This window comes from Carassius gibelio, chromosome B7 (assembly GCF_023724105.1).
Source record: "Carassius gibelio isolate Cgi1373 ecotype wild population from Czech Republic chromosome B7, carGib1.2-hapl.c, whole genome shotgun sequence".
Taxonomy (NCBI): Eukaryota; Metazoa; Chordata; class Actinopteri; order Cypriniformes; family Cyprinidae; genus Carassius; species Carassius gibelio.
Window position 1 is genome coordinate 13,758,548 of NC_068402.1, and position 235,702 is coordinate 13,994,249.

The following is a 235,702-nucleotide window of genomic DNA, read 5'->3' on the forward strand; positions in this document are numbered from 1 at the left end:
AACTCTAATATCCTCTAAAAATACATTTATTTTAGGAAAAACACATACTGATAACAATGATAAAGAATTTTGGGGGATTTTTTTCTCCCAACAACAAGCATCTTGAAACTGATCATCCCTGAATATCCTCTGTCCTCAGTTGCTTCACTTTCAAAATCTAAATATTTAATATTGTTCATCATTTCCATAAAATCTATGCTTCAAGAGTAATGCAACAGTTATGTATCATTTGTACATAACTGTACAAATTACCTTGTGAGGAACCAGATTCGGGCTACTACATGCAACAGCTGCATTTGAACTCTCTGCCTTGATAAAGCTGTTCTAATAGAGGGGAAGTGCATCCTGACAAGCTCGGCCATCAGGATGCACTACCATCTTAAACAATGAGGTCAAATTCATGATTAAAGTGGGCAACTAATGACAACAGAATGTCAGGATGCCAGTTTAATACCTCATCTGAACGACTCTCCACTTTACAAGGGCCGGTTTGACGTTTCATCAAAAAGTTGCTTCTTTCTCCAGTCTAAAGTCTGCAATGTTATACTATAACTAGGATTAGAATTAAATAAAAATGTTAATGGCCAACTGGCGACTGACACAGTTCTACATACTCTGCAATACCACATTTGGTGCAAGGCAAGTGTTAATTTTAGACCCTATGTCTTTAAAATTGTTCAAAGGGTGAAGAATGGCATAAAGAAGTGATTAAATATATTAAAGTGCCCCTATTATAGGTAATGAAAGGGTCACATTCGGGTTTTGGGAGTCCCCAACAACAGGCTGACATGCATGGAAAGTCAAAGAAAACTTTCATTTTTAATATGCATTCCTCCTTTGTGTGACACTAATCTGCAGTGATTGGTTCGATTGGTCTCATTTTCATTTCACCATGCCTGTAATGCCTGATGAAGCATATCAAGATACAGGTGTTGGTTTTAAAAACACCCCACAAATGAGTGCCACAGAATCCCATCCAGTTAATGATACAAAAAACACTATTATCACAGTCTAACTGTTTGCACTAACCATGTGATTAAAACAATACATTAAAATAATATAAAAAACGCCCGTTTCCAATTTCAATCAACAAAACAAGTGGTTCTGTACAGCTACAAACAGCTGGAAGCCAGACACATAATCAAATAGCTGAGCCTGCTTTTACAGGAAAAATCATAGAAAAGTAAGGTGTATACAAATGATGAACAGAAGACGTGATCACTGATGTGGTCATCCGCATCTTTATTTATCAATTTTTTTAGCACTTCATGAATAGTCCAACATGGCCAGATAACAAAGCTCCAAGTGAGTCCAACAAAACTTTAGATCAAAAAAAGGAGAACAGTTCAGCTTCAGATGCTGTTCCATCCAAGGGTGCTAAGCATGGCTAGAAATATTAAACAGAACAAAGAGGACAACATTATATTACAAAACATAATAATATCGTCAGATACATAATACATAATAATACAGAGGGATGACTATACAGTCAGAGACAGAAAAAGGGATAACAGGTACAGTTAAATAAAGATAGAAAATAATAAATGGAAAAAATAAATATTGGTGTGTATGTGTACACTTCTTACATTTTAGAAATTCCACTGAAAATCCTTCACTTTGTAAAGAAGAGTGGAACATAAAGGTTCACTTCAACTTGTTTTTCTGTACCATTTTCCCTTTTGATTTCGATGACACTTTTCCTTCCAACTTCTTTGTCCCTCTCTCCGGATTGATACCTACAAAATGCCTAAATGGTCAGACAGACAATAGTAAATATCATTCACACAGGTTTCAGATTTCTGGCACACAATAGTGTTTTTGAAATCTGACCATTTGTTGGAGCATTTCACAACTCAGATCTGTAGACCCACCTTTTAGATGTCCCACCAGGGGTGCACTGGGACAAAAATTCAGCCCTGGCACTATAGCCACACATCCCCACCCACAGACAAGTGCATTACATTTGTGTACAGATGGTGAAATAATATGAGTAGTATCGTATATGTAACTGATATTTAAACATTTCATGTAAGCATCCCTCCTCATAGCACTGGTATTGGAAGACCAGGGGTCTCTGGCTGTACTGCTTCCAGCAATATCCCAGTTAATGAACATAGTAAAGGATGCAAAGATTACAGCAAAATATTTTTTCTCACAGACTGCTCTTAACATTGGAATACATATGAATAGAATAACAGCACAAGACGGAATATAATATATAGCAAAAACTATAAATAGTAGCAACAGTAAATCCTTTCTGATATATAATTATTTGTGAATTGATGTATGCTGGAGTGTTTCTAGTATGGGGGGGGGGTGCTTAAATCAGACTGCACACATGGGGACTCGTGTCATGGTGGGGATCTAAATTGAGGTCCCCATGGGTAAAAAAGATTATAAATCATACAGAATTCGTTTTTTTTTTTTTTTTTTTTGAGATTGTAAAAATACAGAAAGTTTTCTGTAAGGGGTAGGTTTAGGTGTAGGGTTATAGAAAATACAGATTGTACAGTGTAAAAACCATTATGTCTATGGAGAGTCCCGTAAACCACCAATGCAAGTGTGTTTGTATGTGTGTGTGTGTGTGTATGTGTGCGTGCTCTTGTTTTTGTGACATATCAGGACAAAACTCTATATAATGACATGGGTATGACACAGGTATTACAAGGAGAGGGTGACTTATGAGGACATTACCCATGTCCCCATTTTTAAAAATGCTTATAAATCATACAGAATGAGTTTTTTTTTTTTTGAGAAAGTAAAAATGCACAAAGTTTCCTGTGAGGGTTAGGTTTAGGTGTAGGGTTGCTGAAGGGCGATAGAATACAGTTTCTACAGTATAAAAACCATTACGCCTATGGGATGTCCCCACTTTTCAATCAATCAATCAATCAATCAACTTTATTTATATAGTGCTTTAAACAAAATACATTGCGTCAAAGCACTGAACAACATTCATTTGGAAAACAGTGTCTCAATAATGCAAAATGATAGTTAAAGGCAGTTCATCATTGAATTCAGTGATGTCATCTCTGTTCAGTTTAAATAGTGTCTGTGCATTTATTTGCAATCAAGTCAATGATATCGCTGTAGATGAAGTGACCCCAACTAAGCAAGCCAGAGGCGACAGCGGCAAGGAACCGAAACTCCATCGGTGACAGAATGGAGAAAAAAACCTTGGGAGAAACCAGGCTCAGTTGGGGGGCCAGTTCTCCTCTGACCAGACGAAACCAGTAGTTCAATTCCAGGCTGTAGCAAAGTCAAATTGTGCAGAAGAATCATCTGTTTCCTGTGGTCTTGTGTGGTCCTCTGAGACAAGGTCTTTACAGGGGATCTGTATCTGGGGCTTCAGTTGTCCTGGTCTCCACTGTCTTTCAGGGCAGTAGAGGTCCTTTCTAGGTGCTGATCCACCATCTGGTCTGGATACGTACTGAATCCGGGTGACTGCAGTGACCCTCTGATCTGGAAAAAGACTGGATCTGGTGGCCACGGTGACCTCGGAACAAGAGAGAAACAGACAAATATTAGCGTAGATGCCATTCTTCTAATGATGTAGAAAGTATGGTGTTGTGTGAAGTGTTTCCGGTTCCGGTTTACCTAATTAATGCAGCCTAAAAATCCTTTAACGGATTTGGATATTAAAAGCATATTAGTATGTTATGTGTATGCCAGGTTAAAGAGATGGGTCTTTAATCTAGATTTAAACTGCAAGAGTCTGTCTGCCTCCCGAACAATGTTAGGTAGGTTATTCCAGAGTTTAGGCGCCAAATAGGAAAAGGATCTGCCGCCCGCAGTTGATTTTGATATTCTAGGTATTATCAAATTGCCTGAGTTTTGAGAACGTAGCGGACGTAGAGGAGTATAATGTAAAAGGAGCTCATTCAAATACTGAGGTGCTAAACCATTCAGGGCTTTATAAGTAATAAGCAATATTTTAAAATCTATACAATGTTTGATAGGGAGCCAGTGCAGTGTGGACAGGACCGGGCTAATATGGTCATACTTCCTGGTTCTAGTAAGAACTCTTGCTGCTGCATTTTGGACTAGCTGTAGTTTGTTTACCAAGCGTGCAGAACAACCTCCCAATAAAGCATTACAATAGTCTAACCTTGAGGTCATAAATGCATGGATTAACATTTCTGCATTTGACATTGAGAGCATAGGCCGTAATTTAGATATATTTTTGAGATGGAAAAATGCAGTTTTACAAATGCTAGAAACATGGCTTTCTAAGGAAAGATTGCGATCAAGTAGCACACCTAGGTTCCTAACTGATGACGAAGAATTGACAGAGCAACCATCAAGTCTTAGACAGTGTTCTAGGTTATTACAAGCAAGGTTATTACAAGCAGAGTTTTTAGGCCCTATGATTAACACCTCTGTTTTTTCTGAATTTAGCAGTAAGAAATTACTCGTCATCCAATTTTTTATATCGACTATGCATTCCATTAGTTTTTCAAATTGGTGTGTCTAACTAATGGAACTATAGGAGGTCTATAGGGCACTGTCTGATGTGATACTGTAGCTGACGGCTGAATGGTTGCAATTTTATCTCGAATAGTATCGATTTTAGAAGTAAAGTAGTTCATAAAGTCATTACTGTTGTGGTGTTGGGAAATGTCAACACTTGTTGAGGCTTTATTTTTCGTTAATTTAGCCACTGTATTGAATAAATACCTGGGGTTATGTTTGTTTTCTTCTAAAAGAGAAGAAAAGTAATCAGATCTAGCAGTTTTTAATGCTTTTCTATAGGATATGCTACTTTCCCGCCAAGCAATACGAAATACCTCTAGTTTTGTTTTCCTCCAGCTGCGCTCCATTTTTCGGGCTGCTCTCTTTAGGGTGCGAGTATGCTCATTATACCATGGTGTCAAACTGTTTTCCTTAATCTTCCTTAAGCGTAAAGGAGCAACTGTATTTAAAATGCTAGAAAAGAGAGAGTCCATAGTTTCTGTTACATCATCAAGTTATTCTGAGGTTTTGGATATGCTAAGGAATTTGGATACATCAGGAAGATAACTTAAAAAGCAGTCTTTTGTGGTAGAAGTGATGGTTCTTCGATACTTGTAACAAGAAGTAGAATTTACAATTTTGGCTATATGAAGTTTACACAGAACTAAATAATGATCTGAGATATCATCACTTGGCTGAATAATTTCAACACTATCAACATCAATTCCATGTGACAGTATTAAATCTAGAGTATGATTTCGGCAATGAGTAGGTCCTGAAACATGTTGTCTAACACAAATAGAGTTCAGAATGTCTATAAATGCTGATCCCAATGCATCTTTTTCATTATCGACATGGATATTAAAATCACCAACTATTAAAACTTTATCTGCAGCCAGAACTAACTCGGATGTAAAATCACCAAACTCTTTAATAAAGTCTGTATGGTGCCCTGGTGGCCTACAGTAGCCAGTACAAACATAACAGGGGATTTATCATTAACATTGGTTTCTCTGGATAATGTTATATGAAGCACCATTACTTCAAACGAGTTATACTTGAAGCCTGCTCTCTGGGAAATCCTGAAAACGTTGTTATAAATTGAAGCAACTCCTCCCCCTTTGCCTTTTAGACACGGCTCATGTTTATAACAGTAATCTTTTCACAAAAACAAATGTGTGTGAGTGACATAATTGCCCAGGTTCCTACTATCTTAAGGGTTAATGAATAGTAGAGCCACATTATTAAGAAACTGGCAGCACCTCTATCAGGCTGTGTCTCTCTCATTGCTGTCTTCCTACCTCCATGACATTTGACTCTGCTGCAGCAGCTGAGCTGTCTGCACTGGGACCGGCAGCATTCTAGTTTTGAATAGATGAACACACGATTCAGATAAGGGAGAACATAAGTAAGCCAATGGCTTATAATACCTTATCTAACTATAGCATATGAGTGCCTGTAACAGAAGACTATGTTCCACCCTATCTAAGGATTCACTGCATACTGTAAACTTATGTACTGTATGCATGTGTTCAATGTTTTATTTTAATATATGAATATTATAATATATTGAATATCTACATATTCAAAGTACAGTTCACTACAAATGTCTATAGTACTATGGCTGGGTTTTTGATGTGTTAGTCTATATTGCAAGTAGCCTACACCAGTGTTTACCCTAAATCCCACTTTATCTGCAGATATTTTAGTGCAATTCAGTAACAAGCAAGCTAACACTTGCAATGAAAGCAATGAAATTTTCTAAATATACTGGAGTTCTATGCTAATCTTACAGCTGTTTAATACAATTTAGGCTACTGTCTTTTCAGCATCATTAATCCAGTCTTCAGTATCACGTGATCCTTCAGAAATAATTCTAATTCATTTGTGGCTCAAGAAACATTTTTATTATTTCTGCTTCATATTTGTGTGGAAACCGTGATGTATATTTATGAATTTAAAGAAAAGATTAAAGCACAAAGGGAAGAGATATTGATGTATATTATATGTCTGTGTGATAGTTTATTTTTAAATTTCAGTTAGTGTGTGCATGAAGAACAATTCACATTGCTCTCTACTCCAGTGTAGTGATCTAACAGACACCCATGTATATGTGGCCATATGTGTCTTGTGTCTGTTCACTTGTGCATCACCCAATAAGCATACTAATGCCAAGTATGAACAGAGCCACTGTGTGACTACACTATCTACTTAGCAGAATGGTTCCTGAGAGAGATATTGTTGTCATTAATTGTGTTTTTCTCAAGAAGCCAAGTTTCTGGTTTCTCCCAAGACCTTCAAGGACCTGATAGACCTCGGAATCAGCTGTAAAGGAGGATGAAACTGATGTTCAAGGTTAAATTATATTTCAGAATACGATTATCTATATTCATGCATTATCTATATTCTGTATTCATGCATTTTGTGCTGAAGTTGTCATATCTGTTGTTTAGAATGGGACAGCGATATTGCATCAATTTGTTTCCTACTACATTTGATTCCACAGTCATCACAAGGCTGCAAGGGACTTGGAAAAATGTCCTCCTATCAAGCTGAAAAACATGGGCTGTATATGAAAGACTAATATAAAAAAGATCAGTTGGACAGCTGAAAAATAATAACTTGAGTGTTATTTTTGTCTTTGATCTTCAGGCACTAACAATAAGAACACTCAGACCACACAGCCTTATACCTGATCGCTGATGGGACAATGTTGATGGGATGTGTTTATGTGTTTTATTAACTATTATATGTTTTTTGTGCAACACTAAATGAATGTTGGAAGCTGTGGTCTAGTGGTTATAGAGTTTGACTCCTAACCCTAGGGTTGTTGGTTCAAGTCTTGGGCTGGCAATACCATGACTGAGATGCCCTTGAGCAAGGCACCAAACCCCCAACTCCTCCCCAGGCGCTGCAGCATAAATGGCTGCCCACTGCTCTTGGTGTGTGTTCACGGTGTGTGTGTTCACTGCTGTGTGTGTGCATTTTGGATGGGTTAAATGCAGAGGATGAATTCTGAGTATGGGTCCATACTTGGCTGAATGTCACGTCACGTCACTCACTCATGCGACTGACTAATTAACCTCTACACATCTGGTATATGCTTTAAAGTTGCCCATTTGTTAAATAAACGCAACTTATACATCTATAGTGGGCAAAATATTTATTTGATCCCCTTTTCTTTGTAGGTTTGTCCACTTACAAAAAAAAGGGTCTCTAATTATTATGGTAGGTTAATTGTAATGTATAGAGACACTCTATCAACCACAAAATCCAGAAGAAAAAAAACATCATATAAAGGTTAGAAATTGATTTGCATTGCAATGAGTGATATACTCTAAGTATTTGATCTCCTACCAACCAGCAAGAATTCTGTCTCCCACAGATTGGTTATGTGTCCATGTGAACACAGATTAGTCCTGTCACTTTCAGAAGTTACTCCTAATGTTCAGCTCATTAGGTGTATATGACACCTGTCCACACAATCTGTATCTTCCATTCCAACCTCTCCCACCACCATGAGCAAGACCTGAGAGCTGTCAAAGGACATCAGAGAAGAGATTGTAGATCTGCACAAGGCTTGAATGGGCTACAAGACCATCAGCAAGAAGCTTGGTGAGAAGGTGACAACTGTTTGGTGCGTTTATGTGATAATGCAAGAAATACAAAATAACCATCAACTGGCCTCAGTCTGGAGCTTTTTGCAAGATCTTGCCTCATGGGGTAATGATTATAATGAGAAAGGTGAGATCAGCCCCAAACTACACACGAGGAGCTTGTTAATGATTTTAAGGCAGTGAGGACCACAGTCAACAAGCAAAATTTGGTTACACACTACGCCGCAACGGACTGAAATCCTTCAGCGCCTGCAAGGTCCCCCTGCTCAAGAAGGCACATGTAGACCCGTTTAAAGTTTGCTAAAGAACACCTAAATGATTGAGAGAAGGCTTGGTCAGAAGTGCTGTGATCAGATCAGAGAAAGATTGTGCTCTTTGGCATTAACTCGACTCGTGTTTGGAGGACGAGAAATGCTGACTATGACCTCAAGAACACCATCCCTACTTAGAGTCCTTAAAGTGCTCTATTGTCCCGCTCTTATTTCATTTTTTTTTTGTTGGTTCGTAAAAGAGCCACTGAGTTGCAGAGAGCTGAAATAGAAGGACTAAGTATCCTAATTTTGCAAGACAGAAAAGAAGGAACTTTTAATATATGTAAGTTGTCGGTTCTTACATAATGGTGAAATTTCCTTTCAGTTAAGAGTGTTGCATAATTAAAATGCATTTATGTAATAAGTTTTCTGAGATGTGGGTATTTCCATTATAGCAAGCTATATTCGTATGAATTCATTTAAAAAAAAATCAGCTGTGCAACTGATTGGATTATGACAAATAATCAGATATGTGATATGTCATGTGACAAGTCTAAAAAAAAAAGAAAGCTTGCACACAAATGTATATTATGATGTGCGGAGACACATTTACTGAAATACTAATTTCATGAAATAGAAAGACTACAGGAGTTGAGGCAATGGCCAAAGACAGTGGTTGGAGTAAAAGCAGAAGGCAGATTTTATACGAGTACACTTGTTGACTATCTTAAGATTTTGACAACTTGTTAAATCTTGGGAATTATTAAGAGACTAATTTAATTTAATTAGACTAAATGTCCTCATTAGTAAGTCGCTTTAGATAAGAGTAAATGTAAATGTGAGACACTATGGTCGCGTTTCACAGACGGGGTTTAGCTTAAGCCAGTGCTAGACTTTAGTTAAATTAAGATATTTAAGCTGCTTTTATAAAAATGCCTTAAAAGAAAATGTTACAGGTGTGCATCTTGAGACAGAACAATTGCACTGACATATTTTAAGATATGTAAGAGCAAAATATTTTCAGAATGCATTTTAGCCTGCGACCTTAAGCCTTGTCTGTGAAACTGGTGGTTTCTGTCTTCTCTGTTTTTGCATAGGTCCTCCAAATTAATGCCTCCCCACAAAGAAGAAGTCTGAAAGGCATTTTTGATATATATATATATATATATATATATATATATATATATATATATATATATATATATATATATATATATATACATATACATATATATGTCACACTTAAACATGGATCACTCACAAAAGAAATTGTGAATTCAAGGACTTTATGTGGATGTAAAAAAGTAACAAATCCTTCCCTTGTAGGTCCCCATGAGAATGAATGGAATTTTGAAAAACAATTTTATTTGGTTTTTAAAAAAATACAAAATCTGACACAATCCAGACAAAATGTATATCCAAACAAAGAGCTGAGACTACACAAGACAAAACACACTCACATAACCCCCTTACACAAACACATACAAGGTACATGGATAGCACGCATACAGAGACACATTTTAACAAGAATGATTAATACAAGAACATGAAAGTGTACTGAGGTGGCTGATATTAATTTGTTCACCAAATGAGAGATGCCTTGACAAGATTTGTTCATTTATTCATGTGCAAGGTATAAAATTACTGTTTACTCTAATTTGTCGCTTTAGGATAAACCACATTCTTACATTTTAACCTATCAAAATGTAAATATACTTTCTGGAAAAACCTTTTTTTTAATCATTAACTATTTTCATTTGCTGATACATGTTGAATTAACAGGCCATATTTGGACATAGTTAATTTGTTATCTGAAGTTGGACGGGCCTGACTGTGACTGCAAATGCATTTTCCCACCTCAGATGCATCCATAACTCTCCTTTGTCCCGTGGTTGTGGTTTTCCTTCCAGGGACAAGTTTCAAAGCTCATCAGAGAGACTGTCTGTGGTCCCCAGGGACTCTGGTTGCAAGTTGATCTTGTGATGTTTGACTACATGGCTTTTTGTTTTAAACCCAAACATGTTGTCTAGAATCTCAAGCCTGTAAGATACTGAAAAATATAAGCCATGCTGTCTGTAGACGGACTTCCAGACTTGGTATCCAAATTTCAAGCACAGATGTTTAATGACAAAATATAATCTAGCCACATACTAATATTAGATTGTTGTAATAGATTTAAATAATTAATCATCAAAATTAATAAACAATTTAATGACTCTTCCTATTTTTAGAAAAAAATAATAATATGTGGGATGCAGTAAGCAGTGCATGAAACTAATCTATGTTATAATTAAACATATTCTTATGCTTACATGTATTGTTTCTGTTCTGCCCCATTGTTTTGTTTGAGTGTTGTTATTTTTAGCAACGTGTATATTAGAAAGAAAAGAATCTGGGTGAGGCATTAATGCCTCACTCAGGGGCGCCCCCAAGGGGTGGCCACGGCCACCACTGAATAAACTCCTAGGATTATTTGCAGTGGGTAGTATAAATTTAAATGCTGAGGGTAAATTCACAGTTTAAGAAGTGCGGAAAAAATAAAAATAAAATTGCACGTCACGTGATGCTCTAGACTAGTTTGCATACTCATTTATAGTAAGAAAAAAAACAATACTCATTTGTAGTGCGTTCTTTCACTTGAAATTTAGAATTATCACATTCTTCAAGATATGGTTGCAGAAAATGTATAGATCTAACGTTATATAGTTTATAGAATTTCATATAGTTATTATCAGACGAAGAGTTACGTTTTTCTCTAAAAGTCAGCATAATTACAAGTATGATATTGCTTTTATACAACAGTTCAATAAACAAGACGTTAATATCAAGAGACTTACATTTTAGACAACATATTCACCGTTTTTGCTCTATTTCTAAAAACAAAAATCATTCCAAACACAGCCACTGTTTTGCGTCTCTGAGCAACGTGATTGTGTTTAGTTCCTGAATGAATCAACCGTTTAAATGATTCGGTTCAATCGTACTGACTCACTTATTAACAGTGACTCGCTGCCACCTACTGGCGGTTTTAGTTTCACATTTAAGGTACCTATTCATTTTTTAAATAATTTCAAACATCAGTTTTCAATGTTTTATGTTTAAAATATCAAAACATTATTTATTCATTTGTAACTGTAGGATAAAGTATTCCATGTCCCACAGAGCTGCATTAAACCATGTGTAAACATATTTAAATGGCACTTCAGATGCAGTTTCTGTTTTCTCTGCATTGCAAAGATCAATTTTGTTGATACTGATTGCATTTGCTTGGTAACAGCCCAAATGCAAGTATTTGACCTAAAAGATGGTGCACACTAGAGAAAAAATCAGGAGTCATCTGTCAGCACAATTAGAAATAAGATATCTGCACAATTAAAGTGACATTATTGTCTGTTTATCGTTATCAATAAAATCTTAGAAATACCAGGGATATCCTTTTTTTTGTCAATATTGGAAAAATTATTGGATATTTAATGTGGCACCCCAAGATTTACTGTGGCCTCATCTGGCCACCCCTATTAAAATTTTCTGGTGGAGCCACTGGGCTTTAAATGACAATTAACAAATTTCCCCCACCATTATGCTCATTGTTATGGAAATGACAGCTGGCGTTTAACTATTAGATGAGAACAACAGCCCCATCTAAGGCTTTTACTGTCAATATCTAAGTCAAGAAAATAATAACAGTTTTGGAAACTGGTTTGGGACAATTTTTGACAGACACATAATACATTAAACAAAGTCAAGTACAAGAAGTTGAAGAGCTAATTTCTTACAAATCAGTGTCCAGGATCGAATGGAATATAGGCTTACTCTATTGCCCTATATGAGGAAAATTGGTTTGGGTTTGTTTATCATTTTTTCTTCTCCAGTTAAGTCATAATCATACAAAATTAAGTCATTATCAAAGTATGACAAATGGGGCCATAGACCTGTTATATTTCAGACCTTTTGCCCTCGTAATGGTGAAGAATAACAGCGTATAGGAGCCACATCTTAAACCACATACAATAAACAAACAAAAACCCTGACCATGCTGTAATACCACACTTGAATCTATAGAGAGCAGCATTTAGGCGCTTACAGACAAAAGCTAAAGTGGTTTATTGGTCTGAAAATCAAAGTACAGTTTGTAGCAATGAATGACGAGGTTACGAGGCTTATGGCAATACATTGTCAAAATACAACGTGAAAGACACATATTTCATGAGGCTGATAGGGAAGAGTTTTTAAGACAGGGGAGGTGTTCTCATTAGAATCTGTGGAATGCTGTTGTGGACTCACCCCTGTTTGAGCTTTGTTGGGTCAACACATCTATAATACATTCCAGGTGCTTGACCACACAATCCATGACTTCAGTCAAGCTTGAGACTAGATCCCCTGAAACTGGGAAGGTGATTTCAAAAACAGAGAACTATAGTCAAGATAGTCTTGTCCTTTCTCCCTCTGTCGTTCTTATTTTTCTCTGTGATGCTGGAAGTGTGTTATTAAAATTGTACTTGTATTTGTACTTGTAATTTAACTAAGTAATTATTCAGAAATAAAATGATGAGCAGACTGATTTTTAAGTTGTGTGTTCAAGTGTTGTGTTTGTGGTGCAGGCAGCCTATTCCTTTCACTCTCAGAAAAAAAAATTTGGCTACCGAATCTGTCACTGGGGCGGTGTCCTTTGGAAAATGAACTGTACTCTTTAGGTACTGTATATACCTTTAAAGTATTTGTATGCTTATAACCTATGCATATAAGGTTAAATAACATAATGATAATAGGTTAGAAAACCTTTTTAGAAACATTTTATAAATCATTGGTAAATTATAATAAATAAATATTGAATTATATAATCAAATATTTTACTGTACTACAAATTTACCATTTAAAAAACTGACTAATAAACAGCAGATGCGTACTACTAACCAGGACTACATTCCCCAGGATTCCTGTATGCATGACGCATTTCCTCTAGTCCCACCTTTAGTGATCGGCCGGGCTCGGTAAATTCCGTAAATCGAGAAGGGATTTACTCCAAAGAGGCAGGACAAGATCGTAGTTTACTGTGCATCGAGCGGCTGCGAGCTCGCGATGAAACTGCGGTAAACAAACTCACCGGTAAGAACCAGTGTGCTCTGATTTCCTTGTTCGGCGAATTGTGCACAGAAATATCCGCGATCGCTGGGTGTTTTAATGTGTTATGAATTAATAGGGCAAACCCGATCTTGCATGCAGTGTTTGAATGGATTGGGATTTAGAGGTGCGTGGAAATAAGCAGTGTGTGCTGTACAGAGACGTGCACAGAGTCCTTATGTCGCATTTGACATGATACACATGCTTCACCAGTTGCAGGAGAATTAATTCAAGCGCACAGTTAATCGATGGGAACACTGCGGGTTTCTGTTTTGTAATTGCTAAGTTTAACTACTTAAATGTTTGTCTCTGAAATGCAGAAAGACGGATGAGGATATTTGCATTAAGGCAAATGTTCGTGTTTGATTGTGTTCGCTCTCGTTTTTCTCGCAACACAGGGGCTATGGATGAAATAAAAATGGTTACTTAAAAAAAAAAAATATATATATAATTTTTTTTTTTTTTTTTTTTTTGAGATTTCAAACTTGGCCAGGCTTGCATTGTTGATCTGAATATGCGATGCTTAACTTTTGTGGATTGCAGCTAGAAACCGCTATATTCATCGCATTTTGTGTTTGATAAAACTTTGGCATTAATCAATTAATTTCAAAATGAAAAATAGAGGACACTTTAAAAACAGTACTGTATTTAATATTTTACAAACATGTTTTTTTTATATATATGTAGCATAAGTGATGATCTTTATTAGAATTCGTTTGCAGTGTTTTTAATTCGCTACAATAATCATAGGCTAGAGGACTGAATCTTAACGTATCATTTCCAGGCATTTCTCTCTCAATCCGTATTACCACCACCTTTCCATTCTTGCACAGTCCATACTCTGATATTGTTTAAACCTTTAAGTCACTTCCCACATTCATCTGCAACAGTGGGGTAAAATGCTTTTGTGACGGTCCAGACACATGGAGCCCAGGCTGACGCCACACCCCTCTGTGTCATCACATTTAAACATCCCCTCAGAGCTTTGGAAATTTATACTTGTGGATTCTTCATTGTTCTTCGGATGTTTTGTTTGTCTTTGATCACATTACTCACCCTTTTACTTAATTTACTTGCTTCCCATTCATTTGCTAAATTGTATATATCCTATTTCAAGTTTCTCAAACATAAGCCTGTGTTTGCTGATTTTGAAAACAAAGTCAAGCAGTAGGGGAGTTACCTTAGGTTTGGAGTAAAGGTTTTGATTACACAAATGCATTCGTTTTGTTTGTTGGCTATAAACAATACTTGTTCAATGCAGTCATTTCATACCATGTAGTGACTACAGTTTCATACTGAACAAAACATCTATATTTTATAATGACTATAAGGTTGTGTATTACTTATTTCATGACATGCGTTTTACTGCTTAAAATTAGCTGAAAATCCAAATATTATTTAGTTTTTAGTTTTTTTTGGATGATTTCCATTGTGAAGGCTTACCCCATATAGTGTTACCACATGTCTCAACATTATGCTACTTTTGTTTTTTTATGCTTTGTTATTCTTTTGCCGATTTAAAAACCTATGACAAGGAGCTTTCATTAATTTCCATTATCATAGTGGATAAAATTGTTCATTTTTCTGAGAGCTTCTTTGTGTAGATTAACCATCTGTTTTGTAACTTTTTCTGAAAATAGGCTACTGTTCATTGAAATGCATTGGCATTTATCAGCTTCATCTTTTTTATTGAAATGCTTTTTTTATTTTTTGTTTTAGTGAGATTCAGGTAAAGAAGTGTTCTCTTACTTTAACGCTCATGTACACAGCACATTCTTAAGGTTTTTAAGCACTTTTATGAGTCTGTATAACTCATCCTCGTTGCTAAGTGCTTGTAATCTCTCATTGCAAATGGACTGTGCATTTTATTTTTGTACTTTTACCTTTTATTAGCAGTGTAGACCTGCTTTGCTTTTAAAGTCTTAAGTTCGTCTCACAGCATTGAGTGACCTGAAGGAGACAGACAGGTCTGCTTACTGTTTTATGGGCTGATGGACTGCTGATGCTGATGAATCCAGTAGCTTAGGAAAAGGCATCAAGTAGAGTAATTCTGCTGTCCTTTTGACAAACTGCAGCTGCTTTTTTTTTTTTTTTATCACAGCTGTCACTTTTATTGGTAGCTTGCCCATGGGTCATACCTTACTGGCAAGGTTCCTGATTCTCAGCATGTTTACACTGTAAAGGTGAACAAGCTCATTGACTTGCTGCTAGCCACTCATCACTTGGCGCTGTCTTCACTCCAACAATGTTCCATTTATTCTTTATTAAAATACCATTTAATTTTTGCAAGGCCAGAACCAGGCGAGTGTAAATGTGAACTGTAAATGTTCTCCACACCAAACGTGACTGTAAATAAAGAAATGGGTTCCCTTAATGCTATGGATCAGTTGGTTTCTATAGGCAGAAGTAGACATATGTCATATGAGACCAGTGAGTAAAGCGTGCTCTTTTATAATGGAACCTCAAACAGTCTATTTATTTGTTCTCTTTTCTTTAAATTATGAATAGTCCCTTATCATCAAAAGTCCTTTTTGTTTATTTTGCCAGGCACTTGGGATTCAGATAAGCCTGCTGCCCTTTGAACAATATTGCATGAGAAATGAGGTCTGTCTGCTAATCGGACACTTCATTATATATATCGATGTTGACCGAGTAATATGTCAGCCAACAAAGCTTATGAATGTGCATGTTTGCTTTGATTTGACAAGAATGTTTTTCATGGATAATTTCTACTAATAACAACTATACTGTTCAAAATTAATACTGTGAAAAATTATTAACATTTAAAATAACTGTTTTCTTTTGTAATATATTTAATATATATTTTTCCTGTGACAACAAAGATGAATTTTCAGCATCCATTACTCCAGTCTTCAGTTTCACAATCATTTAGAAATCATTCACATGATGCTCAAGAAACATTTCTTTTTATTACAAATGTTAAAACCAGTTGTGCTGCTTAATTTTGTGGAAACTTTTTTTTTTTTTTAGGATTTTCACTATAGCTACATTTTTTTTTTTTTTTTTTTTTTTGGTGAATAGTTCAAAAGAATAGAACTTACTTGAAACAGAAATCTTCTGTAACATTATAAATGTCTTTACGGTCACATTTGATCATAGTAATGCATCCATTTTGAATAATAGTATTTAAAAAAAAATCTTACTGACCCTTATTGCTGAACATGAATGATAGTAAGTTTACAGATGCATGTAGGTGCATACTTGTACATTAAAATACGTCTTAGCACATGTGCATGTTCGTGCAGAAGTTTCAATTCTTCATTTCAGAGATTTACAAAATACTTTTTTGAGTCTATGTAAAGATTTGAAAATCTTAGCATATTGTGTGCCACATTGTTACACAAATGTACAATTTTGCACTTCTTACAAACCCTCATATCAAATGTCATATCAAACCTGTTTGGTTTTCTGTCTTACACTGTAGACACACACACACACACACACACACACACACACACACAAAACATTAGTATTTATTTGTCTATATGACAAGTGTTCTGAACAGAGTGCCGTTAATCTACTGAAAGTTCTGATAAAAAAATGTGAACATTCTGCTAAACTCAGTGTTGCATGGAAGTAATAAATAAAGTCATCCTGGTTCGGAACAACATGAGAGTGAGTAACTGATGACAGATTTGTAATTTTGAGTGAAATATTACTTGAAAACTTAATTTTCACAAATTGTTGAGGTGGAAGTTTGACTTGCAACTCCTCTTCAAATGTGGTGGTGGTTATAATTAGCAGGGGTGTCGTTGGGTATGCGGGTGTCACATCCTTTAGCTCCAGTGAGTTCTGAGCAAGACTGCCAACAGCAACTGATAAAACACTACACCTGCCATCATCCTCTCTTTTTGAACTTTCCTTGTTTTGCCACTCACTCCCATCTGCACCTTCATCTTGACTGAAAATGCCTAATTGTTTAATTTGGCTTCATAAGTTTTAGTAAAGCTGTAGGTTTGGTTGAGCTGTGACCTCACCATTTAGAACCTTGGTTACCTCTGTGATAACTTGATAAGCAAACCTTTATAACTTTGTTTCTTCTGTGAAGCATGAAAAAAGATATTGTGTAAAATGCAACTTAGCAGCCCAATTACTTCTATTGTATAGAGATATTTTTTTTTAATAAAATGAATACTGAAATAAAACAATACTGTTCCACAGAAGAAATGATGACATACTTTAATTTTGGGTGGATCAACCCTTTAATTATTGACCGGTTGCTTAACCAATGTATCTCTCATTTCACATATTTCATCCTTCAATAAATCTTAACAGAACCAGTTGACAAACTATCTTATCCGTTTCTCATATTAGCAATCATAAATTAGTTTAGTTCTTCACTTTTGACTTTGGTTGATAAATCGATAAATTGATTGAATCATTCAGACATTTGGTGTCAGTAATATATATATTTTTTTTTTTAATAAAGCAATGTTTTTTAGCAAGAATAAAAAGTAATTTTATTCAGCATGCATGCAAATTATCAAAACTGACAGTATTTTTAAATAAAGGAATGGTTTTATTTAGCATGAATAAAAATCATGCATGCAAATGATCAAAACTGACAGTAAAGACTAAAGAATTTCTACAAATTTATTCAAAGTAAATGTTGTTTATTTGACCTTTCTAATCAACAACAAATCATGAAAAGCTCACATATTCCAATAACATTTAAGCAGCCCAACTGTATTCAACATAATAAGAAATGTTTCTTGATGCAGTAATGGCTGTTAAAAATTCAGCTTTGCCAGCACTGTAATAAATTCAATTGTAAAATATATTACATAGTAAAACTATGAATAAATTGTTTTTCATATAATGCACAATATAATTTTTATTTTATTTTATTTTTTACTGTATTTTTGATCAAATAAATGCAGCCTTGGTGAGCAGAAGGTTTCTTTGAAAAATATTAAAAGAATCTTAGATGCCAAACTTTTAAACAGTACTGTAGCCGGTAAACACAGCCATCTTTTAGTTACATTCAAATGTGTTTACTCCTCAAAATGACCCCTCGATAAAATAATTTCAGCTGTGAAGTGGGTGAAGCAGGGCGTTTGGATCCATATACTGTCAAACACAGAACACCTATTAGAGCCTTGCAGTTTGAGTTTGACTCTGGAGGCCTGAGGCTGTTTCTACCCCCACATTCTCTGTGCTGAAAAAGGATCCAGGTCAGTCTGTTATATCGGGAGCTTCTGCTATTGCTGCCTCCCCTTCGGCAGAATGGCTATCAGGCTCGTTGTGATCTCTTGTGCTCACTGTGAGTCAGTTGCCAGAAAGGGCAGGTACAAATCCTATCCAAACTGCTATGAGGGTTCATGCAGGCTTCTTTCACATGAGCACATTCCACTGGAGCCGTAGATGAGTGATCAAAGAAAGGTGCTGAAAGAGAAATACAGTGGTCTGATGGATTGTTGGGCAAGGTTTTAGGTAGAGAATGAGTATCAGGTGCTCATCTGAACAAATAGTTCTGAAGATAAAACCTTCTATGTGTCCTGTCACTTTGAATAGAGTGCTTTCTCTGTCAGGGTATTTTTGGGAATCCAGAATATTTTTTGCCCTCTGACATGAGGCTCAATATGGTTACATGAAATCAGAGAGTGGAGAGGGGCTTTTCTAAGCCAGTCTGCAGCTGGCTGGGTGGCGTATGCTGCATAGATCTGGCATTCCCAGATTCCCTGTATTGTAACTGGAACAGACTTGACTGTGGTACTGCCATTTCTCCACCTTTACAATGTAAATGGGTTAGACTAAAAGCTTGACTTAGACTTAAAAAAAACAAACATTGCAATGAAAGTCAAAGGGGTCCCATATTGTTTGGACCTCGTTAACTTTCAGAGTATCTTGTTTTGTATTCCACAGACAAAACAGATGTAATAATTATAGACTTCTCATATCAGCAAGAGTTTAAATGTCAATGCATTCCTAGTTGGAACTGAACTTTTAAACGGTTAAAAATCTAATGTGGAGGAAGGGCTGCATCGTTCTATTTACTAAAGACTAAACAGTTTATGGGACCTAAAACGTATACTATATGGACAAATGTATTGGGGCATCTGACTGTTACACTAGCCAGGACTTTAATGACATTGCATTCTAAATACAAAAACATATGTATTTAGAAATGTAGTTACCCCCACCCTTTGCAATTATAACAGCTTCGACTCTCCTGGGAAGGTTTTCACAAATTTTAGGAGTATTTGTGTGGGAATCTTTGCCCACAAATCTAGTATCTAGTAGAGCATTTGTGAGGTCAGGCACTTGTGCTTGACGAGAAGTCCTGGCTCGAAATCTCTGTTCCAGTTCACTCCAAAGGTGTTCGGGCTCTGTCTAGGCCGATCAAATTCTTCCATATCTAACTCACTTGCTTTGTGCGCTGGGGCACAGTCATGCTGGACCTTCCCCAAACTATTCCCAAAAAGTTGAAAGCATTGCATTGTCCAAAATGTATGCTGAAGCATTAAGATTTGACTTTACTTGAAGTAAGTGGTCTAGAACAACTCCTGAAAAACAGTCCCATTCGGTAATGTCTTCACCACCAAACTTTACAGTTGGTGCAATGCTGTCAAGCAGGTAATATTCTCCTGGCATCCAACAAACCCAAACTCACCCATCAGACAGTCAAACAGAGAAGGATGATTCGTAACTCAACAGAACACATTTCCAGTTCTCCAGAGTCAAGTGGCTTTGTGCTGTATGACGCTTAGCATTGTACTTGGTGATGAGAGGCTTGTATGCAGCTGCTCGGTCATGGAAACCCATTCCATGAAGCTCTAGCCACAGTTTTTGTGCTGATATTAATGCTGGTGAAAGATAGGCATTCTTCAGGTATGGAATCAGCAGAGTGTTGGCGACTCATGCGCCTCAGCACTTTACATGGTCTTATGTAGCTAAGTTGCTTCCACCTTCCAATAATGCCACTTTATTGGATTGGAATATCTAACAAGGATGAGCCATTTCTTCTCACAAATGTTTGTAAATACTAACACCATGGCTGTGTAGTTGATTTTATACACTTGTGTTAATGGGTCTGATTGAAATACCTGAATGCAATGATTAAGAGATGTTTCCCAATTCCTTTGTCCATATAATGTACATGTAACATGCACAGACTTTAGGAAAGTTGTAAAGAATCAAGAGATAGAACTCTAGATTATTTTGGTACACTATCAACTCATCTTAAGTATTATAAACATGCAAGTTATGTTACATTTGTATATCTGTAAATGTGTATATATAGCTTGGCGACAGTTCTTTAAATGGACCTTACTAGTCCATAATGACAGATGGATCCATAGAGTAAACATAGCATGGATAGTGCTTCATCTCAAGACCATTTACTTCACATGCATTAGTGTTATTATAAAAAATTTTTTTTAAATCATATTTACCCCATATGTGATTTTACCCACAATGTGTTTTGGGAAAGCATGTAATCTGTTTGACATCTATTTGTCCATTAACATTTGTCAGGTTTCAACATAATTATTTGCCTTAAAAAGCATTGAAGTTTCAGGCTTTAAAGCACTTATAATAAATGCTGGTAGTGTTTTGCTGCATGAAGATGAGTAGGGGCGGGGGTTTAGCATGTGTCCAATTTTATCTGTCTCTCTGTCTGTCTCTCACTCTCAGTTTACTACCTTCTTGGCCCCCCTCTGTCCTTCTAAAGTTGGAATTTGCCTTGACGTAGAGATGCTAATATTTGTCGACCATCCGTTTAGCCTTCACAGAGCTCGGTGTTGACAGGACATCTGAGTTATAGAGTATGTATGAATGTATTCTTTTATCAAAGGTCAAGGATTGGTAAATCATAAAAGAAGAGTTATTATTTTAAATATTCCATTTACTTTTGTCCTCCATGATAAATGAGCGAATGGTGCATTAACACACTTGATAAACACACTTGATGACAGATAAACTCTTTGTGTTAATACAAGGCCAAATGGAATGTCATCAATAAAAAGAAGTGGAGGATGTGACACGTCTGCTGTTCTTAAACTCGCGATCCTAAAATAGACTTTGTTTACACAAATCCCCACTGCCCATTAGGACAAGATCATGTTGAAGACTATGAAGAGTTTGGAGCCAGATTTGACCTCCTACATGTCCCGTAGCTCTATATAAGGTGATTTGTTGTGTGTTTATTGGTGAGTGCAACACCAGTGGGATCTAGCGTTGTGTAGCCACACGGAAATGGAGAAGCAGACCTGGGTGTCCTGCTCCATGAGGGTTACTCCCCCACAAACGTTCTCCCGCTCTCAATGTGAAGCATTTTTTTTTTAAGTGTCTTGGGAGCTCCAGCTGGATTTGATTACACGTGGACAGCTCTGCATTAATGAAATGATTGGAAATAGCCTTTATTTGCGTGGCATTTTCTTGGAGTTCTCTAATCCTGAACTAACTGGATACAACAGACTAGAGCAGATTATCCAGGCATGTAACTCCGGACTGGCATGTTTACTGGAAGGCTATGTGGTGTAATCCTCTGAGGTGCATCTCGTAGTACGGGACATAACGTCCATAACCCGAGCTCTGTGATCTGTTACAGCTGTGCGCTCTGAGGTCATAGTTGTGGCTCAGGAAATCATATGATCCATACCTTAGATGTGGGAGACATTATGACTGTGTTTCTTCCTGGCAGTGCATAAGTCATTTGTTAAAGTTTGCAGATGCTGCTCTAGTACTTTTGCCCTGTTTTAGAATGGAGCACTGCTGGGTCTGCTATTCATACTTTATGAGTAATAGCCTCATTAGCTGGCAGTGATTTTAGTTGCTAATCCCCACAATTTCAGTGACAGTTCAGATTAAGCTGTCTAGCGGTGCTCATTTTTCTTTGGGATAGCTGCTTTATGAAAGTGTACAGCATGTTAAGTGTTGCCCCAGTCTTGTTAAACGAGCTGGATTGTCATGAAAATACAGTCATTAAACCAGCTAATGACTAGCAGGAGGCTGCTGATTGGCTGCTTGGCTGCAGCAGGAGATGCTTTTGCAGATGTTATTGCTGTTGACTGAAGTCTATTTCCGTTTGCTAACTCTTCACTGTTTGCAAAATATGTTTAAGAGGCATTACTTTTGTGCCATAACTGATCTGACTTGCTTTGGAATGCTTTGGAACTAACAATTAATATTGACATGGTTATTATAAGATTTTCATATAGGCCTACACAAGTGTTCGAGGGTCAGTACAAATTTTTTGCTACTTTTTTGATGAATTGATGTACTTTTATTAAGCACCAAACAAGTGAGTAACTGTTTTCAATATGTGGTCACTATTACTTTGTCTGTTATTACAGATCGTTTCATATATACTGTGTATTAATGTGTTTTTTTTTAACCTAAATCATAGCAGCATTCATCTGTGAAGGTGTAGGCTGTCAAACATACACAACTATTGGCAATTATAGTTGTGGGCATTTACTTCCGAGTCTACAGTCTGCCAAGCCTATTCAAACCCAGCAATCTGATGACGGGGGTTTAAACAAGGACAGAAAGTAGCCTATTACTTCTGAATAGTTTTTTTGATGTAAGAAAATCTTGATAACATTATAAGGGGACCTCAGAGTGAGAGAACAGTACAAAATAATAAAAAAGGCAGTTCATGACCCCTGTAAGTGACAGTAAATATTTTTATATTGTTGCAAAGGAACTGCATTTAAAAAAAAAAAAAACACCACTGGCTCTGCACCCCTTTATCTAAATTCATTACTTCAGACTTATGTGCCCTCTAGAAGCTTGCGTTCTGCAAGTCAACGTCACTTGATTGTGCAACCCTTTAACGTTACATTGCGAGTAAATCACTCGCATATGTGACTAAATCTTCACTCTGGGCGACTAAATTATGTCTAAATACTAGCCAATGGCTAATAAATTCTCCGATTTTACCAGTGTGTGAGTTGGAGGCTAAGTATAAGTTTAGCACATATATTTTCACTCGCCGGACACTTCATAGTGCTTCATAGTTTCTCTCTCCGTCAAGCAATCTTTACTATTTTTCAGTTCATCACAATGGATGTGCAGCGTACCTGCATTTGATGTACTGTAGTGCATCGGCGCACGACTCACCATCGTTTTAGTGTGAGGAGAGAGCGAGAGAGACTTGCATGCAGAATTGACGTGCTACATGTAAACTATATTCTTTGTTGTATTTTCCAAATTTTTTTCAGTTGTTCAGAACTGCCGGGTTTTCCAGTAGTTGGCAAAACTAACGCGCAAATGGCGATTTCATTGGCTGGTGCTCATCTATTATTGTTCCTGTTTTGATTTCAGCGAATCAGTTCTGAACGAACACACACAACCTGAATAATATTCATGAATTCAGAAGCTTGGTTATCCTACGAGCTATACTGTTCTTATTAGCGGAATTCGTATTATTATTATTATTATCAGTCTGGCGAGTAAACAAAACAAATTACTAGCCAATTAAATTTGCATGGTGTCCGTAGACTGTTGTTTTGCCATCCCAAAAAAGCACTAAATTAAATGTTCCCTCCTGGTGGAATGACCTCCCGAACTCAATCCCAGCAGCTGAGTCCTTAGCCATCTTCAAGAATCGGCTAAAAACACATCTCTTCCATCTTTATTTGACCCTCTAACTTTAGCACTCACTATTCTAGTTCTATTCTTAAAAAAAGAAATCCAACTAGCTTTCTAATCTTTTTGTGTTCTATCTGTTTTCTTTTCGTTTATTTAACAATTACCAAAAGCAACAACAAAAAAAGACCTAACATTAGCTTGCTATATTCTTTTTCTATTTTATGTTATCTTTTTATTTATTATATTATTTAAAAACCCTTGCTATGTGTACTGCGTTTAAGCTAACTGAGACTTGTTGTTGCACTTGTATATCATTGCTCTTTGGTTGATTTTGATTGCTTCCATTTTCCTCATTTGTAAGTTGCTTTGGATAAAAGCGTCTGGTAAATGAATAAATGTAAATAAATGCTTTTGCTATCTATTCAGAGAACATTTCACCAAAATATTATGCACAACTGCTTTGAACATTTGTAATGAGAATAAATAATTATTGAGCACCAAATCAGCATATAAAGTATGAATTCTGAATGATCATGTGATACTGAGGATTCAGCTTTGTCATCACAAAAATACATTTCCAGTTAAAATATATTAATATAGAAAACGATTTCACAATATAATTCTTTTTGATCAAATGAATGTAGCCTTTTTTGAGCATAAGAGACTCAAAACCTAAAAAACATAGCGACCTGTAACTTTTGAAATGTAATGTATGAAGAAGATATTTCAGATACTATAGAAATGTTTTTAGGCTTTCCATACTCAGAAATGTAACATGCTTTGTCATATAAAATGTATTTAATGTAGGGTCCTGATCTACTATACGTAGGTTTTAATCATTGTCTCTGAGATTGAATCAAATGTAAAGGATTATAATTCAGGTTGTGAGTGCTGTGCTGGTCTCTACTAGGGTTTTATGTGCATTGAAATGGCTCTGAACCAAGAACATTGACTCTGCAAGTTGATGGCATGTATCATTTTAATGATGAAATACTTTCTCCTGCATCCCATTTTAATGTGGAGCAGACTGTAAGTACACTATTTGTAGGCTGATTTCCTCAACGTGTATATTTTAGTTGCTGTACAAAGTGACAAATTAGCTCTGTTTGAGCATCCTGTCCCCAGGCTGAATGATGGAAGACCGGGAAAGTGCTCAGGAAGTAAAGTGAGTGTGTGCCTGTGCAGGTTTATTCAATCAAATCCATTTACATGTGTTAAATAGATGTCACACCTTGTAGCTGTGTATAACCATGTCAGTCCCCATCATCCACAATGTTAGCGGAACTGGCTGTAAAATAGAAATTTCTCCATTTGTCTGCCCATTTCTTGGAAGGATTATTATTTGAGAATGATGGTTTAATGTGCCCTCCTTCTTTTGAAACCATTCATACACCCCTTTGTCTAGACTAGACTCTGTATTCATGCTGCGAGTTGATCTAGCCTGGAAGCTTATTGAGTTTTGCTGATCCAGCAGGAATGTTGCTTGTCTTTCAAGAGCCAGGCTTGCTAACTGGCCTGTGACAAAACGGATTTGATTTTTCTTTCTGAAACCCAAGAATTTTAGAATGAGATAATTTTGTGGCTCCGTTTCCTTGAATTATTTTTTGGACTAAGGTTTAGCTCAGCTTCAAATGAAAATTGCCATCATTTAGTCACCCTCATGTCATTTCATACTTAATGCTTCAAAACACAAATATATTTTTAAAGAAACTGATTTCTGTCCCTTTATTGAAAGTCCATTATACCAAAACTTTGATGCTTGAAAACATACATAAAGACACTATAAATGTAATTTAAATCAATCAAGCCAATTAATTCAAGTCTTCTGAAGAGAGAGAGTATGATGCACAGATTTAAGATTTTACTAGCATACCTAGAGCACATTAAAATGCTTAACAGAAGCTCATAGTAGAACCAGTGATATTTGTTCTTGGACATATAGAAGTTTGTATTTCTGAAAGTTACAGTATGTTTTGAGTCTTATCCCAAAAAAATCAAGGACAGTTTGATTTCTCTTGATTCATTAATGAGCGATTGCTGTATTGTTGAATACATTATATACTGTAAGTAGGTTGAATATGGACTGAATGTTGCTCTGAGTTAACGTCATCCTGCTTGAACATGCTGCATGTACAGGGGGTTGTTCATTTTGTCTTTCAGTGTTGGTGAGTCATTGTAAAGCTGTCTGACGCACTGATGTGTTGCCAGCACGGTCATGTGAACTTCACCGCCTACACATGCAAGTCAGGCCAGTGACGGCCATGTCTGCTGTTCAACACAGGCCTTTCCGAGCATCACACAGTCGCTCATTTTTTTCCCTCTGTCCATCTCTCCTCCAACTTGTTCATTACTTTCCAAAGTGCTCTTGGCAGAAAAAGGGTGTCTGAATATTTGTAATTGTGATTTAGTTAAAATGGCTGTTCTGCTACTTTTCATTATTTATAACCCTGCTTTGAGTATTATGGTGATTTGTGATCTTCCTTTTGTGATTTAAGGTTTAGTTTGAAAGCTTTTAGATTTCCACCTTTGGATAGATGATGAAGGGCTAATTTTCTGTATCTATTTAAAGGAATAGTACACCAAAAAATTATTTAATGGGGTCACTCAGCCTTGATTTAATCTTTTGTTAGTTTCTTCCATGAAACACAAAGGGAGAATGTTTTGGCAGTCTTTGCCATATGAAAAACACATAATTTAACTTACAATATTCCATTTCAAATGCTGCTTCTTAAGTCACATACTGGCAGAGAAGATGCTACATTTGATGAAGAACTTACTTTGTGCGAGCTACATCATAACGCCGCCTCCTGCATCAGTAGGAACACACTTATGCATCGTGGTATTTTTGTGAATTCCCGGCGGAGATTAGCACGACAGAGAAGTATTGTTGAACCATGTCATTGTTTTTGTTTTCTTTGTGCACAAAAAGTATTCTCGTAGCCTCATAAAATTAATTAATCAAATTTCTAATCGGGATTACAATTATTGATGCTACAATTACATAATATCATTCAAAGTGGCAAATTAATCATTCAAAGTCCACTTATGTTATTCTGTACGTTTAAGATATGTTTTTCTTTTCTTTCTGCATGTTATCTTAAGGGGTTTTTCCATTGTTTTGGTTTTAGTTTTGATATAACATTATAATAACATTCATATTTTTTGCTTTTTAAAAAAAATATAATTTAAGAAGAAACCAATACGATGGTTTAGTTGATATTTGAGGCTTAATACTATAGAAAAGCACTAAAGGTTTTTCAGTTGGAGTGTTTTCAGCTTACAGTATATATAATACTTATATATAAAATACTGCATGCAGTTGCATTAAAAAAATTTATAAACATCGTTCAGTGTAAATTGTGATAATTGTAATTAATAATTGCAATTACAGTTTCAATGGAATAATCGACAATTATGATTTTTGTCATAATCGTGCAGCCCTGTCTATACAGGATCAGTAAGTTCTCAGATTTCATCAAATATATCTTAATTGGCGTTACGAAGATAAACTAAAAGTCTTATGGGTTTGAAACGACGTGAGGGTGATTGATTAATGAGAGGATTTTCTTTTTGGGGGGCGAACTATCTCTTTAAACATTACATTCTGAATAGCATGATGAATGAATGCAATCTTAAGTGCATTGTCATGTTTCATGACTCTGCTCTTGTGACCTAATGGGATATTAATGTGCCTGTCAGTTGTCCATTTCAGAATCTCGGTGGAAGTAGTAGGCCACCCGGGTACTTTTCATCTTCTGATTCTTGAATGCTGTGCATTCTTACATACGACTCCTCTGGTGTGTGTTTTTTTTCGTTGCTTACTATATACTAGGGAAGTACAGTAGGCATATTTGGACGTGATGAAAATGTAACGCTGTTGTTGTTTGCATAAGATTTGTGAGTGTGAGGTTGACGTGATTAATCAGTGTGGAGTAAATGGTCTGTACTGGACTCCTGTTGACCTCTGTAGTGGTTGAATGGCAGCAGCTGCTGCACAGATGTTCCTACCACTCACTGAGGTCATTTACCACACACACAACGCAGCTATATGACCCCCCCACCCACTATCTGGGATAGTCTCACAGTGTGAAGTGTGTTTAGTGGTTAACTAGACAGTGTTCAGGAAAAAGTCATGACATTCTTTTGTTGTTTTCAGATTTACAAAATAGCTTGGCTCATCTCTTCTGATTCTTGATATTTAATCCCTCAAGCTGCTATTTTTGTAAGATGCTGTGTATGTGTTAAAAAACTGTCTTAAGCTCCAACTTGATTTACTTTCACCTTTTATTTAATAAGCGCATTTGGTGATTTAGGAGATTTAGTGTAAGCTCTTGACTTTTAAGAGTGTTTAGTGGCCTCTGGCTTTGAGTCAGCTCTGCAATCGTGAGATCATTAGCAGATAGACCTGGGTTAATTACTGCGGCTTTAACTCATTCCTCATGAGGCTCAAACGCACGCACACACACACACACACACACACACACATCACCGGTAGGATTTCCATTTTATATTAGCTGGGTTTCTTTTTTCTTCTTTTATATCTTCCACCTAACATGGTTAATGGGAATAACATTTAGGATGAATAATAATTCATTTCTATATTGATAATGTAGACTTTTCCTTTGGCAGTTGTGATGGAGGAAGAACTTTTAAAGCTATTATGTGGATAAATCTTGTCAGGCCCAATTCAATATCCATTACTGTGGTTCCATTTGAATTGTCTTTTTAATAGCATTTGTAAAGGTTTTGCTTTCTATTTGCTTGTCTGATCATCGCTCTTTCTCACTGTCTCCACAGCTGTGAAGATCTGCAGTGATTCAGAGTTGCAAACATCTCATTTACGGTAAGCCAAGCCTTCTGTACCTCTTACAAATGATACCTAAATAACAGGTTAGGAGAAAAGGAAGGAGGAAAAAACATGTATTTTTATTTACAGCAAATATTTTGTCAGTCAATCAGTGGAGGCTACATCTATCCGCAGAGACCTAAGATACTCCAAAAAGGGTTAAAAAATTCTCGAAAATGTAACTATGGAACCTTGAATACTGTTTATTTCTTTCCAACTGAACAAAGAAAAAGGTGTATTTTATCCACTAAGTATGGATAAATAAGTAAGACTTTTCCAATGCATTAAAATAGAGCACTTTGCTAGTAGGGAGAGAAAGAGTACTATCAAAATAAAATGGCAACTTACTATCAGGAGGAACAACTTAAAAAAAGACCAAATAACGGAGAAGTATGAATGTTAAAACAATGATTCACCTTTAAACTAAAAACAATCAATAATATATGACTTAACTGTTTTTTTCCGTCTTTTTTTTTAAACTGAAGCACTTTGTCGTTTTATAATTGAATGTAATTTAATGCAAGTTCGATTGGCCTAAACATTTCTTGCCAAGAAAATAAGAAAGCGTGTATTGTTGTGAAGCAGTGTTTTTATTGCTTACTAAAACTTGAGAAACTCTAATTACTAGTATCATAAAACATAATGAAATAAATTAAAGCTGAAGTAATGAAATGACTAAAACTAAAATAAACATTAATTAATGATGTAGAAATAAACTGATATCAATATAATAAATAATAATGAACTCTAGTATATAAATAATACTAAAATAACATTTGTGAAGAGGTATATAAAGAGTATTAATAATTTCTGTTTTACAGGTTCAGCTAAGCTAAATTAAATATTTTAAGTTTTTTAAATATGGATTGGACTATTTGAGGAGTTCAGGTTAACTTGAAACTTTGTGGAGGGTGGAGTTTAGCGGCGTAATCATATTTCAGTAGCCCACAGTTACTATAGTAACACTGGTGACCGACATGAGTCACGTCTACATGAGTGTGTGACTGAATATAGTCTCGCTGATATGAGGCAGTGGAAATAAAAGGTTGTGTTAATTGCATTACTGGCTGCATGTGTGCCTTTCATTACTGTAAGACCTTGAGTGAATAATCAGACTTTAGTCAGACTGCTAACTTGAATGCAGAATGAGATCCTGTTGAAGGTCTATAAATGGAAGGACATTCTCTGGAGTGTTATGATTTTCAGGCTCACTAGAGACACCGGTGGGCTGGTTGAGTTAGTGCTTGTGGACCTATATACTCGGACACATTGAATCCAGAAGTCTGTGCTGTGCATATGCATAAAGTGTGATTGTGATAATATACAGGACAAGTTACAGCTGATCAGGAACTTTGTGTTGTTCCAGTGGCACTCAGCACCAAGGGCTGATATATATTGGGTGTTACTGAATTGAGGTGTTGTATTTAAAGGTAAAGTGTATAATTTCTGCAGCACCAGAAGGAATTGCGGCAATGTTTCCAAACTTCTTTTCTTAGAATTGCCCCTCCACATAAACACCCTATCTTCTGTATTTTGGACATATAGTTTGTCCCAAACTGGTGGGTAACACACCAAATAAATGGTGTTTTAGTATAAAGTTCTAAGAATCATTTCTGTAATGCATATGTCAGTGTTTTCTTCAGTGCTTTTCTGCTGCTGAATCTCCAGCATAGTGGAAAGCATGGTTTTGAATATGAGGTGGAAATCTAAATTGAATGTGGTTTGACCAAAAGGTTTCTTACTGAAAAATGATTTCCATTTTGAAAAAAAGCTTTCTATTTTATTGTCTCCTAGGGCTGCACACAAAAATGTAAACAGCGTGACCAAAGTAGTCTGATTCATATGAAGAATCACCCTAGTGAAATGTATTTAATGAATCTTTGATTCAATGAACTCCCAAGTTATTACTTCAGTGATGTCTGTCTTATAATTAATATGTATATCAGACATTGTTTCATGACTATTGCATTTCCAACAATACATTTCCCGAACTATGTATGTCTGTCTTTGATGGCTCGGAGCTCTACAGCTCGTCCCTGACATACTGGGTCAGATCACACTGCCAGTGTTCAGCGTGCCAACTGTGCACAAGGGCATCCTCAGTCCCCACAGACACACACAGACTAAAGATTAGATGCTGAGAGAAACTCAGACTTTAAGGTAATAATTCTGGCTCTTTATTCATTTTGAGGTTAAATCATGTTGTAATTATCTTTCTGTTCCAGCCAGGGCTATTTGAACCACGAAGTCTATCGTCTGTCTCATATTATGTTGTGTCTTTTATGTGTGAAAAACATGAATGAAACTAGTCAGTGTTTCATTAATGTGCAGTTTGGATGGTGCTGAAAGAGTAAAGACAGCTGACTGGGAGTTCAGGTGTTAACAGTGAAATGTGTGTGTGTGTGTGTGTGTGTGTGTGTGTGTGAGAGAGAGAGAGAGAGAGAGAGAGAGAAAGAAATGGACAGAATCCAGATCCCTTTCTTATAACACATAATGTCAAACAGGAAAATGTGAAAAAGGGACCGATTTGAATGTATGTGTATTAGAGGTCAAAACTCTGTGATTGAGTTTGTCCTGATTTAATAAATAATTTCACTCATGAGTATTTGTATTGGGTGTATAATAAACTGTATGGAGCCAGACAGTAATTTTGCTTTCTACGTAAAACATGATTAAATAAAGATTTAAAAAATAAAATATTTATATAAATTTTTTTGGTTACATTTTATTTTGAGGTCGAGTTATCACTATTAACAAACCTTTAACTATAACCTTTGCCTCAATAAACTGCTAATTGCAATAAACTGCTAAGTAAATGGTGAATTGGTACCTATACCAGTGTTATTTTATTTTATTTTTTAAGAATTTACTACTAATTTAGCAAAGATGCATTAAATTAAAATTTTACATTGTTGCAGAAAATATTTGTGGTACAAAATTTCAAATATTCTGTTTCAAATTTCAAATATTCACAGTAAAACAGTAAAACCTTACTGACCCCAAACTATTTTTGTATTATTTAGTTGATTAGTTCCTCAGCAGCATCTAAACGCGCACACGTTCTCCTGTTTGCTGTCTTCAGTTCTCCATCTTCCTCATTTCCCTCCTTCTCTCCACAGGTGCAGAATCTGTAATCCATAAGCTGACAGGATGGTGGCGCTGTCTCTGAAGATCTGTGTGAGACAGTGTAATGTGGTGAAGACGATGCAGTTTGAGCCATCAACGGCTGTGTACGATGCATGTCGGGTCATCAGAGAGAGGGTTCCAGAAGCCCAGACAGGACAAGGTGGGATACCTTTCTTTCTATGTTCTTTGTAGTTTATTTATGGAAGTCACAATTTCGACTTTATATCTCACAATTCCAACTTTTTTTCTCAGAATTGTGAGATTTTAAACTATTTTTCTATATATATATATATATATATATATATATATATATATATATATATATATATATATATATATATATATATATATATATATATATATATATATATATTTGTTTTGTTTTGAAAAGCTTGTTATTGTTGCTGTTTAACTCACGTCATGCTATGAAGGATTTCTTTATTATTATTTTTTTTTTTTTAAATAATTTGATTCCTTAGTGTTTGCTAAACATTCTGTAATTTATTAGTCTGTATATAATACAGCATGTGGTGCATGTATGCCATGCCTCATCTTATTAATTTTTGTCAATGAACATTTTGTAAGCTGTGGCCTACTGTTTTATTGTTGTTGTGCTTTTTAACAATTATCTTTTCTTCTCAAAGGCGACACCAAGTTCGCAAATTTGAAAGTGAAAGCGCACTATATCGTTATAACGCAGCACAAGAGAAATTCCTGTTCACAAAATTTGAATAACAAACAATGATGATGAAAAAGAACGAGTTGAAACACTTTGGTTACCATATAACTATGAACTATGATAAAAGTTTGTCAGCATCCATTGATTAATCCCGTGTTGTAGCAAAAAAAAAAATGTACCTAATTATGTGCTCCTGCGGTCAGCTGTGAGAAAGTTGGACCACAAAAGAGTGACCAGTGGGAAGAACGATCCTAGAGCCATGTATATATCAGTGTTTACAGTGATTGCAAATCTAGTTGCTGAAATTATATCATTTTGCCAAGTGCAAGTTCTTAAACAGTGTCTGTTGTTTCTCAGCTTCAGAATATGGGCTGTTTCTGTCAGATGAAGACCCCAGGAAAGGCATCTGGCTGGAAGGAGGCCGGACGCTGGACTATTACATGCTGAGAAATGGGGTAAGGCCTTTGATCTTCTGTCTCTCTATTTTACAAGCTCCTGTCAAATGTTCTGTGACATGTCTTGGCACTCTTGTCTTGTTTTTGTGATGGGTCTTTGCACATTTATTTGTGCTGAAAGATGAGAAGAGGCCTTAACTCTGCTCTTGGTTATTTTTATAGTCTCTGAGTATGTGTGAGCGAGGGGAAAGGCTCCCCTTAGCGTCTACGCTTACTAAGACAAGCTACAGCAATGTGATTAAAGACATTTGTCACTGCAGCATGTGGTTTTTGTTTATGTTTGTTTATGCTTGTGAGTCTCTGTGCTTGTGTAAAGGAGTGTTGTATATAAAGACAAAGCCGGATGCTTGTTCCCAGGAAGAAATAAAGATGTGTGTGTGCAGTGTATATTAGGATGTTAAAGGAGGATTTCATTAGTGGTGTTTCATCTTTTGTTGATCAAAAGACCTCTTCGTCTTCCTCATACATGCACACAGATGTACAGCTCTCATAGTCTTACTTGTCTAATTTGTTGTATTTTGCATGCAAAGAACACTTCATATATAATTTCTTCTTGTTTTTTGTCTCAAACATATTTACATTTATTATAGTGTTTGCTAGGCAGCACCCAATTTATATCCTTCACTCATTATGATTAGGGTTTGTTATTTTTTTCAATCTTTCAAATAATTCAGCACAAACTGCTTCACATACAGATTCCATTTGAACTTTGTTTCGTAGATAATTTCAGCCTTAGGTTTATCTATTTCTGTACGCTTTGTGCTTTATAAACTGATTTGCTATTGGTCTTGCTTCTCAACTAATTCGCATACTAATTTTTTGTGTCTTCCTCAACCATTTAGAATAATTTTTGCCTTTGCACAGATTACATTTTTTTGACAGCTGGGAGAAAACAAGACGTGCTTGTCAGCAAAATGGCTATAATGTAGAATTTCATTCAGAACTATAGCATAAAGCCTAACATTTCTCTTAAACTTGAACACTATTCATTTGCTGTGGTCAGGAAATGCAAATCTAATCAAATCCAATTCCTCTGTCTCTGTCTCTTAGGACATTCTGGAGTATAAGAAAAAACAGAGACCTCAGAAGGTAAAAATGCTGGATGGAGCAGTGAAGACCATCATGGTGGATGATTCCAAAACTGTGGGAGAGCTGCTGGTCACCATCTGCAGTAGAATAGGTCATTGAAGCTCTTATACTCTATATATCTGATAGAACTATATCATGTACAATTACTCACTCAGATTCTTTTGAGAGGGCATCTGTGCAGGTCCTGACTCTCTTGGTTGCCATAGACATGATCATAGGAGAAAAAATATGTGATCTTTTTTTATAATATCTTGTGGTATAGTTTTTATTTAAAGTGCAAGGTGACCTGAATTCAAATCCCAATGGTTTGTGCATACCTGTAGATGCATTTTCATTAGACTGACCAAATATAGACAATGTTTCTTCCACCGCTTTAAAGAGATTTTTCCCAAATACACTACTGTTCAAATGTTTGAGGGCCTTTCTTTAAAAGAAAGAAATACAAATTTGTTTGAACCCAGCAAGGATGAATCAAACTGATCTTTAAAGACATTTATAATGATACATTTTTTTTTATTTTTCAAACAAATGCTATTCTTCTGAATTTCCCAAATCACAAAATCAGCATATTTAATTGATTTCTGAATGATCATGTGACACTGAAGACTGGAGCAGTGGCTGATCAGATAGCATGAGAGTTTTCTTTCAAAAAACACACAAAAAAAAAATCCTACTAACCACACAGGCCAAGTCTGTAACTATGTCTCATTGCTTCTCTTTCCAGGAATCACAAACTATGAAGAGTACTCTCTCATTCAGGAGGTGGTGGAGGAGAAGAAAGATGAAGGGACGGGCACACTGAAGAAAGACAGAACTCTACTGAGGGAGGAGAGGAAGATGGAGAAGCTCAAAGCCAAACTGCACACAGATGATGACTGTAGGTAACACCTCAGCCATCCCGTCCAGATAGATCTGTTAAATTATTATTCAACTGTAGAACTGCTAAATGAGCCAAAATAAGTTCAGGTTTTAGAATTGTTTCAGGGTTTACCTTTGCTACCTGTCCCTCTTATTGTATTATATTTTATTTTCATATTATTTTTGTGTCTAAGTACTTTTGTATTTGATTGTTTTGTGTAGGTTTATCTTGTTATATCTCTTTCTGTTTGGTGATTGTTTGGTGTCAGCAAAATTTGAATTTTTTTGGCGGGGATCAAAATCAACTTTTTATTCAGAAAAGACATTTAAAATGATTAAAAAAAGATTTCTATTTCAAATAAATGCAATCTTTCGAACTTTCTATTCTTGAGAATTCTGAAAAAAAAAGGTATCCTGGTTTCAAAAAAACAATAATAATAATAATAAATGTTACTTGAGCATTTCAGCATAAGAATGATTTCTGAAGTACCATGTGACACTGATGACGAATAACGGCTGAAACTTTGCCATAACAGGAATAAATCTCATTTTAAAATACACATTTACATTTAAACTTCAGCTGTTTTGCTGCATGTTTGATCAAATAAATGCAGCCTCGGTGAGTGGAAGTCGTCTTTCAAAATCACTAGAACCCTCTGACTGACCCCAGACATTTCAAGGGTTGTATATCTTTAGTACTGAAGTTTGTAAACTGTTGTACTATATAAATCGTTTCTGTCGTTCTCACAGTAAATTGGTTGGATCATGGACGTACATTCAGAGAACAGGGAGTCGAGGAGAGTGAAACTCTACTGTTGAGACGGAAGTTTTTCTACTCTGATCAAAATGTGGACTCGCGAGATCCTGTTCAGCTCAATCTGCTCTATGTGCAGGTTTGGCTCACCTCTTGTCACTTATTATAGTCTACAATGATGTGAGGTGAACCCCGGTTTGGCTTCACATCCCTCATGCAGTGATGTTGCTCTAAATAATGTGTTTCCATGGTTCTTTACTTGCAGGTTTAATATAATGTATAAAAATTAAAATGCTTTAAATCTCTTATTGACATATGGCCCTAAAGGCCTCTTTGAGTGGTGCACTGCATGCTTTTACACACATCGTATTGATCCACAAATCAGTGTAGTCCCTGTTGCCTTTTTGTAAGTTCTTCTCCTGTCAGGGGCTTGTTTGCTAATCTGGATCATTTCAGTTGTGTGATTTCCAAAGTATTTGATAACAAATGTGTCTTCCTGCGTGTGTTTCTTCAGGCGCGTGATGACATTCTGAATGGTTCTCATCCTGTGTCATTTGACAAGGCGTGTGAATTTGCTGGAATTCAAGCACAGATCCAGTTTGGGCCTCATATAGAACATAAACACAAATCTGGATTTCTGGAGTAAGACCACGTCCTAATTCCTTCAGTTATAGTACACTGTTTACAGCCCCTATGCTTCATATCGAAATGATGTGTAAAATCTGATGTTGTAATGACCATATGCTCCATTTAGTTAATGAGCTTAATTTACTCGAATGAAAAGAGCTCGGATGCATTTAAATATTTTATGTGCATCATATAACTGTAATGCCTGTTTGCATTTCAGTGTATTGTTGCTAATTTGCACACTCTGTGCATTTAATTTTGTTCAGCTTGAAGGAATTTCTGCCTAAGGAATACATAAAACAGAGAGGAGCAGAGAAGAAGATTTTTCAGGTGAGTGTCAGTTTATCATGCACTTGGTTTATAAATGGATATCATCTTATACATGGTTGTCTGTTACTTAAACTTCTCTATTTGTAAGCAAAGATGTATGAGATAAATTAATTTGTTGGATGAGTAAACGCTTTATGAATTTTACAGGAACATAAGGCTTGTGGTGAAATGACTGAGATTGAAGCCAAAGTGAAGTATGTGAAGCTTGCAAGATCCCTCAGAACATATGGAGTGTCTTTCTTCTTAGTGAAGGTAAAGCATATGTGTGTTTTATTTGGATATATAATCTGTTATTTAGAGATCCCATACTTAACAGAATAGGTTGAATAAAAATATTAGCCTAAACTCTTTTTTTATATATATATATAAATGCTACCTCTGTGCAATCTTTTCACTTGTTTTTGTTTTGGTTATCTTGTGTTGAGTTGTTTAGTTTTGGTTATGCTGTGTGTTTGTTTTGCTTTTTGTTTTGTTTTGTTTTGTTTAGGCTATGTTGTGGTGTTTTGTTTTGTTTTGGTTATGTTGGGTTTTGTTTATGTTGTTTTTTTTTTGTGTATTGTTTTTTTCTGTTTTATTACAATTAAAAAAAACCTGAAGTGGTCATTCAGATTTCTTTACTAGGGATACCCATTTTTGTTTTTTTTTTGTGTTTAAAGTCATATTTCTGAATTAGCCTACATATTGTAAAGGTGTTTTTGAGGTTAGCAGTCCTGAGTCACAAGGTCACAGACAGTTTTCTTTCATACCCAAGTCCAGAAATCTTCTTCAGTGTACATGTTGCCAATCAATGTTCTCATGAGAGCTTTCATCATCCGAGAGGAATTCCACCTCCAGAATTATTCCGTCTATTCAATGCAAACCCCCCCCCTACACCCCTGTTCCTGGCCGGTGTTGGTCTGCATGACTCATGGACTGATTACAGTTCAGCTCTGCTTGAGTTGTAAAGTTAAGGTAGAGCAGATGTTCTTTTGCCTAAAATAAAGATCACAAGTTACTGATTTTAGTTTTGTTCTGGCTTTTATTCATCTCATATAACAGATATAATGATTCTCTGTATTGATTAACTCAAACTATTTCCAGGTTGTTGTTTTCTTTTCTGGAAATAAGTGGTAAACACATTTGTGCAAAAAGCTAATATGAGAAAAATTGGCAGAGATTGGCAAAGATTGACTGTACAACTCTAAACTCAGACAGGACAGCAAAGCTCATTTTATCCATCTGCTGACAGCTCTGAGAGAAAAATGTGGAAGAGAATCTGAGAGGATACAGGAAGAATGTTAAGTGGAATAGATGTAAAAGCATCTATTCAATAGATTAAAAGATGCTGTGCTTGTTTTTGTGGTAACACTACTTAAAGCCTTTATGTATAATACATTATAAACAATTCATAATGTATGTTGTAATGAATTTCATCTTTCCATAAATAATTGTAAGTTAAAATGCATTAATGGGGCTGCCCTCAATACTCAACTAATCATTATTTGACCAGAAGAGTTCGACCAAACTTTTAATAGGCGCTTAGTCGCAGAAAAAATAAATAAATCCACAGACGAAGTCACGCAGTCCAGAACTAACAGATCATTAATGGCTAGTCTATGTAGTAATGCACTACATCAGACAGGACATTAAGGCCCATCCCAATTCTATTTTATACCCCTTCCCCTTCCCCTACCCCCTAAATATTCCCCTAAGGATTGGGACACCACTACTATGCCATTACATGTCATCATTCGTCGTCTAGCTCATATATACTGCTGTTGTACATTACAGCCTTTAATTATCGTTCTGTATTAATGCGCTGCATACTGACACACACACACACACACACACACGCATATCAGAAATCGTGCAGCTCCCACATCCAGGAGAAAAACTTGTCAACGCTGCCCCATGACTTTTATCAAATCAGTTTAAATACTGTATCGCTACATTATATTTTCCAGCAGCGAGGGGATAAAATCGCTGTTTTTAAAAGTAAACTCACTCCAAAAAGAGAAACGCGCATACACGCAACCTCCATTCTCTCTCTCTCTCTCTCTCTCTCTCTCTCTCGGTCTCTCAATTTTCAACATTTCTTTGAGTAACATGACCGTTAATATGAATTCACAATTGAATGTAACATAAAACAAATGATTACTTTTCGTAAAAATCTTTATTTATGCCCAAAATGCTTACATTTATGTGTCTTTTTGTTCGCTCAGGCAGCCGTGGAAAGCAAATATTAGATTATCCGTATGAAACATGGTGCATCACTACTGCGGAGATGACGAGTCAGTGTCGCCGAGTTCATCTCTTAAACTGAAAACAAAGAAAGCACTTTAGTTTATCAAATTATTCAAATGTTAATGCAGTCTCCTTACTGTTTTTTCCTGACTCATTCATTACTTCTGCTGGTATGCTATGGAAATGTTAAGCTTGTGCTTGAGTGCTTATTAGGCTGTGAAGGCAATTAAAGGCCCATTATAATAATTTTAATGGTTTATTAAGAATCATGTGATCAGTCAACTAATGCTTAAAATTAATAACTACTAATTGACCAGAAAAATCCTTAGTAAAGGGCAGCCCTACATTATAATGTGTAAAGGTTTGTTTTTAATTCACTATACATACTAAAACAATGAATAGGTAAGTATTATAATGTATTACAGTATGGATAAAATGTATTGCATTATATGCATTAACAGTCATAACCAATGCATTAAAACTACATTTATAAGTTTTTATGTATAAGGGAATTACGTGTTACTGATTTTGTTTCAGGAAAAGATGAAAAGTAAAAATAAACTGGTCCCAAGGCTGCTGGGTATTACCAAAGAATCAGTGATGAGAGTGGATGAGAAAACCAAAGATGTGGTTCAGGAGTGGCCACTTACTACAGTGAAAAGATGGGCCGCCTCACCTAAGAGCTTTACACTGGTACTTGCATAACACACACATTCTTAAAGACTAGCATTTGATTTTCAGATGGTTCAAATAGCTCCAGTGTATGTATGTTTGTAAATGCATACATGTAAACTGTGTGCCCATGTACAGGATTTTGGGGAGTATCAAGAGAGCTACTACTCTGTTCAGACCACCGAGGGGGAGCAGATATCTCAGCTTATAGCTGGTTACATTGATATAATTCTCAAGAAGGCCAGTATTAACTCCTTTAATTGTTTTTCCCTCATTAATTCATAAACATTTTGTTGTTTCATGTGCTTTCCTTAATGAGATCCTCCTGGCTTATGAATGATTTTCATATTAAACGTTTTCAGATAACAGTGTGCACAGTGTAACCAGATTAAACGTTATGTGGAAGTTTGTATAAAGAGTTTATTCACTTCTGTTTTGCCCTACAGAAACAAAGCAAAGACCGCTTTGGCTTAGAGGGAGATGAGGAGGCCACCATGTTAGAGGAATCCGTTTCTCCGAAAAAGTAAGACTTGAAGAAATTTTGTGTCGGCAGTAATAAGAACCGTATTTCCTTTCAAGGTTTTGTCATTTCTTGCAAGTTATCTTTGGAAATACTTCTGCAATCAGAGCAGCACAGCATTACAGGAAGATTGTGCAACCTTATCTCAGACTCTAGATTTATCTAGATTGAACTGAGGTTACCTGTTCCAGACACTGTTTTAGTACTCAGCCTGTTTTAATAAATACAGGCATCTTCTCTTCTTGGATAATCCCTGAATGTTGTAGTACGAACATAAAAACCTCTGTACTTGAGCCTTTCGGTGTCATTCCCTCTGTCTTTATTTGTTGTTTCCTCTCAGATCTACCATATTGCAGCAGCAGTTTAACCGTGTCGGACAGGCAGAGCATGGCTCTGTGGCACTGCCCGGTATCTTGAGGTCAGGTTCTGTCGGCCCAGAAACACTGAACATGGGCACCGTGCCCTCTCCACAACAACAGATCACCACTGGACAGATGCATCTTGGACATATGCCTCCACTGGTGAGTCTACATTTACAAATGCTCATGTTCATGGACCACTTAAACAGCAGTTCATTTTTTGTCCAGTATTTGACCTCATATTGGCCACTGACCACCTTGCTGTCTTGCAGCATATCAGCATTAGCCAATACATAACATATAGAGGTTGATCAGTGGTTTAAGCTGTCACAGTTTAGATCTCTTGGTGGATTCATGTGTCATTTGTGCCCCAATTGATCAGAGTGCAGCCCAGCAGGCTCTCGTGGGAACCATTAACACCAGTATGCAAGCAGTGCAGCAGGCACACACAGACCTACAGGAGGTGGAAGAGCTGCCTCCACTTGGAGATGATATGGTGAGAAAATGCACACATGACATTTTGAAACTCACTTGTACCTATCACCCATGTTTTGTTTTGTTTTATTTGAGATGATATGATGAGAAAATGCATACAGGCAACTTCACATTTGCTTTCCTGTATCCATTACCAATATTTAATTTAATTTTTAATTTTAAAGTGAATTTTCTGAGGATATAGTAAGGAAGTGCATACATCTTGCACACAATTTGATTGACTCTCAAATTGACTCTCATGTACCATTACTATTTTATTTGTACTTTTACTTTTTGATTTGTATTACTTTTTATGTGTATTAATTTTTTTTTCAGGCTTCTAAAATGTGGATTCAGAACAAAATGGATGAGTCCAAGCATGATATTCACTCTCAGGTGGACGCTATAACTGCTGGAACTGCCTCTGTGGTTAATCTTACCGCTGGTAAACTCTTGACTCTATTAAAGTGTATTAAATTATTAAGCTGTTTCACAACACTTACTGTAAATTTTTGACTGTTTATACAAGAGAAAACCTTGACTAGACTTTTAAAATTAAGAGCTTTAAGGTTCATCTGCAATATAGTGATTTGACTGAGTTTTGCTATTCTGTCTTCCAGGGGACCCGACAGACACGGATTATACAGCAGTAGGCTGTGCGATCACCACCATCTCCTCTAATCTGACGGAGATGTCAAAAGGGGTGAAGCTGCTGGCGGCTCTGATGGAAGATGAGGTGGGCAGTGGACAGGACCTCATGAGGGCTGCCAGGACCCTCACCGGAGCTGTATCTGACCTTCTTAAAGCTGTGGAGCCTGAATCAGGAGAGGTGTGAGCAAAGAATGTGCTACGATTAATCATTATCTGTCACTTTGATGGACTGTGTTGAACATTTTCTATAATTCTTTTCATTTTCCCTAATGATATACAGCTCATCTTTATTTATATAGCACTTTATGCATTACTGATTGTTTCAAAGCAGCTTCACAGGAAGATAACAATCAGTGATTGTGGTTGTGTTTTCTCATGCAGCCACGACAGACAGTTCTGACCGCAGCCGGCAGCATTGGTCAAGCCAGTGGAGATTTGCTTAAACAGATTGGAGAGAATGAAACGGACGAGCGCTTCCAGGTACACAGGAGTCTTTTAAGGAACACAATGTACATTTGTGTTTTTATCGTCTTGAGTGTTTGTGCTCGTGTGTTTCAGGATGTGCTAATGAACCTAGCTAAAGCTGTGGCTAATGCAGCAGCCATGATGGTTCTGAAGGCCAAGAACGTGGCACAGGTTTCTGAAGACAGTGTTTTGCAGAACAGGGTTATTGCAGCTGCGACCCAGTGCGCCCTGTCCACGTCCCAACTAGTGGCCTGTGCCAAGGTGGAGTTCACATGCACATGTTTCTATTCCAGATTGATTCAAAGATTGTTTTAAAAAAACTGTGGATAACCTTTTTTTGTGTGTGTTGTGTGTGTCAGGTTGTGAGCCCCACGATCAGCTCCCCTGTGTGTCAGGAGCAGCTGATTGAAGCAGGGAAGCTGGTGGACCGTTCAGTGGAAGGTTGTGTGAAGGCCTGTCTGTCAGCTACCAGTGACGGAGAGCTTCTCAAGGCCGTCAGCGCAGCAGCTGGTATCGTCACACAGGCTCTAAGTGACCTACTCACACACGTGAGGAACTACGCCACACGCGGGGAACCCATTGGACGCTACGACCAGGCCACGGACACCATCATGACAGTCACAGAGAGTATTTTCAGCAGCATGGGCGATGCTGGTAAGATGACTGCATCATATACATATACAGAGTTTTTTAAAACAATTTTTTTCATTTATTTTAAAATGTAATTAATTAATGTGATGGCAAAGCTGAATTTTCAGCAGCCTTTACTCCAGTCTTCGATGTCATATGATCCTTCAGAAATTATTTTAATATGCTGATCTGGTGTTCAGGAAACATTTCTTACTGTAAATGTTAAACTGAAACTATGATTTTTTTTTTTTATGCATCTTTATCATAATAAATGTCTTTCACTTTTAAAAAGTGTAATGCGGAGAAAAAAAAAAATATCTGACTCCATTGTCAGTACAAACTTATTTTATTTGCTTGGCTCCTCTATGCTGTGTAATAGTTGAGATTTACTATTCTTCTCCAAAGGTGAGATGGTACGACAGGCTCGGGTTCTTGCCCAGGCGACCTCTGACCTGGTGAATGCCATGAGATCAGATGCTGAGGTGGAGGTGGATGTGAACAACTCCAAGAAGCTTCTTGCAGCTGCTAAACTGCTTGCAGATGCCACTGCTCGAATGGTCGAGGCTGCAAAGGTGGGTTAGCAAAAAATCGACAATTCTGCTGTAATTATGAAAAAATTCTTGATTTCTTTTTTTAATTAGCAGAAACTAAAAATAGTACAGTTAAATACTAATAAACAGCCAGCATGCTAGTAATATGCAAGCTAATAAGCAACTAGTTTATAGTGAATAGTATTCCCTAATCTAAAGTGTAAAAACTTAGAAGTGTAAAAAAAAAAAAGGCTGTTCTTTTAATCAAAAGATTCTTATACTTGCTGTTGTTTCAAAAACCACTAGGAAGTTATTTTGAGGATCTCTCTGTTTAATAATCTGGGATCTAATAGACGAGCAGTACAGATTGTTACATGTCTGTGTGTGTGTGTGTGTGTGTTTAGGGAGCTGCTGCATACCCTGAAAATGAAGACCAGCAGCACAAACTCCGGGAGGCTGCAGAGGGGCTGCGTGTGGCCACAAATGCAGCTGCACAAAACGCCATTAAGAAGAAACTCATAACAAGACTGGAGGTCAGTGAATTTCTTATGATTTTGATTACGGGGACAAATAATTGAATTTAGGCAGGACTTGTGTAGTCTATGCAAGGAATACACTACATTGAGTGTCTGCTTTGTTTTTCCAGAATGCTGCTAAACAAGCTGCGGCCGCTGCAACTCAAACCATTGCGGCATCCCAGAACGCAGCAGCCTCCAACAAGAACACTGCTGCCCACCAACAACTTGTTCAAAGCTGCAGGGTTTGTATAAAATATATATATTTTTTTTAATTTCCAAACAAGTGGTGGTAATGATCGTCCTCCTGTTGTGTTGATATTCTCGGTTCATGTGTGTTAGGCTGTAGCTGACCATATTCCTCAGCTGGTGCAGGGAGTGAGGGGCAGTCAGGGTCAGCCAGAGGATGATAGTGCCCAACTTGCCCTCATCATTGCCAGTCAGAACTTCCTCCAGGTAACCATCAGTCCTTTCACTGATGCTAATCACCTGTCACTCATCTGATAACATCACTCTTCTTTAAAAGTGCTCCTTGACTGCTAAAATGTCTAATTCCATGTTCCAGCCTGGAAGTAAGATGGTGTCTTCAGCGAAGTCATCTGTGCCGACTGTGACGGATCAGGCGGCAGCCATGCAGCTTGGGCAGTGTGCAAAGAACCTGGCCACCTGCCTGGCTGAACTCCGCACTGCTGCACAGACGGTACTGAATCTGTCTTCTCCACACATGTATTTAAGTAGAGTAGAAGATCCAAATTTAAAGATTGTCATTTACTTACCCTAGTGGCATTCCAAACCATGATGCCTTTCTTTTGTGGAACAAAAAGAAGATATTTTGAGGAATGTTGGTAAACAAGCAGTTTTAGTTCTCCTTGAAAAGTACAATTGAAGTCAATATGAACCGAAACTATTTGGTTACCAACATTGCTAAAAATTTACTCAGCAGAAAAAAGTAATGCAGGGTTTGGATTGACATGAGGGTGAGTAAATGACAAAATGTTCATTTTTGGCTGGACTATCCCTTTATCAAATCCTGTCATGTGATCTCTAGGCTCATGAGGCGTGTGGCCCCATGGAGATCGACTCTGCCCTTGTTGCTGTGCAGACGCTTAAGAATGAACTCCACGATGCAAAAATGGCAGCTTCCGAGGGACAGCTGAAACCTTTACCTGGGGAATCAGTGAGTTTAGACCCATTTAATATCAGTGATACTATTATTATTTTATAATTGAAAAAAATATATATTTTCAACATAGACACACTGATATTGTGAATTATGCATTCATTTGATGTGGTTTAATTTTTGTGGTTCAGTTGGAAAAATGCACTCAGGATCTAGGTGGCACATCTAAGGCTGTTGGTTCCTCAATGGCTCAACTGCTTACCTGTGCAGCACAGGGAAATGAGCATTACACAGGTAATACACCCACTCTTACATGCAAAACGTTTATTTGGCGAAATGGGAGCATATCTTGAAGCTCTGTTCTTTAATGTAAAGCTAATTATAATTAATAACCCTAGCTCTAAATGTTAACATTTTTGGAATAATAAAATCAATAAAATTATTCATTATATTTATATTTGAGGATGTTTCTAGAGGTTTTGTCAAATTAAGTTAACCTCCAGAGACAATTCAGTTACCTACAATATAGCTAAATAAACAAACGTACATGGTTCACACACACTCTGGTGAATTGTTTGTGTTTGCAGGTGTAGCTGCCAGTGAAACTGCCCAGGCTCTTAAGACGTTAGCACAGGCTGCGAGGGGTGTTGCTGCCACCTCATCAGACCCTGCTGGAGCTGCAGCCATGTTGGATTCTGCTCGCGAGGTTATGGAAGGATCAGCTAAATTAATTTCTGAAGCCAAGGAGGCGCTGGTTGCTCCTGGTGACGCAGAGATACAAAAGAGGCTAGCTCAGGTGAGGGGGGAAGAGAAGATGTCTTATTTGTCCTTTTTTTATTATTCACAACATTAACTTTGAAATGAGGAAGTCCACATACATTTCCTCATTGAGGAGCCAACAACATTAGCAGTGAATAAAAAAAAAAAGAAACTACGTTTGATCAATTACTGAAGTATTCATTTTCTAAAAAAAAAAAAACACATATATACATATATTTCTAAATCTATTTATATATGTGTGTGTGTCTCGGTTTTGTGTGTTAGGTCGCAAAGGCTGTGTCCCACTCACTGAATGCATGTGTGAACTGTCTACCTGGACAAAAGGACGTTGATATGGCTCTGAAAAGCATCGGAGAAGCCAGCAAAAAACTGCTTGTAGAGACGGTGAGCTACAAACAAGGACATCATTTTTAAAAAAAAATTTGTCATCACCTAAAGTGCTTGATGCTAATGCTAATTAATGAAAATGCTTCACAAATATTATAACTTGAAAATTTGTTCTATCCCTTAATGTACTTTCACTGTCCCCAGTATAGTGCATGCCATTATTATATGTCCTAATGTGTGTTTGGTAGCTGAATGTTTTACTTTATTTGTTTGTTTGGCAGCTCCCTCCCTGCAGTAAGTCCTTCCAGGAGGCTCAGAGTGACCTGAACCAGACTGCAGCCGATCTGAACCAGTCTGCAGGTGATGTGGTCCATGCCTCTAGAGGAACCACTAGCCAGCTTGCAGATGCTTCTGGAAAGTTCAGTGAGGACTTCGATGAGTTTCTGGATGCTGGCATTGAGATGGCAGGCCACACCCAGGTATGATATGTGGAGCATGAACATGAGAATGTGGATAAGTCTTCCTTTTCCTGAAATAAGTCATATTTGGTGGTTTTAGAGTAAGGATGATCAAATGCAAGTGGTTGGGAATTTGAAGAACATCTCAATGGCCTCCAGTAAGCTGCTGTTGGCTGCTAAGTCTTTATCTGTGGACCCTGCAGCAGGCAATGCAAAGAACCTTCTCGCTGCTGCTGCCAGGTACATCATGCCGTGTTTATTTATGCATGTTTTATATATGCTGCTGTTTCTGTATTTTTACCTTCTCTCTGCTGCGTGTTTATTCAGAATGGTGACTGACAGCATCAATCAGCTGATTACACTGTGTACCCAGAATGCCCCAGGACAGAGGGAATGTGACAATGCTCTAAGAGAGCTTGAGGTATTATATACAAACAATGCATACACTGCACACTATTAAGTAGTTTGTTTTATATTTGAAAACAAAAAGGGGATATCGTCTCTTTTTGTGGGTTACAGGCTGTTAGGGGACTTCTAGATAACCCAAACGAGCCAGTCAATGATCTCTCCTACTTTGACTGCATTGAAAGTGTCATGGAGAACTCTAAGGTAACAGAAACTATTATTGGAGGTTTTACTTGGAATACTATCAGGATTTTTATTGCAAACGTTTATTCAGTATTGTTACAAGTATAGAAACATTTTGCATGTTATCTGAGCACAAGTCAGCCCACAGGAATAAATTACATTTCAGACTATGATAAAATAAAAAATGGTTGTTTTAAATTGCAAAAATGTTTCTCAATATTACTGTTTTACTTTGTTTATGATCAAATAAATGCAGCTTTGGTGAACATAAGCATTTCAAGTATGTATCTCAAATACTAAACGGGCAAAACTGCTGTTATGATGCTGAACTGCAGTATTCATTTAGCCTGTTGATACAGTTAAATGTTGATGCATATCATTAGGTGATAACCAATCTGTTAACCACCTCTTTCTGATATATAGATTCTCGGTGAGTCTATGGCCGGGATCTCTCATAACTGCAAGACAGGAGATGTTCCAGCATTTGGAGACTGTGTGGGTGGAGCCTCTAAAGCTCTGTGTGGTCTGACCGAAGCAGCTGGACAGGTAAGACGCTACCCACTCTGCCCTTTAATATCATAATATGTTCACAACAGGTATACATTTGTTACCTCTGAACACTTTATGTATGTATCAATCATACTTGTTTTTTTATGTGTCTCTAGGCTGCTTACCTAGTGGGTGTGTCTGACCCCAACAGCCAAGCTGGACATCCAGGCTTAGTGGATCCTATCCAGTTCGCTCGTGCTAATCAGGCAATCCAGATGGCTTGCCAAAATCTTGTTGACCCAGACAGTAGTCCTTCCCAGGTAACATCCGATATTAGGCATGTAGGGTTTGGACATAAGCCCAAAACTTGTCTTCTTTAACATCTTCGTCTGCACTTTTAAGGCCAAAATATTAATATATGCATATTGCAGGTGCTCTCAGCTGCCACCATAGTTGCTAAGCACACCTCTGCGCTGTGTAATGCTTGCCGATTGGCCTCGTCTAAGACCGCAAACCCTGTGGCTAAAAGACACTTCGTGCAGTCAGCCAAAGAAGTGGCCAACAGCACAGCCAACCTGGTCAAAACAATCAAGGTTAAACCACTCGTCTTTATACATGAATCCAACTTTTATCCACTCCACTGACATCAAATGATTGTTCTCTTGCATCATATTCTAGCATTTCATTCTTCTCTCCCACCATAGGCTTTGGATGGAGATTTCTCTGAGGAAAACCGTGGGAAATGCCGTGTTTCCACAGCGCCGCTCATCGAAGCTGTTGACAATCTGACCACGTTTGCTTCCAATCCAGAGTTTGCTAGTGTTCCTGCGCAGATTAGTAGAGAAGTGCGAGGTTCTTCTTCTTTGGATTGTTGTTCATGATTATATCCTCCTTGTTGTTCATATTTATGTTTTTCTACTCACAATTTAGGGTTCTGCTGCACAGGAGCCAATCATCCAGTCGGCACGCGCCATGCTTGATAGCTCCACCCACCTTTTGAAGATAGCTAGGTCATTGGTTATGAACCCTAAAGATCCACCCACATGGTCATTACTAGCGAGCCATTCGCGCACTGTATCAGACTCCATCAAGAGCCTCATTACTGCGATCAGGTAACGCACATATACTCACAGTTTGTATGAGACCCGCAGAATAGAAATTAGCTACTATAAATGTGTGTTTTTTTTTTTTTTTCAATAACTTAAGTTTATATGGTTGATATTACAGGGATAAAGCCCCTGGCCAGAAGGAATGTGACTCAGCCATTGATAATATCAATAAATTCATTCGAGATATTGAGCAGGCCTCTCTTGCAGCTGTCAGCCAAAATCTTTCTCGTAGAGACGAAGTTTCATCTGAGGTAAATGTTTGTTTATACTGCAGCTACATATTTTTGTTAATGTTTTTTCTGGAAAATCGACAAATCAAAGGTGCTTTATGTAGGATTGACACTGAGAGGTTGAACTAGATATTGCAGTCCAAAGGTTTTTTTTCACCTTACCCCTAGTCCTCAGACTTGATGCATATGTAGTTTGCCAGATTGATGACACAAACGGGAACGATCGCACTTGACGATGAATGCAGTGAAATACACTTTGTGTTCTGCCAACTGGCAACCCGGGGTGCTGAAATACAATTGGGTAAACTGGCGGTGGGCAGGTTTCCCAAACCAAAACAGAGACCGACATTCCGGCCCGGAACGCACATTTTCAAAGGGGAATAACTGACTGTAGCATTGTTTTTCAGATAAACAATTATGTTAACTTAGCATGTTTCTTAAATATCTGCAAAAATGTAATGGTATTTTTATGCTTTAGTAGAGTCAAAATCTTACATACAGCACCTTTAATGTAGAAACGACATAAAGATGGTACTTAAATTATTTGTTTCTTTTAGTAGCATCTTTTTCCTAAGTATTTTTGGAAGAAGTCAAGTATCGCTGATACTGATGCTTCTATAGGATGGATATTTACCTATTTCTGATAATAAAATGAGTATTTATAGCCATAAAATTAAAGTAACATTTTTAACACTTAGTTGTCATAACATAAAAACACTTTTAATGTTAAGTGTTGTTAATTGATCTCTATATATGTCCATTATATTAAATGTCACATTTATCTGTGAATTTAATGTGGCGTGTATTTAGTAATTCTATAGTAATATAGTGATATTCCTGTCTCCGTCTGTGTCAGCTCTCTCTGTTTGAAAAAACTGTTCTGCATTTGTTTTCACAACAAATAAGAAAATTGCAAGTTAAATCATCTGTAACAATATTTTTATGTGAGGATCAGAAAATTACAGTGGGTTTTCGAGTCAGGAGTCCTTAACCATTATTGTACATTTCAGGCTTTGCAGGAGCAGTTAACATCATCTGTTCAGGAGGTGGGTCACCTGATTGAGCCGATTTCCACAGCAGCAAAAGGAGAAGCAGCCCAGCTGGGTCATAAGGTGACTAAAATTGCCTTTACAGTCTAAAATTAATTGTCATATATTTTTCAACCCTAATGCCTGTCTGTCCCTCAGGTCTCTCAGTTGGTCAGTTACTTCACTCCTCTGGTTTCCGCTTCTATGGGTATGGCTTCCAAAATCTTGGATCATCAGCAGCAGATGAACCTTCTGGATCAGACCAAGACTCTTGCCGAGTCTGCTCTACAAATGCTGTACGCTGCCAAAGAAGGTGGTGGAAACCCAAAGGTACTTCTCATTCAATCATTCATTCAAATAGTTTTTCTTCATAGAAAATGTCGATCTTTTAGCAAATTCATTATCTCATTCGTCTTCAGGCTGTTCATACCCATGATGCCATAGCAGAAGCTGCACAGTTGATGAGGGAAGCTGTTGATGACCTCTTGCTGACCCTGAATGAAGCTGCTAGTGAGGTTGGCATGGTCAGTGGCATGGTGGATTTGATTGCTGATGCCATGGGCAAGGTAATAACTTGCATACTTTTGCATTAAAACTGACTTAATACACATTGTAATTGACATTTTAAGTGTGTTTTAAATGATAAACAGCCATGTAACACATTTTAATGGTCTTATCATTCTGTAGTTAGGTGAAGGTACCCCACCAGAACCAGAAGGTTCATTTGTAGAATATCAGACCACCATGGTGAGATACTCCAAAGCTATTGCTGTCAGTGCACAGGAGATGGTAAGCAATCATAATCTTCTACACTTAATATGTTTCTTTGCATCATAAAGATTTATACATGGACTTTGGTGTCTAATATCACCGTATGCCTTCATTCTCTCTCTCAGATCACTAAATCAGTGAGTGCTCCGGAGGATCTGGGCAGTTTGGCCTCTCAGGTCACTGCAGACTACAGTCAGCTTGCAGTTCAGGGACGTCTGGCTGCTGCTACTGCTGAACCAGAGGAGGTGACCGACGTACACATGCGTAGTCATACTCTCTGTATTTCTCTCACACACGCGCATGCTGACCCTTGTGTTTGTTGGTGATTGTAGATCAGTTTCCAGATAAAGACCCGAGTGCAGGAACTGGGGCACGGCTGCATTGTGCTTGTTCAGAAGGCTGGAGCGCTGCAGATCAGTCCATCTGACTCGTTCACAAAGAGAGAACTTATTGAGTGCGCACGTGCTGTCACAGAGAAGGTGTTAAAATGCAGAACACAAAACCAAATCATATGCTTTTCGCACAGCTTCATGCCTAAGAGTTCATTGAGTTGAACTGTTGATATCTGTATATAGTAGCAGTGATTTTTTTTTTTTTAATGCAAGTTTGTTTTCTGTAGGTGTCTATGGTGCTTTCGGCATTGCAAGCTGGTAATAAGGGCACTCAAGCCTGTATCACTGCTGCCAGTGCTGTATCAGGCATCATCGCTGACCTGGACACCACCGTCATGTTTGCTTCTGCTGGCACACTCAATGCTGAGAACGATTCAGACTCCTTCGCTGATCACAGGTACAGTGGGGTTCAGTATGTAGTGCAATGGGGTTAATTTGTAGTTTGCAGTAAATGGTGAAGACCTGAAATAAAAATGATTGGCAAAAATCTAATATTTGGGATACATTGGGACAAAAAAAATCTGAATTTTTATTTTATTTATTTTATTTTGTGTTTTTAGCTTTTTTTTCCCATTTTAGAATTTCCTTAGTTTTTCATCTTAAAATCTTAGATGGCTGAAATTTTCGGTGCATCTTTATCAGTCATTGCAAAAAAGGGATGTGCCAATAGTTCCTTTGGGACAGGGGCTTAAATGTAAAAAAGGGGAACTTAAAAGGAGTCATTCAAATTTAAAAAATTACTGTTGTAAAATTATGGTCACATTTTATTTTAAGACCCAATTCTTCCATTAACTATGACTTTTGCCTCAAACTCCTAATTTGCTGCTTATTATTAATGGTTACTAAGGTAGTTAATGTTTAGGTATTGGGTAGGATTAGGAATGTACATAGAATAAGATCCTGCAGAATATGTGCTTTATAACTACTAATAAGCCAATATATTAATAATAGGCATGCTAACTAAGTTAATAGTGAGAATTGGGCCCTATAAATAATTACCAAAATTGTGTATGCATAATTATAAAAATAAAACCCTTTACATGTTCTTGAACTTGAACTGCTTACACTTCACACAATAGGCCTGATGGTGGCACTTGAGCTTCATTTAATCAACAATGATAGTTTAATCAAATGGTTAACAATATATCAATATGCAGTATGTGTCAGACTCTGGTTTGTGTGCATTTTGTTTCGTGTGCCTTCCTGTGTTTCCTTATTTGGTCATGTTCCTTTTCTCGTTTAGTTTAATTATAATTACTTTCACCTGTGTTTATTAATTATCCCTAGTATACAAGTCTGTGCTTTTGTGTTTCTACTTGTCGTCACGTTGATGTGGTCCCTGCTGTTTCCAGTGTTAATGTTCTCTGTGATCCGTGAATTAAAGACTGTTTGTATATTCCTCGTTCCTCAGTTTCTGTTAAAAAAAGAAACATAGAACAGCAAAGGAGATTGGTTACCAAAGAAAGCTGTCAAATATACAATTTAACAGTAAAAAAATTATATATATATATATATATATCCCCAGAATGCTACAATTGACTTTAATTGTTTTTAGGGAGAATATTCTGAAGACAGCCAAAGCACTGGTGGAGGACACTAAGAACCTTGTTTCAGGTGCAGCATCAAGTCAAGAGAAGCTGGCCCAGGCCGCCCAGTCTTCTGCCAAGACCATCACACAGCTTACAGATGTGGTGAAATTGGGAGCAGCCAGCATAGGCCCGGATGACCCAGAAACACAGGTGAGAGCTGTAGAGAAAGTGATGAGGACAGATGAGAAGTCAAACACAGCGATTTCCCAGCAGCCACATGGAAGTCATCTCTCTGGAATGCACATGTGTTATCGTCATTCATCTCCTCGTAGGTGGTGCTGATCAACGCAGTGAAGGATGTTGCTAAAGCTTTAGCTGAGCTCATTAGTGCCACCAAGTGTGCAGCAGGAAAAGCAGCAGATGACCCTTCCATGTTCCAGCTCAAGAGTGCGGCCAAGGTACGACTGTCAAAAACACTTCTGCATAACATAAATATTATTCTCCCTTTTCCACATTTTCTGTCATACCTCAAGAGCACAGAACTTGGTAAGAAACACTCCATCTAGACAGTTAGCTGTTGTAAATGTCTCTGAAACTGTAATCTCCCAGTTGTCCTTCAGAAATCTGGCTGCACGGATGGAAATGTCTCCTAACTCAGATATGAGTAAAAGTGTTCTGGTGAGAAGCTCATTCCAGTGTGTGCCATTAATCAGATTAATTATTAATAAGAAAATGAATGTTTTCTTCTCCATCACCTACTTTGATTCCCATTGCACATTCAGTCCCAAATATTGTGCAATAAAATGAACTACATGCTCTATTAATGGTATAGTTCTGCATGAGTTTGCATTCACTCATTTTTAGTATTCAAAAGAAGGTGGTATTACCAGTTTGACCTTAGATCAGTATTATTTTAGTATTGTTTATGTGCTGTATTAAATATTTATTGATATTTTGGCTTTTATTTTTGCATTTGCATTTTTTTTTTTTTTTTTTAGTTTTAAGTTGTAGTCATTTTGTTTATATAGATATCGAGAGAGAGAGAGAGAGAGAGAGGATACTGGTGCATATATACAATTTTGTAGATTTAATAATTTAGTTTGCCAATAAAACATTTCTAACATTTCTCTTCCTTTAATATTTGAATGATTTAATTTCAGGTTTATTTCAGTTTATTTCAGTCAGTGAAAACAACATATGTCTTTGTAAATTGAGAATATAGGAGAAAATAAGTTGTTGTCTATAAATTGCTGGTTTCTGAAGGGAGGCATCTTTGCAGTAGTGAACGTCGCCATCAGATGTTCTTCTGTAAAAGTTCAACTAATGATGGAGCTGGCAGTGGTATCCTCAGATGTGAAATGAAAATTTGTTCTTCATGTCTGTGTGTTCAGGTTATGGTAACTAATGTAACATCCTTACTGAAAACGGTGAAGGCAGTGGAGGATGAGGCTTCAAGAGGAACCAGAGCTCTGGAAGCCACTATCGAGTGCATCAAACAGGAACTCACAGTAAGTTGAAAACACAAGAAAAGAGTGTAAGCGCATAATTTTTTTTATCATGTCATCAATTCCCTAAACTGACCTTAATTTGATCATTTAAATGAACGATTGTGTCGTCATCAGGTGTTTCAGTCTAAAGAAGCCCCTGAGAAATCAACCACTCCAGAGGAGTTCATTCGCATGACGAAGGGCATCACCACAGCCACCGCCAAAGCTGTTGCAGCAGGAAACTCTGCCAGACAGGAAGATGTCATCTCCACAGCAAACCTCAGCCGCAAGGTCATAGCCGATATGCTGACCACGTGCAAGGTGTGTGCATATACTTGTTTTCTGCCCATGTGTCCCTCTATGCTTCATCATCACTGGATTATCAAATGTGTTTTTGGTGCAAATAACAGACTCTAATATTTGCCCCTCAGCAAGCTGCGTATCATGAGGAAGTGAGTGAAGAGGTCAGGAGCAGAGCTCTGTTATATGGCACTGAATGTACCAATGGATATATAGAGCTCCTAGAACATGTCCTACAGGTACAAACACAGTCCTTTACACACACAATGAATCTGCATGTTGCTTTCATTCAGGATTGGTCTTAACCAGAACTGTTTCTGGCTTCTGATTATTTCAGGTCTTACAGAAGCCAACAGGTGACCAGAAACCGAAATTGGCGACGTTCTCTAAAAAGGTTGCTGCAGCCGTCACTGAACTGATTCAAACAGCGGAGGCAATGAAAGGTAAGAGATATAGTGTAAGACACACGTTCCTTAAGACACAAACATGTTCACTCTGTGTACTTTGGGGATACTTTGGACTTACTGTGCTGAGTAAAGTTTCCTATTTTTTCCTGTGTCGCTTAAGATGAGGGTGAGTACCTTACAAGTCCCTTTAAGGCAAGTCATGTCACTCGGCGGACATCTTTGAAATGCCTCTCGGGCATGCAAATGCAGCTCCTATCTCTTTGAATGGGGAAACAACAGATTCTCCAAAACTGTTCGCCAAGCTTACGAATAAATTTCATATTTGAAATCGCCAATGAAATCTGACAAACTGTATCATGAAGTTGTTTATTTTGCTCAAATAGCGTTATAGAAAGCTTATTTTTCAGGCTAGGTCAGCCAGTGTGCATGTACAGTCTCAGAGCCCTGACTGTTTCTATAGCAACCGGGGTCTGACTTACCGATTAGCGATTGGTTCTTTTGCTGAGAAGGCGGGGCTTCAGTCGATAGAGCGGCCAAATTGAGTGTTGCATTTTCCCCCATTCAAAACTATACGAGTGACACGTCTTGGGAATTTTATAGTCTTTGGTACCGTAAGATGCCAGTATGAAATTATTCCATCTTTCCAGCCTTCATTTTGAACTTTTTCTTATTTAACCACATTTGTGTCTTGTTTATTTGTTTTGTGGGATTTCATTTGTGTCCAGCACTGTGACTGAATTAATTTCTCTCTGGCTTGCTTTGTTTTAAAAAAAAAACACCATTCATTTTTTATTCACCTGCTGACACCCATTCATTTATTGCAGCATGCCACACTGAATTGATCCCAGGCCTTGCCAAACATTAGTTAAATGTGTGTATTGTGTATTTAGGCACTGAGTGGGTCGACCCTGAGGATCCTACGGTGATCGCCGAAACAGAGTTATTGGGAGCTGCGGCCTCAATCGAAGCAGCAGCCAAGAAACTTGAGCAGCTCAAACCAAGAGCCAAACCAAGGGTAGTGTACATGATTAATACACTATTTAAAGACTACACTAATGGATTGTAAGGGATTGCAGTGCTCTGTAATATTTGAAATTATGTGTATATATGCGCTAGTGGCCAAAGTTTTAGAATTGTTCAGATTTTTCCAATGATTTTGAAAAAAAGTCTCTTATGCTCACCAAAGCTGCATTTTAATACGTACAATTTATTCCTGTGTTGGAGAAGCTGAATTTTCAGCATTACTTCAGTCTTCAGTGTCACTTGGAGCTTCAGAATTCATTAAGAATTTATTTAGATTTTAATTAAAATTTTAATGAAATGGAACTCAATAGAAAACAGTTCACACTATGTCTGTTTTTACTGTCTTTTTTTTGTCTTATCAGCCCTAGTAAGCATAAGATACTTTCAAAAACATAAAAATTGTATACATTGTTACCAGTAGTGTATTAATGTTTATTAATATTATATATATGATATATATCATGTGCATTTGTAATTTATAATAAATATAAAACGTTTATATGTTTGCATGTGTTTATAGTATCAAGGAATTCCAAATGCCACAATAAATTTGTTGTGTGTATGCATTAGCCAATAAAACATTCAAAATTAAACACAGCTGTGATTAGATGTAGTGTGTAGTAGAGGCCCAAAGACTGCACTAAGCAACTCAAAAAGAACTGTAAAACTGAGACACATGCACTGAACTTATTATTTTTGCTGTGTAAGACAAACACATACAGTGACAATACAATAGTAACACATTTAATGACAAAAAATTGCTGCCATCAGTTCTTGATAAAAAAAAATCCATTATTTTTCCCTTTTTTTTGTATTTTGCCCTTTTTTAACCACAACTACAGTATATACAGTCTAATACAGTGAGACAATTTCTTATAACCTCCTCAAGATGTTACAAATGCATTTTCCATTATATATATATATATATATTTTTTTTTTTTGTTTGCAGCAAGCTAATGAGAATTTAGACTTTGAAGAGCAGATTCTTGAGGCAGCCAAATCTATCGCCGCAGCCACCAGCGCTCTTGTAAAATCAGCTTCAGCTGCTCAGCGAGAACTCGTAGCCCAGGGCAAGGTAAGAAGACATGGCATGTTTATTAATCAGTCCATAAAATGATTATTTATAGCAACCGTTTTTTGAGTTTTTCCATTTACTCCGTTTTTATAGAATAATAACATACTTTTTTTCCCTTTCTGAAGGTGGGAGCCATCCCTGCTAATGCTGTGGATGATGGACAATGGTCCCAAGGGCTAATATCTGCTGTAAGTCCTTAAGGATTCAAAGTGCAGATAAAATGTCATCATGTTATATTCCTTTATGACTTTCAGTTTTTTTTCATGCATTACAGGCACGCATGGTTGCCGCAGCCACCAGTAGCCTCTGTGAGGCAGCGAATGCATCGGTCCAAGGTCATGCCAGTGAAGAAAAGCTCATCTCTTCTGCCAAACAAGTGGCTGCTTCCACTGCACAGCTGCTGGTGGCGTGCAAGGTTAAAGCTGAGCAGGATTCAGAGGCTATGAGGAGGCTACAGGTATATATAGTTAATCAAAGAAAAATACTAAATTCATTCTGATATTTAAATGGTTACTGCACTGTACATGTTCACATATAAACCTAGGCTTACATTACTGCCTTCACTGAACATGAACTTCATAGGCACATTTCATGAACTTCTTATGTGTTATCTGCAGGCTGCAGGCAATGCTGTGAAACGGGCCTCTGACTGTCTGGTTCGAGCGGCCCAGAAAGCTGCTTTCAACAAGGCAGATGATGATAATGTGGTGGTCAAGACCAGGTTTGTAGGAGGAATTGCTCAGGTAAGATTTTAGGCTGAATTCTGTCTATGGTTGATTCAATAATAATTAGTTAATAATAAATACATAATTCTATTGCTTATTAAAATAATATTATTATTTAAGTAATAATATAATATTTTTGTTTGTTGTGGTTGTTGTTAATAATAGTAATAAATATATTTGCGACCCTGGACCACAAAACCTTTAAAGTCTTAAGTGTAAATGATTCGAAATTGAAATGTGTATATATAATCTGAAAGCTGAATAAATAAACTTTCCATTGGTGTATGGTTTGTTAGGATTGTTAAGACAATATATGGCCGAGTAACAATTATTTGAAAATCTGGAATCTGAGGGTGCAGAAAAATTTAAATATTGAGAAAATTGTCTTAAAGCTGTCCAAATGAAGTTCTTAGCAATGCATATTACTAATCTAAAATTTAGTTTAAAAATATTTACGGTAGGAAATTCACAAAATATCTTCATGGAACATGATCTTTACTTAATATCCTAATGATTTTTGTCATGAAAGAAAAATCGATCATTTTGACCCATACAATGTATTTTTAGCTATAGCTAAAAATATACCCAGCGACTTAAGGTTTTGTGCTCCAGGGTCACATTTATATAGACAATGAACTATGCGTAAATATCCTATGTAATACAAAAATACTCTGAATAATCCTAACTGCATCTTTAGGTTATTTTTACTGCTGCTAATAATAATAATAATAATAATAATGGCAATAATAATACTTATTTCTTATTATTATTATTATTTTTCTCCTTCTTATTAGCAGATCAATAGATAGATGTATAATAAAAAATAAATGTCATTTAATATATGTAGACAACAAAATGTTTGCTATATAATAAAAATAATAAACAAATAATAATAATACTGTATTTTGAACGCGTATTCATAATTTTATCTTTCTGACTTCCCATACATTTTTTTTTTATTAATTATTATTGTTTTAACTGGAACTAATAATTATAATATCATTTAGTATTTTAAGGTTATACTCTCCCATATTGGCTTTGTTCAGTTCATATTTCATATGTGTTGTCCTTTGTCTGTTTGGCCCAGATTATTGCTGCTCAGGAGGAGATGTTGAGGAAGGAGAGGGAGCTGGAAGAGGCCCGTAAGAAGCTAGCGCAGATCAGACAACAGCAGTACAAGTTCCTGCCAAGTGAACTCCGAGAGGATGAGGACTAAACAGAAATACTAGCTTCCCTTTGATCAAATTATCCACCATTTGATTTTTGCCTTCAGGACACATGAATTTCAAAAGTGCAGTCCATACGACAAATACTGAACTGATGAAGGGTTATTGATTCAGTTGACTGGATTGTGAATTTTTAAATATTTAACCTCTTGAACATTTCAAACCGTCTCGTCTCTTTAACCGTAAATGTGTTCATCACCCTCATGAAGAAGCTTCAAATTTCTGGCATGAATCTGAATTTGTGAATGTGTGCATGAAGATTTTGGAAGCACATTACCATGTGCTCAGAACAGCCAGGTTTACACTTTTGGGATCGGAGTGTTGAGGAAGAAATAAATGAACTCCGTTCGATTTCAGTCGTTTAAAATAAAGCATTTATTGGGTTTCAAACAAGGTGGAGACTTTGCTTACGTCATTTAAAGTCAAGAAGAAAAGAAACCTGATTTTAAGAGACTCCAGTTGAATGTTTAACATTTGTACATTTTGTAATGGTGAGATACATTTTTATGCTTCACTTTCATTGCTTCACTAAGTATACAAATAAAGATATTTATGTAGACAAGCAAATGTGCGAAAATGTGCAATGTAAAACAAAACCACTCAGAATAAGTGTCTAAAATGCATCATCTCCAATGAATTCTTCTTGCTGCCCATACGCTTTGAGAATGTAATGAGCGGATCTAGTGATTGGTGGATTAAATCGAGAGAATCAGAAAGCCATACTAACCTCAGAGGATCTGTGGAAATTCCATCTCTAACCCCATAGAACTGATGTTATACCACAGTAAAATATTTCTTACAAGAATGAAATCCAAATACTGAATGTATATTCAATTATAATGGAATCGCTCCTATTGTTGTTTTGGGCACAAGGATGTATGTTCAAAAGGACATGTTGTTCTTCACTTTATGTAGAGCCAGACATACTTTGAGTGACTTTTCTTCTTTTGCTGAAATGACTGGCCACTGCAGTATTTTACAGTGCTGTTTGTTGCTGCTTTTATTTTCTCTTCATTATGTCTTCTTTTTCTAACTATTTTTCAGATTTTTGACCTTATGCTCTAGTGTGTCTCTTTTAAGCTTGTATTTGGTCATATGCAACTCTGGAAATCTGTTAGTGCTTTATTGCTTTGCCACAGCAACTCTTCAGTCTCTGGCTTTATGTACATTTAGTTTCAGTGCCTTAGTTTATCACTGTCAAATGAACGTATCAGTTCTCTGACTGTAGGAGACAAGATCAGGTGTTTATACAGTATTCTGGCTTGCATTCACCATAGTGTGTGTGTGTGTGTCTCTCGAAGCTGAGATGCTGCTAATCTGTTACTAATTTTGTGCTCTGATGCTCAGAGTTGGAATGGTTCGAGTTGGTAATTACTACAGAAAGTCATTGTCATAAAGTGGCCTGTGAAACTCACTTTAAGCAGTTCCCCCTTTAGATCTGCCTAGAAAGTGTCTTGTCTACTTTATGTTGCTGTAATTGTGTATGGCTTACATACAAATGTATGACTGTATGTTAAGACAGCACACTTTTGTACTGCATTTCTTGTGCATGCTCCATTACATTTAATGGCAGAGTTGAAGAATGGGCTAAATGTTGCCAGCTCATGCATTGTCTAGACTAAAATATTAAGAAAGTCCTGAATGTGACTCCACATTTAGTGAAAACCAATTGATTTAGTTTTATTTGTGGGTGTCTTTGAATGACTGCCTGTAAGAGCACTGCAGTAAATCAAGTTATACATGTAAAACTTCTGCATATATGGAAGAACATTTTAACTGAAAATAAAGGGTTTCAATTTAGTTCTCTTCACATGATGTTCGTATGGAATGGATTTTTTTTCTTGGTTTTTTTTTTTTGCACTATTGACCTGAACGTGAAAGTGACAATGAAACTGAATGGTATAATACTGCTCATGCACTGAACAGTTTTTAATTTAAAACATTTATTTAAAAAAAATATTTTTAATGTTTCCCCGACCGTGGTATATTAGAGAATGAACTCTCACAAAAACATTTTAATTCATTAAAGTTGTATATTACAAAAAACAATTCGGCCTTGCGTCCCTGTCACTTTTTTTTTTCTCTTTTTATTCATTTTGAATGTGAGCTTAATGTGTACAATAATAATAATAATAATCTATTAATACGGTGTTAATTGCGTTATTATTATTATTTGTGTTGATACTTTTTTAATTCATACAGTTTAATTTTATAAACCCATTTCAGCATGTAAATAGATCTAGGGAAGAATACTGGAAAATGTAGTATAATTAAAATTAGTAGTGCGGTTGTAAAAAGTGTTATTATAAAATGGTTTGTTACTATAGCTGCCTGCCATTAAAAAATAATTTAAAAAAATTGTTAGTAAATAGGTTCACTTAAAGGAAAATAAAATATGCATGTTCGGTATTAGTTCTTCTGAGGCAAGGAGTAATACGCTTGCAAGCTTGAGTTTTGGAATAATGTTCTACGTCGTCATCTGTAAGTTTATGCAGTCTCAATTTAGAAGGTTATAGATCTCTATGAGGCCAAATAGAATCAACATTGCCTTTTATGTACCATCTCCCCTTCTTCCACATATGCTTTGTGATATGTACATACATCTAAAAGAAGTACATCTCAGTGATTTGTTAAAGTGACTGACACAAACATGGTCTCTCTCATTTAGAGCATTTACTCAGTCTTCTGTTTCTGTCTGCAGTTTTGCTGTTATTCTGAGCTATTCATTGCGGTGGTGAACTGAGATGAGTAATCTGCCACTACAGATCAACTCAGTATGACAGTACTGCCTTAAGTTCGGGCTGACTGCTTCTTTAAGACACTGGCATGGGGGCAGGGCAGAGCTGGTATGTCTTAGTCAGCATGAGGGTATGGGGCTATATTGGGTGGGATCACATACTCGAGAAGGTGCTAATTTTAGTCCCCTGTGGGGAGATGGTCATAGCAGATATGCATGTTTAAAGATTTACAGTTGGTACAATTAGAATTGCAATTGGATTGGCAAGTAAAACTGTCAAATTTCCTCAAACGGTAGATGTTTTCAAACATAAGTTTCAAGCATTAGTCTGTATAACTTCTTTGGGAGAGGAGAGGATGGTGAGAAGTACACGCATTGTGTATGGTTTTATGTTATATGTGTAATACTTACCCTGCCAACATAATGGAGTTTATGGCTGTTTAATTCCCTTGCAGCATAACAGCAGCTCTTCTCTCTCCAGCACACATACTTTTATCTTGGATCTCAGTAAACAGAATATAACTCTGTGTACCAATTTTACCAGTTTCCATTATAACTACATTTTCATTTTGCAGGTTTCTGTAAACGAATTCAAATTATATTGCTTCAAATTGTATTCAGATGATACAGAATAGTCCAATCAAAGCTATAGCTTATTCAGCAGCATTCAGAAAATCTTGAAGTTGAATCAAAGGCATTTAACAGGTTGAGGTGCCAGGCGTAAGTGCGTTGTTGAAAGGTTTCCGCCAAGAGGAAGCTTTGCACGTCTGTTTGAATGTCTCTGGATATAACATGCTAATCTGATCATTCTTAAAGCCTAACTGCAGAAAGCAGTGAGTAAAAGAATGAAACTAGAATTCACTTTTAGAAATCCAAGTTGTTTATTGGTATATGGTTCCAAGAACCTCTAACATTGATGAAAACTAGGTTCTCTAGTGGGAAAAGTTTCTTGATATTAATAATATGTTCTACACAATAAGAAAAGTGTTCTTTTAAGAACCGTTCACAGAAAAAATGGTTCTATAGTGTTGCTGCAAAAAAAATATTTATTTTTTATTAAAAAACTGTAGGTGATCATAATCAGTCTCATGAAAGTATGCATAATAAATAATTAGTCATAGATATACAATTCAATGTGCATATATTTTCCCCCTAATGCTAATGTTAGACCACAATAGCAGAAAAAAAGTCACATATATTCCATGCATACTATAATGAATTACTATAGTAAAAATGCACCTACATAACATTTTTAATAGACAATGATCAAAAACACAGCTGTGTGACTCAAGATTAAGGGTAGCTGTGTGTGTAGAAAAGCTCGTCTTAAACAGCTAAGAAGAGACTGTGGCAGGTGCTTCCTTCAGGAGGGGAAGGGTAAAAATAACCTGGAGTTGAGTTCATGGTGTGGGAATGTGAGAGTATAAGAAATTAATATTGAGGGCAAACACCTCAGCTTTGAAAAAGGCTGTGTCTGGTGATCTTCTTATCCAAAACCCCGTTATAAACTGTGGAACAAATAGCAAACAAAAGCAAACCATTATCTCTTCTAACTTGCAAGAATAAGAAATCGGAAACGAAGTAACCTCACTGCTAAGTGAAAATGTTTTAAATGATGTATCAAAGCTCAAATAGAGGCGTTACGTGTGGCTCGTATCCTCGCGGCATGGCTGGCAGCTGTAGCTTTGCCACACGACACGTCGTTGTGATTCCAAGAGATTTGGGGGGGTTTTACCGTGGCCAGTTTAAACCAGCACGGTGCTTGGCAATGAATGCAAGCGTGCTGAGAGATTGCTGTTCTACAGCCACCGTATCTAAAGCCCTTCAGATTATGAACAATGCCTGAGGGACTCGTTGACATGTCTCTCTGACCCAGAGATAGTAATGCCTTCCCTTAAGATAATCACTTTCATGAGCCCCTCCTGTCGTGTGCTGTATCTGTATAAAATCAATCGATTTTTTTCTCTGTAAAGACTCTTAGTTTTCATTGTAAAGAGTTATTGATGTGGGGGGAAATCTTTTTATTTAACCAGCCCAAAAAAATGATGTTGGGGTTCGCATAATCAGCGTTTTGCATCAATTGGACAACGTGTAGCCTAAATTGCTTCCCGGACAGTTTTGCTCCTCTTCCCCCATTTTCTTTCCAGGTTCAGGGTGTTAGAAATAGGAACACGGCCCCCTTGTAAGACGTCTTGGCCCTGAGATCCCATATATAGGCATTTCAATGGTCAAATGTCTGAGGGCAGCGAATCGCCGTCCAGAACCTTAAAAAAAGACGCGACGCAGGAGGAACCGCTGAGGGCCGTTCCCAAAAAAGTATTGGGTGTCTAGCGGAACTTCTCAGGCTTCTGTGAAGGCACATATTTGACAGGCTACAGCGAGACCAGCTCGCACTCCAGCTCAGCGTTCAGTTCAGCACAGACGCTCATCGCCTCTCTCAGTCCAGTGTTTGGTGCGACCACCCATACACAAACGCAGCCATGGATGCCATTAAGAAGAAGATGCAGATGCTCAAGCTCGACAAGGAGAATGCCTTGGACAGAGCAGAGCAGGCTGAGGGCGACAAGAAGGGAGCAGAGGACAGAAGCAAGCAGGTTGGACATGAATCGGGCGCTCGTGCATTTGGGTGTCTCTTTTGCACCTTTATGAAACAGACTTTACATTTTGTTTTTACAGCTAATATGGCATAATTACATATTTAATAAGCTTTTCGGTTTCTATCCTATCTTGTATTTTATTTTTAATTCTACTTTAACTTTTTCATGTCAGATGTCTCACTGCTACAGTAGACTAGTCTATATCTGTTTTATAGGCCTGTATTGTTAACTTATGTTAATTGCACATGTAATGCATAAACGCAGCTGGCAGCTGTTCTTGTCTCTTATATTGACACACGTGTTTCTCCTGTAGCTCGAGGACGACCTGGTCGCCCTGCAGAAGAAGCTAAAGGGAACTGAGGATGAGTTGGACAAATACTCTGAAGCCCTGAAGGATGCTCAGGAGAAACTTGAGCTGGCTGAGAAGAAAGCTACCGATGTAAGCATTCAGGGAAACTTAGGGTCTCCCGTCTGATGTCACGCAACCTGCACCTAGGCTATCCCTGCTAGACAGACAGTCTTCAACTTACTATACAGCTTCACCCCATTTCATTTTTACCATGACGTAGTACTTCGGACATTGTTTTTACCGACTAAACTTTATCGATAGTAAAAAGGTGATAGGTAAAAATTGATTGCCTGAATGCACTGTAAGTCGCTTTGCTAAATCCATACATTTATTTATTTAATTAATTTATTATCGGGAACTTCATTAAAAGAAAAAAGAAAAGAAAAAAGAAAAGAAAAAAGAAAAGAAAAAAGAAAAGAAAAAAAAGTATTTTAAAATGACGCCGGCCATTCTTAAATGTAGCCTATTTGCACCACCTGGTAAACGAATAGCCTACCAAGACCCAGATGGTTAAGCAGTCTGCCATATGTACAGTTGCAGGATAGTGTATGCAAACGGCGGGTTAAATTTAGTAGAGCGCTTTATAAGGAAAGCATCTGGGGGTTCGTTTGCACACCTACAAGCGTCTCAGGGGTCCGTGTAGAATTTCACCTCACCCTTGCTGGATACCTAAGACCAGCGATCACCCATGAGAAGCTAGTTTGATAAACGATCAAAATAATTATATTATCTAATAAAACATATATAAGTGAATACCTAGGATTATAAATAATAATAAAAACACCCATTTGTATATATGATACAAGGTGATAAAATATTAACAGTCTATTATGTAGATTTTTGGCACGATTTTATTTTAATAATCAGCGTATAGACTGATAATTATTCCCTGACTTTCGGGGAGGCAACTTCTGAAGGAATTTCTGTCAGTAATTCTGTGGCCGCAGTTCCAAAAGAATCGCCTTGGCTCCCCAAAGTTTGGCGCCACAAGCGAAGTTTGCTAACCTTCAACTATCAAAGCCTTCTAAACAAATGTAATAAAGGTTTTACTGAATAAACATTCATTTAGCGCACCTTTGTAACAAACTTTATAAAATTTTAAAACGCATTAGAAGCTGCAAGCTTTTAGCTATGTTAAAATACTTTTTGCAGTTTCTTGGAAATTCAGGCTTCTCGACAGAGGGTGTCATTCAAAATAAAACCCCAAAATACCCTGTTCACTCTGAAACAATTATTCACCTCAATGGATTTCCAGTGGATTGTGGTCGACCTGTATTGCAGCAACATTTTCACAAGATGGCGCTGTACGCCGCACAGTTAACATGTCAGTGCAAAATCTGTAAAGGCAACAAAGTACAACAAACAAAATAGGCAGAGAGATAAAAATGCATTTAACAACAATGCAGTTTTGATCACCTAATTTATTACATTGATTTTTTTATATATATATATTTATGGCAGTATCCATCTTAGCACAATATTTATGGCATTATCCATCTTAGTGATAACACAGGAAACTGTTGACATTTTTGACATTTCATTTAATTTAGGCAATAAGCAGGTCATGTGGTTAAAAACGATAATACAGCCTAGATCCTCTGACTTCCGGTGTTTGGTAAAGCGTTACCAGTCGCTGGCTGGGAATCAGGGTGGGCTGTTTGCGTTACTGGAGCGCCGTTAACACTCCGTGATACCCCGTCCAAACAAACCGCAGGCTTCGTGATGGCTGCTGGTACGGCGTATCTCGACGCTGTGAAAAAGAAAATCAGGTCACTGCAAGAACAAGCAGACGATGCTGAGAGCCGAACACAGAGACTACAAGAGGAGCTCGAGACCGAGCGCGCTGCCAGGCAATCTGTGAGCTTACCATAATGATTTAAGTGCATTAGTAGGCCAACTGCAGCACGGTTTCGCATAAGGTTACATTAAGAGGCGGAAAAATACTAGGCAATCATTCTAAAATTATGTTTAAACAACGTTTTTGTCGTTAGAAAGTTCTAAATAATTGATTGCGCACTGGCGCGTAATGGATGGAGAGGGCGGTGCTGCTTTTTGACAGGTGACGTCCTCCCATCTTTAAACAATGTTTTAATGTTTCCCGGAAAATTAGTAGACGCTAGCATTTGAATGTTGTCAGGTATTCGTCAAGATATCGTATAGCACTTTTAAAACCATAGTACGTAAAACGATAGTGTTGTAAGTTCTAGACTTTTTTCTCACGAAGGCGCTGTGTAAACCTGTTGTTAATGTAGACTAGACTAGATTAGTGCACTGTTGGCTCATTACTCGTTGTGTGTGCGCAGGCTGAGGCCGACGTCGCTTCCCTGAACAGACGCATCCAGCTGGTTGAGGAGGAGTTGGATCGCGCCCAGGAGCGTCTGGCCACTGCTCTGCAGAAGCTGGAGGAGGCTGAGAAGGCTGCTGATGAGAGTGAGAGGTGTGTAGGAAAACTCACAGGCCACTTATTATGACTAGGGCACAAAACAAGCTCTGGGATTCTTAGAAAGAACTTTGAAAATCTGGAATCTGAGGGTGCAAGAAATCAAAATATTGAGAAAACGGTCTTTAAAGTTGTCCAAATTAAGTCCTTAGCCATGCATATTACTAATAAAAAAATAAGTTTTATATATTTAAGGTAGAAAATGTAAAAAATATCTTCATGGAACATGATCTTTACCTTGTATCCCAATGATTTTTGTCATAAAAGAAAAATCGATCATTTTGACCCATACATACTGTTGGGTATTGCTACAAATATACCCATGCTACTTATGACTGGTTTTGTGGTCCAGGGTCACTAATATGTTTTTATTTTCCCAATTTTATTTTTATTTTTTAAATAAAATTTAAAACCACTTTATGGCATTTTTTGCATTATATACATTTTTGGAGTTACAATTAGTTTTTTTTAAATATTATAGTTTTTATTGCAGTTAATTGAATATCAATATATTAGATTTGGTCAGAAAAGTCAAATGGCAATGTATGAATTTAATTAGGTATGGGCCAAGACATCTGACATAGGATAAACTAAAATTACATTTTAAAGGGAGGATATAGACTCTATTACTTTGATGCTTAGTCTAATTCAAATTGATAGTTTATTTTAAACATATGCATTAGGTCTCATGATTATAATAACACCCAAACCCTGTCTCTCTCAGAGGCATGAAGGTCATTGAGAACAGGGCCCTGAAGGATGAGGAGAAGATGGAGCTGCAGGAGATCCAGTTGAAGGAGGCCAAGCACATTGCTGAGGAGGCCGACCGCAAATATGAGGAGGTCAGTTTTCTCTCTCTCTTTCTCACTCTTATCATTTATTATGAATAAATGCTCCAGAAATGCAATAAACAATCTCTTAATCTTGGGCAATGTAACACATGTTCACTTCTTTGTGATTGCACACAGGTGGCCCGTAAGCTGGTGATTGTTGAGGGTGAGCTGGAGCGTACTGAGGAGCGTGCTGAGCTCAATGAGAGGTAAAAACAAACAAATGTAACACTTTTTAAAAACATGTTCTGTGTGTAATTTTTTTGTCTCAACTTTTCTGTCACTCTCACTTATAGCAAGTGCTCTGAGCTGGAGGAGGAGTTGAAAACTGTGACCAACACCATGAAGTCTCTGGAAGCCCAGGCTGAGAAGGTAAGCGTGTAAATGTTATGTGTACGTGTGAATTAGTTAATGATCATCTTTGCATATTTGTTTTACATGTGTACATCTCTCCTATCTCTTTCCTGTCTACAGTACTCCTCTAAAGAGGACAAATATGAGGAGGAGATCAAGGTCTTGACTGACAAGCTGAAGGAGGTGAGTTCATTTAGCCACCATCTTGTGTGTGTGTATGTGTGTGTGTGTGTGTGTGTGCGCGTGTGTGTGTGCGCTTACATATAAGAGGGCCTGACATCTCTCTGTGTTCCAGGCTGAGACTCGTGCTGAGTTCGCTGAGAGATCAGTCGCCAAGCTTGAGAAGACCATTGATGATCTGGAGGGTATGTCAACTTGTACCTCACTGTTGCTATTAGACAAGGGTTAAATCTTTAGTTACATTATAATATCCTTTGAATATAAGGTTTAGGTTTGTTTTGAATTTATCTGCTACAATTAACAGTTCACATAGTGATTTAAAAGGATATGCCTTTAAATTAGCAGCGGTACATATCACCACTGCTAGAAAGTACTAGAATTTAGGTATTTGAGAGATTTTATTTTTTCTTATGATAAAGGAAGGTCATTTCACTTCATTTCATTTCTGTTGAATTACTGTTTTCCTAGTCTTTTCTTTTATCTGTCTCTCTCTGACCATTTGTCATTGTTCAGTCTGCCTTGGCACTGCTTCCTTTTCCTTATTTTCTTGTTTCTCCATTCTTTTCCATTCCTCCCCACTCAACACCCCTCGACCATTCTGGCCTTTAATTGGCTACTTTAGATGAATTGTATGCTCAGAAACTCAAGTACAAAGCCATCAGCGAGGAGCTGGACCACGCTCTCAACGACATGACATCCATGTAACTATCACCACATGTTACTCGTGTTCATGTATGAGAGTGTGCACACCTGTTTGGTTTAATAGCATTTCCAGTTTCTCTGTCTGCTAGTATAATCACATTTTCAGGTTTGATGGCAGATGTTTGACTGAACCCAAGTATTAAGTTTAAAGCCTGCTTGACAAACCTGTCTATTGATTTACTTGGTTTAAAGATGAAATGAGATTACACACACTGTATTTCATCTGGAATGCATGATGACTCTCTTTTTTTTATCTCTGGCATGCCCCTTGTTGTTTGAGATCACCATCTCTCAATTGTTTCAACTGGTTTTCTTTCTTTCTTTCTTTTTTCTCATTTATTTCAACTAATTTTTAAATGTAAACATTGTTTACATTTGAAACAACTTGCTAAATGATTTTTATGAGAATAAAAAAAAAATAACCTCAGAATGCCTGATGTAATCATTTTCTCACATGCATTAACATACTTGTTGTGTGATGTATATTTATGTGACACTGACAGTCTTTTTATATTTCTCGCATGTCCTTTTATTGTCATCACATCACCATCTTTCATTTGTTTCATCTCGTTTATTTTTCTCCCCCTGCACAGTTAAATTTTTTACATCTCATCTCTGGCTCCGGGCACCGTCTGAGCGGCAGGTCTTTCACTTCCTCTGTATTTCTCTATTTTTCTCTGTTGTCGCTTTTCTCCATCGCACTATTCTCAGTGGGGATGGAGCTCTCAGTTCTATAGTCCCATCACTTGTACAGAAATTTGTAGCTTTCTGTAAAATAAAAGTTCCTCCCATCTCTGTAAGCTCCCCACTCCTTTCTCTCAAGTATGTCTTAACTCTTTTGATTTCATATGTCTTTAATTTATTGTCAGGAAGCTTGAATAAAATCCAAACAAAGCTCCTTCTCATCACCTTATGTTGCTTCTCTCTTCGATAGTACTGTTTCTGTGCCATTGTAAATACTGGATTAAAAGAAAGATCTTATCATTAACTTTAACAAACCATTCTGGGTAAATGCTTTTGGAACTAACAACTCTCCTTTAATCTCTTCTCTTCTCTTCTCTTCTCTTCTCTTCTCTTCTCTTCTCTTCTCTTCTCTTCTCTTACCTTTTCTTCTCTTCTCTTCTCTTACCTTTTCTTATCCTCTCACCAGACTCCCTTTATCAACAGCTCCGGAAAAACCGAGCCCTTTCACATGAGCTCAGTTTAGCACTCAGTGAATTCTAACCTCACAACAGAATGAGAGAACACCAGGGCATACACTGAATATGAATATGAATATGAACACAGTCTATTGTTTGTGTTGCACACAGAGTAACCAATAATCTGTGATGACAGATAATCCATAATTTCATTATTCTATTATTGTTAGTACTGTGGGTCTTAAACTTTTTCATGTCAAGGTTAAATATATATTGTAAAATGTGAGGATTTATGGTTTATGGGTTGCATCTGGAAGAGTGACAAAACCTAAAGCTTAAATTTTAAATGTGAAAAAACATGGCAACCTGTTTCCTTTAAATGGTGAAACGCCTCAACCTTTTCTATGTATTTTACGTAAAGGGAAAAGTTTACATAGAGAGAGGAAAGTGCCTTCTGCATCATATAACACACCTTTGATCATTACCAAAGGTGAGTTGTGTTGTAGGAGTAGACTGAATTTACTAGTGTAAGTAGTTCTTCCAAAATCAGAAAAATATTTCTAGATTAATTATCGGAATTATACAGTTATAAAACTATCAGTCCATGTTTATCACATTTAAAAATGTGCCATTTCTAATCAACATGCAATGTACAACCCTCAGGTACACAAATATAAATGTTTACTTTTTTTGCAACTTGCTAAATTATTCTATATTATTTAATTTTAAAGTGCCAAATGCAGTGCAAAAAAATTCACTTGCATGAACATACTTGTTGCGTCTTTATTTATTTATTTGTTTGACACTGACATATAAACTTTTCTTTTAGCTCTTAATAAAATCGTAGTAAACGTTGTAGTCAGGGGTCTGTACCATAGACTGTATACAAGTGCTCGTTTTTAGAGACTTTTAAACAACTTCCGGTTCCGCCTCCGTGTGGAGGGTCAAAAGTGATAAGAGAATCCGTGTGAAAATGGAAGGGGATGCAGCTTCTCCAAACATCTTGAGGGAAAGTAAAGCTGGATATATCCTGAGTAATGTTGCCGAGGTCGTGGAGAAGATTTTGACATTTGTGCCGACTAAAAATCTCCTCCGGATAGCAAGGTAATTATTCTGGCTAAGTGTTGATGTTTTTAGCTTGTTAGCTTTGAGCTAATCAGCTGGGTGTCAAAACGGAATGCAGATAAATTAGTCTAGATGGTTTAACTTTGATGTGTTGACTTATTTGGGCTTTCTCTTAACAGCTCTGTCAGCTGATCTGTTTATCTTAAAAGCGTAAAATGCAAACACCAGAGCAAAACTGCAGTTGAAAAACATTCTTTCTTTTTTTTTAATGAAAAACTTAAATTACATTTTTACTTGTTACATTTTAGAGTCGATCGGCGATTCAATTCATCAAGTGCGTATTATTGTACCTTTAAGCAATCATTTCTGTCATTGTCATATATATATTTTGTCTGCAACTGGTTGTTCATATGGAAATGCGTAAATGAAGATGAAGATAATGAAGATTTTTTTTATAAATACCATGGATACCGTTATGTAAACTTTTTACTCATGCAAAAAGTTTGGTAACCACTGGCTTCTCAAACATTCAATATTTAATTTAATTCAATTCACACAGGCCTACCTGTACATTTACATTTGCACATATATATATATATAGCAGTGACTGTTTTTATGTTGATATTGGTGTTTCTTCTTCTGTAGTGTGTGTAGGCTATGGATGAATTGTGCACGCAGAGTCTTGAAGACACAGCAGAGACTGACCTGGCTCTCTGCCTCTGGCACATCCATATACGAGGAACATGTTTTGCTCAGAACTATGGCAGAAGACTTGGAGGTCTGATAGGATTTTTTTTTTTTTTTGTAACAAAGGCAAAGTTAAATTTGTTATAAACTCTAGAAATGACAAGCATACTTTTTTTTAAAGATTTTAAAAATGTTTTTCTTTCCCCTGACTCCCTGCAGAAGGTCTATCTTCTGCCCCAGACAGCTCTCCTAATGGTGGATGGAGAAAACTTTAATTGGCCTTTTAGTTACAGACAGAAAAAGGGTAAATTACATGACTATTTGTATTAAAAACTTGTTAGTCATGATGAGGAGATTCATCTGTTCACTTCCATCCTTCCTTGTTACAGCCAGGAAGTGTGAGAATGAAGTGGTGTCTGATCCTGTCGAGAAGCTGAGACACTTACTGCCTAGAACTTGTGATTTAGTAGGAATTGTTGCATCAGGAATTGTTGGTAAGACTAAGTGTCCCCCTTTCCCTGCATTCTGCCATTGCTGTGTTTGATGGTAAGGTCAGTGCAGCGGTGTAACTGTAAATTCTAATGCTTTGTGCTATAGTGACCCCCAGTGGTTCACCCAGCAGCCCCCCAGAAGAGCATGAAGTGGGTGAAGCTGGCTTCAGTCTGCTTTTCCCAGCCATGGATGGGGTCACCATCCGGCCTTTTCACTTCTGCAAAACGAGCCTCAGTGAATCGGCAATGGAGGAAGCAGGTGAGTTATTTAGATTGTAGCAACTGGTGCAATTTCTATATATATATATCTCAGAGTTTCCGCTAGAAAAAAATGGTGCCGGAGGTTTCCTTTTCCGGACATTTTGATGATATGCCGGTCAAGTATCGCCTCTTAATTAGTCAAGGTGAGGAAAACTGGAGGCAGGCTATGTAACGTAAAAAATGACATAATCAGGTCGCCGAATGCAACATGTTTATTAGCCTAACTTTCAAATAGACGGAAAAAAAAACATTTTGGTTCATTTCTTCATTCGGATCTATTTGCGATCCATTCCATTCTAAACAAACAAAGCATATGTTTCGTCCTTGTTTCATTATAGATTAAGATAATAATTCATAAATGCACGCATAATTATCAGTGAACTTGATAAAAGTTGCAGATATGTTTTACATGCATGCACAAACAAATGTCTTTTAACTTATGTGTGCAAAATTCAGAATGAAATGAATGTGCAGCAATTTGTACAAATAGAGATTCTAGGTCTACTATACATGTTGTAGCCATTAAATAAGCTTATTTATTTCAATATTTGTTAAAATATTATAATGTTATTTTTTAATTTATGTTGATTATGAAAAGTGAACTGCACGAGTAAGATAAGGTGCGCAATATCGAGAGACATGGAGCGGGTCAGACATGATTTTGACCACTTAATTAAGTTTTGTTTAGTAGAAATACTTTTTTGAAGTGAATTTCGTTTTGTATAAATTGTATCTTAATTTTAATATTTTTTTTTATCAACTAATTGCCTGGATTTAATACATAAGAAGCAAATATAGCAGACGACAGGCCTAATCATGCAGGCGCCCTCGCGGCCACTTGCATTGCTAGTGAACTGGAGTGCATCTCATCCTAATTTAACGAAACTCAGCGTAGGCCTCACAGACATGAAATATATCTTAAGAAAGCTTGAAATGTCTTTTTAACAATTTAAAATGAATTTTTTTTTTTTACCTATGCTAATTACACATTAAATTCAGGTAGACTGAGTCGCTGTCCTCAGTGCCCAGAAAAGCGCTGAAACGGAGATGAAAGGGGAACCCGTTTTTATTTATTTATTTTTTTTTTTGGCTTATTTTAACTGGCCCATCCAGTTTTCTGGAGGCCCACCTACAATCAAAATCCTGGCGCTGCTAGTGCTTCGCAGCGGCCTGATATCAAGAAATAACAGACCGCATTCCACATTGGAATTCAACCAAGCCATGTAATAATGTTTAATAACTTTCAAACGAGCCTGTTCCTTCATAACATAGCCAAAGTTCGGTGTATTTTTGCTTCATACATTTTAGGCTTATTCTCAAATTCAGATTGTGTTGGGGGCGGGATTATTAGGCAATTTTATTCGGACAATTTGACCGGAGAGATTTAATTTTGTCGGACATTTCATTTTTTTTCCGGCAAATGTCCGGCAATTACCGGACAACGGAAACCCTGATATATATATATATATATATATATATATATATATATATATATATAAGTAGGACCATCTTTTCACTAAAACAGTGAGAGTTTGGGGTTTGTTTAAATGGCATGGTTTTGGGTTAAGGTTTTTTTTTATTTTATGAAGTCTCTATGCTCACCAAGGTTGTGTTTATGTGATAAAAAATACAGTAAAAATAAGACTGTAGAATATTATTGCAATTTAAAATAACTGCTTCCTAAATTTAATATATTTTAAAATATAGTTTATTCAGGGATTAATAGTTTCAATTGGAAAAATGAAGGGAAAAGAAACATGTAGCACATTGTTGTTGTTCTCCCGCCACGTATGCAGCTTCTCATTGACAATGTAATGATGCCGCTCGCATCATTCGTGGGATTGCATCTATAATAATTCTACTCATTCCTGCATGTTCCATGCTTATAACGCGATGACAGATGACGGAGTGTATAATTAGCACATGCTTTTGAGTCTTACTTATTTAAAGGGGTCATATTATGTTGTTAAAAAGAACACTATTTTGTGTATTTGGTGTAATGAGTTTGTGGTTTAAGGAAAAAAACAAACAAAAAAACCCCACATTATTTCCTACATAATTTACATAATTTTTTCTCCTCTATGCCCTGCCCGGTTATGCCACTCAACACTGTGATGCCGTGTGCAAGACTTTTGTTTCAGGTTTCTTAAATTAAAAAGTTCAAATGCACATTTTGATTATGAAATATAGAATTTCTTTATGATGCATTTGAAGAGACATTTATTCAACCTCATGCCATTCCATCTTACTAACCCCAAACTTTTGAATGAGAGTTCATGTCAGAATACTCTGTATGTGATTTTCAGGGTTGATTAATAACCCTGATCTAAAGGTGGTGCTGATGTTTGACTATGAGACCTGGAAAGCTGGAGGGGGGCACTTTCTTAACAAGCTGCTGGAACCTCTTTCTCAAAATAATGTGCTTATTATTGGAGGACAAGTTGAGAGGGCCTTTTCCAACAACACAACCTGGTAAGTAAAGAAAGTTCTTGATTTTAGATGAGTCAAGTTAGTTCCTGTTTTCTTTTTTCATGTTATATGTTTTTATGGTCAAGACTTTATATGTCCTCTTCTCTCTATTTTTGTCCCGTTTTTCCCCTCATCTTCCCACTATGTGAACAAGCATGTTTTGTAATGTAACAGTTTCTCAGTGTCACATCCAGGAAGCTATCTTTCTTACTTTGTTTCCTACATTGTCTCAGACATTATTACAAATCTAATCTTCATTAGTGAGGTTGGTATGTGTTCTGTCTGTTTGCAGCTGTTCTCCAGGCTCTTTTGGTGCAGTAGGACTGACCTTCAGTGGCCCAAAGATCCAGGGTGCCTCAGTGCTGGTGGACCAGGATGTAAGCAGCCCAAAAGCAGCAGAGGCCACTATCCAGCGGCTGAAGGCTGCTAATATCCCAGAGAGAAACACCATGGGCTTTATGTTTGCCTGTGTGGGCCGCGGCCACAACAGCTACAATAACCAGCACAACGTGGAGGCCACTGCTTTCCGCAAGATCTTCTCCAACATTCCTCTCTTGGGATTCTTTGGTAACGGGGAGATCGGCTGCGACCGTATTGTCAAAGAGAACTACACATTGAGCGAGACAGATGCTGATGGACTACAGCACTCTTTTACCACAGTCATGAGTCTGGTGCATTTTGGTTAACACAAACTCCAAACCGAGACTGCAAATGTTTAGGAATCCCTCTTATTAACTTGATCTTTGAAGACAGACAGCAGCTGCTTAAGTTAACTGAGCAGGTCTGATGGTGATCAGGTATAAATCTCCTTGGCTTCTTTCCTTTTGACTTTTTTCCTTAAAACAGGATGTCAAAAAACAGTTAGGGACTTCAACTCCGCCTACAGGTACAATTTTGAGAGCAAGCTAACTCTGATGTCTGAAAACACTGAAGTGTCCTCTTACACCTTGTTTGGAAAAGTCATTACTCATTGAACGATTCTGAAGAACGATTAGGATTGAGTTTGAATGGCATGGTGCTAAACCTTGACCTTTGACTTCAGTTTTAAATGTAAAACTTTTTTATGTGTAGAGCAGAACTGAAATCTGTCAACCGATCTGGCCTTATATACAAATGGTTTGGCAAATTCAGGCACTTTTTAGCTAATTGTGATGGAAAGGCTAATGATGTAGCCGTTCATCAACGTTGGTATGGCTTCTAGGCCTCTTGCAGGAATTCCTCTATCTTCACTTCTGATTTTACACACAGATTTGTGCTCCAGATTGATCGCGTACCTAGATTGACTGTCCAAATTTTCATGGCCAGTAGCAGGTGCTACAAAACTGCAGGAAGAGTATTCACAATGAATGAAAAGCAGTTATCTATTTAGCACAACAATCAACTTGCTAGCAGTTCTTAGTGCCTGTAAAGGACAGAAGTGGAAAAAGTAGGATTTCTTTGTAATATTTCAGTGAATTTCACTTCCATTCCCAATCAAATTCCTGTAAAAATCCAGTTTCATTCCAGCAGGGTAATCCTTCATTTCTGTGCTATCAGTTCAGTTGAGTTCTTAAAGGTTAATAATTTATTCTGTGCACTTCACTTAGTTGTCAACAGATAAGTGAAGTCTCAAAGGACTATCTGTCTGTGTTGTGGAGATATACAGTATATTTGCTGCAGTATTCAGAAGGTTGATTTAAACTGTTGTTGCCAAATCTTTTTTTCCCAACTTTATTAAGATCAAATATAGATAATACTTGGCTTTGCATTAAGGAAAGTAAGTTTTACTACTGTCATGTTTTTTATGATGGTGTATTGTTTTTTTCTTCTTCATATGCCCCTGCTGCTGGGTCGTGCAGTTATTGGCCCATTATGTCTGTATGTATATAATTATGTATATAATAAAATCAGTGATGTCACTAACTGTTGGTAGTGTGATGCAGTCCATACCCCTTTTTCACGTTTCTAAGTGTACATGCACAGAAGTAAACTAAGTAGACATGGACAGTATTGTTCCTATTTATTCCAACAGCAAAATAAAAAAAAAAACAACTAGGCCTACTGCTTTTCTATAACTTTCTAAAAGAGGAAACAAATACTGAGAAATGAATTACGGCAAATGAAAGAGAGAAAGATGTCAAACTTGGTCACCCCATCCCTATAGTGTTTACAAAATATTGTACTTTAATGTCAGGACAATAAAACTCACAGTATAGTTTTACAATTCATTAGATAGATTGACGGTATTATTTATTGCAGTCTGTGAAAAGGATCCGAGAATTCCTAGATGCGTTCAGACTTATTTCTTCAGTAGATGGCGCTCTCGTGCAACAGCAGTGTTTCATTAAATCGACCAGTGGATTTATTTGGTAATTCCAGTCAAAATGGTCCATAAATAATATCTAAATACCAATTAAATTAATAACTTACTTAAATCTTAAAATTATAAAGTCTAAATAAATCGATTATTTGCAGTTTAATTAGTGATGAATATGATATTTGATATTAGTCACAGGGTGATGAGCTCCAGTTTTCTTTGTTGTTGTGTGTGTATTAGATGTCAATGCCAAGACGTGCTGTTTCCTGTTCCTGTGGTTAGGTAGCTTAGGGCAGATAGCGAACAGCCTCAGGACTAAAGCAAAATGAAAGCCATTTAGGGTAGCAGTACAATACCCTTGGTCCCACATTAATTCAGAACAGGTAAAAACCTCTTTCAGGTGAAGAGTGGGTTATTTTAGGTCCCTTCACCACAAAAAGAGTGAAAACATCTGTTTACTTCCTCACAATCTCTTTGGTCACATTCCATACACGCTGCCACTCAAAAAGGCCCCGGGGGAATTGTGGTAAATCTGGCTTTCAGGAACAAACACAACGTTTTGGAGAAACATGGCATCACGGCTTGCACTAAAAGTGTGGATCTGTTGGGAGGCAGGTGTTTTTAAACCTGTACATTGTCGCCTCAGGGCTCTTGGAGTAAAGACATTTAGCTGCAAGACTCTTTCCCTGTTGAGAGCAGACTCTGAAACGAGACAGACAGACCTGAGCTTTGGGACCATTGTCATAAAGAGCAATGTTTTGTAGGTCACACACTGGGGGTGGGCCACTTTGCTCGGAGTTAGACATCCCAAGTGTGCAAAATGTAGTCGGGCATTTACAGAGGAAAAACTAAAAATTAGGGTAGAATGTCACAGACTATAGAATAAAGCAGACACCTGCAATATAATATTAATCTAATATCTGCTCTGAAAAAAAAAAAAAAAAACTTTCTGTATGGATAAATATGACAAATATTGAGATAAAATCTCATTATGTTATCACTATTTAGGTAAGCTTAAAGTAGTTTGGTGATTTTGTAGTGAGACACTGATAAAAACAGTATTAATGCAATAGAATGGGGAAACGTTTTTATGTTGGTAGAAAATATTCACAGAGATTTGAGATTGTAAAAGTGCACGTGTTTATAACTGTCTAATGCAAGTGTTCAGCTTGTTGATGCTGATGTTGCTGTTGCATGGTGTAGTGACTGTCACACACCAGCCAATGTATCAGAAACATGAAAGAATAATGACATATAAATAATAAAACCTCCACAGTGTAATAACTTTAATTTCTTAATACTTCTAAATGAAATCGTAATGTTAATGATGTGTTTGTTCTGTAGCATCACATCCACCTCACTGATTTTTAAAAAGCTCAGTTCCATTATCATTCAAGGAACTGTCACAACATAAGCATGACACCCCACTTAGTCTGGATGTTCTTTAATGAGCATCATGCTAATTAGCTATAATTAATTAAACACAATTTTGTTGTGAATTAAATGTACTCAAATATTTACACAAGGCTGTTAACTGAATGCAAGTCAGACGTACAACGACAAGCTAAAAGCATGCCATGCTAATTTGACCGACTGTTGCTAATTGTGCAAAGAGCCGGTAAATGAGAGCTGATGCTATTTTGTTCCCTAGCCAAACCATATATTTACAACTGAAAAGTCAGTCATACATATTCATTCTACATACTATCAACATAATAAAATAATTGCAATAAACTTTTACTTGGTTCTCGTTAAAAATAAGACAATGAAAGAAACAATTACAATTTAAATAATTGTAATATTTAAATTTGTAAAATTAAATATCATCAAACCCACATATATGGACACGCTTATATCCTGAAGTTGGCTCTCAAATAAAAGCAAAGCCTCAATAATTCAACAGAGCTCTATTACCATTGGGTGGAATAATGGACAGTTGAGAATTCACAGGGGAGACAATCTACATGTTTCGTCTGACTACCTCTGTCTCTGGGTCATTCATGTGTTTGTGGTTTCTCACCAAACTTGTCTTTAGGTGGCCTCGTGCTTTTGTAGTGTCCTCAACAAAGTGCTTAACCACTTCTGCCTTAAACCACATCAGTGTTCATACTGCGAACATGACTTTAATATAACCACAGGCAGTTATTGTCACAACTTCATTTTCATGTTTGTCTCAAAAATAGTAGACAAGACTCCTCTGTCTGCAACTATAAACACAATTTCATCTGTCCTTACAAAAGCCCTTTATAGCACACAGGAAATTTGTAGTATTCAGTAGGTATGGTATTATAAATCCTCATATCATATCAGCTCTCATTTGCGTTTGATGGAATGTAGTTGAGTGAAGAAAACCAGACCTGAAACTACCTCTGAGATACTTTTGACACTGATGGAGGGAGACAGTAAGTTGGGGTAACAATGAAAGGGTTGAGTGCAGATACCTGTATGTGACAAGCAGTTCCTGCTCTGACCATTAGACACAGAGCTCTATTATTCAGATCTTTCATAACCCATGCACTTGAACTGTGACTTTAATCCCATTAAAACTGCATGGCCACAATCCAAAAAATATATAAATTATTTTGCACAGACACTTAGATATTCCTAACAATTGATCATTTATAATAGAGGGATTAGGCATCATTAATTTGAAACATAATTCCATTAAAGCTGCGGTTGGGAACTTTTGACGCTCTAGTGGTTAATAAACAGAACTGCATGCGTCTTGCGGAAGAACATCGTAGCCGGAACTACTTCTCTCTGTTTATGTCTATGAAGAATCACAAAGGTACTGGGTTACTCCGCCGCGGTACCCCCGAAGCAATCTAAAATAGTCCGAATATAAACACTTATTATAGGTGCACCCTAGTGATTCAGGACAAGCAAAAACACGGTTTGGAAAATGGATTCATGGTGTACTCGGTTATTATATACATTTTTATACATTTTGAACACAAACAAAGTTACGGACCGCAGCTCTGATTGATTATTTTTTACCGGGAGCGATGGAGTTTCTGCAAATGGCAATAGGACCACTGGGAGGAGTCAGAGGAGCTTGATTTTTTTCACAGATTATCTGTCTCATATTCTACTGTCAGGACATAATGACAGGTTTAATAAATATGTAAAAAATATTTTTTTACAAAAGTTCCCTACAGCACCTTTAATGGGATAGTTCACCCAGTAAATAATAATAAAAAAAAAATTATGTGATTAATTACTCTCCCTCATGTTCATCTTTGGAAAACAAATTTAGATATTTTTGATGAAATCCGAAATCCCTGCATAGAGTGCATTGCACATGACATTGGCCCAAAAAGGTAGTAAGGACATCATTAAAATAGTCCATGTGACATCAGTGGTGGGAGACAGGGAAGAGAAGAATTGTTGAATAAATCGTTATTTTAGTTTTCTTTGGGCATAAAAAGTATTCTCATAGCATCCTTAAATTACAGTTGAACCACTGATGTCACATGGACTATATTAACAATGTCCTCACTACCTTTCTATGCACTGAACATGGTAGGCTATAGTCTAAGAAAATCACTCTGGATCTTTATTATTTGCTATTATATACAGAAATGTAGTATGTTTTCAGATAATAACTAGAGATGAGCAGAAAACAACAGTTCATAAAGCCAGTCATGATCAAATAGTTTGACGTGTGTTCCTTTAGATTTCTGTATCTCCAAACAGTTTCTGGCTTTAAATCAGTGCCAAAAGGAGCATTTTTGGCATCTGAAAAGCTTCCATGTTTGCAGAGAACAAATACTGTAATTAAAAATGCTGATAACATTCATTCCTTTGCAGTCAATGAATTTCTGAATTCTTCTTTATATTATTGAATGTCTGGATTCATAGCAAAAATCAGTACACAAGTAACCCAAACAAGAATATTGCTGGATGTTAGTATTGCACACAATAGTCAAATGGCCACTACATCCAATCCTAAACCATCTTTCAAAGAGATATGAGCCAGGCGGAAAAAAAATGCAAATAAATTATACATCATATTTTAAAAAGCTTCTCAGGTTTCTTTTTGAAAACATTCTTCTTAAGTGCATGGCACCCCAGTGAAGTGAAATTGCTCGGCTGAAGACATCTACTCCAGAGACTGTTACCATGGCTACAGAGTTTTCTACACTTCACATTTACATAAAAGTTTTCCGCTGAATGGATTTTAGCCTCTACTTTCTGTAGAATAACTGGGTCAGACACACAGAGCAAAGCTGGGAGACTAGGAAAGCTGGATTTGGTCAGAGGGATGGGAGAAGTCTGACACTGTGGGAAAACAATTAGGGGTACAACAACCCATAAAATGTAGTACTTTATTTTTGTAATACATACTCTTAATGTACCATATGAACCTTTTAACATTGAAAAAGATGTATCTTTGAGTGTACTTCCCCAATGACAAGCTGTCGTATCCCTAAAAGTGACATTTTTGCCCATTTACTTTTCTATGTGATTGACAAAACGACAAAAAACAAAAATAAAAAAAATAAAAAAATTGACATTTGGAAAATTTTATATAAACATGTTTTTGATTGCCATTATTTTAATGATTCATTTATTAAATTTAACCAATTTAATACCCATGATCTAAAAATTACATGAAATGTATATTTTATTGTATATTTGTATATTTTATCTATATTTATTATAGATAAGGCAGACAGACAGACAGACAGATAGATAGATATATTAATAGATAGAATAAAAATAAATAAATTAAGTGTATGAAATACATTTATTTGGGGGGTTTTCAAAACCACATTTTTATTTTGTTTACATTTGTCGAACAGAAAAGGGCAAATGAGCCTGCAGACAAAGTATAAAACTATAAAACAAATATATAAAGCTCTCTACTAAACTTCTTTAGTTTAATAACCTATTGTTTTCAAGAATAATTATTTTATGCCGCTAAATGTTATCAGATTTTATTCGTTATATTAACCCTGTGATCATTGTGTGGCCCCACAATAAACCATCTGGGAATACATGCAAATGAAGGGTCTCACAACTAGACCAACTTTAAAAGAGTTGAACTTCACCAATCATGCTGGATGCTTTCTTAGAGGGCTCTGACAAAACAGGGCATGAGGGTCTACGGGTGGGTGGGGGTAAGGGATCGGAGCCCAGCAGCACTTCCCTGTAGCCCCTCTTGGGAGCTGCCCATCAGTTGCGCTCAGCTAAATGCACTCACAAATGAATATTTCAGTGCCATTTAATGCTCCTGCTGCAGCCCCTGAGGAGCCCGGCATCAATTTGTGAACATGCCGTTAAAAGCCAGGACGTATAATCCAGAGTGAGAGCTGCTCTCCTCCCCACCAGGCCTCAAGTCCCCAGCTACAGCTTTGGCAACTTTCTTCTGCCAAACTCTGCTGACTTCCCCCACCTCAGTTTAAAAATATAAGTATATGTGAGTGAAGCAGCAGACAGATGGTCTTCTCGTTTGCCCCCGGTTGGTCAGTGTTCCCAGAGCGCTTGTTGCTGTGCAGTCTGCTGGCTGTTAGGCAGTGGAGAGGGCAGTGATAGTCTGTTCATCTTCTGGCCACATGGTCCTGCTAAAATGCTCACATGGAGAAGGACAGCGAGGATAAAATAGCCACCTGCCTGCCCACTACAGTCCCATGGGCACCTGAAGCAGAGATCACCATATTTAGCTACTGTATATACATGCCATTGTTCGCTCATCAGGTGGGAAAACATGAAATATATACTACCTATATATATATATCAGATTTCAGATAAATACTGTTCTTCTGAACTTCATCAAATAACCTGAAAAAAATCTAGTCAACAACATGAAAGCTATTTTCAACATAATAGTAATCAAAACAAATGTTTTTTGAGCAGCAAATCTGAATATTACAATGATTTCTGAAGGATGTTACTGGAGTTATGATGTTAAAAGTTCAGCTTTGAAATAAATAATAATTTTAAAATATATTCAAATAGAAAACATTTATTTTAGTAAAAATATTTCAAAATGTTACTGTTTTTGTTGTAGTTTGGATCAAATAAATGTAGGCTTGGTGAGCAGAAGAGACTTCTTTAAAAAAAAAAAAAAATCTTACTGTTCAAAAACCTTTGGTAGTATATACACACACAAACACAATCATATATATATATATATATATATATATATATAGAGAGAGAGAGAGAGAGAGAGAGAGAGAGAGAGAGAGAGAGAGAGAGAGAGAGAGAGAGAGAGAGAGAGAGAGATAGATAGATAGATAGATAGATAGATAGATAGATAGATAGATAGATAGATAGATAGATGAACCATTTAGACTAGACAGGATGGATCCATGCTTTCATGTTCTTTACGCTATATTCTGACCCCATCATCTGAATGTCGCAGCAGAAATCAAGACTCATCAGACCAGGAAACGTTTTTCCAATCTTCTATTGTCCAATTTTGGTGAGGCTCTGCGAACTGTAGCCTCCGTTTCCTGTTCTTAGCTGACAGGAGCGGCACCCAGTGTGGTCTTCTGCTGCTGTAGCCCACCCGCTTCAAGGTTCGTGTTGTGTGTTCAGAGATGCATACTTTGGTTGTAACGAGTGGTTATTTGAGTTACTGTTGTCTTTCTATCATCTCTAACTAGTCTGCCCATTCTCCTCTGACATCAACAAGGCATTTTCGTCACACAACTGCCCCTCACTGGATATGTTTTTCTTTTTCTTTTTCTTTTTCTGACCACTCTCTGTAAACCCTAGAGATGGTTGTGCATGAAAATCCCATTAGATCAGCAGTTTTTGAAATACTCAGACCAGTCCGTCTGGCATTGAAAAACATTCCACGTTCAGAGTCACTTAAATCCCCTTTCTTCCTCATTCTGATGCTCGGTTTGAACTTCAGCAAGTTGTATTCACCACATCCAGATGCCTAAATGCATTGAGTTGCTGCCATGTGATTGGCTGATTAGCAGTTTGTGTTACCAAGCAATTGAACGGGTGTACCTAACAAAGTGGCCGATGAGTGTGTGTGTGTGTGTGTGTGTGTATATATATATATATATATATTATATATATACATACATACACACACATGCACAATAATAATAATAATAAATTATATATATATATATATATATATATATATATATATATATATATATATATATATATATATATATATATATATATATATATATATATATATATATATATATATATATATATTATATTACACAGCTGGACTGACAATAGCTTTTAAAAGATAAATGGTGCAAAATTCCTACTGACAGTTGTGCAGGTCTGATCTGCAGTGCAGGTTTTCTGCCAAAAGAGGGTTAAACAGTCATTAGGTCTATGGTTTTACAAACTTTCCCTGTCCTGCATTGTGAATGTTCACATTGTGTTCCATAGAATTGTTTGTGTGTATTTTTCTACTACAGACAGATAAGACCATGACCAAAATCGTGACCACTTTATGCAGAAATGCAGACAAATCCAAATGGTTCAGAAATATATTCCTGCAAATATATCTAAAAGGAGTTTGGTTAAAATACTTCAAAAATAAAGTACTTAAAAAAACAAGTGGACAACTAAATAATGAACTATGAAGGAGTGAATGCACAGTTTCTCGTGTTGCTCTACGGAGGAGCTGACACATATATAATGACACATGTTGGTAATGGCTCTTAATGAATATTCAAGAGCTGTTCTGTGTTGGCAGAGGCAGAGATACAAGCTCAGAATTTGTAAAATAAAAAGGCCAGACTGACAGGAACACTGTTATGATAATAATGGGACTGCTTCCTCTCCCAACTATGCAGAAATGCCCTAAGGCAGCAATCAAAAATTAATACTAATTATTATGTGAATGCTGCATTCAATCAGACGTATGTTAAATTATATATAAGCAACATGGTTCTACTTTCAGAGGCACATGCATGAGGCCTTTTTTTTTCACCACTGTTATTCTGAGCTGGTGCAAAATTTGTCCATAAGCATTTATATGAGTCTTATCATAGAAAACCAGGATAAACTCTATGCACATTAAAATAAAAAAAAAAAGAACAGGAATGACCGTTAATAATAATCACTGCTGTTTATGGTTATGGCATGATTTATTTATTGGCATTTGAAATTGTGGGCATTGAATTCTGACTGTGGTTTTGGCACATATAGCGGTTTGGGGGCTGGCTGGACACACAGCACTTTAAGTCTCATTTCTGATGAGAGCAGTAAATAATTTAGGGCTTAAAGCTGCCATTAGCCACACTTAAACTCTGCTAATGCAAACCCCTGACAGCTGGCCTATCCCCATTGGATGGGAACATGGATCAAACAGTTCTGAACGAAATAATGGGCCACGTTGAAGCACAAAAAAATCTGTCAATAGGCATGTGCTGTTTTTGCTTCTGCATGTTTGTTGGTTACGCTGTGGTATTCCCATTACACAGAAGGTTACATGGCTTATGACTTTAAATCCATTTAATGTTTACATGAATGTTCACTGCACATTAAGAATTGAGTAGAGGTAGCTACAGGATATTACAATGAGAAACAGTGACCCTGTGGCAGCCTTAGATAATATTACATTATTTCTTGACCATAGTGTTTCAGTTATAAGTGATAAATCTAATGATTCTGAATGTTTATTTTCAATCATGCTTTTTCCTTACTGTGATAATTAGGAGCCACAATAAATATAGGCTACTGAGCTGTGTTGAGGTGAAAAAGGACATTTCACTTGCTATATAATGATAGCTATTACCATTAACATCGCTGCACTGCACGGGTTTTATGTATGTTTTTATGAGAATTTTGGGACATTTAGGATAAATTAAAAAAAACAACCTTTTTCGCAGGAAAAAAAAATCACTTGATCTAGCTAGCTAAAAAAAAATTCATCAAAAACGATAGAAACATAGGCTGACGGAATACAATTATAGACGTGCATAAAAGTCATATGACTTTGTCATGTGACTGAATAATATTTTACACTTAACAAGAGTCACCATGGCTCAGTGGTTTATGTCCAGGGGCAAATTCAAGCTCAAACTCAAGGCAATGTTTGTTTCCGGTTTAATCAACATGCTTCCTGGAAACGGGATTTGAGCAGGGTTTGAGATAGTTTTCTCATGTTTGGTGGGTGTGTTAAATCTCAGCCCAATCAGCCCAATCAAAATGTCAGCCTAATCAGCAGCAACAAATATTTAAACCAAGCTTTATTAAAGAGACAGCTAGCACAATGTAATTAACATCAAAATAAATTCACAAGAGCAATTAGCTATATTGTTTGCACACATTTATTTATATTAAGGGCAAATTAACTGAAATAATAAGAGAACAGGTAGATCTGGAACTTTTTTAAGTCTGTCTAAATATCATTTAGTAGCCTAATTGCAATGTCTTCTGGTCCATATCCTTTCCATAGGAAGGTGTGCTAGACACCGATTAATGTAACATAAAAATGCTATAAAAATGTATATATTTTGCTATCGTATGTATTGTGGAGTGATTGTTTCACAAACCTTTCTATAGTCCTCTGGTTATATAATGGTAAATACAGGTGCATCTCAATAAATTAGAATGTCATGGAAAAGTTCATTTATTTCAGTAATTCAACTCAAATTGTGAAACTCATGTATTAAATAAATACACGAGTTTGTGCACTGAATTTATTTAATACACAAGTTTCACAATATGAGTTGAATTACTGAAATGAACTTTTCCACGACATTCTAATTTAGTGAGATGCACTTTGTATTACAATAACATAGCACAACAAAAGCAATCAGCAATAATGATAAGCCTAATACTCACAATAAAAATAATAAGGTCATAGAGATCATAACACAGTCTAGGCGATAAGAAGTGGGTTATTCTTTATCTGAAGTGTTCGTCTTTTCATCCTGAAATGCGAGGCAAATGTTGGATCACAATAATTAGGAACCACAGTTTCCACAGTTCCCTTTACTTGATTGGAATGTTCTCTTTTATTCTGGACAGCAAGGGAAGTTTATTAATATTAAACACATATTTATACTGATTTCATCAAGCTTTGTGCCCACAAATAAACAAAGTAATTACTTCCCAATGTATAATGCCAAAAGAAAAAAAAAAAAAGAAAAAGAAAGAAAGAAAGAAAGAAAGAAAGAAAGATTTGTTTAGAGCATTTTTAATATAAATAAGCACAAGCTAAGCTCTGATACCAAACAGGACCACAGGGAGACGCCAAAAGACCACTAAACCTGCTGCCTTAACCTGACTGTACATGCTACTGTACGGATCCATTCAGAATCACTAAACCACTGACCAGCATAATCTAAAACACCTTCAGACAGCATTCATTATAAAACAGTTGTGCACTGAAATCATAATTTACTGCCATCTGGACGCGAGTCACTATTCTCTCCGACATCTCTGATGAAATTGTCCATGTTTTCTCTGCATTTGTGCTGTTTTGAACTTATTACTAATGCATTCCCTTACTGGATCACTGAACTTTCCAGAAGTTTACCTGTTTCAAATTACCTCCTGCATAGTGTACTTTTTTGTATTTCTAATCACCCAGACACTGACACTTTAACTCAGAACTGGCGTAATGATGAAACAAGCTACCTATCAGATTGTGCTACCAAAAATATATTTGCATGGTTTTAAGGGTAAGTTTAGGGCAAGGGTAGGTATGGGTATGGACATAAAAAAGCCTCAAACTACAGGTGCATCTAAAAAATTGTATTTAATGGAAAAGGTTTTTATTTTTTGTCATTTAATTCAAAAAAGCAAAGTTTCTTATATTCTAGATTCACTGAACACAAACTGAAATATTTCAATTTTTCTTTTTTTCTTTTTTTATTCTGATGGCTACGACTTACAGCTTTGGAAAATAAAAAAATCAGTATATCAAAAAAATTAGAACATCCCATTTTGAGCTTGAGTTGTTTGATTAATTTTGAGTATAAATACTGGGTTCCACTTGAACTAGAACATGCAACCACAATTATGGGGAAGACTACTGACTTGACAGTTGTCCAGAAGACAATCATCAACACTCTCCACAAGGAGGGTAAGACATAGAAGGTCATTGCTGAAAGGGCTGGCTCTTCACAGATTGCTGTATCCAAATATATTCATAGAAAGTTGTCTGGAAGGAAAAAGTGTGGTAGGAAAAGGTGCACAAGCAACAGGGATGACCACAGCCTTTGGAAGATTGTCAGGTAAAGCTGATTCAAGAACTTGGGAGGGCTTCACAAGGAGTGGACTGAAGCCGGAGTCAGCACATCAAGAGTCACTAAGACGTCTTCAGGAAAAGGGCTAACAGCTTTCACATTCATAGAAAAACATCAGGAGCATTTCATCTGGGGTAAGGAGAAAAATCACTGGATTGTTGCTCTGTGGCCCACAGTCCTCTTTTCAGAGGAAATTTAGCATTTATATATATATAAGTGGTTTGATGACCATGATATTACTGTGCTTGATTGACCAGCCAACTCAACTGACCTGAACCTCAAAGAGAATTTATGGGCCACTGTGAAGATGAAGATAAGTAACATCTTACAAACAATACAGAGGAGATTAAGGCCGCAACCTGGGCTTCAATAACGCCTCAGCAGTGCCACAGGCTGATTGCCTTCATGCTATGCGAAACTGAAGCAGTCATTTGTGCAAAAGGAGCCCTGTATATGAGCACAATGATGGTAAACACAATCTGATGTGTAGCATTTTTTTTTTTTTTTCGATTTGTGCTACCGTACAAACGAAAGAGTGCCAGTAAGATATAAGACTAAAATGTAGAAGTGTGTACCGGCCCGTGCAGTTCAAGCACTGATTAAAAATCTATAATAGTCTTGCTATGTTTCTTATTTTTTTTCCGCATAGGCCTATATTAAGCTCCCAAATTAATGGAAGCATCACAGCTGGCAAGTGTGAAGACTGTCTCGTGTAAGTCAGAAAGTTACTGAAATGAGAAGGGAGTTACCTGTGGCACTATGGGGCACAATTCATTTTCAATGAGAGGTCTCGATCCCTTAAAACTGCCGCAAACCCTTACTGTTTTCATCATGTGTTTATAGTGATAGCAATGTCACATTGCAAAATACAGTTCTTTTCTGATCGTTTAAAAATGACGGAACATGCTTGGTCTCTGTAGCGCACCAAGTCACCCTTCAGTTCGAGCGCTGGGAGTCAGTAGAGCTGCTGTAGGCTACTGTACATCGCGGCTATTCCCTTGGGTTTTAGAGATTCAAGTTGCTGTACAAATGGAGGAAGATGGCACGAAAGTTCGTCTTGGTGAGCTAAGGCATGTGCAGTAGTAGTCTATATCCCGTTTTTAATGCAGGGCAGAAATAGCCCTTTTTCTCCCTTATATTTATCTCCCTCATATCAGAATTCAAAGCACATTCGACCGATACATTTTAAACAGTTTCATACAACCATATATGGAAGTATATAGCAGTGACGATTTTTTTTTGTGATAGATGGGAGTCAGGGTTCATTATTAAGCAGATATGTTAAAGTATATAGGCCTATTACAATTTTTAATTCTTCTTATGAATAACAAAACAATTATGTAGTTCATCCCTTATTTGGCAGAACTGAATTATCACTGTATTGTTATATGTCTTTTTCTCATTTTCTCCTTTTAAAGTGTGAAAAACTAAAATAGTTTTGAATGACACAGTTTGAAATGTCAACACTGCTTAAGGTTACAATAATTTTAAAATATAAAAATGTTCTAAAGTGTTTTATTTCTTCCTCCAGTTAGCTCTAGCCTATTTGTAGGCTTCTGATGGCTATGTACTGCAATCTAATCCAATTGGCCATAATATGAACTCTTTTATCACTGTGCTAGTGACTGAACTAGGTGTCTAATCAAAGTATGGCTGAGAGATTCCTTTTCCCCATATTTAAGCATATAATTATTTCTTAAATTTAACTTTTCATTTAGGCTACTGTGGCAAATGAAATGAGTAATAAGATAGCCTATAAGTCCATCTCATTTTAAGAATTTAGTCAAAATTAAATGAACATTTTTAATTCAAAACAACAAATAATAATATAAATAAATATATAAATAGGCCTCTGGGATATTGGATTTCAGAATTCAGTAGGCATAATTTCGTCAAGAGTAAGCCTTCCACAATATAGGCACAGTCCAGTTTGCTGAACACGATTTATATAGCTTATTTAGACATTAAAATATCATTGTCATTCATAGGCTACTTATATCTGTTTAAAAATAGGCACACTACAGTCTTGTTTTCAGATTTTTATTCTTAAATGAATAGCCTTTTAAGATTTTTGGGGGGTTGGGGGTTTAGCTTTTTAACCAGTGTCACCCTGAAAGTAGACTACTTCGATACTTTGATAACAAGACAAATCTCATATTTCCTAAAGGTGTGAATTCAAGAACCATAGGCTACACCGAAACACCCTGCATGAATATATATATATATATATATATATATTCACGTATACTAATTTCCTGCAGCAAATAAAGATTTTTTTTTTTATAATTTTTTTTTTCTGAAGCTAACTGATAATTTCTAGGGAGTGAAACGAGTCAAGATTTGGTGCACTGTGACTTGTTGCCCCCTACTGACGCGTCTTAGTTCGGATTTGCGCCTGATGTCACGTCTCTTGCGGCAGACAGCATTCTCTCTCCCTCTCTCTCTCTCTCTCTCTCTCTCTCTCAGCCCCTGTTCCTGTTTACCACCTCTCCATCTCTCCTCACTCTGGACTGAGTTTGCGGGACAGCCGGGAGCGGACACTCTCTTCCTGTTTCTACAAGCAATCTTCTCTTCAGGAAACTTGTATGGTGGATATAATATTCAGCTCTTCTTTTTTGGATGATATGGGGGATCATTCCAAAAGTATGTATTTCTGTGATAAAATCTATAGGCCCTACTAAAAGTAACTTTATGTTTCAAATTTCTAAATTTGGTTCAATGTTGTTGCATTTGAAAAAAAGATTATGTTAATGATTAGGCCGTTTTTTTTCTGAACTAGCCTACTGCTTCTGCAGTAAAATGTCTTTTCACTAGCTCAGTGTTAGTTAGCCTACAAACCTCGATGATTTCGATTTTTATTAAATACTTATAGGCTAAATTGTCGACTCTCAAACTCCTGTATGAAAGCTCAAACAGTGTTTTTTTCTTGCTCAGAGAAGTCCGGACTTGCGATGTGTGTAGGCTGCGGCAGTCAGATCCATGACCAGTATATTCTGCGGGTCTCCCCTGACCTGGAGTGGCACGCATCCTGTTTGAAATGCGTGGAGTGCAACCAATACCTGGACGAGACGTGCACTTGCTTCGTACGGGACGGGAAAACATACTGCAAGAGAGATTATGTAAGGTAGGTTCTTTTTTTCTTCTTTCGGAAAAAGTGTGAATTATTTAATAAATCTGGTCACATATGTAGGCTATTTCATATTTATAATGATCAAAATATCTGACAAAAGACAGTAAATTTTACTAATTAAAGTGGAATTTAAAAGGCATGCTTGGACTTGCTTGGTTTTGTCATTGCACAAATAATAATAAATAAAAATAAAAAATCTACATCCAACAGATTGTTTGGTATAAAATGCGCAAAATGCACTTTGGGCTTCAGCAGCAGTGATTTGGTCATGAGAGCTCGGGACAGTGTGTATCACATCGAGTGTTTCCGTTGCTCGGTGTGTAGCCGGCAGCTTTTGCCCGGGGACGAGTTCTCCGTCCGGGACGAGGAACTGCTGTGTCGAGCAGATCATAGCCTGGCCCTGGAGCGCGGACCAGGCAGCAGCCCTCTCAGTCCGGGACACATCCACAGCAGAGGACTGCATATGGCAGGTCAGTAGCTATAGCACATAACAACCGACTTACGCCTATGTGCGACACTGGACCACAAAACCAATCTTAAGTAGCACGGATAGGCCTGTATTTGTAGCAATAGCCAACAATACATTGCATGGGACAAAATGATAGTTTTTAATTAATTAATTAATTTATTTTTTTTATGGCAAAACGCATTTGGATATTAATCATGTTCCATGAAGATTTGTAAATTTTCTACCACAAATATATCAAAACAAAATTTTTCATGAGTAGACTAATAGGCATTGCTAAAGACTGAATTTAGACAGGCGAGTTTCTCAATGTTTTGATTATTTGCACCCTCAGATTCCAGATATTTAAATAGTTGCATCTCGGCCAAATATTGTCCTACCATAGCCTATGCACCGCTTATTTATTCAGCTGTCAGATTTAAAAAAAACTCTATGACTGGTTTTGTGGTCACATATTATAACACGGACGTATAGAAATTATAGTAGGCCTAGTAAACAAAAAATAATTATTTGGAACGGTCAGCGCTATTTATTCGGAACGACTAGGACTTATTTAGCCTAAGGTCAGTTTTGGAACTGAGCACATGGACTAAACTGAAAGGTAGGCCTAATTATATGGGCTACTGTGGGAGGACTCGTGTAATGTTGTTACATAATAGCTAATTACAGGCTGATCCGCTTGATAACTTTGTTTAGTCAACCACTGATAAGCCTGAGCGGCAGGGCCTTAAACACCGAGAGCTACAAGACTCAACATGCTCTTTAATTTCCGAATTTACAAATGCATATTTGCAAAAAAAAAAAAAAAAAATAGCTATAATGCAATAGGTATATTATTGATCAACATAGCCTATATATTAAATTATATAGCCTATAGGCTGTATAGTAGGCTATTATATCTATCATAAAACTATCTATCTATCTATCTATCTATCTATCTATCTATCCAGTTAAATTTCCACATTTATTAGGCTATACGAGTTTATATTCTTATTCGATATGCCAGTTAATTATTTTCAACGGCATTATTAGGCTATATTTTATGTTATTTTCAAACGCATTATTTTAATTTTAAATCGTTATTATTATTTTTCTTTTTTTACATTTTTGTTCAGCTGATCCTGTGTCGGTCCGGCAAACTCCTCATCGGAACCACGTGCACAAGCAATCGGAGAAGACCACTCGGGTGAGGACGGTGTTAAACGAAAAGCAGCTACACACTTTACGGACGTGCTACAACGCAAACCCGAGACCAGATGCGCTGATGAAGGAGCAGCTGGTGGAGATGACAGGCCTGAGCCCACGGGTCATTCGAGTCTGGTTCCAAAACAAGCGCTGCAAGGACAAGAAGAGATCTATCCTCATGAAACAGTTACAACAGCAACACGGCGATAAGACGGTAAGTGTCTTGCCAATGCACTTTCATTGTGAGAAATTTAGCTTACCATGTGCGGGGGAAAAAGACTTTAACCAGAAAGGCTCTGAGTGATGCCTGACACTTGATATGAGCTGAGATGATTTTAATTGGGTCTGTAATTCGACTGCAGTTTGGGCTTGAAGCAACTTTGCTACAGACTCCACCTACTGTGGGTGTTTTGGGGAATATTTCGTCTGGAACTGCCCTTATATATTTTAGTTTTCCTTTATTTATAAAAAAAAATGAATACAACGATTTAACTCTATTTTATGATGCATTGTCCCTCATTAAAATGCCGATATGAAACGCTCTGGACTTTTTGCTCCAGAATCTGCAGGGCATGACGGGCACTGCTCTGGTTGCAGGCAGCCCAGTACGACACAACCCCTCAGTGCCAGGACACCCGGTGGAAGTGCAGACCTACCAGCCACCCTGGAAAGCTCTCAGCGAATTTGCACTTCAGAGTGACTTAGAACAACCTGCCTTTCAACAGTTGGTGAGTGTAAAAATAAAAATAAAATAATAATAATAATAAAGTTGCTTTTGACATTTGTATAGGCTACTTTAGGCTACTGTAGGCCTACCGTTATCAGAATAATATTTGCCTATTATTAGCCGATTATTGTTGTTGTTGTTGTTATTATTGTTACTATTAGCCCACTATTACTATTATTATGCCTTTATATATAACTAATTTTGCCTTTCACTTTTAGGTCTCTTTTTCGGAATCCGGTTCTTTAGGAAACTCATCTGGCAGCGACGTGACCTCTCTTTCTTCACAGTTACCGGACACACCGAACAGCATGGTACCGAGCCCGGTGGAGACGTGAGAGCGACTGCTCTTCTGTTCCCCGGGAAATCATGAGAACATCTCGTATCACGGACGCGGGAAATTCCCTTACACCACCGGACAGCGCCATCAGACGTGTAGCAAAAACCTGCACTGGGAACAGAGGAACCGTTTTTCCTAAAATCGGTCAACAAGTTGGTGGTGACACTGGGATCCAGTGAAATGATGAAAGCGAAACTCTGCATAGTAGACCTAGATGAGAGACCATGTTCACTCAAAATGGATATTCGTTGTTCATTATGATGGCTGTTGTATCTGTGGTTTTTGGACATATTTTGAAAAAATATTTTCAAAAGACTCGATTTCAGAAGATGGGATTTTTTTTCGTTGTAAAATTTATTGCCGGACAATTTCTGTCTCTGAACAAAATTAAGTTATTGTTATTTATTGTCACTTCAATTCGCAAAAAATAAATCGGCACAGAAAATGTTTATTTATATCTGTGAATGTAACATGCTTGAATAGGCTATGAAATTGTTTAATTTGTACATACATTTTTTGTACAGAAAAGAGGTGTAGTTTATCTAATGAAATATTATTATTAGTAGGCTAGTAGGCCCACTCATTAAAATAGCCTATATCATATATAGCCTATATATATACATATATATATATATATGTGTGTGTGTGTGTGTGTGTGTGTGTGTGTGTGTGTGTGTGTGTGTGTGTGTGTGTGTGTGTATAAATAATAAGAATAAATAATAATAGTCGGAGAAAACATTTCTTAGGCTACATTAATAGGCTAACGCCATTTCATTCAGCGGAAAAATATAGCTATGTCTAGCTACATAAATGGCTACACATTGATTTGTTTAAAATCAAGTATGCCTTAATAAAGTTAGGCTCTAAATTATAAATTAAATAAATTAGATATTTTGCCGAATAGAAAACATTTTCCCGATGCCAAACTATTAAGCTAAAACGTAAATCATTATTTGTAAAAATTAATAGACTAAATGATGTCTTTTTTTCGTTGTCAGATTAGATCTTTAAAATGATCAGTTCCCTTTTCCTTGTCAAAGTTACGTGTCAAGGCAAATGTTTCAGGATCGCTTGAGCTTTTATTTACTTGTGCCATTACACCAACAAACAATACATTCAACAGAAACGGAGCGTGATTTGAAGATAGGTCTAGAGCAGATTCACCAAGGCACAAAGGAAAAGCTCAAGCACAACTAATGCACAGGACATTCAGCTTAATTATAGCCTACTGCTTATTAAATTGCTATAAAAATAGGCTATCATTATTCGTTAACAAGTCGATATCTTAAAACATATTCACGAGTTAAATTTACGTAAAAACGCTGTTAGCTTTTTGTCATTTCGTAGGCCTATGTGCGAGCGCTTACCGTTTTCAAAATGCTGCAAATTTCAAGGTCAGCGAGACTTATTCCTCAATCCGATTTTCTCTAAGAACACGGACTCGAACAGTTTTGATTCTGGTTTTAATTCTATACAGTCCAAACCTTTCTTACTTTGGAAAGGATGCACACGACACAAAAGAAGGATAAACTAAAGATGCTGCTAAAGATCAGAAGCTTTTATATAGGACTAGTTATCTTCAGGTACTGTTGATACAGATCCAAAGAGACAAGATATTCAAAATATCACTTTTTTGCTTGATCTAGTAAGCAATAATCAATGATTTAGAGACAGATCAGAAGTAAAGCAATGATAGGAAGACATTCAAGGATGGACTTGTAGGATTTTAAGATAACCTCAATGTGGTTCTCTGATCTCAGAATGTTTTTCAATACATATCCAGCTACATTTAGCTCTGATCACTATCATCAGGTCATTCGAACCAGAAATAATCAGCTGTAGATGGGGTTTAGCTGTATAGCCAATTTCGCTGATTTTTTCTTCTTCAGTAAGTGTGTGTTTATGTGTGTGTTAATGTTCACACACACACTTTACAGCAAAAAAAAAAAAACTAAAAAAAAAAATTTTTTTTTTACCTATTTCTTGCAATTGAACAATAAATCAAGCAACCCCTCCCATCTGAGACATGCTAAAAATCACGAATTCCCATTAGGAGAATAAACACACACAAGGACACTGCTAGCAGGCCAATATGGACATGTATTCACACTCACACTCACACAAACTCACGCACACACACACACACACACACACACACACACCCATTAAAGGCGTGGAGGGAGGTCAAAGCCACCCACTCTACAATAACAGACTATAAAACAGAGTTCACGATGGCTTCAGCATTCACTCTGCAAGAAGACTCTGTCACTCAGTCTTAAGGAAATACATGCATCTGGCATTTGGGGGAAACGGATGCCTCAGCATAATCCAAGATACAGAAATAGCTGCACAGTCACCAAAGGTTTGGAAGCTTCCTTCATATGTGGGCTGGATCAGATCAGACAGTGCTGGGATTTTGGTCACACACAGGTACAGGTACAGATCTCAGGCTAAATTAAAGTAGATGGTGGGGGTGAAGCCCTGTGACCAAGGCTCCATAAATAACCAGGATTTATTAGATCTTAAAAACACTTTTAACAATACCGACCCTAATGCATTCTATGTTTGATAATGCACTCAGGGCTTTAAGAGCGGGATAAACAGACCTATAACTCTTGTTTTTATCATTCCAGCATGGGGAGAACACAGAATGTGTCCTACAGCAGCGTTCAAAGGGTCACCACAATATTGCTTTCAAATTAATGGCTACCGTCACAGCAAACAAGCCATCTTCAAACTGGAGCACCCCTGCCCCTCCTTCCAATTATTCATAATTTTATGTAAATGTTTGTAATAGATATTCACTTTGTGGAGTCATATCACATTATAACAGTCTGAGGATATTAAATGTAGGATATAACAGTGAAGTCTTCTGCCAAAGATTTTACCTGAAATACAAAATCTAAACTTGAAAGGAAATTAAATGTCATTTCAATTTGGATGAACCATATTCTCTTGACTAATTACTCCTATAGAGATGTAGTTTATCAAACACAACACATCCGTTTTTTTTTTAAACAGCGTAATAATGAACAGCAATCCATTATTGTACAGTTGTCACTGGGTGTAGCCCGAGTGACTGAGCATTTCATGCGAGTGTTAAAAGAATAGCCTCCGTCGTTGAATCATCTGAATCTGATGAGGTTCCTGGCTGTCTTTAGTTCACATATTTGTTTTGGGAATGAATCAAGGGTTCTGTTCTGTGCCAAAGTGCTCTCAAAGTATATAGTGTGAGGTGGAATAAATCATAAAAACAGCATGTACATCAGGAAATTAATGTCTTTTTAGAATATTAAAAACTAACATTGATGATGTACAAGGTAATGATTCTTAGGGTATTTTGAGGACATTATAATTATAGGGATAGAATATGTTAGATGAATGGTTCATCAAAGAAGGGCCAAATTTCTTCTGTGTAACACAAAAGAAGACATTCTGAAGAACGTTTCAAAAGCTTGTAGAATGAAAATCAGTGAGGTTGTATAATGACATGGGTATGACACAGGTATTAAAAGGAGAGGGTGACTTATGAGGACATAACCCATGTCCCCATTTTTCAAAATGCTTATAAACCATACAGAATGAGTTTTTTTGAGAAAGTAAAAATGCACAAAGTTTCCTGTGAGGGTTAGGGTTAGGGGTAGGGTTGGTGTAGGGCCATAGAATATACAGTTTGTCCAATATAAAAACCATTACGCCTATGGGATATCCCCACTTTTCACAAAAATAAACTTGTGTGTGTGTGTGTGTGTTCAAAAGAATAAAAATAAAGTCAGTTTTGGACTGACACGAGGATGAGCAAATGAATACAGGATTATCAGGGTACAAGATGTCCCTTGCTACAGATCACATGGTCTATCATCTTTGTCCCATGGTCCTAACATTATACACACAACACACAAAGAGAAAGGGGTAGGCAGTGAATGAATGGGTTGTGTCAGAGGCTGGCCTTGGGGTCACTGTTGCTTTCTTGTGCCAAAACTGTTTATGTTATCCTGGAGGGGAAGAAAGAGGCCGAACATGTTCCTTGCCAGACATTTATCCTGTCTCAAGCCTGCACCCAACACATACCAGGAGCCTACATCGACTGAAGCTGCCCTTAACATCAAACACCAGAGATGGGCACTCACTCGTAAAAGCCCGAATAAAAGAAAACAGAATAGCAGTAAGTCAATGCTCTGAAATGAAAATGGCACAATAATCTGAATCCTTGTTAAAGAATCATTTTTTAAAAGCACACTGTCTTCTGCAGTTGCCGTCAGGTAAGATTTCAATGTGGCCAACATGATGAACGTGTTTTTGGTGCTCAGATTAATTAGATATTTCTTAATGAACACAGTCTGAAGTTTTTTAAAGATATAATATTTAAACAATATTTTTTATTAGTTAAATTCTTCTAAACCTTTAAATGCTCCAGGTTGCCTTTTGTTTATAATAATATAATTTGAACATAATATTTATCTCAAATTTAGTTTTTCAAGGTAGTAGGCTAAATAAATTAAAGCTTATCGGAATATGTTTTATATAATATAATATTATAATATAATAATATAATATAATATAATATAATAATATAATATAATATAATATAATATAATATAATATAATATAATATAATATAATATAATATAATATAATATAATACAATATAATATAATATATTTAATATAATTTTTTACATTGTACAATTCCCTATTATTTAATTTCCCTATTTGTATTTAATATGAAAATCAGCCCGAATCACTAATATTATATATACTATTAAATGTTTAGGAAAGAGCTTGAATGCCATAAGAAATTCTGCGAAGATTGGCTCTTTACATCCTGAGTAGAAACTGTCATAATCTTAATCAGGACCTAAACCAGACAGCCATGGAGGGATTTTTTTTTTTTTTTTTTTAACAGACCGTCTCTTTGCTGCAGACTGTGGAAGTCTATTAGATAAGAGACCTTCTTGTTCTCAGATGAAAGCTAAACTCACTTCCCAGAGCACAGCAAATGAGCTCTAATAAACTCATTAAGTAATTAGTCTCCACCATTAAATCCCTAAAACTGCCAATGGAGTTTGAGTCAGACACTCAGCATACATAAACACAGATGTGTTTATTCAATGTTTAGAGGAGCCAGTCAAGATCGTGGCCAACATGCATGGATTTTATAGAAACCTTTGATTTCAGTTGAGCAAGCTTCCACCTCTAATACCCACTTCCTCTTCTAAATGCCATAGGTTTGTGTTACCTAGCCGAGTGCAGTGCCCTGAGGAAAAGACCTAAGTGTTGATACTGTGAGCGAACGGGATGCTGGGAGAGCTTGCTGGTCACACTTCACGCTTTGCTGGACTCACTGAGACTGGTATTAGATAACGTGTCACTGCCAAGTACCTGTCGGTACTGCATGGCTAACAGCGAACAGAGTGCTCTTTATGCAAAGATTAAGAACATCGGTTCTTGCCCCCCGCAAAAGAAATATAAAGATTTTACTTTTAGCAAGAACTTCAGCTTTATAAAATGAATCGGTACACAGTTGTTCAAATGTTCAGGGTCAGTGAGTATCTTTGAAATTGATACTTTTATTCAGCAAGGATGCATTAAGATGTTCATAAACGACAAGGCATTTATGATACAGAAGATTTATATTTTAAATAAAGGCTTTTCTTTTGAACTTCCTATTTATTAAAGCATTATTTTCAACATTGATATTAAGAAATATTACTTGAGTATGAAATTAGCATTTTAAAATGATTTCTGATCATGTGACTGAATACGTATGCAGTATGGCTTCTAAATTGTACACAATTTGAACAATATTTCACAATATTACTGTTTTAATGTATTTTTGATCAATTTAATGTAGCTTTGGTGAGCAAAAGAGACTTCTTTGAAAAACTGACCCCAAAGTTTTGAACAGTAGTGTGTGTTCAGCATATAAGAAAATGTAAGATAAGTAAAGGCTGTATTTCTAAATGTTTTTATATGTTTTTGAGTTGAAAGACTGTGAGACTTTTACTACTTACATCAATACAAACTATATGTATAGACAAATAATATAAAAGTTATTAGTAGGGTGAAATCATGTTACTTTTATCAGGGCAGTTGAAAAGATTTGAAAAGAGATTAAGCAAATAAAAGTGTCAACAACAAGTTCAGTTTATTTGTCATTGATGGAGGACGGGCAGCCAATGAGATGCAGCTGGACTACATGACATCACCACTACAACATACAGCAGCTGTAGTCAATATGCTCAGAAAGCACTCAGCACACTTGTACAGCACATCACAAACTTGGATGAGGGAAATCATTTACATAAAAGCATTATTTGAAGTGTTCACACACTTTTCATTACAGAGAAGGCAACTTGTGTACAATGAGACATTTTAAATTCCTTCCCATCATTGTCACTCTATAAATTTACACTACATTTGAAAGTTTAGATTCTCAGGGCAAGAGGTGACCTCCGAAACCTTTACAGAGGAATCCATGGGAATTGTCGCCACAATAGAGGAGTCGACATTTGATAGCTTCCTTTTCAGCATAAGCCAACTGCACTAGTGCATTATGGGAGCAACGGTTAATTTGTCTTTGAATGACAGGTCAAGAGAGCTCATTCTCTCTCCACCCACGTCGTGACAAATCACAGCTAATTGGGTTATTAGTAAGTCTTGGACTCTCCCAGGGTCCTACAACAACTGGATGGAAGTGCTGCTTTACATATTAGAATGTTCATTCACTCCAACTGAAAAAAGACAGAATACAAAGGAAAGTATAAAGACAAAACACAAGAGGCTCATGCCATAGTTAATTCACATGAATGTTTTGCTATAGTAATCACTTTCACTATTCACAAGAGTAAGCGCAGACATTTTAACTTGCTTTTGGTTTTAGCTGGATTTCCAGTTATTGCACACTCTTAAAAATAAAGGTTCTTTACTGGCATCAGTGGTTCCACAAAGTATCTTTACCATCCATGATACATTTTCATTCCACAAAAGGTTCTTTACAGTGGAAAAAGGTTCTTGTATAAGAAAATGTTCTTAACACTAAGAAAATTTTTTTCTTTTAAGAACTGTTTACTAAAATATTCTTTGGGGAACCAAAACTGCATGGTTTATTTTTAAGAGTGTGGCTGTACAAAAGAGTCCGTAACGTTGCTTGACGTTGCAGACTGGTATTTGTAGTCATACTTTAATTTACTAGATTGTTTCAAAACAGCTTCACAGTATACAGGAAATTGACAGAATCAATGATACAATCGATGCAAACTTAAAATATGAGGCAAATTCAAATTCTGCTTTAAAGCAGCAGTAGAAAGACAATAGTGTCATTATTCAGCTCCAGTCAGTTCAGTGTTTGTTCATCTCAGTTTAATAACTTTAACGTTCATTCATCATGGAACAAGTTCAATTCAAGCTATAAGCAGCAGTATTGAAAACAGTGATGTTGCTTTTCAGCTCTTGATTCCATTCAGTTAAAAACAATTTTGATTCAGCTATAAAGACAACAGTATCAACATTTAGCTCAATTTTCAAATTATCTTAAAAATGTCAAATCATTTATTTGTGTAAGTGCAGTCAAACTGATGATATTTCTAAATATGAAGTGTCTTCTAGGCCCAGACAATGCAATGAACTGAAAAGCACTGGTTTGGAGTGCAAAAAGTTATGCAGAGTAGACTGCACTTATTCACCTACATTGGCTAATACCATAAACCACAATATAAAAGGCATATTTTAAATGCAAACATTTACACCCCCTAAACAGACCAATTTATTTGGTATCCGTTAAGCTAATTCAGAGGTTCTAGTTACGTGGTTACCATTATATTACTTTTAAATCCAGATTTTTTTTCCCATCATTAACAACAAAGCTCTAGCTATATGCTGGCACAAAACAGCTTTAAAAAATAACTTTGGGCACTACCTTGTGGTCTGAGGGTACAGATTCTGACAACATGACTATAGTGTAGACAAGTTCTGAGCAGCAGAATGGCAACACAGCCTGATGATTGTAATGTGGCCAAACCCATCAAACCACAGCCTGTACCTCAACACCGTTTCTGACCTGAAATGTCAGAGCTTTTGAGTAGCAATTTGGGAAAGTGACAGGCTTCTGCTTCTCCAGTTACAGGCCAACTATGTGCAGTTGACTTGGTGCAGCTCCAAGACACATGTACACACACACACACACACACACACACACATATGCACCAAAACACACACACTGCTGCATTCCTTCAGGCTTGCTGTCAGAGTTCACATCCGATAGTGTTAGGCTCACTCAAGCGGACTCTACCTTGGACTCTCTCCGCAGTGGGTGTAGTTCTGATGGCTGGCAGCCACTTAACAACGGCCATATTGTTCATCTTCCAGTAATTCTGCCTTATCTTGTAGTGGCGGGATTCAGTTTCACAGTGGCTTCTCACTGAGAGGCTGGACTTGTGTGTGTGTGAAAAAGAGAGGTAGAGAGATGGAGAGGAAGCCAGTGTACATATGTACGTGTTAATGGATGAGCTTAATAAGTGTGAAAAGTGGAGCGCTGATTGGAAGCCATCAGCAAACAAGGTGCAACAGCAGCCAATGAGGAAATAAAGCCCCTTTACTCATGCACACAATAGAAAGAAGCTTTGCCTTTCACAGAAAATGAAGTCTGCCTTACTAAATAATTTCAGCCATATAAATAATAACACAACAATTTTAAGAAAAAATTCTGACCTTGTAATTTTAAATCAAAATTTAACAGACTTCTCTCGGGCAACTTCTGCAATCATTTAGCCCACTTAACCACATTCATCTACCTTAGTTTTGTGCCTACATTTCAAAATCCAATCAAATTCTTTACATTCAATAACGTCACAATACAGAATAAAAGATCTAAAAAAGATCACAACTTTACTCTTCATTACTATACACACACACACACACACACACACACACACACATATATATATATATATATATATATATAAGCTTGAAATTTATTTTTAAGGTAAAAAAATAATTCTACAAATTTCATGAATTAGTAACTCACAAATATCATTGCATTTTACAACCTGAACACTATTAAATAATATAAACATTAATTTGGCAGACAAATGTTTTTCTAAACATGTATAATATTTGTAAAACTGCTTCACAGATTTTTTTCTAATGAAATTTCATTAGTGTGAAGAGTAAAACTTACAGTTTGCTTTTTATTAGTTAAAAAACCCCTTTATGTCATTAAACATAAGAACAAATAGGCCCAAAGTCAAATGGAGATCTTAGCGTTCAGATGTCTACCAACACCCTTAAGGACTTTTAAGTAAACCACTAGCTGCTGTACTAGACTCTACAATATGTTGTTTTCAAATTCATCAGGTAAATTCTGTATATTTAGTTTGCAACTCTTTGAGAGTTTATGTGATTTCTGTATAATGTGGACTGAGAAGGCTCTTAACATGAATGTCAGAGACTATCTGAGCCTGTCACTTCAGAAAAGTGTATTTGTGTTTGTTCAAAATGTGTTGAGTAAACACTCTGCTTCCTGTCTGCAGATCTTTCTTGCCCAGTGCTGCTTCCAGCTGGTGTGTACACAAAAATACATGAGTATGCTGGAAAAAAGTTTGTGGAGTTTTTACAAATATTTCACACACACACACAAACACACACACACACACACACACACGTGCGCACACACATACACACACACACACACACACACTCTGCTGAGGTTTGGTGCCAAGAAATTCTATATCTACTCTAGACTGGACAGTTTAATGAATACAGACTCACTTTGGTCATCTTAGCATAAACATACACACACACAAAAAATATACATAAAGATACACACTTTCAAAATTATTGTAATGTTTGAGCTCAGCTGACATCACCAATGCATTTTTAGATGCATAATCATTGACAACCATTGTGTCACATTAGAGGAAAGAGATTTTTGTCCATCTGTATATTTGTGTGTGTGTGTGTGTGTGTGCTCTTGTTTTATGACTATGTATATTGACATGGGTATGACACAGGTATTACAAGGAGAGGGTGACTTATGAGGACATAACCCATGTCCCCATTTTCCAAACGCTTATAAATCATATAGAATGAGTTTTTTTGAGAAAGTAAAAATGCACAAAGTTTCCTGTGAGGGTTAGGTTTAGGTGTAGGGCCATAGAATATACTGTTTGTACAGTATAAAAACCATTACGTCTATGGAATGTCCCCACTTTTCACAAAAACAAACATGTGTGTGTGTTTGTGTGTTTGTGTGTTTGTGTGTGTGTGTGTGTGTGTGTGTGTGTGTGTGTATATGTGTGCATGGATAAGGGGTTACCTGTAGACGGTGTTCCCCCCTCTACCGAAAGTTAAGCTGACCTGCATTGTTCTGGAAGGGAAGAACAGGAGTTCCAGTCAGAAGCAGCCAAGCGGAGAAGGGGATCACATTGCCTCAACAGAGAGAAGAGATTTACTCCTGGCATCTCTCTTTCACCCCATCACTGACTTTTTCTGTCTCCATCTTACCATCTCTCCTCTCATTTCTTCTTTTTCCAAGTTTGTGCTATTTGCTATTTTCAGTTTAAAAAATAAAAACAGCGTCAGTAAATATATGAGAGTAGTCACACATTGAGCATTAGACTACAATCAATATTTCAGTGAATAATACATTCTGAAATATACATTCAAACATTTTAAGAGTATTTTTTGTTATTTAATACTGTATTCAAAACTTTTTAAATTACAGTAATGCTCATTATCTTTTACAGTGTAGAAGTGGGACATCCAGTGTACAATTCATTTAAAATCCATTTCAGTTCAGTTAATGTCTTTACAACCTTTTTGAAGTTATTTATAATAATCCTGGGAAGTGTTCCCAAGAGTGTTTAAAGACCAATCAAGATTGTGCAAAGAAAGAACGAATGAAAGAAAGAAAGAAAGAAAGAAAGAAAGAAATGCTTGTTGACAGGCAGCCTGATGGAGGTTTAACACACTCTGGTTATGGGCCAGTTACATAAAATATTTCATGCAAGATCCCTGATGGTCCAACTACGAAGCACAAAAGAAGTATGTAGCAGCACTGATACATGAGAAGATGAATGGTGGTGCCGAAATATTAGAAGCGATTGAGTCAATAGGGAGATGCTCATATCTCAAATATGCCTTTTGTTTGGTGAAGGACTCCCTGTCTGTGTGTCTGTCTGTGTGTATCTGCCAAGACGTCTTAGAGATTGAACATATTGTTTTAGACTGAGACCACAGAGTTATAGCTGCATGAATGAGTTGTGATGGAGTGTGTGTGTGTGTGTGTGTGTGTGTGTGTGCACCCTTCTCTCCTTCTCTTACTGTAATCTGACACAAAGTAGAAAAAGGGACATCATATTGCAGACAACTAATCAATAACATACCACAGTGTTCTACAATAAAAATCTAATGGCTTTTGGTTTATGGAATAAGAGAGATAATTGTTACAATCAAAAGAAACTTATGAAGATAAACTGAGTGTTGGATTGTTTGTGCGATTTCAACATGTTGACTCATTTAAAGGGGGGTTGAAATGCTCGTTTTCACTCAATATCCTGTTAATCTTGAGTACCTATAGAGTAGTACTGCATCCTTCATAACTCCAAAAAGTCTTTAGTTTTATTATATTTATAAGAGAAAGATAGTCTGTACCGATTTTTCCCGGAAAAACACGACCGGCTGGAGGCGTGACGTGTGGGCGGAGCTAAAGAATCACGAGCGCCAGTAGGCTTTTGCGTTGAGAGCGTCTGTGACATTACCGTGAGGAAAAAAACATCCAAAACAAACCATGGCTAACAGTCAGATTCAGCGTACAGTATATTTATGATCCAGAATCAGATCCAGAGGCTGAAATTTAACAAGAGCAGCAGCAGCAACGACGTCTCTATGTGGTATGTACTGAAACTGTATATATTTGCTTAGCGGTTTTGGAAAATGACTAAGTTCCACTTTATGTCGTCTTTTTTTTTTTTTTTTAAGCTGTACATGTGGAAAGTGCAGTTTGATGACAACATCGCATGTTGTTTACTTGATGTGCTTACGCGCTGATAGCTAAGTTAACAACACAGAGATATTTGAAGCAGTTTTACTCACCGCCTGCGGTTCCAACACAAAATCGTGACCCTTTTTCGTTGGGACTGCATTATCCTTAAAAAAATTAACGATGTGCAAATCCGGCGTCAAACTGGGCCTTTTTTGTAAAACAAGCATGTTCGAAATGCAGGGAACAAGCACAAACACCTGCACAACTTCGTTAATGCCCTGTAAAAATAAACTCCATCCACTGGTCCCTTAATGCTGTTTTTTTTTTTTTTTTTTGGTAGTCTGTGCAGGGTTGTCTTGCTCTGGCACCCAAAAACACACTTCTTTTGTGACAATTCGGTCTGTCGCTCTGATCAGTGAATGTCTGTGCTCTGCTATAAGGGAGCACGCGCTCTTCCGGCAGAAGTGCCTTAGGACCCATATAAGGAAATTCTGCTCCATCTAACATCACACAGACCCATACTCGAAAAAAACTTTCCGAAACTTGTGACAAACCGGAAGAGGTATTTTTGGAACCAAAAATACTCCTTCAAACGTACAACTTAATTTTTGAAACTTTGTCCATGTTTAGCATGGGAATCCAACTCTTTAACAGTGTAAAAAAAAACAGTATGCATAAAATAGCATTTCACCCCCCCTTTAATGTAAAATTAAAAAAGCTCTTATTAGGTTACTGATATGTCTGCAGTCTTCATCATATGTGACTGAACATGATTATAAACATTTTCAAAAGCACTATTCATTACTTTATGTATGAAACTTTTTGATGAGGAAAAAATGACTGAGTGAACCTTTACGTTGATTGGCTGTAAATATTTACTTTAATTTCTTAACTGAATTTTCTCCAGGCTGTTCTGGCAGCTTACTTTAGTGCAATGTTGATTCTGTGAAAGCAAATTCCTGTAACAAACACTACAAAAACACTCTCTGAACTTGTGAAACAGAGTGTCTTCAGCCACTTGAGAGAATAAACACAAGACTCACAGAGCCGCTGCCACCTAGTGGATTCCAGCTTTACGTCACTTCTTGGCAAGACTCTCTTTGACTCCAGTTCCCAAACACATCCTGTAACAGCACAGAAGTTACTCAACTAACAACAAGATACTGTTACACATGTGGGCAAGATTTTCACTTGAGTGCGTGTGGGATGAATAAACAGTAGTTTAAACGGTATCCTAAAATGGATAAAGAATAGTTTGGTTTTTAAAATTGTGAGGCAAAGTTTGTGTTATGATAAATAGTGCATACAAAAGTGTATGATTATATTTAAACAGTTCTGTAATGATTCACTGAGTTTTTTTAGGATAAATAAATAATAATAAATAATAAAAACTCCTACAGTTCAAGAGCTTGAGGTCAGTAAGATTTTTTATTTATTTATGAGAAAGTAATAATTTTAGTTAGCAAGGATGCAGTAAATTGATTAAAAGAGACAGTAAAGTCATAATGTTACAAAAAACAGTTTGATTTCAAATAAATGTTTCAACTTTTTATTTATCAAAGAATCATGAAAAACATATACAGAATGTTTCTACAGAAATATAAAGCACTGATAGTGTTTCTTAAGCACAAATTGGTATATTTGAATGGTTTATGAAGAATCATGTGACACTGAAGACTTAATAATGACTGAATATTCAGATTTGCCATCACACACATAAATTACATTTTAAAATATTTTAAAATAATGTAAAAAAGTTATTTTAAATTGTAATGTATTTGTATTTAGCTAAAAAGAAATGCAGCCTTCATGAACAAAAGACTTCTTTTAAAACCATTTTTTTTAAAGTACATAAAAAAATTACCCCAAGTTTTGAATGGTAGTGTATGTGTGCATGCATGTGTCCTATATGATACTCTTCACCTTTGACCCTCTCCAACTGGATGACAGCTTGCACTGTCTCAATATCCCCCTTTTCTCTTCTCCAATTACATACACGTCCTTCTGCTTGCATTCTCTCCAATCATTCCTCCGACTCCCCCTTTTAATTTCATTTCTATGTTCCTAAATCACTTTTGTTATCTTCATCATTCTTACCCCTTACGCTCTGGCCATTATCCCTTGTTCTCCTTCCTCCTTCCTCATTTTTCCAGACTCTCTCATCTTACGTTTTTTTTCTGTGCTGCATCTGTACAAATCTATCAACACACTACAAACGTTTTCTCTCACTTCTTCTGTGATTAATCTGATGATTGCTGTCTGTTTATCACATCCGATCTGATCAATAGGAAGTTTCTGCTCTCTTTTACCTCTTATTACTGCACACTAACATGCTCCTTGCTGTCTGATAGTGAGACTCCAGTCTTCTCACCGACTGCATCAGCCAGAGCCAGAGCAGTGATTGATCTATGTGTCTGCTTGTGTGTGTGAGAAAGAAGGACAGAGAGAAAAGAAAGGAGATAGATGACTTGTCTTCCACCCGCAGTCTCAGAATAAGGGGAGATAAGAGATAAGAGAGGAGGAAGGGTCAGGAGAGGTCAGGTGGGTTATAGGAAAGGTCAAGCTGTGTTGGTCTGTTTATTTTACCCTGTCTCTGATTTCCTGCCTGCTCAGGATTCAGCCCATTCACATCTGTCCTCTAAACAACCTGGAAACAGCCTTTGATGTATCTGCCAAAAACACCACAGACACATCACTTAAAGACTGATCTATTTGGATTCAGCACAATGGAGATCATAATAACAGAGAAGCTATCTGTTTATATCAGCTTTCCTCTTTACCTACACAGATCACATACGTACTAGAATTTACTAGAACTAAAAACTGCTGTTTTATTTGTGTAATATTTCGATCTATCTATCTATCTATACATACATACATAGATACTACTGTTTTGTTTTATATATTTTGTTCTGTGTTAAAGATTGTGGTTCATTAAGGAAAAAAGGAAGGGAAAGCCAAAGACAGTGAGACAGGAAGGGAATAGTTCTAATCCAAACAGACGCGCAGATCTAGTGGAATCAAACAAAAACATATACATCAGAGAAAACACACCGTGATACTCCCAAACAGTTCAACCACACACACACACACACACACACAGAAACGCATATACACAGCCGTGCACACAGTGCCAAACAGCTGGGCTTCCTCTAGTCTCACTCACATATCAGCATTTCTCACACTGTCACAGTGATGTGGGAGCAGATAGCATCTGTGTGTGTGTATATGTGCACGTGTTGAGTGTTTATAGAGCTTTGGCGCCAACACGGTGAACTGCTGCCCACGTATAATAGGTTAGACCCTCTCAATCACCCAAGCTGACAACAGTGGGCTAAATTAGAATTATAACACTGCAAAACACTCTTTAAATCACAATTTCAAGAGCTTCACACAGGAAAATGCTTTCACAGAGAAGAGAAAATATATGTGCAGTGCTTTGCGGAAACACACTACATTGTATTCACAGGTTCAGTGCCGTTAGTTCAATCACACCCTGTGGAAGAGCACTCATCTCTCTCACTCTCAGCTCAGGTATGGAGCTGCTGGCACTGATGAATTGCTCTCCTTTATAACAGGAGGCAGACAGACGCCAGGTGTTCCTACTGACCTGAGATCAGTCATTCAGCATCCTCAACCAATGATCACAGCTTAACCTTCATCACTGAAATATGACCTTATACAGTTAGAAAATTAACAACCTAGTTAAGTATTTCATGTAGTAATTCTCATCTGCATGTGCTCTCTTTTCAAACACAAAGTACCTAGGACAGACCTAAAGTGCAGAGAGGTCATGATCATAAAAAGTGATCCAATTTTCCCTTTCAAAGCATGGTTATCTAAGCTATACTGGACTTTTTGAGTCATGATAGAAAGAAAAAAAATGAAGATTAAATGTTAATATGGTTTTAAGAATCAATATTTCCATGATAAACTTCACAAACATCCCTTGTGTGTCATATTTTGTTAAAGACATACTTTTGGTAGGATGGTGGTAGTCAATTAGCAGAAAAGCTTTTAAAAGGTGTGAGACAGATGGATCGAATGCAAGCTTTCTGCTTCAATCACACAGAGTGGCTATGAATCTCTCTCTCTCACTAACACACACACACACCAACAATGGTATTTACAAAAAGACAACTTTTCACTCCCATTCTGACACTAACGACACAATCCAATCCATTACATTTGTCTTTTTTTATGATCTTTTGCATTATCCAATCAGATGAGACATACAGTTTAATAAGCATTGTTATGATGAAAAAATCTTGAATACAAATTATTCATAAAAATAATAGCTCAAAATGAAGCCTGTTATGCAATGGGTTTTTACATGAGAAAAATAAGCAGAAATTTAAACAGGAATTAGAGTGCACAGCCTATTGTGTTAGATTATAGGCAGCAGAAACAGAACATACTTCAAAGCCACAAATCATCTGTTGCTTGGTGTAAAAACTAATGTTTTTCCTCTTGTTTGACCACAAGATATTTCAATGTATTTAGAACATACACAAATGTACTGGAATATGCAGAACGGGGAAAATGAGGACTTTTCTTTCACATGTATAGCATATATTTCTTATTGTCCTCATTCAGCTTTGTTTTGTGGATTCATTAGGATCTATAAAGATGAGACCACTCAATCTGCAACTACTGCAGTCCATACTGGCTTTGTGTGTATAGAGTGAGTTTAAGGTCTATGCTGGTCATGAATTCAGGTCAGTGACTTGATCAGAGCCATGTAGGGTGGGGGGCGAGACTCTTGACCCCATGGCCTCTTGGGTATTCCCTCTGTGAGTTCAGAACAGAGCATAGCCATTTAACAAAAATGAACCTGCCCTTATGCTTCTAGTCCACCTTGCATTCATTTCACACACACACACACACACACACACACACACACACACACACACACACACACACACACACACACACACACACACACACACAAATATTTGGCTTCGTTTGCACACATAATGTCCATGTGACACTTTCCTATCAACAATACCATTTATATCAGAAAGCTGTTCATCTGATTTCAAAACACCCTTCCTGCTCTGATTCTGATCTTTTGGGCACACAGTCAAAACCGATGACTAGATCTCAGACTAAACACAGATGTCCCACATGGACGTGTCCTCAACCACACAATCGGATTCACGAAGTACACCACAAAACCAAGAACAGTGGAAAAGCTACACTCTGTTGTCTTGTTCTGTAGGAAGGAAACAACAAAAAGACTTCAGTTTACTAGACTTGATCAAAATAAAAGTCTGAAGGTTCATGCCTCATTATCTGCAACAAGAACATGTTTTCTGTCTTCAGTAACTTGTCTGCTTCAGTCCACAGCTCAGAACAATGTGAATCATCAGTTCGCATCTTCAAAGCTACTTCCAACTCTGACAGAGATCTTGCTCAACAAATACACAAGAGAGAAGGCATATGGATGTTTAATCACAAGAAACAGAGTCACTATGTCCGCCTTTATCTGGAAAGGAAGTGAGTAGTGTGTACAGATTTGGAACTCAGATTATCTACTTTTGAAAAGGTGTTCACAGCAGAGAAGAGATTCTTATTCCAATTTCTTCATTTATTATCCAAAAAAATATTTATTTGGGTCTTAAAAACTGACATTGAATTTGACATTCAAAATGACACTAACATAACTACACATTAAAATTCTAAACATAAAAGTATTATATTATACTAAAATATATGCATTACAATATATACTATTAAAAAATGTACAAAATCTCTTCTGCTCACCAGGGCTGCATTTATTTGAGCTGCATTTACATTCTAAAAAAACTGTCTTATTTATTTTCATATATGTAAAAATGTCATTTATTTTTGTGATTACAAAGATTCATCAGTCATTACTCCAGTCTTCAGTGTCATATGATCCTTCAGAAATCCTTCTAATATGTTAATTTGGTACCCAAGGAACATTTCTTTTTATTATAATGTTGAAAATGATTTTGATCAATTTAATGCATCCCAACTGAATAACAGTATTGATTTCTTTCTCCTATACACCACACAGAGACCAAATAAAGACAATGTAGTAAATACCAGGATCACATTAGAGAGGCATGTTCATCAAGTGATTTCTACTTTGACCATATCTAATCTGAATAATCCCATAAACTACCTCAAATCTCGCTGACCCTGTGAACTTAGAGTCTTACTCTAAAAACAGATCTGTAATAGATCCCGCATTTGGAAAACCCAAACTTAAAGTGTGGCATGAGTCATAGTCGTTATTGCGATAGTCCTCTAAATCTCAAACAGTAATAGAGCTTTCTTCAGCAGTCACTCTGTCAGGTATGTCTACAGTGCCAGACAGGGGTCAGACTTGTGCCTGAATCACACTGACAGGAGTCCAGATATACAGTGACTTACTTACATTCATAAACTGACTGTTGTTCATCAAACGGTACATTTGTTATTGTAACAGGAGGTGACTAGGAGCCAGCTGACCCCTGAATGCGTCATAACAACCGAGACAGACCACAAGCATGACATGACTCACGCGTAACTATGCTTAAAATGAAGGCATGGGAGGTCTGGACAGCAGGATTTACTCTATAGTAGAAAAACATTGTGATACAATTTTTTTAAATACATATTCAAAGTGATCAATCATCAGGATGTTAAATCCTCCTGACTACGCCAAAATGTTTGATCCTACTGACAACCCAGTTTCTTTCCCCTGTAAGATAACAATCAGAACTGGTCAAAATAGTACTGTGAAAAATTGTAAAGAGAGGAATAAGGTAACGGATTCCAATTTAGCAGTTGTTAGTACATTAGTATGGTTTTCAGTACATTAGATCAAATTGGACATGGTACCGTTCAAATGTTTGGGGTCAGTAGGAATTTTAAATGTTTATGAAATCTCTTATGATGACAAAGATTGCAAAATTACAGCAAAACAATAATATTGTACAATTTTATTATTAAAATAACTCATTTTAATTTTAAAATACAATTTATTCCGTGATAGAAAAGCTGAACCTTCAGTTTCACACGATCCTTCAGAAACAATTCTTATATGCAGATTTGGCGCTCAAGAAACATTTCTTATTATTACAAATGGTTTTGATCAATTGAATGCATCCTTGTTGAATACAGGAACACCAAGTATTAAAAAGTCTTCTAGAAAACTAGTAGAAAACAATTCACTAGAACTACTTACACAAAACAGTCTGTGTAATGAAACTATGAATCTGAACATCTTTATTAGATTTGATAAGTGTTTTATTTAAAAGTCTGTCTCTGTTTTTCATCAAGAGTTGTTGTAACGTAACATTAAATATTGCCCAACACACACACACACACACACACACACACACACACACACACACACACACACACACACACACACACACACACACAAAACAGTTCTATATTTGTGTAAATTGTTAAAAGGCTACAGTCTTTTAAAAACGAAAATGGTAAGAGAAAATGGTTGGGAAGCAGAGCAAAAGAGGAAAAAGGAGTAAGAGAACTGTGTCTCTCTGAGAAACGCCAGATTATCTGCTTCACTGCTTGTGTGAAACACATTAGCAAGCCCAGTGCTTCAGAGAACAAGTGCTGAAATGATAGCGTGTGTGTGTGTGTGTGTGTGTGTGTGTGTGTTGGGGTGGGGTCAGTCCAGTCCTGTCTCCCAGACATACCTTTTCATCTGCTGTTTGAAATGCACCAGAGGTATCTCTAAAACTTCATAAAAAATGGTAAAACACTCACTATTTAACCTTCTGTATTTCCCTTCCCATCACCAGGATCAGCTGGACATTGAGATTGTTTGACTACAATTTTATAGTGATTATCTCGGTGAGGAGTAAATGATGACAAGGTGGTTTAGAAGGTGAAATCTGAATATCTGTGGCAGGGAGGGGGAGAGAGAAACTGTAGACCACAGGCTAACATATCATTAATATATGTTAACATATCATTTGCCCCAGTCAAAAGCATATTACCGCCTCTGAAGAATCATTGAGTCTGCCAGGGTTATGTGAACTGTCACACAGACTTACATCATGAACAGGAACATGTTACAAGGCCCTACACAAAGACAGGGAGATGAGAGGAGAAAACATGCATCATTGGGAAGCAGTGATTGATTTTCAAAGAAACCTCATGCAATGAAGCATTTTAAAAATGTTTATGATCTGCGGCACTGCTCATCACATTAAAAGCTTAGTGCACTTCCAGAGTGAAAATTTCCTGATAATTTACTCACCCCATGTCATCCAAGATATTCATATCTTTCTTTTTTTTTGTCAAAAAAAAAAAAAAAAAAAAGTTAAGGGAAAATGTTCCAGGATTTTCCTCCATATAGTGGACTTTAATGGCGGCCAACTTGTTAAAAGTCCAAACTGCAGTTTCAATGCAGCTTCAAACGGCTCCACACGATACGAGGAATAAGGGTTTTATGTAGTGAAATGATTAATCATTTTATAAAAACAATAATAATAATGATATACTACCCCAAGCATTTTGTTATCACGTTGGAAAAGTTACTTGTGACATAGGCAGAAGTACCAACCTAGTATTTACAAAGCAAATGTTCAAAAAAAGTTAAACACCCTTTACAGAAAAGGTAAAACAACGATTTTAGATGATTTTGAAGCTGGAGGAGAAAATAGTTATAGTTTTTCACCCTACCCTACCTTTTTGAACTGAAAAGCAGACGTAGAACAAACCATTTTCCAACGTGCAATGCAGAGCTAGTGCAAGACGAGCCTTTTTGGTTAAAAAGTATACTTTTTGTAGTTTATTTTTTAGAAACTGATCAATCGTTTTGCTACATAAGACCTTTTGTCCTCTGCTGGGATAGAACCCTTTGAAGCTGCATTGAAACAGCAACCTTTAACCCATTGACCACCATTGAAATCCACTACATGGAGAAAAATCCTGCATGAAATGTAACGCCCATTTCCATAATAACAAGATTCATTTTCATCTTCATCTTCCATCAGTTCAAGCCTGAAAGGGGAACAGAGTCATGTGACAGACACAGTGATGTGTTTGCAGTACACAAGCCACAAGTTACTGAAACCATGCCTTCTTTCTGTGGGTGGCATTACACAAATATTTCCACATAGTGATGCAGACATGTGGGGGCGTGTTTGAATGAGCTGTTTTAGGGAGCGTGGCAGAGTCTTAACTTTGATAAAGAATATCTCTTTGGATTTGAGACTTTAGTCTTTGCAACAGTACAGATCTTCTTCATGCACCAAGAGCTTGTAACACTCCAAAGAGAAAGGAAAAAATGAATAAAAAGACCCCTTTAAAATATCCTTTAAAGAAATAGTTTACACAAAAATAAAAATTTGCTGAAAATATTCTCACCCTCGATGGCCATCCAACATTAGTTTGTTTCTTCATTGTAACCAATTAAGAGCAATTTAGCATTAAATCATACTGAGGGGAGTGAAGGCCAGAACCATGGTGAGTACTAAGTACCAACTCTACCATTTCTATGGGAGTTGTCCCTGGGATGTTAGACGGCTGTCTGTGACATTATCCCTTACGGCCAAAGGCCTAGGCTACATACCCAAACTTACCTGTTAGGGCCAGAGTCCTGGGCCTATGGTAAAGCTCAAGGCTTGGAATCAATATAGATTCCTTTAAAGGGATACGACCAAGAGCCTAGCAATATACTTAGTCTTGGCCTGTCACACAGGGGCTACCGCTTGCTCTTGGATAAGCTTGCTGAAGGAACTGTCTCAACAGATTGTTAGTAGCAACACCCTGTTTAAATAGGTATCCTTAGGACACATAAGTGGAGTGGAACCCAGGATGAACAGGCTTACCAGCTCAAGAAAGGGCATTAAGCAACCGCACAAAGCCCTCACCATATAGGATTTTAGAAAGAACGCAGAGAAATAGCGTGCAAACTTACAACAGTGTGGATTTTAGAAAGTGCGCATAACATGGATTTTAAGATACTGTTCTAAGGGGCTCTCGTGGCACTTCATTAAATAAATAGTTGCATCCTCAAAAAAAATATGTTTGAGAGTCATCAACTCTATGGTAATAATGCTGTGAAGGGCAAACAACCAACTCTCAAACAAGAGGGGCGTTAGACCTACCACATGTCCCAAAGCTGGAACAGCTAGAAATAATTTACTTAACTGAGGGAGCACAACCCATCTCTGACGAGAGAGGGGGCGCAGCCTGCAGCATGTTCCAATGCTGAAATGGCCAGCAGTAGGCTACCTAGCTAAGGGGGAACAAACCCACCTCTCAAAGACAATGGTGAGGGGGTGAGTCAACCTACATCCTGATCGTGAGTATCAGACGGGTAAGTGTATTGCAAGCTAGCCAAAGTTCACCGCATCAAAAAGGCGAAGGAAGGTCCTAATTCATCTGATGCTGCTGGTTGCCAGGTGCTCTGGGGAACTCAATTTTCACATGAGAGGAGAACTCCGAATTAAGGATGAGAGTAGCACGCTCATAGGTAACCCTTTTGGGTTAGCACTGCTAAACTACCACGAGACCAGCCCACGGAGCGAGGAATTCAACTTTTAGAAAGTGCGCCAAGTGTTAAACATGCACACTTATTGTACCACCATATGGATTTCAGAAAGTACACAGAGCTTAGCGTGTGTACTTAAAGCTTTCTAAGCATAGCAGAGGTGCCAAACCTCAAAAACAATCCTCTGAGGTAAGGGGAGCACTGCCTGAGATAGCATTAAACAAGAAGATTCTCACAAATGGCATCTTTATTTTCCACTCGATGCATCAGCAAGAAGGGATATCCAGGTGACCAGAAAGCCTCTCAGGGCAACCTGGCCGGACATCCAGTTTTATAATAATGAGGGGAGTGATGCTTGAAAGTGTGTTACTAGAGACACACTGGTTGAGTGGAGCCCAAGGAACCTGGGTCTAACCAACTCAGAGAAAGGGGACAAATCTAGGTATGTATCAATGTATGCTTCAGACACGGGTCACAACGAGTCGTTTCCACATAGCGACCCCTAGAGGGCGCAGTTCAAAGTTCCCTTGAAAGGGAATTATTGGTAAAAAAAATTTGTTTTGACAAAATCGACTTTAAAGTTGTCCAAATGAAGTTCTGAGCAATGCATATTACTAATCAAAAACATTTTTTTGATATATTAACGGTAGTGTATTTACAAAATATCTTCATGGAAAATGATCTTTACTCGTGATCTTTACTTAATATCCTAATGATTTTTGGCATAAAAGAAAAATTTATAATTTTGACCCATACAATTTGTCTTTTTAGCTATTTAGCAACTTAAGATTGGTTTTATGGTCCAGGGTCACAAATGTAAATGATAAAGAGCTGCCAGTGTTTATAAAGCAAAGACAGGTCTCCTTCATTGCATAAATATCCAAGAAAGTATGTACAGAAGAATTATTTGCTTACAAACAATTAAAAAGAGACTCAAAGACAAGCAGATAAACATGAAGGCATACACTGACAAATACACACACTTGTTGAGAGGTGAGGTAATCTTCTGCCTTCTAACAGAGCGATCAATGATCACACAGCCCTCAGGATATCACTCAAACTGATCCATATATCATCAACTGAATTATTCATACACAACCGACAGTGAATGTGTGCGTTTGTAAGAGTGTATCCTCAATACAGCAGTTTTGGAGGTTTTGCAGTTTATTCGTTTAATTTAGCACAAATGACCATCCAATCAAACTGTTATCTTTCGATAATATCACAGCTAGACAAATCTTAATCTTAATATTGCATCACTGGAAAAATTCTGAAAGCGATCCTTATAAATAAGAAAAACACTAACCACACACACAGTACATAAACAAATCAAAACAGTTCACACACAGATCCCAGCTGGCAATCATGGTAGAATCGAGTACAAGGATAATCCTGATCGATATCTATACTTCCTGAGAGATCGGATTTCATAAGGATATCAATATAGAACATGCATTTCAACACTAAGACTATGTGTTTATACAGTTAAACGTGCCTTTGACTGCAAATTAATAATAAATATTTTTCATAAATCCTGCCTGAACATAAGTTCAAATATATGTCCAAATCTCTATGACCACTATGGTAAAATGTTTTTATATTGCACTTTTATAATTCAATAGAACCTTTTAAATCAAGAAATAGTGAAGAATCTTTATTTTATTATTAATCTATCATATTAGTTCTTTTTTTACATTTATTTTCAGATTTAATTTAGAATTTGAATCCAATAATTTGAACGTGGTCTCAGACTTTTGGAACCTGCTCATACTGTACCTTTCTATAGATTGATCATAGTGATGAGTCATAGTTTAGAAGATACAATAATTAAAGTGTTTGTGGGGGAAAAAAAAGCTTCTTTTTTTTTGTTGTTGTTGTTGTTGTTGTCTTTTTTTATTTTGTAATAATTGATAGCTGAAATATATACTGCTTCAACTGAAAGCCAATCAATTAATCCAAAAACAATGCTGTTGTTTCATATCTAAGACAAACATGCATACTGTACTAACACACACACACACACACACAAACACACATAAATTACTGACAGTCCGGAACACACTCATCAGTCTCATTCACACATTGAGAGCTATTCTGGTCCACTTCCTGGTGTGACTGAGGCATAAGATATCTCAAGCCCCTTGTCTGCAGTAGGGCAGAAGCACACTGGCAGCAAAGGTCAAAGCACACCACTGCTTATCTCCATCACTTAGCGACACACGTCAATTCCTGTGAACACTTCTCACCACATCCAAGACTTATGTACATGAAAGTAGAATACGTATAGTCTGCAATTTATGTTAAGAAATGTACCTAGATTAGTGGAAGGTTCCACATTATTTTTTCCATATTTAGAAGAAACAGCAATTACTGTACCTAACTCATTAGTTACCACTCTGTCTTTCAATAAAACATTGCTTTCTTATAGGTAGAGCCAGAGAATACACTATATTGATTTTATGTAATGAGAGCTGATACACTGTCAAAAAAAGGTTACTTTAACTGGCAACTTCAAGATTGCATTTTTTTCATAAAGTGATAGCTAAGTGCAACAATCTTTTTTTATGCGACATGGAGCCATCTACTGTTATGTTAGTTCATTAAAACAGTGAAAACTAAAAAAAATTGCTAGTTATCTGTAATAGTTATCTGTAATACTGTAATGTCCCTTATCAACCACAGTACGTCAAACTCACCTAAAGGATCACAAGCAGTAAATGCATAACAAGAATTAAAGGTATGAAAACGAATCAATGTGCTTATCATTTTTCACTAATAGGGATGTAAAGGGAAACTTGTTTTAAAAGAATTTACCCAAAAATGAAAATTCTGTCATTGTATCAAACCTGTGACTTTTCTGTTTTGCATTACTCAAAAGAAGATATTCTGAAGAAGGCTTAACTGTTTTCGTTAATTATACGATGGACAAAAAACACTGGAACATTTTTCAAAATATCTTCTATTGTGTTTTACAGGAGAAAGAAAGTCCTAGGTTTGGAATGCCAATAGGGTAAATGATGACTAGACAGTCCCTTAAAAAAATCTATAACATGGTTTGTAATCTTTGAAATAAAACCAGTGATTATTTTCATATCTGTCAGTAAGAGAGCTAGCTTAATTTAAGTTTAGGAGGGTATGAAACTAATACTGTATCCACTGAATCACCTGTTCAACTACTACAAAGACTACTACGTTTGTGTTTGTGTATGTGTGTGTGTGTGTGTGTTAGCCCCTCACAAACTCACTGAGGTGGTCTCTACAGCTAGTGTAACATGAGCCTTTCAACAGAGAATACACAAGGGGAGAGGGGAGAGAGACTGGACAAAAGCCCCTAACAGCAGTGCTGTCCACTAGGTAAAAGTGGAGTTATCCCGAATGGCTGTGTTCGATTGGTGTGTAATGCATTCTGGGGGCTGGTGGTGGGAGCAGGACGGATGGCGCCACATTGCTGGCCCACTGATACACTACACCAGCAAACACAGCCCAAGGGAAGCAGGCGCGTCAATACACACACACACACACACACACACACACACACACACACACACAGAGCACCTGCAGGCCAGCTGGAAACCCAAAAGCATCTGCAAAGGTGATGATGTTGATCATTGCAAGAGAACGTGTATGATTGTGACAGGATAAGGAATAAGAAGGGTGCTATTTGTGTGTTTACTAGTGTAGTAGGTAAAAGTTCATTCACCTCAGCGCTGGCATCAAAACTGAATGTATAGTTTTGTGAACCCCTCCTACCCTGAAGGTCATCTGTGATGTCTTGGGAGGGAGGAAAGCCAGATCGATTATAATAAAAATACACCTGCAAAGGACATAGACACACCCAGATATAGATACTACTGTCTTATTGAAACACTTTATCATCTGTGTGTATGCTACTTTCTAGGAATAAAACCTCATCTATCATATTATGTAAATTATGTATTGATAGACATAGCAATGGTGAGGATTATGAATTCCTGTTTTTGAAGATTTCGATATCAAGTCCATGTTAAAGTAAAGAAGGTGGATTCAGAATATCTTTACAAAGATCAACACTGAAACATTTTTTATTACTACCGCTAGAAAGCCAACTAGAAGGGTTACTGCTCCGAAATATATATAAATATTAACAACATGTTATGATATTTGTGTATTTCTTTTAGATAATTTTATAAAGTATCTTAAATTTCAGATTTAATATAATTTTAGTTGTGATTTTTATCATGCATTTATACATATATATAAAAAAACTCATTTATGACAGGTATGATATTATTTGAATATTGCCAATATTTTAGGTATTTTTATAATGTCTGCTGTTATATTTTTACATACATTTCTGATTTCTTATCATTTTTGTAGTTTTACTAAATTGTAGAAAAGACAAAATTAGTCAAGCAAGGTATACATTTAACATTTTATAATATTATGTATTTGCTTATTTTGTGTAATATTTAGCCTAATGATTTGTTAAACAAATATTTATGATTATTTGCTGTTTGTACTGCTTATCTTACTATTACTCTGTAAAAAGTCTGTAAAAGCTGTCTAAAAGTTCTGGGCGATTTGATCAAAACAGTATTTTTTAAGGATTCGGATGGTTTCACAGTTTATCACATTTTTTCCTTGACTGTGCCTTTATATTAATCGGAAGGCATGAAACAGCTGCAGAACTGCAGCATTTTATCAAAATAAATGTTGATGTATATTAGATTGTATAATAAGCTAAACAGAATTTGACCTCAGTTTTACTACAGTATTATTATCCCAATTAAAACATATCTGCATGAAGTAAAAGCAGAAGGCAGGCTGCATGAGAATGCAAAGTCACTCTCTGACAGCAGGTGGCGCTTATAGAACAGTAGTCCTGCACTTCTAAATACTACATTAATAAGCATCTGGAGGCAAGATGAAAAGAAAATAGCATCTAAACTTTTCTGAAGACAGTCAGTTCCCATCAGAGATTCATTCATATAAAAAAAAACAATTTAGTAGCCCTATTTACGAAACAGACAGGTCACAAATGCATTTTCACATCATGCTTGCATGCACAATCTTCTACATAATTTAAAATATTTATTACCACATTCTCACCTTTTCAACATAACTGCATGCATGTGAATCTAGACACAATCCACGGTAACAAAGAAACTACTTTTAGTCTTCGCCTCATTCAAGGAGCACATACCTAAAGAGGGGGCATTCACAACACACACACACACACTACGTCAGTCTGTCTGCAGCCTAACCACAATCCTCTTGCCTGCTGTGGCGACCGCAAGCAGTCAACAATGCCACACTCAGCATCATACTGCATAACAGAACAATCAATACACGCACACACACAAACCACCACCACACTTCATCACATCAATCGATAATTATGTACACCACCACATAGCTCAACAGCAGTTATGCATACTTCTTAAATGTCTATAAATACATAAATACATATCTATATCATATAAATATTCACAAGTGCAAACTGCCTGCACACACAATCTCTTTGACACACAATGACAAACACAAAGGATATTGCCAAGTGCATGCCCAAAACAAGCTGTTTGAGAGTCTTACATGACTTACACCACACACACACAATATATATAGTGCTGCAGAGAATAAAACTACAAATCTGTCAGCCAGTGAACACTAAAAGGTTGCATTAATGTATCTACCAAAAAAAAAAACTGGTACACTCCAACCAAGCTTTTTGTTTTTCTGTTAATGTTTTAATTCTATTTTCTATTTCCTAATTTTCTATTACTTTTTTAGAATTGTCTTTAAGACTTTATTTATTTATTTACTTGCTATATTACTGCAGCTCTATTATAGATTTGTTAATGTATTCACAGATTCCCAATACAATGGTAGCCTAATGATGTTTTCCACCCCCTAAGCCTTAGAACCACATGGGCCTAAAAACTCTTTACATTTAGGATTTTATTCAGTATACTTAAAAATATAATTATTAGTATTTTATTACTATAAAATAAGTAGATTTGTTGATTTATACACAGAATATATTTGAATAAACCTGTAAGAATAACCTGCATTATTATCATCATTAGACCTATATTTCACACACATTTTGTTGCACGTGCACCCAAACATGCTTTTAGGACCTCCTCTTTGCAAAGAGGCTGTTTAGCTTTTCACACGGTATATTGATCCCAAAGTGAGATAATTTCTCAAGCAGATGAGCCAGGTCAAGTGTGATAAACCCGTTTTATCTGAGGCAGCGGAAACTTTAAATAAAGTTATTATGCCACACTGATACACTCTATTAGATTAGAAGGGTTATGTCTCCCACTTTTGGCTGAAGTGCGTTACAGCAATCATTAGCCAGAAAAGAATAACATGACAACGGAAAATTGAGTTTTTGTTTACATTGGCATACAGGGGTAAATTGTTTAACAATAGCTGCCGCTTCACACTTCACACACAATATGAAGCCAACTGTTTATATTGTGTGGCTTATATCCACAGAAACCCATTTTCCATAATGGTGCAGTGTTAAAATAAAATTCTAAACATCTATTATTTGGTCTACCTTATATTATCAGCTCGATTGGCGCTTGTCTGGCGAATTTCTGTCATCTCTGTTGAAATTACGTGCTGACAGTGACATCAACATTATTCTTCCTCTTTCAATGAGCAAATGAAGACGCCAAGAGATCAAAGTTGACCACCACGCAGTTTCTTCCTCATTTCAAACTCTTCATTTGACGGTTGCCTCTCGACGTAGCTCGTCTTTCTTTAACCGTGACAGCAACTTTAATGTAATCTGTCACAGCGTTGCTTGTGGGTGTTAAAGAGGCACTTCTGAACTATAACTTTACGTAGCCTGGTAAAGAAGATGGCTTTACTGTTCTGCAATGCCTTTTGGGTAAGTTCTTGTTTGTAAGCCTCTTTTAAGTCAAATTTCAATTGGTAGCCTATAGGCTACAGGAGATGCAAAATCCTTTACTTCTATTTTTAGAATAATGGGTTGTATTTCTTCTTCTCCTTTTTTTTCTTAAGTGAATTAGGAAAACTTAAGATTCTGCTCTATAATAAAACTTGAACTGTCATGTCACTTTATTTTAATGGTCCCCCAACACACATTCTACTATCTTTACAAGTACACATTCTACTATCTTTACATGTCAGCTTTTACTTATCTGCTACCCCTAACTCTAACATAACTGTGTTCTAGTAGACTAATGAGATTTAGTTAGTAGACATGTAGTTGAAAAAATTGCATATAGTTAGTAGAACATCTTAAATGGACTATTGAAATAATCTGTCGCTTGTTTTTAAAGGGTGGATTTCCTTTTAATAATATTACATTTCAGTAAAAATTTTAAACTACTACCTTTCAAATATTATTTTCATATTTAAATACTAATTTTTAATGGTTCTCCAAAGAATAGTGTCTTTAGTGCTCATAAAATATACATTTCAGAATGACTACCGGTACTATATGTGTCTCATGTATGTCATGTGTGTTGCGTGTTTGTTATGTTTTCAGGGTACTGACTTTTCTGACCAATCGGGTTATGAAGCAATATTGCAGAGGTTACAGGATGGCAGACACATGTGCAAGGATGTAGAAGAACTGTTGAAAATGAGGTATGGGGTAGTTATTTATAGCGGTGTGTTTCTGTGAATGTCAGTGTGTGACTTCTGCTCTCCTTCGCAGAGCACTAGCAGAGGAGAAGTACGGCCGAGATCTGGTGGCAATTGCTCGGAAGGCAGAAGGTCAAACCGAGATTGGGTAAGTTGCAAACAAATTCCATTTGAAACACACACACTTTTGCTACTTAACTCAAATCACACTCAACAACTCCTAAGTAAATGCCTCATGTTTATGTAAAACTTTCTTATCTACAATATACAGTATGTCCAAAAGTGTGTTAGATAAGTGTTTGTGTGTATTCATTACATCATTTGTTTTCCATACTCAGAACATTAAAGGCCTCGTTTGACAAATTAAAAGCAGGTATGTGAGGTGATGCAATTCCCTGTTGCCTCTTTCCTAGAAAAGGCTTTGAATGTTAAGTTCTCACCCTGATTTGCATTGTTTTCTAGAAATTGAGAAGACAGGAAACCTGCACATCCAACTATCTGAAAGGATAAAGGAGGAAGTTCAGAAAATAGAGGCATTTCGAGAGCGCCAGAGGGAACAGAGAAAAAAGGTAGAAAATAAATCGAATGATCTATTACGCACACAGCCCACAGCACTTTGGTAGTGTTTCCATGGTCACAGTTGTGGTTATTCATATGGTCAGTGTGCAAGAGGAACAAAACTGGCACTTTGGTTTGCAAGCACACAAGCATTAACACATACATCATATGTTATATTTTGAATGATCACTAATTTATTTATTAATGCAAGTGCAAAACGATGAAAGCTAATGTCTCTTTTTCCTAATTAGCTTGAAGAGATCATTGAAAAACTTCAGAAGCCTAAAGTTCTGTTGCACAAGAAGACCATGGAGGTAAGTGGAGTAAATCTGGTTAAAACAAGTATCTATCTTCCAGTGTTAAGTCCTCTTGTTTCCCCTTTCATTAGTTGCTCGTGGCGTAAATGACACATAATTCTCAGGGTCCAACCTAATTCTATATCAGCCAAATGAGGAAGACAGAAGTAGAAACTGAAAGAAGTAACAGAAGCCACTAGGCTTGTAGTGATTGTATTTGTAGAAAGAATTACGCCATGATTAGACAGCACACATAAGATACATGCAGGCTTTTGCTCATTAGCTTTGGGTTTGAAGACTCAAACATTTATTTTTACCACCAAGAAATGTGTAGAGAGAGATACAAAAATAAAAAGGCATGGAAACAGATGGTGACAGCGAATGTGAGAAAATAAGAATAGGCTGGTTGGTTTGTAGGTATGCTTGCTGTCTCTGGATATAATAAGACTTGAACTTCCTGTGTTGTACAACCACTGAAACACCAAAGATCGTGCGATACGTTTTTAGACACATTTGTATAACAAGCTCTGTACCCACCTCCCTGTTTATTTTTATCTTGCATTTTTACTCACTTTGAAACTATTTTATTTACTGTATGTCCTACAGTCAAAAAGGTTATATGAGCAGAGGTGTAAAGAGGCGGAAGAGGCTGAGCAAGCAGTGGGGAAGAAGACAAATGTGACCACCTCCACCCACCGGCAATCAGAAAAGGTGTGAGGGCCTGAACTGAAAAAAATATTGAATATGTACTGTAACGTTTTATACACTAAATACCCTAGTAAATTAAATGTTTCCCTATTTTCCTAACGAGAAGTGTTCATTTTAATTCTGGAGTTTTAGACAGTTGTGTAAATTCCCTATGGCAGGTTTGTGGTCACAGTAAGGCCAAAATGAGGATTAAAGCAATGCAAACTTGTTTCAGTCTGAATGGGCTTCATTCCACCCCAGTGTAATAAGAAACTGTACATCAGTCAGTGTAACTTTGATTTCTTTAGAATAGAGACTTTGTGACAATTCTGTCATATGTATGTTACATTAAAGATTATTTGTACAATATATGTTACACGCTGCTATTCAAAGAAGTCAGGTTCAAAGACTGAGTATGGCTATTTATCAGTCTATGTTGTATTGTGTTGTAGGTGATGAGCAGGGCGCGGTTATGCAGGCAGGCAGCCAACCTTTCAGGTTTGTGCTAAAACACTTACCTGTTGTTATGCTCCTGGCTGGCAGTAAGAGGATAGATGCAATGTAATGTCTTTTGGATGAAGTCAAAATAATCAAATATTCAATCAAGCATTGTGCATGCATTGTGTACACTACACTTTACATCTTACATGTTAATATTAATTGAGAGTTGACTTTCTGTTTTATTCTCTTGCTGGTTCAGAAAAGCAATACAAATGGAATGTTGATCAACTAGAAAAAATGTGCCAGGAGTGGGAGAGCACATACAGGAGTGTGTGTGAGGTAAAGAACTATACATAAACATGCATAGACCACTAAAATGTGAGGTTAAAAGAGGAAGGAGTGTCTACACAAATAAGCATAGCTTCATGTTTTCTTTTGGGTAATGATGACTAAATGAGAGAAGACACAATCTCACAGGCATGTGATAAACAGTCATAGCATTCTGTCATATACAGCTGGAGAATATTTATTGATGTGGTATAAAACTTTAGACAGGTTAAGAAAATGCCATTACCAAAAATAGTAAAAAGAGAAATAATTCTTAATTCACTGGCCACATTTTAAAAATATTTTATGTTTTGTATTTGTGTGTTGCCTTCTAGGTGTTCCAGCAGCAGGAGTCTGAGCGCATTAATATCTTGCGTTGTGTGTTATGGGATCATTGCAATCTGCTGTCCATGCAGTGTGTCCATGATGATGACGTAAATATCCACATTTCTCAATCTTTATATACCAAAGCCTAGTCAAATGCTGTTTCTGATTTACAGTTATTTTAACAACTGTTTTCCTTTGTTTTGTAGTGCTATGAGGAAGTGAGAAAGGTTTTAGAGCAGTGTGACATCATCACTGACAACAACTGCTTCATTAAAATGAAAAAGACAGCCTGTCGTCCTCCAGGTATATTCACCATAATCATGATTTACTGCAGAAATCCAACAGTTCAAGAGCTGACATACAGTAAGATGATGTGACACTGTTACGGAATTCTACATAAATTGTCTCCTCAGCTCTCATTGAGTTTCAGAGTTACTCTGAATTGGACGCTAATGGAGTAGTCAGGAGAGTTGAAACAAAGAGGTGAATGTCTGAACTACATCTTAATTAAGAATGACTGTTATTTTATGTTTTTTTGTAACTTGATTGTTAAACTCTACCTTTTGTATCTGCAGATTATCTGTCATGCTTCCAGGGATGTCTTTCAGTGGTCAGTATTACTTCTATGAAGTCTTAAAGAGAAATAACAATTCTGTCATTACTCACCAATCTGTTACTCACCAATACTCACAAATCTTCCAAACCGTTAAAACCTCTGTTCATCTTCAAAACACAAATTAAGATATTTTTGGTGAAATCTGAGAGCTTTCTGACCCTGAAACTGACACATTCAAATTTAGAATACTTCATAAAACCCATAAAAAAAAAAAAATTATTTTTTGTGAATTGTTGGCATTCTGGAAAGTATGTTCATTTACTGTACATGTACTCAATACTTGGTAGGGACTTATTTTGCTTTAATTACTGCCTCAGTTCAGCGTGGCATGGAGGTAATCAGTTTGTGGCACTGCTGAGGTGGTATGGAAGCCCAGGTTTCTTTGACATTGGTCTTCAGCTCATCTTCATTGTTTGGTCTCTTGTTTCTCATCTTCCTCTTGACAATAGCCCATAGATTCTCTATCGGCTTCAGGTCTGGGGAGTTTGCTGGCCAGTCAAGCACACCAACACCATGGTCATTTAACCAACTTTTGGTGCTTTTGACAGTGTGGGCAGGTGAAAAATCCTGCTGGAAAATAAAATCAGCATCTTCAAAAAGCTGGTCAGCAGAAGGAATCATGAAGTGGTCCAAGATTTGTTGGTAAATGGGTGTAGTGATTTGGTTTTCAAAAAACACAATGGACCAACACATGCAGATGACATTGTACCCCAAATCAATAGAGACTGTGGAAACTTAACACTGGTCTTCAAGCAACTTGGGCTACAAGCTTCTTCACCCTTCCTCAAGACTCTAGGAACTTGGATTCCAAAAAACTTGCTCTCATCTGAAAAGAGGCCTTTGGACCAATGGCAACAGTCCAGTTCTTCTTCTTAGCCCAGTTAAGATGGCTCTGACGTTGTCTGTGGTTCAGGAGTGGCTTAACAAGAGGAATACGACAACTGTAGCCAAATTCCTTGACAAGTCTGTGTGTGGTGGCTCTTGATGCCTTGACCCCAGCCTCAGTTCCTTGTGAAGTTCACTAAAATTCTTGAAACCAGTTTGCTTGACAATCCTCATAAGGCTGCTGTTCTCTCTGTGGTTGGTTGTGCATATTTTTCTTCCACTTTTTTGTTCCACTCAACTTCCTGTTAACATGCTTGGATACAGCAATCTGTGAACAGCCAGCTTATTGGCAATGAGTTTTTGTAACTTACCCTCCTTGTGAAGGGTGTCAATGATTGTCAGAGACCATTTTGAAAGCTCAGGAAACCTTTGCGAGTGTTTTGAGTTGAGTAGCTGATTGGCATACTACATATTCTAATTTGTTGAGATGTTAAATGTGATCCAAAATCATTACATTTTCAGTCTGTGTGCACTGAATTTATTTAATACATGAGTTTCACAGTTTGAGTTGAATTACTGAAATAAATGAACTTTTCCTCAACTTTCTAATTTATTGAGAAGCACCTGTAATTAAGGCTGAGCAAAAATTGCTCTCTCTGTTGAAATCTTCAGACATGTTTATGAGTAGTGATCGACCGATATTGATTTTTTATAACCGATACCGATACCGATTATTTGCATGTTTATGTACCCGATAACCGATATGCAGAACCGATATTTATTTACTGTTATACTTCTGTTTCTGACAATTATTACAACACAAATGAGCTGAAAAAAAACATTTTATTTATAACAATCACTCCTTCCTTGCATACAAAAAAAACTTTATATTTATACACAAATAAATAGAGGGGTCTGAGTCCAAAAAATTTAAGTGCACTGTGCAAGTGCAAGTGTCTTTGTTTTAAAATAAAAGCTTTGATGAGGTAAAAAAATAAAAACGGGTAAAAAAATAAAGCACAAAAATGATTCTAACATATTGGTGGGGGCGGGAGGGCTATTTAGGAGTGCATAGCTATTTAGTAGTGTAACTTAATACTCCCAGTTAAGCAGAACTAGGTTTTAGTGTAGAAAACAGAGTCTTTCAGCATTCTGCCCTGTAAGCCTGCTTCCTTCAAAAATTTCATGCAGTGGCCGTGCATGAGGCTTCCTGATCATCAACCCAGTCAGGTGCTGAGCAATATGAACGAACTTTTATCCCGAGACTATATAAAATTAAACAGCACTTGTCAGTTGGCATTTTATGATCTAGATTCAATCTAACGTTAGATCATGAAATGCCAACTGACAAAGTGCTGTTTGACTATAATTTAATCAACCGCGATCGCGCATGGAGATAATAAATAATTAATTTCCACAAAGCGGTATATGTATATGTGTATTAGCGAAATAATTGTTATGTAGTAAATGATAATATAATCTAGTGTGTTTAAACGAGATAATCTTGTCAAAAGTTTCATTCAGTGGCATTGCTTGAGGCTTCCTGATCATCAACCCAGTCAGGTGCTGAGCAATATGAACGAACTTTTTTTCCCGAGACTATATAAAGTTAAACAGCACTTGTCAGTTGGCATTTTATGATCTAAATTTAATCTAATGTTTAATCATGAAATGCCAACTGACAAAGTGCTGTTTGATTATAACTTAATCAACCGCGATCGCGCATGGAGATAATAAATAATTAATTTCCACAAAGCGGTAGGCTATATTTATATGTGTATTAGCGAAATAATTGTTATGTAGTAAATTAAAATATAATCTAGGGTGTTTAAACAAGATAATCTTGTCAAAAGTTTCATTCAGTGGCCGTGCTTAAGCCTCCAGATCATCCGTCAGTTGCTAAGCAATATGAACGAACTTTCTCTTCTAGACTAATGGTGAGCATATACAACAGATAGAGAATTAAATTCAACGCTTTTCAGAATCAGAATCAGAATGAGCTTTATTGCCAGGTATGTTTACACATAGCGTACGAGGAATTTGTTTTCGTGACAGAAGCTCCGCAGTACAACAGAATAACAGCGACAGAACATAAAACACATAATAAAAGAATAAAAAATTTTTTTTTTTTTATTTTCAACATGCACTCATTCATGTCTGTTTTATTTAATTCATTTAAAGATACGTCTTTATTGGAGCAGGACATGACGAACACTACGTAACTCGATGAGTTCGTCTCAATTGTTTAGAAACAAGCTGCATAAATTAACTATATCAGGAATTTATGTCTCAGATCTCATTTGTGCATGTCTGTTATGTTAAATAAAGTTGATTAATTAAAGCAAACCAAGTAGAACATATACTTTACCTGTGCACTGAGTTGTTGTTGACTGATCACCTCAGACGCCCGGGCTGCAATGGCGGAAATCTCAAAACGGCCACAAGATGGCGCCGTAAATCGGCGAATCCGATATTACAAAACCGATACCCGATTATGGAAAAATGCTTAAATATCGGGAAAAATATCGGTAAACCGATACATCGGTCGATCACTATTTATGAGGACTGTTTTATGTACAGCGTGCATGGTCTTCTTCTTGTAAATAAGATGCAGCACATCCAGGTTCTGTGTCTGAATGCCGGCTCCTGTGTCTGCAGCAACACAGGCATGCGTTGTGGTATTCTGACACAGACTGACACAGGAGAGAAGAAATTGTTGAATAAATTTATTTTTTTTGTCTTCACACACAGAAAGTAGCTTTATAACATTATGGTTGAACCACTGAGGTCAAATGGACTAATTTGATGATGTCCTTACTGCTGTCTATTCAGAAAGCTCTTGGATTTCATAATAAATATCTTAATTTGTGTTCCAAAGATGAACAAAAGTCTTATGGGTTTGAAACTACATGAGGATGAGTAATTAATGACAGGATTTTCATTTTTGGGTGAACTGTTCCTTTAAACTTTTAGTCAGTATGCAAAGAGCATTAAACTAATATACTCATAATACATTCCAGTGAACTCTATTACTTAATAAGCAGTATTAGGAATTATTTACACTGAACATTGCTGACCTTACTGTACATCACAGGGTTATCTGAAGCAGGCAGTAATTCAGCTGGATCATACACATCTGCTCAACAAACAGGAGGAGGACCTGAGAAGTATATGGTGTTATATGATTTTAAAGCTCAGGTAAATAAATACAGTAACTTTTATGCTTAGTTTTTATCTCAGAAGTTAGTAGACTCTGTGGTTGAGCACAATTCAGAGTTGAATTTAGAATGCTTTTTAGAGTTTCTGTTTAAGTTAAGAAATGTAATTGAGGTAGCAATCGGGAACTAGAATATAAAGTAGAAATAAAATTAATAGTAATTAAAATAAATTAATATAAATCTCATAAGTGTAATTTTTATCATAAAAATGTTTGCCTGACAGCCTTGTTAAAAAGTTTAAAATGTCTATATATGTTTATAAAAAAAACATGAATAGTCTTTGGAGACTGATTTTACGAGTTGTGTACTCAACTCCCTGTATCCCCAATTTCTAGGAAGATGATGAGCTGTCTATCAGTAAAGGACAGGTTGTTACCATCACTGAGAAAGGCAAGGATGGGTGGTGGACAGCATCGAGGGATGGAATATCCGGACTAGTCCCTGGAACGTACCTGACCAAAATCTCAGCGAGTCACAGTACACGTCTTGCTGCAGCTCATCCTGATCATAATCCAGTCAAATAGAGTTTAGTGAAAGTGACGTGACATACAGCTAAGTATGGTGACCCATACTCAGAATTCGTGCTCTGCATTTAACCAATTCAAAGTGCACACACACAGCAGTGAACACACACACACCGTGAACACACACTCGGAACAGTAGTAATCATTACACTAAGTCTGAGGATTAGTTGAGCAAGCATAATGATGTAGAATGATTACCTCAGTGTAGCAGTACATCATACTATTAAGACAGTAGCTTTCTTGACAGACATCTTTAGGATTTTCTTTTATCTTTAAGTGAATATAAGTTATTCAAAAGTTGTTTGTATAGTGGTACTGATCTTGATACAGTTTAGTCCAGTTTTTCCATGGTGTATAGTTAAAAATGATACAACAAAAAGTTATATGATTTGCATTAGAATTATGAATTCTAAAGTTTTATTTTTTACATCTTTTAATGTCTGTACTGTAATATATAAAAATATAACACTGTAATGTATACATTTGTTATTATCAATTTTGTAATATATTGCTATATTTTATCATAGCTTATTTGTCTGCTAAATATTGTAATCTGCATGTTCACTCAGTAATACATATACTCATAATATATATAAACACAAGTGGATGCAATTAATACTAAAATGAAACAATTAAATTAGTCAACAAATAATAATAAACAATTCTGAGAGTGAACTGGGTATCCAAAGTGATTCTCTGCCTGCAGGCTATTTCAAACACACACCAAATAAAGGCACAGAAATATGCAAACATCTGTTCTCCTTCAGACAAAAAAGGTAAAAAGCTGGGAGCGGTGCCTAAAGGTAGAACACCTATAATGGAAGTTACTTTGAGAGTAAAATTAAACCCTGCAGCTCCTGATGATACACTGATTTGTAAAGACAAAACGATCGGTCTGTGCAAAAAACAGAAGTATTTATATCGCAATGTCTGAACTGTCCTGAACGCGTTTCTTATTCTTCAGCCTTCGTGTGATGCATCTTCTTCTTGCTTTACAGCGGATCACAGACTTATAAATGCATAACCACCACCTATCTCTCAAGCACTGACACACTGACACTCTTGGTGTGTTCCAAACAGGATATATCGCCTTTCGAAGGGCACTTCAGAAAGGGTCATTCAAAATGGAAGTGATCAAAACTGGCCACTTCAAAGGGTACAACTGATGGACACTTTGGGCTCCCATGATCTTTTGTGCCAATTCTTTACATAATGACAGCACCTCCATGTGGGCACCAGATGATGACGCAGAGGGACACTTCAAGAAACAGTTATTTGGTCCCCTACACCCTTCGACCCTTAATAGCTCTCACTCCAGAGGGTAAACCCTTTGAAGGGATTAGGGCATAGGGATGAGTCCTTCCGAACTGAACGTAGGTTCCATTTACAAAGTCTGCCGTAAAGAAAAAGAAGAAGATGCCTCACATGCAGGCTGAAAAAGAAGAGTGAACACATTCAGGACATTGCAGTGAAAATAAGGATATATTTTAGAGATAAAAACGATATAAATACTGTTCACTTTCTTGCACAGACTGATCGTTTTGTGTCTATACACATCAGTGTATCATCACGAGCCGCAGGGTTTAAATTGATTTTGTATGTGTATGTTTTTTTTTACTCTCAAAGCCGTGATTCCTACCCACTTCCATTATAAAACTGACAGACTGTAATAGTTTCATTTAAAAATCTCCATTTGTGTTCTACTGAAGAAATAAAGTCATCTACATCTTCTGTGCCCTTGGGGTAAGCAGATAAACATAACATTTTCATTTTTGGGTGAACTATCCTTTTAAGGCAGAAAATTTTGATTAAATAAACAAAAGATGCTAATCCAGCCTTGAGCAACCACTGAAGCAAACATAACAGCTTTGAATACAAGGTCAAGACAGTACAAGGAAAGGAAACTGAGGACTTAAACACAGAGAGCAAAGAAAACTAGATGGTACACAGGTCAAAAGAATCCATAACAAGGGAAACAAGTACAATTAACAAAAAAAAGTCTGACACGTCATTATCCCAAAAGTTTAACTCTTCAAATTTGATGCTTTCCATCTGACTTAAGCTATGAATGTGGCATTGTCCTAATATTGAGTGCTATAACACAAAAGATACAAACTTCTTTATATATTTTGTTATTTAAACTTTACATATATATAAAAATACAGGGCATGCAAAACAAATTCGTTTCTTTGCAGATTGCCTTTCACTATCTATATATATAAGATATTTATATTCTAGTTGTCTATAAATAAATTTATTCAGTCACGATTTAATCAAGATAAAATGTTCTGCTCATTTTCTTTATATATATATATATATATATATATATATATATATATATATATATATATATATATATATATATATATATATATATATAATTATTTAATAGTGAGATTGTAAAACAAAAAAAAACTTGATGCTCGTTTTCAGAAAATTGTATTATATTAACTATAATAATGAAAAGTTTATAATCAAATAATGAAAAGTAAATAATCAGATCAGAAATTGAGGGATTTTGCATAAGGGTCGTTTCTGTTGTAATTGTTTTTAATGTAGTAAGATAGTAAAATAATATTTGTATGTGACGTATAAACCTAAGCATCATATCAAAGTTGCTAAATGTAAATTTTACCCCAGGCTATAGTCATATAGTACATTATAAATAAATAACCTCTCTAAATAAATTTATTTTACATGATTTTAACAATCACATGACATTATGTTGCATTTCCCATTTTTTAAAAATATAGATTTCTGATATTGCAATAATTGCTGTTATATTTAGTATTTAAATCATACTAAACTTCAGGTTGTGTCATTCCTAAAACTCCTTTTCTGTGTTTGCTTCATGTGATATTTTGAAAAAAGAAGGAGAAAAACATCAGTCTAATTGGAAAATGTTTGCAGTCTTTGTTTCTTTCTTTCTTTTTTACATTTCTGTGAGCTATTAATTAAATTGCTGGCATCTTTAAACTGACTGTCATGATAAAGATCTCGGCGTGAGATTAGCCATGACACTAGACATCTGACCTCAAAGTAATTATTTGCAAAAAATGCTGACTAACAAATTACAAATTTACATGTGTATATATAGCCTATATATTTATGGAGTCTGCCCTACGACTGTATTTACAGACTTGTTTCCCACAGAAGAGATGAAGATTGTCTGGCTTGCTCTTTTCCTGTCAGCTCATTGTGAGCTGAGTTTAACTTTGATCAGGAAACACATTTTTATCAGTTATGCTAAGACTTGGAGTGAAGCTCAAAAGTTTTGCAGAGAGAATTATGCCGACCTGTCCACCATAGACAGCGATGAGGAGCTTACAAGGTTCAAAAGTGATTCAAATGATCAGAAAGCAGATAGCACAGAGAGCTGGGTTGGACTGAACAAACTCTCTGCTGACCATCAATGGGTGTGGAGTGATGGAAGCACAGAAAGGTCTATGCCATGGAAGTCTGGTCAACCAAATGAGCCAGGGACAGCCTTTTGCAGTAAGAGTTCAGGTGGGGAACTGTATGATTATGCTTGTGATATGAAGTACCCTTTTTTCTGTTATAAGTGGGTGCCTGAACTGATCCTGGTAACGGAGAAGAAGAGCTGGGAGGAGGCGTTAGAACACTGCAGGTCTCAACACTCTGACCTGGCCTCTCTGCCAACCAGTTTACATCTCTTCCAAGCCAATAACAAGACAGCAGACATGCAAACCGACGGCGTGTGGACAGGTCTGCACTTCCTGGCAGGTTCCTGGTTCTGGGTCAGTGGGGAGTCTCTGGGAAATTTGGTTCAGCTGCCGGAATGCCCCGCCAGTCCCCTTTACTGTGGATCTCGAAACCTAGCAGCTAAACGTTGGGAGAGCAGAGACTGTGAAACTAAACTAAACTTTGTATGTTATTAAAGATCAGGGTAAGAACCATATCATATATATGTCAGTTGTGTCTGTTTGTTTAATATAAAATAATTTTATTTTAATACAATAAATACAATTAAAACGTGTATATATATTTCACAGACATGCAGATATTGCTATAAATAAAGTTAGCATTCATATAATCCAGTAGAATACTGAAGCAGTCATAGTAATGTAGTATTTTGTGTTTTGTTTTGTCTTCCCCGGAGGAGTTGAGAAGAGCGAAAGATGTAAACCAATTAAGAAATTCTAAAATGTCAAAGTAGTCCTTTATTTGATTTTAAAAATGTGAATATGCACAATGTCTATAGTTTATTTAAAAGTAGTGCTGTAGTACTTGTGTTCCAGTTTATGCATTGTATATTTCTATATGCTATGTTTATGTTATTTAAATTATGAAAAATGGTTGTAAATGTGAATGCATGCTGCTTGAAAAATGCCTGATGATGCATCACTTTGCACTTACAAAAACTATAATTTTAATGAGAGTGTATTGATGTTATAGATTTACAGAACTTTTGGAAGCTATGTTGACGTGTTTTTCATTTGGAAACAATTATTATTATTATTTTATGTTACCTGTGAGTTTGACATTTGAAACAAAGATAATTTGAAGATCATTAAACTATTCAAAAAAATAGAAATGACTATGAATAAAAAAACTGAAATATCAATTGCAATAAAAAGTTTAATTTAAATTGTTAAAATAAAATAGTTGTATACTTGTTTTTCTTTTTGACATCTTGCATACCTTATAAACAAGAAACTAAAGTACATTTATTAACACCCAAACTCTATCAGACATCTTGAGACTGCTATTAGTATCCTTGTAAAGTTTACATAAACACACTGATAAAGGGCACTTTAACGCAAAGTAAAAAAAAAAAAAAAAAGTTGGATACTCATGCTAAGCATGGACAAGGTTTCAAAAAACAATTTGGATGTATGACAAAATATTCTGTGCCAAAAATCTTGCTTCCGGGCTCATACAAGTTTCAGAGTGTTTTTTTCAATTGTGGCTCTTCATGAACGAGGGTGGAACTCCTAATATGGTAATTTCTCCTAGAGCAAGAGCAAGTCCATCAACGTGCTTCATCCAGCAGCAGTGCTGCACGGGTATTGCTTGGGAAGAAAGAATGTCTCCAAGGAAGTGTGTTTTTGGTTGTAACGAAAAGATAACTTTGTTCAGCTTCCTAAAGAACCCACCGTTATGTAAACAGTGGATACAGTTTGTTTTTCTGGGGCAGCAACAGAGTTTCAAACGTGTGTTTAAAGGGATAGTTCACCCAAAAATTAAAATAATATCATTAATAACTAACCATCATGTTGTTTCAAACCAGTAATACATCCATTTATCTTTGGAACACAGTTTAAGATATTTGAGATTTAGTCCGAGAGCTCTGTCCCTCTATTAAACTGTGTGTACAGTATACTGTCCATGTCCAGAAAGGTAAGAAAAACATCATCATAGTAGTCCATGTGACATCAGAGGGTCAGTTAGAATTTTTTGAAGTATCGAAAATACATTTTGGTCCAAAAATAGCAAAAACTATGACTTTATTCAGCATTGTCTTCTCTTCCGTGTCTGTTGTAAGACAGTTCAAAACAAAGCAGTTTGTCATATCTGGTTCACGAACGAATCATCCGGAACTTTTTGAACCAGTTCACCAAATCGAACTGAATCGTTTTAAACGGTTCACGAATTTATTTATCTTTTGGGTGGTAGGAAATTCAATAAATTAATACTTTTATTCAGAAAGGAATAATATTTTGATGTTACATGCTTTACGACTCTTCAAGTGCCTTATATGTTGTCCCCTGGTATGTTTGCCATTGTTCCCCTTTTGGGTCTGCTGCTTTGTCACCCGCTAAATCCAGAATTACTTGGAGTAATCCATTTAAAAAAGAATAGTAGTTTTTCTCTCTTTGTTATGCAACGGTGGATTGATTATTCTTTATCAACATGAAAGCCTGTTCTTTTATGTATTTAAATTATATATTGCAAAACTATCCCCCACCCCTACCAATAAATAAATATATATATATATATAGAGAGAGAGAGAGAGAGAGAGAGAGAGAGAGAGAGAAAGAGAGAGGGAAAATACATGCTGTCTGTACCAAATGGTAAGCAGTTTTCTACTGATTTAATTACCTTTCATGATTCTTTAGTCTCTAAACAGAACAATCATAAACCTAAGACATTTCTGCTGTTCATAAAGGTAATTGATGTATTAGATGTAAGACTGATTTTTGATATAAGATATAATTTTGTTTGATTCTGTTTTTTTATGACTCTATATTCCTGTGCTGTCAATAAAATAAAAAAATTAATTAATTAATAAAAAAAAAAAAAACAGCGCCACACATTGAGATACAGTGTGTACTAGCGCCATCTTGTGTTGCAAATCTGTGAACGGACTTGTAATTAGACGAGTGGTGTTCACTACAGATCTAAATGGGCCAAATGAGTGGTCCTCTGTAGAACTTATGGGTGGAACCTGAGTACGAGTATTCACACCTACTTTGTCTGGAACGCAGCATGATATTCTCTAACATTCACTGTTGTCTGAGCATGTATATTCTTGTTCGGTCCAACGTTTCAGTTCTCTGTTATAATGTTTTCTACTTTCATGTATCACAAACCCGCGGGTCTCATACAAAACCACAGGAGGTGGCATCTAGCGTCTCTGTTACCTACACTCAACGGCCACTTTATTAGTTACTTCTGTTCAATTGCTTGGTAACACAAACTGCTAATCAGCCAATCACATGGCAGCAACTCAATGCATTTAGGCGTCTGGATGTGGTGAAGACGACTTGCTGAAGTTCAAACCGGGCATGAGAATGGGGGAGAAAGGGGATTCAAGTGACTTTAATATGGAATGGTTGTTGGTGCCAGTCTGGTGCTGGTCTGATATTCACACACATCCATCTCTAGCGTTTACAGAGAATGATCCAAAAATGAGAAAATATCCAGTGAGGGGGAGTTGTGTGGACGAAAATGCCTAGTTGATGTCAGAGGAGAATGGGCAGACTGGTTAGAGATCATAAAAAGGTAAGGCACAGTAACTCAAATAACCACCCTTTATAACTAAAGTATGCAGAATACCATCTCTGAACACACAACACGAACACGAAGAATGGCATCTACGCTAATATTTGTCTGTTTCTCTCTTGTTCCGAGGTCACCGTGGCCACCAGATCCAGTCTGTATCCAGATCAGAGGGTCACTGCAGTCACCCGGATCCAGTACGTTTCCAGACCAGATGGTGGATCAGCACCTAGAAAGGACCTCTACTGCCCTGAAAGACAGCGGAGACCAGGACAACTAGAGCCCAGATACAGATCCCCTGTAAAGACCTTGTCTCAGAGGACCACCAGGACAAGACCACAGGAAACAGATGATTCTTCTGCACAATCTGACTTCGCTGCAGCCTGGAATTGAACTACTGGTTTCGTCTGGTCAGAGGAGAACTGGCCCCCCAACTGAGCCTGGTTTCTCCCAAGGTTTTTTTCTCCATTCTGTCACCGATGGAGTTTCGGTTCCTTGCCGCTGTCGCCTCTGGCTTGCTTAGTTGGGGTCACTTCATCTACAGCGATATCATTGACTTGATTGCAAATAAATGCACAGACACTATTTAAACTGAACAGAGATGACATCACTGAATTCAATGATGAACTGCCTTTAACTATCATTTTGCATTATTGAGACACTGTTTTCCAAATGAATGTTGTTCAGTGCTTTGACGCAATGTATTTTGTTTAAAGCGCTATATAAATAAAGGTGATTGATTGATTGATTACACTAAGTCTGAGGAATAGTTCAGCAAGCCAATTGTGTAACAAACTAGCAGTACATCATACTATGAAGACATTAGCTTTCTTGGCAGACATCTTTACAATTTATTTTATAAATTCAGAACTTTAAGTGAATATAAGTTATGCAAAAGTTGTTTGTATAATGGTACTGATCTCGATACATTTTAAACCAGTTCCCTTACAGTCGGTCACTCTCGGTGTCATGTCAGATGACCAAAGAATTGGGATCCCAATAATCCGACAATAATCCCAATCTGGGAATGTTGCATGGTGTATAGTTACAAATGATAAAACAAAAAGTTATACGATTTGTATTAGAATTATAAATTTTAAAGTTGTATTTTTTACATCCATTTTAATATCTGTAATGTAATATATAAATATAACACTGTAATGTATACATTTAGTATTATAGATTTTTAAAGATTTTGCTATAATTTATCGTATCTTATGTCATGAGTCTTGGCCCTGATTTTCTCCCTCTCACCACAAGAGGTCGCCATCTCCCGTCTTCCCTGACTCCATTCCCTAAACTCTAGACACCTGTCACTTATTACACCCTTAGCTGTTCCCCATTGTCATGGACTATTCCTACACCACACTCCCACTACTCTGTCTGGCTTATTAATTATTTATTGAAGGTTTCGGTTGATGCAAGCACCTTCTGTTGCCGTATTTGTGTCCCAGTCCTGTTCTTGTTCGAGTTGTTTTTCAGATCTTGATGATCTGTTTTGCTTTGTCTGTTTTAGTTTTTCAAATAAACCTAAAATTGGACCCACACCCCTGTGTACACAGTGTTTTCCCTTACCACACAGTAAAAAAAAATTCTGCTAAATATTGTAATCTGCATGTTCACTCATTTCACTCAAAAAATGACTTAAAAAAAGACTTATAGCCCACATGCCTCAGCATTGCGTTCAGAAATGTAAATGCATTAATCCTCTGACATTCTTCTTTACAAATCCTCGTTTTGTACATCTAATTAGTGATCGTTGTTTTGTTTTGATCTCTCTGCTGCGTTTCCTTGTGCATCACTTCTGAGCGGCGCATACGCAAAGCTGACATCATACGTCATTTCCCTGGAACTGCTTTGTTTACAACTGTGAGCTCAAGATAGATTAAAGTGACTATTACGTTTTGAATAAGGATATTTTTCTTACAAAAACCCATCGATTTGCTACAGGAGGCATTTGTTCACCCCTCTGGAGCCATGTGTGACACTTTTTTTTTTTAATTGATGAGCTTTTTATTATACTTCTCATGGACTGATGCAGTGCAACCCCCGCTGAGTTGCATCAAACTGCTTGAAAGATCAAAGACAATTTTTAAAACAACTCCAAATGAATTTATCTGAATGAACAAAGTCTTATACACCTAGGATGACTTCAGGGTGAGTAATTTATGGCTTAATTTTCATTTTTGGAAGAACCAACCCTTTAAATTTTATTTACAGAACTTTTTGTGCATTTTTTCTATCAGTTTAGACTTGAATAAAGAGAGAAAACTTGCACTTAACCTTTTCACAGGCATTTTTTTTTCATAGTTATACAGATATTGTGATGGATCTTTATAGGATTGTCTTCTAGCAATATATTGATTATCGCAGAATTGCTGTATTCTTGATAGGCAAGGCAAGGCAAGTTTATTTATATAGCACATTTCGTACACAATGGTAATTCAAAGTGCTTTACATAAAAGAAAGTAAAATAATCATGAAGAAAAATAATAACAAAAATAAAAACAAGCAATTTTAAAACTTTGGAAATGATTGAAAAACTGACTTATTTATAATGAAATAAAAACAGTTAAAAATGAAAAGGATTTTACATAAAATACAGTGAATACGTAAAATACAGTGCAATCAGTTCAGACATCGCACAGTGCTCATTCAATAAATGCACAGTTAAACAGATGAGTTTTGAGTCTAGATTTAAATGTGATTAATGTTTTAGCACATCTGGGCCCGTATTCATAAAGATTCTAAGAATCCTCTCAGAAACTCTTAATTTAGCTTAAAAACTTTGACGTAGGAGTCTTAGCTTAAGAGCGATTCGGGACTGATCTGAGAGCAACTCTGAGTATGGAAAAGACAAAAAAACATTTTAATCTTAGTGAGGAGGCGGGGTTGACCCCGTTGCTATGTATGACACAATCTTTTTAAGACTGTGATTGGTTGGTTGTCCAAGAAGGAAAAAAAAGTGATTTTAAGTATAGGGTCTATTCTAATTCTCACTTTGAATTTACATGCGTAATTTTTCCTATTTGACCATTCTCTCTCTCTCTCTCTCTCTCTCTCTCACACACACACACACACACGCACACACACACACACATTATATGTGTGTATATAAATCCTTTTTTATTTACCATGCTTTTAATTTCCTATAAGGTATTTAATTTATTGGTTTTAATGTATCAAACATGGAATCAAAACCAAGAAGGCCGAGAAAGCCAAACTGGACAGAGGAACAGTGTTTACTATTAGCCCAGTTAGTGGATGAACACAAGGCCATTCTTAAAGGAAAATTCGGGCCGGGTGTCACAGCAAGGGTCAAGAAGCAGACATGGGAGTGTATACGGTAGCACAAACTATTAATGGTTCATTCCCCCTGCTTGTGCGCACCTATAACCCTGCTATATTCATAAATGCATGAATGTCCAGTGGAAACTAAATGAACTGCGACACAATAAGATGTTCTGAAAGTGCTGTAATTGTTTGTGTTTGTGTTGAAGGTTGTGACAGACCCAAATCATCACTATTGCATTTTTGCATTTTCCCAGTTGCCAAATATCGTAATGTAGTGATTACTTTAATTTCTGGTGCTATGGCATTTCTGCGCTGTGTCGGAGAGGTTAGCACATCTCTAATAAGATCAGTCACAAACATGATCCCTGCACGATCTAATCTATAGCGTCTTATTAACTCACTGTCATCCATTGTCTGCAACACATTTCTTCTGCCTCTTCGTCTTCCTGCCATTTTCTCCTCTGCTAAAGAAACTCTTAAGCCTCTTAAAAGTCCTCGTCTGTGCTCCTAACAAGTTTGACCTTAAGACTTCTTTTAAGGGTTAAGATGCTTTCTGAATTACTTTTTTCTTTACTAGAATTTTTTCTTTAACTTAAGAGTAAACGGCCACATTTTTAAGAATTTTCTTAAAATTTTGTCACTAGGAGCTACTTTTTGCAGTAAGATTCTTTATGAATATGGACCCTGATCTCTTCTGGAAGCTGATTCCAACTGCGGGCAGCATAGTAACTAAAGGTGGACTCCCCTTGTTTTGTGTGAACTCTTGGTATTTCTAACTGACTTGATCCTAATGAGTGGTCTGTTGGGTTTATATTCAGTGAACATATCTGCAATACATTTTGGAGTAAAAGTACTTTAAAATCAATCCTAAATGTAACTGGCAGCCAGTGTAGGACCTGAGGACTGGTGTAATATGCTCAGATTTTCTGGTTCTAGTCAGTATCCTGGCTGCAGCGTTCTGGATGAGCTGCAGCTGTCTAATGGTCTTTTTGGGAAAGCCTGTGAGGAGCCCATTACAATAGTCCATCCTGCTGGTGATAAAGGCATGAACAAGTTTCTCCAAGTCTTGAATGGAAACAAAACATCTAATTCTTGTAATTTTTATTAGATGATAGTATGCTGATTTAGTTACTGCTTTGACGTGACTACTGAAACTAAGGTCTGTCTCCAGAATCACACCAAGATTTTTGACTTGATTTTTAGTTGTTTGACCCCTAGAGTCAAGGTATGCATTCACCTTGAAAATTTTATCTTTGTTTCCAAATTCAATAACTTCAGTTTTTTCCTTGTTTAACTGAAGAAAGTTCTGGCACATCCAACTATTAATTTCATCAATACATTGGCAGAGGGAGTCCATGGGGCTGTAGTTTGGAGATAAGGCTAGGTAAATCTGGGTATCATCAGCATAGCTGTGATAGGCAATTTGGTTCTTTCTCATTATTTGACTTAGTGGGAGCATATACAGGCTAAACAAGAGCAGTGCAAAAATTGAGCCTTGTAGGACTCCGCCTGTCATGGGCATCAACTTAGACTTATGCTCTCCTAGACTCACATGATAGCCTCTTCTTTCTAAGTATGAGACCATTTGAGTACCATTCCAGAAAGCCTGACCCAGTTTTCCAGTCTCTCTTGTAGTATGTTATGAGTTGTGATTCAGATCGTATCATGAGGTACCCTGCGATTCCAGATCCTATCACAATCTGGCATGAAGGGGAGATTAAGGCAGAAGATTTTGTTCAAACAAACAAAAGACGCTAATCCAAACTTGGAGCAACCACTGAAGCAAACATAACAGCTTTGAATACAAAGTCAATACAGGACAAGGAAAGAGAACATCTCCGGTTATTAACGTAACCTTGGTTCACTGAGAGCAGGAACAAGACATCACAGAGACATTTCTCGGTTATGGGAACTCCTTCCCTTCCAACCTTTCCTGAAGTCCTATTGGTTCACGACAGTCCAAATGACTGGCCTAATGTTGCGAAGTATGCAAATCACATGCAAATACTGATGACCTCGAGAGGCAGTATAAAATGCAGTGCACGTGACAATTACATCATAATTTGATACTAAACGCTGCTTAGTTGTCGAGCAACAAACATGGCAACTTCCATGATGTCTTGTTCCCCCTCACAGGGAACGTCACAGTTACTGTTATGTCTGGGGTGGAAAGAAAGGCAAAGAATCCAATAGTGAATTAATGACAGAGGTTTATTATACTCAGGCACTCATGAAATGATAAATGACAGTTTCGCTGGACGAAGCTGGGCTCTGAGGCAGGCTGGCAGGCTGAGGATACCACCGCTCAGGACAGTGACGCAGAGAAGTGCACTAGAGACAGGTCCAAGAGGGTATACAGGGAGGCCAGAAAGATTTAGCCTTCTCGCCCCCCTAAGGAGCCTGTGTGCCTCGTAGACGTGCTCTCGCTGAAGTAATGGTATCAATTACCTCCTGGGGTAGGTCACCTAGAACTTCCACGTCCCATTCAGGGACGTCTCTGGAGATGCAAACATGTCTACTTGAGCAGCTCCGAAAAGTTTCTAAATAAGCTGGACCATCTGGGGATGGAGTATCCATTTCAAGGACAGTGCAGCTCATGACCGCTTGTTGGCTGCCTGGTTGTGCAAGCCCGGAATGTGAATGGCACAAAGCTACCTCAAATGCTTCTGACTCCAGAGGAGGAGGTGGCTGGTGAGTTGCGACACCACAGGTCCAGCAGCTCACGTCTTTGGCAGCCCAGCTGTCCCTCTACGCACCCTTCCTGGACCCACGAGGCGACACAAGCGAGCATGTACGGGGAAGAGACCGGTCTCCCGAGGAGAGGCGCGTTTGGCTCCTTCTGGAGCAGTATTATTTGGTAGACAAACACGTACTATTATCAATACAGCATTGTTCCCCAAACATTTCCTTTTTCAATAATATGAAGCTATTCTACTTTGCTATTTTATTCTGCTTGTTGCATCCAATTGCTCTCCTAGAAGTGATAAGGCTTCATCAGTGTAATTTTACTTATGTAAGTAATCCATTCTGTAATTTTGTATTTTCTTTTTGTAATTCAAATTAATAATGATTCTAACCTTAATTTAACTTCATCTCCTGTATTAAATTTGTTAGGTATGCCTTTAGGTTGACCAATTGAATTTATATAATATGCAGGGTCTTTTTTATTAGTTAAGTCAAGTCAAGTTGAGCTTTATTGTCATTCCGCTACATGTGTGGACATACAGTGGAACAAAATGCAATCCAGGTATTCCCCTCTGATGAGCAAACCTCAACTGTGAGCTGTAAACAGTTTATAAGCCATATTCTTAGGTTGTTTAACAAAGTGAAGGAGAATATTCTGACATAATGACACTGCCTCTCTAGCTTGTCAGTATTTTCATGCGATTTGCATATTTTGCAACAATTTGGAATGGCGTGAGCCAATAGGACTTCAGGAAAGGTTGGAAGGGAAGGAGTTCCCATAATGGAGAAATGTATCCTTGATGTCTCATGAAAGTTTGAGAGGGAACTGAGGCCTTATGCTGTGAGTTTCCTAATCAGAAATTAGTCGTGAATGCCACTCAAGTCGTATTTACTACTGGGAAATTCAGAAATAATTTTGACATCAGAGTTTCTGAGTTAGGCGGGCCAAAAAACTTTAAACATGGTGGAAGGGACAACCATTGCTACTGTCAGTGCTATTCTCACAACAAATTTGACTTGTTGCCAAATTATTTATAGGCTTTATATGAACGATCAACTGAAGAAAATTGTATGTTTTATAAGCAGTGAAATAAGCATGTATATGACAAAAATTCCATAATTGTCAGCAAACTGCATATGTAGCGCGGTGAATGTTTATAATAGTCAACCAATGGGATGCTACATTTTATTCTTTCTGACAACAAAGCACTTGAATACAACAAGTTCATAATCACAACTTCACAAGTGGGAAATAGGAATAGGATTTTCGATAGCACGTTAAAGCTGCATTGAACACACAGTGCTAACAAAGGAAACTAGATGGGACAAAGGTGAAAAGAATCCATAATAAGGAAAGCCAAATCAGTAACTATGACAAATGATGAGTGGCAACATAGAACAATATTAGCCCATGAAAACAGAACATAAAATTAACTCTTTCTTTCTTTCATTCTCACCAACATTTATTCAACTATTAATACAGATATACAAAGCTTAAATATAATTTTAGCTCTTTCTTTATTTTATTCATTTTTATTTTATATTTTAAATTCAAGTTATTAAAATATAAAAGGACATCTTCAAGTCTTATCAGGTCATTATCCAAATTTTGTATATTGGAATATACAGTAAAAGTCATGACCGATTATCACAAGAAGAAATAAATCGATAAATAAATAAATAAATTAATAAATAATACACAAATGAGTAAATAAAACGTAAATTAATTTAATGTAGACTCCATAAATGTAATAAATACAATACAAAAATAAACAAATAAATTAATAAAATAAAGCCCTGTGGTGAATTTGGGCATCCATCCAACATGATTTTCTGAGGGATAGGTAGCAACCCCGCGATCCTAGAAAGTGGTCTGGGGAATGGTGGATGGTTGAATGGAATTTGATGTTTTTTACATAATTTAATTTAATAATGCATTATGTATTTTTATTTGTGCAAATTTGGTGCTCCACACTGAGTAGATATATCTATGCAAAGATTGCAGAGGAAAAACACAAGATTGCATTAGACATGCAAAAATGGAAACAGTAGACCTACATTTAACAGTAAAATGTCTGACATCATTATCCCAAATATTTAACCATTCAAACTCAATGCTTTCCATTAGTCTTAACCTATCAATGTGGCATTTGAGTGCTATAACACAAAACATATTCACTTCTTTATATATTTATAAAACAAATATTTATATATATATATATTTTTTTAAATATTTTATTTATTGGGTTTTTAACAGTTACAATTACAGTACAATACGATCTTCCCTCCCCTCCCTCCCACAGCTTAAGAAAAAAACCAAAACAAACAAAAAAATTATATATATTATAGTATATTAAAAATAATAATTAAAATCTTGAGACAAAACACATTCTAGATTTCCCAGCATTGACAGCAAAGGAACCAAGTGTTCCACATTCCCTAGAAGAATTGGCACATCTTCATAAAATACATAGATCACACATTATAAGCTAGTCCAGAAAACAAGAGAACTGACACACACACAAAAATAAAATAATAATATAGTGGTTTAACAGAAACAGATATTTATAAAGGACCGGCATGCACATATTAAAAAATAAAAATAAAAATAAATAAATAAATAAAAAACACAGAAGGATGATATAATGAGGGGGAATTGAGGCAGGGGAGCTCTTAAAATATCGTATAAAGGGGGACCATATATCTTGAAACTTACGTTTCGAACCCCGTATCATGTATTTAATCTTTTCGAGTTGAATGTAAGACATCACTTCTTTCAAGCAGCTGCTATGTGTTGGAGGGTCTGTCCTTTTCCACTGAAATAATATTAAACGCCTTGCCAGTAATGTAGTGAAGGCGATAACAGAACAAATATCTTTCCTAAGTCCTATACCCTCGGGAGCAACACCAAAAATGCACATTAAAGGTGCTGTAGGGAAGTTTTGGAAAAAAAAATATTTTTTACATATTTATTAAACCTGTGATTATGTCCTGACAGTAGAATATGAGACAGATAATCTGTGAAAAAAATCAAGCTCCTCTGGCTCCTCCCAGTGGTCCTATTGCCATTTGCAGAAACTCCATCGCTCCCGGTAAAAAATAATCAATCAGAGCTGCAGTCAGTAACTTTGTTTGTGTTCAAAATGTAGAAAAAATGTATATAATAAGCGAGTACACCATGAATCCATTTTCCAAACCGTGTTTTTTGCTTGTCCTGAATCACTAGGGTGCACCTATAATAAGTGTTTATATTCGGACTATTTTAGATTGCTTCGGGGATACCGCGGCGGAGTAACCCAGTATCTTTGTGATTCGGCTACGATGTTCTTCCGCAAGACGCAAGCAGTTCTGTTTATTAACCGCTAGAGCGTCAAAAGTTCCGCAGCTTTAAGGGATCAGGGTCAAATATTTATATATTTTTAAAAAGACATTTACATTCTAGTTCTCTATAAAAAAATACTCACCCAGTTTTAGGACAAAAAAAAAAAAAAAAAAAAAAAAAAAAAAAAAAAAATATATATATATATATATATATATATATATATATATATATATATATATATATATATATATATATATATATATATATATATGTTTGCGATATTGTTGCACATTTAATAAAGAACTTGTTGTTGTTGATACTTATTTTCAGAAAATGCCATTATATTAACTATAATAATGAAAAGTATATAATAAAATAATGAAAAGTAAGTAATAAAATTTTGATTTGGCATTTGAGGTCAGACATTTTCCATTTGTCTGTGTACTTTTGCATGCATTTTGCATAAGTTTTGTTTTTGTGGTAATTGTTTTTAATGTAGTAAAGACATTTGCATCTGACTATAAGCCTAAGCATAATATCAAAGTTGTTAAAGTGCCCCTATTATGGGTAATGAAAGGTTCATATTTTGGTTTTGTGACTCACCAACAACAGTTTGACTCTCTCAGTGACAATGATATGTTTAACGATTTATTTTTCCAAACCCCTCCTTTGCATGACGCTGCACTGCGGTGATTGGTCTGATGACCCAGTCTATCGCGAATGGTCTACTGCGTGCAGCACAGGTCAATAACAGAAGGCCATTGTAAGGTCCACACACTCCGTCCTAGGAAGGTATCCGGTGCTGGCTGAAGGTTTCTTGCGTTGTTCAGTCTATTCAGTGCGCAAAGTTATTCAATTTAAGTTCAATTCTAATCTGACTCCATTTTAATATGAACTCGAATTTAGGTGGAAAGGCAAATTGGTTGATTGTCTCTAAGTATTATTCTTCTTCTTCTGACATTTGATTATTCTAGTTAACTCTTTACTTTATATTTACTCATTCATTAGGAATCTATGTTGCTCAGGGTGTATTATACCGGCTGATGTATACATTTACCCCACGATCACAAACTCTCCAGTCTGATCATTAGTCAGAGGTTATGACTAACTATTTAACACCTATGTAACAACATAGCTAAAGCTCTAACAGCCCCCTATAATTAATCTTATTATATAACAACTTGAATATAGTAAGACAATAACCAGATGTTATGGCTAGTACTATGAACTATGCCCAAACCATGCTAATACTCCAATAGTATTTTGTCTAGCAGCAAAAGTAACAATTTATTATCAGTCAGGAAAGTATTATGCCAATTACATAGCCAATTCATAGATATCAAATCAAAACAAAACATCAAATTCTTAAAGATTAATCTAAGAGTAAAAGATGCATACCTGAAAAATACATAATATGAAGTGTGTGGACACACTTCATGCTATGGGCTCTTTCTTGCTACAGAAGGCCTTGATCCTCTTGCAACATTTCCTTAAGTATCTCAGACCAAGAAAAACATCCCCTGAGATGGAGACAGGAACTAACAATTGGAATATGCATTAACTCAGGTCCCAAACCTGGGTGGTTTACTACTCAATGGCAACAGAAGGTCATTTACATGGAGGACCCTGGGAAAGGGCACTCCCATTACAGGAATCAGGACCTGGATATAAATATGCTAATATGCTAATGTTTCAGTTTGACATCACCTTGAAACAGCTAAAGATCCATTTTAAAAATGATTTGTTTTCATGACTCGGTGGCGACTCTTTCTTTTGAAAGACAATAACTTTATACACGGTGAAATTTTAGATTAAAAACTTTGCATAATGTTTTCATTCACTTAGAGCTATGTTACACACTGCATGAAAGATAATTTTCAAAAATCCATAATAGGGGTAGGGTCTCTTTAAATGTAAATTTAACCCTATAGTAAAATAGTAAATTGTAAATATATAACCTCTCTAAATAAAATTATTTTACATGATTTTAACAATCGCATGACATTATGCCCCATTTAAAAAATGTTCTTTATATAGATTCCTGTTATTGCAATAATTGCTGTTAAATTGTTAAATTGTGTTTAAATAATACAAAACTACAGTTTGTGTCATTCCCAATACTCCTTTTCTCTGTTTGTTTCATCTGGTATTTTGGAAAGAAGGAGAAAAACATCAGTCTAATAGGAAAATGTTTGCAGTGTCTTTGTGTCTTTCTGTTTAAAATTTCTGTGAGCTATTAATTAAATTGCTGTATTAAAGCCTCTTAAAACTCAGTGTCATGATAAAGATCTGGGTGTGACACTAGTCTTTACAGTCTGCGTTCTGCGTTGGTGATATCTGACCTCAAAGTGAATATTTGCAAAAAATAATACTGACTAACAAATTACAAATTTACATGTGTATATATAGCCTGTATATTTATGGAGTCTGTCTTATGACTGTATTTACTGACTCTTCCCAGAAGAGATGAAGATTGTCTGGGTTGCTCTTTTCCTGTCAGCTCATTGTGAGCTGAGTTTAACTTTGATCAGGAAACACATTTTTATCAGTTATGCTAAGACTTGGAGTGAAGCTCAAAAGTTTTGCAGAGAGAATTATGCCGACCTGTCCACCATAGACAGCGATGAGGAGCTTACAAGGTTCAAAAATGATTCAAATGATCAGAAAGCAGATAGCACAGAGAGCTGGGTTGGACTGAACAAACTCTCTGCTGACCATCAATGGGTGTGGAGTGATGGAAGCACTGAAAGGTCTATGCCATGGAAGTCTGATCAACCAGACGAGCCAGAGACAGCCTTTTGCAGTAAGAGTTCAGGTGGGGAACTTTATGATTATGCTTGTGATATGAAGTACCCTTTTTTCTGTTATAAGTGGGTGCCTGAACTGATCCTGGTAACGGAGAAGAAGAGCTGGGAGGAGGCGTTAGAACACTGCAGGTCTCAACACTCTGACCTGGCCTCTCTGCCAACCAGTTTACATCTCTTCCAAGCCAATAACAAGACAGCAGACATGCAAACCGACGGCGTGTGGACAGGTCTGCGCTTCCTGGCAGGGTCCTGGTTCTGGGTCAGTGGGGAGTCTCTGGGAAATTTGGTCCAGCTGCCGGAATGCCCCGCCAGTCCCCTTTACTGTGGATCTCGAAACCTAGCAGCTAAACGCTGGGAGAGCAGAGACTGTGAAACTAAACTTAACTTTGTATGTTATTAAAGATCAGGGTAAGAACCATATCATATATATGTCAGTTGTGTCTATTTGTTTAATATATATATTTTTTAAAAATTACGTTGTTGATACAATAAAAAAATATATATATGTCATATTAATGTAGTATATTGTGTTTTGTTTAGTCTTCCTCGGAGGAGCTGAGAAGAGTGCGAGAAATAAACAGATGAAGAAATTCCAAAAACATCAAAGTAGACCTTTATTTGACTTAAAATCAGTGAATCTGCTTTATGTCTATAGTTTATGTAAAAGTAGTGGTGTAGTATTTAGGTTTATGCATTGTATATCTCTATATGCTATGTTTATGTTATTTAAAATATGAAAAAGGGTCGTAGATGTGAACATGTTACTTGAAAAACACCTGATGATGCATCACTTTACACTTTGTAACACTAACTATACTTTTAGTTAGAGTGTATTGATGTCATAGATTTACCTTTTAGAAGCAATTTTTATATGCTTTTCATCATTTAAAGCATTTGGAAACAATTTTTTATGTTTTTTGTTTGACATTTGAAACAAATTCATTTGAAGATCATTAACTGTTTTGGAAAATATACTCAACAATAAATGGAAATATTGAAAAATAAATTGCAAAAAAAAAAGTTTGATTTAAATTGTTGTCCTCTTTAACAACTTACATACACCTTATGCACAAGAAACTTGCATACACCTTATGCACAAGAAACAGCTTGAATAAATAATACACAGTCAAAATGTGAAATATAATATACAAATAAGCAATCACTTAATGGATAATTTTAATTTCAATGATTTATTGAACTGAGACGGATCAACATTCATTACAATAGAGAAATTAAAAGCATGAATTTATCAAATAATGTGAAAACATGAGTGTTTTAATGCTACAGTGAACATTCGGAGTATTATGTGACCCTGGATCACAAAACCAGTCACTGTGGTATATTTTTAGCAATAGCCAAAAAAAAAAAAAAAAACCTTATATTGGTCAAAATTATGGATTTTTCTTTTATGACAAAAATAATTAGGATACTATGTAAAGATCATGTGAAGATATTTTGTAAATCTCCTACTGTGAATATATCACACATAAATTCTTCGTTAGTAATATGCAATGCTAAGAACTTCATTCGGACAACTTTAAAGGAGATTTTCTCAGTATTCCTCATATTCCCTCACATTCCAGATTTTCAAATAGTTGTATCTGGGCAAAATATTGTCCTATCCTAACAAACCATACATCAATGGAAAGCTTATCTATTCAGATTTTATATTATGTATGAATCTCAATTTCGATTTTCAATTTTTGAAAATTTACAACTCAGGACTGGTTTTGTGGTCCAGGGTCACATATAAGCATTCATGTCAGTGACCCTTTAAGAGTAATACTTCCCATTAGAGTTATATACAGCAGTGTCACTCATAGAATTTTTTCTAGTAAATATGTTTTTTCCTAGTCCCAGCTATTGCACACCCATTTTACTATGCAAAAGTGTCCAGAGGAAAAACATTTTTTTTATATAATAAACTGATTTTAGAGAACTTTCAAATGCTCAGTTTATATTTGATTGTTTTGTTAAGACTTGTGCTTTTGATTGTTTTATGGCCAAATGCTTGGATGAAAGTGTAATTCATGCTGTATGTTATGTAACCACGTTGTTAACTGCAAGTTAAATACTGCTGCAAGAGTTAAAAGTAATGATTTACAAACCTGATTCCTAAAAAGTTGGGACACTGTACAAATTGTGAGTAAAAATGGAATGGAATAATTTACAAATGTCGTAAAGTTATTTTTTATTCACAATAGAATATAGACAACATATGAAATGTTGAAAGTGAGACATTTTGAAATGTCTAGTCAAATATTGGCTCATTTTGGATTTCATGAGAGCTACACATTCCAAAAAAGTTGGGACAGGTAGCAATAAGAGGTCGTAAAAGTTATATGTACATTTAAGGAACAGCTGGAAGACCAATTTGCATCTTATTAGGTCAATTGGTAACATGATTGGGTATAAAAAGAGCCTCTCAGAGTGGCAGTGTCTCTCATAAGTCAAGATGGGCAGAGGATCACCAATTCCTCCAATGCTGCAGTAAAAAATAGTTGAGCAATATCAGAAAGGATATATATATAAAGGATAAGAAAAAAATGCAAAGAGTTTGAAGTTATAATCATGTACAGCACATAATATCATCCAAAGTTTCAGAGAATCTGGAACAATTTATTTGCATAAGGGTCAAGGCCGGAAAAAACATACTGGATGCCCGTGATCTTCGGGCCCTTAGACGGCACTGCATCACATACATGAATGCTACTGTAATGGAAATCACAACATGGGCTCATGAATACTTCCAGAAAACATTGTCGGTGAACACAATCCACCGTGCCATTCGCGGTTGCCAGCTAAAGCTCTATAGATCAAAAAAGAAGCCATATCTAAAAATGATCCAGAAGCGCAAGCATTTTCTCTGGGCAAAGGCAAATTTAAAATGGACTGTGGCAAAGTGGAAAACTGTTTTGTGGTCAGACCGAGCGGCAACCTCCCGCTCTCTCATGAAGCCAACAAGGAAGTGACTAAAACTGTAATTCATCGAGTGGCCGCTTGAGGCTGGCTGCAAAAGGGACTCGTGTTAAAATGTTAAAATGCCCAACTTTACAGCAGAAAAAAAAACATGTTTACAGACTGGTGCAAAAATGAGTTTATAAGAGGTCTATATAGATAATTTTGCCCTTCATGACAACAGTCCCCAGATGTTTGCAGACTGTTATAAAAAGAAGAGGGGGTGCCACACAGTGGTAAACATGGCCTTGTCCCAACTTTTTTGAGATGTGTTGATGCCATGAAATTTTAAATCAACTTATTTTTCCCTTAAAATAATACATTCTCTCATTTTAAACATTTGATGTCATATATGTTGTATTCTGAATAAAATACTGAAATTTGAAACTTCCACATCATTGCAATCTGTTTTTATTCACAATTTGTACAGTATACCAACTTTTTTGGAATCAGGTTTGTAGTTTAAATCATTTGTATCATTATTTCTCTAAAGATAAGTTCGAAATGAGAAGCAAGGAAAGTTGTCAGAAATTTTTTTACATTTAAAACAATCTTTCAATATGTCTAGGAAGGATTACTTCTACAGCATACTATAAGGGAAACATTTGAACTATGTCAACCAGTGACAATAACACATGATATCACATTAGTGTAAAATATTTACAATATAATAAACAACTGAATTATTATTTTCTGCTCATCAGACTCTGTACTCAGACTCAATACTTCCTCTAGGAACATTTATAGGAACATTTTCTTCACAACTAAAGCAGTGTGTGGCTATTCAAGCTTTCAAAGCTTTGTTTTTATGTCAAACAAAGGTACTGAAACTGGTTTTAATACTAGTGTAGAAAAGTTGTAGCCTGATTCAGTTTAAATATGTACAGTACACTGGCTGGGAGGACCAGCCCTTCCCATGATGCCATGCGGTACCACTCAGGCATCTATACCCGTGCTGACAAGCAGTTCATAGCCAGGGTCATGACCTCTGCGGCAAAGGACCAAACACGCACACAGCAGCCCGAGCATCTGTGAAGAGAATAGGAAACAATGGTCAAAACATATTACACTGAGAATATTTAAAAATATTGTGCATTATCTGTTAACATCAGAAAGGTTAAATAGTTCAAATCATTTATCAACAACAGCAGGATCTCACTTTTTAATGCTGTTTAAAGTGTATTTATGTTGCATATATTTTCTGATGAAGGACCACAAAGAGCAAAGATTCTCCCTGGTTTTCGCAGTGCTTTGTGGGATTTTTTTAGGGAGCAAACACTCCAGTGCACTGGAAGGATTTTGTGATTGTGACAAAGCCTGAGTGAGACACACCCTCTATATTCTATACCGCCTCCTTAAAAATAATTACTTACATTTTTATCAATTATATTTTTTGTTTGCAGTTTTTTATTTATTTATTTACATATCTGGTTTCAAGAATTCAGAAAGAGAAACGTGTAAAAATGAAGTGGGAACTCTGGATAAAGAAATATAAGCGATTTTTGACAAGACATTAATATCTAAGATACAGTATTTATTGTAATATTACATTTTATGTGTATCTTTATTACACAGTATCTTTATAACTTAAAACTCTTTTGTTGTATCTCCCCTAATCTTATTCACATAATTAAAAACATTATTAAAAATGAAAACGTATAATTGGTTCTCTTCTGGTTCTGGTGGTCTTTACATTAGTGACAAAACAATAATAATAACTTTATGTTAGAAATAACTTTTTCCAGCAACCTTGCTCCAATATAAATACTACTGCAATATGTACTAATGTACTAATGTTAAGCAACTCACTTTAAAATAATAAATTGATATGATCCATTTAATGACTGTAGAAAGGTTAAAGTTTGTTTGTTTCATTGTTTTTGTAAAGAGGTGTCATATACAATCTTACATTTATTTTTCAGTTGCACTTATTGCAAAAGTATTTTTGACTATTTTTGGATATATTGTTTCTTTTTTATCTGTTTTACAATAGGATCTTGTTTATGGAATGTGATACTGGTTTATTGTAGATTCACATTATAATCAAATTTCTTAACTAATCATATACACAAAGCAAAATACATGCTGTCTGTACCAAATGGTAAACTGTTTTCTACTGATTTAATTACCCTTCATGATTCTTTAATCTATGAACAGAACAATCATAAAGCTCAGACAATTCTGCTGTTCAAAAAGGCAATTGATGTATTAGATCTAAGGCTGATTTTTGACATATATGTGAGACTGATTTTTGATATAAGATTAAAAGTTTTGACTTTATTGTTTTTATAGATTTATATGTTTTTATGACTCTATATTCCTGTCTCGTCAATTATGACTCTATATTCCTGTGTTGTCAATAAAATAAAATAAATTAATTTAAAAAACAGAGCCACACACTGAGATACAGTGTGTAATAGCGCCATCTTGTGTTGAAAATCTGTGAACGAACTTGTAATTAGACGAGTGGTGCTCACTACAGATCTAAATGGGTGGTCCTCTGCAGACCTAATGGGTTGATTAATCTAGTTATGTTTAGGAATAGGGTAATGGTAAGAGTTGGATCTTCAAGCACCACCAATAACATCCAGAAAGGGGGAATGAATGTCAATCTCCATCCATGAGCTTGAGTAACCCCTCACTGCAGAACACAAGATCACAGGGGACGGGATTGGATTCATATCTAAGGGATGGAGATGGGTGGGTTTAGGGATCAGGGGGTGAAGACAGGTAAGTTTAGGGATATGTAAGGTGGGAGGAGTTGGATCTGGATCTTGTGTTCTGCAGTGAGGACCATCTCCCTGGCCCTGCAGCGAACACTTCCTCTAATGAAATGAAACATACAATGTTCAGAAGGGGGAAATTCAAATCTTTGTCTGGAATGCAGCATGATATTTCCTAACATTCACTTTTGTCTGAGCATGTATATCAGACCGCTCTTCTTCTTTCAGTTCTGTTATTATGTTTTCTACTTTCCTGTCTCGCAACCCTTCGGGTCTCATAAAAAGCTGCAAGTGGTGGCATCTAGCGTTTCCGTTACCTGTGTGTTGCGAAGCTGAATATTTCATTTTGTAATGGACTAGTAATATCATAGAAACTTTAATTTAATATCTAGGTAAGATAAGAAAATAATTACATTTCAAATAAATTGTTCATGTCCAGGTTTTTCTTTATCTGTTGAGTAGCCAAGTAATGACTATGATTAGGCTATTTCAAAGTAAAGAAATTTATGTGCTATTGCCATTATATATTACACTACACATATTAACTGTTAAAATCACATAGACCACTGCTTAAGTGACAAATGACCACTTCAGTTGAGAGTATGACCACAAATGACTTATTACCTGTATGGCAGCGAACGTTAATGCTGCCAGTATGACGTACAGCATAATGTCCTTGAGTTTCTTTACTACAAGAACTTCACAGCCCTGTAACAAGAAGTTCAGTTAGTCTATCATTTAATAGTTTTGGACTGCAGGTCTGTCGAAAGTGTGTGAGGGTGTTACCTCTGGGTAGAGGTCTTCTGGTCGCATTAACGTCCCAGTGCAGTTCCTGATGCTGGGCTTGCAGCAGCTCACCGGAACGCTGTTGTTTTTGGACTCATTAAACCAGTCAGTGTTCATCCAATCAGAGTAGTTATGAATGCCACAACAGTGGAGCTAAAAGTGAAAGATTGTAAGCAGAGAAGTTTAGAGAAATGGAAAAAGGGGAGATAAAAAAGACAAAGGAACTGATGGTCTTACCTGTCTCTGGACATAGTCGATGGCCCTGCTGGGAGCATCTGTGTTGGTGCCTTTATATTCATTATATACTTTTTGAATAGAGTGATTCACTACAGCCTCGACCTTTCAGAGAAAAAGAAAGACGTGGTTTTATCAATGACACTTTCAAACTACTTACATGCACATGTAGGCTACATGTTATTTAATTATTTCCAACCTTGGCTCTGTAAATATAGCCTAGCACCACTACAACCACCTCTGTGGCAAACACCAGTAGCAGCACTGCTGAGAACTGCAGAAAAATTAGACAAGAACAATCAGAAAATATTCTGAATAAAAAAATCATCAGAGCTATGTATGTGTAAATTGGGGGCATTAGACTCTAGTTTACCGTGACCAGGCCACATCGGCTTTCTCGAACGGTGGCACAGCATCCAATGAAACCAATGACAAAAAGAAGCGTGCCCACAGCAATTATCACCATGGCAGGGATGAAAGTGTAGATATCCTCAAAAAAATGATCATAATCATCATATGTGATGAAAACGTAGGCCCCAATGTAGCACAGTATACCAGCGGCAGCCTGGAAAGAGTACAACAGAAAATTGTTAGTTGTTGTGAAATTACAAAAGCACTTTACTCCCATTGGCCTTATAACATATTATTATTATTATCTATCAACATGGAATCTTTTATAAACATCCTTTTGTATTTTTTATGATTGTAATTTTATTCAATATAACAAATCAGATATAATTTAAAGCAGGTTTATTCCTCATTCGTACAAAATTTAAACGTGGAATAAGTTCGATTTGAAAATGTATTTCATTGACATTCTTTCCAAGTATTTCTTTAGAGTTTAATTAACATTGTCAAAATTAAAAGCTGTGTATTACGATATTAACATAGTACTTTAGGCCATGTATTGACAAACATTATCATTTTACTATTCATAATTATTTAGGAATGATGGTTGTAAAAATAATATACTTCCAGTTTCAATATACATACTTATATATATAATTAACGTGTGATGACAGCTAATATCTTAATCTTGTTGGAGGCAATAGCTTTACATTTTTTGAATAAATCAAACAAACAGCAGAACAAAATTTCAGAACAAAAATCAAAAGTGTTATCCCTGCTCTATTAAAAAAAAAAAAAATCAACGTTAGCCTATTGGAAAGTCTAGTCTTGATTTCCTTTCTTTCTATTATAATTCTTAATTTATGAATAGATTTGATTATATATGGATCTTATATTACATGTAGGCTAAGTCTATGCAAAGCTAAAAACAGCGTTTTCTTTAGGCCTATATCATTTGTGCAGTCTGTGTGATTTGACATTCGCTGCATCGCATGCTTTAACCAAAAAGCTATTGCTCAGGCGTGATAAATGGTTACAAAAAATAGACAAAACCGAGGTGCAATGATGCGCTTGGATTCATTCAGTCATGCAATCAGTCAAAATAATAATATATTTCTGACTATTAAAAGCATGTCGATTATACGTGTAAAAACAATGCTCTTTCGCTGTAGCTCGTGTATCCCTGCAGAGCTATGCCATAATGCCGCTAACCACTGCACCCATCCCAGCTTTTATACTTTAGGCAACTTACCCAAAAAATCAAATTGAGGAAGACTAAGACCGTCTTCGAAGAAATAACACCACACTGTCCCATGATCACGGCGAGGCTAGGCTATATATTTTAATCCACGGAGAGGAATTCACGTTAATAGCAGATGCATATCGTGCGATTGTCTGGCTCCGCTAGTCAACAGAGCATCCAACTGGACAACGCCAGTCACGTGTCCCACTGACCTCAATAACGCGAACTGCGCTGTTTGTTTTCTGAACGACAGCCCAATGTCTGTTTTAGACATCATCGTCTACTGGTCTTCAGAAGCTGCACCAGTAACCTATGTGTTCCTTCAAACCTGATCCAATTCGAAAATTATTAGACATACATGAAATAATGAACAGTGATTCTAAAGACCAAGGAAAATAGTCTATAGAGGCAGACTTTGTAAAACCATCTTAACAATTTCTACCCTCTTATGCAAAATAAATAGTTATGGGATAATGATGTACCAGTCACTGAAATTATATTTTTTTGAGTCACATTTGAGTCATAGGCTATAAATAAAAATCAAGTTTCAAGATAAAAACTGTGTCAAATTTATAGCGTTGGCTACTTGATGCAGAAGAGAAGGACAGAACTTCTTATTATGAATAAATAAATAATCCAGGCTGCTTACATAACATAACCTCTCCTCAGTTCAAAGGTCAAAGAGTTTTATCTAGTTTTTATCAAACTAGATAAAATTAATTGTTGTTATTTATAGGTTATAAAGGAAAGACAAGTATTCCTATTTAGAATGATGTTTTGTGTTGACTAAATGGACCAGGACCAGGTCAAAGAAAGCTGTTGTCACTTTTATTGTCTCAGCTAATGTAATTAATGTGTATATAACCAGTATTTGGTGTTTGATATTTATGTGGTACTCTTTGCATACCAGGTTTGTGCAAGAATTATATTCAGTTCTAGAGCAAGTCAAAAATATGCTAGCAAACAATATATAATTTATTTTTATTTTTTACCTTGACTTATTCAAAGTCTTTCTGTATCCTTTATTTTAGTTCTTGGAAATTTATGTTTTAATGATTCGTCATTGTAACTGTCGTAACTTCGAGATTTGTTTGAAATTAATGTTAAATGATCTTGCACCCAGATGAGTGAGTTGCTAAGGTTTGTCTTAGATTTGCACAGCCTGTTGTTGCTGTTCTGTGTTGTTTGTAAAAATGTAAATTTGCTCAAAACAGCATTTTTCCTTACTTGTGCAGACTTTTTTTATGTTGCTGTTATGTTGGGTTTACTTTTTAGTTAATGTTGTTTTATTTTTTGAATTGTTGTTTTGAATTTCCTTCTGATGTTTTCTTATGAAAACATTATAGCCTATTAAGTTTCCAGTTTTCATAAAACACTTATGGGCATCATCTGAAAGCTAATTCTATGAAATCCTATCAATCATTGAAAGCACCAAGAGTAATTCACTACATTTCAAAATCCTAAATACTCACTCACCTGCTATTGGGTTAAACAATATACTTTCACTGAGTGTAGAAATTTAGATAAAAAAGTATGACACTTTTAACATTGTAGTTGCATGCAGGAGCAACTGACTTCACTATTTGGTTTTTATTTCATACAAATTATTGAAAAAAATAATACAATTCTGGACATCTTCTAAAAATAAATATACAAGTATAACTTGTTGCATTTCTTGTGACATGGAGGTGGTTAATAGGTTTAGTTAAGAAACAAATACAGCTGATGAAAGAGCAATTACACATCCATGAGAATTAAACACTTCGGAGATCTCAGGCGATGGCAGTCATCATTTTTTGTTGTCTTGGATGTAACTGCCTAATATCTTCATCAATATTGCAGTCTCCTAAAACGACCAAAAACAGTTCACATAAATCCATTGTCGATTATATATATTCATTCACTGATTATGTTATATATGTTAGATTGTATATATATATATATATATATATATATATATATATATATATATATATATATATATATATATATATATATATATATATATATATATGCTATATATATATGTATATAATTACATTTTTAAGCAAAACTAATAAATTATTCAAATCACATTTTAAGAGAATTATTTACACCAGAAGAATATTCTCCCTAATATTCATGTCAGACCAGAAACTACTTCAAAAAAAAAAATAACCATGCAGACTCGGTTCTTACCGGAACTTTAGGGCGGATCTCCTGAGAGTCGAGGTGTGTCTGAAGCGCGATCCTCAGTATCTCTTGGTAGAGGTCTGCGGGCTCGACCTGCTGGGGATTCAGTGCAGCTTTCATCGTGGAGTCATCCTCGGTCGGCAACTGTTCGCTGTCCACGACACTTTTCTTCCCCATAAAATGACCTTAAGTGCCAAATCACATTTCTGTTCTAGGTATAAGTCAAGTTATATGTAGCACAATAATACGTCGTGTATGCGTCTCACCTGTTGCCCATAAATTTCCTCTCGGATTAACTTTGATCTTTGCAACTTTGTTCCTTAGTTCAGTCAAGTCAAGGCTCACTGAGGACGCTACTGAAATGTAAAAAGAGAACAGCACAAGGTATGTGAGGAATCCACAGTGACAAAAACTCGCTACACTCAAGCTGGACATTTTTAAACGGTTGGTGGATCTCTTTCTCTCTCTATCTCTCTGAACGCACGAACATCTATTAAGACTGGAGGCGTCTGATGTTGGTTTTATATGGCGCGGATGGGAGGGCTGGATGGGTGTCCTGTAGTAATGACTTATTGGGTTTCATTCAGGTCCAGCGAGCAGTACAGTCATGTGCGACGTTGTCGATCAATGCAAATGAGGCACGTGTTGGGAATATGAGGCGACCTATGGAAAAGTTATCACTTGACAACATTTTGCGGAGTCAAATTTTCCTGAACTGCAGCACTCAGTTCAGCACCATGGACAACAATCACTTCACACGCTGCTATAGCGGAGGAAACGCTGGGACGTTTGGCTTTCGAAAGCTTCAACAATGTCATACTGAAAAAATGTTTTTCATTATTTTATTATAATTCATATATTTTTCATCATAAGTACTGTTTTTTGGTTGCATTTATGTGATACTTCCAATACAAATTCAACACATTGCTTTTAGTTTTTTATAGATGATCTGTTCTTTTTACATTATGGTCCCCACTGAAATAAAATGGAGTAAAAAATCTTTAATTCTGCATTTTTCCAAGAAAGTACAATGTAAATATGCATTTAAGTGCTGAGTAATGTTAGTTAACGTCATGTTCTTAATATAGGGTTAGAATTAGGGTTTGGCTTAGTGTTAGTGTAATGCAATTATGCATAATTAATTGTTATTATCATAGTAAGTACATGTGACGTGTTACAAGGGCAACAAATAAAGTTTTACATTTATAATGGTATACATCATACAATTACTTACAACTAACCATTAACCAAACCCCAGCCCCATTGAGTGCATGTTGTAAATTAATTTTAGTCATGTTGTTAATTAATATTAGTCACCTTAAAATAAAGTGTGACCAAAGGCTGAAATGGTGTTTTCTTGTAGATCATTCACTAATGTTTTTATTATTAATATTATTATTATTATTATTTAGAGAGAAAAATCATTGTTTACAGTGCATTGATTTGTTTGGTAAATGCAAAAAGTCCAGGTTCAAAGGTCATGTTTTATGAGTCAAATCACACAATATGGTAAATTGCCAGCACTTGCCAGATATGACATTATGAAATAGACTCTAATGTCTTATAAAAAACCAAATACTTTTAATCATATTATGCTTTGCATTCTTTATTGTTCATTTAGAATCAGTGGCATGTCTTACTCTTAGAATAATTATTGTTTAAACATTACACAAGGAAATCAACTTTGAGAAAAGAAAGATTTGTATCAGCTTGTCCTCATCTTGTTTTTCTCCTCTCTGGGGGGCGGGGCTGGTGTTTCCTCCACAGTTTCCAGGTGGGGCAGGAGGGGGTGAGGACATGGAGTGAGTTTATGAAGGGCTGAAGGTGAAAATGCAATCCATTACCACTAGTGACACCTCTTTTCCCTGTGGCCCAACATCCTGAGGCCCTAATGGTGTGACTGCAGTGAACAAGCATTCAACTCGGCTCTGCAGTCTGAAACAAATGGGCCAGTGACTCAGAAGAGACACGGCATGCCATAAAACTCAGATGTGTGGAAGCAGATGATGGCTGATTAATGCTGAGAATTTAAAGGTGATAACCTTACCCTGCTTCACAACTTTCTTTATGATAACCCACATAAGATCTAAGCTGTAGTAAGTTAAGTGCAGAGAGAGTGTAAACCTCATCCCGACTCTCACCCCTGTCATTTACACAGCTTTTAAAGTGTGAAATCAGAATGTAGAATGATTCATGTTTTGTGACGCTGAATGTGATAAACACAATCTAATTATCACTTTTTTTTATAAGGTGCCAGAAAAATATGTATCTTGTGTTTTGACAGGATAAATTGATGCAACAGAGGCAGATCAAATCATTTTCAGAGAAATGCTTTTAGACAGCTATGTAAATAGTGAAAACATTTCATGAGAAAAATGTGAGACTATGAAAGGTTCTTGGCTGCGTTTCTCAAAAGCATCATAACTCTAAGTAGATCGTAAATACGAACGTATGTTCTTAGTATAACAGTCTGATTCCCAAAAGCATCGTAACTGAAGTGACACTTGAAATTCTTTGCAGATCTATGAGTGCTCTTGAGTAATCGTAAAGACCGAAGTGCATCATAAGAAGAAAGAGTTATGAGGTCACCTGCAGGAAAACCGGCAGATTGCACCTTTAACTTTATTCAAGTGCATATAAGGTTTTGATTGTACTTCTCTATTTACTATTTAAAAATGAAATAATTAAAAAGAAAAAGAAAAATATATGTAAATATGTAGTACAAATATTTGTTCTATACTATCACCCTTGATATATACACTTTATAATTGAATAATAGGCTATCTAAACTGACATGTTTATGTTTGAAAATAACCATCAACCATTAGTCTTAGATTAACTGAATTCTTATAGTATTTCATAGGGTTTTAGGCCTTGGGTGGTTCAACAAACACATGGCCATCCAAAACTTTGAATCAACATGGTTTTATTGATTTGAGTCAATGAGCTGCTGTAGAAAATTGTTGTTCCTCTTATTGGCCTCTTTGAGACATTGTCTCCAGCTGCACTGACTACAACCAAAGACATTCCCAAACTGCTGAGGTGTTGTGGCTGCGGTCTGGACAACTGAAGATGGAAGCTGAGACGGTTGTTTGGAGGACTAGGAGATGGTTGGTGCTGGGAGATGGCAGGAGAAATTGATAGCTCCTCTGAGCATGCAGGACCTGACTCAGGCTCAGGTTGATGCATCCCTACTCCTCCATGGAGGTCAATACCACCAGAATTGCAATCTGAAGTATTGGCAAGGCCTTTTCTTCCTCTGCTGTGAGAAGGGGAGAGTCATAGGTCCAACCACCTGTTTTTTTTTTTTAATTGCCATCCTCTGCAGTGTCCTTCCCTTTTCCAGGCTTGCAAAGTCCTGCCACTTCTTCCAGACCTCCTTCCCTGATTTCTTAACCCTGGTTGTAGTTAATTTTGTAGCAAAGTCCTCCCATATGTTTTGTTTTTTGTTATTTGTTTGGTGTCCTTTAAAGTAAAATTACATCTTTGTTTCACTCTACCTCCTCCTTAAGAACATAAATTTAATGTTTTTGAAAGGTATGTTATTTCTAATCCACATCAGGTGACGACTATTCGGTTCAACGATGCGATTCTATAAGCTAACATTTCAGCACTTGACAAATGGACAGCGACTCTTTAGTAGCACGTAGAACGTGTTCTTGCACGTTCATGTTACTGTACGTGCATTTTTGGCAAACGCAAGTGGAATTGCGGTGAGCGTTCGTAACATTGCATGTAGAGAGTACTCTTAAGAGCAAAGATCCATCATTATTGGGAAACCCGGCCCTGATCTACAAAGTAGAAAGACATCACACAATACACTTGTCACTTCAGAAAGCTGCATCAATTAAAAGTAATCGATAACTCAACCTTTTAAGAGAGGAACTGCTTTTATCACATCATTCATCTTGTATTAGTTCAGTACACTGGAATAATAGCCTTTAAAGAGGCTGGCATGGTGGTTCAAGGGTAGCACTGTCACCTCACTGTCCTGGATAATCCAGGAGGTCTTTCTGTGTAACCTGCATGTTGTTTTGCAATCACAGTACATAATTTATACACTTAAAATAAATTAATAATGATATTGAATTAAATAATGGGCTATGCTTTTGACAATATCATACTTATCAGAATGATGAATTGTTGTTTCTACAGGGAAGTCATATTTTTTATGCAGTCACCATTTAGAAATGTGCCTTGTGCTACCATTGACTTTAAAAAGCGTGTCCTCTGCTAGGTGGGTCTATCAACCCATTCAACATGAAATATAAGCAAACCAGCTTCTACACTGGATTGCCCTTTGTGGGATTTATGATTTATATAGATAATGACATTCCCCAGTGAAGCAGTAGTTGTACTTCACACTTTATTTATTTATAGATTCTTAATTGTGCTGACATTTTCTCACCTTTTTATTGTGATAATATGGTGGTATAAACTTAAAGGGGGGGTGAAATGCTCGTTTTCACTCAATATCCTGTTAATCTTGAGTACCTATAGAGTAGTACTGCATCCTTCATAACTCCAAAAAGTCTTTAGTTTTATTATATTCATAAGAGAAAGATAGTCTGTACCGATTTTTCCCGGAAAAACAAGACCGACTGGAGGCGTGACGTGTGGGCGGGGCTAAAGAATCACGAGCGCCAGTAGGCTTTTGCGTTGAGAGCGTTTGGAAGCTGTGACATTACCATGAGGAAAAAACCATCATCCAAAACGCACTAACAAGGAGGCAGAGATATTTTAAGCAGTTTTACTCACCGCCTGCGGTTCCAACACACGATCGTGACCCTTTTTCGTTGGGATTGCATCATCCTTAAGAAATAAACGATACGCAAATCCGTCGTCAAACTGGGCTTTGTTTGTAAAACAAGCATCTTCGAAATGCAGGGAACAAACAAAAACACTTGCACAACTCCGTTGATGCTCTGTAAAAATAAACTCCATCCACTGGTCCCTTAATGCTGATTTTTCTTTGGTAATCTGTGCAGGGTTGTCTTGCCCTGGCAACCAAAAACACACTCCTTTTGTGACATTTCGCGACGCTCTCGCTCTGATCAGTGAATGTCTGTGCTCAGCCTCTCATTGCTCTGCTATACGGGAGCGCGCGCTCTTCCAGCAAACGTGCCCTCAGGACCCATATAAGGAAATTCCGCTCCATCTAACGTCACACAGAGCCATACTCGAAAAAAAACTTTCCGAAACTTGTGACAAACCGGAAGGAGTATTTTTGGAACAGAAATACTCCTTCAAACGTACAACTTAATTTTTGATACTTTGTCCGTTTAGCATGGGAATCCAACTCTTTAACAGTGTAAAAAACTCAGTATGCATGAAATAGCATCTCACCCCCACCCCCCTTTAAGCAAAAATAGAAATTAAAGGAGGAGTCCAAAAATATAAATTAATTTTATTAACAAATCAAAACAAAAAGTATTGCTGTGATTTCATAAGTAATCAGTGTTGATTTGTATTTATTATTTTATGTGATGAATCCTTTTACTACTTCTCATGGTTGCATAAATGCTGATGCTGTTTATTAGTGTTTCACACATTACATATGGTTAATAGAGAGTGTCTTCACAGCTTGTCCATGCTGAAATGTGAGGGCAAGTCATTGATGGAAAAGTCACTTGAAATCAGTATCTGTCTATCTATACCATGCAAATCATATGCCACCTGTGCAAATGTAACATACCTCTTCTGTTTAATGTGTTAAAATATTCTTAAGCCTCATTTCAAAATTGAATGTTTTTAACAGTGCCCCAAAATGGAGGCACACACTCATTTATCTTTCTTATTCAGAAAAAATAATTCAATTTTTAGACATTTAGACATAATAGTGTTACTACTTACTACTCAGTGCAACAAGAAAAAAAACTGTTGTAAGGGCTTTTATGCAATAAGAATGACAACAGTCTTCATGCTTGTTTGAATTTTTGAATGAGGAAAATTCAAACAGCAATTCATTACAGTATTTCCATCTCTATCACTCTGTGCTCAGCCTGACAATGCTGAGTAAATATTGCCATACTCAAAATATTTATATTTATTATCATGAAAGGCTGTTCTAATTTCCTGTAGGGATGTTATACTATGAAGGAAATTATGACTGTCAAGTACAAACAATTTGGTTAGACTGACTCAGTATACTATGAGTAGGTAATTAGACTTAGTAAATAGTAGTGAGTAATCTCTGGAACCACAGGTCCTGGCAAGTTATTTTTTATTTTTTAATATCTGTCATTATTCACTGGTGACTGAAAGTTATTGGTTACTTTATTGTCTGTACAAAGATACTGTCGTCAGTTTTAGTTTCACAACAACATCAACTGATCTAACAAGAACACTGCCTATACTGTATAGGTTTACTCTTAAGAAATACCTTGATGCACATTTGACAAATATTTATCACTTTAATTACTTGGCTGGTTCCCATGACCATATGGGTACATCTTAGAGGCCCGTTAATCTTATCAAAATAATATTTGACACTCCATATGTTATGCTAATAGATAACAGCTAAGGAGGAACATGATGGTTCACACAATAGTCAGTGTGTAATGGTTAAATGAACCATTAGTCATTGCTGTTGCATGGTCCCAAAAGAAGATCAACTTTTGATAAAAACAAGTAAAAAGTACACACTTTGCTTTTTTTATACCCCTTCTGAATAATCCAGACTTCAAAGAAATATGAGGACATGCTACCTGCTCCTGAGGACTGAATCATGACTGAGGTTGACCTCATGCAAGAAGAACTTTGATTCTTTTTTAATATGAAGACTTGGTGAAGCATATCAGTTTGTGTATTGTTTATGTACAGCTGACTGCAGAATATGCAGATGGATCTATTACCCACACCCAGATGAGTCTTAGTAGGAGTTTCCACCTCACACCATGGAGAATGCACACCTCTATTGCACTGTTTGCATCTTTTGCCACATCATTAAACCCTTTGACAACACACACCTGCTCTGGGGCATTGTGACTCATATTCAGCCAGACAGAAGGACAACTTTGACTGAGTCATTCGCTGATTGTGTCATTCTCTGAATGTCACTTGATGGGATATTGCTGGTCAGTTATTAATGGCAAGGAAGCACATTATAGCTCAAGCACCATGTTTTGATGTTCTGGCTAATAAATGAATAGAGTGATTATATTTATTTACAACCACTGTAAAGAAGTCACACAATGATGCACAAATCACAAATTGCTTATATCTATATGAAGAAAAAAAAATAATTAACAGAATCAAATGTGATGACCCTCATTTTATTTCTTTACATTTTAAATAACCCCCTCACACAAATGAACATTTGGCATGTTAAATTCATGAGATCAAATATGCATTTCACTCTCAGGAAAAATGATTTTTCTCTGTGTGGATGTAGCCTGCTGATGTGTTATATGTTCAAATGTTTTGACGGTAGAAATACAACAACGGAGGCTGATTTAAGAAGTGCGTGTTGGTTGTACTGATTCTGTATCGATTATGTAAGTGATAATGTACAGCCAGCAGGGCTAAATAAACAATGAATACTCAACCTGAGTGTGTTTTGTGTGTGTGTGTGTGTGTGTGTGTGTGTGTGTGTGTGTTTTTTACGATAATGACCTCCTGACTGTACATTATCCTGCTTATTACATAGCTACATGAAATATTAAAATTATTGCTATCGTAAGTTGAATTATAATTTTCCCTGTATATTGTGTAAAAAAAAAAAGTCTGTATAAAACAGATAGTCCTTTTCTATATAACCAAGAAAGATGGAGCCAGTTGCATTTGTATACAAAATGAAAGTAGGCCCTATAGTGCTGGATAAAGCTGCAATTTGTATTGCTGGTGTCGCTATTTCTATTTTGTATTGCTAATTGAGAATATACAGTAGGCTACAATTAAAAGCCTCAGACCGGCATAATGTTCTAAATTATTAAACACTGACCAAAGAACCTTTGATCCAACCTGTAATCTTTCAAAGAAGCTTTATCATATAATTAGCCAGTCGTGATATCATTCAAGAATGTTTAGCCTTTTCTCTTGTTGAGATGCACAGCGTGAAGGCTGCGAGATTGCTATCTGAATGTCAGAGCAACACACAGTTCACACATGGTCTGCAGTGCCAGATTATAGCCTAGCAGTGACAGTTTCCACAGTGATGGCATAGACACACTGGCTGCCTCCAACTTTTTGTGGAAAAGAGATAAAAGTTGTTAAAATGCCAGCGCTATTGTGACATTTCAGAAGCTTCGGGTGCTTCTAATACAATTCCCTATTTAGTGGAAAAATTACATCCCGCAAGTCATCATGATTATCACTATGAAAACGATGACAGTATAATAGGCTAGCATATGGGTTTCCTCGAATATTTCAACCTGACATTTTAAATGACGTTTTAAAAGCACATTGTTTACATATTCAAACAGAACCACAGAACATTCTCATTCTGAATTTAAATTTGAATAAATGAGTTTGCCCATTCATACTCAGTCTGGATCCATCCTGAACTAACCCTCCACTTTGTAGCTTATCCCATTAATGTACTTCATCATGATATGAGCTGGCAATTATGCATAAGTACATGCTAGGGTGCTATAATTAGGCTCCCTCACAGGCATTTGCAGAACCTCAGGCTAGAATATATATCCATTCATTTAACTAATTTATCACAATCAAAGGATATATCAATGTCTCATCACCAATATTTGAGATTATGTTAATGGATTCATTACTCTGCACACTCTTTTAAGATCCTGTCTAGGTTTTGGAATGTTTCATTTTGTATTCATAATGTTTTTTTCATATGTGTCAGTGTTTGCCCACACTGACAAAGAGACACTTAAAAGAAATATTAATAATTTCTCTCTGTCTTATATAAGTATATATATATATATATAAGTAGTTGACAAATAGGCAATACAAATTCTTATTTTGTAAAAGACAATTTGCATATGTGCATATGCTTATGTAATGTGAAGTCTGATCTTTCAGAAAATATAAAGGGTCACTAACTTTGTCAAATCTTTCATAGTTTTTTTTTTTCTAAAGTCTTTACTGATCTGTACCACAAATCTATATTATATATATCTTAATAAAATATAAATGGCATGAGAGAGAATTATCTTGATTGTTAGATACTTATTTTCATTTAGTATTATTTATTTAATATTAAATTATAATTAACATAATTTTCCACATGACTTGTTGGACAATTTCAAGACAAACTTTCCTGTAATTCATTCAAAACTGCTGAAAATTATACAATTTTAAGATGAGTGATGATTAAATCTCCCTCATTGCAATACTCAACTGTTTTTTTTTTTTTCTTAGATATTTTGAGATAATAACAAATCTGTGCTTCTTTTATGTGTGTCACACCGTAGGACATTAGGACATTATGGCACACTAAAGGACAGAAATGGTAGTTATTAAAGTATTTCTATTTAATTTTGAACATGTCAAATGAGAAAGAAAATGTAAGTTTAATATAAACAATATCAACATGTTTTTTTTAAACAAAACACATTTTTCATCAACAAAATTCAGTCTCTTAGTCAATCACTATATTACTGAAACTATTCTAGCCCCCTGCTGCATGTGCAGCACAGCTAAATATGACTGATATTCAATTAAATATATTCATAAGCTATATGGCATCTCTTTTTAAGGCATCATTTTGATTCTATTTTCTGTCAGCATTACTCTCTTAGGATCTCCTCCCTTCTGGTTGATCCAGATCTATATCTGTCTATATTTCCACTAATTAATCTCCCTCAAATCTTTCTGTTTAAAAAAAATAAAAGAAAGATCACATTTTATATTTATTTTCATGACACTTTAAAACAGTACAAGTTATCTGCAAAAACATCAGACAGTTGTTTAATTAATATAATTATTGCATTTAAGAACACTGAAAATGATTTTTAAAAAATGAATGAAAAGGAGTTAAACAAATGTTATTTAATTATTTAAAATGAGACCTTGTCCCGTGGTGTGACAGTACATGCGTCACACCAGAGGACATTTCAGCCATTTGTGTCAATTAATGAACTTGCTATTCCGAGCTAACCTGTCATTAGTGGTAAGCAAGACACATTTGCATTATTTTCCATGATTATGTAGTTTAAACTACGGTTTCTAATTACAAAAACTGTCACACCAAAGGACAACTAAAATGTAACAATTTTGTAGTGGATCCAAAAAACTTAAATATGTCAACAATTCTGAGAGAAAAATTGACCATGTGCACGTGTCATGGGTTCAGTAACATGCCCAATGAATGGGGTACTTAAAGGTTTCTCTCAAATTAGCTGATTTAAAATCATGATCTGGTGATATGATGCAGTATAAAATCAGGGCATGGTTTTCAGAGACAAAATGTATCAATTTTTCCTATGCTTTCAGAAAAATATGGATGAAAAAAAGTTCTTGCTATTAACTAATACAGACACTTTTACAATTATGCTGGAGGTATTTATTACATAAAATGTATGCTTTTCTTTTTAATTTATAAAAGTAGTATTTACTGAACCATGCTTGGGTCAGTCACACCATAGGACAATTAAAAAATTTGGCTCAAAAAAAAACAACAAAACTTTTTCAAATAACACCAAAGCTTTTATGAGAACAGGTCCATGTAGGACAAAGAAATATTTAATGGTTTACTGCATTTTAAATAATGGCAATATTAGTTATTTATCTTTATCTTGTGGGACAGTGAAAATGCCACGTCACATCAACAACCCATATGTATATATGTATTTATGTATGTATTTTGAGGTAATACATCATCTTAATTATGGACCATTTATATATAAAATGTATAAATAAATAAATAAGCCTTTTTATGCTGATTTATTATTATTATTATTATTAATCCAGTAAATGTGTGAAAATTAAGCAAAATTACTCAAAAAAACATTCAATGCCAAATGGTGTGGGGGGGATATATAATTTATATAATATTTATCATTTATAAAATTTAGATTTTGCATCATATATATGTTTCATATCATTCTGGTAAAAAAAAAAAAAGATGGATAAGATGACTGAAAAACACCACAGGGTTAAGGTCATTAAAGTCATTAGTCAGTTTTAGAGCCTATTGTGATGTGCCTCTTGACTGTCAAGGTGAGCTAATATAATATTAATAGCTTTACTATAGTTGTAAACAAACTCGTCTCATAAACAAGGTGGCATAGAACAGATTTATTCAATTGATCTGGCGTGATTATTTAATTGTCTTAATTACATTCTGTGACCTAAAGTCAAAATTCACTAGTGTTCATGCATGTGACATAACATATGACATTAAATAAGCACAATTTCCTTTTAAGTAAGACTTACTATGTACTCTTTGGATAACTTCCTTTGAATTTTTATTTAAACCAAAGGTAAATTTATAGACTGATCACCAGCATGTAAGTTCATCCAGTAATGCAATGTGAGATATCTGAGAAAAGATTGGAAGACACAACAGATGTAATTCAAATTTAAAATGTCAACTCAACATTTAAGTCATGTCATTGTTTAAATATTGTTATCATCAGTTTCTGTGTTTCCATTATGCCTCTCATATCAAGCTCAGGTCAGCCGTAAATAGTCTCTCATTTTACTCCCCCCTGGTTGAGCAAAACACATATAAATGTATTCTTTGCAACAAACAATTTTGAGAATATGTAGATTTTAATGGACAGTGTTCAACAGCTTGCAGTGTTTCTGAAAAATTAAATATTATCATTTAAATTACATTTTCCAGATATGCATTATGCATGTTAATCCACAACCAAATTAAAATAATATGCTCTCAAACAATAAAACTCATTTATAATGAACTAAATTCTTATTTTCAATGACTATTTACAAACAGCTAACCATCCAACAGCACCGTACTTCCTTTAGAAATAAACAAAGAGGTAATATAAAGTTTTTAGTGCTACAGCTGCACTTGACATTATCACACACATCTTTACAATGCCCTTTCAAAAACCTCTAAAGGGATTACAGAACAGATTCTGTAAAGAGCACTGCAACAGAAGATTAGGTAATTATTCTGGATTTACATATTTCATTTAAAATGGTGCATTTATCAAAACTAGTTTTTACTTACATTCAGGTAATAAATGCAGCCACATCTTAACTGCAGATCATTGATCAATGTTCTGAATCAATAACAGACGGACCACTCTTTCCTTTAGTTTTCCTTATGTATAGTGCCTACTTTAGTTTGAGTTAGGTGGATGTCTGTGGATTAAGCTTGCGGGATACTTTGGGGCTCTTTGTGGCCTTGCGTGGGGTCTGGGGACTAGAGGAGCTGGGTGCTGTTTTGTGTTGTAGTAGTGGACTGCTTGAGCCCTTGGGTCTGGTTGAGGTCTGAAGTGTTTCTGGGGCTTTGAGAGGTTTGAGGTTTAAGAGACCACAGAAGTAATTACACTGATGCTGAATCTGAAACTGCTCGAAAACCTTCGGATTAGCCTCACAAGGAAACCCCTGATACCTACATCAAAAAAATAAAAAAACATTATGAATGCATCTTGAATTTAAAGCATAATATTACAGCACTTTAAATGTTCTTTATTGTTTAAACCAATGAATTAACATACAATACCATTCAGTTTTGGCCTCTTATGAAAAAAAGTCTCTTTATGCTCACCAAGGCAAGATTACCATAAAAAATGCAATACTGTGAAATAATACTAACATTTTAAACATTTTAACTTTTTAAATATATTTTAAAATCTAATTTATTCCTGTGACGGCAAAGCTGAATTTTCAGCATCATTACTCCAGTCTTCAGTATCACATGATCCTTCAGAAATCGTTCTAATGAGCTGGGTGTTTAAGAAACATTTCATATTATTATTACAGTTGACAACAGTTTTGTTGCTCAATATATTTATGGAAACTGTGATACATACATTTTTCAAGACAACTTTAAATAAAACAGCATTTATGTTAAATATGAATTTTTTCTTTAAAAAAGAATGGCACTGACCCCAAACTTCTGAAAGCAGTGTAATTCCCATGTGTAAGTATTGGATGCAGTAGAATGAATATCACCATCAAAAAGCCTGAATGAATTGTTTTACAAGTACTAACAGGTACCCACCCCTTTGACCTGACTGCTATTCCGATATTTGTCAGTATTGTATCAACTCCTGCAACATGAAAGGAAAACAATAGAATCAGTCATCATTTGAACTAAAAAAATAGTGCAAAAATACACAGAATAATTTGATTCGGATGTATTTGTTTTTAAGTTACCCTCAAGTCTGGAGAACAGCACATTTCCACTGGTCCACTGGTAGATCCAGTGCTGGAGACAAGAACACTTTTGTGCCACTTCTAACTTCTCATTAAATACCAGTGACCCGGAGCGATCGAGTCCACAATACCGCAAATAGACACCCTTAAGCTCTGCCTCCACTGTTGCATAAGGAATACTGCTCGCTGGCAAGTACATGAAGTATAGAGGGATTACCCTGAAAATATACACAGTCACAGTGACAACACGTGTGGGATCAGCTAGGATTCTCATCTGCTCTTTGACCTTGATATAAAACTACAATAAAATAGTACTGTAGGAGGAAAATCTCACTTACTCCAGTGCTGCACCAAAGCTCTCTATCACTCTTGTCTCTGTAGCAAAGATCTTGAAATACTCTCTAGCCATGTTCTGAATTCTGCAGTCCTATCAAATTATGAGGAATAAACGTTGAATCTTGTCTCTGAGAAATGTTATAAATTTATCCGGACATTTAAGAACATCTTTCACCTGTTTTGTGATTTGAAGATTCCTTTCAGCCAAGACAGTCTCTTCTCTGCTCTCATATGCAATAGGACTTCGCACTTTCATAAAACATGAGCTGCCCGACTCAAACACGGGATCTAATCCGTAGATCACTTTCAGCCGTCTGGTTTTGTGCTCACATCCCAGTCCGACCTGAGCTTCTTCTGTTGTGACACGGCCGTAGAACTTTGAACCCCAGCAGCCTGCATCAGCAAGACCTTTACTGAAGATCAGAGGAGTCATCTCAATCTCCTCCCCAACTACATATAAGAGAGAGAGAGAAATTGTAAGGGCACAGAGTCATACATGTAGGGACTGAGAGGTAAACAAAAGACTGAAAGCACTATACAGCTGCTATTTTTTTTACCTTCCTTGAGCTCCTGACGCAGGAACATATTGGACAGAACTGTCAACAGATGCAACACACAGTCACAAAGAGAACAAATTCACTAGAACAAATTGACTGAGACTTATAACAAGTGGGCAATTCACACAAAGGAACATATTAAAAAGTTAACATGGAAAATAGGTGGTGGAGAGATTTACACTCTGCGCTAAGAAGATACTCTGTGAAATCTTTGCCATATTCATTGGTAATGGTGCATCTGTAAACACCACAGTCTCTTTTGGACATCTGTATAATAGCCAAGCACACTTGAGTCTCATCTCCTGCACTAGAAAAGACAACAAAACAAAATACCATCAGCAGGTACGTTCAGCTTATAATAATACACATAATAATATTGCATGCTTTATGAACCACCAATCATCATATAAACCAGCAGTCAGTGGTGATACTTTAAACCTGAAGAAAAAACAATACAAAAAAAAAACAAAAAACAGTAGAAACCATCACAGACACTCCACTAAAATACCATTACAAACATTAAAAACCAATAAAAAATGGTTTCATGTAGTGTTTTTAACAAGCCACCAATAGAAGGCAACCAATTATCAGTAGAGACCAACAGTTTCCATTAAATGCAGTAAAATACCCATTATAACCAGTAAAAGCATTAAAAATTATGTGGTGGTTTCTCCTGTTGTTTTTTTGTTTTTTTCAGTAGGAAAGTTTTAGGAATCTTAAAAAGAAAAAAAAGAACTTTTTTTCGAGACTGAATGCTCTGAGGGCTTTGCCCGTCTGAACAACTTAAAAGAGTTGAGTCTGCTATTTGTTCGTGAACTGGACTGTGAAGGATGCGCTGAATGTATCTGATTCATTACACTGAACTGGCTCGTAAGAGTCAATAGTTGGTGTAAATCAGACTACATCGCTGTTTTTTTATTTACAGAGTCGTGAATCGCAACACATGCTGTTGTTGTGTGCTAAGACAACGACATATTATTTTGCAGTATAATAAAATATATTGCGTGCTGACTACCACTTAGAGGTCAGTAAAACATAAAGGAGTGCATACCTTCTTTTTATCTCAGCAATTTCCACTTCATCCTTGTACCATTTTATTGTTGAGTCACTTACTATGTTGAAAAACTGACACCAGAGTTTCAGATGCCCAGAGGCATCAAACACCTCTGGTCGGATTTTACGGATAACCTGTGGGACTGTAGATAGTTGAAAGGCAAGGAGAGAGAAAAGAAGATAAAGGTGGAAACAAAGAGGTGTAATGTGAGATCCACAGATGGTACTAGCAACACCAAAGGACATAAGTGTGATTCCTAGGGAACGCATAAAATGCAATAGCTGTGCTGGAAAAGCAGCTTTTGTGAAACACTTGTACTTTATTAATTAAAAACACTTTAACTGCTGGAATTGTGTGTTCAGTCTTTACCTTTGAATTGGTTTTCTTTGTCCTTCTCTGCTGATTTGGGGATAACATTCTCATTTCCTGCAGGTTTGGGGAGTTCAGCCTGGACAGTCCTCCGGGTGAGACGAGGGGAATGTGTTTCCAATGATGTCTTCGATGGTGAATTACTTACTGACTGTACTAGAGATGCAGGTTGTGTCTTCAAAGATAAATTCTCCCCCTGATATAAATCTCTTTTTGCTTCTTCAAGACATACGGTCGTTCCTGTTTCACTCTTCTCTGTTTTAATCCTGGGTAATGTAGTCTTTTGATCGGTCTTGGTGGCAAGCTCACTGTGGACAGCAGTAGCGTTGAAGACCTGGTCGGTAGTCTTTGATGGAATTGTTTCCTTACAGGTATTGAGCTCTGTCACTGCAGAATTTACTTCCTCGCCACATTTAAGATTTTCTTCCGCATTTAAATGTGGTGCAGCATTAATCTTGGCTGTAATACTTAGATCAAGGTCTAATGCAGCCAACTTCAATTGTTTTATGAAGTTTTCAGCTAAGTCAGCTTCATTGGTCTTTATGATTTTGTCAGCAGAGTTATGTTGCATGGTGACATCTTTCAATCTAATTAAGTCTGATGCAACAAAGTCAGTGACACAGTGACTTGATTCAGATCCTTGTATCAGTTTTTCTTGAGTTAGTGGCTGTTGATGAGGCTTGTTGACTTCGGGGTGTTGTGAATGCGGGGAAAGATCAAGCTTTTCATCACGCAGGCTTTCAGATTCCAAAACAGCAGTGGTTTTGTTTGTGGTTTCTGTGCATTCAGATATATTACTAACTTGCATGATTGTGTTGCTATTTGTCACATTAGCAGTAACTGTATTCATTTCAGTTCTGGTTTCAACAGCATCCACAGTGTGTTCTGTTTCTGTACTATTTTGAGATGTGCTGTCCACATCTGTTATATATATTGTAGGAATGGTAAATTCTGTGGGTAAAACCTTTGAACGTTGGGAGAGGAATGTAGAGGGGCCAGAATGATCCTTGGCTTTTTGATGAGTTAATTTGGGTAGTTCAGATATGGTTACATTAGACTGTTCCTGTATGTCCACTTTAGCAACATTGTCTGTAGATTCAAGGCAAGTGCTCTGCCACTCTTGGCCCTTATTATCTCTCATTTGAACATTAGAGATTGATGAGTCATTCATGGTCTGTGGTTGCAACACATCTGAGTTTGTCGTGCGAAATTGTACAAATTCCGTGACAATGACTTGGTTTGTGAAATGGTTTGAGTTTGCAGTGGATTTCTCTTTAGAAACAGATGCAAGTTTTGTTTCACCTTTTAGTTTATCAGACTCGTTGATAAGTCGGCTTTCAGATTTGCTATCCTTCTCACACATGTTAGTTAATGTGTCATCTCCTAATGAGGAACTCATAGCTGTAGTGACTCGGCCATCTTGAAGCATGTGTGAAATATGACCTGAGGAGATTTTCTCACTCGGCTGAGTGTTTTGAAGATCACTGACAAGTGTACTGCTCTTTGTTGATGCGACAGACCGATCACCTGTTCTCAGCTTCTTTCCCTGTGATGCAAGGTGGCAGGAACTGAGTGTTTCCGTAACACTCGCAGTGACCTCGTGTATTAATAAGGGTGGCTGCTTTATATCCGTGGGCGCTTCCTTGTGAAAAGGAGGAACGTCTCCACAAATTGTTGGCTCTGTGGGTTGAGGGCGAGTATCACCTGCAGACTGAAATCATAGAATTTTAGAAGCTTTATAGGGATAGCTTGACCAAAAATCTTGTTCCAAACCCAGAACAAAAAAGAAGATATTTAGAATGTTTCTATTTTTTCCATGCAATGACATCATTGGATTCAAAACAACACTGGACCCCACTGACTGTCATTGTACAGTCAATGTTTAAAATACAGTATAAACAGTAATATTGTGAAATATTTTTTACTGTTTTTCTTGTTTCAAGATCATTTGTGTTCCACAAACAAAAGAAAGTTCTAAACATTCTAAAGGTTTTGGAACAAGATGAGAGTCAGCAAAAGAGCAGAACAAATTTTTCATCATTTGGGTGAATTATCTCTTTAAAATATCACTCATTGATCTGTTAACAGTATATATATATATATATATATATATATAATGTAAATACAAGAGATCCAGACATTTCCTTTATGGGAAGATGATGTTCTTATATGCACATTTAAAACAGATATACTGGCTCAGCTCAGCTGCACTGTACTAATGCCGGAACCCTAATCACTGTAAATCTGCAGGGAGAGTCTCCAACTTAGCACTTCGGTCATTAATCTAAAATCAACAGATCATTGTATTAGCTGGACTTCTGTAATATTATCACTTGATCAACTCTCATTAATCTTAGATAAGAGAAAAACGAGAGAAAATAAGTGGATTCAACATTACGTTATTTGACAAACCCCACATTAGATAATGTGAATTCCTTAATTATATGATTACAAGTTAGAATGAGAATCCACCTGTTTCCAGTTGGCTATCTATCTTTGTTTCTTATTTAGCATCTATTGCCTTGGGGAAGCTGTTGCACTGCCCATATTTAGAGAGTATTTTAAGGCTTTATGAGATCAGAGGGGAATGTGAGATATTAAAAGGAGAGCAGCTGGTCTGTCCACAGCACTTACAGCTTGCATAGTAAAGTTATATTTTGTATCTACTTTTAAAACGTCATGTAGCAACAGGTGATTAGGGACAACAAACATATTTGATGGATTTCAGGATCTCTATACTTCCATGTGTCCTGGAGCCACAGTCTGCGTAATGGGAATATTATCATTGTCTGTTTCCCTACTTGTGTGTCATATAAGATGGGTCTTGTCACATCATCAAAGTCATGCTTGCGGCTCTATTTATAGTTTATGATTGTGACTTGAGGGGGGGGTTACTGGTCTCACTACCACCGGGAACATTATACTTGCATGAGGTCACGGCCAGAGCATGAGGAAACACTCACCAAGCTCCTAAGAGAGCATGCAGACACATTCCTCTCCCCTGTGTCCACATTGACGTCATCCCCACCACAGGAATGAGGAAAGATCCTCACACATGTACCTACTGGAGTTTTATTCCTGTGGTCATCTAAATCCACGAACTTGTTGTCTGTAACTCTTGGATTACAGTTCTGGATAGTATCTAGAGCCTGAGGTTGGATGTTTGATGTCCCATTGTCAGTTGATTTAGTTAGCTTTGTGTTCTCAAAAACCTTGTTCGTCTGGGTTGTCATGGAAAACTTCAGTGGCAGTCGTTTCTGGGTTGTAATGGGCTTTTGAACTCTCTTTGATTCTGAGGAACTTTCCTTTGCGTTCTCTGACTGTTTATCATTCTGTTTTGTGTCTGTTATGTCCATATTGTTACTTGATTCAGTCACTGAGACAATATGAACACCCTGAGTTCTCTTTGATTCTTCCGATACACTTTTATTGACTTTCTCTAACTGTTTTTCATTCTTTTTTGTGTCTTTTATGTCCATTTTGCTACTTGATTCAGTCACTGAGACAATCTGAGCACTCTTTGGTTCTTCTGAGACACCTTTGTTCACTTTCTCTGACTGTTTTTCATTAGTTTTTTTGACTGTTATGTCCATTTTGTTTCTAGATTCAGTTACTGAGGCATGGTGAGCTCTCTTCGATTCTTCTAAGGCACTTCTGCTTACTTTTACTGGCAGTTTTTCAGTTGTTTTTGTGACTGTTATGCCAGTTTTGTTTCTTGATTCAGAGGAAATATGAGCACCCTGAGCTCTCTCTGATTCACCTGAAGAACTTCTGTTTGCATTCACCGACAATTTTTGATTCTTATTTGTTTTTATGTCCATTTTAATTCTTGATTCAGTCATCTGAACACCCTGAGCTCCCTTTGGTTTTTCTGAGACCATTTCTTTCTCTCTCTCTGACTTTTTGTCAGTTGCTTTGTCCATTTTGATTTTAGATTCTGTTGCTGATGTAATCTGAGCACCCTGAGCTATTTTGGATTCTTCTGAGACACTTTTGTGCATGTGTGCTGAAGGTTTTTCACCTTTTCTTGTGTCTGTTTTGTCCATTTTGTTTCTAGATTCAGACACTGAGGCAGTCTGAGCACCCTGAATTCTCTTTGATTCTTTTGAGGCACTTTTGTTCACTTTCACTGTTTGTTTTTCACTTACTTGTCCGTCTGTTATGTCCATTTTGTTTTCATATTCGGTCACGGAGATGATCTGATCAACAGTGTTCTGTACTTCCATCTTCTCAGTGGAAGTCCCACTCTCATTCATTATCTCTTCCCTTCTTCCAGTCTGTCTGTTTTCCTTAATTCCCTCTGCTGCTTCTTTTGAGATTTTGATCTTCTTCTTGACATAATGCTCATTAGTCTGTTTGCTGGAGGCATTAATCACGGTATCATGGATATATGTTATCCCCTGGCCATCTTTGTCTCTGTTTGTGATCATGTCACAGTTTGAGATTTCCTGAACAGATGCTGCTGCTGACTCTTGAACTGGAGGTGTTGGACTGAGGGCATCCACCTCCATGGCTCTCTCCTCTGAAGGGCTGCCAGCCGCTCTGGTCTCCATGGGGGACCTACGTTTCCTTTGGGCTCTTTCAGGACTGCTCAACCTGACATTCTCAAGAGCAGCTGGGACATTCTCTTTGCCTGCATTGCTGGGCTCCTCCTGCTCTCGACGTCGGTTCTCATTTCGTAGTTTAAGCTTTGCAAAGTAATTTTGATGAATCTTGTACTCACTCATTGTTCCCACCTCCAAGACCCCTGAACATGACACGATGCCTCGACTGTTCTGCGCTGATGCTTGGTAAATTGCAGCATCCTCCAGAGTACAGCTAAGATAGAAATACACAGAATTCATTTTTTTTTAAACAATCATCAAAACAAGAAAAATGTTTCTCAGGAAACAGCATACTTGTATATCTGGAGTGTATGCGTCTTGGCATCACGTGAAATTTCATATTTAGGAAGGCCGCAGTATCTGTCCAGCTGTTCATCATCTTTGTACCACGTCACCTCAGGGACTGGGTGGCCTGCAAATGTGACGGTTAAAATTAAAAACTGGGGAACAGGACGTTTGGACAACTTGTTCCACAATGGAATCACTTTCTTTAATGGGGTACCTGAGACCACACAGCTGAACTTGACGTTAGTGTCTTCAGACACAGCTTTGGATTTGAATGTGGTCTCAAATGATGGCTGTATCTCCTCAGTTAATTGGGCCATGACACTGCAGAGAGTGCTCCTAAAAATGGAGGTAAATATTGTAATCAATCTGAGGTTAAATTTGTATTACTAATTTGCATTATCATCAGCAGAGCACTGACATCACCGTCATCATTATTGTAAGCATTCATGCAAAGTAAGATTTACAGTGTTTATATTGGCTAGGTCAGATGCAATATTAAAATAAACAGAAAATTCTAAAGATTAGTGTATAAGTGTATAATCAAAATCTTTGTTAGATAGGTGTCGTGTGACTTTGTGATTAATTCATTAACATCTTAATTATAAGCATTTTCTTTCCTTATTAACCTTAGAGTAAGTTCATAAATGGGTGTTTCTTCAACTTCTATCCCTTATATTGCAATTTCTATGTTCCCTACGCCCCTTTAATTTTTGTCATATGAAGCCATACATTTCATTTTTTCGTCAGTCATCCATTTTGAAATGCCTTTTATTTATGTATATTTTATATTAATTTAATTAAGATTGATATAACTCGTGAGCAAAATATTTTTATTGTGCATATGATCAAGCTGTAATTTTTTATTTACATGGTATTACATTTACATTTAATAATTTAGCAGATGCTTTTATCCAAAGTGACTTACAAATGTGGACAATGGAAGCAATCAAAATCGACGAAAGATATTAAATTAGATTATAGATATATAAATTTAAAGTCTACAGAGAAAACAGAGCCTTAAATTGATGGAACACCCATAAATTGTACCTGCTGACATTACAAACACTGTCAGGTAAAAAATATATATATATCATCGTTTTAGGATTTGAAGTATACATCTGTTTCTGCTACTGTATAACTTTACTACAAGGCTGTATGTCAACATGTTAGGATAGTTAGTCCTGGTTAACAGGTGTTTTTTTACCTGGATGGCTTGAACTGAGAGAATCTATGACCAGCAAAGCTAAGCAGAGACGAAGCAAGCACAAGAATCCATCAGCCATGCACACAAGTTTGCTTTAGTGATGACCAAATTCACACAGAAACTACAGGACTTCCCAAAAATTTAACAAAGAAGTAAACAAGTGAAATCTCCATGGGGTAAAACGATTTTTGTTTAAAAATATAATAAGATTAAAGTTCTGTACATTTTTCATACTTTGTTTAGAATTTATGTCGTTGTCACTAAAACTATGATAACTTTTTTGAATACATTTAACTTTTGTTTCACAGAAAAAAATGAGAGTCTTTAAGGGGAGCGTTTTCCCCCACTCTAGCCTAACTTAAATAATACGTGTTATATAATGTAAACTGCTGCTGCTGTGGTAAATTGCACACTTGTAAACACTAAATGTCATTTATTGAAGCTGGCACTGCAGAATACTTATTTATAACATTATGACCTTCACACAAGTTTTTCAAGAGTTCAACTAACCAGTGGTGGAGCTCTGAACTATTGGCAGTAAAGTAAGAAAAATAGTTCTCTCAGCGAGGAAACAGAATCCCTGAATTAGGAAAACATAATCTGTTTTTTTGTTTGTTTTTTTTTTGCTCAGAATTAAATCTCAAGTAAGCTTGAATTTGTTTACAGTCTGAGGGAGCTTATGGCTTTTAGTATGCATTATTTATGTACCGTTTATGTAGGCCTGTCTATTTAGATTGTTGTTTAAGTACCATTGCATTATTTATAACACTTACTATAAATATTTAGAAAGTAGTCATATAACAGATGCTTTTATCCACATGTAACAGGGACAGTCCAGGTTTAGTGTTAAGTGCTTTATACAAGGGCACAATAGTGAGGGCTCATGACTCACTCACATGGATCAAACAAGTTACTAGCCATTAATATCTATATGCTTTGTCAGCATAGAAGTCAAAATGTTTAAGCAATGAATGCATTTTACATCAGGAATCAGAAACCTGTACCTGCTTTCAGATCGAACACTGCTCAGGTAGCTCCTACAGCCAGCCCTTCTATTCTGAGAGCTGATATCACTGCCACCGTAGGAAGACCTTCCATCACTTGAGAGCGAACGGTTCAGCAGCCTTCTGGAACTCATCTTCTCAGTCTATAAGTGTCCACACAAAGTCAGCTGCTTATCTCCAGCATATATTCTTAAAGACTGTTCGCAAGAAACCGCAAAAGAAAGTTAGGGAGACCAGCAAGACTGTTCCGTCATCACAGCCAGCATCCCAGCAGTAGCTTCTCCATATGTTTTCGTCTTTACTTGGACACTCAGGGGTGCGCTCTAAGCTCAGTGTTTTCTTTCTGTGCTGTTGGACTCCTGGGGTGGTGCACCGGGGCATAAGACTCTACTGTTTCCAATCAGTCTGCAGCTTGCGTGGCCATGAAGTCTAATTATAGCAAGGCCACAAATAGGCACACAAGCACATTGCATTTTCCAAAACCGACTCACTAGCTTTTTTTTTCTGTCAACTAAAAAATCCCTCTCTTACTGAAATCCATGATGGAAGTCCTTCTTAAATTATTTTATCAAAGTCAGCACAGGGCCAGTACCGCTAACGTAAGTCCTGTAGTAACCCAGCATAACCCTTGAATGGACCACCTATTCAAGTAAACCTGCTTGTCTGCCTGATGGCATCTCTCTGAGCTCCATTAATGCAGACTATAAAGTGAGGCATTTGAGGACATGGGGTTCCTTTCCAAGCACTATGAAGCTGTAGTTACACAGACATCTCACGATGGGGTCCTACTAGTTTTCATCCAGTGTGCATTAGTGGAAGTATGAGAAGCTTGTGAAGGATTTGGACCTGTGGTGCCACATGCAGGTAAACAGCAGGTCACAGCAGGATCCCCTGAATCCTTTTTATGACATGGGCTCAGTCTGTATATAGACACCACCATTCACAAGTTTGGGGTCAGTGAAATTTAGAATAGATTTGACAGAAGTCTCTTATTCTCACTGAGACTGGATTTGTGTGATTAAGGTACACTAATGTTATGAAACATTATTACAGTTTAAATAAAACATTTGTCTATTTTAATTGATTTTGAAATGTAATTTATTCCTGCTAAATTTCCGGCAGCCTTTGCTCCAGTCTTCAGTGCTACACACAATCCTTCAGAAATCAGAAATAGCCTACAGTTTTTCAGCATTCTTTGATGAATATACGTGAAAAACTGAATTCATTTAAATAATCAACTTGTAATGATAGGTCAGTTCCATCATCGTTATCAAATTGTGAATAAAATACCTGGTGTCTTTTTGTAGCTATGTACTCGACAAATGTCAGCTTAAAACCAAAGCCTAAATAAAATAAGCATGTATATTTTCTTCCATTATTAAAGCCCGGATGATAACATGTAGTATATAATTCAGTTGTTTTGTTGCACTGACAGTTACTTTGCCCCAGTGTTGCTCTGAGCTGTGAGCAAAGGGAGTTATTGAAATTCTGACCAAAACACATAAACATTCAAGATGGCACTGTGACATTTCAAAATGTTTAAAACAAGGCTGGATAATTTTAGGTTGACAGTGTTGTTTTCAGTCTACTTCTTTTTGACTTTTCCTCTCACCTATACTTTTTAACTTTTATTTAATTTTATTATCTGTTTAATGTTCTCTGAACCAAAATAATAATAATAATAATTGTGCTTACAGTGAAGTAATATCCAATATCTAAAAGGTCTGGGGTAAAACGATCCAGTTTGAGGATTTACATAGAAAATATGGTATTATCTTTGACATATTTTGACATGAATTTATTTATATGAGCTCACCCCTCCAGTTATGTTCCCCAGAACATGAGCAATATGTGAAAATCTGTTGGGAGATTTCTGGTTAAAGGAGTGTTTCTGCCGACTAGTGGCAATGGCTGAACACTTCAACGATTACCACAGGGATCACTGCACTGTCTGTAGACTCAGATTGATAATTAAAATCCATTAAGATATTAATTAAGTTAATTTAACATGCACTTTCACATCAGTAGGTTGCACTTGTTTATAGAAAGTAAGACCAAGTAGTTTCTGGTCCTACGATGTTTCAGAGGATCTAAGCAAGTTTACTGAAAATGATTCAATAATTATTACAAAATATTTTAATAGCAATGTTGAGAAAAGACATTTACAAACGGTTCCAAGGCAGTTTCTTAAAAACTAAACATAGAACCAAGATCACTTACTACAGACCTTGGCATTACTCATTGGTTTTTTAATGGGCTTGTCAGTAAAACTCATAAAAACTACAGAAAAGTAATTTAAATTTGGTTTGGAGAAGGTTTATTTTATTTTTTTAGAAAAACATAAAAATAAAACTGTTTCAATGTATTCTTGGTACAACACAGGGTAAACCATTTATGGTATGAATCAATAAAAATAAAGGTGATGAACTTTACAGAAAATAATAATCTGATGCTATACAGTGAGCAGGAAGATCAGGCACAACCGAGTCATAACAGTGTGATTCATTATCCATTCAGATCTTCTCAACATATGCTACAACATTTATTTGTTTCAGTCTGCTATTGCTTTGAATTAAACTTCCAATCTGAAATGGCTGAAACAGTGTCCATCGCCATCAGTAACAGATCTGAAGAATTAGTCGGTCACAGGATATGGGAGCTGATTTATAGTACGACCTGCACCTTGCAACCAACACAGCGCCAGACAAGCAATCAGTTAATTCTGAGGCTACTGAATTTGTAATGCAGTTCTGAACCATCACGTTGCTCTAGGTTAAAAAAAACTTTTCTGCTGGCTTATCAGTGTCATTTGTATTGCTTCATATCTTTCACATGATGATTACCACCACAGAGACAAATCTTTCTGTAGGTGTCTTCATCTGTGCTATTGTTGGTATTGTTGCATACTTTTTACTAGTTGTACTAGGCTACTCTATGAAGCTACACACAAGCGACTCACACAGTAGATAAAAGATTTACATAGGAACACTATGTTACTTTCTAGGCTTTTTAACCCCCAAATATGATTTGCATTTGCTGCAGGCTTTATATTTCGAGAGTACCAATGAGTTCCAGTTATGTTTTATTTTATTTCATTTATTTATTTGTTTGTTTTTACCAAAAATATTTAAATGAGCATATAGCTGTGATTAGTTCCATAGACCCTTGTGTCTTGTATTCACCATCAGTTTGTAATTTAAATTACAAACCACTGCCACTAGTCTTATATGACCTTTGCAATACAACTCTTTACTACTGAACTTGTCTCATTAAGGCAACAGAAAAGTAATAGAAATATAACAGATTTTGGTTTAAGCTGAGTCTATTACTTTAGATGAGATACAGTAATTTCATAAACACACAACTGTTAAACCAACAAATTCATCATGACCTACAGAAGATATCTGTCACATTTCCATTTTGATAATTAAGGCTGTGCAAGTGGACTAATGAGGTCTCTAAAATTATGCATGAATTATGCATAATGATGCATGGAAAAATAACTGAACAAATTACAGATTCCTTTCAGAAATAGTTTAAACTCTCAAGCATTTCACATTACTTTGTCTTTCTGGAGCACTTTCTTTACCCACTTCAGAACATTTGTATCTCAAGGCCACCATCTACCACTAAATATCAGTGTTCATTTCTATAGGACAGCAATTATTATTCTTTTTTTCACTCTGGGTTAATACAGGTTATGTGGGAAATTTGTAATGACGCATACCTTGGTGTTAACATTTATACAAATGTATTCTCTGTAATAGTTTACCTTGAGGTTGAACTCATTAATCCATTAGGTATCATGAACTAAAAATGAGCAATGATTTTCACTGCTTTGACTAATGTAAGTTAATTCATGTCTTATCTATTATTCATTGTTAATTTAAGTTTGTTCATTAATCTTAATTTACCCATACTGTTTGCTGAAAGGTTAGATATGTTAAATTAACATTAGCCAAGATTAATTAATGATCATTCATTGTTAGTTTATCATACCTAATGTTAACAAATTAAACCTTACTGTACCATAAAGTTTTAATAAATTCTCAGTAAAACATTACTGAAGCTCCATTAAAAGAGAGAACCCTGTCAGTGGCTTTGATCCATACTACAAACAAACAGTCCTGTTTTAGTATGGTATGGATCAAATATACACCATATAACATTTTACACTTACCAAAAATCATCCAAAAAAAACTCATGCTCAAGCTTACATCTGACATTATAGGGATAGTTCACCCAAAAGGTCATTTAAGACAATTCTGATGAAAATTCTGTCATCATTTACTCAACCTCATATTGTTTCTAATCTATAAGACTTTGGTTACTCTTCAAAACACAAATGAAGGTATGTTTAACATCTTTAAGACCTTTTTGGATCTTCTACGTTTTGGTTACATGGACATAAAGTGGAGGGACAGAAACCTCTCAAGTTGCAGATTAACTGAAGTATTATGTGGGAGTGTAAAATATGATAGAATTGTCATCTGTGGGTGAACTGTCCATTTATTAGCTGTCATGGCCCCTGTCTATTTTCTGACCAATAAAGGCATTTTTTTCTTTGATTGCAGTTTGAGGTCTTGCTCGTCACAGTCTGGGTGAACATTCTTTGAGTGTAGATATTATATTTAACTGGTAGATACATTACAATTGGGTGACGGCAGCATTTATAGCTATACATATCTTTTTTTTTTTTTTTACCTGATTATAAAGTAGTGCTGCAGAGAACAATTTCACAATAACTAGAGCTGAAACATACACAGTTTTCTCGTCTTGGCATGGTGTTAGGAAGTCCAAGGCTTTGGCTATGTAGATAATATTAATTTCATTTTGATTTCATGGTACTATGATAATAATGCTCGTAGACTAGAGACTACTCTCTGAGGAGACAGAGGGGGTGATTACACACTCATTTATTAGTGAGATGCCCACCCATCCAGCGCAGTTTGCAGGCCAGCCAGCGCCTAAGGGGGCAAAAGTACTCATAGTGGAACTGCTGGAATTCGGGTGTCCTTCGGATGTCCCTAAGAAAGGCCAAGTCCAGCTCAGACTCTGTTAGCACAATAAGAAGTAGAAGGAGGGCGAAGAGAAGAGCCAGGGCTACTAAGAAAAGACGTGCCAAACTACAGATGAACTGATTCACCCCTTCCTCTGGGCCATGTTGGGTTGGCCTAGTCTTCTCCAGTTGAGAACGTTTTCCTTTGGGTTTAACGCCCTGTGGCTGTGCCTGGTTTTGAGTACACAGTTCTGTTCCTCCTTCCTCTTGAATGCTGCGGGGGCCATTTGTGTGGCGAACCTGAGCCGGGTCTGAGGGGTCATTGGACACCGGTGTGGGAAGAACACTGTCAGAGGGACTGTAAGGGTCCTGGGAAAATTCAGCTGTTCCATGTCCTCCCTCAGCTCCATTTCCATGGGAGCGTAGGAATGAGTTCCCACTGGAGACCGATCGGACTGGCGTGGAATGGCCACTGTCGCGCAAGGACTCCAGACCTGGAATACAGTGAGGATGTTCAGTGGTTGTGTTACATGTTGATGTGCTTTCAGGTTTCTGTGCCATTCATCATTTGAATTGAGGCAGCAAACAGGATGCAGAATTATATTTATATATAATTTGATGTAAGAAACTGCAATAATTGTCATTTTTAGCTAGAAAAGAGGTTTGACAAGAATAAAGTCTTGAAAAATTTGTCTAAAAGTATAAAGAGTTGATCATTTTAATGGTTTTACGAGCCGATTTCAAATAAATGCTTTATATTTTTCAGTAAATCCTGAGAATATATCACAGTTTCAACAAAATTTTTAAACTTAAGTTATTATTATTATTATTATTATTATTTTCTCTCTCTCAGTCTCTCTCTTTCTTTCTTTTTTGAGCAACAAATCAGCATACAGTATTACAATGATTTCTAAAGAATCATTCAACACTGAAGAAGTATTTCTCTCTCGGGAATAAATTACATTTTAAAATACACAAAAATATAAAACAGTTATTTTGAACAGCATACATTTTTCAGAAATTTAGACCAAATAAATGCAGCTTTGGTTAGCAATACTAACCAGGATGGAGGAATGCTATAACTGATTCCATTTCTCTGAACTGTAATTCAGAAACCTACACTCCCTTTAAATACCAATTCAACTTCCTGTGTGGGGCAGCCAATTCTTTTCAAATTCCAACTGATGAATTAAAAGGGAGCCAATTGATACTTTTGAAATGTTGCCCAACTCTAATGCATCATACTGATTTCATAAACATACTGCAACACTGGTCTATTTAAAGCTCAAACGTATTAAAATAGATAATTAAGTTAAAAATTGTACATTGGTCTGGCAAGATAAATCTGTGGCAAATCTACTACTTCAGCACATTAGTATCCAAGCTTACTCCATATAATTGATATGCCCAACTAAGAGAAAGTTTCAGAAAGTTTGCTGAGCTAGACACAAGGAAAGTAATTAATACTACCCTGAATCAAATGTCCCAACCAAATATAGCTGAAAGCATTGACGTAATGATACATTGTATATAAACATTTATTCACAAGCAATGTTATTGGGAAAGGAGAAATAAAAAATTTTATATGTACTGATGAATTGCACTGACGTAAATACTATAAGTGTATATATAGATCTAATTAACCACAAGACAGCATAGGAAAATATAGCTCCACCCACAATCCAAAAAAGCTACACAAATTCCATGCTATCAATTGTCACACTCTAATCCGCTATATGTGTGCACATTCAAATGCAGTCACATTAAAACAAGTCTAACGTCCAGCTGTTACAAACGAACAGGAACTTTACCTCCAGTGCTGGTGGGTTGAACACCAAGTCTAGATGAAGCTCCAGAGGAAGTGGAGGAGCTGGGTAAGGACGGGAACAGAGGCAGAGCCCCCAGAGCTTTCCCTAATAACCTAGGTCCCATTGTCAACACCCGTACCTTCACATCCCGGTAACAGTGGTTGATCATCCGCAGGTGAACGTTCACCTTTGTCTTAATCCGTATGAGACACTTCACCATGGTTTCAGAATTTAGCCACTAACGTGTGTGATGTTCTCAGCCCTGTGTAAGTGTATCACCACTAGACCCCTTGCCTCTCTCTATGCTCCTTGAACAAAAACGACATAACACTATGTTGAGTGTGTGTTTGTGAAAGTGAGTGTGAGAAAGCGAGAACACCCTAAAGCCCTAAAGCCCTGTAAGTCGCCGTATGCCCGAAAGCCCAGCTGCCCTGCATGCTCCAAACCCCTCAAACCCATTATGGGCTGAAACAAAGGAGCACATACACAACACACACTCATTCGGACACAATCCACATTACATACATGGACAGGCTCTCTATTTATAGACTGTGTAATAATAGCACTGTTGATTCTGAAGTTTGCCAGTTCTTATTGTCTCTGTATTTTCTTGTTTATGACACAAATTGTCAGCCCACCTGTAGGGCATGTGAAACCGTGTATTTTCTGTCAGCATTATTTTTTACTTTAATATAGTAAATGATTGTAAAAATACTGGTACATGTTATTGCAAGCACATTTGTGTCTGTTGTACTTTAGAACTAGACTTTCAGTACAGAGCATGTACTAGAATAATACTAACTTCACACTTAAATTAAAGCACACTTATACAGTACCCTCACACACAAACACAACCATGATGGCAGTTGGCAGTGTCAGTAAAGTGACTGGAACAGGTGAACGTCTGGTCACATTGTGCACAATGAGAGCCGCTCTTGTGTTACACAGAGCAATAGATAGAGATGGAGTCAGTCTAGTGTATCCTATCCCTGTCAAGAGCACTCTTTTGTTAAGTGTAATCTTTGGCATCAGTAAGTTTGTTTTAAAGAAATGAATATTTTTATTCAGCAAAGACAAATTAAATGGATAAAAAAAGAAATAAAAATATGCTTTCTACTAAAATATTAAACAGCACTGTTTTCACCATTTATAATAATACCAAAATGTATTGAGCTGCAAATCAGCATATTACAATGATTTCTAAAAGATCATGGGACACTAAATACTGGAGCAATCGGTGCTGAAAATATAGCTTTATCGCAGGAATAAACTGCATTTCAATTTCAATATTAAAAAAGAAAATAGTTATTTTAAATTGTAATAACATTTTACAATATAAAAATTTTTGCTGTGTTTTTTTTTTTGGGGGGGGGGTGATAGTAATAAAATAAATAAGAGCACAAAACATTTCTTTCGAGAATATTAATATTAATATTACTCCTGATGAAGGTCGTGTGACCGAAACGTTGTGTGATTAAAAATTTTAATTTGCAAGTTAAGATAGTGTGCGGGAGTTCCTTATATGTTTCAAGAATATTAAGAAATCTAACCAACCCCAAACCTTTAATCAGTAGTATGTGTTTTTTACCTAATTGTGTGTATTACGAATGATACATATCACCCTTAATTGTAATTTCACAAATGTATTGTGAATTGTAATTTAAAAAAATAAATTATATATATTATCTGGAGTGTTTTTATTGTAGTCAAGCGATGACAGAAAAAAAAATGTTACACCACAAGATGGCAGAATTTCAGTGTCTATGAACTAACATCTTTTGTCTCGAGTTGCATTGAATTCCGAAGACACAGAATGTGCTAACGTTTTTTTAGTCACAAATCTACTTGCTACCTTCATTCAAATTATGTTCCGTTTTTGTTCTTAGAAAGGAGCAGTATATACTAAAGTTGTGTGTAAAGGTGTGTTTTTTGTGTGTGCACAGTTGTGAGGACCAACAGTCCTCAATATTTAGAATATCCTCACTAACCCAGGTGAAAAAAGTGCACTTCCATAACATAGTTAAAGTGTTCTGTTTACATGCACTAATTTAGTATTAAATATACTAAAAACTATTCTTTAGTACTTCTTAATTGTACTAAACTGTGCTATTTTGTGCTATTCATGAATATGAACTAAAATGCACTTTTAACATACCATCTCTGTGTCTAAAAAATGTATTTAGTTACCCCTCACAGTACACTTGAAAAAAATGTCATACACTAATGAATGGACACATGTGTCATACAAGTGGTGACTAAATATATTTTTAAATAAGAGAGTATGTTAAAAGCACATTTTAGTTCATATTCATGGTGTACCAAAATAGCACAGTTGAGTACACTTAGATGATCTTATTAAGTTTCTCTTAAGTTTTAGTATATTAAGTACAAAGTTAGTGTGCACAAATAGAGTACTTTAAGTACATTATGAAAGTGTACTTTCTTTTCACCTGGAAATATAGTGAACATTTTTATAAACTGTTGTTTAGAGCAAGTTTCTGAGAGGGATATATTATGGTTATATAATAACAAGGCACATAGGCTTACCCTCCATGATGGAAATGTGGACTGCTCTTCTTCGTGTTCGGGGAACGCTACTCTGTCGTGGGCCATGAGTAATGGAAGGACAACTCCTACTCGGGACCATCCCAGCCCTGAACACACACAAAAAGATGTGATATTAAAATAGACATACTGTCAGGTATATTAAACCTTTCCAGGAAACATTGGGGGACCTCACCTGTGGATCTCTGGAGGCTCACGTCTGATTTTGGCACTCTGTTCCATCACTTCCTTGGCCACTTTACCACTTTAAGATAAATTATGTAACCAAAATATGAGCAACGCTTACAGCTAATCCATTAATTAGCAAATTCAAAACACAGGCCTAATTAAGCAGAGCTGACGAACTCATAGGGTACACTTAATAACCACCAAAGCAGATAATACTCACCTATATCTAAAGCGGCTCCCTTTGAAGAAAAGATTACTACTGGATACAGTGCGAACTTGACTTGATTTCTCAAACCTGTAAGAAATAAAGAAAACAATACTGCTGTAATTATTTTTCTGTGATTCTAGAAGATTCAAAATTCTGATTTGTAATTTGCTTCAATAAAATTAATAGTTTTTGAGGGAGAACGATATGATATTTACACATGCAAAGTGAATTGGTCCAATTTGAAAAACTAAGACTGATTACCACTTGGTTAATTGATAGCTGGCCAAACTAGTTCTTAAGTCTTAACAGTGACTTTGTTTAAGCAACTGCCTGAGAACCACTGGTGTTAACTAGTTAGCATAGATAAGATGTTTATGTGAATGTTTGAGCTTAATTTTAACCTGATATGTCAAATCATTTGAACTTACTGGTAGAAAGCTTGGTTTTCAACCCCACACTTCCATAGATGCTTGCAGGCCTCAGGTGTTGGAGCAAAGTAAGTCAAGATGATCTTCTGATCCTTTGTAAAGGTCAAACGATGTCAGCAGAAGTCAAGTGTTATTATTTACTTTTGATTCTTTGTTCTTCTGGATTATCTGGGGCTGCCTTGATTTCACTCACCTCTTGATGAGTTGCATATATATGAAATGTCTTTCCTTCGAACTTCAGTTTGGTCACTTCATTCCTGTACAATATGACAAAACACCATCATAGTTATTCATAAACACACAGTCATTTGATCTTGACTGCTAAGCAAATGAAAATGATATGAGAGATTCATTTCCCCTCTCTCACCATTTGAGGAAATGAATCCTCCTGTTCCCCTGTAGTACCACAAAGCCAAATGGGGTAAATGCGAGAAATGCAGCATTGCCAGACACATCCTGTGATAAAATAATAATAATAATGACTTTTCTTTTTAATTTAACAGACTACTTTCAGTTAGGAAATTTCTGTTATACTTTGAAATGATTTCCTGGATATGGGCAGCTGATACGTTTCGCTCCTGACCTTGCATGGGTGTGGATCTACTCCATATGTTTCAAGAGTCTGAGCTTTCTTTAAGAAGTTCAGCTCAGCTGTCTCAGGACTCTGGCCCCTGTTGGAAATGAACAGACTCGTTAATTTTCTGCATTTGTTCCAGCAGATAAATTTCATAAATTACATTCAATCTCTCCATTACAAACCTAATGTTCCTTTAAAAAGAGTGACATACTGCATGTGACAGGTTTAATTGAATGTAAGCTTACGTCAGCTCGGATTTGTGGATCTCAGCAATGCGGCGCTCCAGGCGCTCAGAATGCTTGGGAAAAAACTGAAACTTAGAGCTGTAACCTTCCGGATGCTTCCCCGGGTCATAATCTCCAATCTCAGCTAAAAAATATGAGAGAGAATGAAACTAAACCAGTGTCATCTTGAGAGTCTTGTCTTACAGTAACGTCAGTCATATACAACAAAGCTCTTGAGATGCCATAATTCAACAAATACTGTAAAAAATGGCTGCTATGTCTGATTTGCTTTTACCCTGCAGGATGAATGCAGCCAACATAGCAGCATCTGAACTTTTGCACAGAAGTCGGCCATGATACAAATCTCTTTTAATCTGTAGGAAGACCAGGTATCTAAAAAAAAAAAACAATGCAGAGGACGTATTAAACTGTCGATGCGCTCATTATAAATACTTTGTATAAGTTTTGATAAGAACTGTGTAAGTTTCTGTAACTTGTACAGTATAATATTTAATAGTCCAATTCCATATTGTTCTTTCTGATTCTGTACTGCTAAATATATACATACTAAACTAAATATAGTTATTTTGAACAAAAATAGACTTCATATTAATGAGCTGTACCTAGTGATCTCTTCTTTAAGAGCTGCAGGGTCCGGAGGATAGAATTTAACCCGCAAACACATAGTGTAGGGTGGCTGGGCTAGGACATAAAACATTTACATAGATGTAATCAAGCAGTCAGTATAATCTTTTGGCATTTACGAGAGATATCATACTGAAATGTATAGTCTGAATTCACTGTAAGTCGTTTTGGATAAAAGCGTCTGCTAAATGCATAAATGTAAATGTAATATCAATGAGGGATATGAATGCAGTGATTGTTCTTTTCACAACATGTATAAAAAGGATGTAGCTGGGATTTTCCACACACAATATGACTTACATCTCATTTGTTTGGTAATTGCCTTGCTGAACTCCAGCCAATGCTGAAACAACAAAATTATATAATGCAGATAGAGATTCCAGTTTAACATATTGTTATGAGCAGCATTGTCAACTGATGGCTGTCCACCACATTACATGACATCACATTACATTCATTCACAAAGCATGGACCTTATCAGATAGTACCATCATTCAAATTGATGTGACGGAGACCAAGCTGTGATGAACATACAGTCTGATCATTTGAGTGTATTGTCTGCTTTTTCACAATCATAGTTGTGTTAATATTTTCAGTGCTACATTGGCTGAATAATCCACAAGTGTTGTACATTACTAACAACTCATATTTATTATACTACAGGGACTCACCCGTTGTTTTTCTGGGTCCACAAATCTGATGCCAAAGTAGTCTTTCTCAAGCAGGTTTAGATGCTGGCAGACCTGCTCAAACAGCCATTGCCCTTTTGCATCCCTCTGGAACAGAGAGACACAGGAATCAACGTGACAATGCTGGGACACCGTTCTTGGGATGATATTGGATAATTTCTATTCACGATACCTCAGGCCTACAATATATGTAACATCACTGTACTTTCTTTGCAGACATCCCATATAGTGTAGGTTTAGCTCTTACAGTGTAATATTTCTAAACTGTGTAATGTTTGTAAACAGGAAAACAGGAATTTTAACTCTTGAATAAAAATCCATTACTCCCCTTTCTTTTACATGGAATGGCTTTAATGTTACCCAAATTCATTCTGTTGATGTCGAATCTCTTATATTTTATATTGTAGGCATAAAGCAGGGTAAACAGCAGATATACAGCTCTGTATCTGACAACACAGCATAAAAACGAGTTACAGAAAATTTGTATGCTCCCCGATTTCACACATAATGTGTCAGAACCTTTGTGTTGCAATGTGTTATTTTGGCCACTAGAGGTCCCCAATGTGCACTCACGTCAACATTGTGCATTTTGTAATCAGTGTAATTGTTTTCACATGTTTCTCATTCTGGGCTGTCTATTTAAGCTGATCACTTCCTTTGTATCTTTGCTTGGTTATTATTGTTCCTAAGCAAGTTGCTGCCGTAAGTCTGCTCTAGTTACCAGATCTATTCTTTGAAAGTATTTTTTGAATTGTTTTCCTGAGAATAGTTTTGCAGTTTTCTCTCTGAGTTTTTGTTTTGGAGACTGTTTTACTATTTTTGACCTGTTCTGGTCTGTGGATTTTCCTGTTTTATAACCTAACTCTATACAAAGGATATTTTGTTCCCTTTTGCTGTTTTTGTTAAATAAACTCTTCTGAGTTAAGTTTACAAGGCGTCTGACTATTTGGGTTCAACTACCTCCTGTGGCTCAGCGGTAGAAATTAAGACTCTGGCATCAGAGACCCAAGTTCGAGCCCCGGTCCTGACAGAATAACCAAGCCACATTATGAACCCAGAGGCGCCAAATCCTCAAGAACTCCTTGCCACAGCTGCTCAGTATGAGTCCACAGTCCAACGCCATGAGTCAGCACTAGCTCAGCAGGAGGCTTTGATGGCTAGACACTCCCAGTTGCTGTCTGATCTCATGACTTCGGTCCGTCAGATCTTTGACCGGCTGCCCTCTACCTCAGTTACCGCTTCTCCTGCTGCCTCTGTACCCCTTCCAGATTCTCGAGTGCTCTCTCCTCTAAGTGAACCCCGCCTACCTCCACCACAACATTTCTCAGGTGACCCTAGTGCATGTGATGGGTTCCTGACTCAATGCTCTCTCACGTTTGAACTACAACCATCGTCCTTCCCCTCAGATCGAGCCAAGATAGCGTACGTCATCACCCTCCTTTCTGGCAAAGCCCTTTCTTGGGCAACCGCGGTCTGGAAGGCACAAGCCCCCTTCTGTTCAAGTTATTCGGCATTCGAAAAGGAGTTTAAGCGAGTCTTCGATCACCCCTTCAGTGGCCGACAAGCCTCAAAGAGACTTCTCACCCTCCGTCAAGGTAATGGCAGTGCAGCTGAGTATGCCATTCAGTTTCGGACCGTTGCAGCAGGGAGTGGTTGGAACAATGAGGCCCTCATGGTGTGTTTCCTGAATGGTCTGTCAGAGGCAATCAAGGATGATCTGGCTACCAGAGAACCTGCGGTTGATCTGGAAACTCTCATGGATCAAGCAATCCGACTGGATAATCGCCTGAGAGAGAGAAGCCGGAACCGCCCATCTGTTTCCTCATGGTCTGCCAGTCCAGCTCTTGCTCAAATGCCACCAGTGCCCCAAGATTCTTCGGAACCCATGCAATTGGGTAGGGCTAGACTTTCCCCCTCGGAACGAGACCGTCGTATGAGAGAGCGCTGTTGTCTTTATTGTGGATTGTATGGTCATTTTCGCTCCACCTGCCCCGAGCTTTCGGGAAACGCCCAGTCCCGTACAGGCAAGGAAGGACTGTGACGGGAGTTACACGCACCACTTCACCTTCCAACTCTGGGCTGTTCCTTCCAATCACACTCACTTGGAGAGGACAAAAACACCAACTAGAGGCATTGATTGATTCTGGCGCTGCCGGGAATTTCATGGATGTTTCTCTTGCTAAGAGTCTTCAGATCTCTTCTTATTCTCTTCCTGCACCCCTAACTGTGACAGCCTTGGATGGAAGACCATTGTCTCCCGGGAAAGTAACCCACCTCACCTCTCCCCTTGGTCTCACCACTTACCAGCACCAGGAGAGAATGTGCTTTCACCTTATACAGTCTCCAGAGTTCCCTGTTATCCTCGGTCACCCATGGCTTCTCCAGCATAATCCACACGTTGACTGGTCGACTGGCACTGTTCTAGGTTGGGGTCCCACCTGTCAGACTAAATGCTTGGCCCAGAACCCCCCTGACCTTATTCTCGAGTCCCAAGAAACCATAGATCTGTCTCAAGTCCCTGCTCCATACCACCACCTCAAAGCAGTGTTCAGTAAAAGGAAGGCCACCTCCTTACCACCTCATCGGCCTTATGACTGCGCCATTGAGCTACTCCCGGGTACCTGTCCCCCCAGAGGTCGTATATTTTCTTTGTCTCCCCCTGAACGAACTGCTATGGACCGATACATTAATGAAGCTCTTGTAGCAGGCATCATCCAACCATCCACTTCCCCTGCTGGAGCTGGATTCTTTTTTGTTGGGAAAAAGGATGGCGGACTTCGACCATGTATTGATTACAGGGGCCTTAATAAGATAACCATTCGAAACCGTTATCCCTTGCCACTAATGACAACTGCATTTGAAATGCTGCAAGAAGCCTCCATCTTCACTAAGCTTGACTTGCGCAACGCCTACCATCTTGTTCGCATTAGGCAAGGAGATGAGTGGAAAACTGCCTTCAACACGCCCACTGGGCACTATGAATATTTAGTTATGCCCTTTGGCCTCACTAATGCTCCCGCAGTATTTCAAGCTCTCATCAATGATGTTCTCAGAGACATGTTAAACCAATTTGTTTTTGTCTACTTAGACGATATCCTCATCTTCTCGAGTTCCCTCCAAGAGCATGTAGAACACGTCAGTAAGGTTCTGAGGCGCCTTCTTGATAACCATCTTTATGTTAAACCTGAGAAATGTGAGTTTCATGTGACCAAGGTTCAGTTCCTGGGGTTCATCATCAAGCCTGGCCAAATACAAATGGATCCTCAAAAGGTTCAAGCTGTTGTGGATTGGCCCTCCCCCTCATCGGTAAAAGAGGTACAGCGTTTCCTTGGCTTTGCCAATTTTTATCGCAAATTCATCCGGAACTTCAGTACTGTGGCGGCTCCTTTATCTGCTCTCACCAAGGGGAACACAACCACCTTTTCTTGGGGACCTGAAGCAGAGTTGGCTTTCAACAAACTGAAGAAATATTTCACCTCTGCACCTATTCTCATTCTCCCAAACCCAGATAGACCATTCATCGTGGAAGTCGATGCTTCAGATGTAGGGGTTGGAGCTGTATTATCCCAGAGAGGAGAGGACAACAAGCTGCATCCATGTGCATTCCTTTCCCACCGCCTTACACCTACTGAAAGCAACTATCATGTAGGGGATCGAGAGTTACTGGCAGTCAAGTTAGCGCTTGAAGAGTGGAGACATTGGCTTGAGGGGGCCAAACACCCATTCCAAGTACTGACGGACCACAAGAATCTGGAATATATTCAGCAGGCAAAGCGACTCAACCCCCGCCAGGCACGTTGGTCCTTATTTTTCAATAGATTCCAGTTCATCTTGTCCTACCGCCCTGGCTCTAAGAACCTAAAGCCTGATGCCTTGTCCCGAGCATATGTTAAAGCTCCACAGGAAGATTGTGTTGCACCAATTATTCCAAGTTCCAAGATATTAGCCCCTGTCAGGTGGAATCTGGAAGATACTGTAAAACAAGCCCAAGCCAGAGAACCAGACCCAGGAGGGGGGCCTACCCACTGTCTGTTTGTCCCTAAAGCTGTCCGCTCTCAGATCCTCCAGTGGGGACACTCCTCTCGTCTCACTTGTCATCCTGGTACCTCACGCACTCTTGAGTTCCTCCAAAGACGATTCTGGTGGCCAACTATCAAGGAGGATGTGACCACATTTGTGAACGCATGTCCCACATGCAACCAAAATAAAATCTCTCACCGCTCTCCTCAAGGGCTATTGCACCCTCTCCCCATACCTCATAGACCGTGGTCCCACCTTTCCATGGATTTTATCACTGGTCTTCCACTATCACAAGGCAACACCACTATCATGGTCATAGTAGATAGATTTTCCAAGGCCGCCAGATTTATTCCTCTGCCTAAACTACCCACCGCAAAACAAACTGCTGAATTGGTCATAAATCATGTGTTCAGAGTCTTTGGAATTCCACAAGACATCGTCTCTGATCGAGGACCCCAGTTTTCCTCCCGATTCTGGCGGGCTTTTTGTCAATCTCTGGGGGCTACAGTGAGCCTGTCTTCTGGGTTTCACCCAGAGTCCAATGGACAAACTGAGCGGCTTAACCAAGATCTTGAGACGACACTGAGATGTATGGCAGCTAACAGTCCTTCCTCTTGGTCTTCATTCATCATGTGGGCAGAATACGCACACAATACCCTTCACTCCTCTGCAACAGGCATGTCCCCTTTCGAGTGCCAGTTTGGTTACACCCCTCCACTATTCCCTGAACAAGAGGTGGAGGTTGCAGTTCCCTCTGCTCATCAATTTGTTAAACGCTGCCGCCAGACATGGAAAAAAGCCAGACTCAAGCTCCTTAGGGCCTCTCAGCAATACCAGCACCAGGCGAATCGCAGACGCAGACCTGCCCCCACTCTGCGCCCTGGCCAAAGAGTCTGGCTCTCCACTAAGAACATTCCCTTACGGGTGGAGTCCCGCAAACTTTCCCAGAGATTCATTGGCCCCTTCAGGATTGCCAGGAAAGTGAACCCAGTTACCTATCAATTGTACTTGCCTAAGTCTTTGAAAATTAATCCAACTTTTCATGTCTCCCTGTTAAAACCTGTTTTGTCTTCTCCTTTTCTTGCGACAGGAAGACCTCCTCCTCCTCGTATCATCGGGGGCCAGCCAGCTTACACAGTCCACAGAATACTAGATGTCCGTCAAGTACGTGGGTCCCGGCAGTATCTTGTGGACTGGGAAGGCTATGGTCCCGAGGAGCGCTCCTGGGTTCCTGCTAAGGACATCTTAGACCCCAAACTAGTGCAAGAATTTTACGCTCGCAAGACCAGTTGTCCTGGAGGGAACGTCAGGAGCCGTTCCTAGAGGGAGGGGTCCTGTCAGAACCTTTGTGTTGCAATGTGTTATTTTGGCCGCTAGAGGTCCCCAATGTGCACTCACGTCAACATTGTGCATTTTGTAATCAGTGTAATTGTTTTCACATGTTTCTCATTCTGGGCTGTCTATTTAAGCTGATCACTTCCTTTGTATCTTTGCTTGGTTATTATTGTTCCTAAGCAAGTTGCTGCCGTAAGTCTGCTCTAGTTACCAGATCTATTCTTTGAAAGTATTTTTTGAATTGTTTTCCTGAGAATAGTTTTGCAGTTTTCTCTCTGAGTTTTTGTTTTGGAGACTGTTTTACTATTTTTGACCTGTTCTGGTCTGTGGATTTTCCTGTTTTATAACCTAACTCTATACAAAGGATATTTTGTTCCCTTTTGCTGTTTTTGTTAAATAAACTCTTCTGAGTTAAGTTTACAAGGCGTCTGACTATTTGGGTTCAACTACCTCCTGTGGCTCAGCGGTAGAAATTAAGACTCTGGCATCAGAGACCCAAGTTCGAGCCCCGGTCCTGACATAATGGCTTTAATGTTACCCAGATACCCTCTGGTGATGTCTAACTTCCTGTGTTTTGCATCCTAGTAAGCATTTTTCTCTGACGTGAATATCTTCACATATACAACAGGCTCACCAATTCAAAAAACAACAACAACAAAAAAACCTTAAAGGTTCTACCCAGATTCTTCTGGTGATGTCTAACCTTGTGTATTTTATATCCTAGAAAGCATTGTGAACAGCTTCAGATATACAGCAGGGTCACCAAATCTGACAACACAGCATTAGAGGTTACCGAAATCAATAACCACAAAATGGTTTTAATGTTACCCACATTCTTTCTGGTAATGTCTAACCTCCTGTATATTACATCCTAGAAAGCATTTACAACATATATCTAGTTTACAGTACAGTACAGATAACACAAGTTACTGAAGTCTGTAACTCCCCTTTATTTTAAACACAATGGATGTAATGTTTTCTAAATTCACTCTACTGATGTCTGTGCTCCTATATTTTATATCCTATACAGCAGGGATAGGCAACTCCAGTCCTGGAGGGCCACTATCCTGCAGAGTTTAGCTCCAACCCTAATTAAACACACCTGAACAAGGCTATCAGTGTTTTCGGGATTACTAGATAGATACAGGCAGGTGAGTTTTTATGAGGGCTGAAGCTAAACTCTGCAGGATAGTGGCCCTCCAGGACCGGAGTTGCCTATCCCTGCTATACAGCATTTTTGCCTGATGTGAAAAGCTTCCGATATACAGCAGGGTCACCAAATCTGACAAGACAGCTTTAGAAGTTACCAAAATCTGTTACTTCCCTCTATTTCACAGTTTATTGCTGTAGGTATGCAAAGCTGAGATGTGTGCTACTCTCTGCTGAAGATGGGGTGGGAATATGCAGCTCATTTGCATTTAAAGTGATACCAAAACAGCTCTCTTTTTTTTTTTTCACGACCCAAAATATTACATATTCTAGATGTTATAATAAATTATCTGTGTGGTATTTTAAGCTTAAAATTTACAGACACATTTTGGGGACCCCAAATACCAATGTTATATCTTGCAAAAAGGGGCATAATAGGTGCCCTTCAAGTTTATATTGTAAGTTTGTGCACTCGGATTCAAGTAGCTATGTAGCTTGAGGTAATGATGAAAACAACGACTTTTAGAAATGCATGTATATAAAAAGTGACTGGACTAAAACATATCCTTTAATTGAAACTGGTGCTCTGCTGCACCAAGAAACATTTCAAAACTTTTCACTGCTTTTCGCTGTACAGACCTTTTATGTTCTACGTCTGTGTCGCACTTATGAATTATAATCAGCACAGCTCTCAGTGGGCAGGACAGTTTGAAATGATTACTAAAGTAACATGGATGAATGAGAAAGTAAAAAGTGGGATATGTTTAATATTTAAAGGGTCAAATTATGCTTTTTTAAAGATAATTATTTTATGTATTTGGTGTAACAGAATATGTTGACATGCTTTAATGTTCAAAAAACATAATTTTTCAAATACTGTACATTATTGTAGGTCCTGTAAGCCCTGCCTCTCTCAAAAAGTGTCGTTTTCTACAAAGTTTTCCTCTTGACAAGCGCAGTCCACTCTGATTGGCCAACTGACCCAGTGCATTGTGATTGGCCGAACACCGCAAGCACTCGTCAGAAATGTAAGCCCCCTTTCCATAATAGCATGCTTCATCTTTCAAAATAAATAAAAAATCAGTTCAGGCACGAAAGGAGATCAGAGTCACATTACAGACACAGGGATGAAGCTCCTTTGTGTTTGCAGTACACAAGCCACGGACATTTGGACGGCAGTACTAATATTTCCACATAGTGATGTAGACATTTGGGGGCGTGTTTGAATGAGCCGTTTTAGGGGGCGTGGCACAGAACTTTGATAAAGAATATCTCTTTTGATTTTAGACTTTTGTCTTTACTGATCTTCTTCATGTACCAAAAGCTTGTAACACTCCAAAGAGAAATGAAAAATGCATCATATGACCCCTTTAAAAAGAGATATTAAAGCGCAGTAGGACAAGATGCTTTATGTACTCGAAGTTACTTCGTGAAGCTTCATTTGGTGAGTCTGTGCTTAGATCTTCGCAGGGTTGTGTATACGCTAAATATATATAACACGTGAAGCCGGGCCCCTCCCCAATGTACAGAATTGAGTGGGGTGAAGGAAGTGTTCAGACATTCACTAATGACCAATAATAAAATAGACCAAGTTCTATATTAAAACAGATCACCAGTATGTTAAACCTAGAACAATATAGATGATTTACACAAAAACCCATTTGCACTACGCCTACACACTTTGTAAACCAGGCCCGGTGTTCTGTTGATTTGTGCTACCTGTCAGATTTTGCTACCTCCCATTAAAACAGTAGGTAGTACAATTCACCAAACGAAAAATGCTACCTGTCAGATTATGGTTTATTAATGTCTACACCTACCCCAACCCTAAACTTACCCCTACAGTAATGTACATACAGTAATTATGTGTTGCTCAGCGTGAGAAAAATTACACAATATTGATGTCCAAATCCATTCATTATAACAAACAAAGCAAAGATGTAAATGAGAATCATTTGTGACAGAAATATAACAGCAAGCATACCTTTGTGAATATTCACATTAACACAGTCGATGTAAGCACTGTTTGTTAGCACTGTGCCTTGTTCTTCATTCATTGACTCACTCAAATACACACACACACACAACTCTGAAGAGGATGCTCATCAGGTGAGGACATGTTAAATTGCCTGCACAATAAAGGTTCCTGACCCCTGGGTTCCCGAAATCTGTCACCCCTCTCTATTTCATACACAGTATAATATAAACGTACTAGTCTAACCTGCCTAACAGAAATCTAAGGGGTGCAGACGTCGATATGATACCAGTGTTCGCCATGTCACTGGGATTAGTGGCAGTCCATGAGTTATTTATCATTGAGGCTGTATGAACTCCATCCTCCACTGCTTTATTACTGCAAATTTATATATGACCCAGTATATATTCATATATTCAAGACCCATTTATAAAAAATAATGTTAGAAATGTTAGAAATGTACCTTATAGACACTGGATCTTTTTTTAGTGTGCTGTAAGATGCAAACCCGAAGAGAAAAGTTAATCAAATGATTACAGACTAAGCAGAACAAAACAGAAATGTCAAATTCTTAAATGCTATTATATCTGTTAGTTTATTATAATTATCTGGTTTTATTGATTATTTATTTTCATTTTCATATTAAATAGTTTTACCTTTTTACCAAATAAGGTGTATCTTAATTTGCACATACTAATGTACTATTTGCCACATTTTTCTTTGCACACTTTGGACCCCTTAGTACCTGTTATGCATATTTATATTCATATTTAAATATACTTTTAATATTTTTTATATACTTTTTATATTCATGTTAATTTGACTCCTCTGATGGATCACCACTTGTGATTGCAATCTTGCTATTAGTGAAATTGCTGAATGAGGTATTTTGTTACAGTGGTGAACAGTCTGATAGATCAAGCCCAGGTGGTGGCAATATTACAGCGGCAGTTAGACTACAATTAAAAGAGAGAGGGTGTGAGCATGTGGTCTGACTTCTGTTTAAGTTCCAGCATTCCATCATCTCTTGCTCTAGAGAGAACTTAATATTTCAGAATCTCTCTGGAGACATCAGAGCTCAATCAAATATTAACATTCACACAGCACTTTGAAGGCATCTTAGAAAGCTTTAGAGCTGTGTGATAGAGGAAAGTCAGATTTTAAAATAATTATTACCTGCAAAAAGCAGTTCAGGAAAGTGAAGGATCAGGGTCACAACAACAGCTTTCATGATTCTAAACAGACAGATTTGAACTAGCAGTGTTTGCCCAGTGGTGTGAAAAACAGCTGGAGATTTTATACAAAGCAATAGGATAATCAGAAAGGTATTTTGTTTCTTTTTTATACGTGTGCTCATGATTGGATGGGAGGCAGAGTTCATGCCAGAAACTACAAGCAATGTCTGACACTAGTAATCTCAGATTGTTCTCAGATCTCTATTCACTCTTTTTAAATATTCAAATCAGCTTCATATATGGATCACAAACAATATTAATAAATTATGCCTCGCAAGTAATGAGAAGGGAAACCCAGAGAGATGTAAAGGTGTGGTTTGTGTATCTGTTTGTTTGTGTGTGTGTGTGTGTGTGTGTGTGTGTGTGTGAGAGAGAGAGAGAGAGAGAGAGAGAGAGAGAGTATGTACAAGAGAGGGATATAAATGGTTTATATGGTTCTCTGGGTAAAGAGTAGTGTCTGGCTATTGCATGCTTGCTTCTGCATTACAGCTAAATGGTGTAAGGATATGACTTTGTTCTTAATGAAAACTTCCCTTCACTCTTGCTCTCATACACTCTTTAAATACTTTAGATGCAAACCCCCAAACCTTCCACATCATGATTTAGACAGCTGCACTGGAGCATGTATCAAAATCCTGCAATTATGCCATACGGCCAAGATTTACTCAATTAAACATATTCCCCTAATTTCCCAGGCAGGTTAGTATCAAACTAACCTGTAGTCCTAAAATGTAAGTGCTGCAACATATTCCTTGCTGTGTATTTTTATTCTAATTTGATATAATCCATCCAATTAGAATTTAAAATGTTAGTTAACCCAAAAATTCTAATTCTGTTTTGATTTACTCATTGTTCCAAACCTGTATGAGAATCATATTTTGGGTTCAAAAGAAACAAGCGATTCACATAGATTTAAAGCAAATTTAGGGTGAGTAAATAATGACAGAATTTTCAATTTTGGGTGAACTATTCCTTTAATAACCTGTTGTCACTATATGCATTTATTTTATGATAAGAAAGCAACATTAGCATCTCTTTTTGTCCACAGCATAAAGAAAGCCAAATGGGGAATGTAAATAATGGTAAACTGAAAAATGTATTTATACTCAGTCATATCAGTAGTTTGAATAAAATACTTTATTTTACAGGAAGCAGAACACCTGAGGTGGACAAATGTCAGTGTATTGGTAACAGTCCAATGCAACATGAACAAGAATTCGGCTCTTTAAATATAAACAAATATTAAATTATTCATATAAACAAAGATACCATTGCTTTGAAGTGAAATCCCATGAAAATGATTTGGTTAGGCTGTAAGCAACTTCTATATAAAGCTTGTTTTCAAAGAATGACTTGTCCTGTTTTATTTAATCAAATTTTCCATCAAAGTGTAAATTCACCCTGACCTAGTTCTAATCAAATCATCTTATCTGTTAGTTGCATATAGCCTGAAGATTATCTTACAGGCAGCATTTGAGCAGGAGCAAAATAGAGCCAACAATTGGATATGCAGCTGAAGACCTGAGCAAACCAGCAGAGTCTTTATATATATAAAACGAGTGAGATATAAAGTCATCCTTTCACATTTCAACATACTGGCAAGCACACTAAATTGTGGGGGACAAGAGGCCCAGATGATCTAATTCTTGGTTTGTTGTTTGTCTTGTAACATTAGCTCAAGACAGGAACAAAGTCAGAAAGACATGACTGTCACTGCTGCAGGGAGTTTGAGAAGAGGACTTGGAAAATGAAAGTAGGCATGCAAACAATACCTTTACATTTTCTGATAGTCAGAGATTTAAATTTGCACGACTTCATGCTGGCGTCTTTATATTGTAACCATGCAAGACTATATATTAAGTAGTTGAATTTAATATGCATTTATGTATTTGGCTATTTTAGTTCAACGTTTTATTAGTTCATGTATGTCCTGGGAACTGAACCCATGACCTTGGTGTTGCTCCATCTCTAATGTTTGAGCAAGGAAAATTTGCAGTGAATAGAATTAGGTAAACCAAAATAAAAAACTTTAATCTTTTGATATATTCTGCACATTATGACATCTTGCCTCTATGACACTAATTTTATGCATTTTATCATGAACAGAATGAAATATGTCAAACTTTTTTTGTCTCATATTCCCTGTTGTTTTGGTTATGTGTTGATTAAGAATGACTGACTGAGTTGGATTCAAAGAGGCAGAGGAACTAGAAATACCCCGTGGTCATTTTTCTAATTACACAGTAGGTTGAGTTTGTAATAGCCGTCCATTTCAATTATTACTCTTCAGGACAATAACTACTGGAGTACTGTGGAAAAAATAACTACTGGAGTACTGTGGGGGAAAAAACATTCTAATCAATGAAATCTTTGTATAATTAAATTGATTATATATATATATATATATAAAATTTAAATGCACTTCACTGTCTGGTTTTGTATTGTGAATGAGAACAAGGGTTTGCTGATATCTGTCTTGTCCTTTATAGGCAAGAGTTAAGTCAATTCAAAAGATTTACAATTCTACAATAAATAACAATTCCTACAATCTCTCATAAATGTATAAAGCACAATTTTTGTGTGGAGTACACAAGCCTCATTGCATCACAGCTTTTTTATATTCCCCCCATGAAATACAACACCATCTGGGGGAAAAAGAATATACAATTATAATAATACAATTGTTTTCATTCTACAAAGGACTTGGTTAAAGGCAAGTTATTGATAATATGCGTTGATAGAAAAAAGAAGCCACCCCCTTGAGAACAACTGCACGTAATTATGCATGAAGCTGTGAGATATGAAGGAAAAGGAAGCAATTAGACTCTGCAATCCAAGTAAGATGTGCCTTCCTCGAGGACATGCCCTCATCAACTGCTACTTTCTTATGAAGTTAATTATTATTCTGAAATGCTAATTAGAACAATGCAGCTCAGATAGGATAAGTCAACAATGTTACAGTGGACAAACTGATGAGGGTAATGTAACATTTTATTATCTGAATAGTTGGCACCTTGTATTTGACAGCGTGTAGTATGTGTGGCCCAACAATAAGCAGTGAAATCTACCTGAGAGGCAATCGCTGACCTACACAAAGGTGAGCTCTGTAATGACGGTATATGTGTGAGTGTCTCAGATATCTGGTCTCTTGATGTGTGACTGCCAGGAGCCAAACACCGTCAGCAGTCTCTCAAAACAGAGAGGCCATATTTCACTAATAAGCATTTCATCACTAACCAAACTCCACTGTCCTGATCAATCAATTACAGAGGACGATCCCAGGTGGGACACGGGAAGGAAAGGAAAGGACAGGAGAAGACTATATGCAATATACAACTGCCATTTTTGAATGAATCTTGTGTTAGTGGCGGGTTTGTTTGTGTGCCCATATCCTGTCTGACGAGAGCAGGAGCAGCTGGGAACCGATGATGGAATCAGCCTGTTGCCATGGAGACCACAGCATCACAGAATTCCAAGGACAATGGAATGTCACAATCTAAGGTTGATATTCCCAGACACAAGACAGACATGACCTCACACAACTAGTGGCATCAGGGCAGACCATCACCAACGCACCCCTCCAAGAGTTAATGCTTCATGTTGTGAAACCCCATGTGTAAATTACTTACAGAACACTTACAATGAATTTCAAACCAGTGAGCTTCTTGTCGTAGAAGTAGATTTTATATATTGTTCCAGCTGTAAAGAATTCTCCCTTAGCTAAGCTTTGAATATCCTCACAAATCCAGTAACTCACACCTAAATGTTCAGATACATGATCCTATATATTTCCCAATATTTTATTTACATATATGTACACCTGAGTCTATGTAAAAAATACAGCCATGTCTACTGTGTTAATATGGAGTTTTCTGGATTGGTTTTTCACAGATGATTTACCAGTAGTTTGAATTTCACATTAACACATTGTGTTGTGTTTTCAGGTTTAAGAAAATGTCCGTAAATTAAGGGATAGTGTCCTGGCAGAATTAATTTTTATGGATTTTCTTTTTTTTAATGGTGACCATTGTAAATTATACACAAATTTTATCTGCAAAAGTCTACATTTGTATTTTATGTATGTGGTAGAGATGCAAGGAAGCTGCGTTCTAGAAAGCCTGATCTTGTTAATTGTACACCAATAAAATGCTGGGTTAAATACAACCCTGGGTAAAATATGATCAAACCCAGCAGTTGGGTTATTTTGACCCAGCAGTTGGCTTACTGCCTTGAAGGTTGGGTTGAACATTCAACCTAACTGTTGGTTGAAAACAACCCAATCGTGATAAAGTGATAAGCAACTAATTTCTGTCAATATTTAGTGCAAAATGCATGTCAGTTGTGTCTTGTTTAAAATGAACTTCAAAATATCCACATTAACTGAAACTTTTTTTAGCCAGAGCAGGTACTGCTTCAGCGCCACAGGATATTGCACCTGTCTTCTGCAATATTTCAGCAACAATTCTTGATCCGGAACATCTGCGAATATTTGGCCCAAGTGGGAAGTCTCATTAATAAATACATGCCTAACAATGATATAGCACCTGAGACATTTTCATTGCTCTTCCTGTTCAAGCTCCACTTTGTGGACAAAAACACAACCACTGTTCTTCTTGGTAATTCAGCCAATGGTTTTGCTGTATGTCCCAAACATTCCTTTTAACTCTTCATATAATGAAACAGTAATGTAGACTCTTGCAACTCAATACATGTCATTCATGACATTTTAATCAACAATTTTACAAATCAGTTCATCTTTCATCCTCGCTTTAGGCTGCTTTAGGCAAAACAGTAGAAAGCATTTCTGAATGGATAAAGAAAGAGTCTGGGGATGTGTCTAGAAACATAGCTTTTGAATTGCAGAATAATGTGGCTTGTAGTAGTATCTATGGCCAAATAAGAAGCAGAACAGCTACTGTATCACCATTACAGTATTGCACGTAGGCTACTACAATCCTTCAGCAGTTGTTATCGTGGATAGTTACCCCCGAGAGGCAATTTAATGTATGAAACCTTTAGTCTCTTCCCGCTGAATGTGACTCAGGTCTCTCGGGCTGGCGGCAGGCACTACGTGACAGGTGACCCGCTGCTCTCTAAAGGCAACTGACGGGTCACCGAAACTAGTCTCATGATTCACTCATCGCGTGAGCCAAATGAAATTTCGTAACACGTTAATTAGCCATTACGCATTGCAGCCCTTGTGCAGTGTCCAGATGCTCGCCTCGCGGTTATTCCCGCTTGAATGCGCAGCATCAGCACCGCGAGCATTGAGACACGTGTGTCGGTGACGGGGATCACCCGCTCGTGATGATGAAAACATGTTAATACTGACCTGAACCGTACAAGTGTATTCCGAGTCGTCCAGCAGTCGCACCGTACAGTTGAATTCCCTGTCAAGACTCCGCTCGCTGCCACTCATCAGTCGGCTCAACATATTGGCCAGTCAGTACAGACGCATGAGCGTTTAGGACGAGCGCAACATGTCACTCACTGCAGACATGCCAGACAGACCCTTCTCGATGATCAGAAGCCCTTTTGAGTCATCGTTCCCCATCATTATCCTTTGGACTGGACGGTGCGGTCTCCTCTGCCGTTGGTGGTTTTATGCCAACGTTGGAGGTAGTCCAATGCACTGAATAGACTCAGGCACAACAGCCCATCCATATTCATGCATTATTTCTGGGGAGGGCTGAGGCGGAATGTATTCATAAACTGGAAGCCAGTGAGAGTTAATGTTCATAACTGTTTAGATGAAGATAGATTTGTCTTCTGGAGAATCATTAACACTTATTAAAAAAATAATAATAAATAAAAAAAATCAGAAAAGGAACGAGATGACAGCAAACAACGTTAATTAGATAATAAAAGTGTTTCTCTTTCCAACAAAGTATATTTGACATTATTATTGTTATCAGCAGTTATGAACGTCCTTCTTGTGCAAAAAAATAAATAAATAATAATAATTATATACATTATATACATTTAGTATATATTACTAAATGTATTGGGACACCCCTTTCTAATGAATGGGTTTAACTACTTTAAGTAATTTCCATGAGTATGTGTTTATATGTATGTATATAATGACATACACTATATGACAAACGTATTGGGACACCCTCTTCTTTAGAACAGAAAAAGGCACTTCCAAAACTGTAACAACAAATATGTAAATTTTAAATATGAAATTTAAATTTCATCGCCATCACAGTTTTGGAAGTGTCTATTTAAAAGTCAATGGTGTTTGGTGATTAGTTTTTGTCTTAAAGTCTGCAATTAGACACAGAGGTGTTTAGCTGGAATTAGGACTTAGCTTTATGCAGACAAGCCAAGTTCTTCCACACTGACTGAATCAATCATTTCTTTTTTAAGCTTGCCTTATTCATAGAGGCATTGTCATGTTAGAATACAAAAGGGTCCTGTACAAACGTTTGCTATAAAATTCCCTAGAATATCATCACATATAATTCTATTATAATCTGTATTATATTGAGATTTGTGCTCTTGGAAACTACTAAAGTAGTCAAACCAGTTCATTAGAAGGGGTGTCGCAGAACTTTTGGCAATATAGTGTGTGTATATGCCTTCAGAACTGCCTTAATTCTTTGTGGCATAGATTCATTAAATTTAATTAATCATTAATTAACAGAACATTAATTGTGATAACTCACATTAATTGTGAAACCATTATGATGATTTGTGTAACATGTGTGATGAAACTGTACTAAACAATGCAAGCAAATCATTTTGTAACAAAATATCTAAACAATATAGTATTAAACCAGGATGGAGTGAGCATGTGAGTAAACTCCATCACCAAGCAAAAGAAGCCTTTAAAAACTGGGTTGCTTCTGGGAAACCAAGGAATGGCCAATGGGACGTAAAGAAACAACCTGTCACACAGTTTAAATATGCTGTTCGCTTCATAAAAAGGAGTGAAGATACTCTCAGAGCTAACTCTGCAGCTCAAAAAATGATTACAAAATGATATACAAGATTTCTGGAAAGAAGTTAAAGTGATGAATGCTAGTAAAATTCCCCTGCCCTCTAGTGTGGAAGGGGTTACTGGATCTGAAAATATTACAGATCTTTGGAGAAAGCATTACAGTGACCTACCTATTCAATTGTGTTAAAAGTGATGATTTCATTATTGGGAATGTGTCTAACTAGTCAGGTTATCAAGGCTGAGGGAGTAGCTTCTGCTGTAGGAAATTAGTTCTGAATAAGTCTTCAGGCCTAGATCAGATCACAGCCGAGCTTTTGAAATTTGCTAATCACAGACTTGTCGTTTTATTGGCCTTATGTTTTACTGGAATGTTGATTCATGGCAAATTGCCCAGTTCTAGGCTTTCTGTTTTGCTGGTACCTGTAAATAAAGACAAAACAGGGAAAATATCTAGCATAGAAAACTATAGGCCTGTTGCCTTAGCCAGCGTGATGTCTAAGGTATTAGATAATATCACTGGACAGATTTCAGCAATATGTTATTACCGATGATGAGCAATTTGGTTTTAAAAGTAAACATGGGACTGATATGTGTATCTGGAAGAGGCTGTGAGTAAGTGCAGAAGGCAGATCTCCACTATGTGTCAGTGCTTCTTAGATGCATCCAAAGCCTTTGTCCACATTAATCATGGAAAGCTATTTGTAAAATGACAGCAGCGAGGAGTTTCCCCATACCTATCCCGGGTCATGCATTTTTGGTACACACACCAAACAATGCAGATTAGATGGGGCACGACAACATAAGAGCCTATTTTAGTGAAAAATGGGGTTAGAAAGGGTGGAATATTGTCACCCATGCTCTTTAACCTTTATATAGACGATCTTACACAGAGAACTAAAAACTGTACTACCGGCAGCATGGTGGGAGAAAGACTTTTGAACCATTTACTGTATGCAGATGACTTAGTTGTAATGTCACCTTACTCTGCTGGGCTGCAACAATTGCTTAGCCTCTGCTCTGACTATGGTGAGCAATATGATTTAAAGTTTAACACCAAATAGAGTGTTGATATATTGGTGAGGACAAAGTAGGACCGTAGCACCTGGTTTCCTTCTTTTTATTTGGCTGGACAGGAGTTATCTTTGGTAAAGGTAAAATATCTGGGTCACATCATTAGAATTGTGATGATGATGACATTTAGAGACAGTATTGTAAATTGTATGCACAAGCTAACATGCTTTTTCATAAATTTAGCATGTGTACTGTTGATGTCAAAATAGCTTTGTTTAAAACCTATTGCACTCCACTGTATACTGCCCACTTGTGGTGCAGTTATAGCAAAGCTAAATTTAACAAGTTGCAGGTTGTATTCAATGATGCACTGCAACTCTTATTAAAAAAGTCCCATGGTGGAGTCAGTGCCAGTCAGCTTTTTGTTCTGAATCAGGTGCCCATGTTATATGCTGTTATCAGGAATTTTGTGTATAAATTTATAAAGCAACTTGAGGCCTCTAAAAATTAAATTATTGTGATCTTAGAGAAGAGTACTGTTAGGTAAACCTCTGCACTTCAGAGGCACTGGAGAAAGTTAGATGTAAATTATTTTCTTGTTGTTTGTTGTTGTTATTCATGTTGTATGTTGTTCTTATATATATATATATATATATATATATATATATATATATATATATATATATATATATATATATATATATATAGCTGTCATTATATGTTACTATGATGACTCAAAATCAATTCTGAACTGTTTTTAATTGGTGAATTAACACAAGGCATGAATATAAACAACAATTTATGGCATTCATTTCATAAATCAATAAACGTTACAAATTGATTTAACATCCTGGACTGAGGTATACAAAATAAGATTTGTTTGTAACAAATATCCAAAAAAGTGTAATACATTTATAAAATATCTTTAGAAATTGCACATTAAGTTGATGTTTCAGTTAGTCCAAAAAAAGTGCAAGCCCTTGTTCGATATCCCCAAAGTAACTGAAAAATCAGCAGTGGTGAGTGTGGCTGGCACTTACCATTAGACAGGATATATAATTAAGGGGTTGGAAAATAATGACTTTTAACAAGCGTTTCATATTTTGCCAGATCTATATAAATCATTCACCATGGTGTTTTCCCTTTTTAATGTGAAATAAACAAAAAGTCTTTGCTAAACAGAAAACTAGAGGTCCAAATTCATTATCATATTATCATAATTACCTAAACACAAACCACCAAAACTATTCTTTCTTTTCTATATAAAGTATATGTTAAGACATATGCATTTAAAGTTGACAAGTGCACACACTTAAAGTGGGAAATGTAAAAATTTCACAAAACACCACTGGTACAAACAAGAAACATTTTAGATGTGGTAACATAACAGTGCAGCAGGTCAATTTCCATTACTACACAAGATAATGAACTCTTTCATAGCTTTTAGTACATTATTGAATATTTAAGGCATTTTGTTTGACACAGATGTAATTTTTGGTTGGTTGTAGGCATCAGTCAATGTTGTTTTAAGGGGATCTGACTGATTAACGGAAAGGCAGCAGCAAACTAGAAAACTAGGTCTATGTGCTGGTGGCTTTCTTCTCATTGAAGAAACTCTTAAGCATAAGCACCTGGCCAATGCAGACCACAAACAGGATGATGGTCTCCCCAATGGACCAAAAATGCACGCGTTCATTCAGGTCTTCAGCCCTGATTCGGTCCTGAGCCTCCCGAAGACGATACCAAGTCTGAGAATCTGAAACCACTTTCAGGATCTCGTGGATAGACAGGCAGGCTGACTCCATCTGCATGATTTATTCAGAGGTTCATATCAAATGCAGATATGCACAGTGCATGCTATGTATGAGTGCATGCTGGTTGTGTTTCTCACCTGTGTGAGAGCCGTCGCTCTGTTCATGTCGGGTATTAATCTGTCATCCTCTCCAGTTCTGAAGTCCAGGTAAACAATTTTGTGAGAGAATGTTGAGAACTCATTGCTGAAGCAGACTGTGTACACTCCCTTCATGGTTGTTGTATGGGAAAAGCTGTCATATTGCTTTTTTCGCTCCTGATACAGCATATTATTCAGGGGATCTGTCACAAAACAGTCAACATCATAGTTTCCTCCAGCAATAACCTGTATGGAAAGAAAAGTGTTGCTATCAATAATATTTTAAGTTGTTTAACAACGTTTTTCAGCTGAGAAAACAAAATATAAATTAACATTGCCAACAAAAATAAAAGCAAATTTTGTTCAAAGCAGCTGTCCTGTTACCTGAAAGTCTATATCAAACTTTGTTCCTTGCTCTAGCTCCTCGTAAAAGCATTGTTTCTCGTTATCGGGCAATTCAAAAGTTAATTCGGTGGCATTTGCAAAGGCTATGTACACAGCCAAAATTACAAGAAAATGGTATCTCATAATGTTTACGTGGAAGAAAACTTTCTTTAAAATTCACAGAAAGCCTCCTCCATTGAGTTGCAGCTGAATTGCTGAACTTTGTCTCAGACACTTGACCAAAGACTTGACAGCTTGAAAGCTAAACACAACTGACGTGGCAGGAGGACAGGTTACTTCCGGTTTATTTGCCGCTTTATTTTTCAAAATAAAGATTATTTCCGAAATTATAAGAAAAGGATTTGCCCAGATTGAACAGGCAGTTTTTTAATTAAAATGAAAGGAAAATGATGATGTGATCATGCGAAATAATAACAGCAGTAGCGTCTTGTGATATTTTGCAGTAATTCTAACGAGGTTCCTGACTGAGGTGTTCGTAGACAGTTAACGTTACCAGTATGTGGCAGTAGAGACAGCATTCATTGCTCATATCCTGTTAACGTTACTTTGGACAAAACAAAGCGGTTAACAGTACATAAACTATGTGGTCCACACTTTTTTTGGAAATTTTAATGATCTGATGATGAAACCAAGTGTAAACCAGACACATAAAGCGATTTAACAAAAACGATATCCTTGAACATGTAGGATTATAAGCCTAGTTTACTTTATTAGTAGAAATCTTAATCTTCGTATTTATAGTTTGTCTTTCACCCTTTTGCTACATCTGAACTATTATTTGTTTAATGATGTATAACAAAACTGATATTTTTCATTGACTGGGGAGAAAACATTGGTAGAAACACGTGCTACGTTTAATTCTCTCGCCTAGGTAGAAAATCTCATGAAATACACACCAAAACACTCTTATAACAATTACAATGACCTTATATATACAATAAATGTGTCCTGTGCCACGGACAATTTTGTCTATATTTATAGCCTGCTGGCAGGTGTTTTCAAACATTTTATGCCGAGGATCTACAAATATGATTGCTTGGGTCAGCATTACTGAGCGTTTTTACAAGCAACAACCGGACTTCTATTTTGAAATTAGAGCCTGGAGTCCACTGGGTTTACTCCGAAGGAAAAAAAAAAGTGTAGTGCGCTGATCTGTCTACACTTTCGCTCTTGAAGGAGCAGGACTGTCACAACTACACAGTGAAAGGAGAATCTACCAGGTGTAATAATGCAGGACTACACAAAGGCAGTGAAGGAGTTTGTGGAAGAACATCCTACAGGAATCACCGCTGTCCTGGTGACGGGTAGGCTAAACTTCATAAAATCATTATGTTGTAGGCTATATTTAAAACTGGTTGTGGCTTCCCTCGACAACGAAAAATAAGTAAACGTGTTTCACTTTCAATCTAAGATCTCCAGACGTGACAAATTAATTTTACTAAATCTGAATGCGTTAAGGAACACACATGTAATTTATTATTACAGAGTTTCCCTTGTTATTCTCACTTTAGAAACAGTTCTTGTCAGTGCAAACCTTTTGTCCTGTGAACGGCTGGTTATTACAAGTCATGTAAAATGTAAAAGAGAAAAGTCAAAAATATGTGGGGGGCTATGCTTTATTTAATATAATTATAAATATTAATATATATTAAAACAGGCCTCTTGCGTCATGTATGGCCTTTTCCTATGTTAAGTTACCCACGTCCGGAGAGTAGGTTAGAGGTGAGGTAATGCTTCTGGTCTAATGTCGCACCTGTCCCGGTAGGTGTCGGGATCTTTGCCCTGCGGAGATGGCTGGCTGGAGGAGTCTGCCGCAGCAGAGCAAGCTTGGACGGTAAAACTGTTCTGATCACGGGAGCCAACACTGGTATCGGCAAAGAGACAGCGGTGGACATGGCCAAGAGAGGTCCGTTCAGTTTAATGGAGCTCTAAAGATGTTATTTTAAGTATTTGTTTAAAAAGCATCATATGTGGAGTATATAAACCCTAGTAAAAAAAATATATATATATTATATTATATATATGTTTACTGAAAATATTTGAAATACTTTTATTTTTTGCTTAGAATGTTACAAATACATTTACATATTTATGTACTTAATAAAAAAATGCCCTGCGTTTGGACTTTTGTTATACCAAACTGGTATACTTAAAGTCTTCTAAATTGAAATAAGTTTTTTTTTTTTTTTTTTTTTTAATATAAATTATGGCAAAGTTTGTTTGTTTTACTCTAGGATATTAGCAAGCCTATTTTGTATTACTAATTTCTCAGTAGGGATGTACAAGATGATGACAAAAGTTGAACACATTTTATGGGGTTAGCTCAGCTTATGTTTACTGAAAAGCTCAAAGTATGTGACTAAGGAAAACTTCATGTCAACCTTGAAACACAGTCAGGAGGGTCTCACTCTGGTTTTTGTTTTTCATGACAAGGCAAAAGACTGACCTTGATTTGAAGGACAAAGGTTTAAACTAAACTATTTCAAAACTAAATTGCTTAACTTGCATAGCTTTTTTGCCATATCTGGATAGTTACACCACCTAGTGATTTCTGACATTAAACTCCAAAACTCTATAATGTTCATCACAGTAGAGTTGTATTCAGTGTATTCAAGTCAATTCTTGGTCTGAATTGAGCGGTTAATATATATATTATTAATATTATTATTAATATATATATAAAATTTTAATTTTAAAAATGAGCATCACATCGATGTCCATAACAGCAGTGCAAATGGAAATTCTGTTCTAGCATTACACAAACAGACTGGTTAGATAATTTATGTAGGCTCTAACTTATTAAGTTGATGTATATTTATACTGGTTGATAGTACCCTCCTTATACAGTACATTGTGCTGTAAAAAGGATAATGAATCCACTTTGGGGAAGATAGAATTGGTTAAAGTAGGCAATCAATCTATTATCAAACCACCCTAACATGGCTCAGATTGTAATTCTTAGGCTAATGTTTTGAATGTTTGTTGAAGGATTGATGGTTAGTCTTTACAACGACCATTTCTAAACCTCCACTGTTCAGGTGCAAGGGTCATCCTGGCTTGCCGAGATATGGGCAGAGCCAACAAAGCAGCAGATGAAGTCAGAAAGAGGAGTGGAAATGGCAATGTGGTTGTGAAGATGCTGGATCTGGCCTCCTTGCAGTCTGTCCGAGCTCTGGCCAAAGATGTACAGCAGAATGAACAGAGACTGGATATTCTCATTAATAATGCTGGTAAGGATAATAATAATAATAATAATAATAATGTCAGCCAGTTTGTAATGCATGAACATACGGTTGATGTCTGTTTATTTAATTGAAATATATATAAACACTATGTATTTATATTTTTATTTGCATTTAAAAAAAATTCTGTCAACAGGGGTAATGATGTGCCCACAGTGGAAGACAGATGATGGCTTTGAGATGCAGTTTGGTGTGAACCATCTGGGTCATTTCTTGCTTACCAACTTACTTCTGGACGTGTTGAAGAAATCAACACCCAGCCGTGTTGTCAATGTTTCTAGCCTGGCCCATGAAAGAGGTGTGGAGGCCCATATGTCTTTATGTGCTAAACTAAATAACACTTTTTCATTATTTTGCTGTCTCCAAATTACTGTAAGCAGTGATTGTACTCCTTATCCAATTCCCTGGACATTCAGTATTTGGATTCCTTATAATAATTGAGATTATTTTCTGTTTTACAGGCAAGATTCATTTTGATGATATAAACCTGGAGAAAAACTATGATCCATCAATAAGCTATCAACAGAGCAAACTGGCCAATGTTCTGTTTACCCGGGAACTAGCTGTCAGACTGAAAGGTAAACTATACACATGATTCAGGTTAGAGGCTATATTGATTTTAACATGGATGAAAACGAGGCTGTAAGATTTGTAATATATATAATATTATTCACTGTATTAAGGTACAAGATGTCATTTTCACAACTAACAACTTTCTATGCAGTTTTATACATTCTTTATAAAGAAAGATATATTTTTCTGAATTACGTTTCATAATCTACTGAATGCGCTGTACTTCTATCCCTCACAGCCTTATTTTCATTCCTATCCAAAATTAAATGAGGCTACACTGACTAAGTTCTACAATACAAACTTTCTTACTCTTACAGTATTGAAATATCACAGAGTCTCATCTACACACACACACACACTCAATCACGTTGCTTGTAAACTCTCTCTGTCTAACATTCAGGCACAGGAGTGACAACTTACGCTCTTCATCCTGGGGTGATCCATACTGAGCTGGGCCGACACTTTTTGCCCTCTTTGCCTCTATGGAAGAGGCTTTTGTTCTTGCCTTTTTTCTTCTGTGTTAAATCACCTTTGCAGGGTTCACAGACCACCATCTACTGTGCAGTGGATGAGAGTCTGCAGAATAACAGTGGCCTTTACTACAGGTCAGTAGCTGCTTCAGTCACCTGTGTTTAATGCAGTAAGATTTTTACCTCTCTTTTTCTGACAATTGCTGTTCAATTATGATCATTTCTGGCTGTGGTTAATTCCTCTCTTGGTGGTTTTACAGTGATTGTGCCGTGAAAGAGGCAGCTCCTCAGGGTAGGGATGATGCTGCAGCCCGCAGACTGTGGGATCTCAGTGCTTCCATGGTGGGCCTGGCTTGAGACAATACCTTGCCCAGTGGAAATCACTTTTTTGACAAATGTTTGTCACATTTTCCTTTGTATATTGTACATTCCAAATTTGCAGACTATTGAATCTGCATTATATAAAGTACAGACAGCATAACAATGTGGGAAAGTAGTGTTTCAGTGTCTGTAATGACTGCGATGTGTAACTGCAATATAAGTGTGAATTTAAGCATTTAAAAATTAGTATGAAGTTACATATTGTAATGCTATTAGCCATATTGTATGTAGCTATACAAATTAGACATTTGATCTATTTAATTTTTGGTGCTTGTAAAATTGGATACTCCGTATCATGATATAATTCTGTTTTTATATAAATGTGGTTAACATTTTTTCCAAGCCTATTTTTGATGAAAATAAGGCATTAAATGAACAGTTAACCATTATAAAATGAAAGCCCGGATGAGTTTATGGTAAAGAGCGTTTTATAAAACCTGTAACACAGCATGAACTGTGTTTTGGAATAAAATTGGAAATTGAAAAAATCTAAATAAATAAATCCCTGTAAATAGAGTTCATTTAAAAGTTTGTTATAAATAAACAAATTTAAAACTTTAAACTTTGATGTTCTTTATTTAGCCATAAGTATTATTCTGTCATTAAATGGTAATGAAGTCTGCATTAGGAAACACTTTACCAATTTGCAAAGTTTATGAATCTAAAAACTACTTTTAAACTATAGAGTTCATTGTGGTTGAGAAATGTTCAATATTTATACATATTTACATACATGCACCAGAGACATACATACACTTATGTATGAAGGAAGGCAGTTATATATTATAAATGCCGTTTTATTCTCTGTGAAAACATTATATATATAATATATATATATAGAAACATTTACTCTGATTAAGTTGACACTAAACATTTTTTCTACTTACCAGTTTATATGATATTATGTTCTCAAAATAATGTAGGGACACTTCTGTCAGTTTTTTCGAAATTTTTATTATTCTCTATTAGTAGCTACGTCAAGCTAGTAGAACGTAAGCCATTACATTTCATTATTTTGAAATGAATTATGAAACTAGATAATAAAGTTTGTAGGCAAACTTTAAGATGGTGTGTGTGTGGTGCATAGGCTAGCTTACAGTGATTGCTCGTAGGTGTGCACTCAGGGAGGAACACATTTCGTGTCTATTGATGGTTTTTCTGCACACAGATCACGTTTCGCGTTTATTGATGGGGGCTCTAAGTGAATGAGTGTCACTGAGCGGCCCGTGTTTGTGAGTAGTGGTGAGCACTGTACAGCGGGCACATCTACATTTAAAACTTAAAAATAAATTCTTAAATTAGATTAAATATACATTCTTAAAAATAAAATGCAAAGAAAACACAAATCTTATGGCTGGTAGATTGTCCGAAAGCATAAAAAAAAAAAACATCGAGTTATGTTCCTTTGTGTTACAAAGCTTAAGTATTTCAAAGTATTCTAAAGTATTTAGATTAAGTCACTAAACCTGAGTAATCTAACGAAATACGTTACTGATTATGTTTTAAAGCTTATATTTTGTAATCTGTAGGAAAATACATTTTAAAAGTAACCTTCCCAGCCCTGGTGACTATTGCCACGTTCTACCTAGGAGCTAGGGACTTTGGGCTGGTACTCGGTGTTTCCCCCGCAGGAACCAGGAACTAAATAAAGTTCCAGGTAAAAAAAAATCCCCTCAGAAAGTCTCTGCTGGAAAGGTAGTACTTTTTCAAAGTTCTGGAACTTTCGGGGGCGGGACTTGGTGGCTAAACATGCTGATTGGTCCAACCATCATTAATTCGGATCATTTTTAAAATATTACCGTTATTGTGTCATGAAATGTAATTTTAAAAAGTATTTCAGGCGAGAATGTAGTTGTTTAAAACTCAAATCTGTGGTTTATTTATAAAGACAGCGCATATTTAAAAATGTGTTTTGCCGATTTCAATTGAGACGTGAGCTCCACGCGATCAGCGGGAACTCAGTGATAATGTATCCGCTCAGAGCAGCCTCTCCTCTGCCAGACCTTCTGATATGTGCCACTGGCTCTGATGTCTCTTTAGTGGTTAAACATAAAATATAATTTGTTTTGGTTAAATCTAACAGGTTATTTTTGGTCTGTATCTATTTATCTATATGTTAAAATTTATTTAAAAAAGGCAAATTTATATAAGATTTCGTTTCACTGTAATGGCTGTATATATATATATATATATATATATATATATATATATATATATATACACACATATCCCTGAACTAAAAAATCAATTACAGATAATGACATTGCTATCAGGGGTTACAATGTTTTTCGCTGTGACCGTCCCAGAAAAGGCGGTGGTGTTGCTCTTTACGTAGGGAACAGATTTTTGGTAACTGTTCTGTCATCGTTGTCTATTAGTAAAAAGTTTGAATGTCTTGCTTTGAAAGTAGAACTTTATGAGGGCCATTCTATCACAATTGTAGGCTGTTAAAGACCTCCTTCAGCAACAAATGATGCTTTGTCCTTATTGACTGAACAGCTAGCAATGTTAAATTTTAATGAGATTCTTCTTGTCGGGGATTTTAATCTGGATTGGCTTACGTCTGTTTCTGATCATTTTAAAGTAATTTGTGATTCTTTTAATCTTACACAGCTGATCAGTGATCCAACACGGCCAAATCTTAAACAGCCAAAAAAATCCTCCATCCTTGATCTAATTTTTACAAATGTTCCACATAAATATACTGCTTTGGGAATATTTGCCAATGATTTAAGTGACCATTGTGTTGTCACCACTGTCAGACAAACAAAAATTATTAAAAGAAGACCTCAAATTGTGTTTAAACGGAATTTTAAACATTTCTGTGAACAAGCTTTTTATCATGACTTGTGGATCTCTGACTGGAAAAAAGATTTTTCTTATTAATGATGTAGAACTAGCTTGGAAATTTTTTTATGATGCTTTGTCTGAAATTATCAACAAACATGCACCGTTTCGCAAATTTAGAGTGTAGGGTCGCAATAATCCCTGGTTCTCCTGTGAGCTGTCTGACATTTTGAAGGAAAGAGATCATGCTTGGGCTAAGGCCAGAAAAACAAAGTCTCAGGTTGACTGGCTGAGTTTTAGACAACTCAGAAATCGCTGCACTTCCCTTATTAAAAAGAGCAAATCTGAATATTACTTGTCTAAAACCACAAGTAATCTTAATGATCCCAAAAATTTTTGGAAAGTTATTAAATCATCCTACGGAAACATACAGACCAATGAACTCCCAACATGCATTATGGAAAATTCACTTATTCTCACAGATAAATCTGAAATACTAAATTGTTTTAACAAACATTTTGTTTCATCAGGTTGTCTATATGATACATTGAATCCAACTACCAAAATTTTTGAACAAAAAGGGATTTCATCGCCCCCTCTATTAGCTTCCTCAATAGGCTCGTTTGTTTTCAGACCAGTGACTGAGGCAGAGGTCTACAGAGCTCTTAAAGAGCTGGAAACAGACAAATCTGCAGGTGCAGACAATCTTGATCCTTTTCTTCTTAAAATGTCAAAAGATTTTATAACTGAACCTTTGACATATCTTTTTAACTTAAGCCTTTTAAACAATGTCATCCCTATGGTCTGGAAGTCTGCTTTTGTTCTTCCCTTGTTGAAAGGAGGGGACTCGGCCAATCTTAATAACTATAGGCCGATATAAAAGTTATGTATCCTGGCAAAGGTCTTTGAGAAAATTGTTGCAGAACAGCTTAGAAAATTTATTGAGGCTCATGAAATTTTATCAAACAATCAATCTGGTTTTCGAAAATTACACAGTACAATAACTGCTGCAGTTAAAGTAGTTAATGATATCGTTGATGCTCTTGATTGTAAAAAGTTCTGTACAGTGTTGTTTATTGACTTGTCAAAGGCCTTTGACACCGTCGATCATGTCACCCTGTTAAATCAGCTTCATAAAATTGGTCTGTCTGACAATGCTATTGGCTGGTTTTCTAACTATCTATCAGGTAGAACTCAGTGTGTACACCTAGTTGGCATGTCTTCCTCCTTTCTTTAAATAACTAAAGGAGTACCCCAGGGTTCTGTTCTGGGGCCATTGCTGTTTTCTATTTATGTGAATGATCTCGGTAAAAAGGTGTCAAATGCTTTTTTTCACTTTTATGCTGATGACACAGTTATCTATTGTTCGTCTCCTTCAATTGAACAAGCCTTTGATTTCTTACAGTCTGCGTTTGATGCTGTTCAGTCTCATCTAAATCAGCTGAGACTAGTGTTAAATGCGGACAAATCTAAAGTTATGGTTTTCTCAAACAGAAAACAGTTACCCTCTCAGCTTCCTAAAATAAAACCAGCTGATGGAAAAGAAATCCAAATGGTCTCTTCTTATAAGTATTTAGGCTTTGTTATTGATGAAAATTTGTCCTTTAAACAGCATATTGAGCATCTTGTACGTAAACTGAAGCTAAAGCTCAGTTTTCTTTTCAGAAATAAATCATGTTTCTCTGTTTATACAAGGAAACGTTTGATTTCTGCAACTTTTTTACCTTTATTGGATTACGGAGATCTCCTTTTTATGAATGCATGGTCTTTTAAAAAATGTATATATGTATTCTTGGGCTCCTCCCATCTTACCTCTGCAAATACATGCGAAAAAACCAACAACAGTATGCTCTGCGTTCTCAGAAGAACATACTGATGGTGGTTCCCAGAGTGAGAACAGAGTTGGGTAAGGCAGCATTTCAGTACATTGCCCCCCGTGCATGGAATGAACTGCAAAAGGACCTAAATCTTTCTGAACTTGTGAAATTGGGAGAATTTAAATCTGTTCTAAAGAAGCGTGAACTCAATGAAATTGGAAAATGTAACTGTTTCTAAACTTGTACACATTGACTAAATATCATTTGTTTTTTTGATGTCATGTATGTTTTTTAAATTGTATGTAAATGCTGTTGTCTTGGCCAGGTCACTCTTGAAAAAGAGATTTTTAATCTCAATGAGTTTTTTTATCTGGTTAAATAAAGGTTAAAAAATAAATAAATAAATAAAAAACTAAGTACATTTCTGCTATCCTATTTTGTTTTATTGTAAATGTACAGTGAGGAATATTGCAGTAGTCAAGGCGAGCTGACTGATGTTATCAAGTACGCTACTGTTTGCAGATATACCGGATTTGCGTCGTCGCGGACATCACACTCCAGAGTCTACTGCACAAAGTCTGAACTACCGAGGAAGCACATCCAAAATCAGCGTACTTTGTATTGAGAAACGATAGCAGACCTATGTCACCAGTCTATTTGCCGAATGTTCCCTGTACTTTACATTGTGGTGGAAACACAGAAAGCAACAGGTCTGGGGGGAAAATAGTTCCTGGGGAAAAAAGTTCATGGTACAAATGTTTCGGTGGAAACGCGGCATATCATGTCATTAACATGACGTTAACATGTATCCATCATGATTGACAAGTGACTAGCATGTTGCTAGCATGACTAGGAAGTCACTAGCATGGCATTAGCATGATTAACAAGTAACTAGCATGTCATTAACAAGATTCTAGAATGTAAATAACATTATTAGCAAGTAACTGACATGTTGTTACCATGATTAACAAGTGACTAGCATGCTGCTAGCATGACTACCAAGTGACTAGCATGTCATTAGCAAGTAACTAGCATGTTGTTAGCATGTTACCAGCATTATTAACAAAATACAAGTATGTTTCTAGCATGATTAGCATGTTACTAGCATGTTGCTAGCATGATTAGCAAGTTACTAGAATGTTGTTAGCATGTTTCTATGCTAATCCAGCTAAAACCAGTTGATTCAGTAAAGAAAATAAATAAATAAATAGCTAAAAACAGTATACAGTTCACAGTGGACAGTATACCGTTCACACAGTTTCAATGGAGGGACTGAGACCTCTCAGACTAAATCGACATGAGGGTGAGTTATTAATGACATAATTTTGATTATTGGGTGAACTAACCCTTTAAGCACAATTTCTGTACTCCCTTGATTGCCTGGAATCTGGAATTGTCCTTAGGAGTTTTTTTAAGGAAATACACGTCACAGTATCCCCTCAAATGTAAAACATTTACGCCGAAGGTTGCTTCAGTAGTGCGTTGTCACCATGGCATGTCCAAGAAACTCCATTTCATCGAATAGCTATACTGATACACATGCAGACTGTGGGTGTGTTTATGACAAAAAACCTCTTGTGAATTTAATAGTTGAGGCAAAAGAGTCTGCTTTATGTGCATGCTTGCTTAGTGTGTGTTCTCAGAAACCTTTTCAGAAGTTTATACTGGCAAGGCTTTTTAAACATGTAAAGAATAAACTTTTCGTGATGACTAATGACTAATCTGCAATGTCTTATGAATCCCACAGAGAGGCAGTTGCTGTTTACACTAAGTGTAAACAGCAATATAGACTATTTACATTTAGTGTAAATAACAATTAATTCCATTTACACAAAGTACGAATAGATAGATTCTATTTACACTGTTAAAATAGCAGGATTTTCTGCTTTTTATACTGCTTGTTTTAATAAAGACCTCCTTACACCTACCCTAACCCAACCCAATACTTCAGCTTTTTGATTATTTCCTTCATTTTATATATATATATATATATATTAAAAAAAAAAAATATATATATATATATATATATATATATATATATATATATATATATATATATATATATATATATATATATATATATATATAAAATGCCTTTCCGATGTGATATGAGATTTGAAAGAGGAGGGAAAAAAGTAACACTACAGCTGTTAATAGACTGTGTATTTTGTAATGTTGATTAGTCCAATCACAAGTTGGAGGGTGGAGTTAGTGTTGATAGCCTCTACCACAAGGCGGAGACTTAGGTCTCTGCAGAGTAAAAGTGGGCGTTTATCACCATGTGGGTGTTTTCAAACTGCTGGGTGTTTCTGAATCATGCAATCTAAATGATCGCCCTTACCCAACCCCACCCCTAAACCTAAAGTAACTATTACATCAACCAATCAGGTATCATGGTGTAAAAACACCTTGATCTAGTAACTCACATTACTTTCCTGCAGAGACCTATACTTGACAAGGCGGGCTATTTGTACATAGTATAAATAGAGACTCCTTGTTGGATATTTTGTTTGTTGTTGTCATAGTAACCAAGGCATGATCTCTGAAGGCACAGCCCTCTTCATGAAAGGAGGAGGGCAGCTCATTTGCATTTAAAGAGAAACAATTGAAAATGTTGTTGCTTTCACCCAAAAAGTGATATTCACAGCAGATTCTGTTGTATATTTGTGCTGAAACTTCACAGACACAATATTGGTATATGGGATGGGTTTGAAATGGATTATTAATCCATAAAAAAATGGTTTAATTATGTTTGGGCAATCGCGCTCAGATCTGCGCCAAAACAGTCGGTCCGAGATCACCTTAATGAAGTGGTCTCGGCACGATTGAAAACAAACTCTGGGCCACTTCAGTTGTAGTGAAAAAGCGATTCCAATGGACCAACAAACCTATATCAAAATGTATGATGGTAAATTAAGTAAGTTATGTGAAAAGCATTAGCTTTGTTGTATTGCTAATTGGTTTGTGAATGTCTACAGGTGAGCACGTCTTTGCAAAAATCAAAGCACACTTTTTCATTTTATAATGATGTCTTATTGCTCTTATTCATAGTAGGTGCATTTTAAAAATGTTTTCCCGATGAATCCTGGACTCCTGCTCAAAATGATAAATTGACAGATGAGAGTGGTGGAATCCTGAAAATAAACCACAGAACTTTGACCAATTAGAGGACATTTAACTTGCACGTAACTTGTATTAACAAATTTGGTCTGTTTAGAAACTTTGCCATGTGAAAGTGAACCAAACCAAGAATAAAAAGCAACACTGTAATAATTTTATTTCCTGTTTTAAAACAAAACAATCGATCTTCAGGTGTAAAAGCACCCTGACATGGACCAGATTGCAACTAATGACACCTTCATGGTTTCTGATTTGCGATCAGGAAGAGAGTGCATACAAGCCTTGTTGTATTTGTTGAAGGCTTGATGGCTGCAGGAAATCATTGCAACATGCCAAGAAACAACATAATGACTTTTTATGAACCATTGTTCAGGTGCAAGGGTCATCCTGGCTTGCCGAGATATGGGCAGAGCCAACAAAGCAGCAGATGAAGTCAGAAAGAGGAGTGGAAATGGCAATGTGGATGTGAAGATGCTGGATCTGGCCTCCTTGCAGTCTGTCCGAGCTCTGGCCAAAGATCCATTATTAATGGATATTCTCATTAATAATTCTGGCAGGGAATGTCAGCCTGATTGTAATGCATCTGCATGAACACATGGTTTATATCTATGTATTTGTATTCCATTTAGGGATATTCAATTTTCAGGTGAAATTTCACAATTCACCTAAAATGCACAATTGCCTTTACAGGTGAACTTAATTTGACCTTCTCTAAACATTTGAATGCACGTGTCCAACTTTTAAATGTTTCAGTACTTATTGCATAACATGTTGTTCTCTAATGAGGTGATTTACAGCAAAAATCTGAAAAAATAGAAAACTCTGAGGGCAGTCCTTCAAGAATAGTGGAATGTCATGCCTCAAAAGACAATAAGTCGACATTGTGCACAGCATGAGACATCGTTGTCAAACTGTAATTAATGCTCAAGGAAACATGACTCAAAGTTATTGAGATATTAAAATTTTTTTATTGTGGTATACCCACAACTGTTGTTTAGATGAAGAAATTACCATTGCATTTGTCTATTAAATGCCTTAATATCATGATATAATATCACTGTAGCTTGGACTTAAAAAAAATAAATAAAAATCACACTAAAGTCAAATATCCCCAAATTTTGTGAGTAGTGTATTTATTCATATTAATTTTTTTTGTTTGTTTGTTTTTTTTTTTTTTGTCAACAGGAATAATGAAATGCCCACAGTGGAAGACAGATGATGGCTTTGAGATGCAGTTTGGTGTGAACCATCTGGGTCATATCCTGCTTACCAACTTACTTCTGGACTTGTTGAAGAAATCAACACCCAGCCGTGTTGTCAATGTTTCTAGCCTGGCCCATGAGACAGCTGTGGAGCCCCATATGGCTTTATGTGCTAAACTGAATCTCTCATAACAAAACACCTATTTTTCAGCATTTTGTTGTCTCTAACTTAACGCAAGCAGTCTTCTCTGACAAGAAGCTCTGTTTTGACAAAATGTGCAGTTCTTGTGTTTATAAAATCAAAAGGAATAAAATACACATGGTAATGTATCATATGTATTATTAACAATGCAAATACATTTACAGTGATTATTTAGCACAATCAATATTTTGATTCCAATTATATTTCAAATTATTTTCTGTTTTATAGTCAAGATTATTTTGATGATATAAACTTGGAGAAAAGCTATGATCCATTTCTAAGCTATCGACACAGCAATCTGGCCAATGTTCTGTTTACCCGGGAACTAGCTGTCAGACTGAAAGGTAAACTATAGACATGATTCAGGTTAGGCCAGACCTCTGCTCTGCACATTTCTCCCTGCTTCATGTCTCCTTTATCCACACCCAGTTCAGTTCATGGTCCAAAACAAGCTGATCATCTGAATCAGTGTGTTTAATAATGGAGACATGCAAAATGTGCCCAGGACCAGGATTAAAGTCAGGGGGTCAGATGCTATATTGAATTTAATGCAGATGAAAGCAAGGCTATAGAGGATTTACAGCCTTTATAATATTATGCTAATCCACTGAACGCATTGTACTTCTAAACTTTTAACCCGTTGCTTGCAAACTCTCACCCTTGTCTATCATTCCGGCACAAGAGTTTACAACCTAGGCTCTTCATCCTGGGTTGATCCAAACTGAGCTGGGCAGATACTTTTTCCCCTCTCTATCTCTGTGGAAGAAGCTTTTGCTCATGCCCCTTTTTTTCTATGTCAAAACACCTTGGCAGGGTGCCCAGACCACCATCTACTGTGCAGTGGACGAGAGTCAGAATAACAGCGGCCTTTACTACAGGTCAGTAGCTGCTTCAGTCACCTGTTTAATGCAGTCTAGTAAGATTCTGCCTGTGAGAGGTGTACACAAACTTTCTAAAGTTAGCATTACAACAGGCAGCAAGATTTAACATGCGTCACCTCTCCCATGATATCCGCTGGCACCAAATTTATTGACAAACTTCAGACAGTGATCTTTGTTTCACAATTGATGTCATTGTCATTTAATAAGTTTAGAATGGAAAACAACAAACTGTTTTCAACACTTTTGTAAAAAGCTTTAATTAACATTAATTGCTGTTCAATTATAGTAATTTCCGGCAGTGTTTAATTTCTCTCTTGGTGGTTTTACAGTGATTGTGCCGTGAAAGAGGCAGCTCCTCAGGGTAGGGATGATGTTGCAGCCCGCAGACTGTGGGATCTCAGTGCTTCCATGGTGGGCCTGGCTTGACAGAACACCTTGCCCAGTGAAAAAGCTTTTAAAGTTTTTCACATTTTCCTGTGAAGACTCTACTTTCCAATTTTGCAGACTATTAAATCGTCCTACTTTATATGAAGAATAGAGCTTCAGTTTAAGAATGTAGGAGTATAGAGTTTCAGTATGTAGGATGAAGCTGCCTCTGTAATGAAGTGCCTATGCAATAAGATAAACTGCAATATGTTTTGTGAATTTAAGCATTTAATACTTAGTGAGTTTTTATATACTGTAATGCTATTAGCCATTGTGCATAGCTAAATTAGTCATTTGATTATATATAAATTCAGTGTGTAATGTGAATATAGGTTAACATTTATACAACGCTTATTTTTGAATGATGAAATAAAGACATCAAATGAATCGTTACCTTCTGTAAACTGAAAGCCGAGTTGAGTTTAAAGGAAAAAGAGATATTTCCAGCAGTATTTTAAAATAAACTTGGAATTTCCCCCATTCATAAACAGTTTATTTGAAATATCATTATAAATAAACACATTTTAAACACTAAGCTTTTATACTGTTTTCATTAAGTCACACAAGCATAATTGTCATCAAACGATAATCAAGTCTGTATTAAGAAGAGTAACAAATTCGAAAATTTGCAAAGTTTATAAATCTAAAAACTACTACTAACTTGTAGATATTAATGTTCTATATTTGATAAAGCCAAAACAGATCGAAAATATAATGTCAAGTTCTACATAAAACCTACATTTTTGTTTCAGTGTTATTATGGTCAGATTAAAAAATACATAATTATAATGAATTCTCACTGGGATCATAATTTTCATGTACAAAACTCACATGATTGCTGTATTTACAGATATGAACCGAAACTATATAACTTCAGCAGTATCTGGAATAAAAAAAATAAACATTTAAAAAACATATTGATTTAACATATTATCAACTATCAGTTATTAAGTCATTAACATTCTCAAATGTGCATTCACCACACATCAGCAACACACCCTGACCTGAGTGCCCAGTGGACACAAAGCTGTTTGTGTCAGCCACATGCCCTTATCAGTTCTCCGTCCAACAGATTCACCATCGTTAGCTGGGCTGGAAAAGTGATAAGGAGATGTGAGCGACCATTTGAACAAATACTTAACAGTCCCACTGAGAACTCCATACAAAACTCCGGCACAAGTTCCCACCTGCTCAGTCCAGCTTTATTCTTTTAGCCAAAGGAACATCAAATGTGTCTTCATGACATGATAGGTAGCTGCAGCTGAGATTACCAGGTCGGTGTGGACATCTGGGACTTTTCCAGTAGCTTTCGACAAGTCCATCTTCCACAAACCATAGTTTTTAAGTCAGGAGGTCTGCGTGGTGGAGCACAGCCACACGTCTGTAAGTATGCCACTGTGGACACACCCCACAGATGAGTTTTATTTCCTCTCCACCCCACCTATCTGCAAGTCAACCTTGACATGCTATTGGTTCACAATTGGGGATCATAGGTCAAACCCCCTTCGGTGGCGAAAAGAGGGGATTTATTTGTTGTTTGCGCTGTCAGTCATGATCAAATCAGCCAATGAAAATGGAAAGGCCGTGTTTGGTAGGTGTGTTCTTCCCAGGTGTGACTAAAATGAACATTCCAGTCTTCACATACCTGTCTGCCCATCTCTTCTTCTTCTGCTTCCCTGACTGCGACACACCCTCTTCAGACAAGAGACAGAACACTTCCTGCTGTAGTTTCTATGGGCTTTCACCTGTCAAAATCACTCAGCCTCACTTGTCAATCAGAGAGAGGAAAGGAGTTCTAAAGGTAGAGTTTGTTAAAAAAAACTAAGAGGAGGAAAATTTTAAAAGAGTTTAAGCTTTTGCTCTGTTTTACTGTAAGTAATCTCACATGTACACTCACTTCCTCCATGCAGTTATGAAATATCAGTCTTTAAAGGGATAGTTCTCCCGAAAATTAAAATTCTGCACTTTTTACTCTCTTTCATGTCATTACAAACATATGACTGTCTTTCTACTGCTGAGCACAAAAGAAACAATTTTGAATAATATTTTTGAACTGTTTTTTTCCAGATTATGTAAGTCACCGGGGTCAAAGCAACATCGGACCGGGGTGATTTTCTTTGTATGGGGAAAAAAACACTGAAATATTTCTCCAAATATGAAATGTTAATTATTTTGATTAACTATTCCTAGCAAGCAGTAACTCGCACTGTTGGCTCTGAGCAATCAACATCACATTTAATTTCCCCATGCACAGACACACAACAGTATGTGTTAGGGTGTGTGTGTGTGTGTGTGTGTTTGTCATTGTACACATGTGCCCTAAGGTGTTTTGAGAATGCAGGTTTGTAGCATTCCAGGCAATACAAATTCAATGTACAGCTTTTGTCTAAGACGAGTTAAAACAAGTAAAAAGCTTAATCATCGCTCAGTGTGACTAAGAACTTATCACTTGCAATCATGTGTAATGGATGTCAAAAACATAAGAAATATATAACGTTTATATCTGGTTCAAAACATAGACACGCAAAGATGCACACACACACAATTGAATGCACACCAGGGATGTGGCCAGACAGCTGTCAAAAAAAATTAAATCACACTCATCTCTCAATGACTCGACAAATGTTTTGCACACAGGACATGGTGCACTAGTTTAGTTGTAAATCTAAAATGAACTTAATCTTAAAAGTCCATAGTTAATAAATGCCCATAAAAGTCAAAAGTTGTTTCTGAAATTTCCAGAAACCCAGTTTAAATGACACATTTTGGATAATTAAAGACATAAATGGAGCCAGTTTATATCCAGTTATATATAAATGGGAATTTTTGGAGATCTGAAATTAATATATGAATAAAAATCTAATAAAGTTCCAGAAATACTTTGATTTTACTGGCAAATTTAAGTAGCACATCAAAAGGGCACATGGACTCAACGACTGGCGAGAGATGAGCAGTCGTTCTGCCTGACTGGCTGTTTTGCGAGTGATGGTTAGTGATGTCTTAGCATGCCTGTGTCAGGGAAGAGAGCCAGATACTCTGTGGGCTTTGTGGCCAATTATCTAGTTGAGTTCCTCTGGATGGTGTGAAAGTCGCATGCAAAGCAAACAAGCTTCAGTTGTCCTTTATCTGATCCTGGAGTTCCGTCCAAATCAGACACCAGGATCACTCATGTGGATAATAGGATATATGCTAAAACATCTTCAGCACCGGAGCAGGATTACCGAACACACATTCCCAGCATTACTATCAGTCATATCCTGTTCATCACTTAAAAAAAAAAATATATATATATATATATATAAGTTTAGTACATATTTTATTAAATTTTTTTAATTTTCTTTTTTACTTTATATTTAATTTTTGTGCGTAGATATATATTTAAGGAATTAAGTCAAGGGAGATTTTGTCATCACCTATTAATAAAATAATTTCCCTGCCATCTAAATTCTGTTTTACTCTTAAGGACAATATATATATATATATATATATATATATATATATATATATATATATATATATATATATATATATATATATATATATTCAAAAATAAATTTATATTTTGTTTGTTTAATATACATATTATTGATGCATTCCTGCAAAAAAAAAAAAAAAAAAAAATAGAAAATTAAATTAATAAATCAAAGTAAATAATATGTAATTGATTTCTTTTTTCTCAAAATAAACCACCTCCTCCCAAAAAAGGTACACATTTTTTTATATT

At 36.6% G+C, this 235,702-nt stretch overlaps 11 protein-coding genes and 1 long non-coding RNA gene across 16 annotated transcripts; 7 read left to right on the forward strand and 5 right to left on the reverse strand.

Moving 5' to 3' along the window:
* The first annotated feature begins 13,296 nt into the window (after nt 1-13,296).
* tln2a (talin 2a) lies at nt 13,297-60,675 on the forward strand. 2 transcript variants are annotated; one of them, XM_052561657.1, is made up of 58 exons: nt 13,298-13,426; nt 28,796-28,841; nt 31,964-32,130; nt 33,007-33,104; nt 34,155-34,284; nt 34,918-35,070; nt 35,802-35,944; nt 36,320-36,447; nt 36,699-36,762; nt 36,910-37,014; nt 39,523-39,678; nt 39,796-39,897; nt 40,104-40,180; nt 40,518-40,698; nt 40,919-41,032; nt 41,347-41,455; nt 41,631-41,839; nt 42,043-42,141; nt 42,220-42,387; nt 42,486-42,780; nt 43,162-43,328; nt 43,691-43,819; nt 43,933-44,046; nt 44,144-44,257; nt 44,367-44,501; nt 44,850-44,978; nt 45,113-45,215; nt 45,509-45,717; nt 45,966-46,085; nt 46,310-46,507; nt 46,587-46,726; nt 46,814-46,907; nt 47,006-47,095; nt 47,498-47,620; nt 47,740-47,883; nt 47,995-48,156; nt 48,268-48,408; nt 48,494-48,675; nt 48,791-48,923; nt 49,913-50,014; nt 50,090-50,260; nt 50,350-50,496; nt 50,618-50,719; nt 50,827-50,946; nt 51,034-51,180; nt 51,321-51,490; nt 52,649-52,832; nt 52,955-53,080; nt 54,014-54,130; nt 54,245-54,430; nt 54,541-54,648; nt 54,747-54,852; nt 55,707-55,831; nt 56,789-56,914; nt 57,040-57,102; nt 57,189-57,371; nt 57,532-57,657; nt 58,727-60,675. In XM_052561657.1, the coding sequence occupies exons 3-58, from the start codon at nt 31,995-31,997 to the stop codon at nt 58,853-58,855; spliced, it is 7,632 nt and encodes a 2,543-aa protein (XP_052417617.1). In that variant the 5' UTR covers nt 13,298-13,426; nt 28,796-28,841; nt 31,964-31,994; the 3' UTR covers nt 58,856-60,675. The 2 variants fall into 2 exon arrangements, with proteins under 2 accessions (XP_052417616.1, XP_052417617.1); XM_052561656.1 differs by having other exon boundaries at nt 13,297-13,426; nt 42,043-42,387.
* A 3,226-nt stretch (nt 60,676-63,901) lies between these two features.
* On the forward strand, nt 63,902-69,962 carry LOC127961807 (tropomyosin alpha-1 chain). Its single transcript, XM_052561079.1, has 10 exons — nt 63,902-64,196; nt 64,513-64,638; nt 66,852-66,985; nt 67,713-67,830; nt 67,957-68,027; nt 68,115-68,190; nt 68,293-68,355; nt 68,468-68,537; nt 68,975-69,053; nt 69,648-69,962. The coding sequence occupies exons 1-10, from the start codon at nt 64,083-64,085 to the stop codon at nt 69,649-69,651; spliced, it is 855 nt and encodes a 284-aa protein (XP_052417039.1). The 5' UTR covers nt 63,902-64,082; the 3' UTR covers nt 69,652-69,962.
* A 148-nt stretch (nt 69,963-70,110) lies between these two features.
* On the forward strand, nt 70,111-77,068 carry fbxo22 (F-box protein 22). The gene is made up of 7 exons (XM_052561078.1): nt 70,111-71,297; nt 71,904-72,036; nt 72,165-72,249; nt 72,335-72,439; nt 72,543-72,695; nt 75,004-75,169; nt 75,459-77,068. Exons 1-7 carry the CDS (start codon nt 71,167-71,169, stop codon nt 75,850-75,852), a joined length of 1,167 nt encoding a protein of 388 aa, XP_052417038.1. The 5' UTR covers nt 70,111-71,166; the 3' UTR covers nt 75,853-77,068.
* Nucleotides 77,069-91,131: 14,063 nt separating this feature from the next.
* On the forward strand, nt 91,132-95,058 carry isl2b (ISL LIM homeobox 2b). Of its 2 annotated transcripts, none has more exons than XM_052561846.1 (6): nt 91,132-91,294; nt 91,586-91,775; nt 91,992-92,251; nt 93,363-93,646; nt 93,993-94,160; nt 94,378-95,058. In XM_052561846.1, exons 1-6 carry the CDS (start codon nt 91,237-91,239, stop codon nt 94,492-94,494), a joined length of 1,077 nt encoding a protein of 358 aa, XP_052417806.1. In that variant the 5' UTR covers nt 91,132-91,236; the 3' UTR covers nt 94,495-95,058. The 2 variants fall into 2 exon arrangements, with proteins under 2 accessions (XP_052417806.1, XP_052417807.1); XM_052561847.1 differs by having other exon boundaries at nt 91,147-91,294; nt 91,591-91,775.
* Nucleotides 95,059-123,669: 28,611 nt separating this feature from the next.
* On the forward strand, nt 123,670-134,662 carry LOC127961086 (proline-serine-threonine phosphatase-interacting protein 1). The gene is made up of 15 exons (XM_052560018.1): nt 123,670-123,847; nt 124,472-124,572; nt 124,643-124,717; nt 124,908-124,942; nt 125,032-125,138; nt 125,379-125,441; nt 126,030-126,134; nt 126,563-126,608; nt 126,811-126,890; nt 127,214-127,312; nt 127,412-127,508; nt 127,619-127,688; nt 127,781-127,815; nt 131,741-131,844; nt 132,200-134,662. Exons 1-15 carry the CDS (start codon nt 123,818-123,820, stop codon nt 132,386-132,388), a joined length of 1,236 nt encoding a protein of 411 aa, XP_052415978.1. The 5' UTR covers nt 123,670-123,817; the 3' UTR covers nt 132,389-134,662.
* A 176-nt stretch (nt 134,663-134,838) lies between these two features.
* Nucleotides 134,839-152,327, forward strand: LOC127961448 (uncharacterized). Its single transcript, XR_008154449.1, has 3 exons — nt 134,839-135,830; nt 151,403-151,867; nt 152,000-152,327. It is a non-coding gene; the product is annotated as an uncharacterized LOC127961448 (long non-coding RNA).
* Nucleotides 152,328-154,812: 2,485 nt separating this feature from the next.
* On the reverse strand, nt 154,813-159,992 carry LOC127961357 (tetraspanin-3). Its single transcript, XM_052560440.1, has 7 exons — nt 159,761-159,992; nt 158,534-158,725; nt 158,360-158,434; nt 158,164-158,265; nt 157,927-158,079; nt 157,765-157,848; nt 154,813-155,446 (listed from the first exon to the last, which is right to left on the reverse strand). Exons 1-7 carry the CDS (start codon nt 159,821-159,823, stop codon nt 155,354-155,356), a joined length of 762 nt encoding a protein of 253 aa, XP_052416400.1. The 5' UTR covers nt 159,824-159,992; the 3' UTR covers nt 154,813-155,353.
* A 1,350-nt stretch (nt 159,993-161,342) lies between these two features.
* Nucleotides 161,343-162,501, reverse strand: nmbb (neuromedin Bb). The gene is made up of 3 exons (XM_052560046.1): nt 162,190-162,501; nt 161,930-162,108; nt 161,343-161,597 (listed from the first exon to the last, which is right to left on the reverse strand). Exons 1-3 carry the CDS (start codon nt 162,356-162,358, stop codon nt 161,541-161,543), a joined length of 405 nt encoding a protein of 134 aa, XP_052416006.1. The 5' UTR covers nt 162,359-162,501; the 3' UTR covers nt 161,343-161,540.
* Nucleotides 162,502-173,108: 10,607 nt separating this feature from the next.
* alpk3b (alpha-kinase 3b) lies at nt 173,109-185,004 on the reverse strand. 2 transcript variants are annotated; one of them, XM_052560298.1, is made up of 14 exons: nt 184,600-185,004; nt 183,596-183,634; nt 182,606-182,727; nt 182,398-182,515; nt 180,463-182,317; nt 177,500-179,210; nt 177,128-177,272; nt 176,256-176,383; nt 176,077-176,115; nt 175,695-175,969; nt 175,522-175,610; nt 175,184-175,401; nt 175,029-175,077; nt 173,109-174,416 (listed from the first exon to the last, which is right to left on the reverse strand). In XM_052560298.1, the coding sequence occupies exons 1-14, from the start codon at nt 184,731-184,733 to the stop codon at nt 174,152-174,154; spliced, it is 5,187 nt and encodes a 1,728-aa protein (XP_052416258.1). In that variant the 5' UTR covers nt 184,734-185,004; the 3' UTR covers nt 173,109-174,151. The 2 variants fall into 2 exon arrangements, with proteins under 2 accessions (XP_052416258.1, XP_052416259.1); XM_052560299.1 differs by lacking the exon at nt 183,596-183,634 and having other exon boundaries at nt 184,600-185,003.
* Nucleotides 185,005-186,893: 1,889 nt separating this feature from the next.
* On the reverse strand, nt 186,894-212,247 carry frmd5b (FERM domain containing 5b). 2 transcript variants are annotated; one of them, XM_052560283.1, is made up of 14 exons: nt 211,957-212,247; nt 196,893-196,997; nt 196,522-196,564; nt 196,200-196,278; nt 195,872-195,969; nt 195,598-195,721; nt 195,359-195,446; nt 195,143-195,231; nt 194,969-195,032; nt 194,776-194,867; nt 194,360-194,434; nt 194,147-194,215; nt 193,954-194,060; nt 186,894-190,092 (listed from the first exon to the last, which is right to left on the reverse strand). In XM_052560283.1, the coding sequence occupies exons 1-14, from the start codon at nt 212,056-212,058 to the stop codon at nt 189,512-189,514; spliced, it is 1,716 nt and encodes a 571-aa protein (XP_052416243.1). In that variant the 5' UTR covers nt 212,059-212,247; the 3' UTR covers nt 186,894-189,511. The 2 variants fall into 2 exon arrangements, with proteins under 2 accessions (XP_052416243.1, XP_052416244.1); XM_052560284.1 differs by lacking the exon at nt 196,893-196,997.
* A 3,074-nt stretch (nt 212,248-215,321) lies between these two features.
* Nucleotides 215,322-217,142, reverse strand: tmed3 (transmembrane p24 trafficking protein 3). The gene is made up of 3 exons (XM_052559964.1): nt 216,857-217,142; nt 216,473-216,718; nt 215,322-216,386 (listed from the first exon to the last, which is right to left on the reverse strand). The coding sequence occupies exons 1-3, from the start codon at nt 216,998-217,000 to the stop codon at nt 216,162-216,164; spliced, it is 615 nt and encodes a 204-aa protein (XP_052415924.1). The 5' UTR covers nt 217,001-217,142; the 3' UTR covers nt 215,322-216,161.
* Nucleotides 217,143-218,004: 862 nt separating this feature from the next.
* On the forward strand, nt 218,005-222,105 carry si:ch211-107o10.3 (uncharacterized protein LOC407663 homolog). Its single transcript, XM_052562136.1, has 7 exons — nt 218,005-218,181; nt 218,643-218,783; nt 219,916-220,107; nt 220,256-220,417; nt 220,581-220,697; nt 221,093-221,297; nt 221,423-222,105. Exons 1-7 carry the CDS (start codon nt 218,106-218,108, stop codon nt 221,517-221,519), a joined length of 990 nt encoding a protein of 329 aa, XP_052418096.1. The 5' UTR covers nt 218,005-218,105; the 3' UTR covers nt 221,520-222,105.
* Nucleotides 222,106-235,702: the final 13,597 nt, after the last annotated feature.

Coding starts and splice junctions, on each gene's coding strand:
- tln2a (XM_052561656.1), top strand. CDS start 31,995: ATGGTGGCGCTGTCTCTGAAGATCTGTGTGAGACAGTGTAATGTGGTG. Junction 33,105..34,154: donor ATTACATGCTGAGAAATGGG/GTAAGGCCTTTG, acceptor TCTGTCTCTTAG/GACATTCTGGAGTATAAGAA. Junction 51,491..52,648: donor GACTCCTTCGCTGATCACAG/GTACAGTGGGGT, acceptor AATTGTTTTTAG/GGAGAATATTCTGAAGACAG.
- LOC127961807 (XM_052561079.1), top strand. CDS start 64,083: ATGGATGCCATTAAGAAGAAGATGCAGATGCTCAAGCTCGACAAGGAG. Junction 64,197..64,512: donor CAGAGGACAGAAGCAAGCAG/GTTGGACATGAA, acceptor TTTCTCCTGTAG/CTCGAGGACGACCTGGTCGC. Junction 68,028..68,114: donor CGTGCTGAGCTCAATGAGAG/GTAAAAACAAAC, acceptor TCTCACTTATAG/CAAGTGCTCTGAGCTGGAGG.
- fbxo22 (XM_052561078.1), top strand. CDS start 71,167: ATGGAAGGGGATGCAGCTTCTCCAAACATCTTGAGGGAAAGTAAAGCT. Junction 72,696..75,003: donor ATCGGCAATGGAGGAAGCAG/GTGAGTTATTTA, acceptor TGTGATTTTCAG/GGTTGATTAATAACCCTGAT. Junction 75,170..75,458: donor TTTTCCAACAACACAACCTG/GTAAGTAAAGAA, acceptor GTCTGTTTGCAG/CTGTTCTCCAGGCTCTTTTG.
- isl2b (XM_052561846.1), top strand. CDS start 91,237: ATGGTGGATATAATATTCAGCTCTTCTTTTTTGGATGATATGGGGGAT. Junction 91,295..91,585: donor TATGGGGGATCATTCCAAAA/GTATGTATTTCT, acceptor TTTCTTGCTCAG/AGAAGTCCGGACTTGCGATG. Junction 93,647..93,992: donor AGCAACACGGCGATAAGACG/GTAAGTGTCTTG, acceptor TTTTTGCTCCAG/AATCTGCAGGGCATGACGGG.
- LOC127961086 (XM_052560018.1), top strand. CDS start 123,818: ATGGCTTTACTGTTCTGCAATGCCTTTTGG. Junction 126,609..126,810: donor GCAGGCAGCCAACCTTTCAG/GTTTGTGCTAAA, acceptor TTGCTGGTTCAG/AAAAGCAATACAAATGGAAT. Junction 127,313..127,411: donor AGTGTGTCCATGATGATGAC/GTAAATATCCAC, acceptor TTTGTTTTGTAG/TGCTATGAGGAAGTGAGAAA.
- LOC127961357 (XM_052560440.1), bottom strand. CDS start 159,823: ATGGGACAGTGTGGTGTTATTTCTTCGAAGACGGTCTTAGTCTTCCTC. Junction 158,266..158,359: donor GCTATATTTACAGAGCCAAG/GTTGGAAATAAT, acceptor TTTCTCTGAAAG/GTCGAGGCTGTAGTGAATCA. Junction 158,080..158,163: donor TCGACTATGTCCAGAGACAG/GTAAGACCATCA, acceptor TTTCACTTTTAG/CTCCACTGTTGTGGCATTCA.
- nmbb (XM_052560046.1), bottom strand. CDS start 162,358: ATGTCCAGCTTGAGTGTAGCGAGTTTTTGTCACTGTGGATTCCTCACA. Junction 162,109..162,189: donor AGGAAATTTATGGGCAACAG/GTGAGACGCATA, acceptor TTGGCACTTAAG/GTCATTTTATGGGGAAGAAA. Junction 161,598..161,929: donor AGATCCGCCCTAAAGTTCCG/GTAAGAACCGAG, acceptor TGGTCGTTTTAG/GAGACTGCAATATTGATGAA.
- alpk3b (XM_052560298.1), bottom strand. CDS start 184,733: ATGAGTTCCAGAAGGCTGCTGAACCGTTCGCTCTCAAGTGATGGAAGG. Junction 182,728..183,595: donor TCTCAGTTCAAGCCATCCAG/GTAAAAAAACAC, acceptor CTCCATTTTTAG/GAGCACTCTCTGCAGTGTCA. Junction 175,611..175,694: donor ATCTTCAAATCACAAAACAG/GTGAAAGATGTT, acceptor ATAATTTGATAG/GACTGCAGAATTCAGAACAT.
- frmd5b (XM_052560283.1), bottom strand. CDS start 212,058: ATGTTGAGCCGACTGATGAGTGGCAGCGAGCGGAGTCTTGACAGGGAA. Junction 196,565..196,892: donor TGGACCCAGAAAAACAACGG/GTGAGTCCCTGT, acceptor TTGTTGTTTCAG/CATTGGCTGGAGTTCAGCAA. Junction 195,033..195,142: donor AGGATTCATTTCCTCAAATG/GTGAGAGAGGGG, acceptor CATATTGTACAG/GAATGAAGTGACCAAACTGA.
- tmed3 (XM_052559964.1), bottom strand. CDS start 217,000: ATGAGATACCATTTTCTTGTAATTTTGGCTGTGTACATAGCCTTTGCA. Junction 216,719..216,856: donor AGTTTGATATAGACTTTCAG/GTAACAGGACAG, acceptor CTTTCCATACAG/GTTATTGCTGGAGGAAACTA. Junction 216,387..216,472: donor GAGCGACGGCTCTCACACAG/GTGAGAAACACA, acceptor TAAATCATGCAG/ATGGAGTCAGCCTGCCTGTC.
- si:ch211-107o10.3 (XM_052562136.1), top strand. CDS start 218,106: ATGCAGGACTACACAAAGGCAGTGAAGGAGTTTGTGGAAGAACATCCT. Junction 218,182..218,642: donor CACCGCTGTCCTGGTGACGG/GTAGGCTAAACT, acceptor CTGTCCCGGTAG/GTGTCGGGATCTTTGCCCTG. Junction 220,418..220,580: donor TAGCCTGGCCCATGAAAGAG/GTGTGGAGGCCC, acceptor TCTGTTTTACAG/GCAAGATTCATTTTGATGAT.